Here is a 228,214-nt window from a genome sequence, read left to right as displayed (position 1 = left end):
CAAATATCTAAAAGATGTTGTGTGTATTTATATGCAGCTGCCCAAAAGCATAAAAATATAAATAAAATATATACAAAATAAAAAAAAAAGTTCAAATCTTTGCTAGGCTGTCTGATTTGATGAAAAGTTGTCAAGTCCTACCTATTTCTCCATTTTATACACCTTTTTTCCGCTTTGTTTCTGCATCTGCAGCTGTTATACAAACTATTCTACATAAACTTGATTCTTTGTATTCTTTGCATCTTTGTAGTTATTTATCCAATGCTACAACCTGTTCTCCTCTTTACCTTTCTTGCACCTGGCTGAGGCAAATATACCTCTGTGACAGGAATGTTATATATGTAGCATGTCTGAGCAGGTTAGCGTAGCTTGCACTGAAACACATTCTTTGATTATATTAATGCAGCAGAATTATCTCAATGGGATTCTGTAAAAATATGGATGTTTGAATAGATATTTCACTCAGCTCATGATTTCATCAAAGTTTATACAAACAGATGTAGGCAAAAAATATTTTTTGTACCCAGTCAAGTTCAACTTGATTCAGAAATACTTTATTAATTCCACAGTATAAATAAATATTGTGAATTCAGTTATAATGCCCTTTTCAAAGAGTTTTTAAAGATTTTGACGGATAGGAAAAGGGCTGATCTCCTGTAGTGATCAGTATTACAGTGTATCTGAAAACAACCTCTGACGGAAGACAATTTATTATTGTATGACTGTCTGATTAAGAGGATGCTGTTGTAATGTTTTTCATTTTATGTACAATCTTTATTTGCGTCTTCATCTCCAGGGGTTCCAGAACAGTCCCCAAACAGAGCCAGTGTTCTTTATCTTTACTGTTGAGCTTCTTAGACACTGTTCTGGAGATCCTAAAGGACACTGTCAGTCAATCAGTTTGTGACATGAAGATCAATTTGACAATGATCCAAAGCACAAAGCATGCCCACCTCTGTACCAACCTAGTGAAAGTATGGACTTTTATCACATTGAGCTGGCCTTACACAAATCATTTGTTCTATAAAATGTTCCATATGAGCATTACAACTAACACAGAAGTAAGTATAAAACTGCATTAAACTGATTTGTTAACAAAAGTGGGCCAAAACTCCTCCACAGCAGTGTAAAAGAAGGGTGGTGTAACCAAAAATTTGTTTCACACAGTCAGCTTGATTTGGACAGCTTTCTTTCTTAATGAATGAAACCTTTAAACATTTAAAAATGTTGCTTTTTTTGTATTTTCCCATGTTGTCTTTTCTGGAATTAAAGTTTGCTTTATTTGGATTACAAGACATATTTCTACTCTGGCAAATCTTTACAGAAACGTTTGATTATGTAGACACTGGTATTATTACATCCTCCCTCTGTGACCAGATCTCCTTTCTAACTGGACAGGCCTCAACAGGAAAATTCATCTCCATCACAAATGTCTAAATTGCAGGTTGCCACTCCTGACCAGAGACATTCCCTCCAAAATGTTAAAATTGATTATTTTCTGGCAAACCTGAGGAATTCCACAGTCCATCGACAACTCTGCAAAGAAACATAACTTTTTATGTACTCTGTAAAAACCTTATTGCTGCTCCTAAAACCCGGAGATGTGGAATATATTGACAGGAGTTAATAGCATTTTAAAGCATTACCTCATGCTTTGTTGAGGAATTTGCTTGTGAGGTGAAAAGTCCGTCGCCCTGAGCCATGTTGCGCATCAAAGAGGGAAAAGGTGCAACAAGGAGGGGGAAGGACTCGAAACCTACTGATCTGCTTTTATCAATGACACGTTGTCATTTCTCTTCCCCTACTTATGCATACTTATATTTCCATGCTAAACAATGGCCATTCTCCATGGACAGACATGCACGTACCCTCACACACACACTCCAGCAGTTCAAACACCTGACCATGGAACTGCCCCTCTTCTTGCTGAGGTAATGTGGGAGGGAAACACATTCCTCAGCCTTTTTCCCTCCTCCCCTCTCAGTATATTACATCTTTACAACTAAATAAACTCAGTCTGTGAGTCGTTTCTGCCAGGGTTGTATCCTTTCTTTTGATGTCCGTACTTCAGAATGTTGTGGTGGACGAGGTCTTCAGCTTCTGTGAAAATGTCTGGTATGTTCAAATATAAATTCATCTTTTACTTTTAGAAAAATTTAAGCTCCCAAATGTTTTCATATTCAAGTGTAGATCTACAGTGTTCTTGTGCACAGCAGATACCGTGCAGTAACACTATTTCAACATCCTGACTTAAATATTTATTATGTCTCTATTATTATCAAATAATATGTTTATTCTTATGTCTCCTTACTTGTGCTGCAACAGTATCTGAACTTTAGACTGTCTTTTCAAGATTTTGACCCTGATTTTAAGACTTCTTGTTGGGAAAGGAAAATAACCCACAGACAGAGGCGAGGAAAGGGTGTGATGGCTGCAGCCAAGAATAGCAATCCACCAGGAAAAAACAATGTGTTTTAGAAAAATGCCTTTGTGAAAAAAGGAAGAAAAACGTCTGACAGCCTGGGTTGTGAAAATCAGTGTTTATGCCAATGGGCATTTAATCTGATAGACATTAAATCTGCAAAATGTATAAGAAATTCTACATTTTTCTTGAGCTATTAAGTGCATCTAACCATGACACAGTTTTTGCATGCTCACAGATTTCTGCTGCTTTTGCTTTTTTGTTGCACTAAAATGTTTCAGATCATCAAACAAATTTCAACATCACAACGATAACTAGAGTAAAAACAAAATTCCAATGTGAAAATATATCTGCATTCCTTCTTAAATAATTTATTAACTGTGCTTGATTTTGTTTTTGGTTCATTTTCAGCACACAAAATTACTACCAAACCAGTAGTCCTGAAGGAAAATGAGTGGCCAAATCAAAGCCTGGATTAAATGTAAAACTTTTAGCATGACCCTATTTAGACCATTTGTCCTTGAAAACTCCAGCGTGGTTAAATTAAACCAATTGTACTGAGAAGAGTTGCCCAAAATTCCTTTGCAATGATGTAAAAGACTCATAGCTTGATAGGAGTTGTTACAGCCAAGGGAGGCACTAGCAGTTCTAAAGTTTAGGTACAATTACTTTTTCACAGAAGGCCAAGTTTTTTTTGAATAGCTTTCTCTTTTAATAAATAAATTCAACTAAAATATATTATCTGGGAACCTAATTGTTAGGGAACTACTGCTGGATCAATAAATCATCATAAGGTCCATTTAATGACTACCAACTAGTTTTTTTGCCATCTCAGTACACTCAGAGCTGTTAAAGGTTGAAGTGCCTCCATACTGACAGTCATTTTGAAATGCAGTTACAACAAGGCTGGAGAGAAATGCGTTATTCATTGATGCTGCTTGATTTTACTGTGTTGAAATTTGTTGCGAATAGTTCAGAGGTTATTCACCAACGCCAACCTCAGAATCCAATATGGGTGCTTTGCACCCAGGAGTTGTAGCAGAAGTTTCAGTCTTCAGTTTCTTCTCTTTGCAAATCCAGATTTCTGTGACTGTAACACATGCCACTGTATATTATTTGTTTGCACATGTGAAAACATGTGAGCATGAGCGAGTTTGTCCAAAACTCAGTCTTTTATTCTTCTCTGTGCAGGAAACCCAAAGCATTTGGGGATTACAAATGAGGTCAACACCAAGTTGTTGGTATAAGTTCAGCAGATTCACCTGATTCCATTCGTCAGACGGCTTTAATATCGCAGTGTCATGGTGACAGCAGGACTTGCAGTCGCTGAGGAGGAGATCAGCAATGATGGTTAAAAGTCCAGTGGTTGCACCGCCTGGTCAAGAGCAGTCTAACAGGCATATTTACCCACAGGCTGTGGATGTCTTTCTAAGTGAAGTGCAAGGACAAGTTCCTCCCTCCCCCAATTCAACACTCCAACAGCCAACTGAGAACCATGTCTGGGCCTGCTTCTCTCTTTGATGACACGCTGGATCCTGTGGCCAGTCACGTTAAACACTGGAAGGATCTGAAGATCGACAGCACGTCTGGCCTCAGTCAGAGTGTTTACACGCCTTCTGGATCTGCTCTAGAGGACACAGAGGTGACAGATACTGATGGTGGAGATGCTGCTCAGAGTGGTCCTCTATTTTTAGAACAGAATGTGAAACAGAGAGGAGCTGCAGCACCTGAGCAGCAGGAAGCGTGCCCCGTGGTGACGCACCATCCTGCCGAGATCCCTTCTGCCTTTTCACTCCTGGACACATCCTGTGACAACCTTCTGTTTGAGTGTGTGAACTCGACAGACGACACCTCACCAGACGTGCTTCGAATAGTAAAACATAAACCAAGTGCGATTGTTTTTTGTGATTATGAAGGCAGCCTTGTCACTGTTGGGAAGGAGAGTTCTGACGGCAGGGAGTCCTCCTCTTCCTCCTCCGCTTCTAAAGAAGAGAGTGAAGATGAAGATGCTGACGTTGATGAATTCCCTGAAACTTTACAGTACAAGGAGTTTCTGGTCAGTCGCCATCGTAGGAATTTGAACAAAAACAGAAAGTTCCTGAGGAAGAGACCAGAGGTTCTGCTTCATGGCCCTGCAGCTGACTGGCCAAAGACCTCCAACAACAAAATGAGACCTGAGTGTGCAGGTGGCCAGGAGGAAGAGGATACATGGCAGGTAAATAAAAACAGCCAGTATTTTTCTTGACCTCAGTATTTCATTGTATACCTAAGCTTTATTTAAAGTGGCTTCCCATAAACTTTGAGTTTTTGTCACATTTTGTCACATTACTACCTCACGCATTATATTGGAATTTTAGGTGAATAACCAAGACAAATAAGTGGATACTTTTGCCAGTACAGAGTTTTTGAAAACTTTGCTCTACAAGTCTTCTGTGGTATGTGTCTTACCAGCTTTGCTGATTTAGGTACTCAAATTTTGTTGGCTCTTCCCTTCATAAAATTAGTCTTCTGTCAAATTGAATGAGTATTTCTGTGCACATGAACTTTTTTATGACTGCATTTAACTCTTTCCATCCTTTATCGTCTCTTGTCAGCTCCCATTCCCTGTCTAAGAAAAACATCTTCTCAGTCTGATACTGCCTCCACCATATTTAAAGAGGCAATGAGTAGTTTTACATCTAAAATTGTATTTTGCATGGGGGCCAAAAATTTACTTTTGTTTCCACAAACAGAGGACCTTCTTCCACCTGTTTGTTGTGTCTGTGAGTGGCTTATTGGAGGTTTTAAATTAATATCCACACTTTACAGAATTAATTTATTAAAAAAAGTATGTATTATTTTCCTTCCACAGATATGCGATACGTTGCGATAAGTCTGTTTGCGACACAAAAATTCCAATAGAATGCATTGAAGGTTCTAGCTGTAAGGAAACAAAATGCAAGTAAAAGTTCAAGCATGTTCATGTTTTTCATGTCACTTATTGTTGGTCATTCTTCTTTACTTTATCAATCACTAAATGATAAAGTAAACAAGGGTCAACCTAGTCGTGAATCACCATGAACATGAATTATGCATTATCTTAACCTCTATTGTAATACATTTTGTACCACTAGAGAGCAGCAGAGTCGAACATTTCCAGATAATTTTCAGATAATTTAAAATGACCTCATTCCTGTTTAGGATTGAAACTTTCTGCATAGTAAAGATGGATCTTTGTAAATAATGACCTCATTTAAAATACTGTTAAGATGTGATAAATGAACAAGTCAAATGTCTTGATTTAGGCTGTATGCTGTGAATAATATTTAAATATAAACATTGCAACATCAACAGGTTTTCATTACATTGTTTTTGTAAATATGTTTCTGATTTCTGCTAAGATTATTGCAGACTAAAACAACCATTTTCTCTTTTTTTAGTGTAGTAAATCTATAGTTAGTATTTCTTAGAGAAAAATGAAAATGTCCAATTGGGAGTTATTCTATCTCAGAAATACTGTCTGTAATAAATTCCTTTCATATTTTCCTCTTGCACTGCCTGGCATCTGTTATAACCCTGCATGCACCACACCAGCAGTCATTCTTTAAAGCGAGTGTGTTCCTAACTTTGTTCTCACACCTGTCAGATTGCTCCCACGCCAACCCCCGGTCTCTGGCACACTCCCATAACGGTCCTCTTGCACTCTGCTCCCTCCTCTCTTCCTGAAATGAAAGGATTATCTCTGCCTGCACCTCCGTTGTGATGATGTTTCCATAGTTTGGCTGAACAATCCCTTGCTGGAGGACTTGCAGAAAATCCCATTTATACACCTGCTTAAAAGTTTAAGGTTTACAGTTGTTCCAGTTACTAAGGCATTTAGATTCTTCTGGTTTTCTTGGACTTAATTTTTTTATTGACAAAAACTATATCTACAGAGGATAGGAAGTAAAAAAAAATAATGCATTCTGGTGTAAAATTCCAAAGAACATGCCATCTTTAGGCTAATCAAAGATAATTTAATGCGGCCAAAGGCTTAAATGTTTAATATTTGACTGTAAGACCTATCCCTAAACTAATAAACAGGGAAACTTAAAAGGTTCACCAGTAATTAAATTAACCTTCACCTTTATCAGCAAATCAATCCCAGGTTCATCCCTCTGTTTGCTTAGCTTTTTCATTGGAAATTCACTTGAAAACAGCCAACACTACACATAGTAGTAGTTATTTATATTAGCGTTTGCTTCCTGTGTGTGAGTTTAATAATGAATTGTTACTTTAAGCATTGATGAATTTATGACCCTCTCCCCCTGTAGACGCTCTGGACAGAATCTTATTAACATTTCATGAACTTAGAGAGCACACTGCTGTGTCTGTGTGTGTCTATGTGTGCTGCAGTGCATTACCACATTTATGTGTCAGTGACTTTCAGCATGTGTACATGCTGGCAGTCATTCTTGTAACTGAAAAGCCTCCAGTGGCTGTGTTCCCCCACCTCGCCCTGGATCTGTCCCCCACAGTGAGGGTAAAAATAGCACCCTGCTGTGCACAGACAGCCCTCTGTGCTCCTGTGCTGCATAGGAATCTAGGGGATGTGGGGGCCGCAACACACAGGAAATGGTTTTACTGCCAAAGCAGTTACTGCAGAAATTTTTTAAGCGGGTTGACATGATAGTTTTGGGACTGGAGAAAAGGGTGTGTTTGTGAGCGTGAGTGGATAGATGAGTGGGTAGGTTGTGTTGTGAGGGCATGCTTGTGAGTATGCATGTAGCTGTGTGAGTGAGGGGGCTGTTTTTGGACTTCAGTTCTTTCAAAGGGTCTTTATATGCTGCTATCAGCCTATGGGACTCTGGGATTGGCAACAGAGCTCAGAAACAAAGCAGTTTGTTCATTTCCTGGAAGGCCAGTGAACAAGCATCTCAGTCAGACTCAATTACCACCGGTTACTGACAAAGTACAGAAATGATTTAGACCTTTGCATAACTTTAGCATGGGCACATCCGGCATCTCACATTGTGTAAATTAATGCTTACAACCTGTAGGCCTGTACTTTGTTTTTGTTCTTAGGCTGCACATTCTGTTGTCCTTACAGAATCACTATTGATTTGTATCACAAGTCAGACTGAAGAATGGATCATTGAGGGAATGAAGGTTGGAATGGCTGAATGAGGAAGAGAAGTGTTGAGTTTAAGGTTCGTCTAAAAAGGTGCACATGAATTGTCTGCTACCTTGAGCTGTACTTACTTCCATTTCCATTTGTTTTGGTTTTTGTCTTGTGTGCTCAGCAGTGTGACTCCATGATCCTACTGATGAAAAAATTGGATCATCTCAGTGAGGGAATTCAAAACATTCAAAACTCTAATTCCTGCCACACAAATGACGTTCGAGTCAAGGAGGAGCAGCAGAGCACCAAGGTAAGCCTGATTTAGATTCGCTGCACATGTGATTGGTGAATAACTTCATGAGTACAGATGGTGTCATCCTAGGCTCATCTGAGAAAAAAACAACAAGGTTATGAATACAAATGTAATACATTTTGAAAGCTCTCTATGCTAACTTTAAACAAGACAAACACTTTTCTTTTCTTTCATTTTAGGCTTACACATTATTTGATTTATTTAACTCTTCTTTTTAGCTACCAAGCTATTTATTTAGATCATTTGAATTTTGCTCTGACTGTATATTCATGTCTTCTAGGGTGGAGTGATAATACAACATGAAACCTCAGTTAGTTCGAAAGACAAAAGTTTGGTGCACAAATTTGAATTAATTAAGGATTTTGTCTTATCAATACAGGTTAGAAATAAATATACTCTAAATACACACTGTGTCTAAATACACATTAATTTGTGTTTAGGTAAATCTCCCTTAGTGATCTGCAGAGACACCAGAATCACTTTTTTTGCCTTCTGCATGCTCCTGGTAGTCTGGCAGTCCAGTCTTATTTGCAGAACCGGTACAGCTTATTTAACTGCATTGTGTCCTGACATGGACATTTAGACATAATCTACAAATGTTCAGAATTTTGCAGGTCAGGACTTCAGGGAGGCTTTTCCAGAAGCTTAATGTTAGTCTGCTTTATCCCTTTCTGAAACACTCTGGATATCTGGATGCATGTTTGTGATAATTTTTCTGCTGGAACAACCCATTATGCCCACATTCCAGTCATCTAGCAACATGTTCAAAATTGTTCCTGATTATCCTAATAAATTTATTTTCATAAAAGGTGACAGTTTGGGTCTTTTTTCAAGTCTTACCAATGAGGGCAAACAAATTAATGACTGGTATTTATTACTCATTCTTGCGATCTGAAATTGTTTAATAATGGATCTGACTGACTTTCCAACTTGTGTAAATCTAGAATTTTCTGTATGTCTTCAAGATTTGAGTATTTCTCAAGTCATTAAGAGATTTTTAGGTCATTGAGGAGAAATCACCAAATCAAGACAATAACCTGAGGCCTTAGGTTTATTAAATTTAAACCAATCTTAGAACCTTCAGCATCACTTATTTAAAAAAACTATGCTGAACATAAAGAAAGTTTTTATATATTGTTTTAACTGGCTGATTATAGAAACATTGCAAAACAAACAAAACAAAAATCAACCATATGCATCGAATAGTTCAATATTTTATCATTATTTTATTACCCTGGAAAGGAGAACATCCAAAATGGATATGGCATTCATGCTCATGATGACTGTGCGTAAATTTTTTACTGGAAAAGTAAATTATAATCCGATTGTACTTCCATGCCGTTCATGTGGTAAAATAACTGCTTCCACAGAAACAACAGATGTCAAATCATGGCTTGCTGAAGCTTTAAAGGCGCAGCAAACATATTTTGTGGACCAAAAGATCACAGTGGCCTTTCTGCTGTTCTTTTTCCTACATGACATTCCAGATGCTTCATTATCCTTGCTGAGTGTAAATGAGTTAACCTCAAATAGCTTTCAAACCATGTAGAAGTTAAGGAATGCTCATAAAATTTTTGAAATTACACCACAACAATCCCATTTAAACTGTTTTGCTTGTTAGAGAAACAGCGGTGCAACGAATTATGTTGACACATTTTTAGCAGTTTGCCTCATTGTCTGCTAATTCAGTGCAGAAGTGCAATGTTAATGAGCATCATGACATGTAGAAATGGGATTATAGCTTGTTGCAGAACATATTTAGAAAATATATAGAAATTAGTTTTTCTGTGTTTTATTAATAAATTTCAAGATGTTACATAACAGGCTGTTAAATTCTGCCAAAGTTTCCTTCAGGCATCAGTCTGTTCATTTTTATTTATTTTTTTGCTGTGCAAGCAGAAACCTGCATGGTCTTTGCAAACTGGTCACCAGAATAACTCAAAACTATTTACATGCAACCTCATTATCGGGGATAAGAAATAAGTGATCAGTCTAATGTCAAAACCATCAAAATACCCTATGGGTTATGGAACTCACCTCAGTACATATAAATTCACCAAAGGTGGAGTTTACACAATCTTCAGCTAAAATACCACATTGTCAATAAATAAAATTCAGTTCATTCATTCGTCTTCAGGAATGTCATAATTTGTAAACAATATCCACCAGTGTGTAATTTAATAAAAAGTTGGAGAGTATCGACAAACTGAAAACCTACCAAGACATGATGAGCATTAGAAGCAGCCAAATATCCTTTGGCAACTCTTTGGAAGCTGCAGTGATCCACAACTCAGGTGGAAGAATCTGTTGGTTAGTTATTGACACTAAATATTTTGATTTATTTGGAAGTGGCAAAAATATATATATTGTCAAAAGAAAGCCATAAGAAGTCTCTTATGCCCAATTGTATCAACTGAAGCCAGAGCTTGACACACAGACGTGAATCTGGTTTGTGTAAAACTTGACCTCTTCAGTGTTTATAGTAAACATCTTTGCTGTCAGAAGGGGCAAAAACTGGCAATGTCAGTAGAGAGGTAATCAATGTCAAGTGACAGGAATGTAATGCTTTGACCGTTTTAAAAACAATGTTGTAAGTTTCACTGCATCCAGACAAAAACGGATCACATTAAAATTCTTTTGGAAAACAAGCTGCAGAAAAGAACCTGGCCTGAGGTAGTACTGGACCTTCTGAGATGGTGATCCCTGACATACACTGGGGTTGTGGGGGGGAGGGTCAAGTGGTAAAAAATGTTAACAGAAGACAATATAAACATTTTAAAGAGTCCCAGCCAGAGTCTAGACATGAACCATGTCTAAAATCCACTGCTGAGACTAAATGAATCAAGACAAATTTAATTTTCCAATCTTAATCTGATTATTGCAGGACTAAATGCTTCAAAAACTTGTCAGCATTATAAGATTGACTTTTAATGGTGAAAGCATTCAGCTATTGATTGCAAAAAATGCTTTGGATAATTTAGGAAACATCTTTCCATCATTTCATATCTAATGCACTATTTGGCTTCTGCAGGGATCATTTGTAACGAAAAAGATCAGTAGGTTAAATGGCTCTTAATGTTCTGTAATTGACTTTTCATACACACTTTTAAAAGCAGGCATGAATAAAAATATCAGGTTAAAAATGCCATGAATTTCTCTTTTTGAATTTCCAAAAAGAGAAAATCAAATGAGAAAATTCCATCTCTCTTTTTTTTTTTTTTGCCATAGTGGAACACCATGTTGCTGACACATTTCCAACCACAGTGGGAGCAATAGCAACAGCATTGTTCGTCACCATGATGGGAATCCTTTGTAAGATCAGAAAGGGAATTTTCTGAAAATAGAATCATTGTGTGTCGAAACAAGCAGAAAATAATCTCTTTGTGAGTATTTGTGAAATAGATTCTCTTCTATAGAAATGAAAGTCATTCCTCCCTCTCCATCAGTTACTCATGCGTCTTATCAGCTCAGTGTTTGACTGGAAGGGGGAAGCGGGAAGCACATCAGCGGGTATTCCCACTGAAGTGGCCGCAGTAGCTGAGTGGAGGGGTCAAGCTGGATTGGACTTTCCACTGTTGTCAATGAGCTGAACTCAGGCAGCGGAAGGAGAGCCAAGATTAGGGTGGGACTTTTTTGCAGAATGTGAGAAGGAACAATAAATCGTCAGCAAGGTCTTAAATCTTGAATCACTTCACATCATCACCAGCTTCATAAGTTACTGGACTGAAACCAGAGAAACAGATCTGCTGATGAGACGGGCAGCATGAAGACACGGGGAGTGGTAAGAAAGAGACAAATGTTAGTCTGCTGCTGAATGGGGTGAGCTATAGATCTCAATGTGTTTTTACACAGAGACATGATGGTTACCTGAATTAAAACATAAAAAATATTTTTGTTGCTTACTGCTGGTACGCACTGAAAATGCAGGAGACTTGCTAAGTTTTACAGAATTTACCCTTTGATTAACAAAATAAACATTTAAAAGCTGATAAAAGTCATATTGTTCTGGTGCTTCTTAAGTAAAATAAAACTTTAGTAATGATTATTGTGGGCTGCACAGTTGCATAGTTGCTACCTGGTTCCCTTACAGGTAGAAGGTTGCAGATGCTCAGCTTGGGGTCGTGTCATACCCATTTCTGTGTGGTTTCTCTGTGAGTATGTACTCCTACAGCTAGGTTAGCTGTTTACTCTAAACTGCCCTGAGGTATGAGTGTGTGTGTGCATGGTTGTTTATCCTGTGTGCCCTATGATGAACTGACAACCTGTTCATGGCTACCCTGCTTACAAAAATGGGTATATAAAAAAAATGGGTGGATTATTGCTAAGTTGTCTAATAAATTGAATTGGGGTATTTTTTTTTTATGTACTTGTAATATACCACTTGTCAATCTTGTTCATGATTATTTCTGATTTTCCACCAGAAAAACTTCTATATAATCTGACAAAATTAGCAAGCAATTTCACATAGACACTGAAAGATTAAGAAATTTGCATAAAATGTTAAGCGTGGTAACACTAGTGACAGTTGATCAAAACTGTGAACATTCTTATTGTGATTTTTAATATATGATATGAAATCATGAGAGATTTGGTCAAAAATACAACTGGGATCAATAAAGAGAAAGACACTGTTTAGTATCTACATATAAACCACATGCCTTTCTTTGTGTCTGGGCAGCTAAAATCTTATTTAGGTGGAGTGGATGTAAATTTTTTTATTTCCTTTTCTTAGCTTGTTTTTCTCTCTCCTTTCCTTCAGGGTGCCCAGACTGTGTTCGGGATGACCGTCCGAACAGGCCCGGATCAAGGAGTCCACAAATCTCCAGACAAACCTGAGCCGCTGACCAGACGTCGCTCACGACCCTTGACCCGCAGCAGGCCACTGACCCGCTCCTCCCTCACGTCTCCTACGCACCTCCAAGCTCGTCATGCCCGGGTGAGACACATTGGTTACATCAGTGAGAAAGTCTTAAAAAAAAAACAAACAAAAAAACAGCCCATTTTTAACTGCTCCGATTTAGAGTTTCTGATGTAAGTCGGTTACCGTCTGGAGCTGCGACTCCCATGAGAACACCGCTGAGGCCCATTTTGCTTTGCTCTTTCATACTGATATAAAGTCTGTGATTCCTCTCAGACTTTTGATTGCATTACAGAATCATGAATCACTTTGAAGCTGACCTTGTACACAGGAGCTTCACAGAATGATATAAGCTGATCAGTCACTCAGCTGAGTCAAATCTGATTTCTGAGTAAAACCTTTAACCTGTTTTGGGTAAAAGATAGTCACTACATTTCCAGTGTTTCATAAGGAAAGAGATGAAGTGAACATCTGTGGTTTGTTTTTGAACACACTGTGACACATCACCCCCCTGTCCTTATCTGTGAGTCACCTTGTTTTAGCTTACATCTTATACAATGGCTTTTGCTGAAAAGAAATCTGTTATGTTTTGATATTTTCTCTGTCCCTTTGTTACATCATGTTCCTCTCTCTACCTGAAACTCAGTCAAGGTTTCTTCTGCCCTGCTGTTTTATAAATAAGATGAGTGTAAAGCGGTGAGACAGATCTGCTCCACGCAGCAGAATTTACAAGGTCACTTTCTGCCCAGTCAGCACAGTCACAACTGTACTACAACAGTCAGACAGATAAGGGAGAATAAAAAGAAATGTCTTTAAGCCAAGATGTCATTTTTCTTTATGTTTTACAAAGAACACCTCTCATATGATTTTGAAAATGTAACAATCACAGAACTGTTAGGATTGAAAGCTTATGGTTGAAAGCCAAAGTGAAAAAATAAAACATTTTAAAGAGATTAAACCTCTGAATTTCAAGAGTGCCACTTGGTTAAGGGCTGACTTTTCTAAATGGCTAATATTTAAAGATAGAGAACCTAAAAGGAAGTCAATCATTTTTGCTTGTTTGCTATGTCAAACCTTTGTTACACAATCTGATGAGGTCAACAGCAAGGTACAATTTGATCAACATTTATTTATTTTATTACTCAATAAAAACACAATATTTATGCATAATCTTTTCTGGCTTAATTTCCCACCAGCTCTCTTGTCCTTTGTGTACTGTAGAGTGACTCCAAATATCTTGAAATATCCTCTTTAAATCGAAACCCATTATTAGCGTTCCATATGTGTGAATCCTGTAGTGGAATACTGTTGTTTGCACTCAGCTTATGGTTTACTGAGCAGGTAGGCAGGCAGAGGGACACGCAGGGGGTGCTCAATTTGATGCAAGGGTGGGTTTATTTTCCCCCTTACTGTGACTGATAAAGCACAGCTGTGCAAACGAACTCTCCCTCCCTCCTTCCTCCTTAAACACACAGATATACACACACCTACACATTTAAATAAATGTAACGTTTGAGTATCAGTATGACTTTAAGGCATCCTATCTCCCTAGAACCACATTTCTGAAAGTGTGTCTTGGAACAAATAGATTTATTAGCCTCAGTTGTAATGCTCCTTCACTCCTCTCTACAGAGGATGGTTTCCACTAGTTCACACTCAGACAAAATGCAGACACAAGGTGGACAATTGAGTTCAGCTTTAGCAGCAGCCATTCAACAAAAGGTAGCAACAGTGTGCTAACAGAACAGGTAGCTAGAGATGACCTGCTGAAAAAAGAAACACATTATTCATTTCATACTTTCTGAGTTGGTAGCAGACTTTAACCATTATATCCTCCTCCATGCATCTTTATATTTAACCTTTAACGTGATGTTTTGTTTTTCATCTTCATCTCTCACTCTGAAGAGAGGACACAGATAGGTTCAGTCACCTGTAAAAGTCCTTTCCCATTTCCTCAGATCTAACAACATTATATTTTAGGATTTAAGCCAATCCATGAATGAATGTAGCCGCATTAATTTACTAAAGGAAACAACAAGTACACATATTTCTCAACTTAGGAAATGAGTTTATGAAGGAATGTAATTTTCCTAGCATTGCTACTGTTGTAGTCTTTTTGGCCAATGTTGTGTTTACATTCCCAAAAGCTGAGAAGGAAATTCTCCCTCTACTTGTATATTTTACTGCTTCTATTTTGGTACTTATCTGTATTTCTGTCTCCATCTCTCTACTTTGTCATGCTAGGTTGCTGCAAAGACCAGCGGATCAGCAGGTAGGATGATCTTTAACGTGAGAGTGGGGAATCTTGCTTTTTTTCTGCCGGGGAGAGTGGGCATCCTGCCTCCTTTTTCTTGAACTTTGTTTTCCCACTTAAGGATAAAACAGGACTTTTGGGAATTTCTCCTCTTGGGTTTCAAACCCCAGTCATCACAGCATGCAGCACAAACACACACTTTGTCCTATAAACAGACACATGCATATTTTTGGAGCAATAACTACTGCTGATAGCAGAAATCACACACCATTTATAATGCCGTGTAAAATTATTCACCAACCTTGCACTTTTTCACACTTTGTCATGTTACACCCACACAATATATTGCATTTTTACAAAAAATTCATGTGATAAACCAACATAATACTTTATAGAGCTGCTTTTTGCTGCTGTGACAGCTGCAAGTTTTTTGGAGTATGGAGATGGAAAGGAGAGGTTTGCTCATTTTTCTTTGCAGAATAGCCAAGCTATCTAAATACTTTTCCTGTAGCTGATTCTCAATTGGTTTGATAAACCACAGGTGTCAAAAGTCATTAGCTGGACTGTGTAGGACATTATAGCATGCTGAGAAGGATGTTTGGTCATTTGATTATAAGTATGTTGGACCTCTAGAGGCACATCTAAAATTGCTTGACTCTCTGGTCTTAACCATTCTACTGATTGTTCTTCTAGAAGGGAACTGCTGTTGTGCCAAAAAACATCTCAGTGCTAAAATTGTTTCTGACCAGCTTCTCTGCCCCAAATAGAAAGAAGCACAGAGCTCCTATAGAGTCACTAGGAGGTTTTTATCTGCTTCCATGATTAATTACTCTACTCAGATTAGATTAAAGGTCAAGTTTAGGTACATTTACTTTTCAATTACATGATTTAGAATAACCAGAATAGCACTCAATGACATCCTCAAGGTTTGGGTCACAACTTCATAACCTAGTTTTTTTTTACTTCTTAAAAAATATTGAAAGTCATGTATCTTTCCATTTCACAGTTATGGATCACTCCGTATTAGTGTATAACATAAAATCCCAGTGAAATTTGTAGCTGTAATGTGGAAAAACTGTCAAAAATTCAAGGGTTTTACACAAATTTGGAAGACATTACACTATAAACTTGTCATGTTACAACATCTGGAAGTAAAACTGGATTGATTTATATTGAACTTAAATATTCTTGTTTCAATTCTGGGTCTGATATTCACTGAAACTGATGCAGCGTTCATTCAAAATGATGAATGAGCCCTAACCTCATCTATATCTCTTATCTTCGGAACATGTTCTCCTTTGATTGGCACAAACAGATGTCATGGCTGCTGTAGCTAAGTGGATCCCAGGGAGTTGATTTCAGTCACATTCGCTGCGTTTAAAGTTTGTTTACTTTGCTGTGTTTTTCTGAGTGTGTGTGTAGCTGTGTTGGGTCCTCTCAAATGCCACCAGTCAGGGTAACATTACAAGCACTGATAGTCCACGAAGGAGAGCTTCATATTGGGTAATGAGGCCCAGGAGGCTTCGGCCAGGTCAGAGGTGATGCTGAATAGGCTGGGTAGGGTGAACGTGTTGTGTGTTTGTGTAGTTGTAAGACTAACATTTCATACAAACACAGTGATGCTGAAGGAGAAGTGGGGATTATATCAGCTATTCGGACTTTCAGACTTTAGATTTGTTTTTTCTCTTCAAGTGTTTATTTGTCCTCTGATGCCAGGAAACACTTCAGGACTCTGACAGAAATCCTTCCTAATCAATCAGTGTGTTGTCAGCCTGTGTGGTCTGGTTCTTTGTTGCTGAGTGGCGGGGATATGATACGGTCGTATCTTGCCCCCGCCACTGACATTCACTCCGCTCTGCGTCGGATAAACAGGGAATTCTTCAAGGGAATTTAATAGAACTACTGGCGTTCACACTGTGACCTCTGCTGGGTGGCTGACTGCAGATTATTGAAATTAGCCCCAGCACGCATCTTTGATGTGTTTATTCACTTTGACAGTTTTATTAGATATTTGCAGCCAGGTCTGGGAGGACATTTGTGGTGTCATGGTATGTGGTCCATGTCATATCTGCCCTAAAGCTCCTGAGAACAGGGGTAGCTGAGCTCCCATCTAATTTTTCTGGAAAATTAATTTGCTGCATCGGTAGAGGTTTTCTGGGTAAATGCCTTAAATAACAAGATTATGTTTATCTCGTCAGCAGTGTCTTGTTACAGTTGATCATTGTGGAAAGATATATTTTTTAACCTTATGAACCTAGAATCAAAATATGCCCAGCTTGATCTAACTTTGTCACAAATCATTGGAGGTTTTATCTATAATAACAGAACTTTATTACATTATTAGAATAAAGTACTATTATTTTTTTGTATAATAATAAATGTACTGTAATAGAATAAATTTTTTATTGTATAATATAACAAGTTCTATTATTATTTTGTTTAAAAATAGAACTTTATTCTATTATCATACATAATATTACCTTCTATATCTCAAGGAACAATTCATTTCAAACACATTTGAAATTATTATATATTATTATACTATTGTAGAAAACCTAAAATCATGATTATGATGACTGAGTTAGTGAAAACATGATGACACCATTGGGCTTCATTACCACAAGCCAGTTAGACACAGCACTAAAACCACTGATAAGAACCACTGAACAAAATCAATGCTTCCATCTTCTGCAGGACTTTGGGTGGCCATAGTCATGTTGGCCATAGTCGTTGCATCTACCACCCACATAAGCATTACTGCTGACAAAGCACATGCCTGCATGGTGATGGCTCTCCCTGAAGGCAGTGGCCTCACCCAGCAAAACAGTGTAACCTTACCACACTGTGAAAAACTGTTTAAAGAATGTACTAAAGTTTCACGTTTCAGTTTGATTCGGCACCCGAGCCTTTTAACTGATGAGTGTGGCAGAGAGTTGTGACCCTGACTATTGCTAGCTGAAATTTGTGCTACTCTATAAACATTATAAACAAGGAGGGATGTCATAATTAGGATTCTTTTATTTTTGGTCTCCATGACTGGACTAACTGAATGAAGAATAGGCTTTTACCAATGACGAATATTAACTAGGTGGGGCAATATCTTATGACACAAGAAGAACAGTAAAATAGTTCTCATCTGATAGAAGATTATCCAACAGTGCTGTTCAGTTGCTGGGAGCATGCGGTCTAGCTTGAAACTTTGTTATATTTTTATCTGACTCTTATTTTGAAGTTGGAAATGGGATTATTTCCTGCTTTGCACAGTCTGGTGTGTCTGCAACTTCTTATAGCAAAGAGGAAAGGGATAACACTTTTAAACTAGAAAATTCCTGAAGAAATTTAACTGGGGCCTGCCAAAGCGCAAGGCAGTTCCCTAACCTGAGAGAAGAATATAATGCATTCTAATATTATTGCACCGCATATGGCAGTGCATTAGCCTGAGGGGTATAGAAAGGCTTTTATTTTGAAAAAAACAAACCATAAGCTTCATATTAAATGTCCACACTAATCTAATGTCTAACTGTGTTTGGCTTAAATCTGTTATTTACAGGCCCAAACAGCCAGTAGTTCTAAATGGAAGCTCAGCCCTCTGTTTTAACTGAGTGTTTGTTAGAACTACAGATATGGCGTTTCTGTAGTCCTTTTTATTATTATTAGGTCAAAGGCTAATGCCATAACCGGAGAGGAAAAGATAATACAGGCTACTATTATTGCACCCCTTATGGCGGTGCACTAACCTGACAGGAATATTGAGGCTTTTATTTTGAAATTTTCAGTAAGCTTCATATTAAATGGCAACACTAATCCCATGTGTAACAGTGGTCCAGTTAAGTCAGTTATTTAATAGCCAAAAGAGCAAAGACATGATGTAAAACTTGACAAGGTTTATATTTTGAAATTTCCATTAAGCTTAATTTAAAATTTACACACTAATTCTGTGTGTAACCAACAATGGTTGGTTAAAATCAGTTATGAAATACCCAAAACACAAGTAGTTCTAAAGGCCAGCTCATTCCTGAGAGTTCTGCCATAGTTAGAACTACAGTGACGCATATTTGTAGTCCAAAGCAACTCTCTCTGCTCTGGGTTCCGTTGCCATGGTAAATAATCCTCTCTGCCAGGTGTGAGTGAGACATCCAGGGGGAGACAATTCTCTGTTTGAGCCAGCCACTTTAACTAAAAAAAGCATTGCAAACAACTCTTTCCCGTTCGGGAACCGTAATACATATTCGAAAACCGTTTGAAGTGTATGAGAGGGCTATTTGTCGTCTCCGATAGTCCCACGATTCATATCTCTACCTCATTCACAGTATTAACAGCGATGAGATAAAGAAGGTGTGTGCCAAGGTCTGAAATTTTTCAGAAATACATGGAAGTGAATCAGTGAGATCTGTCAGTTACCCTGGCGCATGATTTTGCTCTGAGGCACCTTGACAGAAATCCGTAAGCCCTAGATAATTTTTTAAAACATTTGACCAGAGCAGGCATGCGTATCAATGTGATGACCGAGTTTGATACCAATCATGCGATATTTGTGAGTGTGAGGGCGAGTTAAAAAATGATTTGGGGTCAAAATATCACTCTGAATCTCACTCTGGCGGAGCGGCATTTACACTCTGATTTTTCAAAAAATCAAAAACTTTGGGTCGCTTAGAAAGAAGAAAGAAGTTGTGGACAAACCATAATTCATATTATATGCTTCGCAAGTCAGCCTCTGCTCTCCTTATGCATTGCTATGGGCAGGCCCCAATTGTTAGATTGGTTCGAAAAAAGATGCAGTGAAGCAGTGGCAAACAATAAACGCTCTGGGAATATTGAAACTAGTGAGCAGTTACTGTTATGGGGCTAAAGATGGTGTTGCAGCATATATGCACTACACTAGAGTTTTTAACTTGTCTGTTGTTTGACCACCCAAGAATTGGACCTGAGTGAGAACGTCCATATATGGAAATATGAAAACTGGACTGAATGATTGTACACTGTTTACACATCCTATAAAACACAGTTTTTGATAAACCCCCCCCCCAAAACAAACATTATTCATGAGAAAAATTATGATTCTTTGTCCTACCCCTACCACTATTGAATGAACTTGGATCTTGCTCTTGATGATGATGATTATATGCAGCATAGTTTGCTAGGCTAATCCTAGCATTCATTCTCTGTGTTTTGATATTGCTTTTTGATCATTTAGCTCATATATTTTACAGTGATTGCAGTTAATTATGGGGACGAAACATATAGAAGTTATTCTCCGGCTTCATTAATAAAAATTTTGCTTCAAATGGTGTAAATTTCCATGACTTGTGTTTTAGCGGCCATTAGGTGCAGTAAGACAGGGAAGTACAACAACAAATATGGTATCTCTTTCAGTGTTTTCACACAATTTTTATTTCATTCAGTTAATTAATCCAATTAGTAATAAGTAATTAGAAGTAAATATAATGCTTTACTGGATGGAAAACTGGTAAAGGCTGCTGGAAGCTGGAGTGAATGTTTACCTTCCTGCAGCTAAATGACCCAACAAATATGTTGAGGTTTTTGGTTATAATGTTAAAACGTTCATGAAGTATGAACACTTTTGCAATACATTATTAAATATGTATTGCATAAAATACCTCATTGCTGTTAAAACAGTGAGTTTTTAAAGTAGCATTTGATGCACCAGGTGTGTAGTGTGCACATTAAGTTAAATAGTTTGAGGTGAGAATACTTGTCAGGCTTCATCATTTTTACCAATTGCAGGATTTATTTACTTTATTTCTAATATTGTCATCTAGATGAGTGAATTCTTAGTGTTTGGGATAATCAAATATGCATATTGTATATCTGTTCAGGCAATCAGAAATCCAGAATACATCATCCTGTGGCTGTTTTATAAAAATATCTCAGAAAACTGAAGCTGTTTTAGAGCAACTGATAAACTTCACCTGACCTCGGTCTGAAAAAACACACGCTGACACACATTCTCCACATTTTCCAGGATTATAAAAAACATACAGTGTAATCCAGCAGAATTTTCACATTATTGGAAAGTGCTCAAAGAGGCTTTGAGTAATCTGAGAGTATGATCTGTCAGTGATTTTATGCTGCTTGCATGTCTGGAATATGTTTTTATTTTGTCAGACTGTAAAGACTCTGTTGCCCTGCAGGTGCTGTAAACTTTTGACACATTCTTGTAGTAAAATTGAGGAAAATGGTCTAGGGGCATTGGCACTACTACTTAATTTCATTTACTCCTATAACTAGATTAAATCAATATTCATCCTTATCACATTACGCTTGGAATCTGTGCCCGAAGCACTTCTTTCCTTTGTATTGTGGGCACGAGATATTTTCTACCAGAAAAGAAGATGCCTCTGTGAATAATACATAATTAACTGAAAATGTTATGACTGGCTTATGTATAGGTTGCAAGCTGTGTAGACATATTAATTAATTCATTGTGAATGAAGTGGTGTAAAACTTGAGGGCTTGAGCTTTCTTCCTACATGTCTGCATTTTCATTTCTCTGCAGCCTTTCTGCCCCCTGCTGTTTCCTCTGATCATTTTAACACCACAACAATATTTTTTATTTCCATATTTGCAGGGATTTTACATGTAAGGGCCTCAATCTTTTATATTCTTTTGTAAATCCGTGTGCTGTTTTCTTGCCCGTATGCTCCTTAAAGCATACAGGCTTAACGGAACTTAGAATACAATTGAGCCATAAAATAAATTTAAACTGGCTTTATTTTGTAACTTTACTTTTCACACTGCATTTTTCTGAAGCATCTATTTTAATATTATTGCTACAATAAATACCTACATATAAATTGGACGTGTTGTGATTTAGAAATTTCTCAATACATTAATTGGAATAAATTGTTAAAGTTGAAAGAAATTAATTTCTCAACATGTAATATGATGATGATGATGAGGTGTTCTGGGGATGTACCACCAGGAGGAGACCCAGAGGAAGACCCAGGACAAGCTGGAGGGACTATGTTTCCTGGCTGGCCTGGGAACGCCTCGGGATTCCCCCGGGAGTCTTAGACAGACTAAAATAACTTAGATCTGGACTCTCATGAGAAAAGCAAAAAAAGTAGCTGTCTCTTTTCCTTTTAAATACCATTTATGTGCAATGATGACCAGCTAACTGTTTTTTAGATTGGCATTGGGAGATTATCTACACCAGCAATTTTTGTTAGTGTTGTGAGCAGAGCCTAACTAAGACCGAATGGGGGTCCAAGCAGAATTTGATTTCATTTGATCAACCAGTAACCCTCACAGAATCAGTCATATGCAGCTTAAATTAGCCAAACTTGATTGTGTATTGCACTTGAATTACAAAATTTTGTGGTAAACTATATTAAAATGAATTACTCACAGAATGAGTTTTAAATTAAATAATGAGTAATTAAATTATAAAGGAATAATTTTTACATGACTGTAAAACTATAATGACCAAGACATTAATATTTACCTCTATATGATCACTCCAAGTACATTCATCAGTTATTTCAAATACAAAATAAACCAGAATTTTAGGTTAATTTGAACTTTTTGCTATTCATAAGCCTTGAAATTTAAATGTAGCCTCTTTTTTATAAGCTTGAACAATTGCATCATTATTCATGCATTGGATATAATAATGCAAACCATTGTTGCATTTAAGCAGTATTTTAGATTGCTAAAATAATTATTTTTTCATCTGAGGACTGAATGGTAATTAGGTTGTTTGCGGCTTGGTGAGAGTTAGTTGCTGAGAATCATCCTGGTTAAGAAGCTAATAAAAAACTTCACAATGCAGCTAACAAGTCCATAAAAAATGAGTCGCTCAACAATAAGGGACTCCTATCCACATGTAATCTCCACTCCCTTGATCTGCAGGGTTTCCTTTACACCCATTAGCCATTGTTTGCTCTTCTTTTCCCACCTCTTTCCATACCATAATGTGCACCCTGCAGTGAAATGCATTTTATAACTTGTGTGTTTCTGGACATGTCAGCCTTTTTATGTTTAAAATGTAGTTTTAAAGGATGACCCTTCTATCTGCTTTTTGTTGTTATTGTTTTTGATTTTTTTGGCAAATTTAAATGTTTCTGATCATCATAACAAATTTTAACCTTAGACAATGGTGACAAAGTAAGTGCAATATGTAGTTTTTAGATAATGAAGTTGAGAAAAATAACAATCCAAGCCAATGTAGTTTTATGTAAATAGTCATTGCACCCTTACTACACTATTAATTAACCAGAAGCAACTAACTTATACTGGCTACACACAACCTGGTTACTACATACCTCTATAATCAGGGATTCACCTAGGTGACGTTCAGTAATTGATGGAACCAGAAATTCTTCTCTCCACCAGATAATCCAGAAGGAAAATATCTTATCATCAGTTTGTGACTTTAAGCTCAAGTACAATTGCAATATGCAGGAAGACAAAATTCAAGACACCAGCAAGTTCACAGCCACAGCTTTCTTCTGTTGTTGGAAATATTGACAGAAGAACTTTCGCTGACTGGGTAGCCAGTCAGTTTGTGGACTGGACTAAATTTGCACTTGACTCATTTTCACCTCGGCCAACTGCTCTGTAGGAACCACAAATACATTCCTCACTGCCTAGTGCAGAAACATTGACACACACATGCTGACAGTGTTGATTCACTCCTGTGTGCAGATTCTGTGGGTTTGCACTGTCAACTTACTTTGATGGCATTAGGGAAGTCAGAGCTTAACTCAACTTTTGGGTTGAAAAACCTAAATTAATGATTTCTTTTCCAAACTGGAGAACATTAATCTCTTTAAGCTTTTAAGTGATTCCTCATCCATGTTCTACATTTTGACTTAGTTTGCCTTATTTATATTCTTCTCTGAATTTGTTGAATGAAAGATTGTCTTTGTGAATTGCAGTGTGCAACTTTCATCTCATAAAAGTATTTATAGCCTACTTCATTTTTCATACTAAATGTATTTATTTACATCTTTATAGTACATGATCTTAAAATAGGTGGAAAAATCAGCTTTTCCACCTACTTTAAGAAAAACAGAACACCTGGAAAGTGTGGTAATTGCTCTTAAATAAAACAAACAAACTCCAAAACATTCCCACTGCAAGATGCTGCCACTACCCTGTTTCACTGGGGATGGTGTGATTGAGGTGACATTGGCATGTATGCAAAAAAGTTCTCAAAACTCTTCCATAAAGGCCACATATGTGAATTTAATGGTTTTGATGTATATTTTTAATCATACTAGATTGGATTAAAGAAGCTGCATAGAGATGCTTGTCTGACTTTTAATATTGAAAACCATGTGAGTTTCATTTCCCTTCGCAATCATGAATAGTTGATATTTGTACTTTTCAAGTCCATGTTTGTCTTTTATTGATTAAGGATAATTTTCTTTGGGCTTTTATTTTTGCACTTGCAGAATTCGAGATGATATTTTTAAGACATGACACCAACATTCAGTCTTAATGTTGCATGCTCTGAGCTGCTTGGCCTGAATCTCTGAGGGCTGCTAAAAATAGAAGATGAGGAGTAGACAGAAAGTGGCTGGATGGAGAAAAGAAAAAATGAGCTGAAGGAGGAAAGAGTGTACATGTTAGAGTAGGCATGGTGATTTAAGGACATTTTCAGTGAAAAAGGGGGAGCTGAAGCAAAAGCATTTGTCACAGCCTTTGGTCACATGATCTGTTAAATCATTGATTAGTGTTGAACTCACTAACCCAGCTTCTGTGTGCAGAAGCAGATATTGACTTCTTACTGCTATTCTGTCACTGTAAAGGAGAGCGTCTGCAATAGACAGTTCTGGAAAATACAGTCATGACAAAACATTAGAGCAAGTCGCAATAAAAATAGTAAAAAAGTACTTTTTTAAATTTCTAGTGAAATGGTTTAAAAAAATCAATATCTCATGAGGAATACCTTAGGACAGCCCTACATTTATTCCCACTTGAAATGGTTGAAACTACAAACAGGCAAACACAGATCTGATGCACATGATTTGAACAGTGTTTCTCAGCATTTAAATAAATGCTGTTTTTATTCATTAATCTGGTGTTCTCCTGATTTTTGATGAAACAACCCTATGGTAAGATTAAAGGAGCAGCCAGATGCCTTTAGAAAGAAAACTGCAGCAGCTCATGAGTCTAGAAAGTGGGTCCACAGAGGTCACAGCATAAGTTTACATCAGGGAGTTTAATATACCAAAAATAGTCTACATTCAAAACAGCTGCCAAGAAGCCCATGTCTGGCCACCCATAGAAGTTCACCCTGAAGGCACAGGATAAAATGCTAAAAAATATTTCCAAAAACCCTAAAAAGTCATCACAAGAAATAGCAGTCTCTGAAAACTGTTAAAAATACATGTTTGAACAATCAGAAAGAGGCTACTCAGACTTACCTTTCCTTACCTTAAATGAGGTGTACAAAGAAATGTTTCTTCAGAGAGAACATAGAAAAAGAAAATGAGTTCTGGAGTAAAGTTCTTAGGACAGGTGACAATCTAAAATTGAATTATTTTGACACTAAACAGAGGACATGTTTGGCACAAACCAAAGAGATAGATAGATAAATAAATAAAGCATTCCAGAAAACGATTCTCAAGACTAATGTTCTGGTCATTGAATGTGGACATGTAACTGCTGTGTTTGTGAGATTCTCCAGCCGCTTGAGACAGGCCAGTAAAAATATCACTGAGCACCTCCATGACCCTCAGCATGCAGTTTTTTGCTATATAGTTTTTACTCAGCATGACCACATTGCTTATATGACCGAGTTTCCTAACCTCAAATGACCTGCCTAGAAGTAAACGGGCAGAAACTCTGTGCTCCTTTTTTTGCTCCACCTTCCCATCCTCCTCCTCCTCCTTCTTAAGCCCCAGGAAGACAACAGGGTTCTCCACAGCAGCAGTTGTTCATTCCTGTAACTGCAGCAAGATCTGATTGCTCCCAGAGCAATGAACGCCCATGCTTCGCTGTGTATTTGTTCAGAAAACCAGATCCCATCTCTGTCAATCGTTTTGTTTTGATTGGCTGCTTGACCACTGGAATGTGTTGGATGGGTGTTTTGATTGGCTGCTACACCGAGACGGACTTCCTGCAGGGCTCCTTCTCCCTGTCCAGACTAAAGATTGACCCCATGGACAAGCTTTGTATCATTACAGAGGAGAAATACAAAACTGAATGGCTTAGTCGAAGTCCAGTAGTTTTCCCACAGAAGAGTTCAGTTTCTTTTTCATTCCCACACTACAACTTGCTTTGTGAAGTCATGTCCACTGGTTTACTTTTCAAGTGTCAAAAACAGTGATACGCAGCTGTGATGCTGAATTTCACAGCATAAATAATGGAAATTTTAGTAATTAACCATTTAAACAAAAGCATAGAGTTCCTTGTTAAATTCTGCCTAAACGTGCCCCTTCTTACATTTTTTTCACATTCAGTCTACAAATTTTAGTGTAGTTTTACTGGGATATTATATGATTGACCTGTAGCTTATTTGTGAAGTAGAAAATGCAAACGATGAATGGTTTACAATAATTTTTATTAAAAAATCTATGTAAATTATTGTATGTATTTTATCAAGCATCTCTTAAATTTATACTTTGTAGAACCACTTATTGCTTAAGTACAGTTGCATGTCTTGTGATATTTTTTAAAGTGAAATGTCTGCCAATTCCACTTCACAAAATTGCTCAAGCACAATCAGACTGAAACAAACAGGAATGTTTAGATCTAGACTTTGACTAGGCTGTTCTTACAAATGAGGGAACTGTCAGTTAAACAATTTTATTGTAGTTCTACCTTTAGGGTCTTGAAAGAAAATGTTCACCCATAAGTTTGTGATCTTAGGTTCAACCACAATGTTAAACAGTGGAGCAATTATCTGAAGCACACTAATGGGTAAAAAAGCAACAACAAAAACACAGCTAAGGTTTTGGCATGGCCTAGTGAATGTCCAGACTTTTGTCTGATTGAGATGCTGTGGCAAGATGTTAAACCTTGTTCATTCTCAAAAACTCCCCAGTGAGGCTGAATTAAATAAATCTTTAAAGAAGAGTGGGCTAGGGTTCATCTCTAGAGATTTGATAGACACATTGTTGTTTCAAACACTTTAGGATATTTGTTACCTTCAATAATGAAACCATTTGGTTATTAATATGGGACCAAGTTAGTATGAATAATTATGTTCATTTAATAAATTAAATTGTAATATGGAAATTAATTTTTGAGTTGACCACGGTTATTTTTTTCTGATGCTAAAGTTTGATTGATGATCTGAAAGGTGTGTGATAAAAAGCACAAACAAAAAAAGGACCAAGTTTTGTATGGTTGCCAGAGTAAAGAGGAATGTATGCATGCATGCATGTGTTATATTTAGGTAAATCACACAGACTTGTTCTGTGTGATTCTTTTAAAAGGAACAACAATATTTGCAAAACCAAATAAAGTCATCAGTCTTACTACACCTAATAAAATGCTAAAAAGAAATTAGGTGCTTTCAGGTGTTGCTAAATCTTCTAATGATCGATTGCGTAGCTTCTCTCCATCTGCTTCTGAACTCCTGTGTGTTTGTTGGTCTTGTCAGTTGACTCTGCCTTTTGTCTCCTCTGAGCTACCCAGTTCCTCCACCCTTCGGTCACTCACTCATCGTCTTTCATTGCTAGCTTTTTTTTAAAATCATATCTCTCGTCTCAAAACACTTTCCCTCTCATCACTGCTGAGTATCAGAGTCAGGCATGCATCTAGTCCCAGATACAGAAGGGTAACATGTAAGAAGGTAAATCACCAGGCCGCTCTATCCTACTGTCATCGGACATTTCAGACCATGACTACACAGAGACTGAAAACATGAAATCTTTAGGTCTTCCATCAGCAAGTATCATGAGTTGAGGAAAATAAAATACAGTCACATAAGTTATTTCAAGGATAAAAATAATAGCTTGAGTGAAAATTTAGATCCCTACCTCTGCAGGCCCTACAAGCAGAGTGGTGTTTGGTATCGACATGACCTCAACATTTTGCTGACTGCCAGAGATGTCAAGCAGGTTTCAACAGGCTGAAATGCCGAATCAGGTCCCTCCTCACAGGGTCCATTCTGACCTGCAACTCAACACCACAAACAGGACATCCGACGGTGTCAAGCAGAAGGCAGCTGAGGAGCGTCCTGGGCTGTTGTGATGGCTCTGTCTGGCATTCCTGGGATAACATGGGAAGAACTCAGGTCTTAGGAGGAAATTCCCAAACTCTTAACCTGTCAGAGGGGGTGAAAGTGTCTCACAAAAAGAAACAGCTTAAGCACTTTCCCTTTAGGTTGTCAGACTGAACATGATGGGTGTTTAAAGAGAAACTCTGTCTTAGTTATGTTGGGCAAAGTATGATGTGCAGGTGATCTGTTGGGCAGTCAATGGAAGAAATTTTCACCAAAATGTAAATAGGAACTTATAATGAATCAATTTCCTGAACTTTATAAAATCTGTATGAGGCATTCTGATTCTGATTCTGAAAATGTATGAACTTCAGGTCAGAACTCATGGTTTGGCATTGTTTTGCTAAAATTATGTCTTCCTGGATGAAGACAATAATTAGTTAGCATGTGGATATTTATTATTCAGCAATAATTCTGTGTTCAGTGGCAAAAAATGTTAATTGTTTTTAACTCAAACAAAATTTTCACTACTAATTTACATTAATTTTGCCTCCTCATCAGTGTGATGATGAGGAGACAGGAACCTCATAGTTCCAGAGGTCCTGCTGAAACAGAACAACACAACCACTGATTGCAGATGTATCATGTTTACATTAACTTTTTCTTTTACTTAAAAGATTTTGATAAACTGTAGTACACTAACTCTTCAATTAATAGCCTATAGCTGTTGCTGCCAGGCACTGCATTGAAATGGTCAGTTTACATTTTCATGGCAGGGTTTCAGGCCATTCTCCAGTGAATATCTAATATCTGTGTTGTGGCTCTGTGACTGGGTGCAGTAAGATGTGTGACTGAATGAGCACATAAACTCTGGCTTGTTCTGCCGACAAGCAGGACAGTTGCAACTTGTGTGCATGTAATGTGTGGTATGAATGAGTGTTATTACTACGTATCAAGCAGATTGAAAGGGATCCTTGTTTGGGTGAGTGGGTGGGTTTTTTTCTGCAGATCATGTAGGTTTGGCGTGTGCGTGTGTGTGTTAGAGAGAGAGAGTGTGTGCACATGGGGAGGGGGGAATCCGCCTCTCACATCTGGCTCTGTAGCTCACATGGAGAAGTTATGTTGAAACAGTGCAGCACCTTCGCTCTGTAAGCGACTGGATGTAGGGATGCGGGATCAGTGAGATTCTGGCTTTTTGGGGGCCAAAGAGTCCTTTTCTGCTGGTGCAGGGAGGTGACGCATCGTGGATCTGTAGCCTGGACCAGGTGAAGCGGTGACGGTCACTGCGGCAGGAGCAGCCGGGGCACCGTGTCCCAGCCGGAGCCGGAATACAAGAAAACCGGAGAAATCTTATGTTGATTAACACGGATTTTAATCAGATTTTAGTCGGGGATTCATGATAGTATTAATAATGCGTCCGGCTGCACCGCAATGACAACACAGCGAAAGTCTGTCAGTAAGCTACAGCTGCGGCGGTCGATCAGTGAGCAGCTGCGGGACTCCACGTCCAAGGCTTGGGATCTGCTGTGGAGGAATGTCCGGGAGAGGAGACTCGCAGGTCAGACATCCAAACCTCAAAAATTAGACAGACTTAACGTATAGATAAATTGGATTCTATACTACATGGCAATCACGCGGAGGACTGCAGCTTCTTATTAAGAGTTTTCTTTTGAAATTAATAACCTGACCATCTTAATTTATGGAAAGTCATGCTGTTTTGCCAGACCATTGAGATAACGTTAATTCTCTTCAGCTTAATCTTATTTAGTCCTGATAAATCCACGGTAATTTGTAAAAATATCGACAGACGGAACGAAAGTTTATTTCCAGTCCATGCTGCATACAGCCTGGTGGCGTCATGCGCAGAGCGCTCCTTGATTATTTTGGGAAGGTCATTGTCAAATTTAGTGCTCAAAACAGCGCAGGCATGTGCTGTGGAAAGGAGTACAGCAGGGCTTTCAAATGCCGGTCGTTCATATTTTATTGGCTATTGATCTTTTTAGACATTTTTGTTATTCTTAACGATTATATTAGAGAGCTAGCCCCATTTATTATTTCGGGTTTCACAGCCAACAGAGTGGACTGTAACATGAGCGCTAATGCGCCAAGTTTAGGAGGGTCAGCACTCAGTTTCCTCTGTGTTTACAGTGGCGAGCTGGAAGCGCACTCTGGATATAGGCTGTGCGTCAGAGAGGGTGGAAGAAGTAGGGAAAAAAGAGTAGGAGAGAGGGAGCTGCAGCTGTCCACTCCGTTTAATGCAATTACGGAGATGTGCGGCACTTAAACTGATTGAAGTAAAAATATTCCCACATTCAGGATCCATCAAGCCTCCACAGACCAAGTGGGCATAGCTGTCTCCAAAAGTATTATGAGACCCTAAGCAGAATTTAATTTGGGGTGCGACTTCCAGTTAAGTCCCCCATCACAGAGCATATATCTATATATATATATATATATATATATATATATATATAGATCTATATATATATATATATATATATATATTTATATATATAGATCTATATATATATATAGATCTATATATATATATATATATATATATATATATATATATATATATATATATATATATATATATATATATATATATATATATTGTTACGGCCCTGGGCCTTATGGGCTGAGTTGCAGGTGCCTTGCTGTGTGTCTTTGTGCTCCTCCCATTTACAGGGGCTGCTGATTTGTTCATTTGGAGCACAGATCATTTAAACCTGGCTCCACCTTCTGTCGCGTCCGCTCTGCTGCTTGACGCTTGTTGTGTTTTGGTGCCAGGCCTCAGCTCCCCTCCTTCTGCACATTTGAGTTTGTCTTTGTTTTTGCACTTCAACACTTCCATATGCACTCATACACCACATCCAAGCATTTGCATTACACCACTGATACCGACATTCACAATCCATTGTTGTTTTTGTTAATAAATATTCTTTGTTAAGCACTTTAACCACTGCATGGTCTCCCGTTTTTGTTATGACCTTGAGCCAGTCGTAACAATTGGGGGCTCGTTCAAACTGTTGTGAGTTGTGTTTGGTTCGGTAAGTTTGACTTTTGTCTTGTCCTTTGACTGAATTATGTTGGTTGAGTGCTTGTTTTGCGTTGACTTTCTAGCTCGTTAGCGTTGCGCTGAGACGCTATTTCTGTGCGTTTACTTGGTGACGGTGGAAGCCCGTGACGTAATTGTCCTTATTTGGACTTGTGCGCTCTTGGGGGATATGCAGGTGGTTCGTTTAGCATGCAGTGCTTTGTTTGTAATTTTTGGAGTGGGATGCTTGTTCCGTGGCTGTGAATTTTAGCGATATAGGTAAGTGTCAAGTTTTTAATGTGCACTAGTAAAACGTTTTTGAGCAGGTGTCCCCTTGCAGGTTTTGGCGGCGTTTCCCAACAGGGGTTTCACCGCATTGTTTCCTAGTGTGGAGGTACGGCGGGTAGAGCTTCCCTATCCCCTTTCCCTTCATCGGCTCGGGAGCATTCCGTGGTTTCGAGGGGGTGACAGCCTGCTGGTTGCCCTTATCGTTCCACTGGTTTTTAAATGCATAAAAACCCATCGCTACGCCTCCCGAAGACTAGGGATGAGTTTGGAAGCTTCTTCGCTAGGCAGTTAGCGGGGACACGCTGCGGGTTGTCGTTTTGAGCTTTTATTGTGCATTAAATTGTCACTTGTCCGTCGTTATAAACTTGAGGCTTTTAATGGTTAAATAATGTCTTGGAGATGTGTTAAGAACTGTTATAATGATGGCAGAGCATTATGATGTTCACTTGCGTGTCACATAGGAATGTGATCAGCACTTCTCGAAATTTTAAATCTGTTTGAGGTTGGTGTGTGTAAGCTTTGTCAAAACTCGTCTCCGTCTCTAATGGCGAATGTCACTGGTTTATCTGGGGGGCAGCAAACTGACTAGTTCAGTGTAAGGAAAAAGTGTGCTTTGAGTCTGGTTGTGAAATGACTGTTCTGGTGGAGGAGTTGGCCCACGTTTTGTTAGAATCCTTTAAGAGTGTGGTAGTGGACCATGCTGGGATTGTTGTGGGTGTGGCTCTCGTTTTGTTTGGTCATTTGTGATGAGGAGAATCCTGAACACTTGGTTAAGCAGTGACGTGACCTTTTGGTGTTGTGGAGATGTCGGCTCACTTTGGTTTGACACTCTTTTGGTGTTGCTGGCTGTGAGACAGCAGTAACTTTGAGTATGGTGCTGGACCATGCTAAGGGTGATGTGGGTATTGATCTCCATATTGTCGGTCACGTTTGCTTACCTGACTTGTGTAGCAATGTTTTGTGGTAGTGGACCACTTGTTGCTGTGACCTTTTGTGTTGGGTAATACCAGTTCAGATCTGGTTAGATTGCTGGTTATTGCTTTGGCGAGTGGTAACTGGGTGAATCCATTTTTGATTTGGCTGTGAACCTGTGGTAGGTCACTTGTGTGTCAGGTTTGTGTTCAGTAGTGGTTTTTTCCTCTTGAAGTACTCTTGAGGGTGTTGAAGCGGTAAGAACATGTCCTGTTTCAGCTGCTGCACTATTCTTTACCAGTCTTCATAACCAGTAACCAACATGATGGGCACAGCGACTTATGGCTGTGGGACATGGAGGCTGACGATGTGACGGCTGTCATCCTGAACTCAAAATTTTGGTAATGTACTACCAGCCCAAACATTTTTAAATTAATATTTGTTTTGAGTTTTTAAAGGTTCCCCTTTGGGGCCCTTTTCTTAAGGGTGGGGGTGTTACGGCCCTGGGCCTTATGGGCTGAGTTGCAGGTGCCTTGCTGTGTGTCTTTGTGCTCCTCCCCTTTACAGGTGCTGCTGATTTGTTCATTTGGAGCACAGATCATTTAAACCTGGCCGTCTCCACCTTCTGCCTGGACCGGCCTCAGCTCCCCTCCTTCTGCACATTTGAGTTTGTCTTTGTTTTTGCACTTCAACATTGTTGCTGTGACCTTTTGTGTTGGGTAATACCAGTATTCTTTGTTAAGCACTTTAACCACTGCATGGTCTCCCGTTTTTGTTATGACCTTGAGCCAGTCGTAACAATATATATATATATATATATATATATATATATATATATACTAGGAAAGCAAGTTCATATTCATTTAGAAACATTTTTAATGTTTCAACTCATATATATACATATGAATTCAATCTCAATCCAGAATGGGCATTCCTTATACATTAAACCCCATAAACCTAGTTGGTGAGACAATGCCAGTTTTATAGATGAAGTTGATCTCTTTTCCACAACAGACACCTCTGCTGGGTCACACTTGTCTATAGAATCAATAACATTGTCAATGTTTCGTTCCTGAAGTCATCTCATTTATCTTCCTTGTTAATAGAAACAAAGAATTAGAACTGCTTTGTCTAAAGGTGTAAAACAATGACCGATTCAACATGATGTCATTTAAAAATTTTTCCCTGACAAACACAGTAAAGATTCACCCTTCATTAGCACAAACTGTCTCAGGATTTAATGTGAGCACTGTTGCTAAAACTGGCAAAGTTATCAGGATACAGACTTATATTAGAGCTTCAACACATAAACTTTCCCTAACACAAGTCCAACAGTTCAAAACTTTGCCTAAGTTCACAATAAAACCCAGAAAAATGAATCAATTTCATCTTTCTCTGCTGGACACCACAAACAACAAATAAAAAAGTGTCTGGATCAACATTCTCCAGTAAATGCCTTTTCAAAACGAATTACATAGGTTGAATTTGTTAAATAATATTTCCCAAATTTATTTGCTAAATTCAAGTTCTTTTTGTGGTATTGGACACCAAATTAAGTTTAAGACAGCACCTGATAACACCTGCCACCCTGTAATCATCTTCTACTCATTTAAATTTTCCTTCCTTCATCTTTTTCTTTACACTAGCACTCAAAGGTTCCCCTGAGCTTCACTGCTCCTCCCTCAGACTGCTGCTGAACCCATCAGCTCAGAGGCACACAGTCTACATCTGTCTGGATCAGATTTAAAGATGGGGAATCCTTAAAATTCAGGCATCTGGCTGCACAGCTATGATGGTATTTGACAATGCATTTTCCACTCTGCTATAGTCACTCAGGGGAGGTAGGATATCCAGGTTAGTAAGATGGTTTCAATGTGGGGAATAAAACTGAATGGATAAATAGTCTCAAAACATACTTAAAATTATGTAACTGGAGTGATACTAAAAGAAAAAGTGTACTAAAAAATTGTACTCAAAAAAATTACACAGAGTAATAAAAACAGACTGTGATGTTGAAATAAGACGTAAAAAGTAAACTGAGACACACACAAAAAATGGGGCAGACAAAAAAACAGAATGAGGTTTTGAGTGCGTGGAGGGATTTAGTTGTAATTCTACAGATCTGTTGGATTAGGGAAACTGGGTGTCTCCCCCTGCAAACGGGATTTGGGGGGTTTAATTCCATATTTGTGAATGCTTAAGTGAATGTGTGTGCGTTAGTTTGTTAGAAAGCATGGATATACCCAAAGTGATTTACACAAGCAAACAGCTTTATAATAATCATCTCCACCCCCATCTCATGGATTGCTCCCCTGGCCTTTTCTTTCATTGACGCAGAATACATGGCTACTGTAGGTCTGTCTGTAAAATCCAGTGAATGCACACCAGCAATCCACATGAATACTTTCGTTTTGGTCTTGTGGCACTTTCTGCCACTTGACTTCCTGTCAACAGGTTGATTTTTAAAGACGTAGAATCACATGTGTTGAGATGTTGTGTTCATTGTTGTCTGACTTCCTGGTGCTGTGAGGCAGGTGGTTTACAGAACTCGGTGCGTTTTTGTTTATAGTTTGCATTTAAATAGAGAGTTTGAACTTTAATTTTTGCTTTTTGCTGACTACTTTTGTCTCTTTTTCTATTTAATGCATATATGCTATTGTTGTTGCTAATTGACAGCTTTTTAAATTATTTCTTCTAAATGGAAACAAGAGTTATTATGAACTTTTCTTTGATTTTTTGTTTTATCAGACTACAACATTAGGAAATTATGGATTGCAAAGGATATTTTGATATATAGTTCCCTTCATACCTTCTGGTATTTTTGGAAGCAGGCCCATAGCAACAAATATCCTCCACTGTATGTCACAGTTAATAGCATAAAATAGACACCATTTAATGGTTGCCATGGAGACTTGGTGACCCGAAGATTTTCCTCTTTGTTGCTGTTTCCAAACTATGAACTTTACAGATTTCTAAAATAATATTACTGAGCTATTGTCACATTTTTTCGATGTAGTCTGTTTTTCTTAGTCTGTTTTTTCATTTTGACTTGTTCAAACTTCCTGTTCAAACAGCAGTAACTTCATGTGTCACTACTGTAACAGAGCAGTTATACTCTGAATCAGAGCTGAAGATTTTTCTTTGAGAGTTTCCAAAAGTCTTACTGAATTATGACTCGGAAATTAACCAATGTTCCTTCTTTGCAGTGTAAATCAAAGTTTTTCTGTATTTCCTCCAGAGGGCAGTGTGAATTTCCTCCAGAGGGCAGTGTGATCAAATCAAGTCTCAAATATTGTTCTGTACAACTGTTTCTCACTTTGTGAATCAGATTATTCAGTGTTTAAATGTAACTTATGATTCAGAGAAAAACTCTGCAAAAGCTTTTTGCTGTTATTTTTTGTTAGGTATTCTACTGTATTAGAGACCATCAGTTTATAGATGAGTTTTCCTAAGTGTGACATTAGCTTGACGTTGTAGATGCAGAGAACATTTCTGAATGGCATTAAAAGTCCCACTCAGCTGCAGAAACAATAGCTTCGCTCCTTCCATACGTACATTCCTCTGAACCCTCTCTCTCACACCCACATACTCTCTATTGTTCTGTTCCTTCCTTGTTTCACATCGGGATGTTGGGATCATATTTTTTTCCACGTCTACATCCCACCAATTACAGTCATGCACATATGCCTGGGGCATGTACCAAATAGTTTCTCTGGCAGAACATCAGGAAGCAGCAAACAATTCCCCCATCGGCTCCTGGTCACATGATTGAAGGAAACAGCTTGTGGATGTAACTGTTTGTGACTTTGTTCTCCTCCCTGTATCAGTCGGGCAGCTTGCGTGTGGGTGGAGAGAACATGGACGGTCGCCTGAGTCAGGTGGTACCATGAAGTTTGTTGAAGAGGGAGGAGGAGGAAGAGGAGGGAATGTGGCTTCCAGTGAAGACATGTTAGAGGCAGGAATTCTTAAGAAATGCTCCCATAAGAAGTCATCAGCGCAGGAGAGAGGAAGACTTGCATTAATATGGATGATATTGATGCTACAGTAATTATGGATCCATCAGGACAGAGTAAAGGTGAAGGAAGGACAGAAACTTCAGGGAGCAATATGGCTCCTGCAGACAGCACAGAAAGTACAAAAGGAGAGGATGTTGCTGGACAAACTGCATACCCTGTGAGCTTAGCCTTTGCTGACAGAGTGGACAGCATGATGGCTGAGGCAGAGTGTGCTGACCCTATATATTACAGGAGTGGAAAATTAGAAAACACTATTGACAACATGGATCAGAATACCAAGAGCGGCAGCAACGATGGAGGAAGTGACAGCGACAGCACCAGTGAGGGAACCTGTCTGGAGGCCATGACACCTGATGGTCAGGACTACTACCTGAGGCTGGGGAACACGCCTCGAAGGCGCTCTGCCCTCCGCCTGTCACGTATCATCGCCCGACAGCAGCTTCTGCGCAGGCTGGCACAAGGTAGTCAGTGAAAGTGATGTGAGGAAGTCCTAATAAATGCTTTGATTGGTCGATTTAAATTTGAAGAACCAGGATCAAAGTGAGACAGTTTCTATTTTTAATCAGCTGAGATGGAGACAGATGCGGCTTTAAACAATGTAAGCTTTGATCAGTTGTTCAAACAGCGGAAGGAAGCTTCTGATTGCAGCCTCTTCAAGTCAGATTGTGTCTTCCTTGTTTAAGATTTTTTCCCCATATTTGACTTATGTCATAGCAATTTGCAACACATCAAAAATTTATTGCTATAACAACCTGGTACTTTACAACTTCAAGCTTAACTTTTAAGAACTCTTTTGGATTGTAATCAGCTCAGACCTGACTGAACGTACAAAGTCATTTCTGCACCAAATATGTTTTTCAAGAATCTGAATAGAAGTCTAAAGAAACCATGAAGGCTTTCAGTGTTATTGTTTTGTCTGTGTTTCACCTAGCTAACTGGTCACTTCCTTTACTTCCTGTCACATGACCCATGTTTCCCAATATATAATCACAAAATTTAAACAGAACAATGGCGACAGCACTTTCGCTGCTTAGCTTCTGTTTTTTAAAGATGGAATTTCATTTTCAGTCCCCCTAGCTTTATTATGTGTTCTATCCACTCCTTTTTGATGACGAATGAGCCTACTGCTAAATGTCAGAAGGAGAAATATGTCAAGAATGTCGATAGAGAAGCATGTTTCTACTTGTGCAGTGATTATATGACCTTGTTAGCTTTCCACTACCTCCTTCTTAATACATCCTTTTTGACCTTAACCTTCCTACCATGAATGGATAAATAATCAATTAGCAGAGTATCTGTGAGACTGAAACTCCTTTTAAATGAAAGACGAGAGTCCCTAATGACCTAGCAATGCTATGAAGACAGAGGTGAAAGCAGATATTTATATATCAGGAATAATATATATATTTTTTTCACTCTGTCAGAAATTCACATTGTTGGAGAAAAAGGCCTGAAAAAGTCACTTTCTGGTCAGCTAGGATTACCCAAATTATTTTGGTTTGTTAAATTCCAGAATAATGAAAGAAATGTTCTTAAAATTTATAAAGTTACATACATTTATTTTTGTATCTTTCAGATGTACATTTTTGGGTGTCCTTTTTACAAGCTTAGTACAATAATTTGCTCTAATTTTAGCTCATTCATCCTGACAGTAACAAGGTCAGGGTTTTAAAGCTTCCTTTCTCAGACACACTTTTAGAGTTCTTACCAAATTCTTTTTACATGAACTTAGATCAGGGCTTCTGTTGTCCAGTCCAAGTGTTGACTTTGTTGAACCACTGTTGCTTATTTGATGGTATAATAGGACTACTGTCATTGTCCATTTGGAAACAAATGAAATCAAATTTTATTTGTACATCACAGGGATGCTCAGTACGTCGATCGCGATCGACCAGTCAATCTCGATCGACCAGTCAATCTCGCGAAGGGTTTGAGTCGATCTGGGCAGTTGGTTCCCTTGCTGACCCTTTTCTCAAAAATATTCACTAAGATCCAAAACCTTTGTGTCTTTATTAAATACTCTTAAAAAAAACTCAACAAGACATGTTAAAATTAATGACCCAATACAAATAATAATCACAGTAATTATTGTTTCAACAAGGTGTTGCGCAATTCTGTGCATTTCGATTCCGTTAAAAAAGGTTTTAATGAGCTAATCAACCACCGCTTTGTTCAGGCAAGTGCTTATTAATGATCGCAAAGTAAACATCAAGCTTGAAAACATATCGTAACGGACTGAGTGTTATGTTTTTAATGTAATCTCTGCTCTGCCGGGTTTGCGGAGCTCAGGTGGTTCCCACGGCAATGGGTGTGCTGTGTTGGCAGAGAGAGTAAAAAGAGTGGTTTAACATCAAATAGGACAAATATATTTTAATAAGTATTTAACAAACAAATGGCTCCTACAGTGAAAATAATGTGAAATGAAATTAATTGTTCAATATACAAAATAGTTTGGTGTTCTCTGGCATCTTGCCTTGAGCACAGAGTCTGAGAAGAGCTTTACTTGCCTTTCCTCTATCAAACATGTTGCTAACTATTTTAAATTTTTTATTTAGTGGAAGTATTGATATTGATGAGACTTTCTCCAAAATGACAGCGGCATAGAATGTTGAATTATTGGTAGACGGGAACATTTTAATGGATGAGGTCAATTCCCCTTTTCACCTTTTCACGACTTTGTTTAGAGTCGATTCATACCACATGTTTTCAAGAAGGAAGAACCACTGGGATCTTTTTTAACTGCCAACAATTTAAAGCAATTTTCTTTGTTCTACAAATAGCCTACTGCAAGGAGATTTTATGACTTCAGTAAATATCTACCATCAGGAATCATGACTTCTCAAACATTATGAGAATCAACTGTTTAGAAAAGGGATCAGAACCAAAATAAATGGAAAAAGGCTTATAACACTTCTTTTAGAATGTCAGATCTATTCAACCTTAAGGATGATTTAAAGTACAATGTAAATTTGTAGAACAGTTAGAACTCAGTGGCATTGGGGAGGTGCAGTAATTTGTGTTGTGTTTAAGAGTTTAATGTTGTGTAAGATATTAGCTGTTTGAGACTCTAGATGTTCTGATTTGTGGTTGTTTGTTTTCTCCAATATCTGCCAGTAGATATTGATCCTGACAGTAGAACAACAAGGCTCCTGAATTAGGCAGCCAGGAATCATCATCCCATAGCTGTTGTTTATATATGTGCTTTCTAATAAACGTTAGATTGAAATCATTTTGGGTTTGGTGTTTAATTGAAAGTTTAAACTGTTTTCCAGCTTTATACACATTCAGTTGTCCTTTTGTTCGTTTGTTAATTCACTCTTTCTTGTTTCTTCCAGCAGTTCTTGAATTTTAGTGACTGTCCTGCTTTTGAGCAACAGTATTAATCTAAATATAACTTTATTACATGAGTTACTCCATTGTTTCTATTTTCATACACTTTGAAAAAAGACAGCCTTTAAGAGCATTTGTGTGCAGCCAAAGTTCAATTGGGGATTGAATAGATGCACAAGATGGGACAGGTACAAACAAATCTTTTCATCCAACCCTGCCCTGAGGCCATGGATAGTCAGACTGAATATGAATACAATGCTGGAACACCTTTCTTTGACACCCTCTGCTGGACAAAAGGTTGCATCACCAACCACTGAGCTTGATGACCTTCAGTCGCCTTTTCTTTTGTGCCCTTGTTTAAATTCAGGCAGCGAACAGCCACTGTAGCGCCGGTTCTCTTAATTATTTTGGCCAACCAACGTTTTTCCATTTCTCTGATGTTGCGTGTGTGTCTGTGTTTTTGTCTGTGGTCCAGCCCTGTGTATAAGGAGGCTCTGTGTCTGAACCTGCACTGATTTCATGCCAGTATTGATTCTGTTTTACAGTGCATTCCTGAGGGCAGGACATCATAGCAGATGAAGCTCACGAGACAGGACAGGCATATTCCATTTTATCCCTCCCCCATCCCGCTCTTCCTGTCTCATCACTCCTCCACTGTCTTCTTCAATCCTTTTTTTTGACCTTTAGACGTGAAGGACTAAGTGCTTTAGCTTATGTGGGAATATGGCTGCTCTCCAGACTGCCTGTGTTTGTAGTCTTTGACTGTTAAGCCTCCTTTGTCAGTTTCTAGTGACGGTGTTACTACAAGGGCTCGTCCTAATAAACATATTGAACAATGCACATATCATTTTGTAAACAGTAGCAAAATATTTTACAGTTTTCTGTGCTCTGAAAATGTCAGCTTAGCTCAGGAACTTCCTGCTACAACGGCTGTTTTTAGTTCACATGCTGCTCTGCATTCATGGGAAATTAGAAGCAGGAAATGATGTCATCCAAGCCTCTTTAGAGTCCCTGGGCTCTAGAGACTCAGTAGTAGGTGGACATATCACAGAAGAAAATTGTGAAAAAAGGCAGGAAATAAAAAGCAGAGGAAATGACTATTCTTATGAGGACATTGGGTTGCTTTTGTTCAGTCTTTTATGTAACACCACCGGCACCCTTGTCATGAAAAGAATTACCTTTCACCCTCTTTACTCCACACTTGGATGCCCAAGTAAGCATCCAAGTTTGGATACACACAAACTCACAGCGCCTCATTCTCATACCATCCAACAGCCCTGTTGGCTGTGATTCTGGTCCTCAGCAGGACTGCAGTGACATGAAAAAGATTTGGGGGGACACACTGCGAGTGCCTCAGATTAACTCCATCTGCCTGCATGCACTGTTGTGTTTTACAGCCAACACCAAACATGTTTGTGTACTAATTAATCTCTTGATTAAATTCTGCACAGATGAATAGTGGGGCTTTGTTCCCACACTGATGGGAGCCTAGTCTTTTGTTTTTTTTTTGTCTGAACGTGAAAGCACAGTTGGCAATTACACATGCTCCAACACTGTGATGAAGCATGTAATTGTGTGCTTTTTAAATATTAGCATGGTGATAACATGCCATTATTTTTTTCTCTTGATATTTTAGATGCAACTCTGTACTGAGTGTAATTCAGAATTTTTTGCAGTAGGCTTGTAACTTGGAGCTTTGCTAGGCATAAACTCATACTGGGATACAAAATGAAAATATAAAAAAGTTCTGACTCAAATTTAGTGTTTTATGTATCTTTATAATGTATGTATTCTTTGTGCTCTAAAAAAGGCTTTATGCAGGTATGGTAGAATCATTTCTCCCAAACCTTTTGAGAAAAGATCATTAAAACTTTGCCCACTAAAACTGTTTTTGCACTACCTATATACATTACACTACATTCTAGGTGACAAGATCAAGACTTGCAATTCAAAGATCTGAGTTCAATTCCAGCTTCCTCCACTTCTGTGGAAGTGGCAAGGAACTTAGCCACAAGTTGCCTATTGTGTCAGTGTTTGAATGTGTTTTCATTTACTTTTTCTTAAAGTTTTCATTACCGGGACATTAATGAAATCTTTATGGTAAATGCAGTTTTATCTGAAAACTTTGATTAATGATGCATGGTGTGAGTATTACCAAAGTAACTTTTGTCAACAATATTAGAGAATAATAAGCAATATGAATCACTTACTTTGTTTAGCCTACTTGTGATAAGTCATAAATGTAAAACTTCAAAAAAGATTGTTTTTAAATTTGTTTGTGGGTAAAAAAAAATAAGCAAAAATTGCTCACACATGTGTAACCCATTTCAAGGATTTGGTGCCAAGAGTTTATGAGTTTTTGAATCTTTTTAAAATTCTGTGGAAAAAGGTTGAGGATTTCCTGCCATCTGTCCTTGTTTTGCCTTGAAGATTTGCAATTTTTAACCTGATTTTAACTTCTTAAAAAGTCAACCAATCTGACAGTGAGTAAATAAACAACTGGTGTGGTATGTCGTTGTTCCTGCAGTTTTCTTACAAGATCCGTTCATATCGGTTCCCCACCCCAGCCATCTGACTGTCTCATCCCTGCTTTTGCGTTTTCTGACTCACTGAGGGCAACATCTGCGCTGTTTTAGATTTACTCGCCAGTGAGTCCAGTCTGCTGGATGTGTCTGAGTAGATTCTCGCTCCCATTGTGAGGGTGAAGTATCACAAAGAAACCAAGGTCAAAGTCTCCTTGTTGTCCAGTATGCTGGTGGGCTTGGCTGACATGTGAAGTTAGCATCCAGTAACTGATGGTCTGCAACCTCGAGGGGTGCAGCCTATGTGAACGTCAGCTGAAATGAGTCATTTCCTGCAAAGATGCAAAGAAGATGTGGACTCTCTTCGAGGAGCTTGAGTGGGAGAGAGGGGATTGGGATGTTCCTGTTGATGGATGAAAGAAAGTGTGCGAGGGAGTGTTTTTGTTTTACAGAAAGATGTAAGGGAGAAGAGATGAGAGGTACCACAAGAAGAAAAAATATAGTTTGATCGTGAAAGTGAAGGTTAAAAAAGGAGTTTTCGCTATGTGAATGAAAGGGAAGGAAACAAAAGCTAGATGACTTGCAGGAATTATTTCTGAAACAACTGAAAAGAAGAAGGAAGAGGTCAGAGAAGCGTATAAATAGAGAGATATTGTATGTGCCGTCCAACAGAGATGAAAGTTTGACAGAGGAGGTTGAGTAGAAAATTAGAGGGAAGGGAAAACGTGCATGGAGCAGGCTGAAGAAATGGAGGCAGAGCCATAAACACATGGGTTGGAGAGCCAAGGAGGAAGAAAACACTGAACTGTCGCCGCTGTTTGATGGAAAGCTGCACAACACAGCAGATAGATGTTCCCTCGGATGGAGATGAAACTTCAGCTGGAACAAAGGAAACATAGGAGCTTGTCGTTCCCCTCACAATGAGGGCTTCCAGTAAGTCTTGATTGGAAAATAGAGTTGCGCCTCATCGGATATTTGATTTTTCTTTACTTTCAGAGAGCTAGAATAAACTGCAATATTTTGCCCCCACCTTTACTTCGTATATGATTTAGAGAGAAGAGCTATTCAAAGAATGTTGGAAGAGGGATGTAATTGCTAGATTGTGGCGACAGTGTCATTTCCTCTGACCGTTCCCATCTCTGATGGTGAGGGACGGAGGCTTTTTATTGCCCTGCTGAACCTTGCCAACACCTCCAAACTCTAGTGAGTGAGAAAAGTGAGAATGTGAGTGGAAACTTGAAGGAGAAGCAAGTTATTTATAGTTGTCAGCTTTGTTTGGACAAATACAAGCTTTATTTTCTGCGCATATTTGTCTTGAGACAGCCTCTACAGTTTGTACTGGTACTCATTCACGTTCATATTCTTTCCAATCCCATGCATTAAGGTGCTGAAGCATTCTTAGAAACTATGCCTGCTGTTGGAAATGTATTTGATTCTTGGCACAAGCTTCTTTTGGTTTTCTTTGTCAGCACAAGGAGCGGCTTTAATAAGTGTCTCCTCATAAAGAAAACATATATAAACACACCCAGATTTTTCTGCTGCCAGTTAAGCAGCGTGTGTGATACATATGCCAGCGGAAAAAGCAATAAAACAAAAGCCTGTAAAAATGTTTCATGCTTGCTAGGCACCCTATGCCTGCTTTGGTGCGATGTGTTATGCCTGGTACATTTATCTGAAAACATCTAAACGAAATATGGATGGGTTACATTGATAAAGTGAAATTGTGCTACGAGCACACTTAAGAAATTGCTTGTCTCTTTACTGGCAGATTTCCAGTTTTCCAAGTCTCATCATTCCATTAATTTCCCAAAGAAACAATGCATCTCAGAAATGTTCTTTCCTTAAGTAAAAGCATCATTTCCAAGAGGGATATCATGCATAAATACAATGCAATGTCTCCGACTTGATTTATGTATGTTTAGTCTTATAGTGTCTTGTAAAAGCATTCACATCCCTCGAACTTTTTCACATATTTTCCAACCAGCTGCCCTTAGAAGTCACACAGTTAGCAAACAGAGTTTCTACACGGGTAGTTTTTTCTCAAGTATACCAAAATGGTGTTCTGGTCAGAATAGATTAAAAATTTACTCAATTACCTTTTGACTAATTTGTAAAATGCTGTGTGAATTCTAATACTGTGAATCAGTGTGAACAGACCAGCCACACTGTGAAGCATGGTGGTAGATGGTCAGAATTGGTGGGAAGGCTGATATTCATAGAAAGTTTCCATCCAATCTGTCTGATCTTGAGTTAGTAGAATCAACAAAAATAGTCCTTTCTGCATGTAAAAAGCTGGTAGAGGCAAAACCAAAAACATCTGCAACTGCAATGGAAGCCAAAGGTGTTTTCAGTTTCCCTGTGTATCAACTCCGGGGAATTAAATTTGATGCACACAACACTTTTCATTTCATTAAAAAAAGTTTTAGACCATGTGTCCATTTCCTGAAACATAAAAATTTCTTAGTGTATCGCTTAAAATCTCTATAAAATAAGGTAGGATTGTGGCATCAATGTGACAAAATCTGAAACCAAAAAATCTCATTGTGACTGTATGATTTATCTTTCCAATGATTTTTGTCTTATAGAGATTGAGGCAAAGGAGGCTTGTGATTGGCTTCGAGCAGCGGGGTTTCCACAGTATGCCCAACTCTATGAAGGTAACACAATCCAGCTGCTGTATTTAACACACAAACTTCATCCTCTAGTTATCTTCTTTGACTTTTCCTACTTCCTCAGTTACTTTCTCTTTCTGTCTTATTTTTCCATCATTTGTGACTCTTTTTCTCTTCCTGCCTTCCCTCAAACTTTACATCCCCGTCTTCTGTGCCGATGCATTCTATTTCAAGGCTTCAGTTCCTCTAGAGGGAGGGGTCATGGGAAAGGCCTTGTTATCACTGCTGGGACTCTCATAGCTCTTCTTTCTCCCTCATTTCTTCTTCGTTCTTAAGATCACCAACCATTTACTTTCGAAGCCCTCCCCCCACAACCCACTCTAACTAAACCTACTATGTCTTACTTTTATGCTGTTTGAATTTCTTTTCTTTTCATTTTTCCTTCTTGTGTCTCTGTACCTTTTCTAGCAAACCTGCAGGCGTTTGCTCATGTGCTGATCATTTGGTCTTATGGGGTTGAAGCACAAACACAAACAGGCTTCAATAATTAAAGAAGAAGATTTTAAAACAAAACAATCCTTCTTTAGAAAAACTGGCAAACACACGCTGGTTCTCTGAGAAAGGTTCAGAGATTTCTAGAAAGTCAGGTTATTGATGCCACAGATAAGTCCCTCAATAAACAACTTGAATCAGTTTGGCATTGTGTTACGTTTAGGTTTTATTTCACTTCAGATGCGGATGACAAGTGCTAACTGTGGAGATGGCAGCTGTGGCAGACTTCACAAGCTCCATAGAGAATGCCTCTATGTCCTGTCATGTGTCAGTCATTATCTAACAAGTCTTTTCCCCTCTTCTCTGTCTCTTATTTCCTAGATTCCCAGTTTCCAATCAATATCTCCGCAGTGAAAAGGGACCATGACTTTTTGGACCGAGATCTGGTCGAACCTCTGTGTCGGTAAGGAGAATTTGTCTCTGTAAATTCCTTCTCTGGTCATCCTGTCTGGTGTGCTGACTTTTCCTTGTGGACTCATTACTTGCCTGACCCTTACCCTTAATGAAGTCCCCATCCACGTCTCCCTCTGGGACCTCCAGGCTTTGATCTGGCCACCTCCCCTTCTGTCTGCCATGCTCTGATCTCCCATTCAAAGAGAAGAGACCCCTCAGGGGGTAAAATACAGAGAGTTGTGTTTGGGTGATGGTAATAGGGAACTGAGAAAGGGAATCCCAGAGTTCTGCTGTAGATGGATTTGAACCATTTTCTGAATCTTCAGATCTTGCCAGTCACATTACCCTATTCCATAAAAAGTTCTCCTGCATATCTACAAAATGTTAACTTATTTTTGCACTGCTGCCTCTTCATCTCACTTGAGCTGCAGCAACTTGTACAAGTTCACTCTTTAATCCTGTTTGGAATACAGAATAAAACTTAAATGGGGTTTGTTGGGATTTTATGATAGATAAACATAAAGTGGCACAAAGTGGAAAGAAAATAATACATGGTTTTCAGCTTGTTTTACAATTAAAAATGTGAAATATTTGACATGTAGTTGTCTTTAAATCTAAACCTAAATCTAAAAGGCAGACTAGATGGACTGTCTGTGAACCTCGATTTTCAAGTTTTCCCACAAATTCTGATTTGATTTTAGTTGCATATTTTGACTAAGTAATTCTGACACTGTCTATATACTTAGTGTCACTGGATTGATGAATCAATACAGTTCTATGAACTTTACCAGAATTCATTGAACATATGATCAACTCACAGCTCACAGCTTTTCACTGTGATGTACAGTGTTTGTTATCCACTATTTTTTTTTTGTCTATAACATTTTGGTTTAATCTTCTTACACAAGTTCACTGTGTCCCATACACAGAGTGGTGCAAACTTTACACGATTTCTCATTCCTTTCTTTAATCTTACCATTTAAGCATTCTGAAACCTGAATTGTGAATGATGAATGTAACGTCAAGTCCTTCGGAGTCCTCTGGACTTGATAAAAGGCTATGCAAATACAAACCATTTACAGTTTAGGCTGCTTCTCTGATTAGTCATTTTACTGCCCATCTCTTCAGTTTATGTGGACAATCTTGTCATGGTAGGTTTGCGGTGGATCTGCACAATGTCTTGAACTGTCAGACTCCATGTATCAGTACATTTGGCAATTAGGATGGACTCTAAATCCTATATAGGCCCAAACCTTAAATATATATTTCTAGTCACTGAGTTGCTGATGTTCATGTAGACTAGTGGGGTAATCGTGTCATAGTTGAGAACGCAACTATGACACAGCTATTATTAATATTATTTTATCAAAATACTCCTTTGTACTTCTCTTAATCCTACCCGACCTGTCTACAGTGTTCCTTGATCTTGTGCTGTTTGTTTTCTGATGCATTGCAGCAAACCTCTGAGGCCTTCACAGAATAGTGGCCTTTATACTGACATTATATTGCACACAGATGGACTCTATTTACTGCTCAAAACAGATAATCACACTACATTTAACATAGGGGTATTAGAGTAAAGAAAGCTGAATATACATGCACCACACTTTTCACATTTTTTAAAATTTATTTAAAGTCATGCATTATTGTGTGTTGCCCATAACATAAATTCTCCTGAAGATGAATTAAAATTTATGGTTGTAGTACTGTAAGTAAATTCAGCAAGTATGAATGTATGTCACAAATAATTGAGTCGCTTTCTGCTTTAGTCATAGTTGGAGGGAGAGAAGACTCAGAGTAAAACTTCTGTTGAAGACATTGTCAGACAGTGGAATGAGAGATTCTGTGTGCGGTCAGTAAAGATTAAAGAGAAAAATGAAAAGGCTTGTTTGCCAGCGACTGATCAGACTCTGGGGGAAAATAGGAAGGTGGAAGTAAAAAGCAATATCATAGAGTGAAAGTGAGTGTTATTACAGTGCAGGAGGGCACCATCATACAGCAACAACAGGTTGTGCTTTAGTGACTCTGTCTTTGTGTGTTTGTTGCAGACGCCTCAATACTCTGAACAAGTGTGCATCCATGAAACTCGATGTAAGCCACCCCAAGAAGAAGGTAAGCAAAACTTTGCAGTACAACACTCATTCAGCGTTGAGATGAGTCTCATTTGTCAGATTTAAAGTACGTTTTGAAAATGAGACATTAAACATACTTTTCACAAAGCTCAAATTTCTGTATTAAAATGTTTTTATTAATTGTCTTAAAAACATCATAACTAACAGATTAAAGACTTGAAAGCATCCGTCTGTGTAAACATTTTATAGATTTAGTTATTGTAATAAACATTTCAATAATATCCTAATATATTAAATGGTTTTGCTTATCAACCCTCTCGAGAGTTTATTGTTTCTATTCTGAACATTTAACAGATTTTTGTAGAAAAGATTTGACCTGTTTTTTTTTAAGTAAAGGTTAACTTATGATGAGCAAGAGAGAGGAAAAAATGCTCCCTCTTGATTGCAGCTTGGAGTGGTTAACCTTCCTCCTGTCAGAGCTGTCACTAGGACTCCTAATTTCTGATCAAGTATGTGCCACGTTTGGGGGCTCGATTGCAAAAGCATCCTTTTAGAAGGAGACAACCACTGCAGCTCTGATTAGGGGTGCTTCCATTGTGGCTGATTGTAGCAGCAAGTGTGTTTCCTCTGATTCTTAGTCAGCTGCTGATCCTTAAGAATGCTTTTATATTCCCTCTCTTTTAGTTTTTCAGTTTCTTTTATTCTTCTTCACCAGGCGCTGTGATAAAGACATGCTGACAGAAACAGCTGAGTTATTTCATGATTCAGGCAGACTAAGATGCAGCTGTGCTAAGCTGTTCTAATAACAGTCAAGATAGATCAATTTTAGGGGTTTACATATTTTGGATTGTTTCTTGCAGTTTATTCATATCATTTAAGCTTTTTCATATATTGTTATTCTACAAAACAATGAATATACTTAATTTGAATTTTATGTAATTGTCCAGTGCAAAGTTGCACATAATTGTGAAATGGAAAAAAAAAATGCTGCATAGTTTACATATTTCTTCACAAGTAAGAATTTAAATGTGGTGTGGTCTGATGAAAGGAGGCCAAAATCGAACATTTTGATGAATGTGCTCAACAGTAAAGCATAATGATGGCAGCTCTACCATAAGGTAGATATTTTTTTTCAGCATGGACAGGAAAACTAGTCAGAACTGAAATTAAGTTCAATTGAGGTAAATGCAGGATATACCTGTAAAGAACACGGACTCAAAACGTGAGTCTGGAGAGGCGATTCAAAATGTAATGTATGTGTTAGAATGGCCCAGTCAAAGGCCTGATCCAAATCCAATTCAGAATCTACTGCAAGACATAACAACATTACTGTTTGCAGAGTCTATCCAATCTGACTGAGCTTGATCTATTTGGCAAAGAAGAATGTATTTGTCGTGTGTTAACTTTTTTAAAAATGAGGAAAAGATTGGTTTTTATTTTTGTTTTAACTTCAAAATAAGACTTATAACCCCAGGTCTTCGTTCCAGGTCACTTTTGCCAAAAAAGTCTTTCAACGCAGCATTTTCTTTTAAATTAGGAGAGGAACTGAGATTTTGAATTCTTTGTATTTAAAGCCAAATTATGTTTGTGCTCACTTCTGTTGTATTCTGTGTAACAAGATGACTTTGCAATTCAATTTTAATTTCTTCACCACAGTTGGAAGGAAGTGGGTTTAGTCCACTTCCAGAAAAACTCTTACGTTGCTTTTCTTGCTCTTAGCTACAAAAAAGAATAAAAAATTTCTATTTAAGAAATTCTGATGGTGAAGGATTGTTTTTATAATCCTTTAAACTGACACATTTTCTTATTGGTCGTAACATCCTAATATGTTACATTAAAGAACACTTGGTATTAGTTTGGGTGTATTTTTTAAATTGATTACTCTGTCTTTCTATAGAGTGATGATTCTGATGAAGACGATCCTTTGGCTATCAGTAAGAGGTGGACATTTGAGTGGAGCAGCCGCCGCTGGTCACGTCTGCAGGATTTTCTATTGGACAACACTAATGAGAGCAGCCCGACAGGTCAAGGCGAGGGTCTGCGCAGCACAGTGAGCAGTGAGAGCATACTGACGGACCTGAGTGAGCAGGAAATCACTGAGATCTCCTCACTCCACAGTGAGGACTCGGCCTCTGCCATGCCTGACTCTATATCCATGGCGTCTCTGTCTGCTTCCTATCAACCACCGAGGGAACTTCCTCATTATAACTCCCTTCCCATTAAAAGCAGCCGTCGTGGGCAAGGAGGAAAGAGTAAAGCCAAAGAGTTTCTACGCAAAATGGAGCTGATGCGAACCTGGGGGCCATCGACAATGAGGAAAAGCTCAAATCGGAGGCCACAGCTGGTCATCAGTGAGCCGGTGTTACAGGGGGAGGAGCCTCATGCGCTTCAGGTGCTTCAGTGTACTCCCATCAGCCAATTGGAAAACAGCCCAAAACACAACCATCACACAGATGGCGATGAGCCCCCTGTTTCTGACAGCAAAACATCTCAAGACCAGATTATGCTAAATGTGAGTCCAAGCAAAGAGACTGTAGCACCGAGCGTTCAGGACCCTGCATGTACAAAACCGCGCACTGCCAGCAAGAGAAGCAGCATGTACCTGGAGGATATGGAGTTGCCTTCTCAGGGCAAGAGGATTGAGAGTCAGAGCCAGTTTGGCAGAAACCAATTTCGCTCATATGAAAACCTCCTCATTCACATCCCCAAAGACCACAAGCCAGGCACTTTTCCCAAAGCTCTGTCCATTGAAAGTCTGGCGCCTTCCCCCAGTGACAGGAACAATAATCCCCAGTCACATAGCCAAACCTCCCCAAATGAAAATGGCCCAGGCGTACCTTTATCTAAACCTGCCTGCCCTGGAGCTCCGAGGGGCAGCAGGGTGAGTGTTTACGACAACGTGCCGGGATCCCACCTTTATGCCAGCACAGGGGACCTTCTAGACTTTGAGAAGGACAATCTGTTTCCTCACTTAGACGACATCATCCAGCACGTCAGTGGCTTGCAGCAGATTGTGGACCACTGGAGCCGCAGTGTTTTGCCCGAGGGGGAAGGAGTGGAGGGGGAAGAGGGAGGGGAGGGCAGGACCACCCCCAGCGAAGGTGAGAGAGACGGGGTCTCCTTAAATGACACCGATTCAACAGGGACCAGTCGGGAGAGGCGGGACTCTGGAGTTGGGGCCTCGCTCACAAGACCTCGGTAAGCAGCGCTTTTATTAGATAATTATGGTTGATTGCATCTTGGGTTTTGTTTTTATAGTTTGGCTTGAACTTTTATTGGTTATAAGAACTACTGACATCTTGCCGACGATCTGCATGATCATCCACATAACTTCAATTATTGAAGTTAATTATTGGTCAAAGTTATTTTTTAGGTTGTTTAAGAGTCTTATTTTTGTATATTTCAAATAAAATGATCATTGTTGTACAAAGTTCTTAAAATATCCATGTAAAAATAGTGTAATGCTGTAATAATAGTGTTATTTAGGGGATTTGAAAGAATTTCCAACTAATTTCTGATAAAATAGATTTTATTTATAGGTACCTCTCACCTTACAAAATTATAATAATCTGAATGAAAGTGCCGCAAAAAACAGTAATAGCTGCCAAACAAAACTTAATAACCAAAAAAGGAACAAAGATTTTGAGAGCAGTAATAATAGCTTGAAAATCCCTCCAGTTTTTTTATGATTCTGAGCTTACAGATATTTATCCGAAATGAACAGATTTCTTCATGCTAATGCATAATTGTAATTTTATTGCTAATTTTCTGTAAAAATTGTGAAAAACATCGGTTCTTAGTGAATGCAAATCTTTTCCTGCAGGTGGCAGTATTTCTGACTTCTACTACAGAAAATACTGCAGTAGTATTTTCTGTAGTAGAATGTCAAGTTAAAATCTATCAATATGGCGAGTGACAAAAATTAAGCTATTTAAGTTCTTTAAAGAATCAAATTGTTTACATATCTATCTGCTTTTTAAAATTATCTTTTATTTGTTTCTTCTATATGTATATTTTAGAAGGGCTTTAATGATGAAAAAAAAATCTAAAAATCTTTGCAATTATTTCTAATGTGGTGCCATAAATCACAAAAATTATCACAAATTTCTGGAGAGTGTAAAAATGTCTCATGCAAGAGAATTACAGAGTTAAGGGGTGGATTTATTGAAAACTCTGGCACGCATGGTAAACATATGGTCATTAGGAACAGTAGAGTAAACTGAAGAGTTTTATGGGTGCAATGAAAATGTCATTTTGGACTATGTGTCCAATCCAAAGGGGTTAGATAATGAAAAAATGGGCCTGAGGACAGAACCCTGAAGAGCACCAGATGCGACCAGGACTATGAGTGCTGGTTAGATAAGACTGAACAAAATCTTCAAAAATAGCAAGATCATATAAATTCAGTTTATTTGCATAGTACCATTTTCCAACAAATGTCTTGAGGCACTTTACAAAAAAGTAATTTCAATTCAGTCACACACATTCTTATTAATTCTAGTTATAACAGCTCATTAGGCTGAGTTTGCTATTCCAATTAGTTTAAAAGGTTTTCAATCTAAGGAAACGAGCAGATTCCATTGAGTCACTGACATGCAGCATTCACTACTCCTGAATGAGCATGTAGCAACATTTGCAATAACACGTTGCAGTTTTAATAGCTGTTTATTTATAAATGTACAATAAACAAAATTAGCACTTACTTCCATGTTTCTTTACTGGCAGAATGACACCAAAAATGTTTTTTGATTGAGTTGCACTTTAGAAGGCAAAGGTTATCATAGATCATGTTGTGTTCCAGTATTAGGGAAATCTTCTGTCATTACAGCAAAAAAGACACTGGCAAAATATTCTGAGTCTGCAGTTGAGCAAATGTGTGTTAATAAACCCGTAATGTCATTCACAGTCTTGTTATAATAATCAGACTTTCAGTTGTAAGTGAAAACAAATTATCCCAAACCAAATTGGTTTGGCTCTGTAAGTGCCAACCCTATAAGTGAATGAATATTCACTTATAGGGTTGATCCCAAATGGATATCCAAGAAAGACATGACTGAGCATTTTAAAACCAGCACAACTGTTCTATTTATTTGGTCAATTAACATCAATGTAATAAGATCCAAGAGTGAATTGTATTGCCTGACTTGCGTTATCTGCGTTAACCACTTTTGCTCAAAGTGCTCTGTCCGTGAGAGGATCTGCAGTTTGGAACTCACTTCCTGTTGATTTAAAGTCCATAAGCAGTTTTAGTACATTCAAGAAACAAACAAAACTCTGGTTATGTCAAAAACAGAACTATACTCGTTTTTGATGTTTTATGTTTCCCTGTTTGTTTGTAGATGTTGTCAACATTATGCTATGATTATCACTTCAATTTTTAGAGGTACTGTTTAAAAGCCCATTTAGGGACAAGTGCTGCGAATTAGCTGTTGCTATTGCACTATGACGCAAACATGGGACTGCTGTTTTGGTCAGTATGTCTATGTTGATGTGTGTCTGTCCCTACCAAATAAACTTCAATAAATAAATTTTTTATTTTTTGTCTTTCATTCCATCTTAGTCTCCGATGGCCAAGTTTCAGAACGTCTGATCATCTCAACCAGCCAGCATCTTCACTGCAGATCAGCAGCCAGTCGGCGGGTCAGCTGAGCCTGCTGCAGAAGTTTTCTCTGCTCCGCCTCACCGCCATCATGGAGAAATACTCCATGTCTAACAAACATGGCTGGACATGGTATGTACAAACACAACAAATTAACATAATTTGCGTGTGATATTATAGATTATAATGAGATAGTTTAACCCCAGGTAATCATGAAAAATAGGGAATACACCGTATCGTACAAATGAACCTAAGTATGATGCTATTCATCTAACAGCTTTACAATCTTTTCTCCCAACTATAAAATGAATAATATAGTAAATGTTTTTAATTTTTTTTTATATTAGAAATGACATAAGTAAGGGATGCATTGAGATAAGACTGAATGCAAATGGAGGCCACAATTTTGCAATTTTTTATTTGTAAAACATTTTTAAAACCATGCATCCTTCTCTTTTCACTTCATAATTATGGTCTTCTTGCTGTTGTTATACAAACTAAAATGCCAACAAGAATGCATAGAAATGTGTGGTTTCAACATAACATAAGGAAAGGAAGTTCAAGGGATCCTTCTTCCTTCTTTTTACAGTCTTCACAAGAGCTTTATTAGATATTTTTCAGCCCTGCTGTAGCCTCTAGCTGCTGGACCATATGGACAATTAACACCTTCATGTATGTCTTAAAATTGAAAACATAGCCTAACATCAATGGGTTTGTACATGTGCAAGTGTTTGTCAAGGACTGAGCTTACAAAACTCAGCCACCATTCCCCACGACCCACAAACGCATCCCTCTGCAGTAAACAGCCAGTCCTGTTCACTTTTATTGTGCCCTACAGGGAAGTCCTGTTGACCAGTGTGTACATGCTTAGGCTGATAATGAAATCATAGACGTCTCTTTTCTCCCACACACTTCCCTAATTGTTTGTCTGTCTCTTGCAGGTCCGTGCCTAAGTTTATGAAGCGTATGAAGGTGCCAGACTACAAAGAGAAGAGTGTGTTTGGCGTTCCTCTGATTGTTCATGTCCAGCGCTGTGGGTTCCCACTTCCTCTGTGTTTACAACAGGCCCTCAGCCACCTCAGGACTTACTGTCTGGACCAGGTTAGTAAACAGCTTTTACTGGACTGCTTGTGTGCATTTCATTCTCTCTCAATGCCTAAGCTGTCAGACACAAGGCACTATTCCCTCCCTGACTCTCTCCCACTGTCTCCATTCCAGGTGGGATTGTTCCGCAAGTCTGGCGTAAAGTCCCGGATTCAGGCTTTGAGGCAGCAGTGCGAGTTGTCCCCTGACTGTGTAAACTACGACGACCAATCTGCATATGATGTGGCTGACATGGTCAAACAGTTCTTCAGGGACTTACCCGAACCTCTGCTTACAAGCAAACTGGGGGAAACTTTCCTGCACATTTACCAGTGTAAGTAAATGTGGAAGTAGATCTCTCTTTAATAAACTCTTTTACTTTTTTCCTTAAGTACACCAGCCAATAAAATAATTGTCAGTTTTTTGGCCCCTCTTGTAAAGATGCATACAAAGCCTTGAAATAGTTGTCTTTCTTTGCAGACACATTACCACACAAAACTGGAAGAACACAGACTTCAGTGTGAACCCATTCAAGAGGAGAAAACCCATTCTATGTTAAAATAATTGCTTTTATTATAATACCTAGTGCTGCACTTAATGAGTCCACTAAAACTAAATTAAACACTGAAGCATTGTTTTATATTAAAGAGCTACTGATCAGGGCAATTTCCTGGCCCGTTGTGGTTTTCTTTGAGGTCTGACTTTCCCAGTCCTATTATGACCAACGTTTATTAGATTTTTGAAACAAGACAGATTAGCTGCAAGTCCATTGACAAAAGTTTCTGTTTTGATTTAAATAGAAAATGGAGAAATTACAAGATTTTTCCAAATTTTGCAACATACATTGACTGTTATTAATTTCAAATGAATGGGACGTTTACACAGGATGTTGTCCTTGATACGGTTGTCATGGGTTCGATTCCTGGTTTTGGGCCATTTGCTTCATGTTTTTCCTTTCTCTCCTCCTCCTCTTTTCTAACAAATTACTGTTCAATAAAGACCACTAGTGCCAAAAAATCTTCCAAAATATGATTCTGATAATATCAAAGAAGTGCATCAAAGTGCATGCTATTATTTCTTTATTTTGAATACAATTACATATCATGATTTCAGAGTTTGACTTGAAACCAACCAGTTCTTATCTCTTCCCAGTTGATGGACATATAGCTGACTAGTAGTTGACATTTTCTCATTGCTCAAACTAACTGATCTTTTAGTTAGTAATTCATAACTTTTTGATTATCTAAGATATACATACAAAGGTATACATGGACAAATTTCACTTAGCCATTCTTCGAAATGAGACAGAAAAGAGAATATTTTAATCTCCTTAACAATCCATAGTTGGAACAGTACCAACCATAACATTTACCCAAATGGAGATTACTGCTTCCTACTATTATAAGGAATTCATCTGTAGTACTATTCCTATTTTCATTTTTTTTCTTTGTCTATTAGATGTTCCTAAAGAACAGCGGTTGCAGGCCGTCAGGGCAGCCATATTGCTGATGCCTGATGAGAACAGGGAGGTTCTGCAGACTCTGCTCTACTTCTTGCGGGACGTCACCTCCTTGGTGGAGGAGAACCAGATGACGCCGATGAACCTCGCTGTTTGTCTGGGCCCATCTCTGTTCCACCTCAGTATCCTGAAGAACGAGATGCTGTCACCAAGGTATGCGTAAACTCCCATGAGTTCAAATGGAAAACAAGAAACCAGGTGACCCTGCATTCTTCCTGTGGTTCTTGCCTTCTTTAGGTCAATCCAGAAGAAGTACGCTACAGGCCGTCCAGATCAGAAAGACCTGAGTGAGAACCTTGCTGCTACACAGGGCCTGGCACACATGATCACAGAGTGCCAACATCTCTTCCAGGTCTGGATCAAACTCAGCAGATATTTATTTGAATGAATGGACTGATATTTCAGTTAATAAATTGAAATTAATTCATTGTATTTAAGGCGATGAGCTAACTGTACTTATCAGGATTGTTTGTCACATTATGTCATCAGAGACTCAAGGCTTTTTGCAAGGAATTGGTACTGCTATCTGGAGAAAACAGAACTGCTTACAGTGCATTTTAAGATTAAATATCATTTTACAAGTAAAAATAATAAACAATTTTAATCTGAACAGAATGCATACTTTAATTTACTTAAGAACAGCACAAATCTAAGTTCTTCCAATTGATTTTTAAAATTTTTTACTTTTAATTTTTTACATCTCATCTCAAAGGTGAAGGGAAAAGTTTTTTTTCTATAGCTTTTATTCACTATTCATTAAAATTAGAATGAGTTGAGATTCTCTATTCCTTCTAGAGCCAAATATTCTCCCCTGATAGATATGTTAAAAGAAGGGGTGATCACGATCTCTTACAACACCAATCTGTACAATTTAAGATTAGCCATTCAAGTCCCAGCCAGAAAACATTGTAATCTAAAAGCATTCTCTTTAATGTTAAGATCAAGTTTCTTATATTCACTCACAAAAAAAACTACTCACACAAAAAGATGTCTTTCTTGCTGACATGCTCCATTTCCCCCTCAAAACTTTATGTCATCAGATTTGAGCTGACTTGCAGTTCCTCTTCCTCAACTCTCTCAGTCCGTTCTTTCAGTGCTGGGAACTCTTTGACGTGAACTCCTTTGAACACAACAGAAATGCCCCATTAAAGGCAGTGATGTAAAGGCAGTCTCATGCTAATGGTGCTGTGAAAAATTTAAACAGGTTTTTATGCAACATGCATTAAATCTGAGCGCAGGAATATTCTTGTAAGTGTGGGCACTCAAGAGAGGTCTTCTTAGTGTAAGAGCAGAGCTTTGAGTGTGTGCAGAACAATATGTGACAGAATTAAATGGATTAAATAAAAAATTGATATTGAATAAACATGAATACTATTGAAAAATTAATGTATTTCAGTAACTCGACTCACTTAGTGAAACACATTACATTGACACATTTAACCCTTTGTTTCTGTTAATTTTATTGATTTTCCACTTAGAGCTAATGAAAACACATTTAAGATTAAAATTACTAATAAAAATAAATATTTCCATTAAAGAAATGTGGACTTTTTAAAAAGTTTGTTTATTACCTCCTTAAATATTACCTTGAAAATCTGTATTTAATCTGGGATCCATAGGAACATGTATTCTAGTCTATTGAATATGACTGTGTATGATATTTTTAGGCTATGCAAACATCCAGTTTAATTAGGTAATTAAAGTTCCATCTCAATTTTGTCATAACACTAAGTGATAAAAAAAGAGAGAAAAACAGAGAAATACTTGGATAAGTAAGTCATAGATACGTAAATACTCCAAACACAGCATGTGTACCATATGTGTTTTTATTTCAACCTACACATTTCTCTTTGGGGATAAAATCTATTAAGTATTTGAAATCACTTCCCTTTCGTTTTAGAGGGAGAGCAGAAAGGAAATATTGTCCAAATTCTGCAAATATCTTCTATCATCTTCACCTCTTTTCTCTGCTTTTCTTCAAATTCTGTTCTGTTCTGCTCTTCCTGAGCTGATTGTTTTATGTGACACACCTTTTCCGGTTGTTGCTCAGATCCCAGAGGAAATGGTAACCCAGTCCCGCAACTCCTACATGGAGGCCGCGCTGATGGTGCCCCCGCTGGAGGAGCTTTGCAAGGTCCAGGAGGAGGAAGATGTGGATGAGGAAGTGGAAGAAGAGGATGAGGAAGCATCCTACAACGCACACATAGAAGGGCTGATCCAGAACCTGCTGAAAGAGGCCAAGGACAAGAGTAAAGGCTGGGTGTCTCGCTTGTCTTCTGACAACACAGATCTGGCATTTAAAAAGGTGGGAGGTCATTCTGTTCCAAATTGGTGGGATTTTGGAGACGGGGAGTCGAGAATAAAAAAGATAAAGCGACAGGGATTAGTAGGATCTTTTGAAAAGAGTCTACAGTTATTAATCTCCTCGTGTTGTCAACACTGCCAAAGCAGAAAAACTGAAACGCAAAATTTTAGAAATAGAAATCAGAAACATGAAGACACTTTCTTTTCAATACTTTTTGATATTTTCAATATTTGTGTGTAAGGTTGGAGACGGGAATCCTCTGAGGAGGTGGCGAGTTTGTCTCGAGGTGTCGGCGTCTCCCTCTGAGGTCCTGCAGCGGCTCCTGAAGGAGCGCCTCATGTGGCAGACAGATCTCCAGCAGGAGAAGGTTCTGGAAACGCTGGACAAACAAACAGATGTGTATCATTACAGCTGCTGCAATATGGCGCCTCAACCCTGCTATGACTATGTGGTACTAAGGTATGATTAATAACTGCACAATGTGACACATGTGCGGAAACACGTGTGTGTGTGCGTGTGTGTGTGTGTGTGTGAATCTGAATCTGACTGAGTGAATCATATTTTCTCAGAAATTGTCACATGGAATGAGTCTTAGTAACAGTTTAAAGATTTTCTACATATCAAAACAAGCTTGTTTTTAATCAGTTAAAAGTAATTATATAAAATAGAAAGACTGCACTTTTATTGATCCACTAAGATAGCAGAGTTAAATGTTCAGAGACTAATTCTGCCTATTTTTTTATATGAATAAGAATGAGTGTACTACCCTGGCTTATTTTCCCAAAGCTCTTCTCCTTAGAGCTGCAGTCTCAATGCTGAACTTTTGCCTCACAGAGCACCGATTTTGGGAGTTAAGAGTATCTCAATAGATAGATTTAATTTGATCGCAGTTTCTACAATGAAGCTCTAACCTCCTAATTTTTTTACACCATTCAGATCGTGGCGTACAGACCTTTGTAAAGAATCCTGTGCGCTGGTGTGCGTGTCCGTCGAGCATGATGACAGCCCGCGTGTTGGAGCTGTGAGGGGGGTTGTGTTGGAGTCACAATACCTCCTTGAGCCCTGTGGGACAGGGAAGACCAGGCTCACACACATCTCCAGAGTTGATCTCAGGTGTGGAAGGGCTTCATCTTCCATCTACAGTCATGTTTTTAGCAAGATTTGAAATTTATAACATGTTAATTTGTTATCATCATTTCAGGGGAAGATCTCCAGAATGGTACAACAAAGCGTTTGGTCATTTGTGTGTTAATGAAGCTCAGAGTATCCGCTCCTCATTCCTCCCAGGCGATCAGAGTCCTGAGGCGAAGAACTGAGCTTCAAACATAATTCTTCATCCTGAAAACCAGTTTAATCAACCAGGCATTTTTTTCTTGGTGCTAAGTTACAGTTCTGGTCAGATATGGAATCAGTAATTTGGGGCTTTTAAAGATTTATAAAACCCATCCAATTCGATTTATCAGAGTAAATTGATTATCAAACAAAAACTGTCATGATTTTTGAAAGGAATAACTACATACACTACTTCAGATTATTTGTAAATTTTCTGCGATAAACACAAAGTCCAAATTATCAGGTCAGAATTGGTAATGTAATTGCTTTTAAGCCTACTTCATGCACTATTTTAAACAGTTCAGTGTTCTCTGGTTTAAAGCCTTGCCGTAGCTCCTCAAAGCAATCTTTGTTTCATTTTGGTCAAATAGTTCAATGTAGATGCGGAACATCTTCCGGTTAAGATTAAGCTTGAACCTTGATGGTTGCTATTATATATTTTTTTGTCAACATTCAAACCAATTTTTCTTGTAAACTATAAAAAAACAGAGGCAATGCCTCAAAGGAGATCACTTTAAACAAACTTCAGCCAGAATAATGGCAGAAAATTATATATATATGTAAAATAAAATAGGTTCTCATTTCCAAGTTGTCCCATTTGAAACTGAAGCGGGCGAAGGCGGAAGTGAACATGAAAGAATAAATAAACAAAGTAGTTCTGTTTTTAGTGTGGCCATATATATATATATATATATATATATATATATATATATATATATATATATATATATAGATGTAAACTTCTGACTTGGACTGTACAATATGCTGATTGGGCACATAGAAGAAAAGTGGTTTTATTGTCATTTCCAGGTATTTTCAACATAATATTTTAATTTATAATATAAATTATGATACTGCATTTCAGTCACAATTTCAACATTATTTCCAGTTCTCAATGTGTTCCATAATGAGAATAGCAATTTACTTTGCAAGTACTTGTAGCTAAGTGCATTATTAAATTGATGATGTCTTGTAGATAGAAAGCAAATTCCATATTTATTGCTTTGGTTTGTTCTACCAAATACTTAGCATTTATTTTTAACATCGTGAACAAACAAAACAATGAGAGATGAGATAACACTCTAATCCCCGTTGTACTTATCTACAATTTACATATCATGCAAATTTATTTTCAAATCAGCTGTTAATTGAAGCTCATATATTATTAAAATAACTATTGTTATTTATTACTATTATATTTCTCAATATTTGCGAAAACATCAGAAGGCCTGCTTATTCTACCAATCTTAGATTTGTTTTTAAATTAAGCTGTAAAAGAGGTCTCGCTCACCTGTAACTTGACTTTATACCAGTGAACTCTTTACAAATAACATGGGCATGTGATGTATCTCCAGCTTTAGCTTGATGATATGCCAAATCATTGTTCCATTTGCACTTATAAAAGTATAAAAGTAATTACATAAAACTATCAGAACTCCTTTTTTAAAAAAATAAACAAAATATGGATACATGTCAGCACCGTGCTGTGAAAAGTTGACTTGTTTCATGTAGAAGGTCCACACAAAGAACCACATTGAAGGGGACGCAATCACTGGGTCCATAAATGTGTTTTTAATATTTTATGTACGATTTCACAGATGATTTTCTTTTTCAGTCCCCACTTTCAGCGTTAATCTTATTCAAAAGTGTTCTTTTATCTCTGTATATGGTATTATAGTTGTTGTTTTTTTCATTTGTGTTATACAATGTCTAAGACATGAGACCATTTCACTGCTTCTGGGAAGCATGTTTGAAACTTAGAGTGTGTGCATGGTTGTGCCTGTGTATCTGCATTTCAAACACACTTACAGCCTGTACTGTAAACTCTCTGCAGCGCTCTCTGTGCCATCACAGCTCTTCAGGGTCTTCCTATCATATTGATAAGCTGAAATGTGAAATTTCCACACACCATCTGTAGGGAAGCAATAGAGAAAAACTCGCTCCACCGTGGTACTGCCCTGGCTTTAATGTTTGTTTCCGCTGTAGGCAGCATTGCCATGGTGTTGCTATGATATAATATTATCTCCACAGTGCCGCCATAATCCTCGCGTGGATGCCTTTTGCTGGGTGACAGTGGCACGTGTGCATGTGTGCGTAAGAAAGGATTGAGAGACTCTGACGTGAGACCTTTGCTGTTTGTGGAGAGGTTCCAAACTTAGCTTAGAGCTGGAGGATTTATGCTTGTTATTTTTGACAGTGACTGAAAACAAAGCTATTGTTTCTAAAGAGGAGAATAAAAATTTTAAAGTGCATTTGTACTGTTTTTTTTTGTCAAATTCTTCCATGAAAAACATATGAATATGTGCTATAAAGAGCCTTGCGTTTTGCAAAGATTTTCATACCCCTTAAACATTTTTTATGTTTTGATAAGCTTCAACGCACACTTTATTGAATTTTTTACAAATAAGGAAATCTAAAAAAATATGACATGCATTTAAAGCAGAAAAAATATACCAATCTTTCAACACAGCTTCCAAATATGGAAATGGTGTGGTATAAATGTAAACCTACCAGGAAATTGAAGCAAACCTCAACTGATGAATTGATGAGCAGCACTACACATCAATGTAGTTACACTATCTCCATGGTGAAACACAGTTGTGGCAGCATCATGCAATGGGGATGAAGAGAGAAGGTGATCAGAATTGATGTAAAGATGAATGTAAGTCAATACTGAACAAGCTTGGATGAAAACCTGTTAAAAACATCAACCCTAAACACACACCCAGTGTATTGCAATGTACAATGAACAATCTAAGTCATTGCAATGTAAAATCTCAATGGCGTGAAACTGCTAATCACATGGTGCTGGCAGCAGCTTCCTCTGGTCAAAGCGGGTAGATGCAAGCCTCAAATGGTGGTTCTAGCAAATACTGACTTAGTAGGGTTGTATGAAACACTTTCAGATTTTAGTTGGAAATGAAAAACAAGTAAAATAACATACAATTTTCATTGCACATTGAAACTATGCACTGTTTTGTGCTGGTCTATCACTTAAAAGCCCAACAAAATAATAAAAGATTGTGAATGCAAAGTGAAAAAATATATTTTTAAAATTCAAGAAGTATTAGTTTTGCATGTATAATAGTCCCCTTGTCATATGCTGCTGTGTCCATGAAGTGGTGCTCTTCTCCCTCTGGAATTTAAACATGCGTGGAAACTGTGCCACAGGAAATATTTTTAGATAACCGAGTAAGTGAAAAGTCCTCAGAATCACAGAGGGCTCTCCTCAAGGACTTTTCATCACTTACCTTCTTGTGTCCTTTAAAGCAGAGGATGGAGGCTAACTCTCTAATGCTCGGATCAATATTCAATCACATTTACCTGCTTAGCTGAGTTAGATAGATGGTCTAGACTCTCATAAAGGACAAGGAAGGGGTTTGGATACAGATACCACTCTCTAAAATCTCCCTGCGTGTGAGTCAGCATGTCTTTTTACTGTGACAACGGAGAGACATTACTTTAACTTCTACTTCATTTAACATGTCAGTGGTTTATCTTGAAAGTGGAGCACATGGTTACAGCTTCTGAATGTCAATGATGCTCTGCACGGTGGGTGTGTTTTAGCTCTGCTGCTCCACGGGCTCTGACAAATGGAGAACATCATTTTGCAAATTACTCAGTGATACAAGAAAGACTCTCACCAGGTGAATCAGTAATTTTCTCCACAAATCAATTTCATATCTGCATTTGTGTTTTTTTTTCTTTTACAAATGCACACAGAACTAAGCAGATGTCTTAAGAAAAATGGGAACCATCCAGAAAGATAAGGCAGTTTGAGATTATGCCTGCCAGTGTTTGTTGATGAACTAAAACTGATTATTGTTTTTCTTTTTTGTGTGTGAATAAAACAAAAACTATTCTTTCACACATGATGCGTTAAGATACAACATAATGCAACCTATTCTTTGCAAAATGATTTAAAGGGCCCTCTGCTGGAATAAAACGGATATGTAAGTACAGCTTCAACCTGAAATTCCAAATGATAGAAATGTGAATTAAATATTAAATATAATATATTAAATATTTTTGCCAAGTTGATACATAGATGTTTGTAATAGCTGTCAGACATTGTTATTTATTATCTGATTCTCAAGATAAGTTTAATGTAGTAGTACTAGCAGCAGTAATAGTATTAGTAGTTGTAGTTTCCAACACTCATGTACGTACAGAACTAAACATTTAAAGGATGACCGCTTTTCATTTGTTTTTAAAAAAATTGAATTTAAAAAGGTTTTAATTAGTTTTAAATATTTTCTATATCTGGGTGAATATGGAAAAAAAAAAACATTTATATTTCCAGATTTAATTCCTTTCTAACTGAATGTATCTATTTGTCTATCTATTTGTGTGTTTTGTCCATTTTCTTACAATTATGTTTCTCAAGGGTTTCATTTTTGAAGCCTTGAAATTTGGTATTTCTGCATGTAAAACAATAATTCTGGAACTAAACTGGAAATTTTGGCCAAGATAATCTATCAGGATTCTCTGTTCTTTGTACATTTGTTTTGGACTTTAGTTTTTGCATTCAACTGATTGTTTATTAATGTCACTTATTTTGTGCTGAGATTATTGGTTGTTGTCTGTTCTTTGTGTGTTGGTTTAGATTCTTTTATTATCCATCCATCCATCCATCCATCCATTGTCTAATCACCCTTCGTCCCTAATGGGGTCGGGAGGGTTGCTGGTGCCTATCCCCAGCTAACATTCCTGGCGAGAGGCGGTGTACACCCTGGACAGGTTGCCAGTCTGTCGCAGTCTTTTATTATCGTTTCTCTTATACTTTTGGTTTTGTGTGGTCCTCCTATATCCCCCTTTATTTATATATGTGCTTATTAGTCACCCTCCCACAACTTCCTGACTATGTTTTTCCCCAGCTCCTGATTGGCCTCACCTGCTTCTTATCTTGCTCATCACCCCTTCCAATAGTTGAAAGCATGTCAATTTCCTTTTGCTCAGCTGCTTTACTTTTACCTTAGTTCTCTTGTTCCACATCATCCATTTGGTGTAAGTCATTTCATCAATTTTCTAAATTATTTCCATTACAAGCTTACCACTAATGATGTTCAAATGAAGCCTCGTGAAGCAATGAAGCTTCCCAGCCCATTGTTTTGCCCAAAGGTTCATTACTCGATGCTTCATTCATTTCTCACTAGTGACATCTGCTGTTGAAACTGTGGCAGCCTTGTCACTCAGATAGACATACTTAAAAAATGTAGTAAATGCAATATTGTTACAAAGTGGGGGTTTTTTTGTTTGTTTTTTTTTTCATCAAACTTATGTTTAGTAACAGGAGAGTCATTTAAATCCTATTTAACTAATCTTTTTTTTATTTATTAAAATCATTTGTAGCCAATCCTGATATATGTTAACTGTCAGTAGCTGTTTTCTTTTCTCATTGAGTGATTTGACAATAGACATTTGTTTTAGTGTATTCGGAGTGCAGTGCTTGTTGGGGCAGACAGTATTCTTTGAGATTTGATTTGCATCCTGAAAAACAAAAATTCTTCAAAAATTCTCTTTTTCTTTGATTTCTAGTTGGCTCTGATCCCTTTTATTTTTACTCATCAGGACAGAATTTTACTCTTTCAACAGCTTTAAGTCTGTTTCTGCTGTGCAAGACTCATATATCTTTGCAGAACAATTTCAAGAAGATAAGAATTTTGTAGGTGAATGGGTAAATTATTTTTATTTAAGAATCTTATGAGTGATCATCTCAAAGTTTTACCAGATGTCAGCTTTTTTCTTCGTGCTGGCTCCATTTCAATCAAGTTTATTTGTGTAGTACATTTCAGCAACAATGCAGTCTCAAAGTGTTTTACACAATAAAATACACACAAATATAAAGTCATAAAATATACCATAATCAATGATTGAGAAAACCGGTAGCAAACATTACATTTTGATGAGTGCCATAATCAAATCGTTAATACACATGAACTATAAAAGGGTCCTTTTATTTGGGCCACTGGTGAAGACAAATACTCATCTGATGCGTGATCAAATACAATAACCCATGCAGCAGCACGGCTCATGACGCTTTTATTTTGAAAACCGACACGCAAAATGAAGCAGTCACGTGACCAATGCAATAAGAGGCATCGTTTGTTGACAGTCACGTGGGTTGGGTTTTCAGCAAGATGACACAAGTATCGAAGCATCTGACACGCCCGATTTTTACTCGGTACGCGCCTCGATGCCTGGCTTCAGATAGCCCATCACTACTTACCACTATTTGAACAAACACATTCAAACTGTACATCTGTGAACAAATTGTAGAAGCCAGCAACAGTCTAGTGTTTCTGGTTAATTTGATTTAAACACAATTTAAATCAATTTGTTATATCAGCAAGACAATCCAGTATTATTTCTTTCACTTTGTTCTCTTTATCTGTCTTATTTACATGACTTAAAATCTGATCAGGGAGGGAAAACACTGGTGGGACAGATGTGTCCCCTGAGACTGGCTAATCCACCATCTTCTTCCAAACAACCAGATAAGGTCATCAATGAATAAATTAACCAATGAATGAATAATTAATGGCAGCATGTCAGCAGTACAGGTGTCCTTGAGTGTAAGTAGAGAAACTCAAAACACAGGAATAACATGAAGAATGATGCAATTCTGGGAAATTCTTCAAAAGTGGGTATAAGTAGTCAGAAAACTGACCTTCCACATACACACTTAATAAATAATACACATAATTTAAACAGGGAAGCTCTATGAAGAACCTATTTAGACATGAATCAATATGTTTGTTCATAGTTGTGAATTTGAGCCTTATATGTTTTTTAGGTTTAAACCACATAATGTCCATATTTTTTTAAATCATATTAATTCTAGATTTGCCCCTTCTATGCATTTTATTTCTGTTGTAAAAAAATACCTATTTTCATTCTACATTTTAGCTGTCTAGCTTACAACCAGGCTATAATTTTTCAGGGTAAGTTAACTGGTACCTGACACAGATACATTCAGGGCAGGCATGGTGACAAATTGACTCATCCTGGCATAAAAGACAAGAGTACTTTTAGCCTTCAGGTCATTGTCCTAATTTGAACTTCTGTTTGTGACAAGTGAGAGACACCTAAAAGTGTCTGCAGGTCTTACAGAAGTTGAAACCAAGAACAATAGATTTGGCTTCCTTGTTTCTCTCATGTGCATTGCTACGTGATGTCTCAATTGAATTATTAATGCCAGCTGGTATTGTGAAGGTTCTCCAAACACTATGAGAAACACATGCACGAATTTGCATGAATATGCATTTGATTGCATCTTCTATTGCCATGCAGTTTTATGCAATAGGAAAATATTTTCCTTGCTTTACAATAACATAGCAAACTACTCAACAACTGTTTTGTACACATCTAGCTCATAAAAAGCAGCAGCATAACTTGAAATGGCATCTCCAGGCACCTGAAAACTAGTTTCTATCTACCAGTAATAAAATCTGGCTCCTCAGTCTCTAAATTCTTAATTATGTTTACCAACTCGAATCCAGAGGTGTCGGTCTACTCTGAGCAGTTTGTGTAGGTTGGTGTTTTAGAGGTTCTTTAAGAATAACAGCTTTCTGCTTCAGCTATGGGAGTTGTAAGAGACTAAATGGCCCATCAGGGGCTCAGTGGTAGATGAATAAACATTCTTCAAATTCTTCAGATTTCAAAATCAGACAGGAATACTTGATATCATTGCTCAACTAGTGAATAGCAGAACCCCAAATAAAATGTTTGCTAGAGTCATCTGTCTTTGTTTGTCACTGCTTTAGAGTTTATGTTTAATTTTTATACTCTATTTATATTTTTCAGGGTAAAAATGTATCTGTAAATTTGCTTACAGAAACGTTAACGTGTTTGTACAACAATATCAGAAAACTGTGTCCAAGTAATGCATTCACTGCAAGATTTTCATTGGGTTCAGCATGAGAAGTCAACTGAAAGACAACGAAATAACCGAGCCTTTTATCGCTGAATGCAATTCCATAAGGAATTTGTGGCTGGACATAAAAGGTTATTAATATTGCATATTTGTGCAATAAAATGTTCATGTTATAAGTGAAATCATCTGCCAATGGAACAAATTCTTTTTCACAATATTAAGGAATTGTTCTTAAGCTCTTGTGTTTTGCTGAAAAGTTACTTCCATGTTAGTTTTTCTCATCTCAAGTGTACCAAGACATTTGCTCCAGAAAGAATTTGTCTGATTTTGTGTTTTTGCAGTGATATTCTCTAATAAAATCTGTGAACACAACACAACAGTTGTTCTCAGTTTTTAGGCATGTCATTTGCTGAGTATCTTTTTATCCCACTGCTTCTGACGCTCACTCTCTAATTTAGCAATACATCCATATTCAGTATTTCTCTATTCAAAAGCCTCCAACATCCTATAATTTACGGTTGTGCTGTGCTTTCAGCTATAAGGAGGATCACCAGGGATTCAGCATGACAGATGTAATATCTTTGGGAATCTTTAAATATTGAGGGAGATTTTTAATAAACTTCTGGGAGTTTGGCAACATTAATATCTGACTCATCAGGGAGCCGAGGCTCCGTGGGGCTAAAGACACTGAGCCGTGCTTGAATGCTGTCAGAAATACTTATGAAGAATGCTCACAAGCGGAGAAAAGCAGATTAATTTGTCTAACGTCCACTGCTCTCTGGTGAGAACTGGCCTTGCTCTCTCAGTAGTGGGAAGAATATAATTCATAAGCTTTTCTGTCAAATCTCAAAGCATATGTAATCCCAGTCGCCTAATTTATAGAAACATGGTCAATGTTAAACAGTGAGATAACCCAGACCTTAATCAAAGCCCAGGGAGTCTCTTACTTGATAATTTCACATATCAGGATTGTATAAGAACAAACTCAGCATTTAAATTATTAAAATAAGGAATTGTGTACTTCTTAAGAAACAAATATTTCCAATAAAATTTGTTGTTAGGATATTCTGTGTACAGCTATGTACACAATGTACAGCTTTGAAAATGGCCCTTTCTGAATTTGTTCACTGGGTTTTAAAAGGAAGTGATCTGTATAAACTAAAGTGGAGAACATTATCCTTAAATTTTTGAATTTGCATAAGGTGTAAGATTTCAAACAGGCTACTTGGAAACAATGCAACTGTGCAATGTTTTTCTTTTTTTTTTCACTGCTATGTGAATTCAACTAAGCTGCTTTTTAAAGTCCTTTGTGACCTCTTAATAAGACTACCTGCACCAAACAAACTGAGTACTTCACACAATGTAACCAAATCAGAGCAAGTATTTAGTCACCAGGATTAGAGGATCTGAAAAAAATTAGGCCAACTAGAAAATCTTTTCCAATCTTTTCTAATAATGTCAGAATGTGCCCTTTGCTTGTTTTGTTTACAGGAAAAAAGCTTCAACTTAACAGATATCGGAAATGCTAGTCATACATGCTGAGCTAGTTCCAGGACCCTTCAATCACAGGAAACGCCCCATATTGATGTAATACAAGTGGTGATAAACGAACCACAGACAAACTAACTTTGTTTTAGTTTTATTATTTGGAAATAGTAGAAGAAGCTTGATTATTCTACAGTTACATTTATCCGTTCAGTTCAGTCACGTAGTGATGACAGACGTCCTTATCTTTGAGGCTGAGCTAAGTCGGACATTTCAGTTACTTGGATCAGCCATTGTCTACAACTCTTGACCATAGGTGAGGATCAGATGTTAAGCGGTTGTGAAAAATTTTTTTGATCCCCGTATATGTTACATTCAATTGTTTCAGATAATCACATAACCGTCAATATATACAAAAAGTAGATCTCTTATGATTATATCTTCTATCAAGGTGAAACAGTTTCCATAGAAACCTAGCCGTAAGCGAAAAAGTAATTGTCCTTAAACCGCAGAGTCATTCTCCATAAATGATGAAAATACAGATCAGAGCCAAATTACTATTTCAATGACTCACCCACAACATTGCAAAACACCCAGAACATCTTAAGCTCAAGGCCTCACTTGTATCTGTGAAGGTCAGAGTTCATGATTCAACAATAAGAAAAATACAATCCAAATATGACACTCATTGCCTTGAAGCAAGAACCCAAAGGTAAAAAAACATTTTCACCAAACAACAACCAAAAAACATCTTGATGATGCCCAAGACTTTTGGGAAAAACGTTTTGAACTGACAAAATAAAAGTTGAAATAGCTGAAAGGTATGTGTCCCATTATGTCTGTAAAACAAAAAGTCATTCAGAAAACACTGTAGTTAAACACTGAGGTGGAAGAGTAACTGAAGGGTGTAAGGGATTATTCATAATTGATAGAACCATCAATTCTCTGCACAAAAACTTTCAATGAGAATGTCTATCGGCTAATAATCTTGACCATAAGAGTACTTTGGTTATGCAGCAAGACAACGTTCGGTAGCAAATCCACATCTGAATGGCTTGAGAAAATCAAGATGAAGGTCTGATTGGACTGAGATGCTGTCATTAAACCTAAAACAGAATAATGATGCTCTAACTCTTCTAATATGAATGTAATAATATAATTTTGCAAAGAAAACTGGGATGACGTTCTTTCTCTATAGGTTGCACACATCTTCATGGTAGCTGATGATACAAGCTGAAGTTAGATTTGGGGGTAATGACTTTTTGAAGTGGAACAAGATTGGTTTGCATTTTTTTCTCTTCATAAATTCACATTTTAAAGCTACATTTTATATTTACTCAAGTTGTTTTTATCTTCTCTCATTATCTGAAATGTCTAAGCATGTAGGAATAAATCCATCTCAATTTAGGATAGCAACCCATTAGCTGCAGTGCTAAAGAAATGGAAAACTGTGTTAACCAAATAAAATATGCATGAAGAATTAAAACTCAATATATGTTTTTACCATACGTCAGCTAATGTGTTATAGTGGATATGTAATTATCAGGAAACAAATTCTTAAAAATTATATGTAATTACTTTGCTGACAAATTGCAGGAAGTCCCAGAAAATTGATGTTTTGTCACTTCTGTAATCAGAACATTTCTCGTCTTTATCACACCCTCTCACACACAGAAATGTATCGACACAAATTACACACTAGAGTGCAAATGGACGCACTAACTCACAGCCATCTTGCTGATGACTCACATTTGTCTGTGAAAACAGGAAGTTATTACCTGCGTTTCCATCACTGTCTTAGGTAATCTTTGTTTATCTCTGTATCCTAACAGCCAACCTGGAAGTTACAATTTTACATTTCAGCTCTGGAAATCTAGTTGGATATTTCATGTTAATGAAATAATGACCCGTCAAATGCATCTAATGCATCTCTTCCACTCATCAAATCTTCTCTGACATGTGTCACCTCTGATCTGCATGATGCTCGCCAAGTCCTCCTCTTCTCAGAAACTCCAGCATTATACTGAAAGATGCTGCAAGATAAAATGGAACTGGAAGACAAATATCTTCCTGACTGCAAACATCTTCTAGATGTGCTGCAAGGGCAGCACATCTATAAAGGAAAGACATGATGCAGAAGACTGAGATTAAGAAAAGCAAGAAGGTGGAACAACGCTGATGCTTTTCATCCAATCACTAGTTGGAACCCACTTTCTCTCATGATGGAGTCCTTTGTAGAGTCATGACAGAGCTGCAGAGGAGAGCCTTTGTCTGGAAACAAAGAGGAATGTGTTTGTGTGTGAGGGAACCTGCCATTGTGCTTGTGCACATGTGTGTGAATCCAAGTGAGAGCGTGAATGAGAGCTACATGCCATGTGTTAGTTTGAGAAATAGCTTCTTGGAGGTGTGAGGGGAAATGTGTAGCAGATGTGTGCTGAGCAGAGTGTGTGATTGTCTCCTTCAGTTTCTTCTACGTTGAAGATTGGGGCTGAGGAGAAAATGAGACGATCTCTGCTCATCTGTGAAGTTCACTAATGATGTAACTTGGTCACACACATGAGACACACACCCCCACACACACGCACACACACACATATATATATATATAAAATGCAAAAGCTATAAGCCACAGCTTGATGCCCTTGTCAGCGGTCAGTAATTCAAAAAGATGAGGGATGCATGCAAGAGACATATCTGCCTGTATGAAAATACTCTCCAACAAACACAGAAAGGCACAGAGGGAAAAACAAATCAGCCCTCATAACCTCCTTGTTAAAGCAAATCCTACCCAGCAGATGTGCCCTGTTGAAGAGCACACGGTGCACAAAACACCCATATGTACACGCCCACACACACACACACACACGCACACCCACACACACACACACACACACGCACACACAGGTTGTCGACTATATGGCCTGTGTAGCCAACATGGAGTGTTAGTGGGATATTATTTGAATGTGTGGGTTTTGGCTTTACCTGTTAGTTAATGTTCAATTTTCATTTTCTGTAATTAATTGCTTGGAAATCAGAAATTTACATTTCCTTTGCATTTGGTAGAATTGCCTGTAACTGTGTGGTGAAACAAATGGAAAAGAAAACAAAAACACAGAAAGCTCAGTTTAGCTAAATTTGTTTATCTTTAAATTCTGCATATTTTTGTGGAAGAAATAAATAACGCAAAAGTTTTTGAAAAAAATTTTTATATTTCACAAGGCCAACATAGCCCATATGGATTTTAATCAAAAAGGACTAAAAAAGAATTGTTAAAAAATTTAAGTAAAAAAGAATGCAAAAAGGGGCTGTTGCCTTGCAATATTCCCAGCCCCCGGTCTTTCTGCATGGAGTTTGCATGTTCTCCCTGTGCATGCCTGGGTTCTCTCCGGGTTCTCCGGCTTCCTCCCACAGTCCAAGAACATGACTGTTAAGTTAATTGGTCTCTGAATTCTCCTCAGGTGTGAGTGTGTGAGTACTTAGTTGTTTGTCATGTCTGTCTTTGAGTTGCCCTGTGATGGACTGGCAACCTGTCCAGGGTGACCCCGCCTCTCGCCCAAAATGTCTCGCTGGAGATGGGCACCCCTACCAGCCCCACTATAGGGACAAAGGTGAAAGAAAATGGATTCAAAGAATACAAATGTAAAACATGTAAAATTCCTAGGCATGCCTGTATTGTTTTAAAGAGATAGTTTAAACTGGCCAACAATAAACTACTATTTTGATAAATGCAAGTTTTGACAAAATTACGAAAAAGATGTTTTAATTGTTTTTTCCTTTAAATTGTATTACAAAATTGTAATCCAAAGTGAAGATCAAAATATATTTTTATGTGATAAACTTTGTTGACTGGATCTGTGTGCAAAATAACTGGGCTTCAGAGTAGTCAAATTAAATTCTGTCATTAAATATATAAATAGTTTCTGCCTGGAAATCACACGCCCTAAACTGAACTCCACCTGAATTGCCCCTGTACTCACCCCAACTGAGTAATTGTTTGGTTATTTCCCCATTCTGTGTTACAGTTTATTGCCTGAACAATCAATAACTATTTATTAGAAAAATATATTTTAAAAGTCATAACAAAAACCAAGCCTTTCCATGTAGGTTTATGCTCTACATGAACCCATGCATGGATGGCTCCCTGTTATTCTGCTTCAATACCCTCCCAGGGAGCCTTGAAGTGCGCATGCCGCACACAGGGGGCGTCAACATGGACCCATTTATGGAAGGTAATTGTAACATATATTCAAACTCCCGTCTCCGTATTATTTTAGAGATAGTGCTAATCACCTCATGGGTATTGTGGGTTTTTTTTTGTTTGATTTGAAATTAACGTCACAATCATTCAAATGAAACAAACAAGCAAAAAAAATCTCAAGTGAAAATTTGTTCATAAATAACTTGGTTGAAGATGTTTACAAAATAAAAATAATACAATAAACAAATCATATAACCCTACTGAAAAACCAAAATGCTCCCTAGTTTTAAGATTTATAGGCAACATTGGATACGTTTCACAGATGCTTCCACATCAGTTCTTTATGACCTGTGAGTGAGAATATGAAGAGGAGAAATATGTGCTTTCCTATTAAGATTTACATAAAACCAAAAAGCTACCATTACTTAGGTAGGATATAATGGGAAAAGATCATTTATTTTTCAAAAGAAATAATTTTAACACAAAGTTAAGGTGTCAGTGCTGTGCACTTAGATAATACATTTTTTTTTAACTTGATGGACTTTCAAACCTTTTTTCTCTTCACACTGAGTGGTTATAGGTGGGTGAGTTTTAGGTGTAACATTTTCATGTAGAAACAGGTGGCATAATTTATAAAAGCTGCAAGTAGTTAATTAATGTGTATGCACAATGTGGTTGAGCTGTTATACGCATCAGTTTAGTACATTCCTGATTTACTCAATTTTCCCATTCTTCGTAAACTATGCAAACTGAAATGTTATTTCTTAGCATTAAAGTTAAAACTGTGGCTGTTTGGTAGATGCAGAAAAGGTTCTGACTCTTAGCAGACAGCAAAATATAAAAGTAAAAAATGGTGCAATATCTGACTTTCCTATCATTGTAAATGTAGTTATTGCTGACGAGACAAAAGCAATTTGAAAGTTTACCATGTCACATTGCACATTAACAAAACCAAGATTTATTCATATATATAGTGATGTGCAGTGTATCTGAGTGCCAATATTTAACAACCTAGTTTGACTTACTTCACCTTAATTAATATTGATAAATAGAAATTATGAACTTCACATAAGTAGTTTGGATTTATTGACAAAGCCAGACTGTAAATATGAACAATTGTGGCAGTTCTTGGTTCAGTCCTGCCTCTCCTTCTGTCCCCCAGATGTAACCAAACAACCAATCTATAAAAGCAATAACAGAGGTAGATGAACTGAAATCAAAGCTCCCACAAGTTTTACATTCAGTTTTATATTACATCTGTTATGTTAGGATCATTCAGATTATGTTTTAGTCTAAGTATTTTATATTTGAAGATGCATGATTGCAGTCAATATTCCTTGACAATAAAAAAGAACTCTTTTTAGAAAATATTAGGAAACTTCTAATCTGACACATTATATTTAGTCATATTGTAAAACAACATGTAAATACAGTTCGTGTACTCAAGACAGACGCCATCTATTTAACTGGAATATTCATTTAGGGTGCAGTTGACAAATTGTTAACCCCAGAATCTGAGAACTAAGCCATGTAATCCATTTTAAACTGTTGCTGAACAGAAATTTGCTTCGTTTTATTCTTTATAAATTCAACTTGCAACAGGTTCTGTTAATTATTGGTTCTGTATTTTCAGACATGGGTTTCGAGACATCTGAAACTTATTTGGATTGTTTAGTGGTGTGACCTGCCTTAGATATGGCTGAAATGTTTGGAGAATTTAAATTATATGATATGTCGCCTTGCCATAATCACCGCACTGACTGCAACCTGCCAATGAGAGGGGGAGACAGAAGAGAGAAAGAGAGATAGGAACATAGGCTTCTGTCAAGGCGATGTAGTTTTTTCTCTCTAGCCTTATGCATCCCTGCATGTTTTCAGGTGGATAAGGTGAATTCAGAGGATTTTTAAAACACCGGGCTTCTTGTTTTTTTTCTTTTTTTCTTTTTTCTTTATTTTTTATTTTTACTCCTCAGTGGATGGTTTTTGAACAACAGCAGACGCCCGAGCTTGTAAAGCAGGTGTGAGAGACAGCGGCGACCGCTCCTCTCCTCCCTGTTTTCCAAGGGGAAATGTCGAGCGAGACGCCGGTTTCAGCACCACCGGGCTCTGCTTCCTCGCTCACGGACACAGACCAAGACTCGCATCCCCCTCTTCCTCCTCCGCCGGCGGGGTCCTCCGCTCAGCCGCCGCCGCAACAGCAGCAGCAGGTCGCCCCGGGCGCTGGCTCCGGCTCCACCGGGGAAAAGATGGTGTCTGCGGCCGGCTCCATGGTTCTCCCGGCCGGGGTGATCAACCCCGCGGTTCCGATTAGGAATATCCAGATGAAATTCGCCGTGCTGGTGGGCCTGATCCAGGTTGGAGAGGTTAGCAACCGGGACATCGTGGAGACGGTGCTGAACCTGGTGAGTGGATGCGAGTAATGCTGGGGAAAACAGACAGAGAGAGGGAGAGAGGAAGCCATAGAAAACAGTAGAATCACTGCGCCCCAACTCGCTATGTTTTATTTACGAAGCTTCCTTCGTTCCCCCCTCTGGTTTGTGGCTTTCAGGCGATGATGTCATTTATTTGTTCAGGGGACGTAAACGGTCACCTTTTTAAAAAATTCTGCAGATAAAAATGCTTTAGGTAGCGGAATAAATGAGGCTGTATTATTGTAGAGGCAGACAGAGGCATGTGACTCCACCAGGGGCTTTGAGGTTTGTCTAATCACCAGCCATTGTTGACTAAATGACCAGATTGTTGTTGGGTGGAAACACATAAACAGATATATCCAGAGAAGCTGTGGTGGACGCCGGACACAATGCATTGTGGTTATTCTCCTGACCCCGATCTCTAACCCGAAGTGATGCGGGGGACGAACGGACGATTTTGCGCACAACACCATGACCCAAACGGCTTTAATTCGCGCGGAATCACGCATGCATGTATGCCTGATGTGTCACCTCTGAGACGCACTCATCCAGCATCATCGGACAAAGGCCCATCTTAGCTTTATGCTATCCACCGACATCCGTATGCGTTTATGAAGGGGAAAAATATGCACAGGCCTATTGTTGCAAGCAGGCAGGCAGGGCGCTGCATCCTGTGCGCAAAGGGAGTGATGTATTGGTAGCTTTGAAGCTTTTAGTGGTTTATATTACTGTGCTTCACATTGCTGTTATTTATGGAGCTGATATAGGTTGCATCCCCTCTCCCGGCCCCCCACCATCCCGTCTTTACTCTTCCATCAGAGGTTGTGTCGGTAATGCTGGGCCTGTTCAGCACAGCACATCAGAGAGGATTTAATCCAGCTGAGGCTACTGAGATGACTAGTGTGGAGTGTTACGAAACAACCAAAATGTACAGTAGACATGGGTCATGTGGAGCTTTATGAGGACAGGATGTCTGTGTAGGTTGTGTCCACCTCCTCCATGCATCATGCAGTGGCGCTGCATATGTTTGCTACAAGAAACAGCCTCTGATCCTTATTGATTCTCTTGTAAAAGAACAAGTTGAATGATCCAAGCATCTGTTTTTAGATTTTAGGATTCTGGCCAGTTCCTATTTTGTGGGGTTTGTGCTTGCAGAGGCCTGTGTTTATTTCTCTCTCTCTCCCACTGGGTACCTTGAGCCATCCTGATTCAGGTTGCCTCTTATCTCCCGATCAGCTATTGGTGATGCTGTGTGCAGCAGAGGGGCTTTGCTTGCTCACTCCAATCTTGTCTCCTTCTGGAGGGGATGGAGAGGAGTGATGCTGTATGCACAGACTGGCTTGGCAGGGCAGGACCATGCATTTAAAAGCAGGTGGAGAGGGGTTGAAGGAGAGTGGGGGAGGAGAGGAGAGATCGAGTAGGAGGAGGAGGAGGTAGGATGCTGCAGTGGCTATGTGCTCAGAAATCACCAGCTGATGCAGCGAAAGAGGAAGGGGCTCTGGATTGGTCCACATCAGATCAGTGAAAGCTCATCAGAGCATTCAGCTGAAACACACTCAAGTATTTTAGGCAAACACCTGCCTTTTTCCCCCAGTTCTAGGCCGATGCCTTTAATTGCGAATCCTGCTCTGATGCGGTAACACACAAAGGCCTGACACCCTTACGAATTAAAGCATTATGTGTTGGTCACACAAAGCTTTACTGACTAAATCCTGAATTGAACAATCAGTCCTGGTTGCAGGGCTGCCAATAGCTAAGCCTGTTAGGGAATTCTCTTGCCCAGCTCTTTAATTAAAAGACTTGAAACAAAGAGGTGCAGAGGCAGGAAACCTCAGTGGTCATGCTGCTGGTACAATGAGTCCACTGTGACCCAAAAGCTGATCCATTATTTCATCAATGTGGGGGACCACGGCAGCCACATTCTCTACTCACCGTTGCTGTATTGATCAAATCCCACTGTGTTTTAGGTGAGCAGCTGGTCTATCAGTTTTAGCAATACTTCAGAAGAAGGTGGACACTCTCCATCATTTGGAACAAATGACGGAGAGGAATGATGTAATAGAAAAATAATTTTGCATTTGATATGCAGTGCAGCTGAATAAATATATTACATATACAGACAATGTTTGTCGAGTTCTGGCTGCAAGCTGCTCGGCTATAATCATCAACACGGCATCACTGTTGTCACGGCAACGCTACTCTTTGGCTGCCTGCATCCAGACGCTGGACCTCCTGGTGTTTTCTACTTCCGGACTGCTCCGCCACAGCTCTTCTCTTTCTAAAGCTCCTAGTCTTTGTTTTTTTGTGTGTTGTTTTTTTTTTTTTTTGATAAATCTGTCTACTGGTATCTATATTATTAGTATCAGCAAAAGCCTAAAAGACTGGGTGATAAGCAGCTAGAATGATTGAAAAACATGTGCACCAGTGAAGCTCCATTGTTTTGAAATAAGTGATTAAGCTTGGTTTATGAACAGATGGGTGAAAAATTCATGTGGTTTATTATCAAATGTCCCAAATGTGTTTTAAGCTGATATCTTGTGGTTTTTTAAAGGCCATTACATGTAATCAGTTTTGTTCTTGCTAGCGCAACATAAGGTACCTATGTTTCTCTACTAGACCTGTAGCGATACATGTACCTCCCAACGTGAGATGATTCATGATATTTGGTCCCCATCAAAGCTGATTTTAAGATTCCAGTGACGTTCTGGCAGCACCACTTGATGCCCCAGAGTGTTTTAAAAAAGCAGTATTCTGTGTTTTCCAGCCACATAATTTTATTTTTAATAGCATAGTCAAATAACTAAGTTACCTTCACTTGTTATAAAAATGCTGTATGTATCAAATATTTCATAAAAGAAAATTGACTTTGTTATTTAGCTCCTTGAAATTAGGCCTGTGTCTCTTTAAGAAAGTCTTGCTCTTTAAAACACTGTCTTCAGAAACAAACAAGACATCAGAAAGTCATCAAGACATTGCTCCTTTATTAAGCCTTTAACATCATTGTTAGGAACATTGCACTGAAAAGTACTTTGTATGATGAGCTCAGCAGACTAGCATCACCACCAAGTATTTTCTAATTACTGTTGGCTTGTGTGAAGGAGCTAAAAAATCTAAAAAATCTCAAGGTATGTTTTTTGATGAGGGAATAACATTATTATATGATGTAAAGCTCAAAAAAGTCGATTTTACATAATACCACCCAGGTAGATGGACACACAATGACACTATTCGTGTTACCCTATAAAATCCCAGATTACAGGAAGATCTAGTATCCAGTTTAGTAAGAATGTTTTCTTAAAATACTTTTGTTTAGTTGGATAATTCAGCATAACCTTTTTATTTTGTGCAGAAATTGAAATAATTATTAACTAAATTATTAGATCATCTTATATATTCTTGTTTGCAATTTTTACTTAAATGAGGAACCATGGTAATTTTACCCAAGTTCATCATATCACGAGACTCTTGTACACCCATGCCGGAAGCTAATGCTAACTTTAGAGTCATTAGCAACCTTTCTAATCCTTTTTCAACCAGGTGTTGTTGTCCAGTCTTTATTAGTTGGCATTTCCAGCACAAGACGACAACTAAAATACTGCTTTTCTTACTTTAAAGTAAAAGTCACAAATAGAGATGGAGGGTGGCCATTTCTCAGGCTGACTTAATATTAAAACCTAACACTATTTTAAGAGTAAAAGATTTATTACACTCTTGTTTTCAACAATATCCTTCATTTGTCTTGTTCGTTTCATGCAAAAATCCAAAGTTAGTATGAGTGCATTTTGAGGAATCTATGGTTTTTTTCCCTCTCACTTTTAATGTTTAGCAATAAAAAAAGTAGAGGAGTGATGAGATGAATGGTAAGAGATCTTTAGATTCCTTGAGTCAGAGAAACACTTAGCACTTCTTTACTTTCAGGTTTCAGACCTCTTCGTCTGTTGACATAGAGACATAAATTGGTGACTAGGTAGTTCTGTTTAAGGGAAAAAGCTTCAATTGAGAAGGCATCTTGGAGTATAGACTACTTCATGGTGTAGTGATGGACCAATTTACTGTTTGTGCCGTCCCTATGGAAGATATTCCCTTTTTTCCTGCTCACTGACTAGATAATGGTCAGTCGCTTCAGCTCACAGCCTTTCGTTACTTGACATGTTGTGATGCTTCCTATTGTTACAGGAGGAAGCCAGCTGAGCAGCAGTGTTTGTTGACAAAAGGGTTGGCATGTGTGACTTCTTTATCTGAAGCATGCTGTCACATATTTTCTTTACGTGAAGACTTGCAACATATTTCAGATTCGTCTACAGTCAGCCCTGTCACATTGAGAGCCTTCAAACAGCACCAGGTGTACTTATTTATAGGTGGCTTTATCTAGCTGTGATGCTTTTTTAGGATCAAAAGCGAAGGTTTGTGTTGAATAGAAATTGACTGAGATCTCGTAACAGCTCTTTGTTTTTCTTTTTTTGCTTTTTAATTTCAAATCCTCCTTGGAAAGGTGAATGTGTTCTCGCACTCTCTGTCCCCACCTAAGCCCATTTAGAGGTCCCAGTGAAACTCTGGCAGCAAGCATTTCATTATCCTTGTCCTCTCGCTGTAATATCACAAAGGTCCTGAGTCCACGGCCACTAGTCAGACTCCACTAATAAATCAGAGTCTGAGACACCCAGAGTCACCAAATTAGCTCAATAAATAGAGGCGAAATGAAAATTAGAAGACGGCAGGGTGATAAAACGGAGATATGTTACTGCGTTTTGTCATGTGCTCAGCAATGCATGACAGTTTGCTGTGCTGGGGTATAACTCGCAAGATTTCAAAGAAACCTGTCAGCCATTTTCAAAATCTTTTCTATGGCAGGCACCCCAGGGTGGTCTGAACAACTCCACAAAACCAAGTGCAATCAAAGTGTTTTTCAGGCTTGCCCTGTGGCTGCAGACTTAAAGCATGAGACACCTATGAACTGTAGCGCTTGTAATCTCTTTGAATGACCATGCAGGGGGAAACAGTGCGTCATTGTGTGCCCAGTTAGCTGAGCAGATGAGCGTTCCACTAATGCAATTAAATGTTTTATTAAATTATGTCTTGCTATTGTGTACAATAAGAGCATATTTTATGCCAATGTAAGTTTTTGTAATTAGCCAATTCTTTTTAGTTACGTTTTTTTTTTTTTTTTTTAAGTTATATGGCTGAAATTGAGTTATTTAAACCACTAAGGTTTTTTTTTTTATGTCATATAAAGTACTTCTAGCTTTCAAGTTAAAGAAGTCAAGATTTCATGTAGAAGCTATACTGGTTAGTTTAGGGCTGGTTGATTCTAGAAGATCCAATTTGTTTTTGCTTAAGTTTAAATTAACATTTTGATTTCTCAGTGAGTATAATTGTCACATGTGATTTACATTTCCTTTTTTATTTTGCATATTACATTTTAGAAGTAGTTTCATAGTATAAAAATAGAAATGAATATCTTCAGTTAAGCTTTTAAATTTAATGTTTTGGCTAGAAAAGCAATTTTTCATGTAATTACCGACCATAAAAATTGGTAGGTAATTATATACTCTCACAAATCTTTGAAATGGAGAAGGAAAATATGAAGTGCTTTGTCTACATATTTTGACTTAATTCTGGTAAATCAGCAGAACAACTAGTGTAGCTAATGAAGGCGCAAACCTGAATGTCAGGGTAATTTCAGTGCAAACAGAAAATCGAAAAGTTAATCACTACAATTCACTACAAGTTTCCATTAAAATAAAACAGAAATTTTCTGTGATTTACCCATGGAGCCTATGGTCAGTGTCACATTAGAAAACAGTGAGAGCAGAGCTACTCTTGACCCAAGGGGCAAGACAGGAAACATTTTAACGCAGACTGACCTGCCATATAAACACACTATTTTATTTTCTCCCTTTCAGTTTCATATACACATGTATCTATAGAAATGGAGGACAGAGGGTGTGTTTCTGCTGCAAGGTCATGAATGACTCCGCTATCTATCACACAGCTAGGTTGTCCTGACCCCTGTGTGTGCCGTTCAGAGTGAGGGACGCAAACAGCGTGATAGATGGAAGAAAAACAGCCGAAGGGTGAGGGACTCTTAACTGTCGAAAGCAATACTGGGAGGAAGACTGTGAATCTCAGGAAGGGAAATGATGTGGACGATTCAGAGGGAATATTGAAAAGTCCTCAATATTTCCCTCGGGTGTTATTTTCATCTAAAGTGTGGCACAGGTCCAGCTGTATGATGTTCTATGGGGGTCTGATGAGCTCGGAGCCCCCCTGCGGAGCCTCATCACACCATGGGTATCGCTGCTTTCCCTTCCTCTGCTCTTGGTGACAGGGGAGTGAAATACAGCAGGAGTCTCATGGAAACGGCGTGCACAGTTTCTAAACATATCACAAAGCACTTTAATGAAACCTTGACATGCTGACTTTTAATTGGACCTTTCCTCCTCATCATCGGTTACCTGTCATGCTGGAGGATGAGCTTCAAGCTGGTTAGCATAGCATCTGTGAAATCAAGGTTTGCAGTTGCAGCTCAACAACACAGGCTGGTTGAACAAATCAAGAAACATATTTTCCTTGACTAATACCTTAAAGCACCCAATTAAAAACTAAAATCTCAACTTGCCCCTTAAGTTGCACACTCTGTCACTCCCAAATCCTCTTAATAGCAGCTTTTTTTTTTATCTGCTTTTGGACCAAAATGATTGCTTTTGAGAAGGAATGCTGATCTCTCCTGTTCTTTTTGACTCAAATTATTATTTTTTTCTGCTAAACTCTCCAATTTTTGGTGCATGTGAGGAGCCCTACTTCTTTATGTTCTAAAGCGCCTAAATTCTGCTCCGCTCCTCTAAATTCCTCCTTATCCTCTTGTTAGCTTCCATTTCCAGATGGTCGGATTTGTTTCCGAGGATAAGCCGAGTGAGATTTTAAGTGAGGTTTCCCGTCTGGAAGTGGGAAAAGAACGCAAAGTAAAGTGCCCCATCCTTGTGTGACGACACCTCTAGCTACCTCTCTCCATTTCTTTATCCTCTCAAAGCACATATACGTCCTCCTCACCCCTGAGCGTAATCTGGTCCCTCGCTCCCTGACTCTTGAGCTGGGTGAAGCCGCTGGTGAATGATCCCTATTATGTTGAGGTAATGGAGGTCTCTGCAGTGTCATCACTCTCTGGTTTCTCCTCTCTACGCACTTTCTCCTTTCCCACATTTACAGAAAGCTTGGTGATGGAACCATATGGCTGCCATCACCTCTGTCTGTTGAGCCTTCTGTGCGCGGGGGTGGAGAATTGAAGAGAGGGACAGGGGAAGCTGACACAAGGCTAAGAGGCCCAGAATTGTGCAACAGCTAAAATGTCTTTTTCTTAGGTCTTATATTAAACTACACAAAAAACTCGTAATCCATTTGCTTAAATCAATCAGTCAATCAATCAAACTTTATTTGTATAGCACATTTCAGCAGCAAGGCATTTCAAAGTGCTTTACATCAAATCAAACACAAAAATACAATACAACATAGAATCAACAATAAAAACACAACATAGTCAGATTCCGTCAATAAATTTGCAATTGATTACGTTTCGAATACAACTCTAAACAAGTGGGTTTTTAGTTGAGATTTAAAGGAAGTCAGTGTTTCAGCTGTTTTACAGTTTTCTGGAAGTTTGTTCCAGATTTTTGGTGCATAGATGCTAAATGCCGCTTCTCCTCGTTTGGTTCTGGTTCTGGGGATGCAGAGCAGACCATGCCAAAAGTTGCCTTTTGCAGATGCTATATTTTAGGAGTTAATTTTTGAACTATATTTTGACTTAATTCTGGTAAATCAGCAGAACAACTAGTGTAGCTAATGTTTATATGCTACAATGTTTAAAAAAATAAATTTTTGAAACATTTATTATTCATTCCAAATAATTCTGGTTATTAATTTATTTGAAAGCCAGCAGAGACTAATATGAAATTCCTTCATTATCTTCAGTAAAACAAACATATGATACCATGGTATTAATGTAAAAGATACAGAAATGCATACCATGATTTGGTTGTGTAATGAACAGGAAGTTATTAGTTTTTCCATTTGAACGAAAGTAGGATTGCTTTTTGTACTGTTGTATAATTTGCATGAAGCTAAAGACTTAAACACAACCATAAGTTAATCTCATTAAAATCAGGGTATAACTTTGTGGTTCACCATATTAACAAAAATGTGTAAAATAAAAATGGAATAACATGATCCAACATATTTTTATTGAATTAAAAATGAAAAATAAACCATTACTCATATTTATGTAGAAATTCTGTATTAATCTCTTGAAATTTAGCAGTTGTTTGCATCAATAGTTTAGTTAAAGTTATTGTTTAATGGTTCTAAACAATAACCAGTGTGTTTTCTTGTTTCTGGTTAGCTGTCATGCTAACAGCCCAGAAGAGTTGAAATTAGTTGTTCTGATATATTTACATATATTTATATATATGTGATACAATAAGAAACATTTTATTGCTGATTACTGTGAACCCTTCTGTCTTGCTCCTTTGGCATTGTTTCTTCACTATTGTTACTGTCTGTTTCATGCCATTGTGTCTGGCTCTTTTGTGTGAGTGTGTGTTTTCTGTACACACAGTGTACACACTGGATGGTTGTGATTGCCTCTATGGGGAGGCAGGGGCTGTATGGAATCTTCACTCACAGTATTTGGATCAAAACCAGTGCTCAGACACTAATGTGGCTTTGTACACATCTCTCTGGGTGTGTATGATTGTGTATGTTTGTTTTTCTCTGGCACCCCTAACCAGCAGAAATATTCAAATTCTAACAAGCTGCTTTGTTGGAGTCACCTGATGTTTTTGTGCTTCTTGCTGAGCATATTGATAAATGAGCGCACTGGCAAAACCATAGTTTTGCTCTCCTCCATCCACTTTCATCTGCACATTTTCAGTGGCAACACTCTTCTACTCATATATACGCATGCAGAAAAGAGAAAAAAGCACATACTGCTCTCCTCCTTCTTGTAGCCCACATCATTGCCTGGCAGGGGTTATTTTATATTCATGCTGGCCTACTTTGCCTCCCTCCCTTGGCTCTGCACACACATACACCACACATCTGCTGTACTGGAAGTATAACTGACTGTGGTGGCTATTCATCATGCTGCGTGCTGCAGTGGTCGAAGGTTGATTACAGCCAACTTTGGAGTGTGTGTGTTTGTACCTGGGGAACTTTAGTATTCCACATTAGACATCCAGAGTTTTTCTGTGCTACTCATGCATCCCCTGCAGCTTGGAAAACACTGTCAGTGGTTGTAACAAGTCATTTAACACCGCATTAGGCTGGTTAGGACATCCACACTCTGTATCGAGCCACAACATTTCCTACGTCTCCGTGGTTCCATCTGTGCTCTGCATGGAGGGAAAAATAAATCAGGGCTTCATGTTCCCCTCGTTAAATAGACCCTAACTAGTGATCGTGGGTTAGAGCAATTTTACCCACAGGATTTTTTTTAATAAAGCCACATCAGTAAAAGCTGAAAGATAGAGAAAAGGGGGTGTTTATGTAACCCAGATATGACAAAGAATTTTGGAAAAAAGAAGTTCAAATATGTGAGACTGCGTTGGTTGTTCTTAGCATTAGTGTTACTAGTGCCTATACTTAATAAACAAAAGTCTGCTTTGTAGCAGTGAGTTAGGTAAAAAGGGCTTTATGACAATACAACTTTCTGTTAATTGACTGTTGTGAAAAACTGGTAATAAAGCATTTTGTACCACATTTTAATGTCACCACTAATCTCACACAAAATGCTGTGAATTTACTTTTAGCAAAGTATAAGTGACACACTGGTTCAGTTCTTTGGACAAAACTGTAAAAACAAGTCAGAAAAAATCCAGAAAAGTGTGTGGATATCCTACAAATTCACCAAAAATTACTTACTGAACAGCTGATAGCAAAATGAAAAATTACGTTCTAAAACAAATGATGTAATTCAAAGTACAAAAATAACAGTTGATGCTAAAAGATGTGTAGCTAGCAGTTAGCACTTGCTAACAACCATACGAAAAAAACTTGACGACTTATAATGGTATAGTTGAAGCTTGTTGGCAACATTCGACTGAGTTCTGTTGTTGTTGTAGAAGTGGCACACATTGCACTACTTACATGAAGTGTGAGAGCAATGGCAGTCATGTATTTTTCACAGTGACTAAAAGATCCATGCCAGACTGGTTTATGTGGTGATCAAACACCACGGTGGTACTTGTGTGTAAAGACAATTAGGGAGTGTCATTTTACTATGGAATTTGTCTTCCAACATAGTTGAAACAAAAGGCTGATACATAGTGCAACAATAGTATAACAATAAATGTGTCTTGGCATTGTCTGTACTTGGCTTTGAAACATAATGGTCTGATATTTTACTTTTAATGAAGAATATACCAATTGGAAATGGTTGGCAGTCTTCTTCCTAAAAAAAACAAAAAACAAAAAAAAAACAAAAAAAAAAACTCCATGATCTATGAGTTACCAATATTTGTTACTGTCCAAAGTACACATTAAATGATTGGTTATTTGTGTTTTCTGAATACAGCAGTCAATCAGTCACTTGTAGATGCTATGTAGGGTATTTGGTACACAACCAACTTCTTAGGTACTATGATAAATTTTGTTCAAAATTCTTTTGTGCTAGATCCTTCCTTTATAACATGTCCGCTTGTCGCACAATGAAGATTAATATCTTGTAGCAGATTGCCAGGTTTTATTCTTGTTCTTCCTGCAAGATTTTTCACTTTCAGAATGTTTGATTGCCTGGCAGTGGTGGTGACTCACTGTGGTAGCCCCCAGACTATCCAATGCACATTACTAGCATTGCCTTTCTTTCTCATCCTGCCCCTGTCCCATTTAAATTAATCTAATGTCTAGAGAATATGTATGCAGAGTGGCTCAGTCTATTAATTTTCCTATGGTATTGAGCTGTCCTATCTTACAGACATTAAGTGATAAAAATGTGAGTTGGAATAATTTAGCAATTAGTGTAAAACTGCAGATATAATGGTGTTCCAACTAAGAAACTGGATTCTGGAGGAATGTTTGCCTCTAAAGCTACTGTCTAATTTAAACAGCAATTGTATAACTTTCAGAGCACAGTTCTCCACCTTCACCACTGGAGTAAATTTTGACAAATGTCTGGCCTTCCTAGAGAAAAGACTGTAAGATTTCAAGGCTACATGTACAAGCTGACAAAGTGCAGTGATATTTGAGAATGGACTTTGTGTTGAAATGACCTTTTCTTACAAATTGTTTTTTGTGAGCGAGTTTGACATTTGACATCATCATCATGTGGGAACCTGAATTTCTTGTATTATCTTCAAAACAGTCTCCACTGAAAAAGTTTTTGTACTTTTTGGTATTTGGAAATGTAGTTTTAGTTTCTCTTGTGTGGAATGAATAAAGTCTATGACAAACCTCCCAGTGTAAAAGACTTGAAGCTGATTGTGTGCAAAGGAGCTTATAGTAATAACCACTCATCACAGCTGCAGTTCCAGATTATTCTCTTCAAGGGTTATTTTTAAAAGCACAGATCTCACATCACATTGTTCTCACAGTGTCTGCTTTATGTCAAACAACACAAGTCTCAAGTGGCTCTTCTGTGCTGGCTTCCAGTCAAATCTAAAATAAAACTGAAGTGATAAGTTTACAGAGGGACTGCAGGAGCAGTTGAGGTTGTTGCCTGGCCAGACTTCAAATTAAAAATGTAACTCCTTTAATTGTAATATAAAATGTAAAGCGGAGATTTCCAATTCATAAGTCACTTCTCCATGCCCAAGTCAACCCTTGAGCGTTTGTGGGGACGTTCCAATCAAATCTCAAGACATAGAGGGTCAAGTCCAAACATTGTAATGGCAGGCCCAAGTCTTTTGTAAAAGTCATCAAAATGTCTGCAAGGCAAGTCCAAGTAGTGTCTCAAATTTTATAAAAGCATACTTTTTTTCACCCGAAGTTATTAATCTCTTCTAATGACTGAAATTACAAAGGATATGCAAAGGTAAATGCATGCCTGTCTGTCAGCAACACTATAGTGCTGTAAGTTATAAGGATGCTAAATCCAGCATCCTTATCTTTACCATTTTTACACATTTTATTTATCATACAAAAAAAGATTTTTGCAAAGATTTAATCAATGCTTTACTTTTTATTTGGAAAATTACTAAGATCTGAATATAAATATGCATTTATGCACAAAAAACTGAAGTGATGAGAACTAATTTAATGCACAATGATGCTACAGCAAACACAGACATTTAGCTATGAACCATTAACAGCCTATAATCCTTGAATGCCCCTGGGTGATAAATCAAATGCACCCTTTAGCAGAACATGCTCATCTCTGTCAGAACTGCTGCCTTTGCCTTACTCACTGGAAATGCTTGCTCAATGGTAGCTTCAAAGAAAAAACTGTCTGATGTTAGTAAGCTGCCATTAACAGTTTTTACTGACATGTACATGTGGTGTGTAACATTACCATAGCAGTCATTTCTATGCACAAAATCAAAAGGGACATCATTTATTAGTCAAGTTACAAAAGATACACTGTTTGTTACGAGTTTGAGTCTCGGGGTTGAGTCTAAGTTAAGCTTAAAGTGTTTGTTTCTTGTGAGTTAGTTGTAGCACAAATTGTAAATAGGAATTCCTGTTTTTTAATTTTTCATAGAAAATTTTTCTGGTTCCTGCAGTCAAACTGATTTTTTATGGTTCCCCAATCAAATATCATGTGTATATTGTGTTAATTCACTGTGTGTGGTCCTTGTACAGTAAGTCAGCCATGGTCAGTAAACCCTTCGGCCTTATTCCGTGTGCTCATGCTCAGATTTGTGTGTTTCTTTCCCGACCCTGTCTCATGATGATGGATTATAGAGACCCATTGGAGCTGCTCGCTGCCTCCCTTATCCTCCATCAACTGTGGCTCAGTGAAACAGCTCTCTCCATTGTTTCAGCGATCGGACGCACACGGATGCACATGCATGCGCAAGTCTGTCTCTCAAACAGACAAAACAAACAGATTAGTAGTCCTGAATTGCCACCAGCTTGGCTTGAGTCAGGTCTGCAGGGCTTATCTGGAGACCTTTGACCTTAGCATCAGCTAGTCTACACCTGCCTCATCACTCAAATGGACAGAAAAAACTCAGTTGGTGGGAAAAAATATTGGGATTGTTTTAAAAATGAATGTGAAATGGTAAAAAATAAAAAAATAAAATTTTTATCTGGTTGGAGGTATTTAAAGAGGAAAGATGAGTTTGATTTTCAGAGGCTACAACACTGAAAATATTAAATGTTTTAGCTAGAAATTTGGTATGAAAATAGCTACTACAGTATTTGGGTTTAGAGATATGATTATGAAGATGTCCAAAATGTATTTGCTTTTGAGGCCAACATGCTGCTGACCTCAAAGAAGAAGCAAATAATGTTACGAAAGGTCAAAGAGAAACAAGAAATGAAACAATGATTTAAAAACTTATTACTACAAATTAGAAAAGCTACAAGTTGAAGGTTTTGAGATGATTATCTTTCTTTAGCTTGTAGCACTGTGAAGAGATGTACTAGGTTTACAAAATCCAGCTTCCAGCCTTTTGTTTGGATGTCACATCCTTTTTGTTATTTTATAATTATGAAATACAAGTGTAAAAAGAATAATGACAGACTACATACACTGAGGTGTATATAGTTCAAAGCTCTTACCTGCCACTATTGTATTTAATCCTTTGTTAAAGATGAGTAGGAACATGAGTTCGGAATGAGTGACTTGTAATTGTCAGATAAAGAAAAGCTTGGCTTGACGAATGCATGGAAAAGGGGAGGCTTAGTGAGAGCAAGCATTTAGGCACCCCTCAATGGTTGCCATTGGAGATTAAAGGATTCTTCAAACAAACATGAACGATTCAAAGCAACATTCCAGATACGGTTTTGATGAGGGAGTAACATCATAACAAGATCAAAAAAGTTGGTTTTACATCACACTGCCTATTTAAATATTTTTAAATCAGTTATTGTTGCCATTAGCTTTAAAATGTTCTTAATATGCTCTCAACTTTGCTTTAGAACAGTGAAGTTTCCCTTTAATGAAATACACCGAAGACACCACTTAAACACCCTCCTGTAACATGCCACCATTTTTTTTTTCATGTCAGACCCCCCGCTTTGTGTCCGAGAATATTCTTTCGCGTTTCATTTGTTTCCTGCTGTCCCTTTAAGGGTGAGCTCTCAATTACAAACTCCCTTTTATGCAGCTTTGGTTTTCCTCTTTGTTCTTTATTTTCTCTCTTTCCGATTCTCACCACTTTAGATGTTTTCTCTATCTCTCTTTCTTTTGCCCCTCCGCTGACCGTTTGTGCCCTGGTGAGGGAAAGTGCTTTTTAATGATAACTCTTTTTCTCTCTGCACATAAATCATGATGGTTTCTGTTTTGGTAAGGTCCAACTCTTTTTTTATGAGGGAAGAGTAGCCGTTCCTGAATTTCGCTGTTACTTTTGTATTTCCTCTAAGTTTGGGGAGTTGCGTCTATGACAATTTGGCATCTTTAGATAAAATTCTTGTCTGAATTTAAATATGTACTTCTTCTAAAATGTTCTTTTAACTAAACATTTAGAGTTTATTTATTTGTTAAATAATCACAGGGCCATTTATATGTAGAGTTTTCTAAGGTAATATACAACACAGTAGTCTGTGTGAGTTATACTGCCTCACTGTTTGCCCTTCAGCTGTATTTATGTTTACACATTTGCTAATTATAAAATAAGAATCATAATGATCTTTTCATGCCTATATTCACTTTCTTGTCTGCTGAAGAGCTGTGAAATCTATACTTATACCTGTAAAGATGGAAGAGTCTTTAATATCTTCTGTGCTTTATTTGGCTGTAATCTAAGTGTGTAAAACTGCAAAAGTATGTAAATTGATTTGACTATTTTCCAAGTCTGTATAAATATTTCTTTTCTGCAATGTAGATCTTTATCTTCCTTAGTAAAGTCTGAAAACTAAAGTTTTTTGCACATACATGTTTTTCTATAAAGAGCTTTTCACACGGATTTATGCTTAAATGTCTTTCAGTTTTAGTTGGACACAGATGTATTTGTCTTTTTCAGCAAAATTACTCCTCAGGTTTTAGAAAAACACAAGTTTTCTCCAGCAAATTATTTTGCATTGTTTTAAGTTGTTCTGAACTTTTTGCAATATCATTAGCAAAATTATTATACAGATCTACAAAAAGAATAGTCTAGAAACCTAATCTGGAAAATTCTTTAGAAGTGTTTTTCCTCTCAACAGTCATTGAACACGTGAATATCCGTTTAAAACTGAGGTTGCTATTTAGGCAAAAAAGGAGTCCTATATGTATATTTTTTACTTCAATTAGCAATTAGTGCCTGTAACATCGCTAACTAACAGCATTCTTACAATATTTTGTCAATGGCAGAAAATGGCCCCCAACATTTCTGATACACTTCAAAGCAGATGCAGACTAAAAGGTCAAAAGAATAAATTGAACCAGTTTTTTGCAATCCTGCTAGCATTTCTGCTTTCTACTCAAGCTTGCCATTTATCTTCTGTAAAAGTCAGTGTCTCTGCATGATGTTCACTCCTCAATTAATATTCCTTCAACAATATGACATAATTTTCAACACCAGGCATGTTTTCAGAAAATGCATACCAAAATGCTATCTTTTCCTTTTCCTTTCTCAACACTGAACGTCTTGAGTAAAAACACTGCAGTTTTAAAATATATTTATCAAAGTATATAGCTCAAATAAAGCAGCTTTTATTGAAAATAGAAAAGCAACATGTAGTCATTTTGAGGCTACAGGAATATAACATGTGTATTGCAGCAATGGCTGTTCTTTGTCATTTTTCTTCTAATATGTAACCCTCTTGCAAAACATAAATCAAATGCTCCCTGAATTTAATGATAGTTTGATAAGTTAAACTATCAAATTATCATTGCAGAAATTCTCTGCTTTTCTGTTGAGGTTTAACAAGCTGTTATTAGCTTGTCAATATCTGCTTGGCCTGAACATGTGCTTGGTAAGCTTACCTGGAGCTGGCTGTTTAATAGCTCAAAAATAGGATTATCTTAAATGATGGTATGGAGTGTCTTTGTTTTCCACTCCAAGACTCCCTATTTATTCTAGAAATATTTTTAAATAGCTAAATAGCATTTTGAAAGCATAGAGTAAGTGGAAGAAGAAGCTTTGCTCAACAAGCTGACCAACAATGTGCAGCAACAGGTAGGGAAGGCTCCATACAGCTTGAGAAAACTTTGACCACTATGGCTCTCTCTTAAGTATTGCATTAAAGACAATTTAAACTTGAGAAATAATATGGAGGAAATAACGATTAGTAATTGCTTGATTATTTTTCAAGTCATGCTACATGTTATATTAATAGCTATTGTGGCATGCTGTTACTAGATCAGTGTGTCTGTGTTTTTTGTGCATGTGCTCTGCCTTCTCAAACCTCAGTCAGGCCTCTCACATTGGACCAGGTTGTGGTTATTCTTAGATGGAAAACCTTTCAATCAAATTGGCTAATAACTTAGAATCTGTTTGTATGACTGGACTAAATTAATTAAATAACTTTTTTTAATGTAAAGTAACCTTTGACATTTGTTTTGCATTGGCACTATATGAATAAAATGAATTGAATGATCAAAGAATATGTAACATGAAATGTGAAAACGTGTAGTGGGGTGAATACTTTCCAGTGGCACTGAAATATACAGATTCCATCTGGAAACTCATTAGTTGCTGTCTGTGTTGCTCTTAAAGCAAAAAAATAAGAACACATGTATCAATAAAAGAGGAAAAATGCTCTCAACTAGAATTTAATATGTCATGGCATTTTTTTTTGTGTGTGTGCTGCGTTAAGATACATTGTGTTCTGTTTTTTTTTCATTAAGAACTGGAAATGATACTTGTAGTGTGTGTGCTACACACACTACATGCCCTATGTATATGAATGACACAGGGCATCATGTGGTCCCTCTGTTAGACAAAAGGGCAAAAAAGTTTTTTGTTTGTGACCCGTTAGCATGTGACGAGGCTTATTGCTCGATCCATTACTAAGCCTCTTTGGCCAATCAGGTGGCAGACATTTTCAACTGCACTTTGGATGAAGTCAGCTTTGTGATGACTTGGCTTCAATGCCCAATCTCTGCAGTGTGTATGCACATGAGCTTTTGACCTGGATTCTTGTTTTTTCTGGGAATATTTGCCCTGAAAATACCACTACAGCTGCGGACATGCCTAATTTTCAGTAGTTTTGTTTACATTTACCATATTTAGTTGTCACAACTTTTATTACTAGAAAATATTGATGGTCTGGAGAAGCTTTGCAGGCCTGTGATTTAAGGGTTTCTTCTGAAGCTTCTTTCCATTAGTGCATCTGTCTGCAGAGCAGGAGCTGTCCATTGTGCTGAAATCAGACCTACTGTATTTGTGTTCCTTCTCTTTTTGCCATTTGTCAAAGCAAACATTCAGACATTACTGTCACTGTGCTTTTTCTCTGCCAGCTTAAGTCTTGCATCACTTTCTTGTCAATTCCCATTTTCTTCCTGATCTGCCTCTCTTTGCTGTTCTTCTGTTCTTTTTAAAGCTCCCTTTTCTTCCAGTCCTGAAAAGAAGCTATTTTTTACACAGCCTTTTATATGCTAATGGCACTGCACCTCATTACAGTAACTTGTGAAAGCATCTATATTTTCATGCGGTTTATTGGGTTTTCATGTGGCAGATGAACACAAATTAGTGTATAATTTCGAGGGAAAATGATTCTTGGTTTCTATATATAATTTTTAGATTAAAATCTATAAAGTGCAACAGACAACTTTATTATGACCCCTTTACTCTATTACCACAAAATGAAATTCAGCAAAACCAGTTGCCTTCAGTCACTTAATCATCAAATAGACTTCAATTGGATGCAGCTTATTCCTTGTGTCACAAAAACTCTTGAAGGGACTAGTCAGAGATGGCATGGGGAAAAAACTTTAAAGCAGGATCAGGCTATAAAACAAAAACATAAGAGCATCTTACAGACCTTATCTTACGGACTTATGAGAGGTAAATGCAAAGAAATATAACATCTTAGGTTTTTGTTAAAGAAGATAAAACATTACAAAAACCTTGTATTCTTGATCTTCCACTTTGCTACATACACTAATGTGACAAATTGTGAACAAGGGGGAAGGCAGTGAACATTTTCACAAGTTTTTCTATTTCTTTGATATTCTTGTAGATCTCCAGCTTTGCTCCTTTCACCTTCACTCATGCTGTCATTCATGTGAATTCTTGCCACTGATGTGAGCATGTATGAATGTGCCAGTGACAAACTCGGTGACAGTGTGTGTGTGTGAGTGACTCATTTCTGCAACATTTTTAATTAATTTATTTTTTTGACAATGAATTGTTTAAAAGGCTGTTTGCCCTTCGAATCCTGAGTATGTATGTGCCTATCTTCTAGGTGACTTTGTAAAGGATGGATGTGTGTGTAAGTGTAACCGAATTATTGCGCACTTGTCTGCAAGTATGTCCAATATGTTTTATGTTCACACTTGACAAGATTTGAGTCAGATGTTGGAGGCGGTAAAAGGCACACAGAACTGGTCGGCAGTGAACTGGAGACTTTCATAAAGAGGAAGCAGCAGGCATTAAATCTCGCCTCCTCTTGGACCTCTTTTATTTATTTTTTTATTCTGCTCTCTCTCTTTGGTTTCTGGCAGTGTAAATAGAAATTGACAAACCAATGCATGGGAGCGCTCAATGGCCTTTCTTTCTTTGATATATGTACAGACGTACATTTATACAAATCTTTACAGGAAAATGTATCCGCAGCCTGGCTGTGGGCCCTGACTTCACAAATGTTGTGTTTTGAACCACGTGGAGCTGTGGAGCGCACAGTTATTCACCAGATTGGAGACACAAGCTGCTTGATTAGGATGTCACCTTTGCTTTGCAGCACCCTTAACTTGAGCCTTCCTTTGCCTCTGGGCTACGAGTTCTATGCATAAATGACATTTACTGCATGCAATTACAAGAAAAAAGTTTTATTTAAATTATTGCATTATGACTCATACTTGAAGCATTTTTTTAATGTCTAACAGAAATCTCTCTGCTTGAATTTGCATACATTTAGATTTGCACCATAATAGCTCATGGTTATTTTCAGACCATACTAAACTGTTTTTATTGTTCAGTCTATTTCTTTGATTTATTTGTATTTGCACTGTGATTGGAAAGAATATATGTGAAAAATTGAGAAAAATAATGTTGTCAAAGCTGCTAGATTTGATGTAGTTATCAGCTTATAATGGTCTGCGTTGGTCTATTAGAAAAATGCTGTAGATATCCATGTAGGGTACCTTGCTCTAGATTCTGCTGGTTGTTTAAATCTTTCAGAGCTTTTTTTGGGGGTTTGTCTTTTCATTTTGACAGATAACAGTTGTGCATCCTCTTGTGTTGTGTTTTGTAGGGAGAAGAAGAAAGAAGATGCCACGCAGACCTATTAGTGTCAGTCTTTTCAGAAAAAGGAGCAGGATGGAAAAATGTCAGCTCCTTTTGATCCATGATAGATTTCTTTGTTCAGAAATCTTGTCTACAAAGTGTTTTAGTTATGCATAACATTTTCTGAATTGTATATTCTTTTTGTTCAAAGATGAGGGTCAGTGATCTGGCTGAAGGTTTGTAAATTTTGGGAAGCAGTTGGTGATGATCAAACTAAATTGGTGCATTAACTTTTCATAACAAATATGCGTTGTATGCCATTTTAGGTATGCTGTGATGGAAATTTGCAATGCTGAAGGCTTTTCATACCCAAATATTACTGATAAATTTGTCTGTATACTTGAAAAGCTGGCTAAGGCAAGCTGCTGTCTTTTGTCTACCTTCATTCATAAACATAGCAATGAAAGTTCTCTGCACAACATTGATGTACATATTTTAAATGGTGAATGAAAGTAATGTGTAAATGACTGGGACTGTGAATGGACCAGAATGCTTAGTATGAATAGGTCTGGAAGGAGTATATACATGTTGACAATATCTTGTTGTGACAAAATACTTCTTACAACAAAGTCTACAGACGGGGTCTGTAGATTCTAGTCTACAGACCCTAGCATCTGTAGAATAGGGTCTGTAGATGTAGCTAAATCTGGTGCAAACATATCTTCTTTTTGTAAAGATTTATGTTTTTACACACTGTCCATTTAAAAAGATAAAAACAAAACATCCCATAATACATAAGCAAATATAAAGAAAAATACATGTAAATAACAGTGCATTTTAAGCATCACTTAAAAACAATTTAAATGCTAATTCAAAGCATACAGCTTGCTAAAACATGATTAAATTGGCTTGATAAACATTCTTTCACTTTTATTGGGAAGTTGTGGGAAGTAGTGGATTCACTCCTAATTTAAAAGGAATCAACAATGTTTGCATATCTCAGCTTTCTGAGAGTTTGCTCCAGAACTGGAAAGGCTATAAAGCAAATGCTTCCTCCCTTTGTTTAGTTCTGTTCATTTGAACACTGATCTCTGATGGCGTTAAGGTAGTAGTTTTAAAAAAATAATAAAAAGAATTCAAAATGTATTTAGGCTGAAGAGAATTTCAGTGCCAAGTACACTTTTAGATTCTACGCTTTACAAATTGGGGGCAGTGCAACACTATAAGCAGTGGCAGCATTCTTTTAAGTAAGTTGAAACTCACAATTTGATTGTATGTTATTAAAGATGAAATTCTGACTCATTCCTGAGGGTCTTGATATATAATATAGCAATGCTGCCTCAGTAACTGGAAATGTGTTTACAGATTCATCATTCAACTAGTCTGACATGGAAATTAGACATTTTTCTGTTGATCAGCTGTAATTGATAATTAGCTGGTTAAAAACTGAAATATAAAATATATATTTTTTTCTATCTTTATTACATCAATCATGATTAAGATGTCCATCCATTTTATTACACAAATGCACCAGCAAACCACATCTATTTTGACGTGCTTTCATTTTTGATGAAAACAACAACAACGAAACAAAAACAAACAAAAACAAACAAAAAAACAGATGCAGCTCAGGGAGACATCTTTTGGTGGATAGATGGGGACAGTCTCATAATACCTTCATGTTATGATTAATACAATATTACTCTCACTAGCATTGCTGCACATTTTCTCCTCTATAGTTTTTAGAGGTAAAAAATAGAATTAGCATTTCAGACCTTGAAGAAAAATGGAAATCAGTATTGCTCAAGAAAACCACCGATCAGTGCATCTCTAGCTATAACAACTTAATGAATTATGAAAAGAGCATTTTGGAGCTTTAAACTGCCTGGTAACTGGTCAGATAAAAATGGTTTAATTCTGGTCTTAAAGGTCACTACATTGAAACAGTTTCTTCTTATATACATGAGCAAATTTATGTTTGTCTGATTCTAGCTTTTTGTTGTCAGATCAGGGCTGGGACTGGTGTAGGCTAAGGTGTGTCTCTTGCTAAACCACATGAAGACACTGGTCACACTGGTGTGATTTCAGATTTGCTTTGATTGCACTATTGAGAAATCAGGCCACATGATTTCTCAATAGTTTATAACTCTGAACTACACAGTGTAATTAGTGTCTGTTATAAACCTTTTTTTTCAGGACATTTCAAGGCACTCAGTTTCAAATTTGATGTCAGTAATAGCCTATAAATATTGATTTAGTGATGTTTAATCTAAACTAAATTGGTTATCAAGTACAAATATTTTTTTTTCTTGTACGATGCTGGGCTGCAAACTCATTCCAGATTTTCTTTAAGCACTTTCGTTGTTATTTTGTCAAACTCAATGACTTCCATTTATCTGAGGAGACCTGAATGCCACATGGGATTTTTATCATCACTTTTTTATGGTTGGCCTCACAGACTGAGGACATGTGATACGTCACCGTGTCATTTGTTATTACTGTTGCTTCTTAAAATAACTGCTTGGGCCAAAGAGCATCCTGTCTCGGCTGTATTTTCTTTAATACTCTTTCATCCATGTGGATTTATTTCATTATTTCCATTGAATTGTTTTGGATAAACGGTTTTATTTTGCATCATTCCATAAAGTAATCTGCTGTAATTCTGCACCATTATTCATTTTTATGTCTTCATCTTTCCCTTAACTCTGAAATAAAACCAATACACTTAATGCATTGCACCTCTTGGAGGATTTTATGAGCTCATTATTGATAATTCTGATTTTGGTGACTTGTGCATTCATTTGTCTGCTCGCATGGTGAAGGGTAGGCTCTGACTTTTAGGAGTGGGGTTGTGTTTTGTCCTGCCTGCCATCTGTGGCGATGTTAGTACAAAGGCCCATGGGAAATGCAGTCCAGAGGCCTATCCCTCCTCCTTCATCTATATCTGGAGGCAATCGTCAGTCAACGTCATTACTGATTATGGTCAAAGAGGGAAACACACATATGCTGCGTTTTTCTTACCAGTTATTCATCTTGATTTCAGCTGTTAATGAGTTAGTTTTCTTATTATCTGGTGGTTGTTTTAGGCTATATGTTTATAGTTGGGTTAGCGATCAAAATAATGTAATTTTCAATCAAATTTGGACAGGGACTTTATAGGTCACAGTCACTAAACAAAGTAAAAAAATTATATCAGATTTTGATTTTGCTTTATCATCCTTGTTTAAAACAAATTTACCCAACCAAAACACAAGCACATAGTTTCAGTTGAAGAATAGGGTCCTCTTTCATCTCAGATGCACTACACTTCCTCAAAACCAAGGTTTTGCTTTCAGATTTAATACCACTTGCAGAAATATTCTCTTCTCCTGTTTGCAAACTATGCTGTGCACAAACTTCCTCTGCCCAAAAGCTTTTCCTGGACTCTCAGTTTTATCCTCTCTGCTCAGGGGTTGTTTTTTGTTCTCTTTTAAAAGAATGTGATATGTCTGCATAGTAACAACTTCCGCCAATAGACTGACTATAAGTAAATAAGCGCCTCTGCCCTGAGTGACGTGTTTTATTGATTTACTCTCTCAAAACTATTGTTTCTGCTCTCAGATTTAATACTTCTTGCAGAAATATTGTCTCCTTTTAATTTGCAGGCTACTCCTCACACTCAAACTTCTGCTCCCCAGAGGAAGTTGGAAACTTGCACACTCATGGATTAGCTTTCTTTCAAAACAAAGGTGACTTGTCTTGTAACTATTCCTGCAACTAAAATAGCTGCATGTGACATTGCTGCCTTGTTGGTAGTGAATTATTATTTTTCACTCTGGCAAACCCATTCTAGTAAACCAATTTAAAAAATGAGAACAACCATAACTGACAGATGATGCTGCAGAATTTTGAACAAGCGCAGTAAATTACTGGAGACTGAAAATAAGGAATCTTGCACTAGAGGTAGTGAAAAGAAAAAACTGAGTCTTTTCTGTGACTTTTAAAAAGAAATAATGCAGATAAATATTTTCTCTTAACGTTCAAGCTTGAGAGAGACGTGAAGGATGCAAACTGAGAGAGAAAATATATGTTGCAAAAGGCATTTAGACTGAGTTCTGAGTAAGCAGTGAGACATCTGAAATTGAAAATAAGAAAACATTAAAAAGAAATAAAAGCAGCATTTAGCATACAACCCCATATGATTAAAATGTTAAAATTTTGGTTTATTTTGCAAAACTGCAATTTGTTAAATAATTTACAATGAATAATTTTATGCATTTTAATCCAAAGCTTAAGAAAACACACTTGAAGATGTTCTATAGATATGAATTCTGAGCTGGGGATAAAATTAACTGCTGCACTTGTTGATGGAGTTTATTGCAAATGAGGTCATGTAGAAAGCTGAATGTGGATTATTGAGTGTTTAGTGGCCAGTTTAGCTCCAGCATAATCCATATCTTTGCAGAGATTTGCTGTGGTCATCAGTGGAGAATTAAAACCCTCTACTGCACATGGTGAAAGCTGCAAGTAATAAAGTTGCTCTGCCATCTTGATAAGGAAAGCACACAATCGAAGGCCTGGCTTCTCCCCAGTCTTTCATGTTCCATGTCACATAGACAAGCTTTCTCATAGCTATTCTTTTCCATGTACATGCTCTTTTTTTCCTGCCCATTTACAGTTTACACCATCCAGTCTTTTGTTTGTTTTTCACTCTTTTATCTGCACCTCTTGTTCTTTTTTCCCCCCCTCGCTCTGTTTCAGCTTTGCTCTCCTTTGCCCTGCTGAGCCCTCTTGGCGAAGCGTTAAGTGTATAATCTGTGATCTCATGTCTAGATGGGCCTCTTGTCTCCTCTCTCTCTGCACACAAAGGGGCTGAATGGCTGCGATTCACTCAGGGGACACAAATGAGTCGTGAGCCACCCGTGTACACTCATGCAGACACACACACCAAACAAACATCCAGAGACGTTAGCAGCTCTCCAGCCCTCTCCCTGGAGCTTTGAAGTTGCATATTGATGATGCCAGATCTGAAGGCTGAATTGAATGTGCCGAGGCAGAGGGGGTGGCTATTGACCGTCCCCTCACCTCGTTCACCTGTCATCCCTGATGAGCCATAATGAGCAACAGGTGCCTGTTTTGCCAGGTTTGGCCTCGATAGTCATCAGATGTTCGGCGCTCAGTCAAAGTAATCAGCTGCCGTAATCGCTCGTTTGATGTGTCATCACAGCACTTCATAACAGGCTGCAGTGGGCCTGAAGCACATTGTTTTTTTTGTAAGAGACAATTAATATTATGATTATTTAAAACGTGCTTCTAATACAGCAGCCTCAACTGTTACTGGCAAACCTGTTAAAGACATTAAAAAAAGCTTAAAAAAATGCATTTTTTATGGCAGCATCATAATCTCACATAAAACAAAGAGATTGTTTTTTTCAGTTGTCACAATTTTAACACTCGCACCAAACACAACACATACAATATCACACTCATGTAAATATATATATCTTTACAAATGTTATGTTGCTTGTGGTTATATTTGTATTTATCAATATTCAATACTTATGAGGGAATAACTGTCACCATATAAGCAATTTCTCTTTGGAGATCAATAAAGCATATATCTTTCTTACCATCCCCATTATTGTGTATGTACAAGAAGGAAAAACTTAAATTCTCATCTGACCTCATTACTCACAGTTTAAATAATTTACATCTCCTTATTAATTGCTCTGACGTTAAATGCAACACACTTATTTGGTCGTGTAGCTATTTTCTTGTCGCCAAATGACCATTCATGAAGATCAACATACTTCTGTCCCACTATGATAGCATGTTCTCTTACTTTTCCCATTTTGAAGACCAGTGAGGAGAAATGGGCCTTTGTATTCAGTGTTATTCAAACCCCACGGAAGCAAGGAGGTATTGAAAAAAAGAGCCTAAAATTGTACAAGGCTACAATAGACTGAACATTAGATGGACCAGTATGACCTTAAGCAGACAAGCAAATAAAGACTGGTAGGATAATGAGGAACAAGAAATCTTTCCAACAGTGGACAAGATGGTGTCTTATTAAGAAACAAACACACTTGACAGTAGTTTTATTCAGAGCAGGTCTACTTTTAACCTCCTGAACGTGATCTATTGTATATTCATCATACTCTTGCTCTTTTGCAGTTGTAATCTGTGTCTCTTTAAAAAGGCCATTTGCCCTTGGAGTGATTCTGGGCCATGTAAGTAGGCCTGTCATAATAACAGATTTCACTGGACAATAAATAATTCCAGAAATTATTGTGATAAATGTTTTGAGACCATTTTTAACTAATATAATGGTAATGGAATAATAATGCAAGTACATCCTCTCAAAGATCAATAAACTAGCGTCCTAATTCTGGAAGACATTTTAAACATCCAAAATAGAAAAGCAAGCCAAAAACAAGAAAATGGATTATAAAGTCTCTGTAAACAAACTTGCCCTTTAAATTATATTAATCATTAAGCTCAAACAAGGATCGGAAGTAATACAGACAATTAGGACTTTTGGGAAAAAAAAAAACTGTAAACCTACCACTGTATACAGGGTGTCAAATGTTTGCAAAAAAAAGTTATATTTGTCCTTCACTTCATAATTATGCATGTCTTTGTGCTGATATGCCACTTGAAATCCCAAATTACAATGAAGTTTGTAGTTGTAGAATAATATATGTGAAAAAAATAATGGGGTATTGTTGCCATTTCAAGGCAGTGTAATAAGCTGCACACTGACTCCTCTCCCTTCTGATGCATATACCTTTTAGTTTCATTGTAAGCTCCTGCAATAGTGGAAAACAGTCAGCTGCTTCCTTAGCAACTGGTTTAAACAGGCTGTGACTCAGCAGCTAGTGTCCCTGTGTGTGTGTGTGTGTGTGTGTGTGTGTGTGTGTGTTTGTGTAAATGGAACATGCAATGCTTTGGGACTGATCTTTGCCATAATGCTGCCAAAACAAACAACTTGAATGAGTTGCCAAGAAGACAGTGAGGTCAGTGTTTTACAGAGAACGTAGTGGCACTGCCAGGCACCTTTTATTCAGACAGGATGGTGTTTATGTTTGTTTGCCCTTTAACTTCCAGCATCATAAATGCCTCTTGTGTGTGCTCACTGGTGTGAGTACATGGGAATCCACATATTGGACATGCAGGGCAGGGTCAACAGGGAGATTAAAGGTTGCTTGTGTTTATGCAAAAGAATCATGTTGGCTCATAAAACTAATTAGCTTGCTTTTGTCTGTGTGCATGATACTGATTGGTGCTGGAGTACACTCGGCTGTGCACGGCCTTATTGCTATTTAAGGTGGCATGTTTATTTATACATCAATTAAAAGCCCCATTTGAGCAAATAATGAGCTCAAGCATCCAGCGGTATTCCCCCCCCCCCCCCCCCAAGTACTGGAAAAGGGAAAAAGTAAATTTGAGTTGAATGTTTTCCACGCCACTGCTCTGGATTTGGGTTGTTCTTGGCAGGATCATTTCAGGTTTTAAATATCCTTTCCAGATGTTCCTTTTGGTGCAACAGAGATAGTATTAATAATAGGAAGAATGAGGACACTTCCTCCTTTTTTATATCACTCAGCTTTTGGCCTTCAAGCTCTATTTTTTTTTTCCTTTATTGTTTGTTACTAGACATTTTGTTGCAGTTGTTTGCATCACCCCTCTCATCTCTCTGTGATGCTCTGAGAAAGGAAGAGTTGGCACAGAGACATAATGCTCATGCTGTACACGAGTAGACACGCCTCAGGGGTGTGTGTATCTTTCTATGTTCCAGTTTGCTACGTATCTACTAGCAAATTTCTACAAATGCCCTCCGCACCCCCTGTGGCTGTTTACATCCAGCGTCTTCAGACGGACAGGTTGTATTGGATGTGCTAGAACGCAGCGGTCCCCTGTGAGCACCGTAATTAGGAACCTCTGAGGAGAAGAGGAGGGAAAGAAAAATTCAGCGTGGGCTGAATTGAATTCTTCCTGCTTTTATTCCAGTTTTCATCCTGTGTAATCTGTGCTAATGTATTCACAGAGTGCGGCGGATCAATTCACTTCTCCAAGGGAGAGATGGGACATTGGGACAGAAAGGGGAGACCATTGTTTTAGCTGTAAAGAGGGGAGGGAACAGACGAGGGTAGACAACATGGAGGTTTATTGTAGTGACAAAGCTCGAGATGAGACATGATCAAATGTAATGTTTGTTTCTGGTTTTCTCTATTGTTGACTGTATGGTGTTTTTATGACTTCGTATTTTTGTGTTTTTATGATTTAAAGCACTTTGAACTGCCTTGTTGCTGAAATGTGTATACAAACAAACTTGATTGATTGAAATATCTACTATTAAGCACCAACTGTTGATGCTAAAGGCCACTCTGGACTTGAGATTAGGAAATATTGATAAGACTGCTTAATGACTGATTGTGGTTCCAATGATTGCTGCGGTTAGGTTTCCTTTTTATGTTAGTGTTACAGCAGCGTCATGTTATGGCTTTTCCTTGTCTTAAAGAAGACATTGCTATGTAAGCATTGGCTAAAAAGCTGACTTTTAAGGGTGGTTTTTAAACAAATCAATGGAAAATTAAGTAGAAGGAAGAAGTGTGATGGAAAATGTGCACTGGCAAGTTTATTCAAGAGTTTGCTTGAGATTTAGAGAATGTGGACTGTGGCTAGAGTCTGTGCGTTGACAGCTACCACACTCAGCTGTATCTGAGACCTGGGCTTTAGTTTTAGCTTTTCTTATGTTTGTCCACTCGTAGCCCACAAACACCAGAAACATCTTACATAGGCTACAGACAAAAAGGATTGGATGGTTGCTCAATGATTCAATTTTCTCTTTGCAGATAAAAGTAAATGTAATTGAAAGTCAAGATTTCAGCATATTGAATCTAAGTCCAGTGTGAAATTTCCACAGTTGGTGAAGATGACGATTGCCATCAAACAGGAAATTTCAAATTGCTTAATGTTTCCTGAGAAGTTTTGGGGAGGGACTGATTTTTCACTTGATGAAATGTGCCATCAAATGAAAACTGAGGGCTGCTAATGAAGCAGCCAGGCCTTCCTTGACATCCCAGCAGAAGCATAGGCTCTTTGTCTACATGTTGCAATGCATTTATGTTGTCATGCAAGCAAAAGGACCTAAGACCAAGTATTCACAGAGCAAAAACAGTACAGGATGTGGACAGACTTCTTTGTAGGCAGACGTTTCTGTTTAAAACATATTTGTTTTTTGGTCTTGTGAGCTCTAATTTCTCTGTTTTAGAGGTGAGCAGATCAAATACATGATTGGAAATGGAAAAACTACTTACTGTTCAGATGGACGCCACCCTTGATGCAGCATAGGTAGCTACTACAGGAAGTTAGAAAAGCACAGGTCTAAAACTGGTAATGAACAGTGATAGGTGGTTATGTTATTGATTCTTTAACAATGTGACAATATACAGATTAATTAATTAAAGGAATATAGTCAGTAACTCGGTCTTCTTGTAGGTGTGGAAAAAAAGAATCTGTGTGGGACCAGATCAGGTTGAGACTCTGGTAAATGGCAAAGAGCAAATTCTTTATTACATCCACGGATGGGAACAGCACACAGCACGGTGCAGTGAGTTCTGAACATTCAGTTACAGATACATTTCTTCCTATAGCATGCAAGTTGAGTGATAACAAAAGCGGGGATAAAACCTATACTTGTGTGATAACAGAGTTGGAAGGGTGTAACCTAACCGTCCGTTAATCCCTTAGGTGGTAAACGTCCTGTTGTTCCAATATGTGAAAAATCAGGTTTGCTAATGGAACAGCTTTGCATAACAAGAACATTGTCAAACCAGAATACCCAGCAAATGCATCATTTTCTTAAAACTCTGAGCTGGTGATATTCCATAGAGAAACTTGTTAAGACTCGGGGCTTATTCCATCAAAATGTCTTCCAACACTATAATTCTCTAAACTATCTGTTCTTATCTATTAACAAATACTGGCGCCTTGCTATGGTGAGGCATTGTCGCTATCAGCCTGCTGCAGTTGCTGCAGGGACCCCTCTGAGTGGTTCTGCAGAAACTCTAGTCTGCATACTCTAACAGGTTGAACAATACTAACGTGGTTAAATGAGTAAAATAATTAAATGGAAACATAAAGGAAACAATAATAAAATAATTTGTCTTTCACTTAGGTTATTATGTTGGTTACTTTTTGGATCATGAATAACCCACCTTATTGATGAGTAAAATGTCACAGCCACATACATGATTGCTGGCAGACCTGTAGGATAAGAAAATCACTTAAATGGACTCTGCATGATGGCACAAGGATCTGAGAAGACAGCTTGTTGTGCTTAATCTAAATAAATCCAGGAACTGATACAAACAAGATTGTTGTCGGTTTGCCTTTTTCTGAGCTGCAAAGTAATTTCTGAGGCCTTGGGACACCAACAAATCACAGGGAGAAAATGTGGAAAACTGGTAGCCAAGATAACCCAAATAACGAATCAATGACAAACTTTTCAACCTTTTCATAAAACAGATCATGAGAGGAATGTTCATCTTACCGTACACAGCTATAACAGTCATAATGTTTATCTTTTTCTCTCTCTTTCTCTGCATAGTCTGTGGCATGTTTCTATTTCATCTGATTTAATAACATCAATGGTGCTCCCAGAGCTTGCTGGTTTCCATGGCTTCCATTTCCTGGACAGTGTAGTATGCCGAGGATGAGATGTGTGGGTATGCTCGTGTTTGTGAATGTGAGGCACAGCCGTATGTACTTTCACAAGTAATTATAGTGCTTCAGCCATTAAGAGACAGAACATTTGCGCTCGATTTGATAAGTGTGGTATGATCTGACTAATGCCATCTAAGAGGACCAGGACTGTAATGTGTATTAATCAGTGTTTGTGTGTGAGTCTGGGTGGCTTTGCATGCCATGATGTGTGTGTGTAGCTGATGAAGAGGAGGCCATTTCTGTGTGGCTGTATGTTGAGTGATTGAGGTTCGCACAGGGTTAGAGCTCCTCTCCTGATATAAGAGAGTGAGGAGTAGAGGACATAGGGTGTGTATGTGGGTGTGTGTGAGTCCATCTGTGCACTGAGATGAGAGACGTTTATTTGTTTCAGTGCGTGTGTCCCCCAGGCCAAAGAAATGTTTTTCTAGCCAATCAACATCCATCAGAAGCTATACTAACCTCTCCTGGAGACAAAAAACTGTAAATGCTTCTCTAAATCATTGACCATATTTCTTCTGCCCTCCCCTCTCTCGTCCCCCTTTCGTCCTCTTCCCCCCGTCTTCCTCCAGCTGGTGGGCGGCGAATTTGACCTGGAGATGAACTTCATCATCCAGGAGGCGGAGAGCATCGGCTGCATGGTGGAGCTGTTGTCGCACTGCGAAGTGACGTGCCAGGCGGAGATCTGGAGCATGTTCACCGCCATCCTGCGGAAGAGCGTGCGCAACCTGCAGACCAGCACTGAGGTGGGCCTCATCCAGCAGGTGCTGCTCAAAATGAGCACTGTGGACGACATGATCGCAGGTGAGAAGTGGAGACGGCAAGAAAAACATTAGTTTGGTTCATAGTTTTGGATCATCATACAATATCATTGTAATTATTATAAAGCCCATTCATGTTTCATAACCTCATTATTTAAACATGATTAGACACTTAGAAATATTTCAGTTGTTTCAACAGAGATGCTTAACATGATTTAAAAAATTTAAAATGTAAAAAATGTGTAATAAACAGCTTATTTTGTTGTGTATAGTGTAAAACTGTAACCTTTTAACAGTTGCATTATTTGGGGATTTCGGCAGACTTGAAAAGTCTGAAATTTGGTTTTAATCATTTTGAATTCAGAATAAATATTAAAACAGTGAACAGAGTTGAAAATAAACTGCATTTCTACACGTTTCTAAAAATACATAGATCAAAGGACCAGAGTCTCACTTTATATTAATATGTTATTAAAAAGAACCCTACTTATTTGGCTATGTTTAGCCTATACTTACTTAGCACTATTTTTATTGATGAATGAGCAAAAAGGCAGTTTGCATAACCAGTATAAATGTATTTGTGAAAATGTATTTATTGCTGTTTCTTTAATGAAAGACCATCTTAATGAAACATTTGGGGATACATCTCCAACATAAACTCCATGAACATCCTTGATATGAAGCCTGAAAATGTCTGTGCCGATGTTTGTCATATATTTTGTGGATGAGCTCAGTTCAGTCATAGAATTTTGTGATTAAACCTACCCCACCCCCAAAGCTCTCAATTGTGTTTTAAACTAGCATGTGAAAGGTGTAAATTAGATTTATCTGTTTACTTATTCATAAATTGGCAATACACTTATTAAGTATTCCATTAGCTCTGTGTAAACAAAATAGTTCAGTCTGTGCAGAGAAGTGTCTGTTAATGTGCAATGTGTTCTCACACTTCTTTGTATTATTGCTTTATAGAGTTTAGTCACTGCAGTCATGTTTTAAAATGTCTGCTGCCAGAGTAATAAATTCACACAGGGTAAAGGGATTTTCCCAGGAGTGCCTTTTAGAATAACACAAAGAACACCTTTCTTCAGAAATGGATTTTTCTGTATTTGTTTGACAAATAAAAACCAATAAGGCATTTTCAATAAGCAGTATACAGAATTGTATGACCATTTTCAAGCCTGTTGGGTTAATCTTATTTGTTTGTGGGTAAACTTGGACAATACTTTCTCATGATAAAATTTCCCAGTGTGCTTTGTTTGAAATATATAATACTTGCCTAGAATATTTTTTCATTTCTGCAGTATGTAAACTTTACCCAGTCAGTCATCTCTTTGTGTTGTCACATTGACCTTGACTTTCCTTTGAATTCATCTCAGCATGCTCGTGCCCACACTTAATGTCCATGTCCTCTCTGTTCTACCCACCGCGGCTGGATAATGGGTTTCACTGACTTATTAAAACTCACAACAGAGCAGAACACACAGCTGCATCAGTTTAATGCCAGTTCTCTCTGTTCTAACTTGGATTCTGGTGTTCTCCTGAAACTATTTAAAATGACCTATTTGGATTTATTGTACCAAAACTGGAGCTCAGGGGCGTAAATCTGGGACATTCTGAGTTGGATTTTGCTCTAGTGTCAAGTACCTCAGTGAGCTAGCCTTTTTCCTTTATTCCCAGTCGCTGGGCTCTGGTTAATGAATTATGGTGGTGAGACTCTTCATATCCACCAAGTGTAATAAGAAAGAGGAGGCCTCTCTAAGCTGATCGTTTCACTCTGCAGAGGCGGAATGCTCTCTCTCTGCCATAGCGACACTGCTAATATTGTTTGTGTGATGTGAAGGTCAATGAAGCAGGGAGGTCGTCTGGAAATACCTCAGTTTAGTGCCGATGTGCTAATGTCTACTAACAAACCTACAACAAGAAGATAATCAAGAGAGTTGTATTATATTAGGAAGAGCAGTATAAAACCTTATTATGCACCATGTATGTATATTTACTATTTAGGCAGCTACTGAAATTTAAAATAGAAAGTTTTAGGTTAAATATACGGAAGAGGATTAGGACCACCAGAAAAAAAAAAAAAAAAAATTCTGACTTTAATCTCAGAATTCTGACTTAAAAGTCAGAATTCTTTTTTTTTTTTGGTGGCCCTAATCCTCTTCCGTATAAATAATTCCTCCGTATCTTTAAGATGAATATCCTTTCCAGTATAAAACTGGCATGTTTTCGTAAATATTTGGTTTGAATATTTCATTTGCTGTGATGTGCACAATTATTCATACTCTCGCTGATTTAGGGTTTAAAGTAACCTTTTACTCCAACCAACTTCTTTTCTCTTACTGAAAAAAAAAAAATATATATATATATATATATATATATATATATATATATATATATATATATATTTTCATTAGCCCAACTTGAATTATCTGTTGAGGAAGATAAATATTAGGGTGATGGCAGCAATGAGCCGTTCTAATCTCAAGGACATGGAGTTCAGCATCAAGATACTATATTAAAATTCTAAAAGCTGGTCAGCGATTATAAGAAAGATTTGTTTTCTGAATGGCAGTCGAGTTTTTCCCGCTGATAATTAAAAATTAAGGATATAAACGGCTTTCTACCTTTGTGATAAAATGTTGATAAAACCCAAACTCATCAAAAAATTTGCTTTGTTTTATTAACATTTGAGAGATGCCTGTCTCATTTACTTTCAGAAACATAATTTAAGCAAATAATTTTAAGTTTAAATGTGTAATAATAATTTAGTTTTACTGTCCATGTAAATAGTGTCCTTCATACTTTTTTTTTATTTCAACCACTCGAGTAACAGAGACTCAGGTCAGTTTAGACCTGCACCTTTTCATACGTTCTGGATCACGTACCGATTTGTACCAGTCTTTGATATAATTCGTTCATGCTTTGCCAATTAATGATTTAAAGTTATATTTTAAGAGCTTATTTAATCCTACAAGGCAGTAGGTGGCAAAAATTTCTATGATGAGGTGAAAGGCTATTATTTGTCATATTTCAAAAGAGTAATTTGGTCCAAACTGGAATCTGAACTGCAATCAGATGAATTAGGTGTCACTAAAGCCTTTGCAAAATGATATAGAATTAAATGAAATTACATCTGAGTTTAGAACATTTTAGTATGATTAAATTGCCTGAGAATTTTATGAAAACATACAGAACCACCAAGATGAAAAATGTGAAACACTATGATAAAATAAACGGATAGAAAATGGAAACAGGAGGGGGTGAAAAGCTGACAAGTGGGTTCAAACAGATGTTTGAAACATTAAAGGGCCGATTTGACCTGGACCTGTCAAACAGTGATGTGTCCTGCTTGCTATACAGTGATGTAGCTGTTAGTTGTTCTCTTGACTCTCACTGAATGATAAATGAGTAAACTCTCGCTGTATGTGAACTGGCTGAGTGTTATGACCTCATCACACTTTACCAGAGAAAAGTCTGCACAGGGCCTTCCAGATACTGACTCAAAGATACGCTCATGAGAAAACATATCTTACCCTCTGTGCTCTCTGCTTGTGTATTTGTGTGTGTGTGTTTTCTCAGACCTCCTGGTGGATATGCTGGGAGTCCTGGCCAGTTATAGCATCACAGTCAAGGAGCTGAAGCTGCTCTTCAGTATGCTGAGAGGAGAGAATGGTATCTGGGTGAGTTTCTGCAGAACAAAACTTTGCATATTTTCCATTTTGTAGATGTTGGTCATGGATATTAATGGAATGTTTATTTTTTTCTCAAGTCAACAATTCCACAAGATTAATATTTAGACCTTTATTACTGCAGGATGTGGAACTTTTGAAAACACTTAAACAGTCTTACCTACAACCCAAATGTAAATTTTAAATACAGTTGCACTCATAAATCCTTTAAGATAGGGACACCCTGCAGGATTTGATCTGATAGATCACACCACACATGCACATGCACACAGTGGACGGTTTGTCTTGCAAGTTAAGACAACATTTTTACCAACTCTGTTAAAACAGAAATACAGAAATGTGTAGTTAAGAAAAGTAGATGTGATGTCAATGATCATGTTAATCTGATAAGATGTAGATGCCAGTTTTTAAATTAACTTGACAAATAACAATACAGCAATTTTATGTAAATTTCATTTAATTGAAATAAGTTTATTTTCTGATGTCCGGTAATTGTTGGTGAGATTTGAACTGCTAGTTATATAAAACATTTTTAAATCTGGGGACTCCAAAAGGAGCTGTCGCTGTTTGTTTTCTGATATTTATGTAAGTGTCAATCCAGATGCTGAAAATCCTCTCAAGCATCAAAAAGCATTTAGTCTTCTTTGAGTGACGCTTTTTAATTGCACCAATTTTTCCCTTTTCAAGGTTGTAATTTTACTAGCAAGACCTAGAACAAATTTATATGCTTAATTCTTCTAAATACTTAGAAATGATAAAGCGCAGTTCCTTCATTGAGCGTCAAATAAAATAAGTCAGTCAACATAAACTATAAAGGTAAAGTTGTGGTGGTGATGGCAGGTGAAGGACTAGAAATGAAGTCATTTCAAAGATGCCATATCAGTATTTTTATAAAAGGTTATTTATAATAATGGCTTTATGTATATAATAGATTTACTCCTGGTTGTGTTGGGGAACTTGAATATACTAACTTAAAACTTGTTAATTTATTGAAAAATGACCTCTTTAATTGTCTCTGTCAAAACACTACTTTATATGTTTTATTTCTTCAATTTATCTCCTCTTTTGTTTTTATTTATTTTCCTTTTTGATTTCTTTTGGCTTGAAATTAGATTTTTCTTTTATTTTACTAGCCTTGTATCCAACTACAATAGTGGTTGAAGCTAAATTTAGTCCAAATGAGATTAATTATACGGCAGGAGTTTGTGGTGTCATTAGTCTGGGTGTCACTTAAGGGGATTATTGTGCTAATAGACTTGAATAAAATAGAACGTGTTTGCTTGTGGTATATATCTGTTAGCATTGATTTGTGAGTGGAAATAGAGACATGGGTAATTTGTTTATGTTTCAGGTATTTTTTAATTATTTTGTTCAGTGATGTTTTTTTCTCACTCTCTTGTAATTGACTTTATCAATGCAGCGAGAACTGACTGTGCTATTGCTGTTAGACTATTAGAAGCTTGATGAAAAAAGCAGTGACAGCCCAATCAGGTGTGAAGGTGAAACAGTCAGTGCAGTTCAATATACTCAGACTCTCTTTACATGTAGATACTATTTTCAGTTTCTAAGCACAAGCCAGCTCCACTGGTTTAATTCAAGGGAACACTTTGTTTTTTTTTCTCCTTTTGACATGTTGTTTAACCATCGCATCTCTTTCATAGAACTCTCTTTACAGTCGGCAGAGAAACTTTTCAGACATAAAGACAGAAAGTTTTGTTTACTCTAGTATTTTGCATGCTTTGAAAATAGTTTGAATTCTCCATATTTTGAACTTTCTGCACCTTGCATCTTCATGTGTTTAATCTTAAAATGCCTAAGCTTGTCATTTTGTATTTGTTATAGTTAGAGCTACTCTACAAACACTCATGGTGCTGGTAACTAAAAGTGATTAGTTTAAGATTAGCTTGGCTTCCTGCTGTCGTAATCCAAACTGCTCCCTGTAGTTTACTGATTATCTTAGGTTGCAGTCACTTGGTTTCCCCGTTTTAGAAAGGATACTTTAAAACTGAGCTGTTTAGAGATGATTTTATGAGATGAAAGTCCATGTGAAAACTGCCAGCGCAGGACTTTTAGGTATCTGTATATTTACAGATTTCCCGTAAAAGTAGATGCAATCCTGGTTGCCCTCCCACCTCTCTTTCCAAAAGTCCTCTTGTCTATTTTGGTGATTCCACTTCTGATCAGCCACTATTCTGAACATGTTTTCTAGGTATTTGCAAACTCCGAAATACGAGTAGAACAAGATACACAGTTAATTGTTGTCCTTGTTGAGTCATACGTGGAGAAAGGCAGGTCATTCACATTCACAAACATTGAAATATCCTGTAGAATTCAATGCAAACTTAAAATCCTCTTTCTCCACACATTACTGTATACAGTGTTTCCCAACCCTGGTCCTCAAGGCACACTGTCCTACATGTTTTAGAGGTTTCCCTGCTTTAATGTGCCTGATTCAACCTGTTAATCAGTCATCAATTGAAATCAGCTGCACTGAAGCAAGGAAATACCTAAAACATGCAGGGCAGTGCCTTGAGGACCAGGGTTGGGAAACACTGCTGTAGTAGATCTGCAAATGAGTCACTAACTTCAGATGCACATCAGTGAATTAGAATATAATCAAATATTTAATTTGTTTTACAGATTTTAATCAAAAGGTGGAGCGCATGTAAATTCATTACACTCAGTTAGGTGCATCTAAAGTGTCTGCATTCTGTTGATTTTGATGAATTTGGCTTAAAACTAATGAAAACCCAAAATACTGCATCTTAGAAAATTAGAATTATTAAATTGGATAAATTTTAAATTTTGATACAGAAATATATCAAACGTTTATCAAGTTTGTTGTTTAACAAAAGGTCATTTCTAAATAAGTTCCTGGTTTACAGAGTTGTGTATCCAAGCACATAAATTGAAAATTGAGTAGAAGGAAAAAATGCAGTAGAAAATACACAAGCAATAGGGATAACAACAGTTTTGAGAGGACTGTGACTCATTCAAAAGGTTGGGAGAGATTCACAAGGCCTGGGCTGCAGCTCAAGCCAACACACACAAACATATACAGGGAATGGCTGCAAAGGTTGCATTCCTTGTGTTAAGCCATTCCTAAGCTAGATTTAGAGGTGTTTTATGTAGGTCAAGGAGAAAAAGGACCTTAATATATGTTGGATGTTTATTGAGGCAACAGAACAGTAGAGCTACAGGCTGACTGCCTCTATATCACAATGTATCGATAACGGACGCACTCAAATCAACATTTAAGCTGGTACCGATATATGATATTAATATTACTGTTACGGCTGATAACCAATATTCACCTATATTATATAGATTTCAATACACTTTCAACACAATAAACAAACAACCACAATGCTAACTTCCGCTTCCCTGCTTCAGTTAAACTTCCCACAATCCTGCGCTGGATCACCAACACTGTCACGTGACCAAACAAGCGTCACATGACCACCCTTCTCCACTTCCCCTCCAGAAACAAACGGCTAGTCATGATATCAGTCTCATGTTATTCTATTTTTTATTTCTGAAAGTGATTTTTAGTATTGTTTTTATTAGCTGTTAGCCATCATCATTTAAACCAGGGGTCTCAAACTCAGGTCCTCGAGGGCCGCAGTCCTGCAGTTTTTAGATGTGCCACAGGTACAAAACACTGGAATGAAATGGCTTAATTACCTCCACCTTGTGTATATCAGTTCTCCAGAGCATTAATTATTCTATTCAGGTGTGGTGCAGCAGAGGCACATCTAAAAGTTGCAGGACTATGGCCCTCGAGGACTGCGGCCCTCGAGGACTGGAGTTTGAGACCCCTGATTTAAACTAACAGAGCTAAACAGTTTAAATACATCACTGTGTTTGATAAATCTATCATAAATTTTTGAATTGAATTGCCAAAAATACATTTTCTATTATATTCTAAGCTATTGAGTTCCACCTGTAATGCCTTTTTCCTTCCTCATTAATCGATCCTTTGGTGAAGCTCATGCACAACCACCGTCAGCCATTTCTGTTGTCTGACCAGTGGTCCATACCCTCAGCCATTTCACAGTACCTCAGCTGTCCATTAGCTATTGTCAGTCCATCCACTTTCCCCCTGTTTCCCCGTCCATTCCAATTCCTCCTCCCTCAGCAGTCCTCTCTGGGGACAGATCGATTAAGGGGCGCCATGGTATTGAGGGGTTGTTATCGGGGGAGGGAGCCGGTGATTGAAGACTTATTGATCTGGGATGGTTGTGGTAGAGATGTGAAGCCACAGAGTCGTTTTTCTTTTTTTCCTCTTTTTTTTTTTAAAAGTCTCACTTTACTGTCCCTCTGATGCACAGCATTTTTCATGTAATAACAACTTACTTTCTTGTCTCCTCTCCTAGCCTAGACATGCTATCAAGTTGCTGTCTGTGTTGAACCAGATGCCTCAGAGGCACGGTCCCGACACCTTCTTCAACTTCCCTGGACGCAGTGCAGCGGTAAGACACATACAGATTCTTTCTGCCCCTACATAGCTAGAAAGTAGTTCTTCCAATTTATGTGTAACATCAGCATGTTTGTAGTTGTTTTATTACACCAAAAATTGACAATGAATATCCAATAATAATGCTAATTGCATGGTGGAAATTGAAAATTGTACATAACCCTATTAAATAGACTGTTCCATAATGTAATTTTTTTTCTCTCATTAATCCATTCTTTAGCTGACATAGCTGTTGCCTTCAACTCAATGTATTGATGAAGAATAAAATCCTTCTTCAGTTTTACCTTTTTAGCAGACAACTACAAGTAAATGTAGTTTTTACCACTCAGTCAAATATGCATATGCTTCTATATATTTCTACCAAAATTAATTAATCAGATTTATTATCAATAATATCAGGTCTGTATGAAAGAAAATTGATTAATTTAAAGGTTTATGTATCAATGTGACCAGATTTTGGCCCCCTTTTTGTTTTTGTTTACTTTTTCTCCTCATACACCTTTGTCTTTGTCTCTATTAATTTTTTCAGGGTATATTTTATACTAAAGGGGAAAACATTTTACTTTTATTTATTATGGATTAGTTTTAAATTTTTTTACATCTCATAGACACAGCCTTTTAACAACTGCCTGTAGTTTTTAATCATTCAATGCCACATTGCATTTTTTTATACATTGATGTAAACTCTGATGTGCTTATTCTCCACCAGGCTATAGCATTGCCACCAATTGCCAAGTGGCCGTACCAAAACGGATTTACCATCAACACTTGGTTCAGACAAGATCCACTCAACAACATCAATGTGGACAAAGACAAACCATACCTCTACTGGTGAGTTTAGCACCATGTACTGAGACTGGAGCTAAAGGAAATCTTTTATTCACTTGGTAAAAAAAGGAAATCTTTGACAATGAATGGTTTTAAAACTCAAAATCTTAATTTTGCCTTTTTGTTAGGCTCATAGTATTACATCGTTGTTTTTTTCTAACATATTTACAAATGAGCTTGCTCACAGTGAAAGACCAAAGAACATTAATATGCTTGTTTTATATTTTCTGTGATTGTCCTTTTACAGACACAGAAAATTGATTTTCTACAAGTCTCTTTATCGTCATAAGAAAAAAAAAACTGCTTTAAGTGTTGATTCTTTGTGCACTAACTGGCCTCTGTTGTTGAGGATTCAAACGTCAAATAATGAAAAAGCCTGCAGCTGAATGAAGAAGCTGGATCGGTTATTGTGTCCGATTTGAAAGAAGGTTTGCTGAGGAAAAGATGCTGCACAAAGCAGAAATTGTCTGATTTCTTCACATCATCTAAAGTAGTCAACAGATTTTAGTTTAGTTTATTCTTGCTCTTCAACAAAAGATGAGAGTATTGCAAAAAGAGATACTGGCTTCACTTGGAGCCAGAAAAAGACCAGAAAGGCTAAAAACTGTTGCAGTGATTATTTTTACTTGTAGAGATCATTAAGTGAAACTTCTAATTAATTTTTTCAATTTTCCTGTCATTACTATGGTCATCTAGCAGTGCATGACTGAAGAAAGCCTGGGTTTAAACGTCCTGGGTTTGTTTGATCTCGTTTATCAAATATTAACTAAATACAGCATGAAATAAATTGTTGAAGAAAGTCAAGTCAAGCTCAGAACGAACACAAGACAACGCTTTTATATCTTTGATAGAATCTCTGGTTTTAACTGAGAGACGCTTTTGCAGGGATTCACAAGATGTCTAAGCAAGCCATTTATAACTTATAACTTAACCCAGCTCTTTATGACTCCCTAATGAACTCGAATAAATTTGTTTAAGAAGAATAATAACAGAATGTAAAAAACTTTAATTTCTGTCTGGCTTAGTTTAGAAATGATCTAGTTTAATAGCCACTATACCAAGGACAATTATTGTTGCCGTGAAACACTAACAGACTTCTGTCAGTGAACAGACTTCTGTGTATGTTAGTCTGTTATTGTCTGTTAGTGTTGAACTAGCTTCTTTCTTTGTGCATTTCGTTTCATTCTGCTGGAGTTTGGAGGACAATGATTAAATATAGAGAAATTCTCAGACAGTTGAGGAAAATTTTAGACATTTGAAATGCTTCAATTTAATTATATAGCACCAATTAACAAAAAATGTGGTCTCAAGACATTTCACTGCAAAGTAAAAAACATACTCAAACACAAAGAACTAAAAATGATAAAAATTTCTTGTATGTTTTACCTAAATTTATATGAAGCTTCTTTAACTTTTTCTTGGGCTAATAAAGTTGCTTGGGCTTGCATCAACAACATTGAAGTTTGTGGTTGCAATAATACAAAAAGAAACTAAGTTGAAGAAGTATGGAAACATTTGCACTGCATAGGCCTTACGGTAATTTTGTTTCAGTAGGTATAAAACTTATTTCAAACACATTCAAGTATTTCTGCAGTGGGATACGTTTTATATAGTTTATAGTGTCTGCTATTTATGTGATGTATCGGCATGATCATGTCAGTTTATTATACACCTTGAGACCTGGTGAAGTATCTATAATAACTATAGTATATCTGTAAAACAATTTAACAAGTAGCTGAATTAGGGATGGAGGAATAATCTGATGGATATGGATTTTATTTGGATCCAAAAACATACAATATGAGAATCATGTCAGATTGGGATAAAGCTGAGCTACAATGGTTTGTTACTGTTGTGGAGCATGATAACTTTGCAGAAATTAAAGAATTCATTGCAACCACCTAAAAGGAAAGTTTTAGAATAGAATAAAACAAAAATAGCCCTATATCATTAGTTACAAAGTGTACAATAATATTGGTGAGCAACTTATTCAATGATCTACATTGCTGATATATGTAGTAAAAACAAACAACTCAGATGACCAGGGACATAACATAAATCTGTGATGGTGAATTTTTATGCTAATCCAGTATATTCATTAGCTGACAAAACTTATAAATCTTTTCTTTAAACATTATGTATATTTGCAGTAACTGCAATTAGCATCTTTGCTGAATTTTTCAAATCTATTAGTATTAGTTAATAGATTCAGCATTAGCTTTGGCCCTCTGACGCTCCATGTGAGCTAAAAGGTAGGTATATTTCTTGATGTGTTTAAATAATTTTCACAATAAGAACATACAATCTTGCTCATTGCTTTCTGGTTGCTGTGCAGTTATGGACTCTGCTCGCCTCTCTGTTGGTGTTGTAAGAGCAAGATGTTAGCCAGTGTAAAGCCTCATTAGTTTTGACCTTTTATTTAATTGAGCTTCTTTTCTGGACATCTACCCTCCTCCTCTTGTATCTGTGAAGCTAACTAGCAGCATCTTCATTCACCTAAACCCATTACCACCAAGAAACTAAAGAAAATGAACCAGGAGGTAATCTCCTGAAGGAAGGATACCATCGCAGAGATGAGCTCTAATCATGTAAAGTGTTAGGATGTAATCCTGTTTCCTTAGTAACCGTTTGTCAGGTTGTCATGGTAAGCATGGAGTGAGAGAGGGAGGACGTCCTCCTCTGTTCTGGCCCGGGTCTTATCATCCTCCCCCAGATGCAGCTGCTACTCAAGCAGCATGTTTGACAGCGGCCCATGCAGCTGCATGACGACCACGATAACACACTTTAACGCACTCCTAATGCATACCAGGGATTCGCTCGAGAGGGATTTATATCTGCTCTCCGGCTTTGCTTGCGCGTGTGATCCTTCTGGGCCTATTTTAGGAGAGGAATGTGTCTTAGCTGTAAAACTGCGCTGTACGTGGATGTAACGAGAGTGGGAAGATAAATATTATGGGGGACAAATGAAGGGAAAAGGGATTAGTAATGTTAAGAAATTGTAATCTGCGGCCCATGGTGCTCTTGCAAGAAAAAAAAAAGTTCAGAAAGTCAGTTGTCTGTCACTGGCTTTAAAAATAAGATGTGTGGGTGGTGTTAATCCTAAATATTTGTTTCCCCTCTTAAAAAATGTTTGTTCTGATTTTTGCTTTGTTGCACTTTAATGTTTCATATCATATCAAACTAATTGAATAAAGATTTTTTTTAAAGTAGTTGCTGTCTAAAACTAAGAACTGGTGGTACCAACTGCAGCATCTTTCGCTTCTACTTCTAAATTCAAATGAAATAATCTGAAAGCCTTGGTTAAAATTTTTGGAAACTTGTTTTTCTGCTCGTGCCAGAAAACATCTTGTTGCCACTTTTCAACCTGTCCCTTATTACGGAGACAATATTTATTTAGACGCATCACCCAGCTGTTTACAACTGTTAGACACCGTCATTTATAACCTCTCACACATCACTGCACTCTGTGCTGTGGTCAGCTGAACATCTTTATCTACAAGCAGACATATCCGGTGGAGCAGTTTAATATATAAATCAATACCTGGGCCATGAACATCATACCTGTCAACTTTCATCCTGTAAACCCTGTTTACAACCTGCACTTGTATAGATGTTTCATCCATACATTCTAAGCTGAGCAAAACGCCTTGTTAGTTAGCTTGATATTTTCCCTCTTCTCTTTGGTAATATTGTGTATTAGTCTTGTTTATGTGAACACCTTCCTCTTCAAGATATTGTGAATTTTTTTATAACTGTCAATGAGTATTTTACATCCCTGTGGAGATTTTTTCCCACTACTGCTCGCTGAATTTGTTGTGATTCTGTCACAGCAGTTTCTTATCATTTCTTTCCTGACCCCTCCACCCACCCTTTTGATGTATCTTTGGTAGTGCTAGGCGGTTTAGGGGAAAATTCCCCTCCACGTTTTCTCCACTTTGGATTATGGCTTGCACTGTAATTTGCTGGAATTCTAAAATCTTTTTAACCCTTTTAAAGACTGATAGCTGTCAATGTCTTTGTTTCTGATTTGTTTTAAATTTCTTTAGATTGGGGCACATGTTTTTTAAAATTTTATTTTAAATCTTTTAGCCTACTTGCCCGGCAGGTTCTATTCTGTGGGTGTAGCTCGTGAAATTAAATCAAACATTGCTTGTAATGAGTTAATTCATGAATTTATTTCTAAAACTTTTTATTAAAATAATTATATTCCAGTTTAGCCATAGTTTAATTGGCTATATATTAATTAGATTTTCTAAAGATAACAAGAAAAGCAAAAACAGAAAAAATCTTTAAGGAGGCAATACCTTTCCACAGTATTAAACATAATACATAAATTCTAGAAATTCTTACACATTTATTGTATTTTTTATTTGCAATGTGTTCAGTTTCTTGTTTTTTTCTAACTTTCTCTTTTGTTGAACTTAAAACAACAACAAAAAAAAAAAATTAATCTCTCTAATTCGTCCACAGTTTTCGCACCAGTAAAGGAATCGGCTACTCTGCTCACTTTGTGGGAAACTGTCTCATCGTGACATCCCTGAAGTCCAAAGGAAAAGGCTTCCAGCACTGTGTGAAATACGATTTCCAGCCACGTAAGGTAAGGAAACACGCAGTCTGGAAATCCTGTGCCACTTGTTCGATTAGGCAGCGGCAGGAGTGCTCCTGCTCTCTCCTGCTCTCTCTAGCTCTTACATCTCTCTCTGCACTTGCTGCGAATGTTGATAAGCCTTGATAAGGTCTGTCAATTAAGGCCCCCTCTGCCACGCTGTCAGCAGTTTGCTGCTGTCCTAAACACAAACACCCACACAAAGTCCTTGCGTGTGCACGGAAACAAGCGCAACATTCTGTTGATGAGATGGCCTTCTGTAGGATTTGCTGACTCAATGGTTTCCCGGCACAGCCTAACAAAGTTCCCAGTGGTTCCAGTTGATCAATTTGTATGTCACCCTCGTTTGTGTGGCTGGTGCATGGGTTAATGTTCATGTGTGTACTGGGAAGGGGGTAATGTTTGGATGGACATTTGCTCCCTCATTAACCTGGCCAAATTTTAGCCCTGCTTATTGAAAGAATTGAACAAATTGTAATCATTGTTAACAGGTTGCAGTCATAGACAGCTTCGGTATGAGGTTTTCAGCAGTAACAATATTTACTTCTGAAAAGACAGAAATGAGCACACTGGACAAGAAGCAAATGCAGAGCAATGACTAATGGGGTTATTGCTGTGTTTTCCAGGTTAGACGAGCGTGGAAAAGAAAATAGTTTGGAAGATATTAGTATTTCCAGATTTTACATAGTATCTAGTGTTCTTTCTAATATATTACCCAACTTGGACTGAATAAATGCCTCCTAAATGATGACCAGATATCATTGAATGATATTTGCAAATCAAACTGTTTCATGTGTTATTTTTTCAGTGGTACATGATCAGCATCGTCCATATCTATAATCGCTGGAGAAACTCAGAGATCCGCTGCTATGTCAACGGCCAGCTGGTCTCCTACGGCGACATGGCATGGCATGTCAACACTAATGATGTAAGTACATTATTAATATTGCTTAATATCATAGAAGACACTTTTTCGTGACTAGATTTCTTTTAATAGAAGCCAAAGAAATAGACTTACATCTTTAACTTTCAAAGAAGTGCCTCTGATAAAGCTCTGAAATTGAGTATTGCTCTGGCTTTAATTCAAGCTTCCCCTCATGTTGTGATCTTGGCAAACATTTGAGGTGTGCCCTCTGCGCTTGCCAGCTGCAGGAGAGTTGCCCTTGGGCTCTTTTCCAGCACAACTCGCCCAAACTCCAACTTCCAACTTTTCCATTTAGCAGGGGACAGGTAGCCTGACCTCTCCGTGGCCCTTCATGCTTCCTTCCTCTGAGGTTTTCAACTTTTGCTGCTGTAACCGTAGGGGTGGAGAACACACATTTTCTGGCATCGAGGCAAAGTGTTTTAGTTTGTGCACATGGTTTGTGCAGCTCATCAAAAAAACTCCAGAGAGGTGAAGGAACAGGTCTCAAAATGCACTGATCCTATCAGTGTGTTTTCTCTTGAAGGCTGGAGATAAAACGTATGTCATCATTTTTAAACAGCGGAGCAGGAAAGATCTCATTGTGATAAGGAGTATTAAAAGGATGTCACTGGTGAGAGGCGAGTGGACCAAAGAAGAACACATAGAAGAAGGTGATAGTGAAGTTGGTGGAGAAGAGATTGAAAACCAACAGCCATCACAAGTTCTCCTGTTTTCCTCCATCCATCGCAGATAGCTAAGGCCCTTTCAGTGAAGATGAAAAATGTACAAGATTTAAGAAAAAACCTGACACTGCACCGTGATGTTATTAAATACATAATGGTTAAATTGCTTCTTCTTTTTTTTTTCCAGAGCTATGACAAGTGCTTTCTGGGCTCATCAGAGACAGCAGATGCGAACAGAGTCTTCTGTGGCCAGCTTGGAGCCATTTATGTTTTCAGTGAAGCTCTCAACCCGGCTCAGATCTTTGCCATTCATCAGCTCGGTCCAGGTTATAAGGTACATTAATACATCCAATCACACTGAATCAATTGTGAGGCACATATCCCAGAGTTTTTTTTTAATTTTATTGTTGTTACTCACCCTCTAATACTGAATCTGCTGTTGGGGATCTTGAATATTTATTTATTAATTCATAGGAATTTAGTTATTATTAAGAAATAGGCTATGGTGAGAAGAGAAACTGCAAGTTTGTGAACTTATGATACCCTTTTAATTTAATTGTCTGGGTAATTGACCTATTCAGTATTATTATGTTCTAATTTTTCTTTGTGTAAAGCTGCATAAATATACATTAAAGCCTAAATATACACATCTATAAACACAAGAACATATCTACTGTGTGATGGTCTGCACCATTAAAAAGAGAAGAAGAATGAGGATGAAAGGAAGGCAGAATGTTAGGCTCTATAAGTAAAAGCATCACAAAGCAATAAAGAGAAAAAAATGTAATTGCTCATTAAGGTTTTTTACTGCAATGTTTTCACAATATTGTGCAGTCACAATTCAGGATAGTATGGAAAAGCCTATTTTTTCATTGCTTCCACTTCAGGAAGCTTGAACTTGATTTGCTAACATTTTGTATCACTTTAATGTTAACCTATCCCACTTAATTCACACTTCTCAAAAAACATGAGTGTAACAAAAAAAAATAATTTATAGAGCGGAATAAGTTTGTGCACTGTCAATTTTTTTTCTCCTTTTAACAAATGACTCAAATTACTCAGAAGAGTATCACAACCGATATTATTGGAACATCATTGCTTACTATTGATGGAGAGTTGTCCTGCTTAAACCTAAGACATTTAGTTAAGAAACATTTTGGGTGATGAAAAGAGCTGACTGAAGCCATCAGAAAGAAATTTGTAATGCTTATCACTGCGAGTAATTTAAAGTTCTCTGTAAAAGAATTTAATCAGTCTTTGCGGGGTATAAAAACGGTTTACTATTTTCAAAACTACTGCTGGCTTCCAACTTTGACCACTAAAGAACTTTCACCTTGAAAGCTGGCAGCAAGATGCTAAAAGAACTCTAAAAACTCTTATGTGTTATCTTGCAGCTGCTGATGTGAAAATGCACAGCTGTATAATCAGAGGAAACCCCACAGAATAAATTTTAGAGGTTCTTAACTGTCTTGTCACCTAAGCAACGCAAAGAAAAATTCTGCTGAATTAAATCTGCTCTTTAATTAGAAAAACTGAGATTATCTTTTGTTAAGTGCAATCAAATAATTTTTGATACACATTTATGTTTTTTACGAGCGTAAACATGGACTTTCACAAATTATAGGAAAGAATATAGCATCAGAGCTTTTTATGCTGTTTGGTGCAGAGAACCGTGAGCTCTAAAAATCGTATTCCAGGCCATTTTGGCCTGGCTATCAGGGAAAGATGAGAGACCAGAGCATCTCGCCAGCTGTTTTCTCCTTGTTTTGGCAGACTTGCCTCAAGCTGCTTTCAACCTTCACTTGAAGGTGTCCAGACCTGTCAAGATTTCAGCACCAGGAGACTGCATCCATATGAAGCTGTGGATGTGCAACAAGCTGCTGGAATTACAGCACAGCCTCAGAACAAATCCACAAAAATCAGAAGATACCCCTTTGCTTATTATAGACTAATGGAGCAGTAAATAAATTGTAATAATTTGAATTATTGTCACTATTAGTAATGTAAACCTTAGAAACATATTTACTTAACAAGTTACAGGTTATTATTTTGGCCTCACTGAACATTTTTCACTGTTTGGTTAGATGAACAGTGTTTTAATGAAATGAGAAACCTGTTTCCTGCTTTATAGTAAACGAACATATAAATAACATGCACGTATGCTCAACCCCATGTTTTAGTATATAGTCATATTACTTTCCTAGCACAGCTAATATGTGAAGTAATGTTGCAAAAGGTAAGACGAAGGCTGCTAGCATAATGCTAATTGAAAATAAATGGACGGTCCAATTCATTGCTAATGCTTAGCATTGGGCTCAATATAGACATTATAAGCAAATACTAACTAACCATAGTGAAATAATCAGACATATATTTTTCTGAGGGAAGAAATAGCTGTTTTTATTTTAAGTGCCACTTTTTAGCTTTGACACGCTAACTCCGCTCTACGGCAAGACCATTAAGTCAAAGTTGTTTCACAACCAGCAGTTGTATGTAGTTAAAACTGAATTTAACCAGACTTTGAACCCACTCTGCTGAGAGAATGTAAAGCAGAGGGTATCATTATATTATTCTATTAAATCATTTATTATATAATGTAACATGTACCTGACAGGAACGTCTCTACATAGTCAACCTCTACTACAAGATCAGAAATGTGAAATTGCTGGAGACATGTGGGAAATATGAGAACTGTTCTAAAGTACTGGTTGGCCATATTTTTTCAGTACTCTTTCAGTAACTCCTTTGCCTTTTTGTCTTAGCTTTTGCTTTAACATTTGTGCTCTTTTTTGTATTTTGTTTTAACAATGTCTTAATGTTTTTTTTGTGCTCTGACTTCTGTATGCATTGGCTTTTGAATTCTTTTATACATGTTTTAGGAGCATTTTACTAAAGCAAATTTTTATTAGACATCTGACAGCAGTGAATATATCACACTTCACTTGAAAGGTAGCACAGATTTAGATGATTTACAGATTATTCAATGAACTAGAGCCTTTGCCTCACATAGAAACTGTCTGTTGTACTAGAGTTGCACATTTTACCTTCACTGTCTGATCTAACACATTACGGGTAAAGATATTTTATAGACTAGATCTCTCATATGCTCCTCCTAATGATTACATGCTCATCCTCTGTTTTTTTTACTCTATGAATACTGATTTTGCACTCTGTCACAGCCCAGAGCTTCCCGAGACTGATCAGTTAGATGATTGCCTCTCTGCATGGTGCAGAATGGCCTTCTCAGATGCCCAGAAGAGACCATTAAATGGCTCGGTTGTTTCAAAGACGCAGGGCCTCCGTGCTGGTACAGTAATGATGAGTGCGTGGGTTTTTTTTCCAGCTGGTTCAAGAATGATAACAGTGAGACTCAGTTTGTGTCACCTAGTTTCCTTCCCTAATCTAGGTAACATCTTGTTATCTTGGTTCCACATGAATGATGTACGTGTGCTTTACGTATTGCTTAGTTCATGTTCAGGAGAGCTGAATCTTCAAAGTACAGCGTGTAACCCTTGCAGCTGTACTGTATGCATCCTCTTGGCCTTGGCCGTTGTCAGTGTTACTCCTCAGTAATGAGCAGCCAGACAGTTTGCTCTGCTGAACAAGCCTTCAGCTCAGCGAGGAGGCCTGTGGTCTTCATATTTGTGGCGGCTTATGATGGCCGACACACTATGTTGAGCTGAATGTCTGCGTGTGCAGTTTAAGGCCCCCACGCTCCCCTAATGACACAAGAAAATGGAGCATAACATCTTGTTTTCCTGTGTGGGCTACAGCTGAAGGAAAGCTCCTGAGCTGTTCTATCTTTTTCTCTGAGTTTATGAAATCGTGTGTGTGTGTGGGTTTGTTTGGTTTGTGCTTCGCAACTCGTGTCGTTGAAAGCGCTGCCGGTTGCTGTCTTCAAGGCTCCAGATGTTCTCACTAAAGCAGCGCCAACAATCTGGCCACTGCATGATTATTGAAGCCATCCAGTCTGTCTGTATACCTGTATTGTATTTATATAAGTTCAGATGTTTTGTTGCACTTAGACATTGAGTGACACTGACTTTTCAAACAGCAGAGCTGTAAACAAGGGAATATGTAGGCAGAGCTGGAATTGCTCAGCAACAAGTTGGGGAGGAGGTAGAGTGTTAGATAGAAATGGTAAAACTGGGGATTGAGATCAAGTAAAATAAATACTTAAAAATGCTTCCAGAAAAAAACAAACAACAATATTATACATATACTAACATTTATGGTGGCAGAGTTTGTGTATGTGGATCACATTCATAGCAGTGATGCAGCAAAATATTTTTTGCCTACACAGATTTAAAAAAAAAAAGGTTTTCAATACAGTGAAACCTGTTTGTTATCCTATGACAATGCTATTTGATCAATTAAAATTCTGAAGATTTTATCAAGATTTTAATGAATTAATTTTACATACAACCTAAACCAGGCAGGCCAGAACAGAACAATGTTTTTTTTTTATTCTTGAAAGCCTGGTTTGGTATTTATTGGTGCCTGTTCTTGATACATTACCCAGATCTATCCAGATCATTTTTCATGTGTGGTGTTCATCAACTTTTGTGTGATTGGACAGAACTGTTAAGTGGGTGTGGTTCTGGCACAGACAATTGCTGCAGTAGTCTATAAAGAATTCTTGAAAAGTATGGAAGGTTCTATCCAGAAAGAACCTTTTTTTTGTTCTTTCTACCTCAATTAAAAGAAATATTGGCCTCATCTATAAAAATCTATATCTCTGCTATACACAATAAGCAAAATTCTTCTTGACATTTTTGATGTTTTCATGTTCTTTATCATGTTGCTGTTGTTATCAAAATGTTTGAAATTTGGCACAAAACGTATTTAGATGCATTTCAGTTAATCCTGACAAAATTGTATGAAAAACATCTCCTGTCTTGTAAACCTGGTACTTTTCTTGAATAAGATGGTTTTATAATGACTGGTGGGCTGCTCTGTTTTTTGCCCCACACAGATAAGAATGTGAATGTTCTTTGGAGACCTGACACAATATGAAGTAATTGCAAATTTTGAGTCAACATAAAATACAATTCTGTGGCATCTGTTGTAAGGTTATATTTGAATTTACCTAAGCAGTTATTTGAAGAAAGTCTAATTGCTCTTGCAGTAATATTTAATGGTTAAATTTCAAGTAAACTTGTACATTTCAGTCATATGCTGGAAAGCTTATTTACAGCTTTTGGCCTATTTTCTGCAAACAGTGAGGCGCGGCAGACTGAATTGAATGGATCAAACGCATGTCTGTGTTTGTGTGTGTTGATATCACTGCTGTACCATAGCTGCAGCTGTCAGGTGCAGAAAAAGGTGGCAGTTGTCACATTCATTCCTCTGTGTGTTTGGGACTCGTATGTCTTTAATCTCTGCTCTGTAGAACTTCACGTTTAAAAAAAAAAATAAATTTCTTGCATGCTCCTCCTATCTTCTTAAATCCTCTGTGGCATCCTTAAGCCTTTTAAGAGTCAGCAAAGCTCTTTTACACATTCACCTTTCTGTCTCTCTAATTCAGTATGGTATCATAAATACAGGGCTATGTTGCAGGGCCACAACTGCACAAATTTTATAAGTGCTGCACAGCAAATGGGCTTACTCTGCAAAATATGTGCATCTTAATAAGTGTATTAATTTTACATTTAGGCTATTCAGTATTTTTTTCTTTGTGTATAGAGGGCCCACTAACCTTCGAATTAAGCCGAAGAGCACTTTATTTGTTTTTGTGATGGATTACCACTGCATCTTACCATGGCTATGTTGGTAATCTTTAATGGTTAATCTCTTTAACACACCTTTTCAATATAAAGGTTGAAGCATCCTGTTTGTGAGTGCGTTAATGTTAACTTAGGCTCTTGCAACTATGTCTAATTGCTCTTGCAGATGCAGCTAAGGGGGTGCAAATGTATTTTAAAAGTCAGCTTGCATGAGGATAAGAATGTTACATTTACTACTGCATGCATTCTGCTCAGGGCTCAAATCTCACACTAGACCTCAGATGAAAGGTTCAGAACAACATGGGCCTGGAGATCTCAGCAGCCTGGGGCTTTCCTGTGCAGTCAGGCTGAGGAAGGCACCAGGAGACTCAGCTGCTGGAAGAGGGAGAACATCCTCCCGCCTAGAGCTGATACAAAGGGTTGCATGCAACTCATGAGCCTTTTTGTCTACAGGGCTTCAAATGTGTAAAGGCACCAGCAACGCCACAGGATGCATGAACTCACAGACCTCTGCAAACAGAAATAGATAGAAATGGGCAAACACATAAACTGCTACCTGTAAAGTAATTCCAACTATCTGTGCATAAACAGCAATATACGTATATGCATGTCTAAGCCCTATAACCTCTGTTATAGAAGCTTAGAATCTTGGCCAAGATAATATAATTTAACATATTGGGACTGGATTACAAATGTGTTGATCTTTTTGTGGGTTGTCATCTTGACTGACTACAAAGAGATAAATCTGGATCCCTGAGTGCTTCTTTCCCACACACACGCTCTCCCGCTCTGCCTCTTATTCTGTGCTAATTGAATTAGTGCCCGGGTTAGCACTGTGTTCATTAAGATAATGCTGTGTTGTTTACACGAGGCTTCGGCTGCAATTAAGCAGACTCCATTTTGGGTGTTGAACTTGTACACGCAGAAACACACCCGCACTTATCTCATCTCCTGACAACTCATTTATCTCCCTGATTTCAAGTTTGTTTTTTTTTTCAAGCTTTTCTTATTATGTCCGTCTCCACAGAGCACTTTCAAGTTCAAGTCGGAGAGCGACATCCACCTGGCTGAGCACCACAAGCAGGTGTTGTATGACGGCAAGCTAGCCAGCTCCATCTCCTTCACCTACAACGCCAAGGCGACGGATGCCCAGCTCTGCCTGGAGTCTTCACCCAGGGAAAACCCCTCCATCTTTGTCCACTCACCACATGCACTCATGCTGCAGGTCAGATTTAGCTATATCCTGTAGGAAGGAAGCCTACACCTTCAGAAAGTGCAAAGAAAGCATGAATGAAGCAAAAATAAACCAGCATGTCAGTTTGATTATCAGGCTCCTGTGACACAGGCTGACTCACTGCCACTTCAGGAGCATTTGTGCAAAAGCTGTAGTGTTTATTTTGGTTTTCTAACAGAAGTTAAGTGGTTTTCTATAGAAAGTATATATTAAATATTATGGATAGAAAAATACACACTTCACTACATGGAAAGCAATTGAAACGTATCCTGAAGCAAATTGTAGTGTTAGTAAGCTTTATTGTTTTGGGTTATTAGATTTGATATAGTTGGATTTCTTTTTAAATAAAATGTTGATCTAGGATATATTCTTAGAGCTAAAAAAATATTTTCTTTCTACAAATTAGCCTGCAGTATATTGGAAAGATGTCACACAGGATCTGTGTAAGAGACCACAATCAGCAAAATAAATGGGGTCGTCTCTTGCTAAGTCAGATTATTTATCTTTTTGAAGAAAAAAGATGTGATCATACGACAGGTAATTTTACCAACATGTTTCTTCTGACTAGAAGTTATATGGGCATTTTTGAGTGGTCAGCCCTGCATCCCAACAAAACCTGATAGAGAATCTATGGAAGAAGCTAAATATTAGAAAAATTGAACCCAAAGATGTTAAACACATGTAAATATTAAATTTCCAAGATAAGAAGTCCTTTCATTTTGAAGAAATAAAGTTTCTTTAAATGACAGTATTAACCTCTGTCCTTGACTATATGGTAATGTGATTTTTTTATTTTTTATCTGCATTTATTCTTTGTTGTTGCTTCAAATCAGCAAACAAAATTTAACATCAGACATGGCCTGAACAGCTGTAAATTAAAAGCAATTTTCAACTTATGATTTAATTTGGTAGTGGAAGATCAGTGAGCATGTTTCCAGGTGAGAATAAGTTCTTTTATTTTGAAGAACCAGAACTGTTGCTGTAACAGTACATTTCTGCAGCAAGTTAGGCTTGTTTTGTTCACCTTTACATCCCTGTGGCTAACACTTGTGAAGCTAACTACTCTTTTGTCCTACAGGATGTGAAGGCCATTGTTACCCACTCCATCCACAGTGCCATCCACTCTATAGGAGGCATCCAGGTCCTGTTTCCACTCTTCGCTCAGCTGGATTACAAACAGCTCAATGACAGCAGTGTGGACACCACAGTCTGGTAAGTCATTAACAAAAAAAAACAGTGCAAATTGAACCTTATGTTCATATGAAATCTGATATTAGGCAGATGCGCTGGAGGCAAGTGGGGAATATTAGTTTAAAAGGGCAATAGGAGGGGCACTTTTTCCTCAGAGGACAATGATTTCTTTTCCAAACTATCCGTCCTCCTCTGACTTTAAGATCTTCCTGATAGCACTGCATCATGTGGTCTTTAATGATGTTACTTTATCAGGCAGCTTCTCAACATCATGTCAGCTGCAGACCGATTATTTATTTAATTTCATCAGGAGGATGGAGATAAGGGAGAAAATACAGCTGCGTATTAAAAATAAGTTATGAAGGAGCTATGATGGGAACATGGATCATGTTTTCTCCACTTGATACAGTAGAAAATGCATTTAAACTCTTCAATTTGTTCTATGTTGCAGCGCGACTCTGCTGGCGTTCCTGGTGGAACTGTTGAAAAGCTCAGTGGCCATGCAGGAGCAAATGCTGGGAGGCAAGGGCTTTCTGGTGATTGGGTACCTGCTGGAGAAGGTCAGTGCGATGGCCTCCTTTGGTTTCAAGTTGTGTTTGTTTGTTGTTCTGTTAATAAGAAGCGAAGCCTTGGTTTTGACTGCGACCTCCTTTTTATTCATCAAGATTCTTGAAGCATCCACAAATAGCTCTTCATTATTAGCCAAAGCTATTTATCCTGAATAAAAATAAACTCATTCTTATTTTGTTTTTTCCACTTGTAGATGAAAGTAATATTGTGAAATAATAAAAAAAATACCTGAACCTTTGCAATGATATAACTGATTCTTTTCCATAATAATCTGCCTCTAAAACATTATCAGGAATGGTAATTGCTTATGGAAAGTATTCATACCCTTGGTCTTTTAGAAACTTTGGCACATTACAATGTGAATTTCTTCTTTTTCACACTGCAAATTTCAGATTTCTTCTTCTTCTTCTTCTTTTTTTTTTTAACAAATAATCCAAAATTTGTAAAATAACCCAGTCAAAGTCCAAACCTAAATGCATCTTAAAATCTGTAGCAAAACTTGAAAATGTGATGCTCTCCATTCAATCTGACTAAGCTGGAGCTTTTTTTTCAGTCTTAGATGTTTGAAGCTGGTAGAGACACACCCCAAAGATGGACAGCTACGACTCAAGCAAAACGCAGTATCGATTAATATCGAATATAATAACTATTTCAGAGAGGCAAATCCAGTTTGAGATTGTAATTTGGCTAAATGTGAAAGATTCAATGGACTGGGGTTTTGCAACCATTGATTGTGAAAATAGACTTTGTTTCCTTACCTACATCTTTATTTAATTAAGCTACAGCTCATACTTGCCCTTCTTCCTGCAGTCATCTCGGATTCACATCACCAGGGCAGTCCTTGAGCAGTTCCTGTCTTTCGCAAAGTATCTGGACGGTTTACCTCATGGGGCGCCACTCCTCAAACAGCTCTGTGACCATGTCCTCTTCAACGCTGCCATCTGGATACATACACCTGCCAAGGTCTGTTTGTCTTTGTATGCATGTCCTCAAGTACTTTGGTTCAAAAATGAAACAGAGATTACTAAACTGATGGCAGAGAGACAGAAATTAACACAACAGCAAAGTAGTTTTTAATTCTCTTCTCTGTGATGTTTTGACTGAGATTGTGCTTGAAACAAACAAAGAGGAAACGCCAAACTGACATCTCAGCGGCCATTACCCTTTACAGTAATTTAATAAATGAGCTCGGAGGACGTGCAGGGAGGGGCCGGCTCTCCGTCCTGTGAAAGGACAGAACATGCAAGCGAGGGAAACAAATAGGAAATGTGACATTTGAAAAGACCCCAGGAGAAGAGAGGGGATGTGCAGCTCCTCTTTTCTTATTCTCTTTCTGAAATAGATGTGAGAAACCATGGCATTCCCACAGGGCTCTCTTGCTCATGCCTCCGCAATTCGCAAAACTTCTCCCTGACCCTAAGAGGTGATCTTGCAGTTGAGCTGCACTCCGGGGCAAGTTGGATCAAAAACGGAAGAGACAAAATACAATTAGTTAATGTTGGTTGGGAGAAACAAAGAATCCAGCACTGGGTTTCCTTTATTGATTCTAGTTGTCAACACAAAGCGGATCAAAGTGAATTATTTGTTGGGTTTTTTTCTCCCTTCATTCAAATGCCAGTAAAGAAATTAAGGGAACGAGAGTAATGATAATAAGGCCAGCATCAGAAATGTAAAAAGCAAGAGCAAATACATGCGCACACACACGTGCCCACACACACACAAAATGTAATTGTCAAATCTTACCTCTGTTCTACCTCCCACTGAGCTTTAATATTTTCCTCCTCTCAAGGTGTCATTGCTACCCTGATTAATGCCAAGATTAACCTTGGTAGTACTTGGGGCTTAATGAAACACAGAAAGAAGTTTCTCCTCATGTCTCCAAAAAGCCTGATTACTGGTAAACAGTGTCCTGCTGAAGAAAACCAATTATTTTTGTTACAGCAATGGATAAAAGAAAATCAGAAATTTTGTTTTGCTGTGCAAAATATATGCAGATTAAACAGTTGAGTGTGTGAAATGTAATATAAAGTATTGCATTGAAGGCCTTTTTAAGGCAGCTGAGTCTGCTCCCCAGCCTAGATGATCTCTGATGTGATGTGGTCAGGCCGTGGCCCAGCGTTAATTTCATCCGCTTAAATAGAGCTACCTTGTTAAGGCCGGCCCTCAGCATGGTGGCTGCTGTAATGAGCTCAGAGGTTTGTGAGCCATCTCAATTCAGCCAATGTGCATCGAGGATTGGCTGAAGGAATATTAGGAGAGTTCGAAAGGGAACAGAAGGAAGAGATGAAGGAGCAAATATATAATAAGAGAGAGGCTCCCTCTTAAATGTCAGGAATTGAAAGTAGCTCCTCGGATAGATGTGTCATTTCAGACCCTGAAATATTAATGCATAAAGGAAGAGGTAGTTGTTTGTCACATTTCCCTGTGTTTGTCTTTGTACAGTTTAATTGCATTTTTCTTTAACTGTAATAAACATTTTGCTCATTTATTCATCCAGCAGCTTTTGTTGGTCTCAGTGTATCGATGTGTGCGACATGAATGGACTGTTTGCTCCTACATAGGTCCAGCTGTCCCTCTACACATACCTGTCGTCAGAGTTCATCGGCACCGCCACCATCTACACCACCATTCGCCGCGTCGGCACCGTCCTGCAGCTGATGCACACTCTGAAGTACTACTACTGGGCTATAAACCCTCTGGAGTGTAGCGGAATCACCCCCAAAGGACTCGGTATGTTCACAACTTAAACCTAACACTAAGTTAAGTGGAACAGGACGTGATCTTAATGTACTATTGCCTTATCCTCAAGCCGTCTTCAGTTGGGCAATTTGGCTCAGTGCTCTAGGCAAACATGGCCTAGGGGGCGCCACAATCCCTTCAGAGAAAAAAAAAGTGATCTGTCAGTTGCATGTTGAAATATTTTTTTCTGAACGACAGCGTTTCAATATTTTAAACAATTCTTCACTGAACAGAGATTCTTTTAAAACATCTATAGAATAATCAAGTGGCAATTTATCAAATCTTTATTCTATTTGCTTACATTTATCTTGCTTTAGCTTCACCTTCAGATATAAATATATGTCCATATCTGTATCTAAATGGAAATCTAGTTTACAGATACCGTATATCTCTAAATACCACATCTATTGACATTTATTTTTGGCAAAACAAAAATAATATACAATGAATCCAGTTAGAGCTTTGTTGGAGAAGTGGGTATTTATTTCATCAAAGGGTGCGAAGGAGAGGATCACTCAATGTATCATCCATCCATGCCACAACCACCACTGTAAATTAAAAATGTTATGTTTATAACATTTCCACTACTATTAAAAACTACAAAACACCTTATTTAAAAAGCTCAAAAGAAGGATGGACACTATGGATGGATGATTTTGGACAGATTCTGAAACCTGTTCACCCAGTCAGACTTTTTCTCCTGAGGAATACAATTCAGCAGCAGCTCAACCTTTTAGCCAGAGTATGACTCTGTTGTTCATCAAGCCATGATTCATGCTACTATGAACTCATAGATCAAAATATGCAGCTATAATGACCCTCCTCTGAACTTGATCTGGTACAAGTTTTTATATACCTCTTTGATGTTATTTATTTATTCAACTAATTTCCATGCAATTTTGTGAGATGGCAGCACAGCAGTCACAGATCTAATGCTAATTAATTCATTAAACCAAGTTAAACTTGCTTAAAACTCCTTTCTTGAGACGTCCTTTTTTTAATGTTGTTTGAAGGTGTATTAAATTGAGAACCTCCTATCAATCTATAGTATAGAATTGCATGGATGTGATGCTCTGAAAAAGAACAATCTTAAAATGTTAGAAGGTGCTCCACTTCTTAACATGAGTTTGAAGGATCAAGCTTATGAATTGTAGTCACAATAATCACACTAATGGGGCCATTAGGTTAATAATAGGGCTGTTAAGGTCACATGAATCACTGGCCCTAACTCCTGAACACTCAACTCAGTCCAGTAACACAGAAAAGAAGATGAGGAGTTAAAATGTGATCATTCAGTGTGTAGGAGGGTTTGAGAAACTATTCTAGTGCTTTTTAACCTTTGCGACACTCAGACAAAGATTGGTTTTATTCCACAATGTGAAGAACTCTTGATTGTTCTTGAATCAATTAACAGAATTCCATATCGACGTATGCATGAAAAGGTGGTTGCCTTCTCCCTGGGCCAAAACGACTTATAAAGGAACGGTAGAAATGATTCAGTGTTTCTGAGAAAGAAGACATTTTTTTTAGCCGCAGATGATTCATTCATCTTCTTTTTGTTACACGAAGGAATTGTCCTCAAAAGACTAAATGTTCCTCTGAAGCCTTTGTAAAAATATTTCATACTTGGTGAATTGTTAACGTATCCTTTCATGCTTTCTGTGAGAACAGGGTGGCTGTTCTTTGTCCTCGTTTAAAAAAGAAATGTGAAAAAGACAGTTTTAACTTCTTCCGTTGCTACGAATTGGTGCATCAAAAAGGTCAGAGCATGCCCTCACTTTAATCAACCTCTTTCTAGCCCCGGACCTGCGGCTGTCTGTGAGTGCGCATCTGGGGTCACCATGGCAACAGACAAATTTGACGGGAAGATCCAAGGGAGCGTTTGGAATTTCTAATCAAGTGACTGTCTGGCTCCCTTTTCTGTTTGCTGATATTGCCGTTTGACTGCTGGGATTTAGCCCCATAAAGGAGCGCTGATAACAGCGCAGCAGCAATTAGTCTCAGACACATACTCACTGCCATTCAACGGCAAAAGCTGCTAGTTATGGTTTGACAGACCACATGCGCGTACACTTGACTGTACTGTAAGAGCGTGATATGCACTAATTTACATAGTAATAGGAAGATGTTTTGATCTCACCGCAGGCTTTGTGGATAAAAATGGATTCATCTGAGTGTCAGTCTGAGGGAATGAGGTTGATTCCAAGTTGCACATTAACATTTGTTGTATTACAGTTTTTTTTTAGTCTTTTTTCCTCTTGGCTTTATTTCTTTCATGAAACGTAAAATTAATTTGCACCTTTTCCATTTATTTTGCAAATAATTCAATTCCCTCCTACGGGTATAAACAGAACAAGTGCCTTTTGTACAGGGGTTTGCTTTGAATCTCGCAAATAGGTTAGAATTCAGTCAATATGATAATTAAATTTCTTGCCATTTAGCGCTAGAAGAAAGTGGCCACAGCAAATTAGCATAAATTTGGGTTTTTGTGAATAGCTTTTTTGTAGTATTGTTTTCTTCCTTGTACGGATAGTTCACTTTATAATGTAGATATATGTACAACATCCTTAAATATTCTCAATAGAGTTACACAATATAATTATCATGACTAGGATCATTTTTTAAATTTTATTTTATTCAACCAGAATAAAAAACCCATTGAGATTGAAAACGTCTTTTTCAAGGGGGTTCTGGCCAAGAAGCCGCAACAAACACAACAAATAATTCAGAGGTCATTTATTTAAACTCTGCTTTGGAGGAGTTTAAATGCTTTGTATTTTATGGCCATCAGTGGTGAACTTTATCCTGGTCAACATGGCTTTCTGCCTGAAATGCATAAACATAAGAATAAAATACAGTTATTTCTCACTTGTGCTTATATTAGTTTTCTTTTGTATTTCTGCATGGATAACAAATGCTGAATGTATATCCACCATGCACCAGTACAACTAGCAACAAGTAGTCCAACAGCATTATGTTACTCTAATTATTGGTATTGGGTTCTTAAATTAGAAACTCTTTTCTCTCTGGATAAAAATAAAAAAGGCTGCTCTCTTGCTACTGAACATCCCACCCAGTTTTCTATTAATCTGAGGATGAAAGAATGGGTCTTCTTCTAGACTGTGACCAACTGGCTTAACATCCATGTGAAATAAAGTGTCTAAAGTGATGGTGAACTTACATGTTTGTTTGTTTTTTAGAAATAGCTCAAAAAATTTTTTCCACTTTGTCACAGTTTCTACAATTGTTCTTCTTAGACCTTCCCTGAGTTCACTTCATCAAGTCAAAGCAGATTCTTTAGCCCTCAACAAAAAAATTCTATTAAGATTTTTGTAAAAATATTTTTTTGTAAAATCCAATAAATTCATACTTGTTTTCGAATTTCATATTTGGAAAAGACATTAAAGTTGTAATCGGTACAATTATGTCAGGCCTCTTATTTTAATGTCCCGAGGCCGAAACATCACCAGTGACCCCTCACACCCCCACCATGGACTGTTCTCCCTGCTGCCCTCTGGAAAGAGGTTCCGCAGCATCTGGTGCAGGTCCACCAGGTTCAGAAACAGCTTTTTCCCACTTGCCATCAGACTGCTGAACTCTTAACTGGACTGCACTCGAAAACTGGTCTCCACTTCATGTACATAGCTAAATAACTTCTATTTTACTGTCATTCCGGCACTTTATATTTAATATTTAATATTTATATTTATATTTTATATTGTATTTTATTTATTCTGGAGTAACCTCAGTGGAACCTCAAAACATTGTCCTGAGCCGTATGCAACAAAATTTCGTTATGTATACACCCCTGTGCATACAAAATGACAATAAAGTCTGTCTAAGTCTAAGTCTAAGTCTAAGTTTAACAAGTGCTTAAAGTAATTAATTAAAACCCCATTTTACATATTCATCTAATTTATTTTTAGATTTAAGGATCTGGCCTTAACTGTAAATGTAAATGTTGACTTTGGTGCTTGCAAAATCCTAAAAGTGTTAACACAGATCATGTTTACCACTGTATTACATCAGCTTGTTGTCAAAAACTCTTAGCAGTTGGAAACTCGAGAGACTAACTTTTGTGGGTTTGAAAGTGAAAAGATTTCCACTTCATGCTTGATGTCAGTCTAGCACCTCCTCAAAGAGACAAATAAGGGTTTTCTCCAGTAACGCTTTCTTTCTACTATCACTGATGCCACTTAGAACTGCCCTTACATGACACACTTGCAGATATTGAGGTGTTGCTGTCCATGTCCAACAGAACTCCAGACTTTTGTTTATCAAATTGCAGTGCACTTTACAACCTCATATTTTCTAAATGATATGAGACCCAACAGAAAGAGCAGCAGTTTAACTTTTAACAAATGTAAATACAAACTGTTATCTGAAAAGATTTTTCAGTGGTTTCCACCACAGAATCATCTGTTTTAAATGCGAAGCTGCCTGAGGGCTGAAGATCACTGCCATCCAGCATTAACTTTCAACCTCGTCCTGCGAGGAGCTTTTTCTGCAAACATTCGGGATCCTTTAATGATTCTCTAAGTGCCTTCGATGATGAAATCTTGTACTGTTTGGCCAGACAGTGTCTCACAAAGCGTTAACCCAGTCTTTATTCAGAGAGACTCTTTCTCTCTTTGCTGCTTTTTTATTACACATTCATGTAGATGGGCAGATGGAGCTAATTAATTATGGGATGCTACTCTAGGTACTCCTCTCTAACAAAAAATGTAGATATTTAAAAATAAATGGATAGATGGAAAGTTTCAAAGCCTCACAAGTTGGTTTGCTGTTTGTTCATACAAACACTAAATAATGCTATTATACTGTATGCAGTGCTTTGCAAATTTGTGTACCCCCAGAGCTTTTGTTATTTTTTGTCAAACACAAAATTTTTATTGATTTTATAGATTTTATTGGAAATATTAAGGTAATAATCCATCACAACTTAACACCCAACTGTGAAGTGCAAGGGAAATAATGTATGGTTTCTAGTGCAGCTATAGTTTCATAGGTTTAGTTGACCTTTTTAAGGTGAATCGTTGGAAACAACACAATGCTTTAGGAAAACATATTTTCATCAGGAAAACAGAAGCTGGTAAGAGTTGTAAATGCAAAGCAATCTTGGAAGAACACTCTTTAAAGGATGTAAAAAAGCTTGAGGCTAGGGTGAAGGTTCAACTTTCAACAGGATAATGCTAAATTTACACTCATAGCTACAATCGTGCAGGTCAGAACAAAGCATATTCAAGTTCAGACTTAAACCCATGTTCTCTGGTGTTTTCTGTTGAACCCGACAGAACTTGGTAAAAATGTCATGCTTATTATAGTGGCCTTTTTGCACTAGCGGCTTGACTTGGGTCTATGCAATTATTTGGATTTTACACTGGTTCCGGTTATGTGGCACCAACCCCTTTTCATTACTTTGTGGTGCTCAACAGGTGCTGAAAATGCAACATCAGAAGACTGTGTTCACTGATTATCCAGGGGGTGAAGTCACAGGTTGCATTACATGAGAGAGTCTCATTTGCTGTTTGACTCCTACAAAAACCCCTGACTGAACAGACTGTTCAACAAGACTTCCCTGTCCCCATTGTTGCATTGTGTTTGTTTCAGATATCTCATCATGCTACTTTTCAGATTCAGGGATTTGTTTCTCAGTTGTAATAAAAATCACCCAAACTGTGTAGAGTTGAGTCGAGAGGCGCTACTAGGTGCTAGTGGTAAATCGTGTGCAAAGCTAGTAGATAGTTTTACAAAAGACTTAACGCTATAATTGAACCAAAAGATGGGACTGCAAAGTATAGACTCAGTGAGCTGAATACAAAATCCAAAATTTTGGGTTTTAATTTTTTTCCAATAATTAGAAATAGTGTTGTTTTTCTTCCTTGCATTATTAAAATACAGAATTCTTGTGTCTTTCATAAAAGAACCGAGATTAAAATACTTTCTACTGTGTTTACCATACATTTTGACAAATGTATGAAAAAGTTCAATGCTGCGTATATGATGTGAATCTCTCATCCTTTCCTGCAAAATTGTGCTAATACCTTCTCAGGTTAATACTCAGAACATGTAATCTCTGTGAAGAAAATACACCTCTTTGACCCTCCAGTGCATCATGTTGGGTCAGAGAGAGAGAAAAAAAAAATCTAATTTTGTGTGACAATTATGCCACAAAACTATTAAGTCAGATTAGGACTTATGAAAGCGGGGAAATTAATTTCCAGGAATAAAATACAGTTATTAAACTTTCCCCCGAGAAGCAATTTAGACCAATTTAAGCCTTTTTTATGTCCTCTCTGTATGCAAGACCCTAAAACTGAGGCAAATACTCGCTTTCACATACGGCCACATAAACTATGATGGATGGTCACTGTCACCATTTCCAGCACCATGGAACAGCTTGACAGGTGAAGATGATGGATAACAAAGGAGCGCTTCAGTGTCATGTTTTTAGCTTTGTGAAGAACAGGTGAACTGGCTCAGGCGTCTACACACACTCATATGATTCAAGGGCACTAAAGCATGGCGAAGTATCACACAGATATTCTTCTTCATCCTTTTCTCTGCTAGTTTTTTTTCACCAGCACAGGGTCAATTGGGAGTTTCAGTTTTGCAGGAGGATATGAAACATTTTATTCAGCAACAAACTACTGTTTTTAGTGGTATTTCTGTTTGCTGGTGGTGTACAAAAGTAAGAAAATGACAAGCACTTCAAGCATCTTGCAAATGCACACAAGTTAGACATCATAAATAGTTACAGATTTCTATTAAATTAAAAAAGCCTCTTAGAACGATAATGGGAAGGCAGGTTTTGAGGGTTTCATCATTGATTTTTTTTTCATTTGCAAATATAATTTGTCCAGGATTTGTACAATGATGGGGAATTTGAAGCTTAATTCTGCAAAAGTGAGACCATTAAAAGATCAAATGAGCAAAATCAGCTGAATATGATCTGAGGAAATGTTGCACCACGTGTTGATGGAAGACTGAAAGACATAGCACCAGATAAATAAAATGGAAGTTCATTATTTTAGTGAAATAAAGTCAATATGACGGGGACATTTTTTTAACAGCTACCATCAGCTTTTAGTAGCAAAAAGCACTATTAGCATTGTTAGCATTTCAACCTCTGACATCTGCCAGTCTATTTACTTGCTTGGAAATATTTCTGTCTTGTGACAAGCTTTTTAAAAAGATTGCAAACATTTTCAGTCATAGCAGCTTTACGGTAATCCTGAAGGCTCAAGAAAAACATTTTCTGTGATCCAGTAGCCTTCTTGTTGCCCCTAACGCTAATTGTTGAAGCGATGACTTCTCTCCTGTTTTTAACTTTTACCTTTTTTACCATTTGACTTGTCAAATGTTATGAATGTGTGCGACTCTTTGTGTATGTCAAAGCACGTTTTAATGGTAATGATGGTATATCAGACCTGAACGAATGAGTTATGAGGGGAACAAAGCTGAATTCAAAGATGGTATGGACTTTCAGATAAATGAAATGCATGTGTTCCATGTGTGTCAGCTGCTTTTGTGGTTTTAGCTCCCGCTCTTCCTCCTAGCAGCCCTTCACTGCAAACAACTGATGGAGTGCCAGAGCTACAAAGTAGACACAGTGGATTACGGCGCTTGTTTGCTTTGGATCACTCAACCATCAATCACATTTTTTTTTGTGCAAATGACTTCATCGTTGCTGTAATAAGTTAGATTAGTGCAAGCATAAAATATCTCGATTGCCAAATTGCCACTGGAGTTAATGACAGTGATTTACAGTTCTGAGGTAGAGAAAGTGAGTGCATGTGAATGTTTTCCCCCCAGCTCTCGAGGAAGCCTAATAAAACTAAATGTCAGTAAACAGAAGGGCTCACTCAAACTCAGCTGCAAGCATATTTAAAGTGCCGTTGTTGTTGGTGAAAATTGCAATTTTTCATTTATGTCTGTGTGTTTTTTTTTGCTCAGATGGACCGCGGCCGTCCCAGAAGGAGATCATCTCGCTGAGAGCCTTCATGCTCCTCTTCCTCAAACAACTCATATTGAAGGTAGAGGGAGAAAATGTGATTATCTTCACGGCATAGTTTAAGCTGTGGGAAATCACTTTACTTCTTTGATGTTCTCTGTTGTTTCTCCTCCCGGGCAGTTCGAGGCCTGATCTAAAATATGTGGAAAATAGCATTAAAGTTGAGCAACGCCAATGAAGCACTGCAGCCTTTGAGTGTGTGCATGCGTGCGTGCATTCATATCGATTTTTGTTCCTTCTTCTGTATCGTCTTAGGTTAATAAAAAGTAAAAACAATTGAAGATTACTGAAAAGTTTTTGTGAATCTGTTTTTCTTTCCTAGGACCGAGGTGTGAAGGAGGACGAGTTGCAGAGTATCCTCAACTATTTGTTGACAATGCATGAGGTACAGATGCTTTCTCCTTTATTAAACTAGAGTCAGACAGGGGAAAAGAGGGACTCAAAGGGAGACGGTGAGAGCCGGAGTAGAGCTGGTGGCAAAATATGTGCAATAATCTGGGGGCTGAAGTTATAGTCCACTTAAATGAGCGGGAGTGTGAGTCAGCTTCAGTGCGGTGACAGCATAAAAAATGGCGCAACAATGGACTGAACAGAATGTACTCCTCTGTAACAATTATATCTATTCTTGCTCTGAAATACCACCTGCTCCTCCGCAATCCCCCCTCCATGCCCACCCATGGAACTCTCTTTGTCCTCCTAGCCCTCTATTCATCTCTCCCCTCCGGGCTTTTTCTTTTTATTCCCCTCCTCCTCCGCTGCCGCCTCACCTGTTCACCTTTGCTTTCTTTTTCCTACGTAGGATGAGAATATCCACGATGTGCTCCAGCTGTTGGTGGCTCTTATGTCTGAGCACCCGGCATCCATGATCCCCGCTTTTGATCAAAGAAATGGCATCAGGTGAGTGAAACCCACACATGCATGTTCATATAAAAAGATCTGTTGCTGCACTAAATACTGATATCTTTTTTTTACTTACATTTATCATTACTTTCACTAACTTTGAGAGAGTCGGAACCCAATATTAATATGCATTGTGTGAAAATGGATACCAAACTTACTTCTGTTAGCAGAATGTCAAAATAATGACAGATATCTTGTCTTTTTTTTGGTTTTATAATCTTTAAAGTTAGATGTTTGAGTGTCAATTGATATCCTTGCCCACTGCAAAATTGCAATGGTTCCTCCATTTAAATTAAATGTAAATTAATCCAAAATAAGTTTTGAGAGCTGTCATCATCTTCTGTATTTTCCCAAATGTTTTGGCTGAGATTTGTTTTATAATAACCATACAGTATGTAAGTTTAAGATTTTAAAAATTGTATGAAAAAAATGCTCTTTTTTTCACTATTCTGACACTTAGCAAATAGAAATAGCTTTACTAATTCCAGGCAAACCAGAAAATAATTAGTCTGACTTAATTTCAGACTAATTATTTCTTTGTTAATAATTGGGAGAATTAGGTATAGGTGGGGGAAAAGGTATGGCATCTTTTTGCAAAGTGTGGTTTCAGCATTTTATTTAAAACAACGCATTGTTCTTTGATTTAACTGTTAATGTGACCTATATGCTTATCGGGAGGCATGTTCTTTTCTCATGTGGTGGATTTGTGGGGCAAAATTAACTTGTAATCAAACGTATCTTTTCATGCTGAGTAACAATGCTGAGGAGAACACAGGCTTCTAATTACTGAAAGAGAGAGTTAGGCCAACTGTGCGGGTAATTCTCCCAATGCATAACTCTGCTTGGATGCCTTTTCGGTTGCCACAGGAACTCATATTGCTAGAGAGCTATTTGCAAACTGCACTGTCTTTTTATATGTCCTCTATGAATACCTCTTTCAAGAAAATAGTTCTCAGGTATTGATTCTTTCTGTATTTACAACCAGTGTTTTATGTGCAGTCTGCAAAAGTATGGGATTTGATTGTGTTATTTCCAAGTCTTTATAATTAAGAGAAAAAAAATTGCATTCAATTAATATGTTTAGGGGATTGTTTAGAAGATTTTTTTCCCAACTCGTGATCAGTTTGATTGTTGTCAGAAACCACAGATTAATGGAAAGAGCAATACTGCTGTTGTCTTAACATCTGGATCCTCGTAGGTCAGGGTTTTAAATGGAACCTGTGATTCCTAAACAGAATTTTTCTTTAGATGCCAAACTAAGTATTTAGACACACCAATTTTTATGAAATCTTCCTAACAGATAAAATAACAGATTGCAAACTTTGATTTGAAGAAATTACCAGTTGTTAATGTTTGAAATGGTGTATAAAATGTGCAAAAAGCTATGAAATAGCATTTTACTGCAATGGCAACTACAGGACTCTAATTATTGTTTTAATTTATAATTTATGGAGCATAATTTTTCATAAATATCCAACTTGCTTAATTCCATTCCACTTATATGTTGAGATTTGTATAAAAATGTTGTAAAAATCATAGAATTTGAATCTGATAGTGGAGTTTTCAGATGGCAAATTGTAACCTTACATACAAAACATGAAATAATCTTTTTTCTCTCTTAATACACAGGATTTCAGAGTTTAATACCTGTATGTTTCTTGTTATGACAGGGTGATCTGCAAACTCCTAGCCTCCAAAAGCGAAAGTATACGAGTTCAGGCCCTTAAAGTTCTGGGCTACTTCCTTAAACACCTCGGTCACAAGTAAGTACTTTATTTTCTATCCGCTTTCTTTCATCTCCTGTGCCTGGCAGTGAAGGATTAGGGAAATTTTAGGATAGAAATGAAGCACTCTAAATTTTGGCATCAATCTCCAATTTTTTTACATTCAATAAGCTTTGACTTTTTGATACAAATTTGAGCTAATTCCAACTTCTATTTATGAATTGTATTATGGGAACAGTACTGAAAATAGTTATTTTTATCCTTTCTCACATGAGTGGTCATTAGTTAACATTAGGGGCAGAGATTACAAAATGCGTTTAGAGAAACTTGTTTTAAAAAGGCAAAAATAATTCTGAAGCGTTTTTATTGTTTTTAATTTATTTTGATTTTAAACTCGCTGATCATGATATGTTGAAGATTAGTGTAGTTAGCCCCAAAATATCAGTCTCTTTGTTGATGTTTTAAAATTTGACCCTTATATTAACTAAATAGCTGGCAGCATTTCCAAATAGAGAACGTTTCAAAAATGAAAGTTGATAACTCAAAATGGGAAAATTGAGTCGTTTTCTTATACTAATAGCATTCACAAAATGAATGTTTGTTTCAGTCGCCAAAAGAGAACAAACATTGCATAAATGCAGAGAAACTGAGTTTTTTCACTGTTACACTATAAAGCAACTCCAGAACAGCAGCATTTCACTCTCCAGTGAGCTTTATACAATGTATTTGTTCATGTTTGTGTGGAGATCTCATCAGCATGTCTGGGCGGAAAATTCATTGTGACAGTCTCTGCACTCAGAGGGAGGAGAAATCTTGATGAGGGGCTATGAATGCTGGGGGATTTAGTCAGACCATGTGACATGGACATCGCTTGCTGCACAACATGAAGAGGGACACCAGACTGCACCTGAGCCCTACATAATCAGTCCCCCACCTACTTAAAATCTGCTCCCACCACACATTTTTATTGCTATTCGCATACTTCTGCAGCATTTAAGAGCATTTCATGCCACCCTTAAGCCCAATTCAGTGTTACATCAGCACGACTAAAAAAAGCAACACTATTGCGGTTTTTGCAAGATATTTAGGAGGTTTTCTTGAATAAAAATAAAGAATACAAGATGCTTCTTACTATTCTAGGTGTGGGCTAAATGGAAATTGACACTTTAAAGCTATGTTACAGCTAAAACTGTAAGTTTTACATTCACAGTGCTTCTCAAAACAGGCAGGCAAGGAAAAAAAAAAAAAAATCTTAAATTGTATCTTTTGGATTTATCTGTGAACTGGACAGTCATTAAAATACTTTTATGCAACAATAATTTGTTTCCAAATTGTTGTTGCAGGATCCAAATCCCATCATGCATATCATAATGTGTTCAAGGAATATGAGAAGGCTGGACAAGCTGGAGATCTTAATTTGTTATGCAAAAATATGAATCATCATCTCAATTAACACCTTAGTGAAAGGCACCTTGTTGGTGTGAATATACAATTTTCATTCATGTTGAACAATACTATTCTATTTATTTGCTGCTACAGCTAAAACATTAAAAATAAAAAAGTTCCTAATAAAGTGGCAGTCAGTACAATTTAAGATGCCTTGTTTTTATGTAATTGATATATTTTGCAATTAATTTTAAGTAATTTATCAGAATTTACAAAGGGAGAAAGTCAATTTCATGCCAGTTAAAAGAGATGAAAATGAATTTCCCCTTGTGGCTATTTGTTTTAGAAAAAGGCAGGCTTAATGAATGCTTTTTTTTCTGCCGTTCGTCTAGCATTTTCCTTATATAAAATCCTAAGTGCAATGTTTTGATATTATATCACAATCTCTTTGCATTGGCAGATTGTCAAAATTTTAAAACTGTTCATTTTATACATTTTTATACTAGCAACCGCGTTTCCAAAAGCTTTTTTGTTAGCAAATATGTCAGTGCTGTTCTCAGATGCTGCTAAAAATGACATGGTAAAATTTTACAATCTACTGATATTTTCTTTTCTCAGTGGAAATCACTGTTGGGAATAATTATAATGATCCTAAATAATATTCAATACTTTTTTCTGTTGCTGTGCAGGAGGAAGGTGGAGATCATGCACACACACAGTCTGTTCACACTCCTGGGAGAAAGGCTGATGATGCACACCAACACGGTTTCCATCACCACCTACAACACGCTGTATGAGGTAGGTAATTGTGACAGCATGTCCTTTTGCTACATTTCCATACAGATTTACATAATCTCTTATGATTTTTGCTAGAATAGAAGCGGTTTGTATGCTGTTTAAATGGCATCCGCTAAACTTTTGTCAATGCAGATTCTGACAGAGCAGGTTTGCACCCAGGTGGTTCATAAACCCCACCCTGAGCCAGACTCTACTGTCAAGATCCAGAACCCCAGTAAGTAATGAAGCAGTCCTCCGTGGCTTCCATCTGCCATTCTTTTCTTTTTGGTAATGCAAACAAACAAAGGCTGGATTGAAAATCAGCTCTGCTGCCATCTCCCACTTACTGATGTCACTCACACATCACTCCATAGTTTCTTGTTTTTCCTGCTCCCTTATTATGGACTCCTTCTTGTTTCTGCCAGTGATTCTGAAGGTAGTGGCTACCCTGTTGAAGAACTCCACACCCAGTTCTGAGCTGATGGAAGTTCGGAGACTCTTCCTCTCTGACATGATTAAACTCTTCAGCAACAGCCGTGAAAACCGACGGTAAAACCAAAGCAAATCAAGTTTCTTGAATTTATTCCACCTCATAACTGATCATTTTATTTTACAAATGATTATTTTGCCATAAATCATATGCCATGGGAGCTCATGTAACATTTTTTTTTTTGTGTTTGTGTCAGCTGCCTGTTGCAGTGCTCGGTGTGGCAGGACTGGATGTTCTCCCTCGGATATATCAACCCCAAGAACCCAGAGGAACAAAAGATAACGGAAATGGTGTACAACATCTTCAGGATCCTTCTCTACCATGCTATAAAATACGAATGGGGAGGCTGGAGGGTCTGGGTTGATACTCTCTCCATTGCGCATTCTAAGGTAAGAGTGGAAACTTCAGTGTTCTTTTATTGACCAATTTTTTTTCTGTGCAGAACTGAATAAGAATTAGTTTACTGACATAGCTCCTTTTTAAAATAAATGCCATCTCAACCCAGATAGAGACAAACTGATTAATATCCTATTATATGGAAACCAATATGGTCACATTCTTGATTAAAAAAAGAACAGTTAATGGCATCATCAGCTCTGCCAATGATTGTGTCCAGAAAAGAGAGGCAAACAAGAACTTAAGTACACTGAACAAGGAGTACTTTCTATAGGAAATAAAAAACATTAAGAGTACCAACTATATTAACCAAGCGGCAACAACAAAACCCGGATCACTTTGTATAAATATTATAAGTAAAACGTAGTAAAGGCAACAATATCTTTGTCAGTTGTTCATTTAGCATTACGACACAGTCAAACACAGAAGCACTGGATGGAGCTTACTTTCTGTGCAAAGAAAAATAAAAAAACATGATGTTAATGGCAGCAATCTTTGCAAACAAGTAGACAAAATTATTAATTCAGTAGTCTTAAGACTATACTATCATAACTGAAGAGGTAGTTCAGGAAAGCTTAAGCCACCCCTGGTTTCTGTTTCACTAAACAGAAACTATTATAGTTTTGGCAGCCGCTCACAAAAATAATTTGTTTGGTTGAATCTTTGGAAAATAGCAAAGCCACCCTGTTTGACAGAACAACACCAACCAGGTAATTCCCTAAAAGCCATTGGCCGAAAACATGGATGACAGTAGATAATCTTTTGCAGGAGAAAGCATCAGATCTTTGCTGGAATTTGCTTTACTCCTTTTTTGAGTATATTACAATTAGATGCTTATCATATGCTATTATTCGCAAGGACTGGACTGATAGAAGAAAGTTTTTCCAAAGACCTAGAGAAAGACCTAAAAATTATTTTGGGTTAAAACTGATCCAGAATATCATTTGTGTACCTATTATTAGTAATAATAGGTTCACAAATTATTAGCAAAAATAGGTACTTAGATGTTTACACACACATTCTAAAGAAAAAAAAAACATACCAATTATATATACGTTTTTAAATCCATGGATTCTGTCACAAGTTTTAATTTTTTTTATCTTCCCCTGTTCTCAAAGTAAAATTGAGTTGATTTTATGGATTCTGGCCTTAATGCTTCGAGAGACTGGAGTCCCAGTTTTGTTCATGCTGTCTGGTTGTGATGATCCATAGCTCCCCTTGGGACTACCTTTTGAGTATGGATGTGGAGGGAAGCTGCTTTCAGTACCCCTCTTCTGATCGCCTTTCCAATTATATCCCACCATCTGTCACAGGTGACCTATGAAGCCCATAAGGAGTACTTAGCTAAGATGTATGAAGAGTACCAGCGTCAGGAGGAGGAAAACATGAAGAAAGGAAAGAAAGGGTCTGTCTCTACAATCTCCGGTCTCTCAGCCACACCAGCTCCTGTCGTTAACGGGAATCTAGAGATAGATGACAACTCTCAGACGCAGACCCCTGAAAGTGAAGCAGAGTACGGTGAAGGGGCAGGCGGGGACTCTCGCAACCTTCTTGCTGAAGGTTCAGTGAAGCGGCCGAACGGTGAAGCTTTGACGCCAGGGGAGCAGAGTGCTGGTCCAGGGGTGAGAGTGGAGGTCCATGACCTCCTGGTGGACATTAAAGCGGAAAAAGTAGAAGCCACTGAGGTGAAGCTGGATGACCTGGACCTATCTCCAGAGGGCCTGAGTGGAAGTGTGGGAGGCAGTGGGGGTGGGGTAGGAATAGAAAACGGACCTCTAGTAGAAGTGGATTCTCTCTTGGACAGTTCTTACTGCTCTGTTGTTCCGAACCTGAACGGGAATCTTGCGCCCAAAGATGACACGGCAGGCTCAAGGGTTGGAATCGGGACCAGCCTGGGATTGTCGAGAGTCAGCATGGAGGATGATGGGAACATGGGTCCTCTCATCACGTTAGCTGATGAGAAAGACAGTGTTCCAAGCAACAATGGATTTCTTTTTAGCAAGGTAGGATCTCATTATTGCTCTCCCTGATTAATTAAAATAGTTTTTGTGTTGCTTCATTCTCCTTTTCTGGCTACTAATTTGGAATTTATCTTCACCAGGTTGATGAGAAGCTGCTTCCAGCTCTAGCATCCACAGATCCCCTTGTTCTTCCTAGTCCGGACCAGCCTGCTCCATCAGGAAGCATCCCCGCTCACTCCACCAGCAGCGCCAGTGATGACCTCAGCTTGCTGGCCCACATGACCAGCTGCGACTCCGATTTAACACAAACCCAAAGCCACGCCCCTGGGGAACTCCCTGAGGATGGACCATTCAAGATCCAGAGTCCTCTGGCTGACATCAGCTCTATTGCTGAAGCCGAAAGCCAGAACCAGCTCCAGGGAGCGACTAGACCAGAATTCCCAGAGGGGGAGGGAGCATCTGGGCCAGAGGGAGAGTCTACGGGGTTGAAGACCGGGGGAGACACAGCCAGTACCACTTCTGATACAGAGAGGTCAGATGATGGGAAAGACAAAGACATAAAAAAGATCCAAACTACAACTACCACCCAGGTGAGTATGAACTCTCAAGGTGCATAATTACCTGGCTGCTTTGCTCTCACAATCCCTAGTGATTCTGTGAAACTACAGTGCAAACATTGCTGGTTTGAAGTTTACATCCACTCATTGCATGTCATCATAATTGTGAGCTCTTAATGATTCACTTAAGCCCTTAAAGTATAATCATTAAGGAAAATGATTGCATGATTATATTTCAATAAATAAAAAAAAAGTATAATTGGTTGCACAGGTTTCAGTTAATTGTGGATTTTCTCTAATCTACATATTGTCAGAATTTTATATAGACAGCAGCAGAGCTAGACTTTTTTCTCATCTGAGGGTAATAGTCTGGGTCAAATGTAATTGATTAGTTAACAAAATTTTAAATAGTCCAAACACTGTTAGTTATGTTTGGACATTTGAGAAGGAATTGAGAAAGTTTTTGCAAACCAGCTTCCCTATTCTGCTCAGTTTGATTGACCTGAACTGAGAAAATGAAACTCATGTTATGAAATAACAGCAGACACTCCCTTGTTTAGCTTTGATTCTTTAAATTAACTGTAATCGTAACAGTTTTTATGTGCTAACCTAAAGGATAAACGCAGTGTTAACCTTTCAGTCGTCCTCTACCTTGCAGGCCCTGCACGGCCGCACCGCAGCCCAGCTGGAGCGGGACCTGCGTGTCGACTTGGGCTTCCGGGGAATGCCCATGACGGAAGAGCAGCGGCGTCAGTTCAGCCCCGGCCCACGCACCACCATGTTCCGGATCCCAGAATTCAAATGGTCCCCGATGCACCAGAGGCTGCTCACCGACCTGCTGTTTGCGCTGGAGACGGACGTGCACGTGTGGAGGAGGTGAGTGGGGCCACGTGAGCTGTGTGTGTCTGCTGCATAAAATTAGGTCAGCTGCACGTTTTCCCCGGTTGTATCACCAAGTTAACTTTCTTGCCCTCATTTTCCTTTTTATTTCAGCCACTCCACCAAGTCAGTGATGGATTTCGTGAACAGCAATGAAAACATCATCTTCGTCCACAACACCATCCACCTCATTTCTCAGATGGTGGACAACATCATCATTGCCTGTGGAGGCATCCTCCCTCTCCTGTCGGCCGCCACCTCCCCCTCCGTAAGTGGCTCTTCTCTGCCCCCATGTGGTAGAACTGAGAATTGTAGCTCTTCAATGTGCATGGAATTTGTGAAAAAAAAATAAATAAAAACGTGTCTTTTCCCTCGGCTTTATGCTTGTTTGTTTATAAGCAATAAAACACTACAAGTGCAAAATTTTGTAAGTTTAAATGTATTGGTAAAACATCCTGTTTGGTTTAACAATATGTGCATTTATGAAAAAATTAAACTCTTCAAAAAACATGGATTCTTCTCATATCATTAGTAACTTATGCATTTAACATTTGATCTAACACGCTGTTTTGATCTTTATTTCAACTTTGCTCTAACCTTTGAATTAACAGTTTGATTTATAATTTAAATAACTTTTTCTTTCTGTCATCTATATATTTTAATCTTTCGTTTCCTCTCTGTGTTGCGTGTATTTTGTGTATTTTCTTGTCTTTCTTTGTCTCTGTTTTTGTCTGTTTTGCATGCGCAGAGTTCTAAGAGTAGTGCCAACACTGTAAGTTACAGTTTCTTCCTCTTTTTCTACTTTGTTAATTTTTATGTTTTAATTTTTATTATCATTGTGAGCAACACTAACCCATGCGTGTCAGACATCCGTGGTGTTTTATCCTGCTGTTCTTCTGTGCTGCTAATCAAATCTCCAATTTAGATTATTTGTTGTGGTCAGACTTTATGCTTTTCTTTCAAAACACTTTTTTGATTATGAAATGAAAAACTGGAAACACAATAAGAAGAATAAATAAATTAGTTTTTTTTCCCAAACAAATTAGAAAAATTCTAATGGTCAGACATTTATAAACACATCATTGAAATGAATGTGATATAAATTTTGGACTTTTAATTGTGTATTTGAAAAGCTGTTCTTCTGGAGTTGGATTATAATACAGCATTTTAGCATGTAGAATTGTTTTTTGCATGAATTGAGTGCATACGTTTGAACACATTGTGTATTTTTTGTATGCAATGTAGTATTCAAATTTTACGTATGCTTCAAAAGCATACAGGTTCTCTGCCTTAACAAAGATAAATCAAGTAGATGGTCGAAACGTAGACACAACTTAGTGTTAAAATGAAAATGAACCCAAACACACATCAACATACTTTATTAAACTTGCTACTTATTGTGAGAATGTAGGAATTGTTGAGGTGTATGCATGTATTTAATCCAGCATGCATAAATTACTTTAAAAATTTAGAAGCAAAACCACTTTTGAACCCAAGTTTTATTTTCAGAATCAACTGGAATTTTGACAGAATGGTTAAAATAAGTTATTAAAAATTTAAGCCTAATATGACCATAGTGCTTATGATTTGTATGTAAACATCTGACCTGGACTAGAGTGTCTCTTCTATAAGAGAGAGAACAAGAGTGTTTTAGACCGTCCTCAAGATTTGCTTTTGCTAAGAATGTCCCGTTTGTATCAACACCAAAGAAGGCAGGAGGAGCCGGACCCCAGAGGGGTTCAAAGGGAGAGGAGGTGACCCCCATTCCTGGGGGAGGAGGCGCAGGGGGAGAGGTGCGTACCGAGCCTGAGACTCTCATCATCACCAGAAGAACTATGAGCACCAACCAAAGCACTTCTGTCCTCACTCTGTGTCACTGTTATTCCTCAACTGTCTGTGCTCTGATGAGCCTTCAGATGCGTGCACTTTGTCCCCACAGATCTGCGCTCTCTGCTTACAGAAGCTGTGAAACAGCAAAGCAATCACTTGGTTTACACGCTTGGTGCTGTTATTAGGTTATAGGTATTTATATATCACAGTATAACTGCTTTGGGATTAAAACAGATCCAGCTTAAAGGTCACAGAACAAGGTCAATTCAAGTGACAATGTTAACTACAACCACACTGCTGCTGTCACAAACCTATTGTTACCATTACCTGTGTGTCATCAGGCTTCATATCCTGTGTATTGTGGAGAGCACTTTATGTTGCCAGATTTCATCATCTTGATTTCTCAGCATGACCCTGAAGGTTGCTCTTCCTGTTTGTTGTTACAAACAGCCATGACTGATTTAGTCATACTGATCCAAGGCCCAGCTTTCCCAAAGGCGAATTCTTTATTAAAAAAAAAGATGATTTCACCGTTTCTCCTTATCTGCAGAGAGAGCTTCCTTCTCACTGTGTTTATAGCTGAAATATTCACTATTATTGACTCTCCAATGTGTTTGTTTTTGTTTCTTCTCCCCAATCCAGACGGAATTGGAGAACATAGAGGCGACACAGGGCATGTCTTCAGAGACGGCTGTCACCTTTCTGTCTCGTCTGATGGCCATGGTGGACGTTCTGGTGTTTGCCAGCTCACTGAACTTCAGTGAGATCGAAGCAGAGAAGAACATGTCGTCTGGGGGGCTAATGAGGCAGTGTCTCCGCCTCGGTGTGTGCTGCTCTAACATATTCAGTATTGATCAGAATCATAACCCCTACATTATGGCTGTAGACATCATCATTACAGGTTTATGGTTTGCTTAGCTTGCCATATTTAGTATCAGTAGTGCTGTAAACATTTCCAGTTTCATAAGGTAACTTTGAAACTAAAGCAAAAACATTTTTATAAGAAATGCAGAAAAAATAAATTGACTAAATTGTGTTGATTTTCAGCTTCAACGGCTTTTTGTGATTATTTACTTACCATATGTAAGCAAACTCTTTGTTGTGGAAGTTGTTTCTTGCTGAAAACGTCTTAGCTAGTTTCAGAATCATTGACGTGTTTTATAAATAAAGGCAAAGAAAGCACAGATTTATGAGAATCTATTTAAAACTTGACAACACATGTTTGTGGTGGCTTCACACTATGAAAAGAGCAAGATGGGATGAGACTTGAGCAGGTGACAAGAAGGCTAAACAGAGTATAACAAAGCTCCTCTGAACGTACTGGATAGGACAATGTTGGCCACCTCCTGGAAAGCTCAGAGTTAGCATAAGGATATAGATTCTATGGCGAAAACCCCCAGAAGCTGATATTTCAGTAATGTATGGTGGGCTAGAGGTGTTAAAATGTAAACTCTGCAAAAATTACTTGCTTTAAAATAGTAAAGGCCTGTTTTACAGTAACACCTCTCCCACACACCCAGTATGATGTCGCCTCTCCTCCTAGAATCTATAAGTAAAAGGTGTTCATGGCAGGAAGGGAAGAAAAAAAAGTTGGATTATATACTTATGCTTTACTTCTTAAAGAGAAATTGATGCAAATGGGCCTTGCAAGGTCAAAGATATACAAGAAAAAGAGATTGGAAATTGGCCGCAAAATTCAGAGCAGTGCATTTCTGCTTTTAATGTTATTTTGTAACCTGGAAAGGGCTCGTTAAAGATGACTTTATTAAGTGAAAATATTTGATAAAAAGCGACCCATTAATTACGATTTTAATACTGATTTGAGATTTTCTTTTTACATATATGTACTATATATACTATATATATCTTTAAGCTTCCAATACTGATTTTAACTGATTCTAGCATGGAGAAAAACAGAAGAAGATAGCTTCTGATTTCTTTGTGCTTTTTCAGACTTCATCTTAAACATGTCACTGATTCTGAAAATTCCTGTTTCCTCCATGTTCCCTTCAGTGTGTTGTGTGGCCGTTAGAAACTGCCTAGAGTGCAGACAAAGACAAAGAGATCGAAGTTGCAAGTCTTCATTAACCAGCAGCAAGTCGCAGGACAGCCTCCACAGTGCCTCCACTGCTACTAAGGTACCTAACACACATTCATGACATTCACATCCTGTTGCACTTGAAAGCTAGCACACTAACATCCAATGACCCAACAATTTTATGACTTATATTTGTAGCAGGATCCAGACAGACTCCTTCAGGACGTGGACATCAATCGTCTTCGAGCTGTAGTTTTCAGAGATGTGGTGAGCATTCCTGTTGGTGAATTTATTTGTGTTGCAACACCAAGGAAACATATCCCACTGTGCTTGCAATATAATGTTTTTTTTTTTTTATGTTTGTGTTGTTTTATTGCAGGATGACAGTAAGCAGGCTCAGTTTTTGGCACTGGCAGTCGTATACTTCATCTCAGTTCTCATGGTGTCAAAGTACCGAGATATTCTGGAACCGCAGAGAGAGATTGGCCGGTCCACCAGCTTGTCTGGGAGAAGCATCCGCCACGAGATAAACTCCCCAACCAGTACAGGTGATTTTTTCTTTTTCCTCTGGTTCAGAATTATTTATATCATACAGTAACTTGTGACTCATCATTTTTACCCTGGAGTGGAGAAAATACAGACTGCAGCTAAGCAACAATAGTTGAACAGGGAGATAAACATTTCAAATAAAACAGAAAGGAGGCACAAAAAACAGTTTTCAAGAAACGATATCCATAGATTTCTTTTGGTGTCTGAATTTAAACGATGGTTATATTTGGCCATATATATAAGTGCATGTTAAATAAACAAAATAATATTTTATTTCTTTCTTTCTCATCATAACAGAGCACCCATCCACAGCCTTCTCTGACCGCGACAAGCAGACCCCTACCCCAGTAGATGACTCTCCTCTGGCAGGCCTCCCCCACACGGATTCTGGCATTGGAGAAGAAGGACACGTGGCTGGGTCCCTGAACGGCTCCGAGGTGGGCCTCGGTGGGCTTGGTTTGGGCCTGGTGGGGAGAGAGACAGACAGAGATCGAGACAGAGACAACAGTGGAGGGGGAAGTGGAGGGACAGATCTGCTATGCAGTCTGTCATCTGACGTCCGGAGGTCGCAGGAGAGCCTTCTGGATTCTCCCCACGATCCCAGATCCACTCCGAACTCGAGCCAAGCGCCACCTTCATCTATTTCTAGCATCAGCCAAACAAACAAAGGCATCAATGTTAAGGTGAGCATCTTAAAAAATTAGGGCACCCTACGAAAACTTGTGGGTCCTGACATGTTTGGACATGTGGATATTTCACAAGAAATCAGTTTAATTAGACAAATAAAATTTCTGGTGAACTCTAAGAAATATATGAAAGTCAGGATAAAGTTTGCACCAATGTAGACAAAAGACCAGGATTTCTAGAATATTGGATTTTGGACAAATTTACCTTAAGTTAAAACATCTGGACACCACAATACAAGGCATGTTTAACATAAACCGAATACAACATTCCAGGAAAATAACCTCTATTTACTGTGAGGCATTTTTAGATATGGTTTAGTTACTTTTAGCTTGCATCAATTATGCAGGTACAACTGATGCATTAAAAATATTGTCCAAATCTTTTAAAATGCTGCCTGAAATTTATCTGAGTCTGAATAACCCTGTGAATTTCTCCAGCTGGACATTCAAAGTCTAAACCTTCCTTCGTTGTGTAGTCATTTTTCTCTGTGACACGGAAGCCTACACTTAAACCAGAGTGTAATGATTTGCTTTTCTCCCTGAAACGCAGGAGATCCTGAAGAGCTTGGTGGCGGCTCCCATTGATGGCACGGAGTTGGGTCAGGAGTCCGGGCCGACGCCCTACCACCCGGACCCCGCTCTGAAGACGCATCCCATGCTGCCCATGCAGTTCCACTCCTTCGACAGGTCAGCATATTTACAGGGGGAACTGCAGAGAAAGATATTGACTTGTTAGCATTGAGCTAAACACATCCATCAGCTGATCAATTATTACAGTCAATGTTGATATAGACCACTGTTCTACTGCTAAAACTGGATCCAGATGTTTTGTTTAGAATGTGAAAAAAGTTTTCATTAGAAGTAATTTATTTTTTGTTTTATTGTAACTCAAATAAATACGTAGAAATCTAAAAACATGATTTTAACTTGATTAGTTTAACTGGTAACTTTATTTAAAAATAAAAACAGCGTTTCTAACTATTTAAAGAGTGCTAAATGATAGTGTTTACTCTCGTCCGTGTTTTGTTTAGTTAAGACTCGCATCAGTTTCTTTCTGAAAAGTGACTAGCTACGTAAATTTCCTCTCCATCATTTAGTCTCTTGATCCTGTCTTGTCCTCTGTGAGCAAAGCCATTGATTGAATACAGTATGCATTATTAATAGAAGATGATCTATATCCATCTCCCTGAGATGTCTGCATCATTTCTAAAGCCTCTGTAGGTCAGACCAGCTTCATGGATCAAGCACATGAGCTTGTATAAATTACAAAAAAATGTAAAATTGCTATGACTAGAGAGGTTTTTGTTTTAGTCTAAAAATATGTGAATTGATATAATATACACACACAATATTGCAAATAAGACCCATTTTTTTCCTCTGTTTTTGATTTTTGAAAAATCCAACATTTTATTTGAGCACATTTATTAAATATGAGGAAAAAATATACATTTTAAAATAACTGCTTTTGTAAAATTCCCAATGCCACAATTATTTTGTATCTCCACTGTTAATACGTTGTACAGTCTGCTGTACAAAGGATTAGATTATTTCAAGATTTTTACAGATTTTTACCTAACACTGTAAATTATTTTTGCTATATATATTTTTACTATATTTTCTTATGTTTGAGGTCTAAGTTGCAAGTCCAAGCCTTTGTAAAATATTGCTTATTCAACCATGTAGACCCATTAAGATTCAACTTCTCTTGTATATAATGGAGAAATTTATTCATAAACATTAAAATATTTTTGCTTATTTATATTAATTGAATAATTCTGTGTTTTCTAATATTCTAATCCTACACCCCAAATCTGAAAATGTTGTTCTGATCTGTATTGTAGAACATTATTTTATACAAAAACAAAGAGAAAATTTTCTGAGTCTTTATATTTAGAAACATAAGTACAATAAACTGTTATAAATATTCAAAGATGCAGTTATTGATTGACTTCAAACTGTTAGATACCTGCTCTCCCTGTTGCTAGGCTACCTACATCAGATGCCATGGTGACCTCAATGAGGACCAAAGTTACCCGTCACTTTATTTTAGCATTGCAGGCACTAGAGTCAGTGTTTCACATCAGTTCAGTTTATTTATAAGGCGCAATTTCACAACAAATCCCAGCTAGAACGTCTCAAGTGCCACTTTGTCTAATCGTTTGTGTCTCATCTTTTCACAGGAGTGTTGTTGTTCCAGTGAAAAAGCCCCCACCCGGCAGCCTGTCTGTCAACACGGTGGGCACACCCACCACCAGTGGATCAGCCACTCCTGGCAGCACACCCAACATTTTTGCTGCTGCAACAGCAACACCGAAGAGCATGATCAACACTACAGGTGAGAGAAAAAATGTTGGATATGTGGATGGAGACTCGGTCCATGGAAACAAAACCTGCTTAACTCCAGGGGCTGGAAAAAAAATACAGAAAAGATAGTTCACATATTATTGTTCATTGTGAAAGTACAGAACTTAAATTTATAATTTTTTTTGGATTGGAGGAAAAGGAAAACATGAGATCTCTACAAGACTAAAAAGCATAATAACTAAAAATTCCTGCTATCTTTAATCTATAAGTACAACAAAGTGATCAGATTAAATAAAGATTAAGAATGTGCTTTGATGTATAAACAATTTCATATTTACTTCAGTTTCTACTTAAAACTATTAGCCCCATCATAAAAAATTGACTTTCCTTCCTCATTAACATTAGAAAACATTAGAAACATATTTTCTAATGTTTGTTAAAAACATTAGAAAAATATTCAGAATTGGCCTCTGAGACTACAAAGAAAAGTTTAAAAAACTATTGGACAGGAAGAATAAGCATCTCGAACTCTGATGCAGATTTTGTTGTGTGTATATACTGTATATATATGTATATATAATTTTTTGTTGAATGACTTTTCCTCAGCCTGTCAGGTCTGAATTGATTGTGTTGTCTCAAAACTCCTTGTACTTTTACTTCCACACTTTGCCTGCCAGAGGAAAAAAGAAACTGAATAGAAAGGAGCTGTATCAGCAACTCCTTTTTAGAAATGGCGTCAGCGTCACAGAAACTAGATGAGTACAGTTTGAGAATAGAGATAGAAAACACAAGCTATTTAATGCAAGTAAGCAAACTCCCCTCAGGCTGTCACCAGCGCTCTTCCACGTTTGCTCTTATTTACTTTTTTTGCTCCTTGTAGAAACAGATGCAGCATCACAGTCAGCAGATCCATTGTAGTGAATAGATTAGTATTCACATCCCTGCCGGCCTGTCAGAGATACACTGCTGTATTATGCATCCATAATGGAAGAGGCTGGGTGGGGGCAGAGATGCTCCCTGCACTGGATTCTTTATATTGATTGCAAAGCTATTTTCACAAACCATTACCAGAAGAGGTGCAGCATCTTGTCTGGAGAAATAACATCCAAATAGAATTTATTTGCCTCTGACTGGTGATATTAATGTTTCATATCTGGGATTGTTGTCTTATTTTTCACCACTCTTCCTCTTAACCTCTTTGCCCCCACACCCACCCACCACCCAGGTGCCGCAGACTCTGCTTCCTCATCCTCTTCCTCCTCGTCATCGTTTGTTAACGGTGCAACTAGTAAGAATCTGCCAGCAGTGCAGACAGTGGCCCCGATGCCAGAAGACACTATGGAGAACATGAGGTGTGTGTAAACGGTGTCATAAAAGCTTTCCAGCCATTTGATTTCCTTCCTCTTTTTTTCTCTTCTTTCTTTCCTTTTTGGTTTTCGTTCTCACGTTAATGCGTCTGGCTTCAAGTGTGTCGTTGTCATATTTCCACCTCACTCCCGCCCCTTCATCCTTCTCGGAGAGTTCTTACAGCTCACAGAGAGGTTAGATGATGCATTTATTGTCTGGAAGACCTGGGAGCTTCAGAAATGTGGCTACAAGCTCGCAAAATCTTTGGTAGCAAATTCCTCAGATCTGCAGTCAGTTTATCTAAACGCTGCATCTAATTCTTAGCTGAAGCAAGAGCTATGCATACATTTTTTTATGAGAAAATTCAGAGCACTTGCCTCTGAACACACATCAACAAGAAACAAATATTGGGAAATATGAACAAATGACAGGGATTTCATTAATCTCATCTGATAAGATCGAGCTTTGGTATTAAACCTCCTCGATGTGGGGAAAAAATATGGCCGCAGTTGCAACAGACACACGCGCACATCTACACACACAGAGAGAGACTGAGCTCATTAGGAGGAGGGCCAGATGCATCCAGCCAGAGGAAGTGAAACATGAGCTCGCCTGGCTCCCAGGCTGCATATCGATTAAGATTAATATTCCTCTCACCATACTTATTTTAAGCTGTCATGCACACGTACCACTGACGCATCCCACTTAGTCAACGCTGTATGCTGCTTTTCAGCCTCGACATGATGACTGTGTTTCAGTGTCTTAGCTTGCTCTGCACTGTAGATAAGGAAAGCACAATTGATTGCTGTGTACAGAAAACATATTCATGCCCCTTGAACTTGAATTGCTTGAAGAAATTATGTAAGTAGTAAATAATAGTAAATTAAACACTTGTGTTCATCTGATTATAAATTCAGATGCTCTGTGAAGGTTTCAGAAATGTATCAAAGAACATTAGTGAATAAATAGCATTAGTGAGAGAAGCACTTCACCAATCCCGAATAATTCTGGGATACTACAGAGACAGGACAACTAGAAATGTTTTCCAGAAAACTGGGCTGTGTGGAACAAGAAGACAATGATCGTTGAAGGAGCCGTAGAAGGCCTGTTTGCAGGTTCTCGCAACTCATGTGGAAGAAGGAGCAAAATCGGACTTTCTGGCCCACATGAAAACCTACATGTGGCAGAAAAAGAATGATCACACTGAAAACACCGTCCATCCACAGTGACCTACTGTGGCAGCAGAATCTTTATGAGGGAATCATTTTCTTTAGCTGTGGCTGAGTACCTGCTCAGAGTTTATGGAAACCTGTTGGAGACTGCAAAACACTCGAGCCTGGTGCAGATGTTCATCTTCTATCAAGACAACACCACTCGACATACTCCCAGAGCGGGATTGGACAATATGCTTGTCAACGTTTAAACCTTGTTCTGTGGCAAAAGTTGATTTTCACAAATATATCTATTTTATATTTTTGTTGCAAAAAGAAAAATGAGCAGAAAAAAAATCAGTCTCTGGATCGGCAGTTATGATTGCGGAAAAAAAGATTCTATAAAATATTAAACCTACACTTCTTCCTTTTTATTGGTAAGAAAACCTTTCCTTTCATTTAGCAATTTCCCATGACTTTGCATTTGTCTATCACATAAAATCCAAATAAAATGCAGTTTCTGTCAATAATGTTGCAAAATTTCAAACAGTTCAAGGGGTATAAATAGTTTTCCAAAGCAATGTATTTCTACAAACTTGAGCTCACCACTCTTAATGTCTTCCAGAGAACATGTAAATGAAACTTTCATTAACATCAACCTTTGTTTTGTCTTGGTAAAAACACTGTTGACGTCTCTAAAGTTTGAATACGTTTTTATTAATCAGGAAATGATTTTAGAAAGGAAATGATTTGTAGAAGTTTGTACTTTAATTAGTAGCAGACACAGGAGTGTGTGAGGTGTGTACGTGTGATCCTTAATCAGTGTGCATGTCTGCATGTGTGTTTTTTATGTGTGGTTTGTATTCCAGTGCCTATTGTGAGGTGGCGCAGTGTGCGCTGCGCAGCGGTCAGACGCCCCCTGAGCTCAAGTCTTTTAGCTCTCTGGCAGGCTTCCAGGCAGCCCCCCGAGATGCAGGACAGTGTTTTAGGCAAGGAGACACCCGTCCTGTCCCCTCCCCCCTTCTGCCACACCCTCCACCACACCCTTTCTGCTCTGGCTAGCTATTACTAAATGTTCTCTGTATGCCATTTAACAAAAGACGGACATCTTTGCTTCAGCAAGATGATGGCATCACTTTTGTTTTAAGGCCAACAGCTCATACTGTTCGCATTTACTGCACCACATTTAAGTCTGTCCCTTACTGCATGGTTGTCTTCGCACACTCAGCCCAAAGTCTAGATCAGACCTGGGTTTCACTTTACTCCTTTGTCAGGGACCTAGGTCACAAGTGTTTCCATAGCTGTTTCTATTACAGATTTATGTTTGAGTTTGTTTTGTTGGTTTACTTTTTTGCTTTTTTTTCAAACATGGATGCCCCTCAAAGATTTGATGATTAATTTTTTGTCTAATCTAAATTTTTCACCTGTTGTCACAACTTGATATCTGCAGGTTGGATATTGTATTAGGTGGGGTTCTACATGGTAGTCATCAACAGTCAGTATCTTAAGGCTCTCGCTTTGAGGGAACAAAAATTCTCTCCATCTGCACATCATGTATCAATTTCTGACTAAAGCAAACCCAACCTAAAAACGTCATTTGGCTCTTGTAACTTCTTATTTTATTTATTTATCTATTTTTCTACTTTATTTTTTTTTATCTTTTGTTTTCCAGACGTTTGTGTTCACACAATGGCTGAATTTGGCTTGGCAGGTTTTGTTTTGTTTCACAGCAGATCCACACATCTTTTTTATTAAAATAATCATTGCCATTCATGTGAGCAAAGGACTAATCCTGAACTGAAGATGTGGTAAAGGTTTACAATGCATCTTTGAATTGACTGATATTAGAAATCCACTTTGAAACTGTTCTTAGTCTGTGTACTGATAGCTTAGGTTTTTCAGACCACTGTCTGTCACACCTTAGAAAGTGACTGCTGAATTTCATAGAACCTAATTAAATACAAATCTGAACTAGAAGAAGAACAGCAGGGGAAAATAAATTTCTGCTCTAACGTTGTCCTTTGTGGCCTCTTGCTTCTAATTGTTCTTATGATATTAACAGTAGCCACAAAAATGTAAAAATATAACCAACTTTGATAACTTAATATTTACAATACTCGGCAGAACTTAACATCCAGCTTTTTTGTAAACTATTATTTGTGCCTTTTTCTTCTCTTTTGTGAAATTCTTAGATTTTCGTACAATTTATTTTAAAACACACAGAGGGCCAACATTATGCTGATAGGCTCAGACATATGAATACAGTTGCCAACAATGCCAACAATTTTTGACCCACTGCTGGCAAAATTTGAGAAAATATGCATTGAATTAAAAAAATGGAAATCTAAATGGATATAGTTGAAATGAAGATCCCTTAAAATGGGCAACTTCTACAAATATTTTTAGATCTGTTGATTGAACACCTGCCTTAGCTTAATTATGAAATATATTTTGCTCATTCACTTGAGAAATAAAAATTGTTTGCAAAGCATAACGAGGAAGTGGATCACAAGTTTTTTCAGTGCTCCCATATTTAACCAAGCTCTTTCTATACATGAAAAATTCTCAATGCAGAAACACTAAGCATCTATAGTACAAGAAAACATGCAATCCAGTTTTCAACACTTGAATGCGACGTAGTAAAGCTGCTTCATCCATTTTTAAGTTAATTTGCTCAATGATTAGCTTTTTAACTGCAGCACTTTCCCAATAGTAACACAGCCGCCTTGCCACCAAACCCACACCATCATCATGTTTGATTCTGACCTTTTGCGTCGTCCATGTCTGGTTTAACTCCCGGTTTTTCTCTTGTCCTCTCATTTCCCTGCTCATTTCTGTCATGCATGTATTTTGCATCTGTTTGTAAATCCCACATATTTTAAGCTCTTGTCTGTCACATATGACCTTCTCACTTCTTTTGTTCCTTCATCTTTCTTTCTCGCCCTGTTCTCCTCCACAGCATCACAACTAAGTTGGAGCGTGCTCTGGAGAAAGTGGCCCCACTGCTAAGGGAGATCTTTGTGGACTTCGCTCCCTTCCTGTCCAGGACGCTGCTGGGTAGCCATGGGCAGGAACTGCTCATAGAAGGTACAGGTGCTGTACACGGCTCCTTTTTCTCTAACTGGCGTCCCTCTCTGTGGAGTCTCCTCATTCACTGTCCCTCACCGCCATGTTTGAGTGCGAGAAACACCAAGTGTGCCTGTGTGTGTGTTTGAGAAACACAGAGTGAATGAGCGTCTTTGATCTGCTTCACTCATTCGTCAAGCAGGTATGAAGTCACTACTTTGCACTGTATGAACTCAGCTAGACAGAGATGTATATGTTATTAGATCAGATTATATTTAGCATCACTTGAATTTTACGTTGTCCTAAATGTGTCCTCAGTCTGCCCACCTGCTTCCTGTTTTGTAATTCACTGTCTTTGTGTTCCTTTTTCTCGATTTTCTCCCTTCTTTCTCTTCCTCCTCCACTTCCTTCCTTAATATCTCTGCTTGTTGTCTTCTCTGTGGCATGCCTCTTGTAAATTAAGCTATGGTGACTGTATAGCAACCCAAACTGCTAACGCTCCTATAACGTTACTGACATTTTTTGTGTTTTGGGAAAATGTATTTGTCAGATGAAGAGATGAAAGACTGCTGACTGTGGTGTTTGTGTTTTCTGCAGGTCTGGTGTGCATGAAGTCGAGCACATCTGTGGTGGAGCTTGTAATGCTGCTCTGTTCTCAGGTTGGTGACCTCTCAATCTTATTCTCATTCAGGATCATCTCTATTAATAGGGTCATTGTGCTATTTTATTTCAGCATTTAAAATTTTAAAAAGTGATAATTACATTTTTATTACACACAGAATGACAAATTTTATGGAGATGCTGATTTCATTTTCAAACAGTACTTTGCATTTACTCAGACTGAATACTGTATTCCCAAAATCTCCATGCCATGTCAAATGACATTCGATAATTTATGTAAAAGCAGCTCTGACCAATTATTGATGAACTTTAATGTACAGAATATGGTCAGCAAGCTTCATTGTTTTTATTGGTTGTCTGTGTTAATCAAAACTTCTGAGAAACCTAATTTTCATAAAAACTAACAGACTTGGGTTATATCACGCTTTGTGCAGTAAATCTATGAGGGTCACTTTTTAATAAAAATTGACTTTTTAATGTTTTTCTAATGTACTGACTCTCTAAACTTTATTTTGTTGCATTTTTCTCATTCTTGGCAGTTTTGAATGTTTATTCTTGATCTGTTATGATGATTTAAGAAGATAAAAATATCCATAAACTGAGGTCAATAATATATCATTACTCTGAAATATACTCATTACAGGTGTAATATGACTTTGTCTGATATGCATGCTTACAAAGAAAGAAAGAAAACTGCATGTTCCTAATCCTAAAACACAAAAAGACAATCATTAAAATATCAGATCTTGACCGATGAAGGAGGATTTCTGGTTCTTTTGTCCTCATGCATTAAAACACAGTAATTCTTTTTTTGTACTTGATGATCAAAAGACAGGATGAAACTCACCATTACAGAGCTGGGCGACCCGGTTTCTTTAAGAAGACTTGTAGTCTGTCTCACATCTACAAGTCTGTTTATTTCTGTTCTTCTTCATAAGAGCTCTTTATGGAGTCATCCTCAAGTTCTTTCCTCTCGGTCTTTCTCCTGAGCTCAGCCACTCCATCTCTGCTTTCTTCTCTCCTTCTTTCCATCGTCAGTCACACTTTCAGGCTCTTCTGCTTTCCTGGCCTCAGTGTTTTCAGTAGCAACTGCTTTCATCTTCTACCCTCTCATCCCACCACTCCCTGTCCTTTTTGTCTTCTGGGAGGCATCTCGTCAGCATGTATAGTATTACCCCTGACTCCCGCCTCGTCTGCCATTAGAGGGCCGTGGAGAGCAAACTCGAGCCCAGAAATCGATCCCCTAGATGCTGGGGGTGTAACGGGAGATGGCCTTAAGAGCCAGTGGAGCTAATGGAGCGCTGATAGTTTTCAGGCTTTCAGCAGCAGTGCTATCCCATTGAAAAGTTCCCCTCCCATATGCACAAGAAATGGAAAATTGTGCAATTTATGGGTGTGATTGTAGTGATGTTTTTAGAGCTATGAAAATTTGTTTTTTTCATTTTACATTACTTATGTGACTTTGATTAAACAAATAAAGCGTTCTACTTGCTTCATTTTCTTTTAGTAAAATCTTACTAGAGTTTTGTTTGGTTATATAAAACCCCAAAACAAATTTTAAAACATTGGTGTATAAATTAATAATTTTTTGTTCCATTAAGTGTAAAAGATAAAATATGGCCCACTGGATTTTGATTGAAGTCGCACTAACATAACTGGTAAAAGTTATTAAAATTCTTTCATAATCATAAATACGTGTTAAAAATATCCAAATATTTATAAGAGGGCATATACATTTTTAAGGCACTGTATTTTCTGCTTTAAAAAGATCTTTACAGATATTAATGTTGTTTATTTACACTTGCAGGAGTGGCAGAACTCTATCCAGAAGAATGCTGGACTGGCCTTCATCGAGCTCATCAACGAGGGAAGGTAATCCAATGAGCTTAAAGGTCACCCATCCATTTACAGTCATCCTAATGTGTATTGCCTCCTCTGGTAGAGATGTGTGAAAAGTCCCAAAATAAACAAATCTTTTTTTGCATAATTTAAACCTTAGAAAGTACAGCCTAGAAATTGCACCAGTGCCACAGTTATTAGCTCTGGTGATAATTTCAATCAAAGAAACTGAAAGATTTTTGGTTTATTTCTTTTGTTTACCAATATTTGTGCAACTCACATCTGAACTCTTTTGCCAGACTCTTGTGCCATGCCATGAAGGATCACATTGTGCGTGTTGCCAATGAGGCAGAGTTCATCCTGAACAGACAGCGGGCCGAGGATGTCCACAAACACGCTGAGTTTGAGGTAAACAGGGGCTCTCCATCTTCTGTTATAAACCACTGTACACTATCCGTGCCTTAAGTTGCATCCAGTAGTCCTTGCTTAACTCTTATTCCCTCTGCTCAGTCTAACTGTGCTCAGTATGCTGCGGATCGCAGAGAGGAGGAGAAAATGTGTGACCACCTCATTAGTGCTGCCAAGCACAGAGATCATGTGACTGCCAACCAGCTGAAACAGAAGATCCTCAACATCCTGACCAATAAGCATGGAGCTTGGGGGACAATGTCACAGAGGTGAGTGGAAAATGTTAAAGTCTAACAAGAGCCCAGTACAGTATTGAATACAAACCAGTTATTCAGAAGATAGAAAACAGTTTATTACAGTAGAGTGGTCAGGATTTGTCCAGCTGACATCCCTCTGTAGAAAGTAGTTTTCTTCTAGGATCTTCTTCCACTTTTTCTATTTTGCTCTATTGATTTTCAACACACAAATGATACTGAAAACTGAGTCTTCTTCACTTTGGAACATTCACACTGAAGAATGTTGTCAGCATTTATACTGGTTCATTCACTGATAAAAAGCTGAGTTACCAGTGCCTATCTAAGTTTAAATCTCATCTTCCCTCTTTTGTGTACAAACTCTTTCACATTTTCATCAAAGCCCTTTAATTTTGTATATTCCAAACTGCATTTTACTTCTGTTTGCTCAGATAAACCAAACACAATAAAATTTTATGTTGCATTCACAGTGCTTTGGTTTGACTGTTTGTCTTTTAAATGCATTAAATCTATATTTTTTCCTTATCTCTAGATTAATGAGTACCTTTGTGGGATTTTATTACTTAAAAGTTAACTTACTGTGTTTGTAAAGTTGAAAAGGCTTCCTGAGACAAAGCTTCATCTCAAACTTTAATCTTTTAAATGTCCTAGAATTTGCACTTTGATTGTTATCCACAAGAAAAAATATTCAAAGCAGCATTTCCCTCCCATTTCTTCAGCCAATTACATGACTTCTGGCGTTTGGATTACTGGGAGGATGATCTCAGGAGGAGGAGAAGATTTGTGAGAAATGCCTTTGGATCCACACATGCCGACATTTCACTAAAAACTCTGGATGAGTACAGTCAGTATTATGCTCTATTGTTAAAAACAAAAAAGAACTGTGTCAGTGTCAACTTTGTGCAGCTTCTCACTGACTGTGTAACACAGGCACAGAGGAGGATGAGGAGGAGGGTGGTGTTAAGTCGAAGAAGAACGTCCGCAGTCAGTCAGTGGTCACCCAGAATCCAGAGGCGGAGCTGATGCTGGAGGGAGACGACGACGCCGTCAGTCTGCTGCAGGAGAAAGAGATCGATAACCTCGCTGGTAAGGTGGAGACGCACAAAGGCACAAAAAAAACCCATGGCACTCATGCCTTCATGCTGAGCAGTAAACTGTATATGACTCTTGTTTTTAGTTCGTTTCCGTCCTCGACTTTTTACCTCCAAAGGCAAGTTGGACCTTTAAGTTGTTGTTTTTTGTTCAGCTGCACTAACCACCCAGCTGATTCACCTGACCTATTGCGATTTAATCAGAAGCTACTAAATCTGATTCTGATACAGATCAATTCTTGATGCTTTTAACACCAGATGGTGCAAACAAAGTGGAAAATGCAGATCAAAAGTCAATCCTAGCCTGTTTGAAATGCTTCTGATGTTTCCATGTCTTTGATGCTCCTATAGACCTCTGGCCTGTCAGGGCTATGAATAGATAATTTAATATCGCCCCATGCTCCTGCAGGCCCGGTGGTTCTCAGTACTCCTGCTCAGCTGGTAGCCCCTGTGGTGGTGGCTCGAGGCACTCTCTCCATCACCACTACAGAGATCTACTTTGAAGTTGATGAAGAGGATCCTACTTTCAAGAAGATGGATGCAAAAGTAAGAGAAAGCATTTTTTTTCCCTCATCAAGGTGCAGATAGACAATAGAAAAAGGTAAGATGAGATGTTTCCTGTGTGCTATAATGACGTCTGTCCTCAACAGGTGCTGGCTTACTCAGAGGGTTTGCACGGGAAATGGATGTTCAGTGAGATCCGAGCCGTCTTCTCCAGACGCTACCTGCTGCAGAACACAGGCCTTGAGGTCTTTATGGCCAACAGAAGTGAGTTTGCAATGATTTTACCACAGAGTAAGCTCATTTTTAACATACTTTTTATGAAATCATTAATAGTCTTAGTGCACCATATCAATCAGATCTGTTTTTAAATATAAACAGTTCAAACCCCTTTGATCCTTTTGATAAAACCCAACGTATTCATTTAATTTCCCAGACCTGAGTGTAGGAGAGACTAAAGACATTTCTGAAAATAAAGTTACGATTAATTTTTTGTTTGACTTTTAACTGTTTTTTAATAAAATATTGACTTGAATTAAATATCTAAGTAGTTTCAATATGCTTATAACCTGAGGTAATTTCTTTTGGATTTATCTGTTTACCACCCATTAGTTTATGATTAGTTTTTCAGAAAGTACATAATTTGATAATTTGGACTAAATATTTCTGACATGTCTGTCATGTTTTCTCTTCTTCTTTCCAGCATCTGTGATGTTTAACTTTCCTGACCAGGCCACAGTCAAAAGGGTCGTCTACAGCCTCCCTCGGGTCGGGGTGGGAACGAGTTATGGACTTCCACAAGCCAGGTATGAAACTCATATTGCCTAACATTTAATTTCAGGATAAGAAAAGGACTGAAAATAAAAATCCCGTGTTTGTTTGCATTTACATCTCAGGCGTATCTCCTTGGCCACCCCACGCCAGCTCTTCAAGTCATCAAACATGACGCAGCGCTGGCAGAGGAGAGAGATCTCCAACTTTGAGTACCTCATGTTTCTAAACACTATTGCAGGTAAATTCATTTTGCAGTCCGGTGTTCTCACCAACATGTATAATGTATTTTCTCTCCATTCTTAGTCAAATCATTTGAATCTATTGAACCAGTTATACAGCAGGAGTTTATCAAGGTTTATCAGAAATTATTTATTCAATTATTTATTTATTTTATTTTTTTGCTTTTTCTTTTAGTACTATGCTGCTTTTATTGTGCCACTGCCATTATGATCTGATTTGTTTTATCCATTTTATCTTAATGGCTGATCTGTAATGACTTATGGCTAAAACTCTGGTTTTAAATATATTTATATTGTATAATAAAAGAATTCATTTTCAGCATTTATTGTGATTTCTATTACAGTCTTGCACCCATTTTTGGCTAACTAGGATGTTCTTCTTATTCAAATGTTGGAACAAAACAAAATAAAGGAGACATTTGAATTTAACTCCCTGCAGTCAAGTAGAATATTTCTACCAACCCTGCCTGTCAGAAGTTTATAAATAATTCAACATAGACATAAGTCACCTAAGACTTTGGACTCGTAAGGGTTTATTTTAATGGGATGAACATGTTTTAATTTATTGTGAGTTTTTTTCTAATCCACAGAGTGAAAATTATGCTAACGGGTTCAGATACATTCATCATAAATTAAAATAATTTTAATTATTAATTATTAAAATTACTTGAAGATATTTGTTGTTTAATCATTCTACTCTAAACATAAGATCCCTTCATGTTCTTAATTAAATGCAAAAACTGGATTTGATGATTTGATGTCTGTAAACTGGCACCGTATTTCTAATAAACTAAACAAACATGTATTCACTGCATGACTTTCTTTTAAGTGAAGTAGAATTTCATATTGGTTTTTGACATTTGGCCCTGCAGGGAGGACCTATAATGATTTGAACCAGTATCCTGTCTTCCCCTGGGTCCTGACCAACTATGATTCAGAGGAGCTTGATCTCACTCTGCCCGGCAACTTCAGAGACCTTTCCAAGGTCAGCATCGTGTTTTAGTACAGTTTTTAGAAAAAATGAAAATAAATAAAGCAAAGTTTATTTGAAAAACACGTTTCAGCAACTCAACGTGCTTTACATGATGAAAACATAAAAAGGGCTGTTTATATTAGTAATGGTGCTTAGAGGTTTTCAGCAACAATATGTGTTTTCCAGCCAATCGGTGCCCTGAATCCAAAGAGAGCGGCATTTTATGCAGAGCGCTATGAGACATGGGATGATGACAGCACACCCCCTCACCACTACACCTGCTTATACTCCACAGCTCACTCCACACTGATGTGGATGGTCAGAATAGTAAGTGTTTGCATTACACACGTTAAACATTTTGGATGGTAAAGGCTTCCTCTGCAATAACATATGTATTTTTCTGTGGCCTTAGGAGCCCTTCACCACATTTTTTCTGAATGCCAACGACGGTAAATTTGACCATCCAGAGAGAGCCTTTTCTGGCATTGGTCATGCGTGGAGGAACTGCCAGAGAGACACGGCAGATGTTAAGGTAACTTCTGTTGGACTGAGGAAAGAGGTCACTGAGGGTGGCAGTTGATATGCCTGAAAACACTGAGTCTACATCAGGCCTCTGCACCTAAACATGATAATACAGTGAGCTAAGCAAAATTTCAGAAATTAAAAAAAAAATGTTGAGAGTACTGAAAAGAAATGAGTAGTATTGAAAAAAAAACAGCACTTGTCCATGTTGAGTAACAGGTGTATTCTGAATATTTTTTATTCATCCTGGAATTTATTTATAGCTGAAATATAGTGCTGAGAAAAAATAACATTTATAAATAATTTGTATATAATTTCTAACTGAGAACTTAGTGTAGTGATTATTATCTAAAAAAAATTATAATTTCTTAAATTTTAATTAATTATTAGCTATGCAGTATTTTTTTCAATAGCAAAATAATTTAAAAACAATATTTATGTCTCATTTTATTATTTATTGCTTAGTGGATAGTTGGACAGGAACTACAAAATCATAAAAAATTGACATAATGATATGCTGTTTTAACATGACAGTTCAAATTAAAAGGAATCAATTTTCTCACTTCATTTAATTACATAGTATTTCCATTTTCAGCTTATTTAATGTATGACAAACACTCATAATTATTTAATGATTTGTCTAATTATTTGATGCCAACACAAGCACTCTGCACTGATTCATTCGTGATAACAGTAGTTGTGTCAGCTTTTCTCAACAGCTGTTAACAGGTTTTAATCCAACCGTTTCAAGATTGATTAAATGATGAAGACTAAAATGATGCATTTCATGTCATCTAGGAGCTGATCCCAGAGTTTTACTACTTGCCTGAGATGTTTGTGAACAGTAACGAGTACGAACTGGGTGTGCGTGATGACGGCGTTCCTGTGTGCGATGTTGAGCTTCCTGTCTGGGCTAAGAAACCTGAAGACTTTGTCCGCATAAACAGAATGGTAGGGAGCACACTTCTTTCCAAAATACACAAACCCCTTTCGACTCGACCTGTGGACAAAGTCTACTTATGTTCTTGTTTGCCTCCTCTCTCTCTCTGCTTTTACCCCTGTCTCCACTCAGGCGTTAGAGAGTGAGTTTGTCTCGTGTCAGCTTCACCAGTGGATCGATCTCATTTTCGGCTACAAGCAGCGGGGGCCAGAAGCAGTTCGAGCTCTCAACGTTTTCAACTTCCTGTCCTATGAGGGAGCTGTAAACTTGGACAATCTGGATGCAGCACAGCGAGAGGTTGATAGATTCACACACTATCAAGAATGAACTGAAATTTAGTTTTTAGCTTCACAATTGTAGATTGATATATTCATAAAACTGTACATGTACTCCCAGGTCAATTTCAAATAAAAAATGCATTCGGTGTATAAATCTCCCCAAAAATCTTTAAATATACTTTGAACTTAATTGTATTTTGCTGATGTAAATGATGGACCAACACATTTAGTGGATAATTGTAAAGTGAAAGATAAACGATGCATATGTATAGATATAATTATATATTTTTAGAAATAGAAGTCTTAAAAGCATCATGCACAACCCCTTTAACGCTAATACCCCTAAGTAAAATCTGGATTAAGCAACGGCCTTCAGAAATAACTTAATTGATTTCACTTGGATGTTTAATCTTAATATAAATAAAATTTTTCTGTCTTCTGTTTTGGTCAAATACACTGAAGTTTGTTTGTAAAATCACAAAACAATCAATTTCAGGCACTGATTTGCATATTTCCTTGGATAACTCCCCTCTCTAAGAAACGTTATTAGGTTTATTAATTAACTACTTGTTTGCAGTAATGTGCAGATATACACAGTATTGATTTCTTTTAAAAAAGTGCAACTTTCTATTTAAAATTGTCTTTGTCTCTGCTGTCTTCAGGTGATTGAGACTCAGATTCAGGTGTCTGGACAGGTTCCCTCCCAGCTGCTGATTGAGCCGCACCCACCTCGCTCCTCTGCCATGCACCTGGTGAGACGACAGCAGACATGTTTTCTAATGACTTTAAAGTGATTTCAGACAATAAAACTATCCTGCTTCATTGATCAGAACAATGCTTCTTTTGTCATGTTTAATTTTTTTTTTTAAATAAGTTTTGGATTAGTCCAATTCCACAAAAACTCTTATGCACTTGCTGAATTGCTTACTTTGTCAAGTGAGGTTTTATTACATACAACAGTATATAATAATGTTTATTATTTCAGATTTAGACCTTTGACCTCAGCAGTGTGAGGCCTCGGTGTCTCCACATGTCAAACCTAAACCTGTCAGTCCCAAACCCGACCAGCCAGTGCCTCCACCTCCTCTCCTAACTCTCAAGCCTCCTCAGTGTGTGAACCTGTTCTGACCCTGTGCTCCCACTAATTTACCTTTTCCTTCCCCTCCTTCTGTCCCATCCGTTCTGTCTTTCCCTATCCCTCCATCTCCAACCCTTCCTCCATTGTATTCCTTGACCTTCCCTCCTCTCTCTATCTCTCTCTCTTGCTCTCTCTCGCTCTCTCTATCTGTCCTTTCCTCTCTTTCCTCTCTGTCTGTCTCACCAGTGTTTCCTTCCCCAGAGCCCTCTGATGTTTAAGGATCAGATGCAGCAGGATGTCATCATGGTGCTCAAGTTCCCCTCCAACTCTCCCGTCACACACGTTGCAGCCAACACGCTGCCCCACCTCAGCATCCCGGCAGCCGTCACCGTCACGTGTAGCCGGCTGTTTGCTGTAAACCGCTGGCACAACACAGTCGGTGAGCGGTGCAGGAACTTTATTTTGTCTTGACAAAAATCCCTCATACAGAGATGTGACTGTAATATCTGTTCAATCAGGCCTCCGTGGTGCTCCAGGATACTCTCTAGAACAGGCTCATCATCTACCCATAGAAATGGATCCTCTCATAGGTCAGTGGACAAACATTTGTATAGCGGTTTTAAGAGGACAGATGCACTGTATCAGCATACCACTGTGTGATTTTGGTATATCAACTGTAATCGGCATGAAGGAAGGATGATATGAGCAAATGTAGTTGAGTGCTTATTCCTGATTTATTAAGGAACAACAAGCATCTCCTTTTTGTCATGTTGTTGCTGAAAACAACAATTGTGTGCAAACATAAGGTTGGAATTTAAAAAAAGAATTTACACATCCTTTTTTTTTTTTACTTTAACATCTTATGGTGTTAAGAACAATGCTAGCATTTGTTCAAGACTGAACTGTATGTTTGCAGATGTGTAAAAATCACATTTATAACTAATTACAAAACAACGCTGTACTGTCTTCCTTTTTGCATTGTTAACCTGCCTGTTTTTCCATGCAGCGAACAATTCAGGTGTGAACAAGCGACAGATCACTGACCTGGTGGACCAGAGTATCCAGATTAACACCCACTGCTTTGTGGTAACCGCCGACAACCGCTACATCCTGGTCTGTGGCTTTTGGGACAAAAGCTTCCGAGTTTACTCGACTGAAACTGGTTGGTGGTGTGGATATTTAACAAACATGTTTTGTTTTTTTTAGCTTGTAAAGCTTGTTTCTTACAGATAGAAAGAATTTAGAAAAACATTTGCTCATTCAACCTGCTTGTTTCTTGTTCTACCATGGTTTATTTTTATCCCGGAGTTAAGCTGCCATGACCTTCCATCGTGTTAGCAGAGAAGGCGCGCTGACTACAGTGTCCTCCCTCTTCCTCTCTGCAGGAAAACTAACCCAGATAGTTTTTGGCCACTGGGATGTGGTGACATGCCTGGCCCGGTCAGAGTCCTACATCGGAGGAGACTGCTACATCGTGTCCGGCTCCAGAGACGCTACTCTTCTTCTGTGGTACTGGAGTGGACGACATCATATTATAGGAGATAACCCTAATAACAGTGAGTGAGGTCATGGTGGAGATGGTTGTTGTGGGTTATTCTGAGGATGTGGAGAGTTTAAGAGTTTGACTTTTGTGTTAATGTGTTTTCTTCAGGTGACTACCCGGCTCCCAGGGCGGTGCTGACGGGACATGACCATGAAGTGGTGTGTGTTTCTGTCTGCGCGGAGCTGGGACTGGTTATTAGTGGAGCCAAAGGTTTGTGACATTTATATATTCATCTGAAATCAAGCAAACACTCTAAATCATGTGTCAAACTTGTGGCTGGGGTGCCAAATCTGGCTCGCCATAGTTTTTATGTGGACCTCTAGATTACAGACTCCAGATTACTTCAATCAGTCCCTCCAGTTTTAATAGATTTCATCAATGCATTCTGGCTCAACTGGCCCTCCAGAACATATATGATCTCAATGCGGCCCATATGGTTTGGCTCTAAATAATTTGACATTATTAAGTTACTTTTTTTGTCACTCCCCAGAGGGTCCATGCCTGGTCCACACCATCACAGGGGACCTGTTGAGGGCACTGGAGGGTCCGGAGCTTTGCATGCGGCCTCGCCTCATCTCCGTGTCCAGTGAGGGACACTGCATCATTTATTACGAGAGAGGTCGTTTCTGCAACTTCAGCATAAATGGCAAACTGCTGGCGCAAATGGAAGTCAACGATTCCTCTCGAGTAAGGCCGCTATTGGCGTAAATGGGATGTAGTTGTTCATCCACACATCGAACTTTGTTTAACCTCTCGCACCTCTCCTCAGGCCATTTTGTTGAGCAGTGACGGGCAGAACCTGGTGACTGGAGGGGACAACGGAGTGGTGGAGGTGTGGCAGGCCTGTGACTTCAAACAGCTTTACATCTATCCAGGCTGTGACGCCGGCATCCGGGCCATGGATCTCTCACATGACCAGAGGTACACAGAAATGCAGGAAAAAGCAGGCTTAGCTCAAATGGAGCCGTGAAATCTGACCAGCTGAGCTTGAGAGACAAATGATTCCCATAAAGATCATCCCATTCCATAAAGAGAGAAACACACCTCCTTAAAACTAGTAGCCGGTTATTTCACCCTTGGCAACAACTGCTATGATGAGTCTTTTAACATCGCTGTGGAGTTTTACTTAGAAAATTGCTATATTTTATATGCTTCAGTTTGTTATCCTGCTATATAACCCAAGGGTAGATGAGTTTAAGATCTGGACGTTGGCCGTCAGAGTTTTCTGGTGAAGAGCAGAATGGAAAGATTACAGCAAATCACGGTCACTTATATTTTCTCCACTAACTCTCACTTTTGTAAAAACAAAATATTACAATTGCTATTAGTATTTTCAGACTAATAGCTGTCAGTTCATTTGTTTTTAATGTTTTTAACTTACATAAGTGATTTCTTGATTCTAAAGGTCTGGTAGTAATCTGTTCATGGTGTGGCTATTAAGATTGAACTTGACTTAATCTGTTCATGGTGTGGCTATTAAGATTGAACTTGACTTTTGTAGTTGCCTAATTCATGATAAACAAAGAGTGTTAATATTTCCACAAGGAACCAGGTTGGTTTGGATAATAATTTTGTCCTTAATAAAGTATATTTATTTAAAAAATTTAAGGTAGTAAAGTTAAATGTGACAAAACAGTGAGAACAGAAGAAAACTGTAAGAATGGAAAATACTTTTTCACAACTCTGATTATTTATTGTGTAATACACAAATGCCTCCTATTTCCTGTGGAAATGAGTGCCGTTGATGTTGCAGACGTGTTTCTCCTGTGCGTTCTGCCCCACAGGACTTTAATCACCGGCATGGCCTCTGGGAGCATCGTGGCATTCAACATCGACTTCAACCGCTGGCACTATGAACACCAGAACAGGTACTGAGGCGGACGGCTTGAGATGGACGAGGGAAGGAGTTCTGCATCGCTGCTGTGCCTCAGCAACACGAAAGGGGGAAACCACAGGTACCGAGACAAAGAAAAATTTAGTTTCAGACCTATAGGCTCTATTCCCTTGCATTGTGGATGCGACTGCGCTAGTGGGAATGGTTTCCTATGTGCACACGTGTGTAACCACTGACGCATAATAAGAAGATACGCACTGAAATCTGCTTCAATAATACAACACGGTGACTGCAACATAGGAGCAGAGAGCCAGTGAAGCAGATGTCGATCCTCATGGGACAGATCAATTTCACTGTTCCTGGTACGTTTAAATCATCACACATACTCAAGTCTCTTTTTTTCTTTTGGGTTTTTTTCTTGTTTGATTTCTGATATTTCTGAGTTGTATTTGTTAATTATTTGGGTGAATTATAAATTCAAATTCCTTTCTTGTCTCTAAACTAATACACCAGCCTGTACCTGTTGTCCAGAAGCCGGTGAAATTGGCTCGATCTTAAATTTTCTCCTGAAAAATTACCCAGAGTGTTGATTTAGTTTTTATCTTGTTTAATTTTAATTGCCTAAGTTTTTTTTAAACCCCAAATCAGATTTTATGTAAATAAGGCTCTTCTTCCTTCAGAGTTGCACTTGTTCTTTCACTACACAAACTGCGCTTCTCACCTTTAATTTATTAATAACTTGCTGTATGTAAAATACTGTGTAATAATTATTATAATGTCGACAAGACTGATGGTAAAAATGGTGGTATCAAGGATGGTGATTTATTTTCCCTTTTTGTTCATTTTTGCTGGAGACAGTTATGACAAAGAGCTCTTTTTCCGTGCCACTGAAGATGACAAATATGAGACCGACATGATTTCCTTTGTATATTTGGTGATTGTTTTGTCAAATATGTACATACAGTCTTGATTCAAGTTTGGCAGGAGACTTACTGGGCTGAATGGGACTGAAAGTGCAAAGGAAACCTTCACATACCCACATTTGTTGATTATTTTAAGAAAAAAAAGAGAATCAACTAGTTTGTTTTGTATCTGCACTTTGCACCAATCACATATCATTATTTATTAGCTTGGTTCTTTCTGGTCGGCTGCCTTCGGCTCCACTTTTTATTTTATTTTTCTTCCTTCGGGGATTATTTGTGCATTAATGTTTGTATTTAAGAACCGTTGAGCTCATGAGTGATTCTTCAGTTTTACAACCTCACAGTTGTAAGCAATATCATTATTCTGTAGCTGATAGAGAAGACGGCGGGCAGGGGGAGGAGAGAGGACAGCGTGTGACACGTACTGTATGTGTGAAGCCATCATGATCAAACGCGCACATGCACATACTCCTATTGACAGGTTCAAACTTACGTATCCAAAAAAAAAAAAAGCTTAAATATTTTTGGATCTATGAAACCGTAAAAAACTATTGTATTCATGTTTTATTGCAAAGATGTAAAATATGACATGTGTGAGTTGGGAAAAAATCATAAGAAAAATAAAATATGCAAAGAATTTGAGGTCTGGACTTTTAATTTTGCATATTGTCTGTCTGTCTATTAATTTCCTTGAAAAAAAAAAAGAGTTCCAGTTGTATGAACATACTGCGCTGTACCTTCAAGATACCGAACAGTTTCTGATTATTGGATTCCATGCTAAAAATCCTAAAAGAAGTGGTGTCTTATTGCAGTAGCATAATTATTATAAAATTGAAAAATCCAAGTAAGTTATGTTTGTGAGTGTGGAGGTGACCAACATTAGTGATTTTTTATTTTTATTTTTTTATTTCACATGTTTAATTGAAATTTTTAAAAATTCAATTAAATAATTTTGGGATATTTGATCAGGACAAATAATATTCTGATTTGTAAATCAATCAGGATAATATATAAAAAGCTTCTAATTAGTAATGCAGGGATTAATTGATTTAAATGTAGTACTCTTTGACTTTCTGCTTCATTGAGAAATGAAGGTTTAAATATAATTCTCAAAATAAGAAACACAAGAGAATCCGGGTTGATATTTACTATTCAAGCAATAGGTACTGAAAAACAACTACTCACTTGTTCATGATGAGATTTCAAGCATTAATTAATAATTGGCTCTGTATGATCTCATTCAAAAGTTTAGGAAAACTTGTTTGGCTGCATCATGATGTCTTTGAAATACCAGGGTGTTTTAAATAATGATCTGATGGAAAAAGCCACCAGCTGTCCTATTAAAGGGATTGTTAGTATTGTATGCAATAATTATGAAACCTGGGATTTGGTTCCTTGTTGAATAGATACTGAAATTAAACTTTGGATTCTTTTCTAAATTATTCAGTCAGATTATGCCACTGCAATAAAAAATGAAATATCTTGTAAAGATTTCTACACATTTAATCTGAGTGCTGCTGTGATTTTCATGTTGTTCTTTTCTTTCAAAACCAGGCTTAAGATAAACCATGTTTTTCCAGTTATCCAGATCCCACCTATCCACTTCAACTCTAGTCCTCAAATGAATGTGCTTTATATTTCCACCACCCTCAACTAGAACCATGTCTCTTTTTTTTCTTTTCAACTGTGCCAACTAGCAAAACAGTTCTTTGACTTGCTGAACAGGGGAAACAACCTTTTCTGGCTTGTCATCCTGGAGTACGGATGAGGGTTGACAGCTGGAGAGAAATCTTGTGCTTCAGGTTCGTTGCAGACTGGCGTCAGGCTCTACGGGAGCTGACAGGAGGCAGGAGGTATCGTAGGCAGATCTGCCTATCAAGGCCAGAAATTCATCCTGTAGTTTTGCTACTTTGACCTGTTCTGTTCTGTAAATGTTCTCCTCTGTGTAGCCTTCTGTCTTCACACTGCTGGGTGGTATGTGAATTCAAAGTACTTGCCACAGATGCACACTCCTGTTTACAAAGTTCAGATATTTAATATTTTAGAATGCTGGGTTTTGGAGCATAATCTACAGATTTCATCAGGATATGATTTACAAACTTCTTAAGACTGAAAAAGTCAACACAAAAGGATAATTGTCTTTCACTTTGTATTTTCCCTGCAATGGGAAAGTATTCACTAGGTTCATTTTTTGTTGTTCAAGTCAGGTTAAACAGAATATGTTGACTTTTAACCCCTGTAACCTCTGTGGTAGCTATGCAGTTTGCATATAGACATCAGTGTCACTAAACCTCCAGGATTAAAATACGCATGCATGGGAGGATATTCTTATTCCATCAGCTGGTCTTGTGGAGTTTTTCTTGTTGGTTTATTTGTTTGTTTTGCATGCATCCTCAGCCTGTAAAGAGAAAACGACGCATTTATACATGAGTCTGCACGCTGCAAGCTTGCTCAGGTGGAGAGCACAGAGATGGTGGACCTCTGAGAGGAGATGCTGCAGATCTCCATGTTGGTGAAGGAGCTCCCTCCCTCGCTGCTGCAGTCAGGGACCGAGGAAGACGATGAGATGATGTTCTTCAGCCTGTGGAGGGAGATGATGAGCAGCGTCAGCAGGAACACCAGCAGCCCAAGGAAGAGCCACACGTAGACATAGACGTTGCCCTGGCGACTTCCTGGAGACGATGCAGCCGCTGACGCAGAGGCAGATGTCGGGGAGAAACGGAGAAAAGTCCCATTGTCTATCGGGGTGACTCCGGTCTTGTTGTTGTCCACCAGCAGGACGTCCATTCCCGACATTCTGGCTGACATTATGACATGGAGGAAAAGAAAGAAAGATTATTTTTATTGCCAAGCAGCAGTAACTCAAAAGAGTCCAACGTTAATTATTTAAATGACCTCGAGGCTTTCTTTTGCACAAAGCCTAATATTGCTGACAAAAGAGCTTTCACTAATATTCTTGGTTAACTTCCAGTTAGCCTTTACTTATATGAAAAGCATACCCAGATTTCTCCTTCACTTCAGAATTTACACTATACAAAACGTATAAAAAAAATTTTTCCTTCGAACCTGAGGGAACATGAGATGAAATTCAGGAAAACTGATGAAACTGAATATTTGTTGACAAAGCAACTATTAGCTGTGCAAGAATAAGTAGGCATAGAAAATGAGTGGATGGATGCAAAACATCTGACAATCCACAGCCCACTATGAAGAACTGTGGTAACATCATGAGTTGAGGATGCTTTTCATAAGCAGGTATATGAAGGCTGGTGAGATATAATATGAATATACTGTGAAAGACTTGACACTAGCAGAGATTCACCTGGAGAGAAAACATTTTAGTTGCTTGATGTGCAAAGATGTAAGCTTTTCAGATTATTTGTAAAACCTTTAGATCATATATCCTTTGCCATCTAATTAGAAATTAGCCAGATCTATAGATTGTTTAATCACTTAAAATCTCATTAATATTCATAGAAATGTGTAATTGTCATAGGTTGAAGTGTGAAAAGGTTATGCAAGGTATCATATTAAATTATTGCTGATGAAAAACCACGTCTCACACAGAAAATTATTCAAATGAATACAATTTCAGCATTTTTATTTCATGTTGTGAAGCAGAAAAAAATATGAGCGTCTATGCTCAGTACAAAACTATGTATTTTAAAAAGAACATGGTTAAAGATCAAAAACACACAACTCCTGTCTACATACAGTACAGTACAAACTAAAATGATTAACTTTTTTCAACCATATAAGTAAATGACACCTGCTTTAGTTAAGAACCATTCTTCCCCCACTATTTTAATGAACAGCAGGGGGAGCACTTGTAACACTGAAAGCATGTCAGACCTCTTGCCTCCAGCAGTGTCTCCTCATAAATGAAGGCATTATCTGATGAAATTAAACCCTCATAATCAGCTTTCACAATGACAACCGAGCGGCAACCTTCCTCCTCTGTGTATTAATACTGTTCGTAATGTTCCATCACAAATCACTGCTCAGAACCGAGTGCGAGGACCAAGAAGATGTCTGTTAGAGGAGAGAGAGGCTGATTTGTATTTGGTTCACGGCGTTCTTGTGTCTTGACTTGATCTATGACAGGGAGGAGAGAGACACTTCAAAGGGAGGAATAAATGACCATGACAAGAATGAAAGCAAAAGGTCAGCACACCCTTTTCATCTTGCACTGGTGTGTGCGTTCACTTTGCTCTTATCTGTCAGCTAAGTCCCCCCCTTTATTTTCCTCTCTCTCTCTCTCCATTTCATTATTCATTTTCAGCATGGCCCATATAGCCTCTATTCCTGGCCACTTGCATGATATTCAGCAGAGAGTGGTAAAATATATTTTTGCTCTCCACAAGCCGTTTGAACTACATTAACTGGTTGTGTGGGCCCCCATTAACAGACCATTTTCAATATTTATGCGCAGAAGGGAAAGGTAGCAAATAGAAAAAGAAAACACTATAAAATACTAAATGTACTTTAGAAAGGTTTCCAATTTCTGATGCCTAGACTTGTTACCAATTGTTTTTAGAAATATCAATGCTCTGAGTTGGGAGAATGACACTGGAAAATTTATAATCAGACTTTTAAGTTTGTGTCTAAATCAGAAACTAGATTAAGTTCTGGATTAACATGCAAGATACAAATCTGGTTATTTATTAGAAGCATTAGCAGTCAGCATCAACAATTGCAGATGGGTGTTAATTGCATGCATCGACATGTTACTCGCTCTCTATTTAGTTTGAGGAATATATATTCAAATTATGTTGATTACATTAGTATTGCAAAGTGACTTTTAGTACATTGGTCATACGAGTTAGTGTGAGCTTGAACTTCTCAACACGTATAATACAAGATTTTATAACCTTTAAAAAGGTTATTTTTGGAATATGTTATTATGTTAATGAATTTTTATATAAGACTGCACAAATAAATCCTGAATTTCTCAGGCACATTTCCATTTAAGACATACATAGAGTTCCTAACTGGTCTGTTAAAATGAGTTGTTTAGTCAATCTGGAGTCCAAATACCCATAGATTAGGTTTAACTGTAACATTTTCTTTTTTTAAAATGCAGTAATAACACATGATGCATTGTGATATCTGTATTTTATAAAATTCTTTCATGTTCTTTATGAGGAAAAAAAGAAGGATTTCTACAAAAATGGCAACTTGGAGGGAACTTTATAACTAAAACAAGTTCACCCGAGTCTCAAAAATCCTTCTATTTGTTGGAATTGTTACCAAGGGACTGACACCTTTAGTTTGTCAAAAAGTAAAATAATCAGAAAGCAGAGAAGACAAACCCTACCTTGCAAATATAATCAACAGGCATAGAAGGTTTGAATGAGAGAAGCAGGATATATTCAGAAGGCAAGAGATAATTTCATAGCAGAGTTGTTAACAAAATACTCAGTGAAACATAGGAGTTCACACTTTACAGAGTCACTAAAAATTTGCTCTCACAAAGCACTGCCTATTTACCCAAAGCTCCTCCTCAAAGCAGGTCTTACAGTTTAAAAATTTTCATTAACATTAAAAATATTATTTTAATGGGACTCAGTTTAATCTATTTTACTGGAATTGTTATTAAGTGATGTACCACTGTGTAAAAGTAATTTTTAAATGTGAATAAATGTTAGAATTAGTTACAGATTTGCTTTTCTAAATTATGCTATAGGGCATTATGTGACTACAGTGAAATTAACATTTATTTTAAGCAAGATTACAAAATAGTATACCTTGATTGAATATAGAAATGTATTTCTCATTGAAAACAAAATACCATGTTTACACATGTGTATGTTTTGTGATGAGTGGATCCACCTGAAACAATAAGCTGAGTAACTGTGATACAACCTACTCTTTCCAACCAAACAAGACAGTAGTTAAAACCCTGTGCTTTAGACAGAAGGTGAAAAGATGTGCAAGAGCGAATCCATAAAAAATACCCAACTACTAGCTACGTTATATTATTATTGGCCCTTTTAAGCTAAATTTTGCACAGAGTCATATCATCTATTATTGTCGCTCCCCAGAGTTTGACAATTTCATCAAATGAATTATGAAGTCTTTTGAATACACTTATAGGAGATTATAGAACTTTTCTGTGAGCATCTGGAAGAAAACTTGCAGAAAGCTTAAATGAACCTCCCTGTTCCCAAACTGTTTTATTTTAGACTTTTTACATTTCCTTTCATCTATTTCTCTCTGGGTCGTGTATTTGACAAGAACTCTACTCTCTCTAATTTGAAGCCCAAACTAGCTTCAGGCAGGCACACAAACTCATCCATAATGAGGATGGATGAGTTGGGTCACCTTGTTTCTTTTGCCGACTGGGCGCTCTTTTGTCCATACTCTTGTTTTCTTTATCAAATGCTCCCCATAATCAAACTGGGCCAATCATTTGTTTGTATAGTTTGTTTCTCATCATTTACAGAAACCTCACAAACAGAATGTGGCATTTTGTTCATAAAAAGATTTATCCGTCTACTTTAGAAGTACATCCTATATTTTCTTCATCAAAGGGTCTACTTTGATACCTTTCCAAGGTCTCAACCTTTGCCCTCACCTTCTTTCCACACCCCTCTTTGCTGCTCTGTATACGCTGAGGTCCTTCATGATGCGTTGTTGTCAAATCAGTGATGAAGCTTGTTTATTGTGCACTGAAGTGGCTGATAATTGTGCCTAATGATGCTTTTTGTATCCAGGCAACGACGTACGCACGGTTCTTTTTCAAGCTAATCTACTTTAAGAGGGCAAGCCGTACAGTCCCAGAGAGGCTGAAGAGGTTAGACGTGCATTCATACGCCTGCCTACGCACCGTAAATACCGCTGGTTTTAATTTGCCAAGGAAAAGCAGGAACTGTAAGGTAGGGTACATGAGGACACTGAGGAAAAAGTTTAATCATTTTTTAGATTTTTTTTTCTTCTCTACTGTGTATCGCCTTCAAATCTATAAATCAAATCTGTGGCATAACCTGCTCTCTATCCCCGAATTTCAAGGAAGGAGTGAGTGCTTGAGTGAAGATGGGAGTTAAATTGCTCCTTGAAGAGGAACCTTGCATCAGACAGAAGATCAGTGTTTCGCTGCAGTCTGCAAGACTCTGTTGTTATTCTGTCTTCTGGGTAACTGCTGTCTTCTTTTTCTTAAAGGTGTATGACCCTCAGAGAGCAATTTGGCTGTCATTTGTCTCTCTTCTGTTTCAGCTGCAATGAGGGATCATTAATTGTTTTACAAAAGTTGCAAAAGCAATGACACTCTCTTTCTGTGAGACCCATTCCTGTAATCAGGATTTTATTCATTTTGATTTTGAATTTGCACTTTAAGCTATCATTAGCATTTAATATTATCAGCTGGCACCATTACCACTATATATATAACCTTAAATGTTTTTCAACAAGTGCCCCTAAATGCATTTTAAGTAGTCTTTGTCCCAAGCAGAGGTTTTAAAGCAGTAGTGTTTGAAAATATTTTTCTCCACTCTGACTAAAGAACCGTTTGTAAACTTAATTTTTAAAAGATGGTACTTCTACAACCTCAATTGGCAAAATTAACAGACAGTCACCTTTGAAGTTGCAATTCAAACCAGGAATGTCTAAGATTTCTTACCAACCCTCAACTCTAAAATTCATAATGGCTGTCTTGTACATAAAACTTAATAACAGCTGCTTTAAAAGCAAAAAGTATGTGAGCCACCTGGACTGTTTGTATTTCCTTAAATCTTTAAATCACACAGGTTCATACAGCTGATGTTAGTAATTGTGGTGTTACATTGACTAAACGTATAAAATGCAGAAGTGAACAATGTTATTAGCTTGTATCAGTAGTTAGCCTGATGACTGAGCACAACAATTAGCAAGTCTACCAAGAACACTGTCAAGTCGGGTTTGATGTATTTTTTACATCTAAGTTCCAGCATAGACTGGTGTTAGTTTACACTATGATTACATTGAGTTAAAAAAGGACAGTGCTATGTTTCTCTGTAAAATTAGAGAAAACTGTGGCCATTACAACAGTTTCTCATAGGTATCTCATTGAAATAAATTTAAAACAGCCAACAAAATCTAACTCTGTGTAAAAGCCTGAATGAACAGTTGATATGTTTCTGTGATGCAGTTTCGTCTTAAGAAGCTTTTTAAAACAATTCTTGTTGTCAGTAAGACCTGGTTCATTTATTGGAAAAAGAATCCCCAGTGGCCGATCACTGATGAGGGGATATCAAAATGAAAATCAGACAATTATCATCACAAGCTGGTTTCTCAGGGCGTCATTACTAATGAAAACACTGCATACAGCATCTCTGCCTCTTCAAATATCTCTATTTTTAGTCAAACCAGAGAGGCTTGTCATACTGTACCTACATAGCCCTGACTCTTAAAGAATGAAATATTTGTGATTAGTTTGCAGCCCTTAAGCTAGTTCTGCTATCATATCTAGAGTAAGTTGTGAAAGGGATCAGAGCTACTCCCTGTTTTCATACTTAACCTTCAAAATGACCCACAATCTGAAGCAGTGAAAGTTCAAGTCTTTTCTAAATAAACACAGAGAAGCATTTAAATACACTGCAAGATTTGCTTTTGTAAAGCCACTGACTGCAAATTAATAGTCTTTAGTCTTTTAAGATTTGAGTGAAAATTTGCCAATTTGAATTACCATCCTGTTTTACAGTATGTGTATGTAAGTTTCACAAACTTGTATATGATTTTAAATAATTTGTTTAAATATGCATGAGTAAGTGCCATATTTCATCTGGTATCTGATACCAGATGAAATATTTCTCCAGCAGCAGATTTTGCAAGTAGCTGAAATATGGTCTTTCAATCGGGTCTCATGGGATGACAATGATAAAAAGCCTGTTAATTATATTTGATGAACATAATTTTGAGTGACCCTGAGCACCATTTTCAAAGCAAGGCATTTGAGTGGGAGGCTTCTTTTATTCTTGCAAAACATTAGTCTTTTATGAGCCAAAACAGAAAGAAAAATAAGTCAAAAAGCTGGAAAATGAATAATCCATCTCCGGTTTGTATTGGATGTGGTCAAAGTTTTTGTTTCATTTCAGAATGTGGTTGAGGTTTATGAACATAAACAAACAGGAAAGGAAGCCATAAAGAAAGTTCAAGAAGAAATCAATTGCAAAAAAAAAAGAAAAAAAGAACTAACTTGGATAGAAGACTAAGCAGTGTGTTTTCCTCCAGTAATGCTCCCTTTGGTCTGAAAATATAAACATAAATGCCTTTTAAAACCCAAAAAGTCTACTTTGGCATGTTGCAATAGGGTTATTTGGACACATGAATGTAAAATTAGAAAGAAGAGGATCCATCTGTTTACAGTTGATGAATTGAGAAACTGGTGACTCAAGTTAGCAAATTTTCAGCTTGACACTCAAAGATCAAAAAACTGAAAGCAAATCTTGCAGTGTATTCAAATGTTTCTCTGTGTTTACTTGGAAAGGAATTCAACTTTCACAGCTTCAGATTGTGGGTCATTCTGAAGGTTAAGTATGCAAAAGGGGAGTGGCTCTGATCCCATACACAGCTTGCACTAGATATGATAGTGGTAATGGTGTCTGAATTACCTCCTCACAGTGTCACCAGATTCTGTAGATCCCCAGTAATGAGCTGTTTTTTTATTCAGGTGTGCTGAAACATGAGATGCATTTAAAAGTTGAAGGATGTTAGCTCTAAAAGATTGGACCCATGATCTAGAGCGTGCAAGCAGAATTACAGTTTTTAGTTATTTTCAAAATTACCTTGATCCCTTTTTGCTAAGTGGCAACTATTTGTTCACAGAACTCATTTTAGGTTGGATAATATTTTCAAAGCCTGAGAATCTTCTCTAAAAGAGCAACTTGAAAATAAAAAAAAACATGCCTCATATTTAAGAGTCTGTTAACCTTTATTAAATCTTTTTTCAGTTAAATTTGCACTGGTAAATGTGCTGAAGGTAAATGTTGACTCTCAAACAGATGAAAGGACGTCTAACAAGGAAAATATATTTTGACTCTGATCTCTGCTGCTCTTGGACTTCTCTTTCAGCGTCTTGAAAACCAGCATGTTTTCAGTTTGTGAAGGCCTGCCTACAGGAGCAGAAGCTTCTGAAGCTGCTACTGCTCTATTGAAATAAATAAGTTGATTGAGCACCATTCTCTTAGATTAAACATCCCTGGGCTTCACATTCTGTGACCTGAATTCCAATCCTTCTTAATCAAGTCATAAAGAAAAATATATTCGCTTCACTAGAAAAGTTAAGCTTTTTACGCCTCATATTTTTAGTTAGTTCGGGTTGTCAGCATTCTGATTTCCATTTTTTCCTTGTTGCATTAAACATCCCAGCCTGGAGCCCATCAGAGGCTCCGATGAAGTACTCCTGCTTTTCATTCATAGAAATGCTTCTTTTGTCAGCTATTTTACTGCCGTCAAGTCCACAAAACTTGCTTGACTACCTTTGAAAAATCTCTTCCAGGAGTTATGTAGATTTAAACTTTGGCATGTTCAGCCTCCCACATGCCCGTATGTACAGTGAGTTCTGACGATTAATGCTCATACTTCTTTTTCATCTGCTCAGGCTCCTCAAACAGCCCCGTCCTCTAGTGAAGTACATTCAGCCAAAACTCCTCTTGAGACTTCATGCCGCACAGCTTCCTCCGCTCCACTTTCTCAATCTGTCTTCTGTACACTTCTCATTTCTTCCCTCCATCTCTGTGTAATCTTCTTCAATGTCACTGCTTTATACATATTCAGCTTAAGTTAACATTCTAATATTCTTCCTACAGGAATATCCTTAAATAAAAAGGAGAATCATTCTTTTTTACAGACCTTCCTGAACCTCTTCCACAAGATAAAATAAGAAATGCTAGTGAGTTACACTGTCCAATAATTTTAATTTCAGCAGGTTGTGTTTGATTTTACATGAGTGTGATAATTTAAGATGACAGCATAAGTAGCTTTTAAAGTCTAGAACTAGCCACATCTTGACCAAAGAATTAGTAAAAAAAAATTCAATATAAACAGGCTAAGAAACTTAATTTATCTCTACTTTATACCTCCATCACACTAATCCATTTTGGCCTTTCATTTCAATTTGGTTTTTAATATGATTTAATGTTTTGTTGTGGCTTAAATGATTTTAAGCAGAGCTTGTTTAATCAAATTACTCTTTAAAGAAAACTATGTGCAAACTTTTGAGTGTTTTGATATTGGTTTCACAATGAATGCAAACATTTGCACTTTTATTGACATTTCTCCTCATTTCTTTTTTTAATTTGTAATTTTATGTTATATTATTATTATTATTATTATTATTATTATTATTATTATTATTATTATTATTATTATTATTATTAGTAGTAGTAGTAGTAGTAGTAGTAGTAGTAGTAGTATTTCTCACAGTTAAGTCAGAGGCAAATGATCTGTCTGGGACTCCCTGATGTTTCTAATTAAACTTTTGAATATCTCCAACACAGAGTAGCCCTTGAGATTACTCTAATTGTTACAATACATGCTTGTAGGGTTGACCAATATTTATTGAATTACAAACATCCCAGAGGTGCCCATTCTCACTGTCTGATCAGGCCTGGTGTGGATCTTTCACTCATGAATAATTCACGAGATCTAGATGTGGCCAAATGTCTCGGCATTTGGGCCAATTCCTCTGAGTGCATCGAGTGTGTTCATACTTTCTCATGCTGCATTTCCACTGCACGGCTGAAAAATAAAAATACAAAACCTGAGCCTAAGGCAGAGATACTGGGAAGGCTCCTAATCAGTGCATATGTTCACACACCTATAATAAATGTAAAAACTTTCCCTCCCTTGCAGATTTGCAGCTTCAGCTCAAATAGCAGATTCATCTTAAAAAGCAAGAGATAAAAGTCGACTGAATTCCAACCATGTTAAGCATCCCATCTTCTGAGCCAGATCAACTAAAGACAGACTTCAGGCTCAATCTCATGAATTCCAAACGACTCCTGCAGCCCCAAATACCACAGATAACCCTTGCAGGGGTCGAAGATATGCAGGGATGATCAAAGTATAAAGAAAAGTGATGCTTCAGTCAGCATCACACGCCTTAATGCATTTTCTTTTGTTAAGTAACAATGCTTTTCTCTCCAATTTGGATTGCCAACAAAGACTCAACAGGGCTCCTGGTTTAGAAGAACAGATGATTTTGGATGGGATGTACAGACAATAGTCTTGGCAGTTTATTCATTTCTTTTTTCCCCTTTTTTAACATGTGAATGACACAATCTCCCGGTAGCACACCTGAATGCACTCAGAGCCGCAGCAGGGGTCGAGCACCTCTGTAAGCGGGGCTGTTATCTGATTCTCTCAGATATTCAGGGCATAAAAGTCCGTAGATTTCAAAAGGCGCATATTGGGACAAAAGGAGCTGCTATATGCTTATGATAATCGGCAGCAAGGTAAAATGAGCCGAGACCCACGCAGACTGTTGGGTACTGTGATCTGTCTGAATAGCAAGCATTGGACGTTTTGGGTTTTTTTGGTCAGTGGCCAGTGTTGGTAATGAGCTGTATTGCTGTATTGATGTGTGTGTGCGTTTTGTATCATCCTCCTGTTGAAACATACTTTTGCACATTCTTCTCATATCTGATAATTACCCCTTATGCTTTGGAGTGTGACTGCAACTTTAAGTTTGATACCACCATGTTGTCTTTGAGCAGCCCATTTACTTTCTGTTTATTGTAGTCCACATTGTGAGTCATGCAACATTTTAAACACAAACAAAACTTTGTTTTGTTCTCATTACTCTAAAAGGACACTTCCATTTCTACCTTTCCCTCTGGGGATGCAATCGCCCCAATCATCACCACTTTTTTCTCTCTTCCACTGCCCCATTAAAAAGCGTCTTCTTTTCCCCAAGTTGGTGGAAAGATGCATATATGAATATTTTCCCCCTCACTCACATTAACCTTGTTTACTGGATCCAGCAACTCAGGGAACCATTAGGGTTCATCTTCCCTGATTTTCTCCTTCATTTCATCCAACACCACACTACTGCTACTCTTGTTTGGAAACCCCTGCAAACCCCTTTTGCATAATAAATTAGCCTCTTTCTTTGCTCATATTTCCTCTCACTAAACAGTTTGTAAACTTCACATTTAATACCTGGATTATTTCAAAACACATGATAAAAAAAGAAAAGTTACAGACCTTACTGTGTGCAGTTTAGCTTCTCTTTGCTCACTTTGTGCAGAAATCCATCCTGTCTTCAGGCTTGCAGCACAGTAAACTAGATCTGCCTCCCCACAGATTTCCCCTGTTTCTTCCCGTCTCCCTCTCTGTCATTCAGTGCAGACAGGCTCTACAGCTGGAGTGGACACTGACGAATGTGGGTCGTCTCTATGAATGGACACACACAAACAAATGGCCCTGTCTAACAGGGGTTGTAGTGAAGCTGATTTTCTCCTGGAGAAGTGCTGGAGAGAGAAGAAGAGGCGGTTTAGTGCTCATTCTACTCCCATCCCCTCTCCCTGTGACTCTCTTGTCTCCACCCTCCCCGCTCTCCTCTCTGCTTGCTCATCACCTTCAATAATGATCGCACCAACAATGAAATGTTCCTCTGTGTTGTGTTTGTGCCTGTTTTCCCAAAGGAAAGACGGTGCCTTGCAGAAGTATTCACTCCCCTTGACCTCTTACCTATTGATGTGACAGCTACAAACTTCTATATTCTGTGTCAAGTTCTGCAGCTAAGATGGACTACTTACTATCCAAAATACTATATGAGCGTTAAATGGAAGGAACGCAACAGAAATTTTTACATTTTTGACCCAAAAAATCAGAGACGTGTATCACACATTCAGACCATGAGTCATCTCTCTTTTTTTTCCACAGTTGCAAATATTTTGGTGTATGTCTGTACCAGATTTACACATCTGTAAACTAGTTTTTTCCCATTTATCTTTGCAAAATAGTTAAAGCTTAGTCTGATTGAATGCAGAGCTTTTGTGAGCATCCATTTTCAAAATTTGCCACAGATTTTCAGCAGAATTTAGATCTGGGCTCTTGGTGAAACATTCTAACTCATGAATACACATTGATGGAAACCAAGTCATCAAAGATTTGTATGTATATTGTGGGTCATTCTCCTCAAAGAATGGCCCAACTCTACCATGGTCTTAAGTCACCTGAAGCCTTTAGTAGGTCTTCATCCAGGTTTGACCTGTATTTAACTCCGTTCATCTCTCCACAAACTCTGAACAATGTCTCTGTTGTTTTGTAAAAACACTTTGTTTCACAGTAAGAATGCTATGTTCAAGGTCATCTGAAGTGCTACATTTTAGTCTCGTCTGACCAGATCACCTTCTTTTATACACTGCCACCTAAGGATTTAGAGTTGAAAGTATACCCTGTGGCTTTCTTTCGGAGATAGTGTTGTTTACCCCACTCTGCTACAGAGATCAGATTTGTGGTTCGCAAAACTAATAGCAGTCCTGAAAAAGGATTCTCCCATCTGGGCTTTGGAGCCTTCACACAAGCATTTCATGTTTGTGTGAAGCTGTCAGAAAACTGCATCCATAAACCGGACCAAATGGTGAGTATTACTCAGCTGGAGACAAAGCTCCTCAAATGAGACCCCAAACAAGCAGGGGTCTCAAGAAGAAGAAACCGCATCCAACAATTCTCAGTTTCAGTTTTCTTCTCATCTCACATTTTGAAGTTCAGGTATTTTTACGTCTTTTTGATCATATCCAACACCTTGTCAATTCACAACATGAATTCTTTAAAAAGACCTCTTTATGTGAGCTAACAGTGAAAACTCTGCAAGATATTTCACCTGAATTTTTGACACCTCTTGTTGCTGCCTTTTCCACAGCTGTCCAAACAAAGATCATTCTATTATTAACCATGTCACTTTGTGGGCAGAAAACACAGAATGTCATTCCATTCCCTCTCTGCTATGCTGTCAAGGTGTTCAGATTTATCAGGAAAAGTTTTGAAAAGTACATCTGGGCTTTGACAGACAATAGTCAAGCAAGTATGGTGACTGCTACAGTCTCTATGTGCTGCTTCCCAGAAGCCAGTTTTCATCTTTCCCCAACCTGGACAGCTGCACCTGTATGATACTCCACAGACCTGATTGATGGCCCTGTGATTCACTGTCACTTGATTACATCTATTGGGAGCCTTGTTTCAATTTTCCTTCTGGCATTGCTTTACACGTTCAGCGATTCATCCATCTTTGACAGTGTTGTTTTGAAGATGTGTCCAGGCTTCTACTTGTTCACTTCCTGTGGTTGCCACCTGTCTGTGTTTACATTTCTCAAAATCCTGGCACTACTGCTGCCAATCGAGCAGTGTCCATATTACTATCCTAAACCCAGTGGGTCAGTGCTGACATGCAGTGTTTTGACTCTTTGTTTGACCACTGTGGTACTTTGTGTTGATGGTCAGTGTCAGCACCCTACAATGTTTGTTCTCTATGGCTATGTTGATGTGTGACACAACATATACTCTTTAAAATATACTCCAGGAGTCATTCTAGGGGGTCACACTGGAGTAAAAGAGTTATAAATAGTCTGAATCAAATAATTCGCATTATAGTCTTTGAAATAGGCCACAAACCACCACATTTAGTCAGTTCAGCTTATTTATATCATTCCAATTCACAACAAATGTCATCTGGCGCCTCACATGGAATCTTGGTCCAAACCATTTCCAATTATTCATAAATACACAATAATTTATACAAATATACCCCAACCATTGTGACACACAGGAATATCTTAAGTTTAATGCATAACACTCTCATTCTGTTTACAGTGCCAATATGTCCAAAATTATACTGTGTATATATATGGAGGCCCAGGCAATTGTATTGAGTCATTGCCTTTTCAGCAACACCTCACACTGAGCGAGCAGGGGTAAAAATGACTCCCTTTGCATCATTAAGAAAACTACAAGCCAGCATGATGGAACAGCTTTCAGAAGGTCCTGGGTGTGTTTGCCAGCTGATGTCTTTCTGCAAGCAGATTACAGTTTCTTGTAGTCCATATGTTCTTTTTGGGTATTTCCTCCTACTTTTTAAAATTGTTCATGCCAGGTTAATTGACCCCAATAATTTGCCCTTCAGTGTCATTTTGTGGATGCATGGTCATTGCATGGTCATGTCTTCCCCTCTCTTCTTCCCCCTTTCCTGTCAGCCTACTGTCACACACAAAAAAAAAGAAGTCAACCCACCTTTATTACTTGAAAAGTAGTCATAGTTCCACTTAAACAGAATTAGAAAAAAGAGAAAACAGGTTTCATTGGTTGAAGAAGAAATGACACAATGATTTGTGCAACTAGCCACATTCAGAATTTAAAATTGTGACTCAGAAATAAGTCTGACGAAAAGACTAAGGTGAAAATGATTTGTAACATTTGCTCAGCTAAGAACAGGATTGCTACACTAACTTTGACCATCACTATCATTTAGAAAAGAACAGAGGGAGACTTATGCAGATTTTCTGTGTAGCACTGACGTCAATGTGGCACCACACCTTCTGTTGTCCCACACTGCTGGCACCATCGTCTTCATTTAAATGGAGAGAAGAGGCTCAGAGGCTTTATGACAGAATTTATTTGTGGAAAAGGCTATTGTCATTGTCACTTCAAGGCTACATTAGATATTCAATGAATCTAGCTGTTGAATGGTGCAAATTATGCTTATGAAAATTTTAAATTGCCAATCTAGGTTAAATGAAAGTGGTTATTGTTTGAATTCAACTGCAATTACTCTGAGGAAATTTCCAAAACACCCAGTTTAAGATAAGCAATAAACAATTCTATTTTATTATGGATAAACCTTTGCTCCACAAGGTTATAACAACATGGAGGTAAAAAAAAACAAAGCAATCAATTATGCTACAATAAAGACGTAAAACATGAATTTTTGGCTTCTGTTTCAACTCATGTAGAGTGCCTCACTAGAAATGTGATGCAAATGTTATCTGACAATAGAAAACTTGAAGTATTTACTCATTCTAAAGAATAAGTTATAATATCCTATCCATTTTTGAATACTTAATTGTGTTTTTCAAATGTTCAATTTTTGAGCTTCATTTTTGAGCCATTATCAACAAATAGATTTAGAGTGAAATAATTAAAAATAAATATCTTGCATGGCTCTGGGTCTCATGTGAGCTTGTTAGCACATTAATGGGATTCATGAGAGTGTTAACTTAGTGGCAGATGACACCTGGCCCTGCTCTGCGAAGCAGTGAAGGGGAAAAGGCACCTCCCCTCCCACAGAAGCCCGGCTTCTCTGCCATCTGCCTGCTGACATGAACACCAGAAGGGAGTGATCGGTTGATTACTTCTTCTCTACCCATTCGCTTGCTTCACATTTGGCAACCTTATGTACAAAATCACCCATATTGGAGGGGTTTTTGAATTTAGCACATGTTCGTGTGGGAATGTTTTCCTAATCGTAGCTCATCAAGAGGAAAGGAAAATTATGAATATTTCAGTAAGATGCTACAGGCAGTATTAATGGTTATGTGCTTTGGGAGGAATCAAGCGCAGAGGAAAGGGAGCAACTTATTTAATTAAAAAAAATGATTTACCTCATTTCCACTCTGCTTAGGAGCCTACACCTACTTCCAAACCCATGACGGGCAAGTGTTATTCACACACTCACATACATGCTAAAAATATTCACCAAAGCTAATTAAGCCAGTACAAATTCATCGTCATGTCTACACAAGCTCTAAAGATCTCGTGTTGCTTGTGTTTGTGTGAACACGAGAGGACTGAAGGATGAAGATAACAGTTCTGGCCTCAGTTTGCTCTTGTCACTAATCCCGGAGGGTGCCGTAGTGGCCGCCGATTCCATGTCATTCACCAATATCCAAGCCGGCTCTGCTTCCACGCCATTCCAGCTCTGCCCTTGTGAGGACACTGGTTTCTGCACTGCATGCTAATGAGAAATGCTCCAGAGGAGGGAAGGGGGATTGATTTGACATTCTGCTAAGCCCATGTGAACACAAGTTTAAACTTGGAAATAAAAAGACAAGGAAATGTCACTGTATAGCCTGCAAATGCAGCACATGCACAATTATTATGCAGATTGTTAATTCCATTCTTGCACAATTTGTTGTTGGGAAAAGGAAAAGGTTTTGCGCTTAAATAGGACAAAGGGACAGTTTGAGTTGTTGTATTTGAGATTATTTGCAGAAACTGAACATATCGAAAATAACTACTCTGCAATTTTGTGGTCATTGCACTTTTCTTATTAATAAGCAAAATGCAGTTATTCACATGCAGTTTGTAATTTAAGTAACAATGTCTTAAACACTGCATTGTTATACATTTGTTACATAAAACTCACTGTACTATCTGAGGCTGAGTTAGAAGTAAAAACAAGATCATCTTCCCCATCAGTAATTAAGCACACAATTTCTTTACTGGTGCAAATTTTAGTTGCATCATTGGCTATTTAGGGCATTTATTTTTCTACAGAATCTGACTCAGTTTGGCAAAAAGCAAACAGAAGACAGGTATAAAAAATTGAAGATATTCTCAATTCTCTTTGCAGGAAAAGTTAAATATGTATTCCAGCTGTCCAAGATGTACAGATGTACTGGTGAATTTCTCTTTTGGTTTAGTAGATGAATCATGATTAAAATAAAAGCACACCACTGGTTTCGGTTTTTGCAGTATTTGCATGCTATTACTAAGAAATGTGTTAGACGTGAGGAGTGTAATCTTTTTTGTGACCATTATTGCTGTTTTTTTTACATTGATACTATGGCTCTCTACCCAGGTTGCTGCTCTGTTACAGGATGGCTTGATTTCTAAATAAATAGAATATCCAGTTAATAAGAGGTGGGGGCCCTCAGACTGTTACATTGTAAGCAAAGTAAGAACAAAATGTTGGTCACTGCAGGAGATTAATGACACTGAAAATAGAACCTGAAGGTATGCAGTTATGATGGCACTTTTAGAGATTCACAGTGGACGCATGTGAGCTGAGCAAGAATTGTGGCATTTCTACTTGATCATTGCACTGCAGTATTCTCAGAAATACTGATAGAGGGATCAGATAAATTTCCAATACAGCCAAACCTGCTCTGCAAGAACACTTTCAAAATTGTCCTGTTTGAGTGAAAAACAGTGCGCACAATCCAAGAACAACCAGACACTGCAACATTGAGCAAGGCCAATGCACAGGGTCAGAGACATGATAGGCAGGCGTACCCTCACCACTCCCAGTTCACTGTATCAAATATAACCCTTGCTTAATTCATAGACTCCTCTCATTGCTCAATTTAAGGCCATTCTAAAAAGAAATCTCGACTACATCCTAAAATATTGAATACTTGGCATGGTAGAACAAAAACACAGTTTGAGATTAATGAAGTATTTATTCTGTTTGTGAAAACAGGACCACCACATATTAAGACAAGCATGGTAAAATATATAAAATATATAAAGGTGGACCTAATTACTTCATACTGATCAGAGATTCTTGAGATCAAAATTATAATTTGGCAATCATTTAATCTATATTTAAAAATGGAAGGAAGTGCTGCCATCCTTGCATCTTTTCAGCCAACTCCTTTCCTTGTCCCTGATCAATTTTTATCTTTCCTAATCACACAATAAAAAAAAAAAAAATAGATTTACCTTTTTAATGTAGCAATATCATAAACTTGATTGGATATAATGATTAAAACCAATCAAAGCTCAAGGTCAATCTAAAAGCTGGAAACCTTAAAGTTTCTTTAATCATTAAAGAAACCGATTGTCTCAGCATACCTACCAAGTAATTGAGAACTCAGAGTTTTAAGTTTTTGCTGCATCACCAGATGTATTTCATATCTTTCAGCAGTCCTTGTCAATTTAAGAAGAACGAGGAGAAAAAGCTGAAAAAGAAAATCTGGAGAAGTTGATGAGGAGACCGATTTCTCTTTTCCTTTTTTTGCAGGAGATTCTTTGCATTTTCGTGGTGCATGCGACAATAATAAGAAATTATACTAATGTAGAGGTCCACTTTATACTTGTCCACTAATGCTGTCTGTGGAAGAAACCACAGCGACAATGGAGCTATTTTTCTTTATTAATATTCCTGCATATTTCCTGCATTCAACTATTTCTTTTCCCACCATACTTTCAATGTAAACTGAGGGGGATGAGGAATGAGGCAAATGAGAAATTGTGCTTATAAAAACACAAGATTTTTCAGCCTTCTACACTTCTCCTGTGTTTGATTCCCTTACAGGAAGTTGGAATTACATCACAGTTGAAATGAGTGAGTTTTTCGAGGAGAATTTGACTAGTCTTAGAAGCTGGAGCTTGGATCTGTAAATTACATCACACTAAGAATCGCCAGCGTCCTCATTGTGAAAACCATCAGAATTTGTCCAAGTGCAAAGAGATCACACAATGACAAGTCTGAAAACCAGTGAGGTTTGCTGACTCTTTTTGTGGTAACATCTACCAACAACACAAGACCATGACCAGTGGTGGCTGGTGGTGATATTTGAAGGGTGGGCAAAGATTTTTACAAAACAGTTTAGCTTATGATTTATTGATATTCTTTCCTCACACTTATTAACTTCTTAAGAAGTTCAGAGATTGAGCCAGCAACTGTCCCTAAATCTAGCTAACTGGATCCATGTACAACTTTAATTTCAAAGGTAATAAATAGATGATTCTTAAATTTATTTATTGCTTATGTGGACAATATTTTATTCAGTTTTTGAGTTGGTTCATCATACTTGAGATGAAAACTGGCCTTTCAGTTCAAGGTAATAGATTTATGTCACACCAGGACCTCTTGTATGCTGAAGTTGGAAAATTGGCATAGAAATAATTATTATCATACCATTTCTGCCAAGTAATTGAGCACTGTGCTCAGAACAGTGTGAGTTTTAACTCCAGCAGACATGATCCATAATTCCTAGCAGCCAATTTGTCAAGACTCCAACATGAGAGTCTTGACAAAGACTCTCATGTCTGCTGTGGAAAAATGAAACTGAAAGTTTGCACCACTCACGTCGAAGCAGGTAAAATATGTATTGTGTTTGTCTCCAAGATTTGGAGAACTATTTACAAATTCCAGTTTTGCTTTCAAAAGGATTCAGAGGATGAAACACGGCCCAATAAATTTGTATCACACCACTGCTTTTCGTCTCAGAGCGGTGGCATGCCAATCAGAGCGATCTCCACAGAGTGGAGGGCATGGAGCGGAGCAAGCATACTGAGGCGTTACCGTGACACCCCCCAGCCCTATCCTCCCACACACATACAGGACAGCCTCCTGATAAGAACGCACCTCTCCAGAATAACAATGAGACGCAGCAATGTGATATTGGCACCATCTCAAATAAACATTGAGGAATGAAGAAAAAGACAAAAACAAAGAGGCCTTTTAGTGTGAGACATCCAACAGATGGCTGAAACCTTTTGAAAACACTGTTCTATGTTACCTCTGATGGCCTTGGCAGTTTGTTGCAATTCCTCTGAAGGGGACACTCTAAATTCATGAAACAGGAGAAGAAAGGAAAAATGTCCTCAAAGTCAGATTCAGTTGAATACATGAATAATTTAGAGCACTGAAAGATTTCCGGCCCTTAAATCACAAAAAATAGGGATTCATTATTCATCTGTTTCAAATTGGGAGATATTTCATGCACAACTTACACCATGCTGATGTTCTGTGTACAAAACAAAGCCTGTTGTCCTTCTGGAAAATTACAAAGTTAGTTTGTAAATATCTAATTGTTCTCTGTCTCACTATGTTTATCTCTCATTGGACATTTGACAAGTCAAGCTTTAAGACCCGGTACCTTCATTTATACTGCTTTTCTCCAGTGATGTTTAGTATTTTAGCCCACAACATGAATATTATACTGTTAATAAAAGTCATCTAAATTTTTTTAATATTTAAAGAAAACTCTGAGAAAAAGCAAGTACAATGCAAAAACAAGAAATAAATATTGCAAATGATTTATGACATTATATCTGAAAGATCAATCTAGTTCAAGTTTGAGCTCATACTGTAAAATGTTTTGGATTTATTCACTGATAAGCATGAAAACAGAAGGAATGTGCACTGAGAGGCAGTCTCTTGGAGACCTGATAAACTGGAACCCTTCTCAGATTTTTTAGCGTTCTGTAGTGAGCCCAGTCTGTCTGTAATTCAGAGTTGAATGACTGCTTGAAACAAAAACTTCATTTGACTTTTTAAAATTGTGGTTTGATTCAGGTTAGATTTTGTCCTAACCCTAGTAACAGACTAAACATTTTAAGTTGATGTATATCAAAGCCTGCTCATGTTTAGGAATATAATTATTTGGAAATGAGAAACAAAATGAGAGAGGAGCTCAGTTTTCTTTAGTGCTCAATGCATGAATTACCCTCTTTCACTAAGAAATTATCAGCAAATTTCTTCATTTCGGTAAAAGTCCTTTGATCCACATAACAATCTACAAAATGGAACATTAATATACAGAAAATGTGATTATTAAACAAAGAAAAAGAACCACATGGATTAATGCTCATTATTTTTAATGTCATGCTAATGTGATGCTGGTTGTTGGCATTCTCTGAAAATTTTAATTCCTTCACGTTACTGAATAGTTTGGCACAGACAAGTTGGCCTCCTTTGAGATCTTTTTTTTCTTAGAGAAATGGATATCAAAGCGCTGATTACCAGCCCTCTTGTTGAGCCAATGCAGGGGAAGATGTCTGGAACTCAACCAAATATAACTCGTCTCAGAGAAAGTGCTGCAATTATAACAAAATCCAACATCAGCTGAGGGCCCTTTGCATTTTCTCTTCACTCGTTAAGCAACCATTTAACGAACAGAGAAGTCTGTACACAAAAATCTCATTGGAACACCGGTAGAACAAAGTTTGCTGAAGCTTGTCACCAAGGAAATTGTCTTTCAGTTACTTTATATGTGAAGCTGTGAGCTCAAACTTTTATAACTAGTATTTGTGATTATGAGTCTCTCTGCTTTTATATCGGTATGTTTAAATGAAACATCTGCTGTGGGACTGGACTGGGGCAAAATAAAAACAGACTTTATTTAAATTAATCCAAATCATAACACTTGGGAGGAAAGTTGATTTTTACTTCACTAATGGAATCTTCAGGGCTTGAAAAAAGAGTAGGTAGATTACATGGCAGAAGAGTAGAAAATGAATATGCTTAGGGGCTGATGGAAGGGAAATGTGATTCCAGATTGTGGAGAAAGAGAGAATAAGCAGTTTGGAGTATAACAACAATGAGAACTGGTCTACAAAATTACTGATGACCATCTGCAAGCTTGAGATTGTTCCTGCTGGCCTTTTTTTACTAGATATGAACAGGTGTGAGAATAAGTACAAAAGCAGCACCTGGAAGGAATCCAACAGTTATGTGAGGATAGTTCTGGTTTTAGGTCTGCATTTTACTCAGTAAGCCACCACAAACTGGTCAAAGCTAAACTCTTAGGGTCACGATTCCTCTTTGTAAGCATGGATTCCTGAAAGGTGAACCACACATCAGAGCCAGCAAGCACAGCTCTTCAACTGTATTTCAAACACAAGCATGGGATGTTTGTGGAGCCAGATGCTCTTCTACCGATAACCGAACACACACTTTTTCCACAAACTTTAGAACTAAGCTTGACGATGAGATTACAGTCATTGTGTTAATTTTAATTGAAGATGGAAAAGCCTTCGAGCTTAAAGCGCAGCCTCTAAATATATGGTGTAAGGATGATATTCTGGTCCTTAAGTGCACCTCAAAAATAAAAGGGATAATCCACATCTTTTCCCAATGCACCCAAAATAGTGGCGATTGGAGGGAATCTTAATTACCATGGAGTAACTGAACAGCTGAAATCGGACCACTAACACCTCCCACCTGTTGAGGAAAGCACAACATTGGCTTTTCATTCCCAGGAAGCTGAAACAGACACAATCTTCAAAATGTTTGTAGAAATCTATCCTGACATTTGGTGTAGAAAAAAAATGCATTGTAGCATATAGTCAAGATGGTGCAGCTGCTTGTTAGCTTCAACATATAGATTGGGTCTATATCACCACGATAGAAAAGAAAGGCAGACAGTGTCATCGAAGATCGTGACCATAATGGTCGCCCTCTGTTGTAAATATTGCAAATATTGCCATATGGCAAATATTTCAGAAGATTAAAAACAGTTGTGTTCATATCCACTGAAATGGGCAAAGCAAAAAAGTCATGGAGGCCATTGTTATGGATGAATGGCAGAAAATCTTAGAAGGAGAAAAAAAAAACAAAGCAGATCTGTCCAAAACTGAAGTGAAGGTAATAAAATGTAATGCACTGGGATAAAAATACACAACTACCCACAAAACATTTCTAAGGGTTTATATTTCTTCTGGGCCCCATTTCAGCACAAATAAAGAGTTTACTGAAGGCATTAGATATAATAGAAATGTGAAGGTCTGTAAATATGAAAAGGGTTGCCTAGTGTCAAAAAACTCACTTTGAGGGAAAGGATTTGGGCTTTTCATCAGGACAGCCGTCTGAAAAACACAAAAGCTTTAAAGGTTTCTTGGGAAGATTAACTTTCTTCAACTGGTCATCACTGAGTCGTGGCTTCAAACTAATTGAAACCCCTCAGAAAGCGAAAATCTACCACTGCAAAGATTGAGGGGTTTAAAAAGCATGCAATACTCATAAAAAAGGTTTCAATAGATAAATATTTAATCATTATGCCAATACCTGTAAATAGAATATGTAATTTGTATTAATGTCAATTTTTGTTATTAACTTGGAAGTCTATTTGAAGCCATTCTAAACTCGACAGTAAATGATTGAATAAAGAGCAGTTGTTACCACTGTTGCCTTGCATTAAAAGGGTCTTTTTGATGCAAGAATCTTTCTGCATTTTTATGTCCTCCTTTATACATGTGTGGATTCTTTCCAGGTGCTTAGACTTCCTACCACAGTTCAAAGACGTGCATGTTAGGAGATAAATTGGTAACTCCTTGAGTATAAGTGTCTGCATTGCAGGGTTGCTTTTATGTGCTGCTATGGTAATAAATAAATAAAAAAGGTGACTTGGTGGGGTGATCCCTAACACCCACCATGTGAGCCTGTAAGGATAATAGATGATTGAATAACAGGTTAAATATCTTCACCAGAACTGAAATCCACTGTTGGATGAAAGTTATTTCAAGGTCTCTTTGGTTAGAATCATCCTGGTTCTCACTGTATTTTATATCTGAAGTTTCAACCTTCTGTACATTTGAAAATACATCATGTTGATAAAATGGTCCAATGCCATCAGTCGGGAACAATTTGCATCTTCTCAGGGACTGAAGAGCAATGTGAGACTGAGATAAAAGAGACAGAAGAAGACATATGAGTCTGCAGAGGAGGCGTCATTTTTGCGTTTCCTTGTCTCAGCTCAACTGAGAACAGATATTGATTTTTGTTTTGACGGGAGAAAATAGCCACACCAGGCCAGCGCATCCCTCATCTCAGCTGGAACCGATAGGTGAGGATATTTCATAAAATCTTTGCCAGAAAAAAGATCCAATGTATCTTACCTGTCAGAGAGAGGACTACTCTCTCTGACATTTCTTTAAAGAAAGAAATCCCTTTAAAATACGAATGAAATTTGGAGCAACATTTAAGAAACAGAATTTATAACCATATTATCGAGGTTAAAGAGATATTTGGAAATGTTTTATTTCATATTTGAAACATCAATTTTAAACCAATTTTTTCTTCACTTGCTTTGCTTTTCATTGCTCTTATCTCATTCTATAAAAGATATCATCAAGAAATCTGCTAGTTTGTTTTGTTGCAGAATAAAAGCAAATAGATCAGGTTGTGGTCAAACAAAGGATCCCTGTACCATGATGTAGTTGTAGTTGCAAACTTTGTTTTATTTCAATCAATCAATTTTATTGATCAATTAAGCACCCTTCATGCAGGAAACATAGGTGGAGGGGTGATTTGGAAAGGTTGCTTTTCTCTTCCTGAACTTTGTTATACAATAAATTAACCATAGATCAGTTTTCTTTGCAAAGCCTGAGAAAAGAACTCCCTAAGAGGAGAAAGCTGAATGAGGGGTGCTGCTTGTACATAACAGGTGTATGACAAAAAACAATGTACTTTCATCTTTTCTTCATTTTTCTGGACAAGCCAGGGGTTTCCTTGATCATTTTCTTTTCTTAATTTCTTCATAAAATAATAATCAAAATGCATTTTGATTCATTCTTGATTGATTCAGTATTTCAACTCAGGTAAGATGTATTTATTTCCATAACAGTGTTTTGGAGTTAATGTTGAATACTAGGTTAATCCAATGGCTCACATTTCAAGTAATTTGTTTTAAGACACATCTAAAACCAAATTATTTTTAGAAAAACTGGTTTTGTCTACATTCCCCGGACAAGCTTCAGTCTGACCTTCATGTTTTTATTTATTTATTTTGTTTTATCAGAGAGCAATGGTCTACTCCTTCTTCAAGTTACACTTACTGTCTCTTTCTGATTGTACAGGCACTTTCACATCAGCAGTAAGACCAGGCAGCTGTCCCATCAAGTTGTAGCGTCTTTTGAGACTTGTTTTGACAGCTTGTGGTTTTATTATGAAGTGAGCCTGAGCATTTAAGCAAGAAAGAAAGAACAACCATAGAGGTCAAACTCTTACCACTATGCCACCATTGCTCAATAATAAATGTCAGACTTTCTAACATATTTAACAGGTCAAACTTTCTTAAAATGCTGAGTAACAATATTCTAGTGACCAGCTAAATCCTTTTATCAGACTGAATAAATATGAGCCAGTTGTCTGTTATTCCTCACTAGGAATTGCAGTTTTTTATTACGTTACACAGAAAATGTATGTTGTTCAGTGACTAATCATTATTATTTACTATTTTTTCACATATTTAAAGCAAAGAATAGATAATACAGGATATCTTATAATAAAAACATCTTACATCCAAATCTTGATATCAGCATAGTGCCTTCTTTTATTCCACAACCTTTCCTTGTCAACAAGAGAGTCTGGAATTGTTAAAATAAGCTTGAATGAACATTGTCATACAAAACATATGGATATGGAAACTGATTAAAAAGAGCAAACAAAATGTTTAAAAAAAAAAAAAGTCTATGGATTCTAACCACGTTATGATTGATTAGTAAACAAGGATCAGCAAAAACAAGTGAACAGTTTTCCATCAAATACAGCCGTCAGGAAAGTATTAGAAGTGATGGTTGGCTCAAAGTTCAAGAAGCAGCTTTCTGACCCAAAGATTGCAAATTAGAATCCTTATTCCACAGCTGCTTCAGCAGCACCAGCAGAGCATGAGAGAACAGTTTATATGGCTTCTCATACATGTAGTTCCTGCCATGTAACACATATATATATATATATATATATATATATATATATATATATATATATATATATATATATATATATATATATATATATATATATATATATATATATATATATATATATATATATATATATATATATTTAAATATATACATGTTTCACATGTTTCAGTCATAGGTTTAAAATTGGGAAAATATTTCACAGTTTTGCGCCATTTCCAGTCCACGGAGACCAATGTTTCAGGGCCACTTTGATGAAATACTTTTAATGGGGATTAAAAATAAAAGGTGGTTGGTTAAAATTTTTGCCCAACATCCATTATAATTTTTGCAGAATTGTGGTTGATCGTTCTTAAAGCGAAAGACTGCCATCCGGTGGAATATGTGGAACATGCAGGCACTCAAAAACGTCTACCAATTTCCACAAACATTTCTCTGTTATACTTTTAAACGGATATTTTAGGTTTTGTCTTTCTTTATTGTATAGCCTATTTCGTTTTTCCCGTGACACTGCATTTATGAATATGAAACAGATTGATAACTAGTAAATAATGAAACGCTTAATTATTTAATGTAAAACTATCTACAATTTTCTTTGATAAATATGACTGAGCTGTACTCTGATAACAGGACCAACCCATTTGCCAGAGATGGCAGCAGGGAAGCACAATCACGTTGCTCGAGTTGCCCGAATAGTAGGCTAAACAGCGTTACATTTCAGCAAGTTATTAAATAATCTAAATTTATTAAGACTCTAATGGTCCATTTGCATTTGAATAGACTATACCTACTTTTATTCTACACCGAATTAGTTCATAGTTATATCCTTCATCGTTTAGGATTTATATGGCCATGTGTTCCACATGTACAATCTTTATTTTAATGGAACTGATGTCTTTAAAAAAAAGTGCATCACACAAATTTGTTTTTGTTTCTGCAGCAAACAGCTGAATTCGCAGACTCTGTGACGTAGGCAGTCTGTACTTGAACTCTGGCACCTTATTGGACAGAACTCGCACACAAAAAACAAAAGCATCTGATTGCTGAATCCTTGCTCATCGGAGATATATTGCACAGCAAAACATCTTCTCCAGCTCGTCGCGGCGTGGCTAGAGGTCGCTGTTTGTCTTAATTGTTTCCAAAAAGTGTTGATTAAGACTGCTTTGGCGCGGTTTGTTATTTAGAAGAGCGCATTCTCCTTTCCGCTGGGAATCTGCTCGATGTTGGTTATGGTGAGTTCAGCTTGACTAGTTAATGAAAATCAACCAATACTGATATGTTTTTATTGTCATACAAAGAAGTTTTGCACTCCACATTTTACTGCACTCCTGTCTGTTTGTTCTAATTTATCTGTGATTGATTTAATGTTTGATAAATTCTTGTAACCATGGCAATGTGTATCTGTCCCTATAATTTTAGAATGACAAACCGTGTTTAACATGTTTGTCAACATGTTTGTATCTCCTGACAAGAACCCTTTTTTTGTTTTTAAAAATACCTTATCACCAAATTGCACCACATTTAAAAAGTCTGCGAGGATCACTCTTAATCACGTTTTCTGCTTTGATGGTGTGTAAAGTGTAAAGCTAAACTAATGCAACTCACTACCAAAATAAAGCAGGAAGCTGGAGAACTTTTAACATTAACTGTAAAGAGTACAGTATACTGACAATGGCCTTTCAGAGCTTTTCTTGCTTGTGTACCATAGCTGATTATAACTTCTTAGTGTGCTGTTTATCTGCTAATGTCAAAAATATTTTCTGTTATCAGGTTGCATCATATTTTTGATTCTTTAATAAAATAATGTTCTCTTTTTTCCATTTATAAAAGATTTTTTGTACAATACACTCCAGAAATTGAACCGTATTTCTCTTTTTTTTTTTTTTTTGTCATTTTTATTTTTGAGTGATGGATTCCATGCTGTAAATAGAAAGTCAAGATGCCACAGCTTGGAAGACTCCAACCTCTTCAGAAGGATGGGCACTGCATAGGTCCATCAACAACCATGAGCCTAATAATAATATGAATAATTATAAAAAGCATTAGAGAAGACACAAACAGGCTAATTAAATTAATTTTCTGTAAATGTAAAAAGATGTTCTTTATATTTCACAACATTATATTTAGTAAGAGAAAAATAGCAGTTTTAGTAAAGACATTTTTTTTACCCCTTTCTGCCAAAAGTAAAGCACTTTATTTTTACTTTCTTTTAATCTGTTTCAAAGATGAATTTCAGTAAAAACACCCATCGTGGCAGTCCCGCTCACAAGGAAAACATTCCATCTTCAACCAAAGCAGAATCCTTTCAGTACCCGAGGACCATACAGCGCACAGTTCTCGGATCCTTGTCAGAAAATGAGCAGCGTGGACGATCCCTAAGCCAGGTAGGTAACAGCAGCATCTCTCCGCTTTGCAACCAGAGAACTTCCATGTTCCAGACGACTGATTTCCTCCACAGGGAAGCCAGTTTTCCAAGCACAGTTCTGTTTCAGACAGCTCGCAGCTCAACTTTCTTGGCTGCCCATCCAGCTCCAGCTATGATGTGTATGTTGAGGAGGCTTGTGAAGTTGTTCTCGCCGCTTCGGGTCAAGAAGTCATTTCAGATGGTTATGACCTTGATGTTGATGTCAATCCCCTGCAGAATGAACATGTCAGGCTCCTGATGGAGTTTAGTTCAAGTAAGTTTGGCCTGCACATAGGCCTATTAATTGATTAATTAACCAATAAATCAATTAATCACATGATAAATTAAAACTATCGACCTCATTTTAATTATTGGGTTTATTGTTTCTTCCAGTCTTTTTTTTCTTTCTGCTGTTGACACTGATTGAAAAAATGCTCAACTCCAGTGCTCTCCACTGACCTCTCCCTTACTCGTTTCCTTAGTGTAATGTAAGGCTACAAGTCCAGTTAACTAATTTTAATACCAGGCATTAATCAATGCTTTACTAAATATACTTGTAATACATGTGGCTCTAGTGTCAGTCCTGACTGAATGAAAATCATTATAACCTATTTATGTCAAGTTAACGAAGAACAGCTGAAAAGTTACCGGGTAGCAATTTCGCTGCAACTCCTTCCCTTGTAATTTCTATTCTTTGTGCAAAATGTTGAATAAACATTAATGTTGTTTCCACATATTATCTCCAATGTGCGTTGGACTTTGGGTCGCACCATATCAGCTGTTTGGGATCCCCCTCCATAATTTCCTCTCTGAAAGAGCAGAGGGGAATCCACGCTTTCTGATTGGCTGCCTGTCACATTCGACAGGCTGAGTTAATGCTCCCAGTTGGGGAAAACTCCTGATTTAGATCAGAGCGGCCACGACAATCTACCATAACACACAACACACTACAGGATGATCAGTTACGAAATCACAAGCGGCAATCATGTAGTGTGAATTATTGCATCAGGTAGTCGATGTGCCCATTCTCTATTTAAATCTAATGATTACTGAAGGGCAATATAGTATATAATCTTTATGATCTGCACTCTTTTGGTTGAATGCAGTATTGATTTCCACTTTGGCTTTATGTTATTTAGTTTTTATTCAAGTACATTTTTTGTTAATGGAGATGAAGGATCCATTTTATTTTTGTTTTTGGTTGTTTTGTTTATTTTGTTTATCAGTTCCAGTGTTAAGTGTTCTTTTGAAAATAAAGTCTATCTATGTTTGGCAGGAAATCTCATACATTATTATGTCATTTCCATTAAATCGGTGTAAAAAGGTCTTCAAACAATATTATTGTTTATCACAAAAATTTTTGAGACAATTAATCGCTCAGCAAAATTTGTTATCAAGACAGGCCTGCCTGTACAGGAAAAATAAAAATTCTTCAATGCATTGGAAAGTTTTTTAAACCTGTTGAACTTTTCCCACATTTGTTCTCACAGTACAACCAAAAATCGTAACATATTTGATTGTTTATATTGTTATATTGTTTTGATAAATAACAGCGAGAAAAGGTGTATTGCGCTGCTTTAAGTCTTACTTAAAATATCTTGAGTGTTTTGCAAAGGTTGATCTTTAAAAAGCTCATATTAAAAAATGTAGTGGGTGGATGAGCACAGCTGAAAGGGAAACAGCCTAAAGACTACTTGCTGGTCTAACTGCAATGAAATGCATTTCTTAATCAAGGTCTTGATTAAAATGGGATGAATACAAATACACACCACAGAATTCAGATTTTTATTCATCGTATCCTTTCCTCTCAACGCTATAAGTATGCACTACTCTGTCACTTAAAATTTCCAACAAAATACATTGCAGTTTTTGACTGTAATGTGAGAAAATATGACAAACTTGAATGATTTTATAAAGTACTTAAAATGGTATTTTTTCAATAATTATTCTTCACCAGATTCATGCCAGGATGCCTCCATGCTGTCCGAACCAGATGAATCCCTGATATCTGGAGAGACTTTCTGTTTTGATTATGCAGAAGATATTTACAAGAACTTAAGGGAGAGTGAAGTGAGTTTTTTTTTTTTTTTACAAATTATTTCTTTCTTGTTAGTGATCATTTTTGTGCTATTTAGTCATGTTGGTTACTAATTCCAGAAGCAGTTCAGGCCAAAGCCAAGCTACTTGGAGAGACATCCGGAGATCACCAATGGTATGCGGGTCATTCTGGTGGATTGGCTGGTGGAAGTTGTCCAGGAATACAAGCTCGGTTCTGAAACGCTGCACCTTGCTGTAAACTACCTGGACCGTTTTCTGTCCTACACAACATTTATAAAGAGGAGCAAGCTGCAATTGGTGGGAACAGCTGCATTACTGATTGCCGCGTAAGAAAGCCACTCCTGCCCATTCCAGTAACGCCACACATGGCAGTTGTTGGTTGTAATTGTGATGCCATTTGTTTTGTAGAAAATATGAAGAGATCTTTCCTCCTGAACTGAACGAGTTTGTGTACATCACAGACTGCACCTACGCTAAGAAACAGCTGCTGCGGATGGAGAGCATTATGCTAAAGGTGCTGGACTTCAAGATGGCAGCACCCACCACCAATCAGTTCCTTCGCCTATTCATGTTCATCCACTCTGTCTGTTCAACAACAGAGAACCTTGCCATGGTGAGTTCAGTTAATCTCATCTTCTTTTGTAGCAAAATGTGGCAAGAATGGCTTTTCACAGATGTTAAATTAGATATCTGTCGTGACTAGCTCGGTCATTCCCCCACTTAAATATACTTGTAACTGAAACATTCTCAATCATGAAGTTAAATTTTACTTTTGTCTGACCTGAGCACTTTTGTTTACATGTTTGAAATGTCCTCTAAATTAGTTGTAGCACTCTAAAAACTGGACTTCTAGTGGCTTTCTTTGAGCAGACACTTTCTTCTTTCTACTCTTTCATTAACTTCAAGTCCATAATTAACAGTTGTGGATCTTTTCAGCTCCTACAGAATTACTACTGTTAATACTCTCTTTGCCTGGCCTATCAATTTATGTGGACATCCATATGTTGGTAATTTTGCTTCATATTTATAGATGGATTTTAAAAGTATTGGTCCTTTTCCCTCTACTTCAAAGTGATGATGTACTTTGTGTTGATCTTTCACATAAAAGGAAAGAATGAAAAGTTCAAGACATATAAATACCTTTGCAAGACACTGTTTATTTTCATCTTCTCCTTTTCTTGTAGTACATAGCAGAGTTAAGTCTACTAGAAATAGATCCCTTCCTTCAATACACCCCATCCATACTGGCAGCTGGAACCTACTGCTTAGCTACCTACACTATACATAAATCTTACTGGGTGAGTTGGTCCAGATGATGACGTTTTTCTGCATAATAATTACTTGATTCTGGTGGGTTTTTTGTAAAATGATACCAATATTATTATTATTTTTTTAATAGCCTGACTCTTTAATTACCTTTACTGGGTACACGATGGAGGAAATTATGCCCTGTCTGACTTCTCTCCACAAGCTGTATATCAGTGCAGAGACTCGACCACAACAAGCTGTCAGAGACAAATACAAAACATCAAAGTAAGGAGAGGCAGAAAGTCCCAACTGGAATTTATGAAACTAGATTTGCCATCTTAGTTCCTCAGGAATCAAGGACATTTTTAAAAAATATTATTTTAAATGTATATTCTTTGTCTTTGTCTCCTTCATAGGTATTGTCGTGTTTCAGGGATCTCTCCCCCCACTGCTCTGCCTCTCCTGTGACTCCACTACTTCACTTTCCTGATCTTCCCAGCAGAGCACAGTTACAGCTCACTGAAAACAAAGCAGAGCACATTAATTTTCACCATACACATGTGGACTCCTTTACTTTTCTTAATCCAATGTAGTTATATATACACAATTAAAGGAGTTCAGTTAATGTTTGAAACTCCTTGTCGGCGCAGGTGGATGTACTTTCAGTGTAATATAAATTATTTGGTAACACTTTATTTGACGGATTGTGAAATAAACATGACGGTGTCATGTTTATGACACCGTCATAAACATGACATAACACCTGTCATGAACATGAGTTAGTCTTCATAAATATTTATGACTGTTGTCATAAAGTGTCATTCGTTAAATCATGACACTTGTAGTACAAAGTTGGCATTATTCAAAATGTCCTTGTTATGACAACTTGACATTAACCAAGAAATCATAATCTGACAAATTTTGATATAAAAGTATTACTTATTAAACTTTTAAAAATAGGTAGCTTTATGTTATTAAAGCTAAAGTTTAATCAGTAATACTTTTATAACAAATTTATCAGATTATGGTTTATTGGTTAATGTCAAGTTGTCATAACGAAGACATTTTGAATAACATCAACTTTGTATTAAAAGTGTCATGATTTACCAATTGACACTTTACTAAACTTACTCATATTCATGGAGTTATGTCATGTTTATGACGGTGTCATGACAGTCTTATTCACAACCCGTCAAATAAAGTGTTACCAATTATTTTGATTTGAACTGTTATATGCTATGCCTAATGCATGTAAGACTGTTTCTCTTTTCAAAATCTAGCTATCAGGTCATGCATTTTACAGCAGTTTAAACAACTAAGCATTTTGCAGTTTGATTCCTTTTGTTTTCACTTCACTTATAGACATTTTAGAGTGTGTGATAGTGCAATATAAGCTTCAACACCTATCACATTCTAAATTATGATGAGGTGAGCACAGAGATTTCAATCCTTATAATAAGACATGTTTCTTACACCATGTAATTCAATCATCTTGGGAATTAATAGAAGTTTTAGTTCTTCACACAATAACGTCAAAGGTTTCATATGTAGCCATTCAAAACCTACTGAACTGGTTTGATGTATTACCAGCAACATCATCAGGAAACATCTAAATAAAGGTAGTTATGTTGTCTAATTCTGTTTGTCATTGTTTTATAGTCAAATATGTTGTAAAGCGGTTTCATTGTGAATTACACTTTGCCAGCTTGCTTGATGTTCTTCATCTCCCATTGAGCTGTTTACAGAACTGAATGGTATTTCAAGAAATTGTAAAGTTTCTTCGAACATTATTGTTTTTATAAATAAGTCAGTCTGTTTAACTATTTGACTTTTTGTTTGTTTTTCACCATGTTTTGATTACGTGGGGATTTGTTTTCTCAGCCCATAGTGGAACATTTAATCCTTTATTAAAACACTGTTCTTTCACACAAATACTTGTATTATTTTAGTAAAAACAATTGATATCCAACAAAAATACTTGCACTTCAAAATGTGATTATGCAAACATGGTGTATAAAAGTGTACAATAAAAATGATGTTAACCCAATTACGTTTCTCATAAATATTTATTACTCAGCTCAGACATTGGGTGTGTACCATTTGTCACCTGGTGTGTAAATACAGTTGCTGTAATTTCCCCTTCCATTCCTCCCCCCATACCCCTACCCCCTTTAGATATTTTAAGGTTTTTACAAAATAAAAAAAATAAAAAATCATCACCATAAATCCCTTTATGTTAGCAGGGGTGGGCAAATCCAGGCCTCGAGGACCGTTCTCCTGCAAGGTTTAGATGTGTCTCTACTTCAACACACCTGAGTCAAATAATGAGGTCATTAGCAGGACTCTGGAGATCTTGGCTGCATTTAGGAGGTGATTCAGCTGTTGGATTTAAGTGTATTGGACTAGGGAGATATCTAAGAGTTGCAGGACACCGGCCCTCCAGGACCAGGATTGCCCACCTCTGTGTTAGAGTGAAAATTAATTTCTAAGAAATGAGAAGTAAAAATGTATGTTGCATGGTTGGTTTATATTCATAATGTAGGTGGTTCGTAATGTGATACTGCATAATCATATTGACAAGTTATCTCTGAACTTTTCCCACCCCGCCCGTTTAAACTCCTCCCATTCCGCTTGATGCCACTTTCCTTCCAGCTCATTCTACGGCTGACTGCGAAGGAGTGCACCCAGATTTCTCTGTACGTTTGTAAGATTTTTTTTTAAAAGTAAGTTGACGAAAAGTATTTTCTCTCTGTGGATGGTGTTTGTCTGTAGCTGGAGTCGGTGTCCACAGGTGGATTGACAAAATATGTTAATTCTGTGTGAGAACCGAAAAATGTTGAAAAACTGAAGTACGGAGCTGACTTAACTTTTGCTGTAGGTTTCTGTTGGCATGGAGATCTGTCAGTAGACTCGTACCTGCTCCAGTGTTGCTGTTGTTCTGGAAAAACCTGCTTGTTTGGCAGCGCTCAGACCTAACCTTTTAGCTGCCAATAATAAATACCTGACTAGTTTTGTTCACACTCGTTGATGTAATATTGCAGTCAGACAGCTGGAGTTACGTGCTTTTGGATAGTCTTGTCAAAAGGTAAGAAGCTGTAATTCTTAATTTCCTCTGCTTTTATTCTTACAGTAAAACTAAGGACAAAGAAAGCTGTAGTTTAACGACAAATCAATGCAAAAATACAAAATCTTACCACGTATTTTTGTCTGTTTTCTAGTACACTTGAAATAAGATAAACATACAATTTATTTTCAGAAAGAAATAGGAGCTTGATTTAAGTCAATAGCTCCTTAATATTGATTCCACTGGCAGAATATTTAACTTATGGCATGACATTTTCCTGATGTTATCAGTGAAATAATATCAAGGAATTATTTACTAAAACAAGCTCTTCTTTCTTACAGAAAGATATGTAAGATATTTGCATTAGAACAAAACAAAAAATACTTAAGACTTTATGTTTTTGCAGTGTATATTTTCAAATTAGAATAAATCTCATTGGAAAGTTAATTCTATAGCACAGCTGTCCATTCATCTTAATTTAGATTAGTATTACTTAAAGATAATGAAAGCCCAAAATCAACATCTTATTACAAAAAAGGATTCTTAATATAGAAATGCCAGATGCTGAAAGTATGTTTGTAGCCTGTAGGATATGGCCTCAAAACTTAATTGGGGTTCTTTTTATTTGAATTACTGTATCAAGTAATTCACACAAGTTTATTTTGGTCTGATAAGATTACTTTAAACCACTGAGCATAAGTGCTCATGTTTACAGTTTATTTTCTGGTTCAGGAGTGATTAAGATATAATTCAACATGTGTCTGGCTTGTAATCCATGCAGTGGATACATCTACTGTATGTGGTGGTTTTTTTTAGACATTGACTCCAGCTGTAGTTCCTATAATGTGAATCTTCATGCAAACTCTTGAATGAGGTTTGTTTCACAGTCATCTCGAAGCTGCTTGAACACATTTTTCATTCCACTCCACTTTTCATTGTTGTACTTGGATACAGAACTTTGTAAACAGCCACGTTCTTAGCAATGGTCTTTAGTGGCTGGTTTACCCCCTTGAGCAGGGTGTCAATAACCATAGTATCAACCATGAGGCTTTAGGCTTTAGCATAACATTCTGTTTTTAACATTTATTTTTTGTTAGACTTCTGTCATATTTAAAGTATTTAAGAGACTGAATCATTTAAATTACCAGAAGTAAACACTTAAAATATGTCTCTGCATTATATCCATAAAATGTGAGTTTTACTTTTTGGTATTCAATTATATTAAGAACCTCATAGGTCTGTAAGTTCTGTGTTACAACTTAATTGCATCCTAAAATTGCAGGTATTTTTTGTTAAGGGTTACGTATTGTCTTGGTTTCTGTTTCCCCTCTGCCTTCCAGTATGGCTGAGCCTGCTGAACTGCTTGTCATTAAGGATCAGTATGAGCTGGCCCAACAATCCATGAACCATGGATCAGCGGCTCAGGAAGCTGACAACAAATCAGAAGCTCGGCTGTATTACAAGAAGAGTCGTCTGCATCTTCGTCAAGGACTCGAAGTTCCTACTGGAGGGGAAAGGCATCAAGGAGTGGTCTGGGACAAGGCTAGGCAGCTTCAGCAGAAGATGAAGGAAATGTTGGCGACTATTGACACACGCCTTTCTGATCTGGAAAAGTCCACACCAGGGAACACACGCTTACTGTCCAATTTTTCTACTCCTCTTTACCCAGACTTGGTAATTAATGGTCAACCCACCAATAGTTCTGTCCTCCATCTGTACCCCACCATACCAGATACTACCCACAGTACATCACCAGCCTCTATCAGTTCTATTTTCCCTGCTCTCCCAAACACACACACACTCCCTTCAGCTGATCTGGAAACTGTGGCCATGGATAGCTCACCAGACCTGCCTCCAGCATACACTCCAAAGCCAATGGATGGGCACCGCAGCCTGGTTTACGATCCTGCAGGAGGCGGCCTCTGGTCAAGGGAACCACCAGATGGGAAGGAGCTGCTCTCCATCCCCTCTGGGGTACAGCTGTTCTTTGTCGAACCAAACGGTCAGGTCAGCTCTCTTTCCTCTCCAGGCTACCTCCGTATCACCACAACGGATAATCAGCAAAGTGATTGCAATGCTGGAAAACCCTCTGGATTTTTACATGTAAGTAAAAAGAGGCATTCATTAGAGCCTGGATTTGTTTGTAAGAAGGTTTGGGTGTGTGTGTCTTCAAGGTAAATGTGACGTCACACAGAACCACTTCTTCATTTTTAAAAGTTTTCCTGGTATGAGTCATTATAATGTTGCGTTGCTGGAAAACCAACTACAAAGTAGTGTTTGTCTCACAGATGACAAACTGTGAGATGTTTCAAAACATCTTAAGATTTATTTTTGGATTAATTTTAATTTAACCCTTCATAATGTATTGACATTTTAAGTGTTGACGGGACCAACATCTGTGTTATATCTCTTCAATTCTAAGTTTTCATTGTTTTCTTTTTATGAACACCAAATTTTCATCAGAATGTTCGAATGTTATTTTTATTAAATGGTATATCTGTTTTTAAATCTCCTTTCCAATTAATTTCCTTCAATAGAAAATAAATGTCTGTTCTGGCATCTCTACAAAGCATACATTGTGCCTTGCTTTGTATTTCAATGTAACCCATGACTGTGCTTCCCACCAAACCAGGCTGGTCCTGTATTCTGACTCTGCTTTGTTTCCCAGTAAGACAATGGTCCCATTAACAGATGACTCTGCGCTTCTGTTGTGTTGTTGGTCAGGCTCCTGCGTCCTCACAGGGGTCATTCTGACAGATCTGCACACCATTGGCAGTATACAGCAACACGTTTGGATAGTTTGCTTCATGGAAAATGACACATTTTGGGGGTGTTGGAAAAAAAAACAAAAAAAACGCACTTACATAACTTTGGGACTGTCTCAGTGATATTTAAAAACAAAAAAACTTTGATAGCTTGCAGAAGTACACAAAATGTGGGAGATAAAATATGAAAAAGATCTCAAGTAAGATCTGCATTTCTTACTTTAGATTTAGTATAACATATACTTCAAAACTTGATTGACAGACCTAGGTTCTGTTTGAAAACAAAATATATGAACCCATCCATCCATTTTCGGTTCACCCTTGTCCCTTAGTGGGGTCAGGAGGGTTGCTGGTGCCTATCTCCAGCTACGTTCCGGGCGAGAGGTGGGGTTCACCCTGGGCAGGTCGCCAGTCTGTCGCAGGGCAACACAGAGACATACAGGACAAACAACCATTCACACACACACTCACACCTAGGGAAAATTTAGAGAAACCAATTAACTTGACAGTCATGTTTTTGGACTGTGGGAGGAAGCCAGAGAACCCGGAGAGAACCCACGCATACACAGGGAGAACATGCAAACTTCATAAAGAAAGACCCCGGGCCGGGAATCGAACCTAGGACCTTCTTGCTGCAAGGCAACAGCTCTACCAACAGTGCACCTGTGCAGCCTATATGAGCCCTAATAAAGATATAAAAATAGATTTTAAACTTAAAATCATAATATGAATAAACTCTACAATCACTTAATAGGAGTTATTATTGTGTTATAAACTACATGTGAAAAGTGTGTTTAAAGAGGATTAAATTAAATTGATTTTAGAAGAATAAAATGAAATCTCTTCAGATGGCCTGTGTAGAGCTTTGATTGTCCTGTTTTGTTCTGTCCTTGTGGTTTTCAGGTGTGTGACCGTCTGTATCCCCTGTCAGCAGACACCCCGGTGCTGCTGGCTAACTCTGGCATCTACATGTTCCCCGACTACTCGGGAGAGTTGCCCGGCTCCTTTGTGGGTTTAGTGCTGTCCTCTGAACTGCCTGCGGCGGACTGTGAGATGTTTCAGGATGTTCTAACACAACTTGCTGATCTCAGGATCCAGGTAAGTCCTAACTAATTTATGTTGAATAAAAAATAACCTTGAATTAATATGAGTTACCATAATATTTAATTTCCCTTTGGGACCAGTAAAATATTTTGTAAGTATTTTCAGTCTTCTTATTGCAGATTGAGTAGTTCAGCTTCCTAAAATTATGACATTTTAAAGGTGAAGAAAGTTGGTTTTAGATTTATATAAACAATTTGATATAGCCAATGACATGTTGTAGGCCATACATGTATCTTAAAGAAACAATATTGTCTTAAAGCTCACCATTAAGAATGGAACTTTGACTTGTCTAACAGGGAACAGAAGGAGCTGAAGGAGAGGTCATTAACTTGACTGATAAAATTCCCTTGAATCCTCTGCATGAGGAAACAGATCAAATGGTACCAGAGGGGGAAAATGTAAAACTTCTACTTCCTGGATGGAGTGAGAAGATGGCTCAAGGAATTTTGTCTGGTGGGTTTTGCAAAAAGATTCTCAGAATGAAAACTCAAAGAACATCAGCACAGAGTTGCACATCAGTTGATTGCACAGTGGATTACCACATAATCATCCACCAGGGGGTGCTGTTTACCATGACATCAGTCTGATCTATACTTAAAAGTATTTAGGGTTGGAAAAACAAAATGGTTTGCTTGATGTTTTGAAACTACAATAAATAAAATGATGTCTTTATCTTTATAGGAGCTACAAAACTGAGTCAGTCATTTGCAAAAGGAGCAGAGGCCACTGGGAATGTCATTCAAAAAGGAGCAGCCAAGATCCGGGACCGCATCACACCAGAGGAGACCCCATCTGAGGTCAGTCCACAGGTCACCAAAGGTCTGAATGCTACCAAACAAGCCACTGGGAGCGCTGTTCGAGTCAGTAAATTCCTAGGTAAGAGCAACCAGATTGATATTACTGATAATGTAAAATCTATTATTCTGTCCTGATCTGTGAGTATCAGTATGTTTCTACCTAAATCTATTTCTTTGGTATAACTTTGTGCATTTACAGTGAATGGCATAAGTACAATTGCAGAACATGTGGCAGAAAAGGTGGCACCTCATGTGAAGAAGCACGGTGCTAAGCTGGTCCCAGAGTCTCTGAAGAAAAGTCAGGATGGCCAAGCTTCTAACTTCGATGGAGCCAAGTTTGTAGCAACCAGCAGCATACAAGGTATTTACTAAGTTTTAGAAGATGAGCTTAAGGATACACAAACACATTCAATAAATTAGAATATCTCTGAAAAGCCCATTTATTCCAGGAAATTTATCACTAACTGAAACACATTATGAATTACACACAAATGGAAGTTTGAAAGTATTTATTTCTGTGAATTGAATTTAATCCAACAAATGGGCCTCATCTGAACGCATATTCTAATTTAATGAATATTAGTGTACAGTGGGTGATAAATTTGGACCCATTGGATGGTTTGATATGGCTGCTGTACATTTTTAAAATTTCCTTTCAAATTAGGTTTAAGCACAGTTTGGGAAAGTCTAGAGACTGGAGCAAAACATGTCTGCAAAAGTGTTGCAACTGAAACTGTCACAACAGTAAAGTACAAGTGAGTTAACCTCTTGACTTGACACCTCTTGAAAGTGTTGCTATGTCTTTATATCTTCCTTTTTTATATTTGATTGCTTATTTAAACTGGGGATGTCTTAGTCAAGATACGTTTGTTATCCCTGACTTATCTGTCTGTGTCATAAATAGAAAACTGACAACACGATTCTCAGATTCTACATACAATCAATGCCTTGTACATTTGTAAAAAACTAGCATTAAAGTATAGAAAACATTACCACCTCATTCACCAGCCACATTTCAGGCACTTCACTGACAGCGTGTCAAATATTGTGTTTTTACATTACTTCTCTACCATTCTCCTTTTTCTCTTGGTTTTTTTGTGGACTGACCCTTTTTCACTGTTGTTTCTTTTCAGATTTAGGGGGTTAGAGAATCTTTTAAACATGTCTGGGAAGATGTGACTTCACTGGGAAGTAAAGGTCAAATTAACAACTGATCTAGTCTTCTTGTGCTTCTACTAACCCAACCTAGATTAGAAAATAACCTTGCACAACCTGATGTAGCTATTTCTTTTTCAAACTAATTTGTATGCTTTAAGTATGCTTTTCAGAGGTCTTTTTTGCATTAGGCTTGCATTTTATTTTCATTGTACTGGATATACAATATCCAGTACAGTGAATATTGTACTGGATATTCAGTATAGATGCAAGCTGATGTGTCTATTTTTATCCTTCAACTCAAATAATTAAGAATAGGTACAGATCCTATGTATTATAATCATTATGCCTAAAAAACAGGGATCTACACTTGTTAAAACATTGCATACATGAACTGGACATAAAGATTTTTGAAGCTGCATACTTTGAACGGATAAACCAAGCCTCTCTTCTAGACTGATTGTTGGTGTGTCTGTGTTGCTGTAAGCTACATGCCAGATTAAGCGATGTCATTGCATATAACACCTTTTAACGTACAAAAATATGCTAGAGTTTGTGTGTTTTTCCTTAAACCAATGTTTTAGTGCTCCTGCAGCTCTATTGTCATTTATTTTCTTCTACCACACTCTTTTTCTCTAACACCTCCAAATTATTTATGATGAAGGTACGGCAATGATGCAGGCCAAGCCACAGATACAGCTCTCCGCACAGTGGGCAACATTGGTTTGACTGCACATAATATTGACAATCTGGGCCTCAAAGCCTTACTGAAGACTACTGGGAAGAAGACGACCAAGGCCATGGTTAAAGAATCTGACGATGAGGTAAAGGAAACTGAAGAGAACAAGATGCAAAAAGACAAACATCTCAAACAAGCAGAGAAGGGGGTGGAGATGAAAGACGAGGCAACAGCTAAGAAAAGGATGTGAATAAGGAAAGAAGAAAGAATAAAGTTCTACTCGACATAATGCTTTGTTGTCATACAATATAAATTAATGGTGTATTTAAATGAATATATTGAAGTATTAAATACAATAAACTCCATTTTAAGTGTTGTTTGAATTGGACTATGAATTTATTTGAAGGCTGAGTGGGTAGAGTATATCATGGGCTTTATGTCAGCTTCCTCCGGTCACATGTCGATGTACCCATAGGCAACACACTTCACCTCAAGCTGCCTACTAATCTTTGTATTTGTGTAGGAATGTTTGTGAATCTATAGTGGTTTGAGTGGTCACGATTTTTAAAAGTGATATCGAAATTTGGCTCATTTTCTGTTTTGTCAGACAAACATTTTCTCTAAACTACTTTGGTTGATTCAGTGGTACATTACATTTTATTTTTAATCTACAGAGCTGTTATTAAACATACTTGCCAGATTTATTCTGTTTTTGTCATAATTAAATGTTTGAGATCAAATCAGTTCTTTAAGTAAAAAAACAACCCAAGTTGAAGTAACATTGATAGAACTTATCTGACCAAAAGTAATAGAGCTTAAAGTAAAAAGAAATACATGTCCTAATTTACATAAATTCATGAGAATATGGAAAACAAAGTCGGTGACTTTCATCAGTTTTGAAGGGTTAAAAAGCTATTTCTAAAGTTTCATGTTACAGAGGGGAACCAATTATTTCAGACAGCTGAACTATTTGGTTCCCCCCATGTAACTTTGACAAATAAAGAGGAAATGTTTCAGGATTTGTTGTTCATGAGGAGAGGAATATACACAGTCAAGGGGTTTTTGAAAGAATGATTAATTCCCATGTTACAAAGGGGGGACAAATTGTTTCACACAACTGAAATAGTTGATTCCCCCTAATTACTTTGGTAAATAAAGATCAAATGTCCAGAAGCGCCTTGAAAATGGCTGGATAGATGTATAACATCGGCCTCTCTGCCTGCAGTACGCGCTCCCGACACAGGGGGAACAAATGTTCACAAGGAAACAGCATTTTGCACAAAACAGGAAATGTCGGTTTCCATGGATACCTTGAGCTACAAACTTGCCTGCAGTAAATTTTCGGAAAAATGGCTAAAGGGAACGACTACCGTAAGTACGACTTGGCACGGCTGCAAGTAGAAATCGAAGAAGAAAGAGAGCTAAAGTGAGTATCCCTCTCCTTGAGAAAATAAAGCTTTTCAGACGGGAAAGGTTGAGTCTTCAAACTAACTTTGGTTGCAGAGAGATGCTCATAGGATCTGTGTGCGACCTGCGATGTACTGTGGCAGAACTGCAAGAAAGATTACGTAGTGTTGATGGGGAAGGTAAAAACTTTGTCTCATTAAATTATTTGCGCATTGAGTAAAATTTCAAGCATGTATTTCCTGTAATTTTGATGATATTGTGAAAAGTAAAATATTTTAAACTCATGCATGTCGCACCCTAAACAGATAATTAACTCCAAACACCTGCAAAGGTTTCCTGAGCAGTATGCTGCATAGACATGGACACCTGGTCGTCATTGGCATCCACTACAAGGGGGACAATTGCAGTATACAAGCATTTTCATAGAAAGTTGAGCAGAAGGAAAATGTGTGTTATCCCGGTAACAGAGATAACAGCAGCCTTGAGAGGAGTATTAAGCAAAATCCATTAAACAATTTGGGGGAGCTTCACAAAGAGTGGACTGAGGCAAGAGTTAATGAAGATTTACACCTGATGTCAAAATCCTTGTGTCAAACTACTCCCATCTGGTTCAAAGTCCTCTTTGTAGATGAATGTAAAGTTTGCATTTAATTTGAAAATTGATGCCCCAGAGTCTTGTTGAAGAGTGGAGAGACAATTTCCACAGTTGGTGATGATTTGGTGCATGATGGTATCAGGTTGTGTTGATCTACTGGCTGATCACTTCCATGGTACTATGGATTGATGCAATATATCAACTATTGAGTACATAGAAATGAACATGCATTCATAAACTTGACATTTCAGTTCAAATTTGTCCTCTTTTTAATTAACCTAGACTCAATGGCGGGTCTTCATTATCTATAAGCAGTGATAATCAAAATCAAAACATGTGAAGGCTTGAAATATTTCTCTACATAATGAATCTACTTTTTTAAAGGAGAACAAACTTATTGAACTTTTAATATGAATATTACAATTTTTTCAGATGTTACGATGTGGAAATGTAAGCTGTCTCTCGTGACTTGTCTGTTTTTGTTGGTTATCAGGTAATGAGTGGAAGACGAGGTTTGAGACACAAGTAGAACTAAATGGACAGCTGGAGAGACAGATTTCACACATTCAGCAGAGGCTGGAGAGCATCAAAGGAAACCCCGTTGGTGAGGCTTCAATTTCTTTTAATATTACGACCCTACCGGTATTTCACCGCTTGTTTTGAAACTATTTCTCAAAATAGAAACCTTCGTTGCATTACTTTTAAGGGAATTAACGATTAGAACAGACTGGGCTCAAGAAGTAAAATATTTCAACTGGATAATGCAGTTACACATATGCAACAATCTTCTTTAGCAATGACTATCGGCCACCCTCCTTTTAGAGGGATTCACTTTCTTAAATGAGTGACAAAAATACTGAGATGTAACTGCATACCCTATATTAGGTAAACCCGTGTGTGTGTGTGTGCGTGTGTGTGTGTGTGTGTAAAAGGTTAATTTTTGCTATTATTTGTTATGTGATCAAAACAACAAACTCACACTTGCCCTTTTTTTCCCAGATCGATTGGCTTTTATCCGATTATACGAAGACATGGGACTTGTGAGTTGACTTTTGTTTAGTCTATTGGCCTTAAATTTTTACATAGATTTTTTTATTATATTCTAAAACCTATGATCATTCTGTCCACAGAGAGCATGCAAAGAACCACACACACCAGTAGAGAGCGCTAGAGACAGAGAATGAGTTTATATAAAACAGCAAGTGTTGTGATGTCAGCTGCTCTCCTTCCACTAGTTGACACAGGCTGCAAAAACCAGAGTTTAATCACAGCTCTGTAATCACAGGATTAACAACCATGGGAGAGTAATACAGTCTAATTACAATGCTTTAACACACACACATACACACCAATTCATGTGACACTGAAAGGTTGCACAATAAAGCTTAACCACCCTGGTGCCTGTGAGCCTAAAGGCAGAACTAACAGATGCTCTTTAGTGTGTCCAAGAAGTGACTGCAAACAGTAGACATTAGTATAAACTGAACGACTGAGATGAATTTGGATTATCATTATAAATTGTGACTGAATAATTTATGAGTCTCATCCATTTTTGTACTATTGTTGTCAACATGAACTATATGCACATTGTTTGATCGTCCTGTAGTCCACCGGGTAATTAGTTGTCACCAGAATGACATAAGAGTAATTTCAACTCTTCAACACAGGAAATGCTTAAAGAACACCTAATGGTCCTGACTGAGGAGAAAACTGACCTCCATAATCAGCTGAAGAACTGCCATCTTCAAATGGAACAGGAGGGAAAGGTCTGGGCCCCATTGTTCCTGTAGACAACAAGCAGTGGGAGGGATTTTAAAAGGTTTATAGGCATCAGAGTGTCTGTTGGTTTACGTTTATCATTGTGTGTTAGAAAAGAAGTGTAGGGTTTTAATTGCCCACAAAGTAGTGATTTCAGATACAAAAAAATCCTAATTAGTAACAAATTTAGTTCTTTGTTTATTGTTATACTAAAGTATCAGGGAGGTATCAGTTAAATACAGGCTTAGAACTCAGCATTTGTGACCAGTAATCCTTCATCTATTGCCCAATACCACTGACACATATTAAGGTTTGTACCCATGAAGTGACAGCATGGTTTTCTATTTCTTTCACTTCTCAGGCTTTCCATAAAACCAATGATGAAAGGCGGGCATATCTTACAGAAATAGCTATGGTGAGCATTTAAAAATAACATTTCCCTCCTCGGCTGTTTCTGCAAGGAAGGTCAGAAGTTTGCATACAGTCACCATGTTTTATGTATTTACTGCCTGCAGTTGTCTTCTGTCCGTGAGCCGCAGAGACGACAGTACTCCAATCAGCGACAGGGGGCACCAGAGAGCAAACAGATCAGGTTTGTAACGTCCCACACCTGATTGACAAAATTTTAATGTTTACTTGTTGACAGTTTTAAATTCAGGTAATTTTGTGACAGTAGATTATTTAACGGGGAGATATTATGTATTTTCCACATATCTAGTACTATTTCATAACAAAATCAAATAAGTTTGTATCAGTTGTACCATCTGTGGGCACCCTGTAGGGGATTGAAGGATTTCTAAGACATGCGTGAAAGTATCAAAGCAACTTTCCAGGTATGTTTTTGATGAGGGAATAATATTATAACAATAATAAAAAAAAGTTTATTTTACATAATACCCACCACCTTTAATACAAATGAATACGCATTAAAAACAGTATCTTCTCTAAATTCAGTGTTAACTGATTTCAGTCAGTCTTTACATTTTTTTGTAGTTTTACTTTAAAATAATTGTAATTTACTTCAGAGTCGAAATGTAGGATCATGATTTGGATGAATAAATAACAAAGAGAGTAACAATTTTTTTTTTATTATTTCCTGCAATTTTGCTTTTTAGGGATAATTTATCCCGACAGGTGTTCAGCCACATGACGTTACTCTTTTATTCTTGTTTTGGACACACAGAGAAAAAGATGTCTGTAGGAAAGCACCAGCTGGTTCGAACAAAGGAACGGAGGAGGGATTAACAGAATGTTTGAATGAAGGCGGAGGAGGAGGTGGTGACTCAACAACAGAGAGAGGAATGAAGAAGAAATCCCAAAGGGAAAGCAGGTTACCTACCCTGAAGCATCGGGGAAAACATAATCCTTAACCAAAATCTGTTCCCATGTATATTTGCAGGTTTCTTTTATTGGGGGCAATTATCCTTGTACATTTCTGTCAGCTTTTTGTTTAGACTTTTATTTATTTTCTCGAAGTCCGTAATATAATGATTTAAATACTTATATAGTGGTATGAACCATCAGAAATCCAACTTTTCTTACACACACAGGCAGATATTTCACTCTTTTACCAAGACATTTACAAAAGTCTTTCATTGTGACTTAAGAATGAGCTTAAGCCAGTTGACGAGTTAGCTGGTGTTTTGGAACTATCTGTTCCTGGAAACTTCAATGACAGAGTTTTGCAACGTGGGACATTCACGTCAAGGACTACGACTGTCTCTACTTTGGGTCACCTGCTCTGTCATGAAGAGCCCAAAACTTAACGTTTACTTTAATTTATTCTAATTCATGCACCTGTGTTATAGATGAAACCCTGTTCAATAAACATGATTAGTGTTTGTTCTGTTACCAGCTCAGTTCTAAATCCAGAAAGCAGGATGTTTGTAGTGAGATTTCAAGATAGAAAAAACTACGATGAAAACCATCTTCTATTCAAGACAATAAAAGAGCTGATTCAACCAGAACAAAAACAAGTTTGTTGGGAGAAAATAAACAACCTTTTCTGATGTAAAGTTAGGCTCTACCTATTAGTTCAATCTATGGTGATTCTGGTGCTGGAAGTTAATGAAATTAAGGATTCTTCCTTTTAATTTTCCTTTCTTTTTCTATTAACATTTTCCTTCAGTTAAGTGAGACAGCATAAATCTAAATTACATCTGGAAACCCTGCTTTTGAATTTTATAGACCTTTGATACAGTTAGAGCTCTATTCAGCTAATAATACTTTGACCCTTCATTCTCAAGTCCCTTTGAAATGTTTAAGTAGTTCCATGTTTTTGTTGCTTTTACTTAATTCATTAAAAATATTCTAATATTTCAAATTACATATTTTGTTTTTATTATTGTTTCCAAACTGACAATTGTTGTCAGTTTTTATAAAATTGTCAATATTCAAATTCTTAGAATAAACACATTTTAGACAAATTTATTTCATTCCTCTTTAAAGTATTTCATAAGATGACAATTTACTTTGTCAGTGATTATTGGTATATTAACCACTTTGAACTGCCTTGTTGCTGAAATGTACTAGGCAAATAAACTTGATTGATCAATATATTTGAGACAGTTAAAATAAAGAATATATTAAAAATGAGACTGATTAAGTGCTGATACATAATATATATCAAACGCACTTGTATCTCGTAAAGTAAAATGTTGCAATATTTTTGTAGTATTTGCATGCATAAATACATTTTGAATCTGATCTAATTTGATTCTCTTTCACACAGAAAACTGGGTGAAATGTGAGTATAAGGTTTGAAACAGGTGAATTGAGCTGCTATGTGTTAGGAGCCTGCTGAGTTTGACATTTCTTTTACAATATTTTTTTAAAGCCACCTACGACACACATTACGTAAGGGGAACCGTATCCACCAATCACTCTGTGTAGTTGGAACACAGAGCAAGCAGTCGCCCCCATCCTACCCACTGACCATCTTTATATGTGTGGGTGTTAAGAAAAAAAAACAACTATCCCTGTGAGATGAAGTAGTGTTCTGTAAAACTGCCAGAAGCATTTTCACAACTTTGTGTTTGAGAAAAAGTGTGAGGGATCATTTCAGTTTTCACATTGAAATAAAAAGGGGATACAGCAAAGGGCTAAATCAACTCATTGTATTTCGTTCTTCAAAAATGTATTTATTTATTAAACTTTTTGATGTTTATTTTTAGACAAAGATGTCAGATCTGAATATGACAGGTCATTTTTACATTTGCTATGTTTTGACATTCCATTCAAGATCCATGAGGATTTTAGGAGTGGAAATGATAAACTTGTATAATGCTTTATTAAATCCAGAAGACCCCACAGCACTTCACACTACATTTTAGTCATTCATCCATTCACACACTGATGATGGCAACTACTAGATAGTAGCCGCAGCTGCCCTGGGACATCACCAGCAGTCAAGGTGGGTGGAGAGTCTTGTCTAAGGACAGACTGGGATTGGACCCGGCTTGCTGTCATTTTTGGGATTTTGCTTTGAGAGTTTCCTAAATAAGAACTCAACACCGTACATTTGTTAAAAGCAACCCTAAGTGATGTCATAAATCCAACACTGAAAACTATTTCATTAACTGTGCTCCATCTCTGGCCTTCATTTTAAGTCAGTCTGCCCCATGCTGTGTGCGCCCTGCTTCCTCAGGATTAATTTAGACAGGAGCACCTTGTCGAGCCTCAGTTTCTGACGCACACTGTGTCCCCGTAAGTTTGCCCCCAAAATGAGAAGACTGTACACGGTCTGTCACGGTCACACCAACAAATACATTTATGCACTACTGGGGGGTGGGGTCCCCCAGTCAAAGAATCCCTAGGAGGTATAACTCAGTCACTCTACTTAAATAGCATGATTTATTTATTTATCTTATAAATAGATGTATAAACAGACTTGTGACCTTCATAAAACATTTTCCAAATGAGGACATCTGACTTCAGGTGTTAACAGTTGTTGAAAGAAGCTTTTGAATGTAAGACTGGCTGCATCATTTAGCCTTGTGGCACAAGTCTAGTGCAGCACACATACAGTATAGGGGTGTGACAGCATGGTTTATCAGGATGTTCGTCAGAATCCAGTGAATGAGATAATCTCTGGAGGTTTTCATGTAGGTCAGTTGCTTCTATCTTTTCCTACTCAATGAGACTTTTCCTGCTATGTCAGGAAAAGATTAGATATGTCCTGTACATCTCTCAGCTCTGAGCTTTTTCCAAAACATTTTGTGATAGTGTTAAAGCAGAAACATTCTGTCACATCCAATCATTTTATATGGGAAATTAATCACATATAACCAACAGTATCTGGATTTGCACATCAACACAGTAAATCCATCACATATAGAACAATATTGGGCATTGAACAACAATTTTCTGTCTGTTGTGAGAAAACAATATTTTTAATGGATATAAGTATTGCTCAATAACAGACTAAATTCTAGCAACATTAACAACTTTTTTACTAATCTAACTGAATATTTTGATCAGCATTTTACTGAAGATGTTGGCTTAGTTGACTGTTATTCTTCTAGTCCATCAGAGGACTGATGTGCTTGTGAAATAAATTAATATCAACCTTTCATAATTCTTGTGGTTAAACAGCCTTATTAAAAGCATTTTTGAAATAAAAGATGGCAAGCTACAATGTGTTTGTTCAAACCAAAGTACACTTAAAAACTTTAGGTTTTAGCCTGTCCTTCATACTTAAATCTCAGTGCTACTGTGCCAAGACTTCAAGCTTATCTTTGGTTAAAAATCTTTCGTTGAGTTTGAGTAAAATTAATTC

The 228,214-nt window shown here is 37.6% G+C and overlaps 6 protein-coding genes across 40 annotated transcripts; 5 read left to right on the top strand and 1 right to left on the bottom strand.

Annotated features, from left to right (window-relative positions):
• The first annotated feature begins 2,032 nt into the window (after window positions 1-2,032).
• Window positions 2,033-61,892, top strand: stard13a (StAR-related lipid transfer (START) domain containing 13a). 7 transcript variants are annotated; one of them, XM_044140072.1, is made up of 18 exons: window positions 2,033-2,115; window positions 3,614-4,637; window positions 7,687-7,812; window positions 12,575-12,751; window positions 14,918-14,945; window positions 44,759-44,830; window positions 45,659-45,740; window positions 47,779-47,842; window positions 49,700-51,000; window positions 53,363-53,533; window positions 54,343-54,502; window positions 54,620-54,818; window positions 55,943-56,156; window positions 56,241-56,355; window positions 58,054-58,308; window positions 58,550-58,767; window positions 59,245-59,421; window positions 59,510-61,892. In XM_044140072.1, the coding sequence occupies exons 2-18, from the start codon at window positions 3,918-3,920 to the stop codon at window positions 59,622-59,624; spliced, it is 4,194 nt and encodes a 1,397-aa protein (XP_043996007.1). In that variant the 5' UTR covers window positions 2,033-2,115; window positions 3,614-3,917; the 3' UTR covers window positions 59,625-61,892. The 7 variants fall into 7 exon arrangements, with proteins under 7 accessions (XP_043996007.1, XP_043996008.1, XP_043996006.1 ...); XM_044140073.1 differs by having other exon boundaries at window positions 7,684-7,812; window positions 12,584-12,751; XM_044140071.1 differs by having other exon boundaries at window positions 7,684-7,812.
• A 13,083-nt stretch (window positions 61,893-74,975) lies between these two features.
• Window positions 74,976-177,202, top strand: nbeaa (neurobeachin a). Of its 21 annotated transcripts, none has more exons than XM_044140048.1 (62): window positions 74,976-75,601; window positions 106,347-106,578; window positions 110,115-110,215; window positions 114,601-114,696; window positions 115,411-115,532; window positions 120,000-120,126; window positions 120,944-121,063; window positions 121,910-122,056; window positions 128,476-128,673; window positions 129,761-129,894; window positions 130,325-130,433; window positions 131,254-131,406; window positions 133,005-133,173; window positions 141,139-141,218; window positions 141,519-141,581; window positions 141,996-142,093; window positions 143,767-143,859; window positions 145,896-146,004; window positions 146,137-146,218; window positions 146,409-146,532; window positions 146,670-146,862; window positions 148,183-148,872; window positions 148,971-149,420; window positions 150,046-150,263; window positions 150,381-150,534; window positions 151,015-151,038; window positions 151,979-152,059; window positions 152,739-152,919; window positions 154,110-154,234; window positions 154,333-154,401; window positions 154,514-154,682; window positions 154,981-155,366; window positions 155,920-156,056; window positions 157,550-157,704; window positions 158,899-159,025; window positions 161,041-161,160; window positions 163,131-163,264; window positions 163,835-163,896; window positions 165,666-165,730; window positions 165,997-166,105; window positions 166,208-166,374; window positions 167,079-167,203; window positions 167,290-167,445; window positions 167,537-167,569; window positions 167,860-167,996; window positions 168,101-168,218; window positions 168,655-168,757; window positions 168,848-168,963; window positions 169,837-169,949; window positions 170,124-170,264; window positions 170,350-170,469; window positions 171,258-171,410; window positions 171,532-171,696; window positions 172,340-172,429; window positions 173,002-173,194; window positions 173,274-173,345; window positions 173,762-173,917; window positions 174,141-174,311; window positions 174,407-174,508; window positions 174,789-174,985; window positions 175,068-175,219; window positions 176,083-177,202. In XM_044140048.1, the coding sequence occupies exons 1-62, from the start codon at window positions 75,269-75,271 to the stop codon at window positions 176,171-176,173; spliced, it is 9,210 nt and encodes a 3,069-aa protein (XP_043995983.1). In that variant the 5' UTR covers window positions 74,976-75,268; the 3' UTR covers window positions 176,174-177,202. The 21 variants fall into 21 exon arrangements, with proteins under 21 accessions (XP_043995983.1, XP_043995982.1, XP_043995985.1 ...); XM_044140047.1 differs by having other exon boundaries at window positions 151,976-152,059; window positions 154,336-154,401; XM_044140050.1 differs by having other exon boundaries at window positions 151,976-152,059; window positions 173,017-173,194.
• A 1,868-nt stretch (window positions 177,203-179,070) lies between these two features.
• On the bottom strand, window positions 179,071-190,526 carry LOC122844512 (serine-rich and transmembrane domain-containing protein 1). 3 transcript variants are annotated; one of them, XM_044140068.1, is made up of 3 exons: window positions 190,238-190,526; window positions 179,535-179,856; window positions 179,071-179,453 (listed from the first exon to the last, which is right to left on the bottom strand). In XM_044140068.1, exons 2-3 carry the CDS (start codon window positions 179,849-179,851, stop codon window positions 179,384-179,386), a joined length of 387 nt encoding a protein of 128 aa, XP_043996003.1. In that variant the 5' UTR covers window positions 179,852-179,856; window positions 190,238-190,526; the 3' UTR covers window positions 179,071-179,383. The 3 variants fall into 3 exon arrangements, with proteins under 3 accessions (XP_043996003.1, XP_043996004.1, XP_043996005.1); XM_044140069.1 differs by having other exon boundaries at window positions 179,535-179,852; XM_044140070.1 differs by having other exon boundaries at window positions 179,071-179,856.
• Window positions 190,527-205,402: 14,876 nt separating this feature from the next.
• Window positions 205,403-210,857, top strand: ccna1 (cyclin A1). The gene is made up of 9 exons (XM_044140045.1): window positions 205,403-205,635; window positions 206,629-206,787; window positions 206,862-207,081; window positions 208,765-208,877; window positions 208,965-209,191; window positions 209,274-209,478; window positions 210,050-210,163; window positions 210,265-210,398; window positions 210,530-210,857. Exons 1-9 carry the CDS (start codon window positions 205,624-205,626, stop codon window positions 210,579-210,581), a joined length of 1,236 nt encoding a protein of 411 aa, XP_043995980.1. The 5' UTR covers window positions 205,403-205,623; the 3' UTR covers window positions 210,582-210,857.
• A 1,858-nt stretch (window positions 210,858-212,715) lies between these two features.
• Window positions 212,716-220,060, top strand: sparta (spartin a). 4 transcript variants are annotated; one of them, XM_044140043.1, is made up of 8 exons: window positions 212,716-212,809; window positions 214,518-215,280; window positions 216,846-217,040; window positions 217,343-217,499; window positions 217,728-217,922; window positions 218,043-218,204; window positions 218,508-218,598; window positions 218,977-220,060. In XM_044140043.1, exons 1-8 carry the CDS (start codon window positions 212,748-212,750, stop codon window positions 219,020-219,022), a joined length of 1,671 nt encoding a protein of 556 aa, XP_043995978.1. In that variant the 5' UTR covers window positions 212,716-212,747; the 3' UTR covers window positions 219,023-220,060. The 4 variants fall into 4 exon arrangements, with proteins under 4 accessions (XP_043995978.1, XP_043995979.1, XP_043995975.1 ...); XM_044140040.1 differs by having other exon boundaries at window positions 212,717-212,809; window positions 219,663-220,060; XM_044140041.1 differs by having other exon boundaries at window positions 212,751-212,836; window positions 219,663-220,060.
• An 891-nt stretch (window positions 220,061-220,951) lies between these two features.
• ccdc169 (coiled-coil domain containing 169) lies at window positions 220,952-225,763 on the top strand. 4 transcript variants are annotated; one of them, XM_044140039.1, is made up of 9 exons: window positions 220,952-221,103; window positions 221,181-221,263; window positions 222,173-222,283; window positions 222,679-222,719; window positions 223,347-223,445; window positions 223,799-223,852; window positions 223,953-224,029; window positions 224,219-224,270; window positions 224,621-224,710. In XM_044140039.1, exons 1-8 carry the CDS (start codon window positions 221,027-221,029, stop codon window positions 224,235-224,237), a joined length of 561 nt encoding a protein of 186 aa, XP_043995974.1. In that variant the 5' UTR covers window positions 220,952-221,026; the 3' UTR covers window positions 224,238-224,270; window positions 224,621-224,710. The 4 variants fall into 4 exon arrangements, with proteins under 4 accessions (XP_043995974.1, XP_043995971.1, XP_043995972.1 ...); XM_044140036.1 differs by lacking the exon at window positions 224,219-224,270 and having other exon boundaries at window positions 224,621-225,763; XM_044140037.1 differs by lacking the exons at window positions 223,347-223,445; window positions 224,219-224,270 and having other exon boundaries at window positions 224,621-225,763.
• The last annotated feature ends 2,451 nt before the right edge of the window (window positions 225,764-228,214 follow it).

The sequence above is a fragment of the Gambusia affinis genome, linkage group LG15, assembly GCF_019740435.1.
Source record: "Gambusia affinis linkage group LG15, SWU_Gaff_1.0, whole genome shotgun sequence".
In the NCBI taxonomy this organism is placed as follows: domain Eukaryota; kingdom Metazoa; phylum Chordata; class Actinopteri; order Cyprinodontiformes; family Poeciliidae; genus Gambusia; species Gambusia affinis.
The sequence above is the reverse complement of the archived record's forward strand: the minus strand, read 5'-3'. Positions and strand labels throughout refer to the sequence as shown.

What these genes read in the sequence shown, in the direction of transcription:
- stard13a (XM_044140071.1), top strand. Translation starts at nt 3,918, where the DNA reads ATGTCTGGGCCTGCTTCTCTCTTTGATGACACGCTGGATCCTGTGGCC. An exon ending in CTGGTCGAACCTCTGTGTCG is followed by an intron (nt 45,741 to 47,778) that starts GTAAGGAGAATT and finishes TGTTTGTTGCAG; the next exon opens with ACGCCTCAATACTCTGAACA. An exon ending in AACGAGATGCTGTCACCAAG is followed by an intron (nt 56,157 to 56,240) that starts GTATGCGTAAAC and finishes TGCCTTCTTTAG; the next exon opens with GTCAATCCAGAAGAAGTACG.
- nbeaa (XM_044140046.1), top strand. Translation starts at nt 75,269, where the DNA reads ATGTCGAGCGAGACGCCGGTTTCAGCACCACCGGGCTCTGCTTCCTCG. An exon ending in ATGGATTTCTTTTTAGCAAG is followed by an intron (nt 148,873 to 148,970) that starts GTAGGATCTCAT and finishes TATCTTCACCAG; the next exon opens with GTTGATGAGAAGCTGCTTCC. An exon ending in CCGCTGGCACAACACAGTCG is followed by an intron (nt 173,195 to 173,273) that starts GTGAGCGGTGCA and finishes CTGTTCAATCAG; the next exon opens with GCCTCCGTGGTGCTCCAGGA.
- LOC122844512 (XM_044140068.1), bottom strand. Translation starts at nt 179,851, where the DNA reads ATGTCGGGAATGGACGTCCTGCTGGTGGACAACAACAAGACCGGAGTC. An exon ending in TGCAGCATCTCCTCTCAGAG is followed by an intron (nt 179,454 to 179,534) that starts GTCCACCATCTC and finishes TTCTCTTTACAG; the next exon opens with GCTGAGGATGCATGCAAAAC.
- ccna1 (XM_044140045.1), top strand. An exon ending in GCTGCATTACTGATTGCCGC is followed by an intron (nt 209,192 to 209,273) that starts GTAAGAAAGCCA and finishes TTTGTTTTGTAG; the next exon opens with AAAATATGAAGAGATCTTTC. An exon ending in CTATACATAAATCTTACTGG is followed by an intron (nt 210,164 to 210,264) that starts GTGAGTTGGTCC and finishes TTTTTTTAATAG; the next exon opens with CCTGACTCTTTAATTACCTT.
- sparta (XM_044140040.1), top strand. Translation starts at nt 212,748, where the DNA reads ATGCCACTTTCCTTCCAGCTCATTCTACGGCTGACTGCGAAGGAGTGC. An exon ending in TTGCTGATCTCAGGATCCAG is followed by an intron (nt 217,041 to 217,342) that starts GTAAGTCCTAAC and finishes CTTGTCTAACAG; the next exon opens with GGAACAGAAGGAGCTGAAGG. An exon ending in GGCTCAAGGAATTTTGTCTG is followed by an intron (nt 217,500 to 217,727) that starts GTGGGTTTTGCA and finishes TTATCTTTATAG; the next exon opens with GAGCTACAAAACTGAGTCAG.
- ccdc169 (XM_044140036.1), top strand. Translation starts at nt 221,027, where the DNA reads ATGGCTAAAGGGAACGACTACCGTAAGTACGACTTGGCACGGCTGCAA. An exon ending in ACGTAGTGTTGATGGGGAAG is followed by an intron (nt 221,264 to 222,172) that starts GTAAAAACTTTG and finishes GTTGGTTATCAG; the next exon opens with GTAATGAGTGGAAGACGAGG. An exon ending in CATCAAAGGAAACCCCGTTG is followed by an intron (nt 222,284 to 222,678) that starts GTGAGGCTTCAA and finishes TTTTTTTCCCAG; the next exon opens with ATCGATTGGCTTTTATCCGA.